Consider the following 288,358-nt stretch of genomic DNA (forward strand, 5'->3'; position numbering starts at 1 on the left):
CTCCATATGGTAGGCAGATACTCTATTAGTTGAGCGGTGTCTGCTTTGCTATTTTTCTTCTGATGTTTGTCTTTTCTTTAAGAAAAGATGATGATGTTGATGTGGGAGGAGTGGGGTGAGGGGGGTGGGGGATATATGGGGACCTCATATTTTTTAATGTAACATTTAAAAAAAAATAAAGAAGAAAAAAAAGAAAAGATGATGAAGTAGATGGGTAGGTTTAGAAAGTGTACTTAGTTGGTGAAATTGCAAGTTTGGCAACCCCATGTTGGTCCCTACAATTGAGGTGAGAGAATTCTGATCTGTGAAAGTCAGTTCTGGGGATCACTATTTAATAAAATTCATTCTCGTTAAAGATTCATTTAGTGTATGTGTAGGTCGACTGAGCAGCTAAAAAAGGATTTCAGCAGTTGAAAGTGGTTTTGTGGATAGCATGTTACGTAACAGCTATGCAGTGGATTTATAGTGTATTCCTCAACTGAGAAGTTGCAATTGCAGCCCCATTTCATCCTTGTACTCAGCAAACTTGATAAGAGTATAACTCTAATTTCCCCCATGTACAGGGAAAACTGACTCCCGACTGGTGCCCCTCAGGCTGAGCCTCATGAATTATTGACCACAGAGCCTGGATAGTGTCACACTCCTTTTCCTCCTTCACTGTTTGGAGCTAATACTCTGTGGGAACCCTTCCCAGTGCTCTGCCCTGTGCATGGGGGAATGGGGAAGGCCGGCAGGAGGACAAGGGGCAGGTCTGCACGGCCTAGTCAACCTCTCTTCACCTCTTCCCCAGAGGTGCACAGGGATGAGGTTGGGGGGAGGGGGAGGGAGACCACATCCCAAAGGGCAATTTCTGGGAAAAAATGGGTTCTTCCTGGAAGCTTGGCCCCTCATTGTCTGGGCAGGGTTGATATTTGGCCCCTGGCACCAATTCTTTTGGAAGGGGCTTGTGAACGGAAAAGGGTAGAGGGAAGAGAAAAAGCATGGGAATCTTTCTGGCTCTTGCTCCTTATCAAACTGTTCTATTGGAGAAGGGGGTAGGGAATCTTTGGGGGAGTTATATGTATGTCTAGAAACGTCTCTTTAAAATGGGATCTTTAGTAGGCAATGGGAGTATTCTTGTGTGGAGGTGGTACCATCTGCCTATCATGAGAAAATGCCTCAGTGATTTGAGGACCATGTTGCCACCTTCCTCAAGGACTGACTGCCATCAAGAAAGGGATTCAAGTGGAGTAGACTTTGTCTTGCCTTTTGCAATAGTCACCCCATATTGATCATTGACACATGCCTCACTGACACAAGTCAGGATTGGGCAATGTGAGAGGGTTGGTGTGAGGTTGGGACAACCTTCAAAGAGAAGGTGGTAAAGAAAAAAAAAAGTGGCAATAGCAACTATTCATTGAGTATGTACCTGCTAAGCACTGCCACTTGTTTGGTGCTTTTTATAAACTTTACTGAATATTTCTAATCCAGTGAGATAGCAATTTTTCTTTCCACATGTGAAATCAGAGTGAATCATGGCACCCCGATCTGCTGTCAATGTTATATAGTTGCATTTCATTTCTCTAACATTGTTGGGGGAATGACAGTTTTAATAGAGATTAATTTTCTCTGAGCTGGAATTTTCCTTTCAGCTCCAATGTGTGTGTGTGTGTCATTTAAGGAGTCAGGTGATTTAATTGCTGGAAGGAATGATGAAAATTTGATTCTTGTGTCTAATATACACTGAATACTGAATATCACAGACATATTGAGATCATTTAGACAAGATGCTCAATGAGATTAAACATGATGATTTTTAAAAAACATTTATTTTTATTTATTTATCTCCCCCCCTCCCCCATAGTCTGCTTTCTTGTGTCCATTTGCTGTGCATTCTTCTGTGTCCACTTGCATTCTCGTCAGGCGGCACGGGAATCTGTTTCTCTTTTTGTTGTGTCATCCTGTTGCATCAGCTCTTCATGTGTGTGGCGCCACTCCTGGGCAGGCTACGCTTTTCGCAGGGTGGCTCTCCTTGTGGGGCACCCCTATGTGGGGGACACCCCTGCATAGCATGGCACTCCTTGCACGTGGCTTCCCCAAACAGGATGATTAAATGCTGCCCATCCATCAATCATTACACATTTATGTACAGGTGACTTTCTAATATCTACTAAGGGCCTGCTCTGTGCCAGATGGTGGGGATGCAGTGATGAGGAAGAAGGATATAGTCCCTGACTTCATGGTGATTAAAGTCTAGGACCAGTTATTCTCAACCAGAAGCAGTAACACATATACCCCAGGGGGCATTTGCACATATGGGGGGGGGGCACTTTACATTGCATAATGACTGAGGACCCGCACTGGCTTTTAGTTGGTGGGGACCAAGGATACTAAACATTCTGCAGTGCATAGACTCTGTATCCCCATGGGGAAATAATGGTAATGCAAGGTGTGATACACTATTATTTAGAGGGACATAGCTTCATAATGATGCGACCAGGTACATAATATAAACATAATATTTTTTAACTTTTATTTTGAAATACTTTTAAACTTAGAGGAGAGTTACAAAATTAATACAAACCCTTACAAGGGACCCAAACATATCCCTACTCCCCCCAATACTCAGACCCATTAATTTTAATATTTTGCCACATTTGCCGTATCTATGTCTATCTCTAATCTATCTATCTATCTATCTATCTATCTATCTATCTATCTATCTATCTATCTGTCTATCTTCTGAACACTTGAGTATAGATTGTATACATCATGCTCCATGAACATGTAAAACTCCAAGTACCTTTTCTAAGAATAAGGACATTCACTTATGATGTAGCCACCAGTTATCAAGCCAAAAAATTTGTCATTGATATAAAACTTATAGTCTATATTCTAATTTTTCATATGTCCCAATAATATCCCTTTGAGCCTTTTTTCCTCCCTTGCTAGATCCCATCCAGGATCATGTATTGCCTTTAATTGTCATTGTCTCTTTGGTTGCTCTTTCTTTTTAATTAATTGTGGGAACATAAATACAACATAAACTTTCCCATCTCAACTACTCCCATGCATACCATTCAATGGGATTAATCACATTTAGAACATTGTGACACCCTCCTCACCTTCCATTACTAGAATCTTCCCATCTTCTCAAACAGAAATCCTATACACATTATGCATTAACTCATCATTCCCCCTGCTCCCTGCTCCTGGCAACCCGTACTCTAATTTTTGTCTCTATGAACTTGCATATTCTCTGTTATTTTCTTTGTAGTTACCATAGGGCTTAAATTTAACATCCTAAATTATAACAATCTAATTTGCCTTGATGTCAATTTAACCTCAATAGTATATGCAAACTATGTTCCTATAACCTGCCATCCCCCCACTTTATGCAGTTCTTCTTACAAATGGCATGTTTATATGAATCTAAAACCACTGATTTATCATTACATTCTATGCATTTGCCTTTCAGATTCTGTAGGAAGCAAAAAGTAGAGTTACAAATCAAAAATACAATAGTCCTAGTATTTATATTTGCCCATGTTGTTACCCTCACTGGAGATATTAATTTTTTTGTGTGACTTTGATCTATTGTCCTTTCCTTTCAACCTGCAGAACTCTCTGAAGTATCTCTTATAGGTCTTGTTTAGTAGTGATGAATTCACTCAGCTTTTGTTTATCTGGGAATGTGTTTTTTTTTTTGTTTTTTTTTTTCAGATGGTACCAGAGAATGAACCCAGGACCTTGTACTTACATCTGCTATCCAATGAGAGCTGATTTGTTTGTTTGTTTGTTTGTTTTTAGGAGGTTGTGTGGATCAAACCCAGGATCTTATACATAGGAATCAGGTGCTCAGCCACTGAAACTATATCTGCCCCTGTCTCTCCCTGATTTTTGAAAGGCAATTTTGTGGGATATAGAATTCTTGGTTGATAATGTTTTGCTTTCATCACTTTAAATATGTCATCCCTCTGCCTTACTGACTCCATGATTTCTGATGAGAAATTAGTACTTAATTGTATTAAGGTTCCCTTGTATGTGACATGTTCCTTCTTCCTTGTGGCTTTCAAAATTCTCTCATCTTTGATATTCAACAGTTCAATTATAATAAGCTGTGCCATGGGTTTATTTGGGTTTATCCTGTTTGGAGTTTGTTAAGTGTCTTTCTTGGCTATCCATATCTATTGTTAAATTTGGAAGTTTGCAGGCATCATTTCTTTGAATATTCTTTCTTCTTTTGGGACTTCCATGGTGCATGTATTAGTATGCTTGACAGTGTCCCCAGCTTCCTCAGGCTCTGTTCACTTCATTCTTTCTTCTTTCTGGTTCTTAGATGGAATGATTTCAATTGTCTTATCTTCAGGTTCTCTGATTCTTTCTTCTGCCAGCTCCAATCCGCTGTTAAACCCCTCCAGGGAATTTAAAATTTGTATACTGTGATCTTCAACTCTGTTTAGTTCCTTCTCGTAATGTCTATCTCTGTATTGATATCCTCTTTGTGTTCATCTTTTGCTTTCCTGATTTCCATTAGTGCTTTGTCCATGTTTTTCTTTAGCTCTTTGGGCATATAGTTAGGATTATTTTTAAGAAGTTTTTGTCTGGTATGTCCCAGGTCTGACCCTCATTACTGATGGTTTCTAATCTCCTTTGCCTGGGCCCTTGCTTTCTGTTTCTTTGTATGTTCTGTAATCTTTTGTTGAAACTTGGACATTTTGGTATTTTAATGTGTTATTGCTGGAATTTATACACTAAGATGTCTGCTCCTTAAGTTTATATCTAGATAGTGTTATGATGGAACATTCCTTGAATGCCAGGAGGTGACCCCCCAAAAAAAATAAAAAAGAAGAAAATACCTTTCTAAATCTGTACATCTCCTTCAGAGTGTAGCTGTCTAAACATTGGGTTTAAAGAACAGCCTGAGGCAAAAGCATAGAGTGCTTTTGGTCTTTTCTAAGCATGTATATTATCTTGGGCATGCATGCCTAGCCTTAGGAATCCCCCTGTTTACTAGGAGCTCAATGTCCCCTTTTCCCATAAGAAATTATCTTTCCTCCTGGTCCTGGGTGCTTATATTGTATGTCTTAAAACCCTTAGTCCCTTGCCTCAGGCAGCTGGATTTGAATGCTTTCTTTTAGTGGATTAGGTGCCCTGTGGCTACTTCTACCTGTTGGTCAAGGTCTGGAGCAGTGAGTCTGAGATGAGTATCATGGTTCAGTCCTTCAAGCTGCCACCAGACAAATTGGAACAGACATGCATGTACCCTAGTATGTGCATAAGGTTTTTTTTTTTCTCCCTCCAGTACCAGAATGATCAGGGAACCACACTGGCAATGTGGGCCAGCTCTGTATCCAGCTGGGATGGGGGTGGTAGAAGAGCCAGTAATGGCTCTACACAGTTTTCCTACCATTAAAAAATTTTTTTTCTTAAATTAAAGAAGTTATAGGTTTATAGAAAAATCATGCAGAAAATGCAGAGTTCCCATATCCCCCCACTCACCTTTCTTGTTTGACCATTTTTAGTCATCTTTTTCTTGATACAGCACTTGTCCAGTTACTGCAACCCTTTAACTGTTTTCTGGAGCACCTAGAAAGATAGTTATTCCTGTTTTATTTTTTTCCAGGTTTAGTTCATTGTAATGTACCATTGTTGTTATTCCTGTTTTTGCTTGTTGTTTAAAAGTGCTGTGGGGAGATGGAGCCCTTGAATATTTCACTCCACCATCTTGGTGATGTCTGAGAGGCAATGTGGTTTTGCTTTAATCATTAGATTATCTATTTTTTTTAAAACTTAAAACAACACATGTTCATGATTTTAAAAAGGGATCAAAATTTATATAGTAAAAAGTAATTCTTCACTCTGCTTCTTCTACCTGCTCCACATATAGCCATATCCTTCCAGAAGTTTCCTAAGCATTTACATGCGTCTTCCCTTAAATTTATTTTTCACAGGAATGGGATCACACTATACTTATTTCCTTCCCTCCCTCCCTTCCTTCCTTCCTTGCTTCCTTGCTTCCTTCCTTCTTTCTCTTTTATGTTCTTTCTCTTTCTTATTTTAGAAATGCATTTTTGGAGAATGTTCCGAGTTGTAAATAATAGAAGAGATGTACTTTATTCTCTCTCTCCCTTTTTTGAATTGCTGTACACTATTCCATTGTGTGAATATTCCATAATTTATTTAGCCAGTGTCCTTCTGATGCACACTTAAGTAGCTTCCAGTGTTTTGCTATTTTAAACAATACTACAGTGAACAACCTTGGCTGTATATTTTTGTGTGTTTGGTGCAAATACATTTGCATCTTTTTTTTTTTTTTAGATTTATTTTATTTATTTCTCTCCCCTTCTCTCCCATTATCTGCTCTCTGTGTCCATTCGCCTTGTGTTCTTCCGTGTCTGCTTGTGTCAGCAGCACCCGGAATCTGTGTCTTGCTTTGTTGCGTCATCCTGCTGCGTCAGCTCTCCGTGTGTGCGTCACCATTCCTGGGCAGGCTACACTTTTTTCATGGGGGGCGGCTCTCCGTATGGGGCTCATTCCTTGTACGTGGGGGACACTACTCGGGGGACACCCCTGTGTGGTAGGGCACTCCTTGTGCGCATCAGCACTAGGCTGGGCCAGCTCCACACGGGTCAAGGAGGCCCGAAGTTTGAACCGCGGACCTCCCATGTGGTAGACGGACGTCCTATCCATAGGGCCAGATACGCTTCCCTGTATAATCTTTTTATATGCTGTTGGATTCTATTTGCAAGTATTTTGTTGAGAAAAAATTTTCCTTCTCTTTTCTGTTGAGAATTTTTATATCTATGTTCTTTAGAGAGATTGTCTGTAATTTTCTCTTCTTGTAGCATCTTTATCTGGCTTTGGTAGAGGGTGATGTTTGTGTCATAAAATGTGTTGGATAATTTTCCCTCCTTTTCAATTTTTTTGGAAGAGTTTAAGCAGGATTGGTATTAATTCTTCTTGAAATGTTCAGTAGAATTCACCTGTGAGGCCATCTAGTCCTGGAGTTTTCTTTGTTAGAAGATTTTTGATGACCGATTCAATCTCTTTATTTTTTATTTTAAAGGTTATTTTTATTTATTTATTTTTCTTCTCCTCCCCCTCCCCCTCCCCTGCCCTGCCGTACTTTTGCTGTCTGTGTCCATTTGCTGTGTGATCTTCTATATCTATTTCTCTTTTTTTCCTCTCTTCTCATCTTTCTCATTTAGGCTTCACCGGGATTTGATCCCGGTGTCCACATCAGAGGTCCCCTGTTAATTGCGCCACCTCTTTCCTGGTCTCTCCTGCACTTCACCTTGACTCTCCCCTTCGTCTCTCTTTTGTTGTGTCATCATCTTGCTGCCTGACTCACTTGCACAGGCACTGGCTCACCACGTGGGCACTTGGCTCACCACATGGGCACTGGTTTGCCGCATAGGCACTGGCTTGCCATACAGCACTTGCTCAGGTGCTCTGCTTGCCATGAGGGCACTCCGTGGGCACTTGGCTCACTGCATGGGCATATGGCTCACTGTGTGGGCACTTGCCTCACCATGTGGGCACTCACGTGGGCACTTGACTCACTGTGCGGGCACCCATGCAGGCACTTGGCTCACTGCATGAGCACTTGGCTCATTGTGTGGGCACTTGACTCACTGTGTGGACACTCGGCTTGCCATGCAGGCACTGGCTTGCCTCACAGTCATGCTTTCTCTTCTTCTATTTCACCAGGAGGTCCCAGGAATCAAACCCAGGGACTCCCATATGGTAGGTGGAAGCCCTATCATTTAAGCCACATCTACTTCCTGATTCAATCTCTTTAAATGTCATCTGTTTTTTGAGTTCCTGTGTTTCTTGTAGTTCATGTAGGTTGTTTGCACATTTCTAGGAATTTGTCCATTTCATCTAGGCTGTCTAATTTGTCATCATACAGCTTCTTATAATATCCTCTTTTTTTTTAAAAAGATTTATTTATTTATTTCTCTCCCCTTCCCCCCAACCCCGGTTGTCTGTTCTCTGTGTCTATTTTGCTGCATCTTCTTTGTCCACTTCTGTTGTTGTGAGCAGCATGGGAATCTGTGTTTCTTTTTGTTGTGTCATCTTGTTGTGTCAGCTCTCCGTGTGTGCAGCACCATTCCTGGGCAGGCTGCACTTTCTTTCATGCCGGGCGGCTCTCCTCATGGGGCGCATTCCTTGTGCGTGGGGCTCCCCTACGCTGGGGCACCCCTGCATGGCAGGGCACTCCTTGCGTGCATCAGCACTGCACATGGGCCAGATCCACACGAGTCAAGGAGGCCTGGGGTTTGAACCGCGGACCTCCCATGTGGTAGGCAGACGCCCTAACCACTGGGCCAAGTCCTCCACCCAATATCCTTTTATGATCCTTTTTGTTTCTGTGGTATCAGTCCTTTCGTTTCTGATTTTATTTATTTGCATTGTCTCTCTTTTATTCATGCTAGTCTAGTTAAGGATTTGTCAATTTTATTGATCTTCTCAAAGAACCAGCTTTTGGTTTTGTTCATTTTGTCTTTTTTTGTTGTTGTTGTTCTCAGTTGCATTTATTTCTGCTCTAATCTTTGTTATTTCTTTCTTCTTGCTTTGGGATTGGTTTGATGTTCTTTTCCTAGTTTCTCTAGTTGTTCAGTTAGTTCTTTGATTTTCACTCTTTCTTCTTTTTTATTGTAGGCATTTAGGGCTATAAATTTCTCTATTAGCACTGCCTTTGCTGTATCCCATAAGTTGTTTTTTTTTTTCCCCAAGGAGATATTGGGGATTGAACTCAGGCCCTCATACATGGGAAGCAGGCACTCAACCACTGAGTTGTATCTACTCCCCAGTGAGAGTTGGTTTTTTCGTTTGCTTGTTTTGTTTTTAGGAGGTACTGGGGATCGAACCTGGGACCTTGTCCTTGGGAAGCAGGTGCTCACCCAGTTGAGCTACATCTGCTTCCCAAGTTTTGATATTTTGTGTTCTTGTTTTCATTCATCTTGAGATATCTATTAATTTTTCTTGCAATTTCTTCTTTGACCCATTACTTGTTTAAGAGTATGTTGTTTAGCCTCCATATATTTGCAAATTTTCCCCCTTTACCTCCTATGATTGATTTCCAGCTTCATTCCATTATGATCAGAGAAGGTGCTTTGTATAATTTCAATCTTGAATTTATTGAGAGCTGTGTTGCGGCCCAAAGTATGGTCTATTCTGAAGAAAGATCCATGAGCATTTCAGAAGAATGTATAACCTGCTGATTTAGAATGCAGTGTTCTGTATATGTCTTTCAGGTCCAGCTCAATATTCACATTGTTCAAGTTCTCTGTTTCCTTGTTGAGCTTCTGTCTAGTTGTACTATCTATTGATGTACGTGGCTTGTTGAAGTCTCCAGCTATTATTGTCAAGACATCTCTTTCTCTTTCCAGTTTTGTCAGAGTTTGCCTCATTTTGGGGCATCCTGGTTAGATGCATAGCCCTCTTTCCCTTTGCCTCTTCAGCAACCAGCTTGGGGCAGTGGGGAGGGCATTGGAGAAGGCAAATTATCTTTAGCTTCTTGCTGGCTCTCAGTACAAACAATGTCACAGTGCCACCTGGCCTGGAAGTATGGCACCCCTGCAATGCAGCAGACTAAGTTTGCAGGCCAAAATCTGAATTTGCTGTAGGCTGTGTCCCTCCCTCTCCCCTTTCTTTGGGGAAAAGGACCCCTGCAACTCCCTCAGTCCACAACCACTGCAGTCCACAGCTACTGCAGTCCACAGATTATAATTTTCTCTGTAGGTGGGGGGGAATAGTGCCTGCTGCTGCTTTTGCAGCTGTACTCACAGGATTTCTCAGTCAGCTGAGATGCCTTTCCCTTACTGCTCTCTATTCTGATTGGTGTCTTGCTTCCCTTGGTGTCCAGAGCAGCCTCTAAACAGTCTTCGCCTGTCCTCTAGCTTTTTTTTTTCTGGGAGGGAAGTAATCCCTCTGCCTTTCTAATCCTCCTGGAGGTTCTTATAAGACAAGCCTCCATCACTCTTTTCCCTCACGGCTAAGATTGCCTTCTTTTGCTATATTCAGGGAGGGAGTAGGGGGAGGTTGTCTGGCTGTTCCAGAGTTTGTTTTTAAGCAGAAATTGGCTTCATCTTGGGCCACAGAGCTCTCTACTGCTGCTCACTTCTGGGAACTCCAGGATTATATTCCTTGCATGGTTTCCATGTAGATGCTGAGTTGCAGGCTTTGAAGCAGGGATGAAATGGGGAAAGCCACACTTACCCAACTGTCTTATCCTCAACGCCTCACAGTACCAATAAGCAACAAGAAATTCACTGAAGATTTGGGGGTAGAGTGAATTACAATAAAGGAGGACAAATCCCCCAAATAGGATACCTAATAATATTTCCCATTGGGTTCCTTATGGATACAACCAAATTCCTAATCCTATTTTTCTAAAATGTGGTTTCCTTCTTCCCCTCCTTCAGAGACTCTCCTGCAGCAGACTTAGAGAAGCAGATCACAACTCAGGTTCTCATTCAAGAAAGGACTGTTTCCCAGCTGCTGGGAGCATGATTAGCTGTTAGCCTCCAGCTAACTCCTTCAGGTCTGCTTTAGCTTTTTTTTTTTTTTTTTAAATAAATTATTTATTTATTTTTAAAAGCTACTTAGATTAGATAAAATGTTACATAAAAAAAATTTAAGGGATTCCCATATGCCCCACTCCCCACACCTCCCACCCTTCCCCACATAAAAAACTTCTTTCATTAGTGTGGTGCATTCATTAGAGTTGATGAACACATTTTGGAACATTACCAATAAGCATGGATTATAGTTTACATTGTCATTTACACTCTCTCCCACTCAATTCTGTAGGTTATGGCCATATTTATAATGACCCATATCTATTATTGCAGTGTTACCCAGGACAATTCCAAGTCCTGAAAATGCCCCTGTATTACACCTCTTTGTCCATCTCCTTGACTTCAGCACCTCCGGTGGTCACTGTCTCCACATCAATGATATAATTTCTTCCATTACTAGAATCACAATAAGTCTACAGTAGAATACCAGTAAGTCCACTGTGATCCATATTTTATTCCCTAGTCCTGAGGATTCTAGGATGGTGATGTCCACTCCACCTCTAATTGAGAGGGGTCTGCTTTAGCTTTTTTTAAAAAAAATATTTATTTATTTATTTCTCTCCCCTCCCCACTCAGTCCCAGTTGTCTGTTCTCTGTGTCTATTTGCTGCGTCTTCTTCTTTGTCAGCTTCTGTTGTTGTCAGCGGCACAGGAATCTGTGTTTCTTTTTGTTGCATCATTTTGTTGTGTCAGTTCTCTGTGTGTGTGGCACCATTCCTGGGCAGGCTGCACTTTCTTTCGCTCTGGGTGGATCTCCTTACGGGGGGGCGCACACCTTGCGTGTGGGGCTCCCCCATGCAGGGACACCCCTGCGTGGCACGGCATGCCTTGAGAGCATCAGCACTATGCGTGGGCCAGCTGCACACGGGTCAAGGAGGCCTGGGGTTTGAACCACGGACCTCCCATGTGGTAGACGGACGCCCTAACCACTGGGCCAAGTCCGCTTCCCTGCTTTAGCTTTTGAATTGAAACCACACTTTTTTAAAAAAATATTTATTTTATTTATTTCTTTCCCCTTCCCCCCCGTTGTCTGCTCTCTGTGTCCATTTACCGTGTGCTCTTCTGTGTCTGCTTTCATTATCCAGTTGTACTGGGAAACTGCGTCTCTTTTTTTCTGTTGTGTCATCTTGCTGCATCAGCTCTCTGCGTGTGCGGCGCCACTCCTGGGTGGGCTGCGCTTTTTTCACTTGGGGTGGCTCTCCTTACAGGGTGCACTCCTTGTGCGTGGGCCTCCCCTATGTGGGGGTGCCCCTGTGAGGCACGGCACTCCTTGCGTGCAACAGCACTGTGCATGGGCCAGCTTGTCACGAAGGTTAGGAGGCCCTGGGGATTGAACCCTGGACCCTCCATATGGTAGACGTACACTATCAGTTGAGCCACGTCTGCTTCCCTCTCTAATGTATTTTTAATCTCATCCATTGTGTCTTTCTTTCCCATAAGGTCTGTTACTTTTTTTTTGCAGGCTTTCAAATTGTTCTTTATGCTCTCCCAATGTCTTCTTAATATCCTTTATTTCTTTAGTCATATTTTCTTTAAATTCTTTGAAGTGGTTTAGGAGAGTTGTGTGATTATCACTGATTAATTGTATTAAATCCTGTATCTCCTCAGGATATTTGGTTTGTTCTTTTGACTAGGCCATCTCTTCTTGTTTCCTAGTATGACTTGTAATTTTTTGATGATGTCTTGGCAACTGAATATGTTGGTGAATTTACTCTGATGGCTAATTTCTCTCTCTTGCCTGTTTCCCCCGTCAGCTTTTCTTTAATCTTTCATTCGACCCATTCTCAGTCTTTAAAATTGCCCAGCTCAACTTCAAAATAGGGACCACCAGTGGGGCATAGATTTTCTCCCAGGGTTTGGCAACAGAGGGTGAACAGTTTTTGTCCATGCAGTTTCCACACTGGCCAGCTGATGGCGCTAGTCAATGCACCTTTCCAAGGAGGTGTTTCAGTCTCTGCTTTCTTGTGTTCCTGTGTTCAATCTCCAGATCTGAATTTCAAAATGGATTCTGCTGGCCAAATTAACTGAAGAAAAGCACCCCAACCTCCACTCCCTTTTCCTTTGAAATAGCTGACAAGGAGAAAGATGTCTGTTCCCCTCTCAGTCTGCTGCAGTGAGCCAGGTGTTTTACCCCAGTTTAATATCTGGGGGTGGGGAAGAGGAACCCTTCACGGTAGCCAGTGGGGCCTTTAACTCATATTTGTAGTTATGGCTTCTTCGTCTCTCTGTCCCTCAGCATCTTGGGAGTTGTATAGTACTGTCCTGGTTTGCTGACCCCCAGAGCAGGTCCCTCAGACAGCTTTTGGCTCTTTCTCCATTGTTTTTGTGAGAGCATTCAGCTCTGCCTATTAGTCTGTCACTGTCTTCCCATAATCCTGTTTGGTTTTTTCAAAATTTATTTTTCCCCCCTGCCCCCCGCCACTCATCTGCTCTCTGTGTCCATTCGCTGTGTGTTCTTCTGTGACTGCTTCTATCCTTTATCAGCAGCACTGGGAATCTGTGTTTCTTTTTGTTGCATCATCTTGCTGTGTCAGCTCTGTGTGTGTGTGGGGACATTCTTGGGCAGGCTGCACTTTCTTTCATGCTGGGTGGCTCTCCTTACGGGGCGCACTCCTTGCACGTGGGGCTCCCCTATGCGGGGGACACCCCTGCGTGGCAGGGCACTCCTTGCGCGCATCTGCACTGCGCATGGGCCAGCTCCACACGGGTCAAGGAGGCCCGGGGTTTGAACCACGGTCCTCCCAGGTGGTAGGCGGATGCCCTATCCATTGGGCCAAGTCCGCTTCCCAGTTTTTGTCTTTTTATGCCATGTAGAGCTTTTCCATTTTTATGGACTCAAATTTATTAGTCTTTTCTTTTATGGCTTCTGAGTTTTATGACAGGCTCAGAAAGACCTTTCTTACTCCAAGATATGAAAAAATTCACTACTTTTTTCTTCTATTTATTCAATGGTTTTATTTTTTGTATTTGAATCTTTGGGCCATGTGAAATTTATTGTGTAGCAAGTGAGATGGAAAGTTAACCAGTAATTCAGACACTGTTTGCATAATATCCTCACACTTTATTATGCCTGATTTTTTTTTCTGTCTGACCTTTACATGGTGGCTGGCTTCCAAGAGTAAAAGTGGGTGCTACAAGGCTTCCAGAGACCTAAGCTTGGAAGTATTAGAATATCACTTCTGCACTCTCTTAATCAAAGCAAGTCACAAAGTTAGACCAGATTCAGGGGGTCAGGAAACAGACTATACCTCTTGATGGGAGAATTATGCCTTCTTTATCATTTCTATGTGTATTTGAACCTGTTTCTGGACTCTGCCCATTCCATTGATTTGTTTATCTGTTCCAAAGTCAGGATTTTAATAGATATTGCAAAGAGGAAAAGTGACAAGTGCCATAAAATAATTTCAAATAAAATGGTATGGCAATTCAGAGGTGAGAGAGAGTAGTTTTAGTTGGGGTGGTTAGAAAAAGCTTCATGAAAGACAGACATTTACGGTGAAGCTTGAAAGATAAGCAAAATTAGAGAAAAGGACTGAAGAAAAAAGACATTGAGGCAAGAAGATGGAGAATATTCATAGATGACCATTATCATCTTTTCTTTGCAAAGGAACCCATACTCCTTCACATGTTGTAAGTGGTTGAACTGAGATTCAGGTCCATGAGTAGCATCAAAAAACAAACAGAAAGAGAAAACCTTGCTGTATGTCAGTAACTAGTTAGGGTGTGTGTAGCAGGCTCTGGGGTCCCTTTACCATCTTTGTGCACACCACTCCCAACAGCCTGAGTGTTGTTGGAGGGTACAGGAGAGCCAGAAGTGCCTTGAAGTTCATGTCCCTCACCTCCTCCCAGAGCCTGTAACCAATGACTGATAAAGATGGGGATATATGTACTCCAGCTCTTTGCTCTCTTATTGGGATGACTCTGAGGTGACACACAGTGTCTCCTAGACCCTCTGTGGGAATGAGTCAAAATTACCCTCCTGGGGACGTGCCTTTGTATGAACCATTACTTTTTTTCCCCCTATTTATTTATTTTTAATTTATTTTTATTTTTTAAAAAAATTATTTATTTATTTATTTTTTAAAAATTACATTAAAAAAATATGAGGTCCCATTCAACCCCCCCGCCCCCACCCCCCACTCCCCCCACAGCAACACTCTCCCCCATCATCGCGACATATCCATTGCACCCGGTAAGTACATCTCTGAGCATCACTGCACCCCTAGTCAATGGTCCACATCATAGCCCATACTCTCCCATGTTCCATCCAGTGGGCCCTGGGGGGATCTACAATGTCCCGTAATTGTCCGTGAGGCACCACCCAGGACATCTCCTCATCCCGAAAACACCTCCACATCTCATCTCTTCCTCCCATTCCCCAAACCCAGCTGCCACCATGGCTACCCTTCCCACGCCCATTCCACATTTTCTCTGTGGACATTGGATTGGTTGTGTCCATTGCACATCTATGTCAAGCGGGGGCTTAGGTTCCACATGGATACTGGATGCACTCCTCCTGCTTTCAGTTGTAGACACTCTAGGCTCCATGGTGTGGTGGTTGACCTTCTTCAACTCGATGTTAGCTGAGTGGGGTAAGTCCAATAAATCAAAGTGTAGGAGCTGAAGTCTGTTGAGGCTCTGGGCCTGGGTGTCATATTATCAGTCCAGAAATTCAAAACCCCTGAATATATCTAAAACCCCAGCACCAACTACAATTCCATTAAAGTAGCATGCAAGTCTTGTAAAAAGAGATCCCCTCTGAGTCCAATTCCATCACTCAGAAACACCAGCTCCAAAGAAGGGCCATCTGCCATGACCATAGGACCCGTGGGTCTCTTTATCCCTCAAAAGAACCAATACCTGGGGTTGTATCTACTTTATCTGTCTCTCAGACTCTGCTCAGTTGTGCATAAGGGCATTCCTTCTGACAACCTCCAGACTCTTTTTTAGAGACTCATAGCCTTTTATTCTCATTTCTCCTTTCCATTTCCCCCTTACATTAGGTCAAACAGCATTTTGAAGTCATGTTATTATATGTAGACAGGGATATTCTGCTGATCCGTGTTGAACCTTTAATTCAAGGTCCTTTTCTAGTTGCATCTTCAGCTGATATGTGATAGTGATCCCTCAGTGCCAGGGAGGCTCATCCCCGGGTGTCATGTCCCACGCTGGGGGGAATGCACTGCATCTACATGCTGAGTTTGGCTGTGAGAGTGGCCATATTTGAGTAACATGAAGGCTGTCAGGAGGAAACTCCCAGGCACAGTGCTACTCTAGGCCTTCTTCTTATTGCAGGTGTATAGGCTCAAAAGCATAGCCATAAGTATCAGGAGCCCACTGTTGGGCCCTCCTTCCTTCCTGTGAACCATTACTTGACCTCCTTCTCTTCCTGGTCCTACTTCTTCATTCCTCTAACTCTTTTCCCTGGAAACATTTCCTAATAATTCACTTTCACAAGAATCCTCATTTAAGACAGTATTGTTTCAGGAAACTTTTGTTTCAGCTGTATAGGGGTGTGTGTGTGTGTGTGCATGTGTTCATTTATTGGGTCATCATTTAATGTGTATTTCTTATGTGGAGCACAAAGTTTGAAAGCCACTGTCCTAAACACTGTTTATTTATGTTTAATTCACTGAGCTGGAAAGTTTTCTGCATTCCCAAGAATCAGAGCTGGAGACCAGATTCTGGGTCTTATTGGCTATTGAGTACAGCTACTTATAACACATTAAGTAAAATGCATTAGTCACAGCTGTAGAGAACGCCATCAACTTTGACACAATTGGCTAGGCTGTTCTCTGAAGTTCTTTGGCCAGTCAAGTCTGCCAAATAGCTTTCAAAGTCCAAGCTTCTCTTTGCTAAGGTTGATAAACGTGGTACAAAGGTCATGATGGCTACTGTTAATTTTTTACCGATAATCAGAAACAGGAAGACCAAATTAACCTTGCAGCAAATTAACTCTTGCCAGAGGGGGTGGGCTGATGACAGGGCAGGGTGGTCAGCCCAGAGCTGGCCATGGGCTTGACTTGGATGGAGAGAGTTGGGGTATTCAGACTTGCTCTGCATGTACCCCTGAAGACAGAGCAGCTAAAGGAAGGGAAGACAAAATACCACATACTCATTAGTAACCAACGAGATCTAGCAAAGAGGTAGGTAACTTTAGCAGGAGTTAGCAGAATGCTCTGGGTTGTGGGTTCTAGGTTCTTGGCTATGTTGCATAAAGGAATTGAAGGATACACTATAGGGTAGGCAAGGGAGTAAAGAGCTTATTAAGAAATGAGAAAAAGAAAAAGTACACATCTGAGACATGGGTCCAGCCTATGATACAGAGTGAGGCACATGCGTGGGACCTCAGGGTAGGCCTTTTTAAGGCCTTTCCTCCTCCCCTTTCCCCATATTAAAGAGGGATCTCAGCTATTTGCTGTCCTGATTGGTTGCCTTTCTACCTTCGCCTATCAGCTTTCAGGGAACCACTGGGGAGGCCTTTCTGTTTGGAATTATCTGGGGCTTCTTTTGAGCCTGGGAATTTCAAATGAAAGTTTCATATTTCCTCTTTTTTTTTCCTTCTTTCTTTTTTTTTAAAATGTTACATTAAAAAAATATGAGGTCCCCATATACCCCCTACCCCCCTCACTCCACTTCTCCCACGTCAACAACCCCTTTTATCATTGTGGCACATGCATTGCATTTGGTGAATACGTTTTGGAGCCCTGCTGCACCACATGGATAGTGGTTTGCATTGTGTTTTTTGTTTTTTTTTTAAGATTTATTTTATTTATTTCTCTCCCGTTCTATGCCCCCCTCCCAGTTGTCTGTTCTCTGTGTCTATTTGCTGCATGTTCTTTGTCCGCTTCTGTTGCTGTCAGTAGCACGGGAGTCTATGTTTCTTTTTGTTGCATCATCTTGTTGTGTTAGCTCTCCTTGTGTGCAGCACCCTTCCTGGGCAGGCTGCACTTTTTTCGCGTTGGGCGGCTTTCCTTATGGGGCACACTCTGCGCGTGGGGCTCCCTTACGTGGGGACACCCCTGTGTGGCAGGGCACTCCTTGCATGCATTAGCACTGCATGTGGGCCAGCTCATCACATGGGTCAGGAGGCCCTGGGTTTGAACCGCGGACCTTCCATGTGGTAGACAGACACCCTAACCACTGGGCCAAGTCTGCTTCCCTACATTGTAGTTTACACTCTCCCCCACTCTACCCAGTGGGCCATGGCAGGACATACAATGTCTAGCATCTGTCCCTTCAGTACCACCCAGGACAACTCCAAGTCCTGAAAATGCCCCCATATCATATCTCTTCTTCCCTCTCCCTGCACTCAGCAGCTACTGTGGCCACTTTCTCCACCTCAATGCTATAATTTCTTCCATTACTAATCACAATAATTCCATAGTAGAATATCAGTAAATCCACTCTAATCTGTACTCTATTCCTCCAGCCTGTAGACCCTGGGGCGGTTATGTTCACCCTAACTCTATATCTAGAGGGGGCTTAGATTCCACGTGGATGATAGATGCAATTCTCCTGCTTGCTCATATTTCCTCTTGACCAGGGTCTTCGGCTGGGGCTGGCTTTTTGGCTGTAACTGTTGTTGCTTTGCTCTCAAGTATTTGCTTTCCCTCAGGGTGTTTTGGGGCGGAGTCTCCTGGCCAGGTTCAGACCAGCGGCCTTCCCTGTTTCTTTTTTTTTTTTTTCCTCTGTTTCTTATACTCATCTGTCTCATAAGTCTCTTTCAGTCAGATTTGTGGGGACCTTGGGGCAAGCCTGGCCACCAGAATCCATTGGAGTCCTGAGTGGAGGACAGAGAGCATTAAATCCCAAAGCACAGTGGAGACAAGATCTGGAAGGCAATACAAAGCAGAGGGCAAGATATCCATCTTTGTGATGAAGACTTGGGAACCCTGCCCTCACAGGTCACAGTTGAAGTTCCTTTCTCATCAGTACGTGATATAAGATCTGTTCCATAATTAGGAAAGAATAAAAATATGTTGATAAGTACTAGTAAAAAGGGAGGAGATCTAAGCTCAGCAAGTTTAAGATGAAAAGGTCTGTGAGATAAGGTTTTATAGGGTTTCTAGCATTGTCCCAGAGAAAGAACCATGGTTTCTGGTAGGCATGGACATTCGGGTCCCCAGGAAGGTGGGCTGCAGGATGGGGAGTGGCTGGTTGCTCACCAACACCATAAATTCTGCTTGAAGGATCCTTCAGCCCCAGCAGACTCCCTCCATCCTGATACCACATTCACTCTACGTCTTTCTGATTATTACTCCAGGTAGGAAGTATTATGGGTCATGGACAATACCTTTTCTCATGACTAGAATGGCATATTCCTCACTGAAATTCAATCCATTGGCTTTTGAGTCTAAATCAATTTCATATGTGTTTGCTGTGTGAAAGCCAGTTTTCAGTAACAAACTCTCCCTGAAGTATTGATAATCCAAGCTCCTGATGACCAATCTGAGAGCAACATCAAGGTCAGGAACCTGTGAGGCCCAGCCTGAAACCCGAAGGCTCTGAGATCACAGAGATATATATGGGGCCCTCATCAGAGATGACCCTGAGGCTAAGCTAAAAACCCTGGAGATAGGTAGGCCATGGGACTCCTGAATGAGAGTAGCAAGCTGAATGTTGGTGGGATCTAGAATTTAGGAGAAAGCGGGGTGGGCTAACACTAAAGAGCAGAGCAGGGGTGGAAGGGAGATGGAGGGACAGTTTTATCTATAATTTGTAGCTGGCCTGCTGTTTCTGGAGTTAGGTGAGAGAAGGCCTTTGTCTCCAAGGGAAGCTCTCCTCAATTACAGCAGTGATAAGAAGCTCCCTAGCTCAGGATTCAACCTCTATCTGACTTAGGGGGGAAGGATGGTGGCTCCCATGAGGAACAATGGGGTAGGGGCGAGATCCTTGGCTTGTAGTGTACAGGTATTAAATATTTTAAACTTCGTTATATACAAAATAGGACTTTCACAGAAATTGTATATGATAATTGTTGCAAGGATGCACCATTTTCCCTTCAAAGCAGATTCTAATTAATCAACAATATGCTGATTAAGCACTTGCTGGAGAATCACTGTGCTAAACACTGGAGGAGATTGAAGATTTACAGTATCAACTTAGTCCTAGCATTCAAGGAATTTACAATCTAGCCAAGGAGATAGGACGCTTATGGAAACACTTAGAAAACAACTGCTGAAAAATGTGTTAAACTAAGTGTTATTTCTCTGTATCTCTTCCCACCCTTCCGTTGGCGGGATCAGCTCTACCCCTGCTGTTAGAACTGGGGGCACTAGACAGACAATGTGAATCCTCTCTCCCTTGCCTCACGCATTCCTCATCCCATGGGACCTGGTCACTGGTGGTGGATGGTTTCTCTGTACCACTCCTTCTCCTGCCTCCCCACAGGGCTCAGTGGGGGTGTCATGTAGAGACCTGTCCAGAAAATAGACCCTTCAAAATAGTCAAGTGCAGATAAAAATAGGTTGGATTTCAAAGGTTGTCTTCTGTTAAAATTGAATGGGTCTTTTGGAGTGGGGGCTCCTGTACTTTGCCATAGGCATAGGGAGGGTTCTCTCCCCTCCCTCTCTGCCCTCTCAGCCAGGGTGGTACTTCCTAAGAAGGTGATTCCTTCTTCCCTTATCTTCATCCCCACAACAAAACGTGTTGATTATGTGCAAAATTGCTTAAAGCTGTTTAACACACATACACAGAATGGGTCTGAGTCCTTGAGAGGGTCAGGTATTCCTTGTAAAATTGATAAGCATCTGCTGAGTGTTACATGTGCAGAAAGAAGATAAAAGACCTTCAGGAGACTGTGTATGGGCTTCTTGAGGCTCCTTTGGTTGCCAAGTAGCTGTTCTAAACCTTTATACCTGTGTTCTTAGGACAAAATAAACATTCCCCCCTGCTTGCGCCAGAGCGCGATCATTTGTTTATGATCTTTTTAGTTGAATAGGTTCAAGAGAAAGCAAAATTATTCCTGGAACCAGCTTCTGCTATTGGGCCAACCTTTCTAAACCAGAGTTCCAGGGGAGAATTAAGCTCTACAGAATATTATTTGAGTGATGTTTTCTCAATTCTGCCAAAGATGGTACAGCGCTAGTACCATTCTAAAAGCATAGGAGATATAACTTAATTCATTTAGTAGAATAAATGCCTTAGGACTTAGTTCTCTCATAGAACCCAGATTGAGAAGTGCTGCTCCAGGTCCTAATTCAAGGGTCAAGGGTCTCAAGCAAGGCATGAACTTCCTCTTCTTCTTGGCCTGCCTCAGTTTCCATAACTGATCCATTAGGACTTCTTTTCTTTTTATTATTGAGGTGAAACTTACATCACATACAGAATTAACCCTTCTAAGGGGAGCAGATGTGGCTCAAGCAATTGGGTGCCCACCTCCCTCATGGGGAGTCCCAGGTTCTCTTCCCAGTGCCTCCTAAAGAAGAGGAGCAGATGCCACAACCAGCAGACCACGTAACCAGCAGGGAGCAGAACTGGCTCAAGCAGTTGGGCACTTGTCTTCCACATGGGAAGCCCTGGGTTTGTCTCCCAGTGCCTCCTAAAGAATACGAGCAGACAGACAAGGGAACCATCTGGGGAATAAAAACAATAATAATTTTTTAAAAACCAGAAAAATTAACCATTTTAAAGTGAACAATTCAGTGATATTTAGTGTATTCAAAATGCTGTGCAACCACCAGCTTTCTCTAGTTCCAAGACATTGGTCATCACCCTCAAATAAAAGCCTGAAGACATTAGGCAGTTTAACCCCATTCCCTTCACCCCCACCCCAACTCCTGACAACCACCAATCTGCTTTCTGTTTGTATGGATTTACCTGTCTGGATATTTCATATCAATGGAATCATCTAACGTGAACTTTTGTCTGGCTTCTTTTACTTAGCATAATAATTTTGAGGTTCATCTACATCATTGCATGTATCAGTACCCCATAATGACTTCTTGAGTCATGAGCTTTGACAGTGTAGACTAAATGTAATTGGATTTCAAAAAAGAGAGTATAGATCTGTGGATGGTAGTATGTTGAGTTATAATGTTATTAGACATACTAAGGTCTAATACTTACCTAGAATAGGCAGTGAACTTGGAAGCAGACTGTTGTTCCTTCTCCCATCTCATATGAGGAAATGCTTCAAGGCAGGGTGGATTGGAATAACTATACATTTAAGTAACGACTTTTCTTTGTAATATTGAGTTGAAAAATGTCTATTAAAAAAACACGCTTTAGACCTTGTCAACAATGAATTAAGGGGCAATTGTGAATGAAGTATGCCTATCCCATCTGATATAAATTTTATGATTTGGCATGAGGAGTCAAGGTGCTGAGTAAATCTGAATTTTGTTAGTATTGATGGGTAGATACAGAAGGTAAGGTTGCCTTGACCTCATCAAGACAAGATCAGAAACGTCTTGAGAGAGAGGAACTGCTGTTTTCCTGTCATTCCCCACCATATGGTGCTGGGTTGGGAGGAGATGGGAAATACTGTAATACTGGAGCTTAAATCATTGGGAAAGAGCTTTCTATGAGCCAGGCTTGGTGTGGACATTGCTTGACTCCTGTGGTTTGGCGACTGCCATGGGCAACCCCTCCGCTGGGCTGGAGCAGGTGGAGCCGAGTTTTCTTGGACACCTGCAGGCTGTCAGAATAAGTCCATTCCACTTCTCTGCCACTAGTGTGCACTGTATCTTGCTTGAAATCCTCAACTTCCCCCTTTGGCTAGGGACTCTTCCTTTTTTCTCTGGTGGATCCAGGGAGGATGAGAGATAGCATTGAGGGTTGCCGTGGTTTTTTGTTTTGTTTTTTTTTAAATCCCCCCCCTCGTGGCTTTTTGCGTGCTGTCTGCTCTGTGTCCATTCGCTATACGTTCTTCTGTGTCTGTATTTATTTATTATTTTTATTTCCCCTCCCCCCTCGCGGCTTGCTTGCTTGCTGTCTGCTCTCTGTCCATTCGCAGAGGTCTCTTCTGTGTTCTCGCTTGTCTCCCTTGTTTTTGTTGTGTCACCTCGCTGAGTTGGCTCTCCACAGTGCCTGCAGGCCTGGCAGTGCCCTGCAGCGTGCTGGTGAGCCTGCGTTCACAAGGCGGCCCCAGGACGTGAACCGAGGGCCTCCCATATGGTAGACGCGAGCTCATCTGATTGAGCCACAGCTGCTTCCTGGTTGCTGTGTTTTAACTGTTGCTTGTGGGGCTGGGTCTCTTACAGTTTCTAGCTTCTGGTGTCACCTTTGGAACTACATTTATTCTGGGTTAAGGTCCTCTGGTATATGTTCTTGTGTACTTCTCTTTTGAAATACTTATCACACTAATGGTTGTTTCCTTCATATCTGTTGTCCCTGGATAGACTTTGAGTTCCATGAGATAAGGAGCTAGTTCTGTTTTACTCATTGCCATATCCCTATTGCAAGGCATGCTAAAATTTTCCTGGGGGAGCTTCCTCTTTCAAGGAGATGAGACAGAAATACAATGTTTGATCCATGCCTATCTGAAAAGATGATGTTGTCTGAAGATACTACAAAGGACAGCAAATTGGCAAAGTAGTCCAGGTTTACAAGAAGAAATAAGCTGTCTACACTGAATGGGAGAAAGCTAATGGCACCACTGTCCACGTGGGCATTCACCCCAGCAAGGCGGTTATCACTAGGCTTAAAACTGGATAAAGACGGCAAAAAGATCCTTGAACGTAAAGCCAAATCTCGCCAAGTAGGAAAGGAAAAGGGAAAATATAAGGAAGAAACAATTGAGAAGATGCAGGAATAAAGGAATCTTATGTATAACTTCCATTAAAAACTGCTAAAATGAAAAAAAAAAAGACAAACAGGGCTAATCTCTCTTCTAAAAAGAGCAAGAGGAAAGACAGAAACTGCTCAGAAAACCTGTTCTAGAGGTTTGCAGACCAGGGGAGTGCTGTATACAATTCACTTGGGAACGGGAAGGAGAGACAGAGAAGTCGAAGGAAAAAATCCAGATGAATGTACAACTCTGTGATTATAACAAAAGCTATTGAATGTACACCTCGGATGGATTGTATGGTTTCAATAAAATTGCTTTAAAAAATGAATGGTAATGCAACATCATATGTCAAAATGTGAGGGGCATAAAGGAGTACCTCAGAGAAAATGTATACCTTTAATACAATTATCAAGAAACCAAAAAGGGTAAAAAGAAAATAGTGAGCTGAGTATTCAAATAAAGAAAATAGAAAAATAACAAGGGCAAATTCAGCAAACAATGGGAAAAGAAAATATTAAAACCATGACAGAAATCTGTGAAATTTTGAACCATGGAAATAATAGCAAATAGAGAATATTAAGTAAAATAAAAAACTGGTGGGAGCGGATGCTGCTCAATTAGTTGAGCACCTGCTTCCCATGTACAAGATCCCAGGTTCAATCTCTGGAACATCCTAAAAACAAACACCAACTCTCATTAGGGAGCAGATGTAGCTCCGTGATTGAGCACCCGTTTCCTGTGTACAAGGTATCGGGTTCAACCCCTGGCACCTCCTAAAAACAACAACAACAACAAAAATGGTTGTTATTTGAAAAGCTTAATAGAAAAGACAAACTTTAGTGGACCTTATATAACTATAACTATAGTTTATAGCATAATTATAAATTGTTTCATCAATTGTAACAAAGGAACCATACTAATGCAATATGCTACTGATAGGAAAACTGTGTGGATGTGTGTGTGTGAGGGGGTGAATATGGGAACTCTATATTATCTGCATGATTTTTGGATAAACCCACAACTTCTCTAAATAATAATAATAATAAAAGAGTGCAAAAAAAAAAAAAAAAAACCCCACACACTTCCTGGGCATTTAAATCAGGAAATTAAAAACAGGAAATTGATTTTACAGGTAATGGACAGAGGCAAAAAGGCCAAACGGCTGATGAAACAACCGGATATTAGTGAGAGCAGGAAGCTGCTATCTCTACGAGGGCTGGAAGGACACGGAGGGGGCATTGTCAGCAGGATCAGAAGCTAGGGCTGCCCAGCGGCAATGAGACCCATGGATGGGCTGTCAAGGGCCACAGAGAGGGGGAGGAATGATGGAGAGCTGGAACCACTGCAGGAAAATGCTCTCTAAAACAGGAAGAGAGGGTAGGAAAAATAAGCTGGCTTCTCCCTACTTTTTGACCTCCAATCTCTTGCTGGTGCCTCTCATTGGCCATTCTAATGGAAAACTAGTTGGCAGGGAAAAACAGGGAAATGAGTTTTTAGGAGAAGGGTGGAGAAGAGACTTGAGAGCAAATGGTTAATGACTGGCACAGTCTGAACTAATAAATATTTGTTGCTTGCATGAATGAATAGGCGTATAAACATGCGTTAAGTATTGACTGAGCAATCATTTAGGGTGCCGCAGTCCTCTCATTCACAGGCTGTCAAAACAATTCCATCCCTCACTTCTCTGCCGTAAATGTTTTCTTGGGGCATGGGTTTTGACAGTGTAGACTAAGTGTGGGTGTCAACTTCATTCCGATCAACTCAATTCCAAATTACTTGGAATTTAAACATTTTTCTTTTGCTGGGGATGCCCAAAACACTAATATAAATGTAGACCATTTAATATCATCCAGTTTGAAATTCAGCCTAGCTTTCTTAAGTCTCAAATCTACAAGAGAAGGCGTTCTTCAAAATGACACAAGGCACCAGTTCAGAGACAAAAACTCAGCTCATCCCTCATAGGTTGGCCCTTAGTTAGGGTTTCTGGTTGCTCTGCTAGACCCACCAGAGGCTTCCATCCCGGAACAGCTCAAGTACCTTTTCTAAGGCAGAGAGAAAGCTGTAATGCCACCGCATGTCCACCAGAGGGCCACAAGGCCTCCCCTCACAGAGTCTGGACTGAGACGTGGTCCCCCATCTGTGCCTTTGGGTGGGTATTTCAGGTGCTGGAGCAGGTTTAGGGCAACAGAGTCTGCCCTGATTCCAGAAGGGAGGAATTTCCCATTCAGTTCCCACATTTTCCCGTTTACTGGTTCTTTTTGTGTGTAACGACAGTTGCGCTGAAAAATTTACAAATTGGGAAATGAAAATGAGGTTGCGCTGTGTGTGGGTGTGAATGGAATACATGTATGTGTGCATTGGGGGGGGGGGGTGGATACAGGATGTGGGAATAAAATGTTCTAAGTAATTCAAGCTGAGAGTAGCTTGCTGGTCACCTTTCTGGTGGGCTACCTTTGGTCACATATATTAAGGTCTGAACTTGCCACTTAAATATTAATTAATGTTTCAGAAATCCAGAGCTGGAAAAAGACCTTGCAAGTAAGTTAGTGTCCTGCTCATTTATCGCTAAGGAAACCGATGCAGCCATGGCTGCTCGCAAGATGCCTGGAAGGCTTAGAAACTTTCGAATGCTGTTATTAACAGGCTATCAAGGGGTTTGTGGTGAGACTTTATGTCAGTGTTCCATCGTTGCTTCCTTCCTTAAGCCCAGTGTGAACCTTAACAGCAATAATAAAGAGAAAAGAACATTTTCCAATCTTCTACCAAAAATATTTGTCTCTCTGGTTCCAATACCGCCTTTGGAGTCTTTCCAGACTCAGTTCAACCAGAGGATATGAAGGTCTGACATGGTAGGAAAATCGTCCAGGAAGATGGTGGAGCGAATAGAAACCCAATCAACCACATACTCAAAACTCTGTTGAAGTAACTAAAAAAACATTTTTCTAAAGAATTTTCAGTACAGCAAAGGTCAGTCAACAAGGCAACTTTAAGAAAGAATGCATTAAACTGGAAAAATTAATGTGGACTCCCTGAAAAAGTTTCATCAGCTGAAAAAGAGCGAAGAAGCTACAGAAATCTTTAATTCTGAAAAAGAGCAACCACAGGAACCACACACAGAATTCAAAAAAAAGGCTGGAACCTCTTTCCAAAGAAATGAAGTGGACACTATATCTTTTCAAGTGAGAGGAGGCCAGAATAAAAAAGAATGAAGGTAATGATCATTACAAAAGACAAACTTAAAATGCTCAAACTGCACAAAATAAAACTGTATTTAAATTAGGAAAAAAACCCCACTAAACTTGAGCAATATTTAAGAAACTAAATTAAGAAATGCAATATTTCAAGGGGACAGAGCTCAGCATTCCAATTTCTGAATAAATTTCCTGAATAAGTAGACCAAATAAAAGACACTAAATATAATTAAACATGAAAGAATACATCTTTTTTTTAGAACCAATGAGAGATGATATTGAAACAGAGGAGCATCATATGGCCTAATAGGATAATCATGAATTATCTGCCTGGTGGAAGCAGAATGAGGAGGCAAGCTTGTAAGTGAGGCTGCTTGCAAGAACTTTGAAATCGGGTAATAAGTACTCTCTGTATAAACTATAAAAGCAACATAAAACAGACCAAAGCAGAAAAGTGCCACATTGTTGTAGAAGACAGAATGACTTTTAGGTCTCTTCAGACTTGACCGAAGCCTGAATTAAGATTATAACTTGATAATTAGCCCCTGCCAGGAACCACAAACCTCTGAGTGAGGAGAGGCAGGCTTCCATGCTGGTCTCCGCACTGCCTAGCCTGAGGGCTGCATCGGGCTCCACTGACCTCATCAAACATTTGAGCCGTGGTACCTTCTGACTGCACGCTCACCAAGTCACCCTCTCCTGGCAATATTTGGTTTCCCACTTAGCTTGCCACTCAGGGATAAAACTTGCTGTCATGGAATGAAAATAACTGGTCCCTTAGGCAGTTATTTCTTATTGTTTACCAAAGTAGTTCAAAGCCGACTTTGGAACCAGGGTCAAATTTTGGCTCTGCCACTTCCTGGCTGGTGACAGTGGGCAAGTTCTTTGACCTTCATTTGGGTCACTCACTGTCTTTGTTTCCTGAGGCTGCCGTAACAAATGGTCACAAAGTAGGAGGCTTCAAACAGCAGGAGTTGGTTCTCTCACAGTTCTGGAGGCTGGAAGTCTGAAATGAAGGTGTCAGCAGGGCTGTGCCCCTCCAGAGGCTCTAAGGAAGGGACTGTCCTTGTCTCGTCCAGCTTCCAATGGCCCCAGGTGTTCCTTGTCTTGGGGCAGCATAACACCACGCTCTGCCTCTGTCTTCCCGTGTGTCTCTGTGCCCAGTTTCTTATACGGTTCCTAGTTATATTGGATTAGGGTCCATCCTATTAGGTGTGACCTTATCTAAACTAGATTATATCTGCAAAGACTCTGTTTCCAAATAAAGACTTTTTTTAAATTTATTTTTTCTTCCCCTCCCCCTCCCCCACACTGCTGTTTTTGCTGTCTGTGTCCATTCACTGTGTGATCTTCGGTATCTGTTTCTCTTTTTGTCTTCTCTTCTTGTCTTTCTCCTCTAGGATTCGCTGGGATTCGATCCTGGCCCTCTGATGTGGAGACAGGTTCCCTGTCAATTGTTCCTCCTCAGTTCCTGGTCTCTGCTGTGCTTCACCTTGACTCTCCCCTTAGTCTCTTTTCTTGCATCATCATCTTGCTGCATGATTCACTTGTGTGGGCACTGGCTTACCATGCAGGCACTTGGTTCACCATGCAGGCACTTGGTTCATCGTGCGGGCACTTGACTCACTGTGTGGGCACTTGCTTGGGCATTCAGCTTGCCACATGGGCACTTGGCTTGCCTTGTGGGTACCCACATTGGCACTCAGCTTGCTGCATGGTTGCTTGGCTCACCATGCAGGCACTGGCTTGCCACGCAGGCAGACTTTCTCTTCTTCTTTTTCACCAGGAGGACCCAGGGATTGAACCCAGCTCCTCCCATATGGTAGGTGGAGGCCTTATCACTTGAGCCACATCTGCTTCCCCCCAAATCAAGTCTTATTCACAAGACCAGGGGTTACGGCTTAAATATGTCTTTTGGGGGGATACTCAGTTTCCTCGTCTGAAAAATGGGGGGACTAACAGTACCTGCCTCACATGTGCGAGAGTGAAATCTTTTAGAGGTGCTCAGTGAATGTACCTTGTAGGTGCTGTACATATGTTGTGGTGTTAGTGGAAAATTACTAATCTGGCATTCTGGATTACCCGCATTAGACTGGCTTGCTCTTGTGTGCATGGGTAGAATCAGGGTTCCAAGGCTGTAAATCTGAGTGGCTGGGGAGAACCTGAAGTAATGCCTGTGGGGCCTTGAGGCAGGGAGCCAGCCAGCCTTCTCTTGGGAGCTCCCACTTCATTCTGCCTTTTTATCCACACTTTAAAAAAATTTTTATTTAAAAAAAATTTTTAGGAGGTACTAGGCATTGAACCTGGGCCCTCTTACATGCAAAGCATGTGCTCGACCCCTGAGTTATATCCACCTGCTTGTCCACACTTTAATCGCGTGAGGCTGCCTGCCTCCTGCAACAAGGTTCATTGGCCTTGCCCTCCAGGGCTTGCAGTCCCCTGGGGAGCTAGGACAGCTACAGACGAACTGCTGAGCGCCCCCTGCAGAAGAGGAATCTCCTGTGCCAGGGAAAGAAGGAAGGGAAGGGGCAGACTTGATAAGTTTTGAAAGTAATTCTAGGAGTTTATTAGTGGGAGGACGTTCCAGGGAGGGGACATGGTTTGTGAGTGTCTTGGAGGGGTGAATAGGTAGCTGGGGCGTCTGCAACCTGGTTGAGGTGGCAGAATGTGGAAGACAAGACAACACAGTTTGATTGGGACCAGAGCGCATGAGTCTGAAAAGTGACAAAGTGTGCTGTGCTAATAAGTTTTGATTTCATCCTACAGGCAATGGGGATCCACTGAAGAATTTCAGGCAGGTGAGAAACCAAACAGAACTTGCCTTTTAGACTGTGGGATCCTTGACGGAAGGGGAGGTGTCTTTTTCATCCTTGGGTCTTCAATAAGTAACACGCAATTTTATTCATAGTTAGAATTTAATAAATGTTTGGTAAGTGAATGGAGACAGCATTGGTGACTATGGAGAACAGATGGGCATTTGGGAGACCCCTGAGAAGGCTGTTGCAATAGCCCAGGTGGGGGCAATGACATTGCAAACTAAGGCAGCAGCAGGGGCATGGAGAGGGGCACGTTCAAGAGCCTTGTAATGTAATCCTAGTGTTTGATAAATGAGTGTGTGTGCATGTGGGGGGCTGACGGATGAAGACAAAGCATAGATGACTTTATGATTTCTAGCTATGGTGATGGCAAAGCTATTAACAAGAAAGGGAAAACAGAAGGAAGAACCAATTTGCTAACGTTTAGGACAACATCCTGCAAAGTGCTCAGTGGATGTAAATTGTTTTTCACCTCTCTCAATAATTTTGCTCCCAAGCAAGTTTATTGTTATTAACACTTCTGATCAGCCCTCTTGAATCTTTGAGGGGGCTGATAGTTACCATTTCAAAGCAGGATTTAAAAAAAAATCATGTGTTAACAGTTTTCACCCATATATTTTAGGTCACATGTATAATGGGATCTGTCTGAAAAGGCACATATAAACAAGTTTGTTTAAAGTTAAACATTAAAAGCACACAATGGTATACTGGTGTTGAGAGAAGCAGGATTGTCTGGGGCAGGACCCGATGGCCTGTCTCTGGGGCAATGAACCAGCTCTCAGAGTCAAAGTCTCCTGGGATTGAGGTTTCCCAGGGTCTCCAAGTTTGGGAAGCTGTGGCATTTCAGAAAATTCCCCTAACAGTAGACATCTAAACTTGGAACTACTTGGTGCTTATGTCTACACTGTTTATTCCCCCATGTGGGGCCACTTTAAAAATACCACCTAAAATGGGAAAGCACCAAGGGGGGGAAAGTCCTTTGTTCCCTATCCCCATGGTGCACTCCATTCATTCTACCCAAGCACATCTCTTCTAGGGAGCCGGGGGGCAAGGACTTGGCCCTGCTGTCCACTGGCTTCAGCTGCGAGTGAGGCTGGTTGGGGTCTGCCCTGAGCAGGCTTAGTCCAGATCTTGGGGAAATGACAAAAGATTTCTGTAGCTGAGAAGGCAAACTCTGTTAAGTCCCTACCAGTTAGCAAAAGAAAATTCACTGTTCCATCTAAAACACCTGTGCTTTAATTATTTCTACTATCAACTTTACCGAAAGTTGAATTTAAAAGTTAAATTCAAAGTTGTGCTAAGATTTTATGCCTGTATAACAAATCCCAGCCGTATTGTTCCATTTGCAGTATCTGAAAGACAGCTATTTACTTTTCGTATTATTTTCAAGGGGGAAATTTTTTTATATCTCTTTCTCCCCAGGCCTCCCAAATAATGGTACTCTATTTTCTTTCCAATGGCATGGAGAGAGGCCATCTTCTGCTGACTTTATTGATCAGATTTGAATTAATGATAGTAGTTTGTTTGAAGTAGGTTTTAAAAAAATGTGTGTATTTGAGATAAAATTCATGCAAAGAGTCAGGTGGACTAGACCTCTGGGTTCTTGCTGTGACCAAGAAGGTTTTAAATAACACTTAAAAATCTTAGTCAGTTTTGTAGTTGACCAATTATTGGGCATTAGATAATAGAAAATACCGTGAATGACATTACCAGGTTTACTACTAGTACATTTATATAAGAACCAACAGTATTTATTTATTTATTTTAAAAGATTTATATTTTATTTATTTCTCCCCCCCCCCCCCCCCGACCCCAGTTGTCTGCTCGCTGTGTCCATTCGCTGTGTTCTTTCTGTGACTGCTTCTATCCTTATCAGCGGCACCGGGAATCTATGTTTCTTTTTGTTGTGTCAGCTCTCCATGTGTGCGGCGCCATTCCTGGGCAGGCTGCACTTTCTTTCGTGGTTGGTGGCTCTCCTCAAGGGGCGCACTCCTTTCACCTGGGGCTCCCCTACGTGGGAGTCACCCCTGCGTGGTACGGCACTCCTTGCGCGCATCAGCGCTGCGCGTGGGCCAGCTCCACACGGGTCAAGGAGGCCCGGGGTTTGAACCGTAGACCTCTCATGTGGTAGGCAGACACCCCATCCATTGGGCCAAGTCTGCTTGCCCCGAGAGTATTTAAATACATATTTATTTGATGAAAATTATTAATGCTTATTAAAGCACTTTGACTTTCTAATTAGTTGGGGCAGGCTTGTAAGTGCTATTGGAAAATATCTCTCAACATTGTCTGTAAGGGAAAATACTTAGAAAAAGGTGGGAAGTATGTGAGAAGGCACAGAATTCTAAATCACATGGAAGTAAAACAGAGCTAAAATATGTTAAACAGAATGAACATGCATATATGTGTGCCTATATGTAAATTATATATGCCGTATACTTTCTTCCTTCCACTCTATGATAGAGAATATTCCTTTAAACCCAGGGGCACAATTAATATTGATATATTTCTAGCAATCCCCTAGAAATCTTGATAAAGTTGCCCAAGAATGGAACCTGTAGTTAAGCTTAGTCTTTTTGGGCCAAAATAAAGGAGGTAGCACAGAAAGCCCAGGCAGAGTCCACTAGGTTTTTCTCTGCTCTGTGGTTCTGTTCTGTGTGGTTCTTGCCAAATCTTAGGCAGATGATGGCAGTGACCAAGGGTACAAAACCCGGAGATGAATCAGAACCGAAGTCAAGAGGTCCTGAAGTAAATTATTGGGAGCTCTGCACCCAGAAGAAGAAAGGAAAGAAGAAGAAAGGAAAATGTGAACTAATACATTCCTTTTCTTTCTCCAATTTCTAAGCATCAAAAGTTTTATTCTTTATGTATTTTTCTGGGAGGAATGCTTAAGAATTTACAAGGTGGGGAGAGGAAAGTGGGAAAAAGTCATTTGTTACATAGGGGTGAGAAAAAAAGATTGAATTGCTCCATGGTTGGTTGAGGTCTTCCAGCTCTATCTATGAAAAGATTAGACAACTGGGTATTTTCCTCCAGATGTTTTTACACTGCCCACTGGGATCAGAAGCATTGCTTCTGTGGACCAACATGGAAGAGAACTATTAAGGAAAATCATTTATAATGAGATTTTACTTCTGGTTATAAAAATTTTGATAATCACATTATACAAATGATCACAAAGGCCTAAAAACCTTTAATGGCAGAATTTGTTAAATGATGTATTAATCATAAATACCGGAGAGGCAGGGTAAGATGGCATTAGAGTAAGAGCACCCATATCATTGCTTCTACAAAAAACCCCGGCTAAGTGCGGACAAAATCCTGCCTGAATGAGCTATTTTTGGAATACACAGAGAGGAGGCTGCTGGACATCCATCCAGAGAGAGCAGGAAAAGAAGAGTGATAACTCAAAGTAAAACCGTGGGTTTCTGCCCCTCCTCCAGGGCAAGAAGCCCCAGATTTTCCCGAACCTCGCTGGTCACACAGCAGGAAGAGAAAAACTCAGAGTGGGAGGGTTCTGGTGAAGGATGGCGAGGGGTCCTACCAGTGAGGGTTCAATTGTCCTCACACCCGTTTCTGAGTTTGAGGAGCATACCAGTTGGCTTAATGAGAAACCAGGAAAAGGGGAGAAGCAAATCTGTTGAGGCAGCCCAATTTACCTAAACTCTGTGGTTACGTCTAGGAGGAGGAGGAGCCAGGCAGTTACCTAATCATGTGAAGCACACCCAAGGGAGGGGAACAGCAGGAAGCAAGATGTGGGTGCTCTCCCTTAGAGACTCAGCTTCATTATTTTGCGTGATTTGGTTCATCAGACCCCACTTGAATTTTGGAGGGGAGCTCTGACATGGGCTTCCTGCTGCCCTGAGAGAGAGGGAAGTGAAAAAGGGAGAAATAGGGAAGGGCAGATTCCTAATCAGTTTATTCAATCACAGAGAGTCCATCCTGTTGTAGAATTTGAGAGAGGTTCAATTATTTGCATATAGAGAGGCCAGGACTCAGGAATGATTTTGAGAAGGAAAAATGGTTTATTGATGGCTGGCCAGACTCTGGAGCTTTCTGGTTCAATCCCGAGCCCACAACAAGATTTTTGAATCCCTTTTATACAGAGAGGAAACGTTAAATGGTCCCTTTGTGTCAGTTCTCCATAGGCTTGAATTAGCACACATATCTTCCACATTTTAGGTAAGCTTTTAGCATGGACTTCAGACATTCTAGATAAGCTTTTAGCATATTTTGTTTGCATTTCCCCTAAATTCTTAAAGTTTACAGACCTTGCATTGTTAAACTGTTTCCTGGGACTGGAGTCGTTGCCATTGTCACTAAGGGCAGGACTGCAGCCTCTTACCATCTCACACTCACAAGTCAGACAGCTTAGGTTATCTCTGAAGAGACAAAGAGCCTCCCACCCATAGCCCACATCATTTCCCCCCTTTGCCAAAGTTTAACTTGCTAAACTTTGGCATAATTATTGTTGGAGCTATGAGGTGGATGGCTGTTTGTTGTTTTGATTGATTATTTATCAATCTTCAGTGTAGCATCCAGGACTGTTTTTAGGAGTTTAGAAGTTTTTATTCTGGACAGCAGAATCCGGGGGCGGGGGCCCCCTGTAGTTATTCTGGGGCCACCGGTGCTTACGTGGATTTTCAGTCAGGTTCCAGATCCATCTATTAATTTTATTTTACCCTTAAAGAGTTTACACCTTTAATCTAAAATGGGTGCTGAAGGGACATGATCTCTTTTCTGTAACTGCTTCTGGCTGGCCACGGGCTGTAGTCATTGCCTAACAAGGTGTAAAACTCTTATTTTATTTTAACTGGAGGAAGATGGATCTGGCATTCTGTACGAAGTTGGATGAAGTTTTCATATGGTTAATAAGATGTTCATTCTGAAAGAAACAAACAATTAAAAATTTGGAATATCCATTTTTAAAAAGGTCATTGGATTACAGAGGTAGACAAGGTTAGGTGCTTATAAAGATGGCACTCCTTTTTAAAAAACTGGTGGGAACAGTATATATATATATATATATATATACTTTTTAAAGTTATTTATCTTTAGAGAGAAATTGCAATGAACACTTAGCTTTGTCTGAGGACACATTCTAAGCTGTTCAATGATTGGCACTCATTCGCTCTGTCAGATGCTCCTGGTGAACTGGTACTCCCTGGGCAACTGGCTTCATTTAGGATTAGAACACCAAGTTGGAAATTCCCTTAGTTTTCAGCTGTGGGAGTGATCAGAACTACAGAACAAAGGTTTTCTACACCTTGGTTTTAATTGTACAATTTGTAGTAATTTTGACTTGTTTGATAGGTGACTCACCATCAGCAAGCAAGCCTCATTCTTGCTACACAGTAGAGTACAGTAGAATATAGTAAATTGACTGAGCCAGACTGAGACTGCCACCCCATTCTGCAGACATGTTTATTAACAATTTAGAAAATGAATTCACTAGGAATTTAACATGTTCAATATACTCTCGCACTTGATCCAAAATAGAAAAGATAACGTTATAATTATTAGGCATATATTTAGTTCAGGATAGGAGTACAGCACTTAATATTAATTAATGTATTATTACTTAATGCAAAGGATTTAGAGTTACAATTAATAGTTTTAAGTTTCAGGTTTGTAATACTTTACATGTTATCTGTCCATGAGAGCAGGCCATAATGCCAATTGTGTTTAAGTTTTACTTACAGTATCCTGGTATCATGGCTCCACTTAGTATGTTCTTCACGCAGTGAGCAACTTGCAGCATCCTTGATCTTAGAGAGATTTTCTAGTATTCTACTAGCCTGGTGCATAGTGCTCTCTGGCACTATGGAACAGTGCCAGTCTGGAGGCGATATCCATTGTACACTTGGCTGTACTGAGTCATTATTGGCTGCTGCAGGAGCTTGAAACTGCACCGTAGTTTCCATCAACCTCAGGAGCAGAACCAGAGGCCGATATAGCAAATATTTTTAATTGAGGGGTCAGTGACCAGCCTAGCCAATAACTCATATGGAGAGGCCACCTCTAATGTATTCAAGACCTGGTTTGAATGCACAAAGAGTTTGACAATGTTAAAGTTTATTCCTTGTTTTTATATATATTTTAAACAGTTTAATGCAACACATATATCAAGTGACTGTTTACTTACACAATTTTACTATGAAGATAACAGTAGGTACTTTACTTCAGTAATAGAGGCAAAAAAATTATTTTTCATTGTTAAAATGAAAACAGAAGATTTCCAGTAGAATCAAGATAACTTTTTATTATAATTTACTTAAATATGTACCTTGCGGTGGCCTTCAGACAGGTTTTATTATCGTGAAGTTATTTCTGCAACCAATACCAATCTAAGTTTTTAGTTAACAATGACTTTTAGAACTAGAACTATTTAAACATTTTCAGTTTGGAAGATGTTTTACAAACTCTTTATAATTGACTATAACCACATTGACTAGCCACCTCATGTTAACTTATTAAATTTTAATTACCAACTAAAGAAATTTACTCTATTTATTTAAGAGAGCATATCTTCAATCTTTTTCCTTTAGCCTAATTTCACCAATGTGAACTTACAATTTTCATTACTCTAAAGATTTCATACATATAATGTTAATTTAGTTTATAAATTAACTATGGGAGATTACACTCAAGTTAAATAAAATTGAAACCATTATAGTTTATGCAAGGATTGTTCTCTTTTTCCCTTACAGGAAGCTAAAAACTTCTTTTCTTTGTTTAAGTTATGAAAATGAATAATTTAAAAGCATACTGACTACCAGGTTTTAAAACACATTACACAATTACTTAATTTGTTTAATTATAATCCAGGAAAGATCTTTCCAGAGTGTTTATGGACTTTTCTTTACTTACTGCAATTTGTTAATAGAGCCACTAATTACCTTTATTTTGTTGGAAAGAAATCTTCTGGAAGAAAATAAGGATTACCAGACTGTGGAGAAGAAAAGAATTTATTCTCAATCTTGCAAGAAGGGGCACACAATCAGAAAACATGGCTAGCATGCTGAACAAAGAAAAATGACACAATTTATACCCTTAAGCCTAGCACACAAGCTCTTCCTCTGTTTCTCTATAGATTGGATACTTCAGAAGTTACAGTTTATTCTTCAGAAGTTAAAGTTTATTAGAGAAGACCTAACCTTCCTGTGCAAAAGTTTATGATTTAACTGCTTCCTCTATCACATTCTAACCATTTTAGTTTTTACCTGCTCCCCTTTGTCAAATAAGGAATAGAATTTAGTGCTGAAATGGCACCGACCTAGCTTCTTTTTGGGCATCCTTCCACTGCCCGTAGGACTGGCCTAAGCTGGTCTCCTCCACTGCTGTCCAACCTGGGAGTGGGAGACTGAGGCAGCAGGCCGCCAGGTTACACCAATCAACATTTTTTCTCCTTACGTGAAAACTAACCTAATCTTTGTTTTTTTTTTGTTTTTTTTTTATATTTTATGGCTGACAAAAGGTTTAAACTGGGAAATTACAGGGCAAACTGGTTCTTAATTCCCTAGCCTAGTAGATAGGTTTAATCTGCCACACCTAGACTTGCCTTTAAAGCTCTTGCAAAGAGGAGGCCCTTTCCCAATTGTTTCTATAATCAGATTTCTATATGACTTTCTCATCCTGCTTAGTTTAATTTGGGCTTTAAGAATATTTATTTACATATATAACTGCATTTTAATTTTAACAATTTGAATAGAGCTCTTTTAAGAATTTTCATTTGTTAATTTGATATTATTATCCTGATGATGAAGACATACACAGAGCAAATGGACAGACACAGAGGTAGACACAGAAACACATCTCATTGATGTTACTTATAATTTGCATTATTTTATATACTGTTTAGCTTAATTTGGGGTCCAGAAATATATATTACTTATATAACTGCATATTTAACCTCAACAATTTGAGCAAATAGGCAGACATGAATAGTTTGACACAAAAACATAACTTTAGTTACTTTAAACTTCTAATCTTTACAAGTGTGACCGCAAAACATTTCAAAGACTCCTGAAACTTTTCTTAATTTGCACTATAACTGTGCAGTTTTACACAAGAATTTTCTTTCTTATTTAATGGATTGTAACCAAAATATTCGCAATGCTTTAGCACCATTTTTTGTTTCAGAACTTTATATTTTACTTTGAATTTAGCAGAATTTTGGATAAGCAACAGGATTAATTTTATATATATTTACTGAGGCTATTTGAAGCCTCAGGGAGGCAGACTGGTTTCTCTCATGAATTGCCACTCTTAGGAACACTGACCGTCAGGGCAGGAGACTTCTCCCCCCGCCCCCCTTTTTTCTTTGAGTTTGGAGATAATAAAACTCCAGTGGTCGTTTAACCCTATTCCATTAGGCAGCAATTTATTTAGTTTACACTTGAATTCATGAGACAAAGGTTACTAATACCAGGACAGGTGACAGTGATGTCCCAGCTCTTCTCTGGCCTGTAGGAGCAGAAGCTATTATGAAATAACCATAGGCAAAGGCAAGGGGTGAGGTTAGGCTTGAAGTAACCATAAACAAAGGAAAGGTTAGTTTAGAATTTACACTTAAATAATAGTTTCAGGCTAAATTCACCCAGCTATAATTTCAGTTATTATCTTTCTGCTGTTTTATAATATAAATGCATTTATAAATGATTTTAACTCTTAGTTACAGTTTTTATTAATTTTTAAAAAACCTGTTAATTTTATAACACCTTTAAACACCTTTTATTTGACTTATAACATATTAAATGAGCTTAACTATTACTTTAATTTTTCTTTTAAGGTAAAAGAATAAATCTCTTGCAGTTAGTTTGAAATAAAAAGCTACTTTTCAGGATTTGATTTCTAGAACATAATGTTCTTTTAAAAGAGATAAGACCCTTTCTTCAAACACTGAAGAAATGATGAGGTTAAAGCACAAGAAGCTATTTTGATAACAGATTTTCTTTGTATATTGATTTTACTCAATTTTAATCATAAAAATTTTCTTTCCACAAACCTACACTTTCAGTATTCATTCAGGTTTTATCCCACACTCTACTCTTTCCAATAATCAATCATTTTATCTTAGGACAAAATCATCTTCTGTTTCCTTAACAATAAAAACACATTCTATATATCCCACATACTAAGTTACCAGGCAAACTTCTTACAACATATAATTGCAATTAATACTAAACAAGCTTGTTAAAATAATGAACTTTTCTTCACTTTAAATACTTAGTAGCATGTAATACCAGAAACAGTTTTTTGGAAGCAAGTTGGCAGGGGAGGCTGGCTGCCGAAGAAAAGTTTTCTTGTTATAAAATTACCGTTTATTATTATTATTATCAATTCAGTTTTTGTTTCTGCAATTAGCCATTTAAATACTTTAATTTAAACAGTGCTTTTGTTAAACTTTTATAATTATTTATACTTTTAAGACAAATTTTACCTTCACAGAACACATTCTCTTACTTAAAGTTACTACAATATCTTCTAAGAACCTGGGCAGAATGCAAATGTATTTTGGCTTTGACACCCTATGGAGGGAACTTTACTGCATTTATTTTGATTCTGCTTTTCAACCCCTTCACTTCCTCCCCTTTCAGGCAGTCGGGTGCACAACAATCAAATAGGAATGCGGCTTATGAATAGAAGGTATGGACTCACTGGAAAGGGGCAAGCCACTCCCCCCTTTCCAGCTTTCGGCCAAAATGGGCAGACAGAACCTACTCAAATTCAGCAACTCTCCCAGGGACCCAGCCACCCTGACTGGGGCAGCCCCAACAAACTTAGGTGCTGTGGTGGGACACAGATGGCCTCCAAGCCCCGGCAAAGGGGCAGACCAGAGATAAGACAGTAGAGCATGCACAAACATCTAGACTCTGCAAACATCCGGACTCCTCAGTTTTGCCCCATAAACATTTCACCCCCTTGCCAATGGCGAGGGAGGGCTCCAGCTCAACTGAATTCTACTTTACATAACCACACAACTCTAACACTAGCATTGAGCTGACATAGACAGAAACACAAAGGTCACTAATCTGACCCACAAGTTCTATATATATATTTTCAGCATGGCTGCCCCCACAGCCATCACAAACCTTAGAACACTTAGCATTTGGTATAAAGTGGATTCATTCACAATTTGGCACCATAACAAAAGATTTCAGCTAGACTTTTTCCATTGTTTAACTTTACATCCAGACCAAGCTCCACTAGAAAAGCCGATCCATTTTCCTGTAACCAAGTTATTATTATTATTTTTAATCCAGACCAATTTCCAGGACATTAGGACTTGAACCTATAAACAGTCCTTCCTATTAAAATCAAGACTCCACTCCTTCAGTGGATGTGAGACCAGTACCAGGTTTTAACATGCAGTTAGACAAATGTAAAACACCAGGGCTTTTCCCTGGTTTTTCTCCTTTTCCCAGACCTAGAGAGAACAGCTTCCCCCCAATTTTCTGGGGCTACTAGGTTTCTCTCGGGAGGTGATTAGCCTCCCCTTCCTAGCAATTAAAGCTAGGGCTTTCCAGACTGTGCTCACCTGGGGAGTCTTACCTTCTTCCATCTTCGGAGTTCTTTTTCGTTTCCAGAATCTGTCTCTTCAGACCTTCCATTGCCCTCGATTTTTGTCGGGAAGATTCTGGTGGCACCCACATCTTTTCTGGATTAAATTTAATCCAGGGGCACCCAGATTTGGGGTTCACCTGAGTCCTCCTGGCTTCTTTGGGGATATGGAAGGGGCAGCAAAATGCTACCGTCTCTGGCCTTTGTTTGCAGTCCTGGCGGAGTCGCCAAAAATGTTGTAGAATTTGAGAGAGGTTCAATTATTTGCGTATTGAGAGGCCAGGACTCAGGAATGATTTTGAGAAGAAAAAATGGTTTATTGACCCCCGGCCAGACTCGGAAGCTTTATGTTTCAATCCCGAGCCCCCAACAAGATTTTTGAATCCCTTTTATGCAGAGAGGAACCGTTAAATGGTCCCTTTGTTTCAGTTCTCAATAGGCTTGAATTAGCATGTATCTTCCACATCTTAGGTAAGCTTTTAGCATGGACTTCAGACATTCTAGATAAGCTTTTAGCATATTTTGTTTGCATTTCCCCTAAATACTTAAAGTTTACAGACCTTACATTGTTAAACTGTTTCCTGGGACTGGAGTTGTTGCCATTGTCACCAAGGGCAGGACTGCAGGCTCTTACCATTTCACACCCACAAGTCAGACAGTTTAGGTTATCTCTGAAGAGACAAAGAGCTTCCCACCCATAACCCACATCAATCCTGCCCCTGGAAGGGGATTTTTTTGAGACAAGGAAAACATAAATAATATCCTTGTATTAGCTTCCCTTGGGTCTCTTATTTTCTCTAAATAAGAGCTTAAGAGAGAAGTCTGTTTTTTTAAAAAAAATTGTTTGTTTGACTCCTTGCTTGAGGGCTTGCATTTTTTTCCTTTGTTATCTTGTCTTCCTTCCTCTTTATCGCCCCACCTGCTTTCCCCCCCTTTCTTTCCTTCATTCTTTCTTTTTTCCCCCCATTTTTCAATTAGGTGCTGCCAGCTTGTCTATTGTTTCCTGTGCTTCCTCAACTTTAACCTCCTCTTTTCTGTGTGTACTGATTTTGGCTACCAACACTCCCTCTTTTCTTTCCTACATCTCTTTATCTTCCACCTCCTTTTGTTGCTCTTACATACCCTCTCTTTATTTAGCCCCCAATTTTTCTGGCTTTTTACATCTAACACTTCTATTTTGTATTTTTTCTTTTATTAATTCTTTATGTTATTGTCCGTTCTTTTCTCTTTCCTTCTCTCCTGATCATACTAGCCTTTTAATTCATATTATATTCTCCATATTCAGTTTCCCATTTCACTGTAGGTACTCCATTTTTCTTATTCCTATAACTATTTACTGCTTTCATGAGTTTAATATTTATTGTCCTAGGTCTTGTACAGTTCTTCTGCTAACATTTACTACCAATACTACTATTATACTTTTTCTTTTCCTACTTCTTTTGCTTTCCCTAGCCCTAATCTTTTTCCTTCAAGGTAACTTAGACAACAACAAGGTAATAGAATTAGAAGAACAAACTGTCAAAGAGAAAAATTAACAGACACACAAAAACAGCACCTAAAAATCCCTGAGACTAGACGGAGAAGTTAATCAACTGAATGAACCCACCAAGATAAGATGATGACCAGACAACAACAAAAAAGTACAAACCAAATCAATAATCAGGAAGATATGGCCCAGTCCAATGAACAAATTAAAAACCAGGAAGAGGGAAGTGGATTTGGCTCAACTGATAGAGTGTCCGCCTACCACAGGGGAGGTCCAGGGTTCAAACCCAGGGCCTCCCGACACATGTGGTGAGCTGGCCCCGTGCAGGGCTGATGTACACAAGGAATGCCATGTCACTCAGGGGTGTCTGCTGCATAGGGGAACCCCAAAAGGAGAGCTGCCCCATGTGAAAAAAAGTGCAGCCTGTCCAGGAATGGTGCTGCACACACAGAGAGCTGACACAAGATGATGCAACAAAAAGAGACACAGATTCCCAGTGCCACTGAGAAGAATACAAGCACATACAGAAGAACACACACAGTGAATGGACATAGAGAGCAGACAATGGGGGGGAAGGAGGGGAGGGAAATAAATAAAAAATCTTAAACAAACAAACAAACAAACCAGAAAGAGGAGCAGAACATTGAACAACTAATCAAAGCTCTCCAATCAAATATCACAGAACAACTTAATGAAGTGAAGGAAGAGATTAAGGATATTAAGAAAACAGATAGCACACTGAAGAAACTGTAAACATATACAAAAAGATAATGGATATGATGGTTATGAATGGCATCATTCAAGAAATCAAATATACACTCTCAGCAAATAACAGTGGATTTGAAGAAGCAGAGGAAAGAATTAGCGATGTGGAAGACAGTACATCTGAAATCAAACAGATTGTAGAATTGATAGATAAAAAGATAGAGAAAATTCTTCAGGGCCTTAGGGATTTGAATGACAAAACAAATGCACAAACATACAAATTATAGGCATCCCAGAAGGAAAAGAGAAGAGAAAGGGGACAAAAGGGGTGTTAGAGGAAATAATGGCTGAAAACTTCCCAAACTTATTAATTGAGAAGGATGTACAAGTCCATTAAGCACAGCACACCCCAAACAGTATAAATCCCAAAGGCCTACCCCAAGACATATACTTGTCAAATTATCCAATGCTCAAGACAAAGAGAAAATACTGAAGGCAGTAAGAGAAAAGAGAACCATCACATGCAAGGGAAGTTCAATAAGATTAAGTGCAGATTTCTCATCTGAAACCATGGAGGCAAGAAGGTAGTGGTAGGACATAGTCAAGGTACAAAAAAAGAAAAAAATTTCCATCCAAGAATACTCTATCCAGCAAAGCTGGCATTCAGAAGTGATGGAGACTTCAAAATATTCAGAGATAAACAGAAACTAAGAGAGGATGCCATTAAGAAACCTGACCTTCAAAAACACTCATGGGAGTTCTGCAGGAGGAAAGGAAAAAACAGGAGAGACAGAGTTGGAGGAGAGTGTAAGAACAAGCAAAAAGACAAAAAGAGAAATAAAAACAACATATGACATACACAAATCCAAAGAAAATATGGCTAATGTAAGTAATTCCTGGAGAATAATAACACTGAATGTTAATGGATTAAACTCACCTGTCAAGAGATACAGATTGGCAGGATGGATAAGGAAATAAGACCCATCTGTATGCTGTCTACAAGAAACCCACTTTATTTTATTTATTTATTTATTTATAGCTTCCCATTGCCTTTATTTATTTATTTTTTGTCTTTATTTTTTTAATGTTACATTAAAAAATATGCGGTACCCATATACCCCCTACCCCCTTCACTCCATTCCTCCATTCATAACAACAACCTCCTCCATCATCATGAGACATTCATTGCATTTGGTGAATACATCTCTGAGCACCGCTGCACCTCATGGTCAATGGTCCACACCATAGCCCACACTCTCCCACAGTCCACCCAGTGGGCCATGGGAGGATATACAATGTCTGGTAACTGTCCCTGCAGCACCACCCAGGACAACTCCAACCCCTGAAAATGCCCCCACATCACATCTCTTCCTCCCACTCCCTACTCCCAGCAGCCACCATGGCCACTTTCTCCACACTAATGCCACATTTTCTTTGATTACTAATCACAGTAGTTCATGAATAGATTATCAGTAAGTCCACTCTAATCCATACTCTATTCCTCCATCCTGTGGACCCTAGAATGGCTGTGTCCATTCCACATCTATATCAAGAGGGGCTTAGATTCCACATGGATGCTGGATGCAATTCTCCTGCTTTCAGTTGTAGGCACTCTTGGCTCCCAAGAAACCCACTTTAGACCCAGGATTCAAGGAGGTTGAAAGTGAGCAGCTGGAAAACAATCTTACAAGCCAACAATAACCAAAAAAGGGCAGGAGTAGCTATACTAATGTTGGACAAAATAGACTTTAAATGCAAAACTATTGTGAGAGACAAAGATGGACACCATGTATTAGTAAAAGGAGCAATCTTTCAAGAAGAAAGAACAATAATAAACATTTATGCACCTAATCAGGATGCCTCAAAATATATGAGGCAAACACTGGAAAAACTAAGTGGAGGAATAGATGCCTCTACAATTATAGTGAGGGACTTTAATACACCATTATCCCCATTAGACAGAACATCTCAACAGAGAATCAATAAAGAAACAAAGACTTTGAACAATATATTAGAGGATTGCACCTAATAGACATATACAGAACACTACCCACAAATATAGCAGGATATACATTCTTCTCAAGTGCACATGGATCATTCTCCAAGATAGACGACATGCTAGCCACAGAGAAAGCCTCAATGAATTCAGAAAGATTGAAATCATACAAAATAATTTCTCTGACCACAGTGGAATGAAGCTGGAAATTTGGAAGGACCAGAGACCCAGATTAGGAATCAAGATATGAAAGTTAAACAATACACTCTTTGACAAACAGTGGGTCAATGAGGAAATCTCAAAAGAAATCAGTAACTACCTTGAGACTAATGAAAATGTCAACACAACATATCAAAACTTATGGGATGCAGCAAAAGCTGTACTGAGAGGGAAATTCATAGCCATAAATTCATACATTGAAAAAGAAGAGAGAGCTAAAACTGCACACTTGGAGGAATTACTAAAAAAAACAACAAAGAAAGAAGAAAGAAAGAAATAACAGAGCAGAATAGAACTAAAGGAAATAGAAAATAAGAAAGCACTAGGAAAAATAACACAAAGAGTTGCTTCTTTGAGAAGATCAATAAAATTGACAAACCCTTAGCTAGACTAACAAAGAAAAAAGAGAGAAGATGCAAATACACAAAATAAGAAATGAGAAAGGGGATATCACCCCTGACCCCACAGAAATGAAGACTACCATAAGAGGATACTTTGAAAAACTGTATGCCAACAAGAAGGACAATTTAGAGGAAATGGACAAATTCCTAGAAACACATTGATGAAAGAAGAAATTGATAATCTCAACAAACCAATCAAAAGTAAAGAGATAGAAACAGTCATTAAAATCTTCCCTACTAAGGAGAGTCCCAGGTCAGAAAGATTCACAGGTGAATTCTACCAAACATTCTGGAAAGAACTAACACCAATCTTGCTTAAGTTCCCCCAAAATATTGAAATAGAAGGAACATTGCCTAACTCATTCTATGATATGCCAACATTACCGTAATACCAAAGCCAAACAAAGACAGCACGAGAAAGGAGAATTACAGACCAATTTCTCTAATGAACCAAGATGCTAATATCCTCAACAAAATATTTGCTAATTGTATTCAACAACATATTAAATGAATTATACACCACAACTAAGTGGATTTCTTCCCTGGTATGCAAGGATGGCCCAACATAAGAAAATCAATCAATGTAATACACCATATAAACAGATCAAAAGAAAAAAATCATATGATCATATCTATATATGCAGAAAAAGCATTTGACAAAATACATCACCCTTTCCTGATAAAAACACTGCAAAAGATAGATATAGAAGGAAACTTTCTACATATGATCAGGGGTATATATGAAAAACCCACAGCTCACATCATATACAATGGCAAAATCCTAAAATTTTTCCCTCTAAGATCAGGAATGAGACAAGGTTGCCCACTATCACCACTCCTATTTAACATTGTGTTAGAAGTACTTGCTCAAGCACTGAGCTATAAAAGGCATCCAAATTGGAAAAGAAGAAGTCAAAATTTCACTATTTGCATATGACATGATCCTATATATAGAAAGCCCTGAGAAATCTACTCAAGCTTCTAGAACTTATAAATGAATTCAGTAAAGTCACAGGTTATAAGATCAATGCACAAAAAGTAGCATTTCTGTACACCAATAATGAGCAATCCAAGGAGGAGACCAAGAAAAAATACCATTTACAATAGTAACTAAAAAAATCAAATACCTAGGAATAAATTTAACTAAAGATGTAAAAGACTTATACACAGAAAACTACACAGCACTGTTAAAGGAAATCAAAGAAGACTTAAATAAATGTAAGAATATTCCCTGTTCATGGATAGGAAGACTAAATATCATTAAGATATCTATCCTACCAGACCTGATCTACAGATTTAATGCAACCCCAATAAAAATCAGCACAGCATTTTTTACTGAACTGGAAAGACTATGAAATTTTTTGGAAGGGAAAAAGACCCTGAATAGTCAAAGACATATTGAAAAAGAAAAATGAAATTCGAGGAATCACACTACCTGACTTTAAAACATGCTACAAAGCTATAGTGGTCAAAACTGCATGGTATTGGCACAAGGATAGACACACTGACCAATAGAACTGAATTGAGAGTTCTGATATAGAGCCTCACATATACAGTCATCTGATATTTGACAAGGCCACCAGATCCACTCAACTTGGAGAGAATGGCCTCTTCAACAAATGGTGCTTGGAGAACTGGATATCCATATGCAAAAGAATGAGAGAGGATTACCATCTCACACCTTATACAAAAATCAACTCAAGATGGATCAAAGATCTAAATATAAGGGCCTGGGAAGTGGGCTTGGCCCAGTGGATAGTGGGTCCGTCTACCACATGGGAGGTCCGCAGTTCAAACCCCGGGCCTCCTTGACCCGTGTGACGCAGTGCTGATGCGTGCAAGGAGTGCTGTACCACACAGGGGTGCCCCCCATGTAGGGGAGCCCCACTCACAAAGAGAGTGCCTCATAGGGAGAGCTGCCCAGCACGAAAGAAAGTACAGCCTGCCCAGGAATGGCGCTGCACACACGGAGAGTTGATGCAGCAACATGATGCAACAAAAAGAAACACAGATTCCCATGCCGCTGACAACAACAAAAGCGGACAAAAAGAACATGCAGCAAGTGGACACAGAGAACAGACAGCTGGGGCAGGGGTGGGGGAAGGGGAGAGAAATAAATAAAATAAATCTTTAACATGAGCTTCTCACCCAAAGCACGAGCAGTGAAAGAAAATGTAGATAAATGGGACCTCCTCAAAATTAAAGCCTTTTGCACCTCAAAGGAGGTTATCAAGAAAGTGAAAAGACAGCCTACCCAATGGGAGAAAATACTTGGTAACCCTATATCTTACAGGAGCCTAATAACCAACATATATAAAGAAATCCTGTATCTCGAAAATAAAAAGACAAACAACCCATTCAAAAAAAGGGCAAGAGATTTGAACAGACACTTCTCCAAAGAAGAAATATGAATGGCTAAAAAGCACATGAAAAGATGCTCAACATCACTAGCTATTAGGGAAATGCAAATCAGAACTACAATAAGATACCATCTTATACCCATTAGACTGGCGGCTTTTAAAAAAACAGGACTACAAGTGTTGGAGAGGATGGAGAGGAATGGGAACCCTCATCCACTGGCTGGTGGGAATGTAGAAGGTTCCAGCCATTCTGGAGGACAGTTTAGCAGTTCCTCCAAAAACTAGCTATAGATTTGCCATATGACCCAGCAATTCCACTGCTGGGTATATACCCAGAAGAACTGAAAACAAGGATATGAACTGATGAATGCACACCAAAGTTCATAGCAGCATTTTTTTACCATTGCCAAAAGTTAGAATCAACCCAAATGCCCATCAACAGATGAATGGATAAACAAAAGGTGGTATATACATACAATGGAATACTACTCAGCTGTAAGAAAGAATACAGTACTAACACATTGGATAACATGGATGAATCTTGAGGACCTTATGTTGAGTGAAGCAAGCCAGGCATTAAAGGACAAATACTACATGACTTCTCTGATATTAAGCAAATCAAGCTATCTCGGGGCTAGAGACTGGACCATAGGCTTACAGGAAATGGGGGTGGGGGGAGGAAAGGAAGGTTGCGAGCTGATGCCTAAATGGGCAAAGTTTGTGATACAGTAGAGGTAAGTAGTTGTGCAGTGAAGGGATAAGACAGGGGCATAGGGATACTACTGGGTGGGGGTTTGCAGGCTTGAGGGGGGCTAGGGTTGGGAGGATAGGTCAAATGGTCCATGGAATTCGGGGGAGGGTTTGGTGGGAGTGGGTGAACATGGGAGATTGTTAGGTACACGGTAGAAAATATAATGTTGAGAAAACTCTTTAGAAAATATAATAAGGAAGGGTTGCTTGTTTTAGGTGCTTGACGGGGGCATCTGGCAAAGGGTGCACCTGGAGCAGGCTTCTAGGAGTGTGTGAGTACTCATCTTGTCATATTGGGCTATATCAGTGGGTGGAGACACATACAATGTGCGGGAAAGTGTTGTACCCCCATCCTGGGGAGGCCTAATATTTTCAAACAGAGGAGAGGGTGTCTCTTGAGAGCATAGGTGGCTCACAATGCGGGAGGGAAGACTAGAGTGTCAAACCCTCAACATTGTTGTACATATCTATGAATCTTGTCCATCAAGCAGTGAAGCTTGGTTGTCACTGTGGGCCCAGAGGGGTAACTGGGGTACAATGATGGATATAAGTCATGACAAATTTCACCAAAAATTTATAAAAATGTACAGTTTAAAATGTAAGCCATAAAGTAAACAAAAATTTAGAAAAGTGTAGTCTAAAATATAAACAATAATGTACGCCATAATGGACATGGTTAGTATATCTGTATATCAGCCGTAGCAAATATAACATCCACATGTAAAAAATTCATTGTTGGGGATGGGAAAAAGGGAGTCCCCTATGCTGTATATGTGACTTTACTGTGATCTAAAACTTTTTAGAAGACAAAATTAAAAATTAAAAAAAATAAGGGCTGCAGACACTGAGGAAGGAATGGACTAGATTGCCTTGCCTCTGTACATGCAGGGTAACACCTATTACTGTGATGAAAGGCAAAATGTTGAAAACAAAGTTTTTTTATGATATTTTTCATTTTTCAATACTGCAATTTATTTTTTTACTTTATTTTAGTTTTTCTAAATTATTATATATTCTATTTCTAATCTTTAAACCTGTCAGTACTATTTCATTTTCCTACTAATTGAAATTGGCAATATATTAGGCTTCATTTTTGAAGAAATTTTGGATCACAGAGGAGTTCAACTATGGCAGGGGAGGAGCACTGGTGTGGGGTGTCATTTATTTGGGATGCATGGGTGGGAGGGAGTTCTCCAGAGCATGCATATAGAGCATATAGATATGTTTGGATGTTCATTGGGTATTGTCATAGTGGATAGAGTTACACATGACAACTAAGGGAGTGCTGAGTTTCCATCTGGGTGAGCTCTGTCACATTCCCCAATGGAACAGCAACAATCCCCCAAGTGCAAGGGCAAAGACCAGTGAAGGATGGTCCAGTGATGGGCCCTTGATACTGACGACTATGCTTATGAGCCTGTGTGCTTGAAATTTCAACTAGGCCTAGAGCTGCAGGGTGCCTAAGTGTTACCTCCTAAGAGCCTCCAAGTTGCTTCAATGTGGCCACTCTCTAAGACAAACTCAGCATGTAAATGCATTACCTTCCCCCCAGCATGGGACATAACTCTCGGGTATGAGCCTCCCTGGCACCAGGGGATCACTACCATCACCAGCTGGTGATGCAACTAGAAAAAGGTCTTGAATAAAAGGAGGAAATGGTAAAGACAAATGAGTTCATATGGCTAAGAGTCTTCAAAATGAGTCGGAAGGTCATCAGAGGGTTGCGCTCACCCACATCTCAGCAGGATCCCAGAGACAGCCAACATAGATACAACCCCAGGTACTTGTGCTCCTGAGGGCTGTGGAGACACACAGGTTCTATGGTAATGACAGATGGCTCTGGAGTTCATTGCCTTGCCAGTGGTCCCTACCTTGGAATTTGTGCTCCTGATTGTGATGGAGTTGGACTCAGATGTGACCTCTCTATACATGCCTCTCCTGTTATTTTTAATGAACCTGTGATTGGCACTGAGGTTTGTGTATGATCAGGAGACTTCAATCTTTGGACTGTCCATGTGCCAGCTGGACCCTGAGCCTCAGCAGAGTTGCAACACCTACTGTCTGATTCATTGGACTTACCCAGATCAGCTGATGGGGAGATGAGAATGGTCAACCACCACACCAGGGAAACGGGAGTGTCTACAACTGCAAGCAGGAGAATTGCATTCATCAGCCATGTGGGATCTAAGCCCCTTCTCGATTTAGAAGTGGAGTGGACATATCCATCCCAGGGTCCACAGGATGGAGGAATATAATATGGATTGGATTGGACTTGCTGGTATTCTACTATAGAATTATTGTGACTCTAGCAATGGAAGAAATTGTATATTTGATATGGAGATGGAAGCTACAGGAGTTGCTGAGGGCAGGGAGAGGGAGGAAGTGGTGTGATATGGGGCATTTTCGGGACTTGGAATTGTCCTGAATGATATTGCAGGGACACATGCCAGGATATTGTATATGGATGGACTGGGGGAGAGTGTGAACTACAATGTAAACTATGGTCCATGCAGTGTGGCAGTGCTCCAAGGTGTATTCACCAAATGCAATGTATGTGCCTTACTGATGAAAGGGGATGTTGATGTGGGAGGAACGGGGGAGGGGTGGGGAGTTGGGTATATGGGAACCTCTGATGTTTTTTAATGTAACATTTTATGTGATCTATTTATCTTTTAAAAAAGAAGACAGTAAAAAAATCATAAATACCAGTATCTTGCTAATTAATGTGCCTCACTTGGGCATATTGGGGATGTAACTCTAATCTATCTGCACTGAAATTGGCTTTATCAAGGAAATATTCCATAAGAGATGTTTTTTCCCCCTAGTTTTAGACCCCTACTCACTATTTATTTTATTTTTTATTAAATTGTCTTTTTTTAAAGGTACATACATCACAAAAAATGTTAAATTAAAAAATATGAGGTTCCCACATACCACCTCACCCCACCACCCAGTCCTCCCACATCAACAACCTCTTTCATCATTGTGGCACATTCATTGCATTTGGTGAATACATTTTGGAGCACTGCTATTCCACATGGATTATAGTTTACATTGAGGTTTTACACTCTCCCCCAGTCCATTCAGTGGGTTATGGCAGGATATATAATGTCCAGTGTACTCACTATTAACCTGCATTTTTACTATAGTCATTCCTGGAAGATCTTCAACAAAAATTTCAAGACAAATTGATGTCAGGCACAATTCAATACTTATCAAGTTGTTAGGAAGATAACTAAAGAAGTTTCTGGTCCAGAAAGCATATGAAAATGGAAGGGTGAAAGAATTGGCCAACAATTTTCATGTAAGCATCTAGTTTTGAGAAAGCATACAAGTTTGCAATTTCACTTCAAAAGTAAAGAAGCATCGAATTTGTGTTGGTTGTTAAGGAGCAAGTATGTGGCAGGGCAGTCCGAAGTGACATTTATGCAAACTGTCAGGCAGAAAGAAAATAACACTTCTAAGAAGCAAATGATAAGGCTGCAGTGAGACCAGTGATGGGAATCACAAGACTTCACACACTCCCCTCCACCCCAAGTTATGTTCAGGTCAGTAAGGAAAAAGCATGCACAGCATCAAGTTTACCAGGGGGCAGGTCGCCGGGAACAACATCGGATTTTTGAACTACCTACAGCCAGTGGTTCTTATCAAGTGCAGACAAACATGCAGAACGCAGTCTGCCCTTTTCTTAGTTTTGGGATAAGCTTTTTCTCCCTTTAACAAAGGGAGAAAATCTCATTTGAGAATGACAAATATGGCATGAGAATGTACAATGTTATGCTTTCACACAATAAACTTTAAACCACATATAGGCTGCTGGGCTAAGTTTTCCAAACGGGGACCAGAGTGATGTTTTCAAAACACATCTTGACTCGTGCCAGCCCTTGCTTGCAACCCTTTAGTGGCCTCCATTGATTTTAAGTTGGGGAGTGAAATCCATCTCACCCCACCCCCCACTTTCTCCAGAGCTGGTCCTTCAGGTCCTGGAATGTGTCTTGCTGTTTCAGCTTCTGCTCTGTTTGTTGTCTCTGCTTGGACCAGTCCCTTGCATAACCTCTTGGTCTAGGTGCCCTTATACAAGTGGGCTCCTTTCCTTTGCAGCACTGCCTCTGTCTTCCTTATTAGCTATCAGCTCTAAGATTGAGTTGTTCCTGCTCATGGCTGTATTCCTAGCTCCTGTCCCCTAACACCTACCACACAGTACCTGGTACACGATAGGATACTCTCTCTCTCCCCTTCTTCCTCCCTCTCTCTGGGGACTGAACACAGAACCTTGTACATGGGAGGCATGTGCTCAACCAGTGAGGAGCTACACCAGCTCTTTCTTCTATATATATATTTTTAAAGATTTATATATTTATTTATTTCTCGCCCCTCCCCCCACCCTCCCAACCCCCCACCCTGGTTGTCTGTTCTCTGTGTCTATTTGCTGCATCTTCTTTGTCCACTTCTGTTGTCAGTAGCACGGGAATTTGTGTTTCTTTTTGATGCATCATCTTGTTGTGTCAGTTCTCCGTGTGTGCGGCACCATTCCTGGGCAGGCTGCACTTTCTTTCGTGCTGGGCGGCTCTCCTTACGGGGCGCACTCCTTGCTCGTGGGGCTCCCCTACGCGGGGACACCCCTGCATGGGGCGGCACTCCTTGCGCGCATCAGCACTGTGCATGGGCCAGTTCCATACGGGTCAAGGAGGCCCGGGGTTTGAACCGCGGACCTCCCATGTGGTAGACGGAGGCCCTGACAACTGGGCCAAGTTCACCAACCATCTTCAATATATTTCTGTTGAGTGAATTAATGAGTTGGTTTCCAATTCATCCTCAAGGAATTGGTAAGAACCCTATCCAGGAAGGGCTAAGAGCATGGTGTTTGCTCTGCTTGTATTTCCCTTGTTCTTGAGTTTTCCATGTTCTGCTTATTCCCTTCTTTCTGTCTCTCTTTATTCTTGTCCCATGTCAGTCTACACTGGGCTCTCACTGGTGTCAGGACCCTTTGCTTATGCACTTGCTCAAAGTTTGTTTTTTGAGTCTCTATCAACTGTTTTCCTAAGGAAACACCAACATGTTCTGCAAAATGCGTGGTAGTAATTTCCTAATCTGGGAATGGCTTCTTGTTCTCTGGGGTGTGGTGACTCTCCCTGTACCACTGCTCTGCTTTGAGCCCTCTGAGCCCTGTCCATTATGCTATGTACTATCCTTTTCTATTCACTGCAGTGCTGTTCTAGGCCACTCCTTACCTGCCTTTTGTGACACTTCTTGCATAACACTGTCAAACCTCTCCTGCACTGTAGTCACCCCCAGGGTTGTCTCTGTTGAGTGATCTTATACTGACTCTCAAGTGGCTTAGTCTTGGCAAATATAATCATTCTTTTGGAAGTGCATAGGAAACAGAAGTCAAAGTTTTAGTGAATTGTACCTGGGCACACACAACTAGTTAGTTAAAAATAACTGGAATTAGAATCCCAAACTCCTGACCTCATTATCTAACTGTTCCTACCACTCTAACCCTGAATTGGCTCACTTTTGTGAACAAATGGAGAAAATTTTGCCCTCTCTCAGCCTATCAAAATGTGTGGAATCAGAAAATTACTGGTCTTATCAGTATCACCTTATTTGGTTCTTGGACTGCAGAAACTAGAAGAAGCAATTAATAGCAGAAAGCTCTACTTTTCCTTTCTTTTTAAAAAAAGATTTATTTATTTATCCCCCCCTCCCTCCATTGTCTGCTCTCTGTGTCCATTCACACTGTGTGTTCTTCTGTGTCTGCTTGTATTCTCATTCGGCAGCTCTGGGAACCAATCCTGGGACCTTCTGGAGTGGAAGAGAGGTGATCATTCTCTTGTGCCACCTCAGCTCCCTGGTCTGTTGCATCTCTTATTGTCTCTCCTCTGTGTCTCTTTTTGTTGTGTCATCTTGCTGCATTGGCTCTCTGTGGGGGCCAGCACTCCTGCACAGGGCAGCACTCACTGCCAGGCCAGCACTCTGCATGGGCCAGTTTGCCACACGGGCTAGCTTGCCTTCACCAGGAGGCCCTGGGAATCAAACCCCGTACCTCCTGTATAGTAGACAGAAGCCCAATTGCTTGAGCCACATCTGCTTCCCTCTACTTTTCTTTCTTTTTTTCTTCTTTACTTTCTTTTAAAATTTACATTAAAAAAATATGAGGTCCCCGTATACCCCCCCCCACCCCACTCCTCCCACATCAGCAACCTCTTCCATCATCATGGCACATTCACTGCACCTGGTGAATACATTTTGGGGCACTGCTGCACCACATGGACAGTGGTCTACACTGTAGTCTACACTCTCCCCCATTCCACCCAGTGGGCCATGGCAGGACACACAATGTCTGGCATCTGTCCCTGCAGCACCATCCAGGGCAACTCCAAATCCTGTAAATGCGCCCACATCATCTCTCTTCTTCCCTCTCCCTACCATCAGCAGCTACCGTGGCCTCTTTCTCCACATCAGTATTACAATTTCTTCCCTTACTAATCACAATATTTCCCAGCAGAACACCAATAAGTCTACTCTAATCTATACTCTATTCCTCCATCCTGTGGACCCTGGAATGGTTAAGTTCAGTTCCCCTCTACATCAAGAGGGGGCTTAGCAGAGATAGATAAAGTAGATACAACCCCGGGTATTGGTTCTTCTGAGGGCTACAGAGACCCACAGGTTCTATGGTCATGGCAGATGGAGTTCAGTGCCATGTCAGTTGGCCCTTCTTTGGAGTTTGTGTTTCTGTGTGATGGAGCTCAACTCAGATTTGATCTTTCTTCACAGGCCTCTCCTGTTACATTTACCAGAACTGTAGTTGGTGCTGGGGTTTAATATATACCCAGGGGATCTGAATCTCTGGACTGACCATATGATAACCAGGCCCTGAGCCTCAACAGACTTCAGCTCCTACACTCTGGTTTATTGGACTTACCCCACTCAGCTGACATGGAGTTGAAGAGGGTCGACCGCCAAGCCATGGAGCCGAGAGTGCCTACAACTGAAAGCAGGAGGACTGCATCCAGCATCCATGTGGAATCTAAGCCCCCTCTTGATATAGATGTGGAGTGGACACAACCATTCCAAGGTCCACAGGATGGAGGTATAGAATATGGATGAGAGTGGACTTACTGATATTCTATTAATGAACTATAATGATTAGTAATCGAAGAAAATGTGGCATTGGTGTGGAGAAAGTGGCCATGGTGGCTGCTGGGTGTGGGGAATGGGAGGAAGAGATGAGATGTGGAGGCATTTTTGGGACTTGGAGTTGTCCTGGGTGGTGCTGCAGGGACAGTTACCGGACATTGTATGTCCTCCCATGGCCCACTGGGTGGACTGTGGGAGAGTGTGGACTATGATGTGGACCACTGACCACGAGGTGCAGCGGTGCTCAGAGAAGTATTCACCAAATACAATGAATGTCTCATTATGATGGACGCGATTGTCGCTATGGGGGGAGGAGTGGGGTGAGGAGGGTGGGGGGTATATGGGGACCTCATATTTTTTTAATGTAATATTAAAAAAATAAAGACAAAAAAAAAAGAGGGGGTTTAGATTCCACAAAGATGATGGATACAGTTCTGCTTGTAGTTGTAGGCACTCTTGGCTCCCTGGTGTGGTGATCTTCTTCACCTCCCGGTTAGTAGGCCAGGGTAAGTCCAATAAACCAGAGGGTAGGATTTACAAGTCTGCTGAGGCTTCTCTCTACTTTTCTTAACTTTTCCCTTCAGAGGTTTTGAGCAAAGTGAACAAGGAATCCAGATTGTCCAAAAAGTTCTAATTAAAGAGAATCTGACTGCATATCTAGATGGTAAAATTGTTACCAACCAACCAAAGGTTTCCCTATAGTGTTCACTTTGTAAAAAGTGATTGGCTGATTCATCCATTTCAAGCACCGATATATTCATGCCTTTAGTTTTTATTAGAATAAATGAGGGGAAAAAACCAGATTTCCCAACTGAGAGAAGATGCTCCTTGCATACTTTATTATGGAAGGCTTGTTTATGGAAATCCAAAAGAGTTTATAAAAGGTGAAATATAGATATAATTTAAGGGAGATGAATTTTAGGGTTTTATGAGATTAAAAAAAAGGTATAGAGAAGGTTAACAGATCATCTAGTGGATCTGACAGTTGCTTGAGTTCTTCCTTTGATCATATTCTTGTGCCAGCAGACCATGTTGAAATGGGTTAAATGGAGATTATTAAGCCAAAATTAGTCAGGTTGTCTAATGAAGAGGAAGACTGACCATGTGCCAAGGGGACCTGTCCTACTAAAACTTCTGCTTCTCCTCTAAGACATTTTGTATCTTCCTGATCAAGCTTCTCTGGTGACATGAATCGCCAGCCTTCCTGCCAGTGACACTTGTTTCCTTAGCCCACACTTAAACAAATCCACAGGCAATGTTTCAAGATTTAGAATTGTCTTCTCCTTTCTAATGAGGATACAATTAGAAGGAGACTTGCAACAGCAGCAGTTTTAGAATTAACAATTTTTTTTTGTCTTTAAAGCCCAAGTTAATTATCCCTTCAAAAGAGATTTCAAAACTAAGTTTACCAAAATGACACATTTAGTTAAAATTCTGTTATTCAGCGTGAGCAGCCCTGCACATAACAAGTCACTGCTTCCCCTGTTTTTAAATCTCTCTCTCTGTCTCTCTCTCTCTCAAGATTTCATTAGTAGAGGCAGATTGTAAAGCAGCTTAGCTCCTTGCCCCTTTCTTCTGATGGCTCTCATACTGCATATCTTCTCTTTGTCCTTCCAAATCTACTCTCTACTCTTCCATTTGCGACTGGGGAGATTGCCCATGTGGACAGACTCTTAGGCCTTTTGGCTTCTGGTTGGGTTTGGCCAATGGAAATCACCAGCAGGATGGGGGAAGCAGAGGTATTTATTACCACTCTCCCTGCCTGCCACTTTACAGTGGGATGGCTGCCTCCACTTCCAAAGCGTGGCCACTTTCCTTCCAGCTGTTCTCCCTGGGCGCTCAGAACCTTCCTTCCCTTCAGGCCTTGAGTTGGTAACCAAAGGACTGCACTGACCAGTGCTGATTTCATAAGCCCTCCCTCCACCTTTGTAAGTAGTCTTTTTATTAACCACTAAACCAGTCTAGCTGGCACAGGCCCTCTCTTTACTGCTGGGACTCCAATTGATACCACTTCCTTGTGTTTCTCCCTCATTTTACCCCCTTCTCTTATACTACTTTGTCCCTCTCTTCTCCTTCAATTTCCTTTTTCTGATTATCATTTTTTTCTATCCCTGTATCTTCATTATCTCTTTTTATTTTCTCTGTAATTTACAACTATGCTCTACATTACGGTAATACTGCATTTATTCACCTTATTTAAGGGTGGAGATTAGTTTCAATTAATGAGAAACTTAAGTTTGAAACATGTAAAAGCAAGTTCTTCTTGCTGCTAGGAGTATTAAAATGATATAATCACTTTGGAAAAACAGGTTGGCAGTTTCTTAAAAAGTTAAACCTACACTAACCATATGATCTAGCCATTCCATCCCTATTTACCCAGGAAAATTGAAGACATGCAAAAACTTTTATATAGATGTTCATAGCAACTTTATTTAAGATAGCCAAAAAAAAGGAATCAACCCAAATGTCCACCTGCGGTCACCCCTCGGGCTGAAGTGTGGCCCGGCGGGGGAGCGGCCGCGGTAGGCCTAATTCCAAGCCGCTGCCCCCATAATAGGGTGGCTGGTCGGACTCACCGCCACCCCTGAAGGGAGCTCGGCAGGGCGCAGAGTGCCCTCGGGTCTCCCCTTCTCGGCAGCCATGCTTCCGCGGCCGCCCCTCCTCCCGGATGGCGCCACACGATGCCTGTGGGGCGGCACCCTTCTTCTTCTTTCTCCCTGCGCAGGCGCAGGGCGGAAAATTCCAGTCTGCCCTTTTCCCCTCCCCCGACAGCAGCAACAGCCAGGCGTGGGCGGAAAAATCCAGTCTGCCCTCCACCCCAGCAACAGCAGCCACCAATCCCTAAACCCTGCCCCTTCCCCCAGCAACAGCGACAGCCAATCCCTAACCACCACCCCTCCCCCGTCCAGTACCGCCCACTGACCTTTCTCCGGCAACCAATCAGAACAGGGCGTGGCTTCGACCAATCAGCCTTCCCCAGCCCCTATAAAACTGTTGCCTCTCCCTCAATAAAGTGGACTTGCATGTTTACCTTGTCTCCGCGGTAGTTCTTCTGCCGTGCGCCCTCCAGTCCTGAGAGCCCCCGACAAGGGCCTGGCCTCCCTTGTCCCCAATTCGTCGCCTGCTTCTCCGGGCGACCCCTTTGTTGCCGGCTTCGCCGGGCGACCCCGTCAGCCAAACCGCGCAACCCCTTGTGAGACCGATCCCTCGTCTGCTGCCGGACTGACCCCTCGTCCCAGGTGGGACCGACCCCTCGTCCCAAGCGGGACCGACCCCTCGTCCAGAGCTGGACCGACCCCTCGTCTGCAGCCAGACCCCACCTCTACCAACCGAGCAAGCCGCCGCATCCACCAACCCGTGAATGTACAAATCGTGTTCTATTTATACACTGGAATACTGCTTAGCAAGATAGAAGAATGTGCTACTGACACACACATCACGGATGAATCTCAAAATAACTAGGCTGATTGAAAGAAGCCAGACAAATACAAATAGATACTGTATAATTCCATTTACATAAAACCAACTAATCTATAGTGACAGAAAACAGATCAATGGTTGCCTGGAAGTGAGGTGGGTTCAGGGAGGGCCAGGAGTAGGGTCTTACCAACGTCCATGGGGAAACTTTTGTTGGTGATAAATATGTTCTCTATCTTGATTATGATGATGGTTTCATGGGTGTATACATACACCAAAATTGATAAGATCGTGCACTTTAAAGATGTGCAGTGTATTGTAGTCAGTTAGACCTTAATACACCTGTTAGAAATTAACACAGTGATGGGCTTAAAGATGGTGTATTAGTTTCTTGCTATCAGTATAACAAGTTTTCATAACTCTGGTGGCTTAAAACAACACATATTTATTCTCTTACGTTTCTGGAGGTCAGATGCCTGACATTGGTTTCACTATGCTAAAGTCAAGGTGTCAGTAGGGATGACTCTTTTTGGGGGCTCTGAAGGGGAGAACCCATTTTCTTGCCCTTTGCCACTTTTAGTTGATCACCTGTATTCCGTTGTTTGTGGCCCCTTCCTCCATCTTCAGTATGCATCACTCCAATTTCTGCTTCCATCATCACATATCCTTTAACTTCTGTAGTCAAATCTCCCTCTGCCTTTCTCTTATAAGGATACTTGTGATTACATTTAGAGCCCACCAGGATAATCCAGGATAATCTCCCCACCTCAAGATTTTTAACTTAAAGACAACTGCAAGGTCTTTGTGTCATGTAAAGGAATATTCACAGTTCTGGGGATGAGGATGTAGATATCTGTGGGGGACACTATTCAACCCCCAGAGTGTATATTGTGCATTTTGCAAAAATGCATATTACTTAGTCTGGGAATGGTATCTGTTTCTGCTTTGCACTGAGGTATTTATACGCAGTCCAGGCTCATGATGACAAGGGAACAACTTCCAGGCTGGCTTCTACCTGAAAAAGCTCACTGTGCAGAAATCGTAGACTCTGTGACTTCTTGTATGGAATTATTAATTACCTCCAGGGTCGCATTCTAAACCTTTTGGACCCATTCTCACTTGGGCCATGCTTTTTCATGAAGAAAGAGCTTGTGTGGCTGGGGGAAGGGTGGTCATTTAAAAACATTACTTTTTTGTTCAATGCTAATCCCTATTTTACAGGTCCCAATCCACCCCTTTGCTAACTCATCTCTAATCATGTTCCTTTAAACCCTGTCTTTGCCAGTCTGATCAGTGAGGTACCAGGAAGATCCTCATCACCTGATTACTCTATAGAAAGCAAACATTGGGGTACATCATAGATTTACTTCTAGGAAAGCTGCTGAACTAGGACTCTGATTTCTAAAGGATAGACCCTTGGGCTTTGCAGATCTGAGACCCTGGCCTTGGTGAGCCTTATTCAAAGGACAGTGGAGCCGGGGATAGGATGTATTATATTGGGAATAGGGTCAGAAAGAGACTTTGTCGCTCAAGAAGCCCCTCAGGGCAGCAGGTGGAGTCAGGTGCTCTTGCTGCCCATGATCTCTGGGGTGACTGCTACAGCAGGAGTGTGCCCTTGTGTCTGAACTCGGACTCATCCCTGCAGTAAAGCCAGTCTGTGGAAACAGCGCTGCCCAATTCCAGAATGTCTCCTGCGTATGGTCTTCAAAAGGGAGGTAGTCACAAACAAACAAAAGATGCAAGACTGGAATCTGGATTGGGGATATCTTGTGGTTGAGCCTTGCATACCTCTAGCAGTGCTTCAGGATGGTTCTTTGTAAAACGAGGGGGATAGACCACATTTATAAAGTGCTTTCCCATAGGCAGGGAAGAAGGCTCCATTTGTTCCCACTTGCTGCTCTGACAGGCCGGGCTTCCTCCTTGTTGTGTACAGTCTGGGGATACCAGGGTTTCTGACTCTGGTTGTCTCTGCTCTGCAAAGGGTCAGACAAGGGAGGTACGGGAGCCTGGGAAGAGGGGAGCGAGTCACTGCCAGTACGGATACAGCCGAAGTTCCTGACCTTGCCTGAAGGGGCCAGCAAAGGTCTAGGAAGGGTGGAGACAATGTAAATCTCAGGAGGGAAAAAGTTCCTAGTAGCCCCTCAGTCCTCAGGGGACACGTCCTTACCCAGCTGCCCTGTGATTTCTTTACCCGGACCCTGACAATCCTCCTACAGGGGTCCCCTCCTGCCTGGAGATACTGGGGTGGGCCTTGGGTGTTGAAGAATGGGAATCTACATGGGAAAAGGAAAGACAGTGGGTTTAAGGGTCCCTGTGTGTATATGTATGTGTGTGGAGGGAGGGGCACAAAGGTATAGAATCCCCAGACCTGCCCCTTGGACATTTTCCCTGGGCTACCAGGGTCCCAACCGGAGCCTGTAATCAAACTATCAAAGCTAATATGATGATTTCCGCATGAAATGAAATTGTGGCTGAAGGATAGGGATGCAGGAAACAGACTAATGGTTCTAATGCTTTTTTCCCAACCTTTCATTTCTCAATAAAGTGAAGTCATCTGACTCTTTGTTTATATGCTAGGAAAATGATGACTCCTCTAAGAAGCTCCTAGCAATAATCATTTTGTTCCTTGTTCCCTTGTGTTTAGTTGGGTGGGGTCAGGCTAGAGAAACCATGGCAGAAATGGACAGAAAGTCATGATCTACTTCTTAAATGAGCATCTGGCTTTCTACCTGATTTTACTAGTTGCCACATTTTTAAAAATAAAATTTTATTAAAGTATATCGTGCCTACATGAAAATACATAAATAATAAGTGTACAGTAAAAGCTGTGAACTTACAAAGCAACATGCTTATCATTATACAGGGCTTTCATACATCACCCCAAACCTTGCATTGTTGTGAAACATTTGTTACAAACTATGACAGCACATTGTCAAAATATTACTACTAACTATAGCCCATATCTTACATTTGGTGTATTTCCCCCGACTCACCCTCTTATTAACACCCTGTATTAATAATACATTTGTTATAGTTCAAGAGAAAACATTCTCATATTTGTCCTATTGACCATAGCCCATCTTTCATCACTGGATTCTCTGTTATACAGTCCATCTTTTGCCATTGGATTCTCTGTGTTATGCAGTCCCATTCGAAGTGTACACTCAGTGGCTCTCATTTTCCTCACAGAGTTGTGCTGTCATCACCTCAGTCAACTTTAGAATGTTTTCATTACTCCAAAGGTTACCAAATTTTAAATATTCAATAATATTTCTATATTTTAATTATAAAAGTTTTAAAGGATAAATTCTTATTATAAAAACTATAGGAAAACCAAAAACTTCCATTTACTTTTCTCCTCCCGTCTACTCTCTTCCTCACAAGTATCTATCATTGTTGGATTGGGTTGTGCCCTTCTCTATACATGGTAGTTTCAAAATATGTCCACAATTATTTGGTACTACTTCCTTCAGAATGTGAAGCCTAATTCCCCTTACCTTAAGTGTGGGATATACTTAGTGACACACTTTTAAAGACTAGAATGTGGCAGAAGTGATGTTGTATGATGCCTGACATAAATATCATTGAGACTTTCTCCTCTTTCTTGCACTCTTGGATCACCTGCCCTAGGGGAAGAGGCTGCCATGTTGTAAGGACACTCAATTAGCCCAAAGGAGAGGTCCATGTGGTAAAGAACTGAGGCCTCCTGCCAACAGCCATATGAACAAGCCATAAAGAAATTATTGTAATAAGTTCTGTCACCTGTAAGGGCACAGACTCCCAGATGATAGGAGATAGGTTTACAGAACCTGTGGTAGATTGAATTATGTAACCCAGCAAATACATTTTCTTAATCTGCATTCCTGTAGGTGTGAACCCATATGTAAATAGGACCTTTGGAATATGTTATTTTTAGTTAAGGTGTGGCCAGCTGAATCAGGGTGATAGAACTCCCAAACAATAGAGACAAGGCGGCAGAATTTAACTATCTGAAGCCAGGATTCCCAAGGACAGGAAAATAAGCAGAGGACAGAACATTTAATCCCTAGGTACATTTTTATATCGACAATGAGTACATAAGGATTTTTATAATAGGTATGTATAGTTTTAGTTTTTCGATGTGCATTGCTTATGATCAGCCAATGGAGAAGAAAAAGCCTGAACTTGATTCATAGATGGTCTAGTTCAAGATATAGGTCAAGCCAAAAATGGCCAGCAGCTGCTCTATAGCCTATGGGTATGCATGGACCCAACAGCATGGGCTCCCATTTACCAAGACTAATTTAGCTACCACCATTGCCAAATATCCAACTGCCAGCAGTAGAAACCAGTTAGTGCTAATACCTATTATGATCCCTTCCTTTGAGGAGATCAATGGGCCACTGTTGACAAACTACTTTGGACCTTTTCTCCTTAGAAGGGCCAGTGGTTTGTTCTCATAGGAATAGAAATGTGCTTTGGTTATGGGTTTGCCTTTCCTACCCATAGGCCCTCATCTAGCACTACTCTCTGAGAATGTATTGAGTACTGACACGCTGTCACTGAATCCTAGAGAACATTCCATCAGACTAAGGGATCCATTTTATAACAAAGAAGGTTCAGGAGTGAGCACGTGACCACGAGAACCATTGGTCATATCACATACCACATTACCTAGAAGATCACGGCCCGATAGAACATTGGAATAGCCTGTTTAATGCACAGCTGTATCGCCAGTTGGAAAGAGATAGTTTAGATGATAGGTCCTTCTCATAGTCTGCCTGAGCTGCTATCACAAATGCCACAAACTGGATTTAATTTAACAACAGGAATTTATTAGTTCACAGCATTGATCAAAGAAGTCCAAAATCAAGGCATCAGCAAGACAATACTTTCTCTCCAAAGTTTATAGCATGCTGGTGCTGGCTACCAGAAATCCTTGGGGTTCCTTGGTTTATCTTTGTCTCCCATGACATGGTGATGTCCTCTCTTTTCTTGCATTTCTGACTTCCAGGTCTCTGAATAAAGCCTCCAGTAATATAGATTAAGGCCCATCCTGATTCAGCTGGCCACATCTTAACTAAAAACAACATATTCCAAAGGTCCTATTTATGTATGGGTTCACACCTACAGGAATGCAGATTGAGAAAATGTATTTGCTGGGTTACATAATTCAATCTACCACAGGTACCTTCATCCAGGATACAATACACACTTTAAATCAAAGAACTTTATAAGATACTGTGTCCCTAATATGTAGAATATAGGGGTCTGGAAACCAAGGGTGAAGCAGGAATGGCCTCATTTACCATCACCTCTGGTGACCAACATGGGGGATTTTCCCTCCATTTATACATCTCTGGACTCCGTAAATTTAGAACTCTCAGATCCCAAAGGAGTAATGTTTCCACCAGGAGACAAAGCAAGAATCCTATTGAATTATAAGCTATGGCTGCCATCTGGGCACTTTGGGCTCCTGTGACAAAGGATTAGCAGGGAAATAGAGGATTCATCACCCTGAAAGGCCTAATTGATTCTGATCATTAAGCAAGATAGAACTGCTGTTACACAACGGGAGCAGGGAGGAATACATTGGGAAGGCAAATATAAATCTATAGAGAAATTTACTTTGTGAATGTTCTTTAAAAACTGTCAAAATATGTGTGCAAGGATGTTTATGTCGGAATTATTTGTAATAACAAAAAACAAACAAAAACAACAAAAGAAATGTTTTTTTGTTAGGAAACTACCTAATATTTATTAATAGGGAATTGGTTAAATAAATTATAATATATCTGCTCTTATCATGGAACATGATGTATCACTTGAAAGAATGTAGTAAATCTCTAGGTGCTGATTTCTAAGATATATTATTAATAAGTGTAAAATGTAAGTTGCAGAATAGTCTACATACTTCCTTTTATATAAATGAAAGAGATACATACATAAATACGCATGCTGCTGTAGACACACTTAGTACTTTTCTGAGTGAAACATAAAAATTGTTTTTACCAATGGGTGATTTTAGAGAGCGAAGGGGGAGGTTTTATTTTTTGTACCATTTTGTAATATTTAAATTATTTAACATATGCATATATTATATTGCTTACATTTATAAATAGTCAATAGTAAATATCTGGGGAACTGTATTCTAAGTCATCCTAATTTTATTCTTAATAGTTTTTGTTTTAAGAAATGAATGAATGCTCTCTAAGAATAGGAATATCTAGAAATTTGGAAAATAAATGGGGGTAGGGTAATATCTTGTTCTTCCTTTTTTGGGTTGAAATAACTTGTGAATTAAATCCTATGACTTCAGACAAAGCAGCCTGGTGAAGAATCCATTTGTATGTCATCAGGCCCACCCTGCCCCCACTCCTTAATCCCCCATCACATCATTTTAGCCTTCCCCAGGGTAGTCAAAAGGAGCCATCTCCTCTTGGATTGTGTTTAGTTTAATAAGGTGATATGTGTGTGTGTGTGTGTGTGTAGGGATAATGACCTTTCCCCTGGGTTATACCAAGTTAAGGGGGTTTGTATTAGACAGCCAAAGGGGTGCTGATGCAAAATACCAGAAATCTGCTGGGAATTATAAAGAGTATTTATTTGGGGTAACAGCTTATGGTTATAAGGCCCTAGAGTCCAACTCAAGGTTACTTCCTTACCAAACTCTATTGCCACGAGTTGGAGCAAGATGGCAGGCAGTGTCTGTAAGGATTCAGCCGTTTTTTTTTTTTTTTCTAAAATATATTTGTTATTTTAAAAAGATACTTAGATTACATAAAATGTTACATAAAAAATATAAGGGATTTCCATATGCCCCATTTCCCACACTTCCCACTTTTCCCCACATCAACAACTTCTTTCATTAGTGTGGTACATTCATTGCAATTGATGAACACATTTTGAAGCATTGCCACAAAGCATGGATTATAGTTTACATTGTAGTTTATACTCTCTCCCACTCAATTCTGTAGGTTTTGGCAGAATATATAATATCATGCATCTGGTCTTTCCAATGTCATTCAGGACAATTCCAAGTCCTGAAAATGCCCCCATATTATACCTTTTTCACTTTCCCTGTCTTTAGTACCTCCGGTGGCCACTGTCTCTACATCAATGGTATAATTTCTTCCATCGCTAGAATCACAATAAGTGTATAGTAGAATACTAGTAAATCCACTCTAGTCCATATTTTTTTCCCCAATCCTGAGGATTCTAGGATGGTGATGCTCACTCCATCTTTAATTGAGAAGGACTTCGATACCATTTGACTGATGGATGGGACTCTCTTGCTTGCAGTTGTAGACTCTGTTGGTTCCTTGGAGTGGTTGTTGTCCATCCTCACCTCCTTGTTAATTGTCCTGGGTGAGTCCAGTGAACTGGAGAGTAGCCGTTGCAACTCCACTGAGGCTCAGGGCCCAGCTACCACATGGACAGCCCAGAGATTCAAGTCTCTTGACATACACCTATTAACACCAGCACCAACTATAGTTCAATAAAAAGGACAGAAGAGGCGTGTGTAAAGAAGTCACATCTGATTCCAATTCTTTCACACTCGGAAGCACAAACTCCAAAGTAGGACCCACTGGCAAGGCACCAAACTCCAGAGCTATCTGCTATGACCATAGCACCTGGGTGTCTCTGGAGCCCTCAGGAGCTCTACTATTTGGGAGTAGTATCTACTTTGGCTGTCTTTGAGATCCTGCTGAGATGTGCACAAGCATTACCTCTTGATGACCTCCTGGCTCATTTTAAAGACTCTTAGTCATATAAACTCATTTGTCTTTACCATTTCTCCCTTTTATTCAAGGTCTGTTTTTTCAGTTCTATCGCCAGCCAGTGCTTGGTAGTAATCCCTTGGTGCCAGGGAGGCTCATCCCCGGAAGTCATGTCCCATGCTAGGGGGAAGGTAATACATTCATTTGCTGAGTTTGGCTTAGAGAGTGGCCACATTTGAGCAATGTGGAGGCTTTCAGGAGGCAACTCTTAGGCACCCTACAACACTAGGCTAACTTGCAAAAGGCTCATAAACATAGTTGTCAATATCAATGGCACATCAATGGACCATCCTTCTTCATTAATTGTAGCCCTTGTACTTGGGGGGTTGTTGCTGTCCTTTTAGAGAATGTGGCAGAGCTCCCCAGGATGGGGATTCAGTATTCTTTCAGTTGTTGTGTGAATCTCATGTGGCAATGCCCCATGAACATTCTTCCCTCTTAATGCTTGGTGGGTCCAGCTTCTTCCGATCTCAGCTGTGGGCCGGCATAGGGCTCATCTCTCTTCCTGGGGCTTGCTTCTTTCTGGGCTCAGCTGCTCTGGTCTCTTCACAAGGCCAGCAGTAAACTACCAGGTGAATGGCTCATCTCTCTTCCTGGGGCCTCTGCTGTGTCTACAGTGCTGTCTCTCTTTCTCTATATATTTTCTTTGTGTATCTACTCCTTTGTCTTTGTTTTTTTAAAGATTTATTTTTATTTTTTCTCTCCCCTTCTCCCCCCCACCATTGTCTGCTTTGTGTCTATTTGCTATGTGTTCTTCTGTGTCTGCTTGCATTCTTGGTGGCACCAGGAATCTGTGTCTCTTTTTGTGTCATTTTGCTGTGTCAGCTCTCCATGTGTGCAGTGCCACTCCTGGGTGGGCTGCACATTTTTTGCATGGGGCGGCTCTCCTTGTGGGGCATACTCCTTGCATGTGGGGCTCCTCTATGTAGGGGACACCCCTGTGTGGCACAGCACTCCTTGTGTGCACTGTACTTGGGCCAGCTCACCACATGGGCCAGGAGGCCCTGAGTTTGAACCCTGGCCCTCCTATATAGTAGGTGGACACTCTATCAGTTGAGCCACATCCGTTTCCCTACTCCTGTGTTCTTGATATTTAAATATCCCACCAAGGGGGCTGGGACTCACCTCTGAATTGCCCTAATTGTCGAATTAAAGCCCTAATCTTAGCATAATTTAATCAAAGTCACCTCAGCTGAATCTAATACAAAGGGTATCACATCCAGAGGAATAGACCAGTTTGCAAACATAACCAATATCTCTTTTTGGAATTCATAAATAATATCAAACTGCCACATCATGTTTTCCCAGGAAGTGCTAATTCCCAGGGCTTGGGTAAGAAGGTTAATGATTCTGCACTGAGACTTAAGGATTGTTTGTTACTCAGCATAGCCTAGTTTGCCCTATTACAATCAGGAGGAATGAAGCTGGGAATGTACTCCCAGTGCAGGTTGGGTGACATTCTTGTACCACTTTTCTTCAAGTAACAACTCAGAGACTCTGGCTGCTTCCTTCTTGCAACTGCATTATTTTCAGAATCCTTACTTCCAGACATGCAGACAGGAGAGAGAGGGTGAGCCAAGTACCTTGTAGGAAGGTTTAGGGGCCAGGCTTAGGGAGAAATTGTAACATAGCTTCCACTTAACTGTAACGGATGCTGGAACTGCAGCCTTCCTGTGTTTCCAAGAGAGGAAATGGGATTGGTCACACTCATGTAGAGGCTTAAGTTCCTGTGGTTACCGCAATTACTTCCAGTCTCAACTGCTGCTGCAATTCTATCTCCCTTCCCATCACAGTATACCAGCTTTCCTGGTTTGTTTAAACGTTAATGGCACCTATTTTAAACATTCTTAACCTAAGCCATTGTATGTCAGTAACTTGTTCCATAAATGTGTGTTAAATTGACTTAATGGGGTGGGGGTATGTTTAGATGTACATCTTTAGCTGTTTCCAAATCCGATTCTAAGAGAAGTTACACTCAGGACTCAGAACCAAAGGCAAGAAGTGCCCAGTTCTGCCCATACCCTTGAAATTTCCAGTCTTGGCACCAGAAGTCCTATGCCTCTGGAACCCTGCTGTGGCACAGAGCAAATGCAGAGAGTGTGAGGAACAATGGTCAACTGTAGAAGTGTAGAGTTCTGATTTAAAGATAGCAACTTTTCACCTTCCCAACCTTGGACACTGGCCTGGTTTGAGCCAATGTGGGATTAATTATCTCAGTGTTTGGAATCTTTTTCAATTTGGTCACTGTTGTGTGTTGGCCTGGGGCTGGCACCCCTTGAATGATCAGGACAGAAGACCCTTGCTGGGCCGTATCGCTGTGACTGGAAAGCAGGTCCCTGAAGCTTGAACTAGCCTGAGACTGCCTGAGCTGAGCTCTCAGTGAGTCATCAATGTGTAGTGGCTATCTGCATTATCAACACATCTGATCTGCTTGTCCCTCATCTGTCCTAGTACTATCAGTGAAGATCTTTCCCAGTAAATAGAGCATCCCAGAACTTCGGTGGTGTCCTGTTTACCTCTCATCCTTGATTCTGTGTAAGGTTGCCAGGATACCACCCCCCGCCCCCACCCCAGTGATGGTTACAGTCTGGGGCAGGGTGTCTCTCATTCTTTCTGGTTCATCTTGCAAGTGTGGTGGGCTGGGCAGTTCCTCCAGCTCTCTGATCTGAGACTGGGTCACACTAACAGCAACTTCTAGGAGAACAAGACAATTTACTAAAGCTTTTATTCCTATGCTGCAAACATTCATCTTCTCTTTGCTGAAGCTCAGCCAGATTGAGGTGTTTAATGTCTTTTTAACTGCTCAGTTAATCTGGGATCTGATGCTTTCTAAAGTTACTAGAGTGAATGTTACTGAGCGCAGTGCTAGGGGGCCATGCCTATGACACTCAGTCATATGCGGGCTGCTGGCTTCATCAGGAAGAACTGCTTTATGTGTCATACAAGGAAACTTCTCAGGCCTCTGGAGCCATCTTTCATCTGTATTTAGCACAACCCCTAGCCAGTCAGTCAGCTGAACTTGGTCTTCTGGGCAAAGCTTCGTAGAGATCTGATGAAGGTCCTCACTCTATGACATGTTGCATGTCCATGTTCCTCTCACTTCTGATTTTTGGCACTGTGTCCACACTCTACTGTGATGTTCATTCTCCTCTAATTGAGTCTCCAAGTCATTGCTCTCTGATTTGAGTCTCATCAGTGCTGATGTCAGTATGTGGGTTAATAGAAGTAGACAGGGGCATTATTAGATCCGTAAGGTGAGAGGAATCTGGGAAAACTTTTTGATTTTACTGTCAACAGGTGAGTGTGAAATCCCAGATTAGTCATACTCACATAATGATTATAAAACATAGGAAACATTTTATTAAATTAGTTTTTTAAAATTACAGGAGACATGTATATACCTGATTGAAAAAATAAAATAGCCCTGAAAAATGTAAATGTAAATGTAAAATCTCCAATTCCCTTCTAGTCTCAATTCTTCTTTCTAGAGGTTAGAGATTAGGAAAAACAAAAAAGTTTGATCCCTACCTTATTTCTTATAGCAAAACAAATCAGACATGAATCAAGTTGTTCAACATAAAAATAAAACCATGAAAGTACTAAAATAAAATTTAAGAGAATGTATAGATTTTAAAATAATGTTAGTGTGTATGACACCTTGCTAAGCATCAATTAATAACTAAAGTCTTTTTTTAATTGTATTTTTTGAAGATATATACATCACACAAAAAACGTTACATTAAAAAATATAAGAGGCTCCTGTATAACCCCCTCAACTCCTCCCACACCAACAACGTCCCTCATCATTGTGACACACTCATCGTACTCGGTGAACACATTTTGGGGCACTGCTGCACTACACAGATAATAGTTTACCCTGTAGTTTGCACTCTCCCCCAGTACATTCAGTGGGTTATGGCAGGATATATAAAGTCCAGCATCTGACCCTGCAATGTCATTAAGGACAACTCAAAATCCCAAAAATGCCCCCACATCATATCTTTTCTACCCTCTCCCTGCCCTCAGTAACTACTGTGGCCACTTTCTCCACCTCGATGCTAAAATTTCTTCTATTACTTGTCACAATAATTTTATAGTAGAATATCAGTAAGTCCACTCTAGTCCATATTTTATTCCTCCATTCTGTGGACCCTGGGATGGTGATGTCCTCTCCACCTCTAGATCAAGAGGGGCTTAGATTTCACATGGATGATGGATGCAATTCCTCTGCTTACAGTTGTAGGCACTCTTGATCCCCTGATGTGGTGGTTGACCATCTTCACCTTCCTGTTAGCTGACCTGGGTAAGTCCAATGAACCAGAGAGTAGGAGTTGCCACTCTGCTGAGGCTCAGGGCCCAGCTGGCATATGGGCAGTTCAGAAATTCAAGTCTCCTGAGTATGGACCATCCCTAGCACTAACCACAGGTTCAGTAAAAGTGACAGAAGAGGCATGTGTAGAAAAGTCACATCTGAGTCCAGTTTCATCACATTCAGGAGCACAAATTCCAAAGTAGGGCCCTCTGTCATGGCACAGAGCTCCAAATCCATCTACCATGACTATATACCGTGTGGATCTCTGTTGCCTTCAGGAGAACCAGTACCTAGGGTTGTATCTACTTTGGCTTTTTCTGGGGTCCTGCTGAGGTGTGCATAAGCACAACCCCTGTGATGATCTTGTGACTCTTTTTGGAAGACTCTTAGCCATATCAACTCATTTGTCTTTGCCATTTCCCCCTTTTATTCAAGGTCAAAGAGCAGTTTTTAACACTTGAGCCAACATGTAGGCTGAGATATTCTGCTGGTCTGAGTTGACCCTTTTATTTGAGGTTTCTTTCTAGTTGCTTCTCCAGTTAGTTATTTGGTAGTAATCCCTCGGTGCCAGGGAGGCTTATCCCCAGGAGTCATGTCCCACACTGGGGGAAAGGTAATACATTTACATACTGAGTTTGGCTTAGAGAGTGGCCACATTTGAGCAACATGGAGGCTCTCAGGAGGTAACTCTTAGGCACGCTACAGCTCTAGGCCTAGTTCATATTTCGGGTACACAGGCTCCTAAGCATAGTCATCAGTATTAAGGGCTCATTATTGGGCCATCCTTCCGTGTTGATCTTTGCCATTGCACTTGGGGGATTATTGTTGTTCCATTGGGGAATGTGACAGCACTCCCCTGGGTGGGAACTCAGCATTCCCTCTGTTGACGTTTGTAACTGTAACTACTATAAAAATACCCAACATATATCCTAACATATTTATGTTCCCTATATACATGCCCTGGAGAACTCCCCCCCACCCATGTACCCCCCATCAATAACACCCCACACCAGAGTTCCTCCCCTGCCATAGTTGAAACTCTTTGTGGTCCAAAACTTCTTCAACAATGAATCCTAATATATTGCCAAATTCAATGAATAGGAAATTGAAATACAGTGATGGGTTTAAAGTTTAGAAATAGAATACATAGTAATTTAGAAGTACTAAAATAAAGTAAAAATAAATTGATGTATTAATAAAATGAAAAATATTATAAAGCTTTGTTTCTAATGTTTTGCCTTTCATCACTGTAATAGGTGTTGCCCTGTATGTACAGTGGCAAGGCACTTTCATTTCTTCCTTTTTTTTTTTCTCTAATTTTTAAATTTGTCATAAAAAAAGTTTTAGATCACAATAATTCACATACACAATATAGGGGTCTCCCAGATATCCAACATCAAACCCTTTTCCCCTTTCCCCAGCATTGATCTTTTTACATGTTCATGTTATATTTGCTGCAGCTGATGTACAAATTTTGAAACATAGCTATCAAATATGGTTCCATTTTGGTTTACATTATTGTCTGTATTTTAGACTGTACAAATTTCTAAATTTTTAGTTGCCTTATGTTTTACATTATAGTTTACATTTTAGTTTATAGGCTTTTATACACTTTAGAAGTAAGTTGACATGTCCATCATTGCATGATCTTGTGGAGCACTTCCATTGCCTCCCAGTTTCCCTACTTCCATCCATGCTATACCTCTCTCCTCCACCCCTCAGGGCACACCATGACAATCTTCACTACTTGAGGAATCAGATTTACAGATACTGCAACAATGCTGAGGGCTTGACATACTAGACTGCCCTAACTAATTGGAAGCCAGTGATCCTCTCAAGAGACACAATTCTCTCTCTTTGGGATATCTCCCCAGGATATGGGTACACCTTCACACTCATTGTATGGGTCTCCACCCAAAGATATAACACACTATGACAAAATGAGCATTCACATACTCCCTAGAAGCTTGCCCCTGTACCAGATGCCCCCCCAAGCACCTTAAACACATGTTCCTTCCTTATTATATTTTCTAAAGAGTTTTCTCAACAGTATAGTTTCAACCATATACCTGACATTCTCTCATATTTAATGGTTCCCCCCAGTCCGCCCCCCAATTCCTTGGGTCTTCTGACCCATCCTCCCAACCCTAGCCCCCCTTAAGCCCACAAAGCCCCACCCAAAGGTATCCCTATGCCCCCACCTTATCCCTTCCCTGTACAAATACTTACCTCCATCTTATCATAGACTTCACCCATGTAGGCATCAGCTCACAACCTTCCTCTCCCCGCCAAATTCCCTTAAGCCTATCTGCCACTCTTTAGCTCTCTGAGACAGCTCAGTTTGCTTGTTTCATATCAGAGAGGTCATGTAGTATTTGTCCTTCAATGCCTGGCTTGCTTCATTCAACATAAGGTTCTCAAGATTCATCCATGTGGGGAGTGGACTTGGCCCAATGGATAGGGCGTCCCCTACCACATGGGAGGTCCGTGGTTCAAACGTGGGGCCTCCTTGACCTTTGTGGAGCTGGCCCACGCACAGTGCTGATGTGCGCAAGGAGTGCCATGCCACACAATGGACACAGGGAACAGACAACTGGGGTTGGGGAATAAAATTAAAAATAAATCTTAAAAAAAAAGATTCATCCATTTATCACATGTGTTTGTGCTGTATTCCTTCTTATAGCTGAGTAATATTCCACTGTATGTATATACTACATTTTATTTATCCATTCATCCATTGATGGGCATTTGGGTTGATTTCAACTTTTGGCAATAGTGTATAATGCTGCTATGAACATTGGTTCATATATCGGTTTGTGTGCTTATTTTCAGATCTTCTGAGTATATACCCAGCAGTGGAATTGCTGGTCATATGGCAAATCTATAGCTAACTTTTTGAGAAACCACCAAACAGTCCTCCAGTATGGCTGGATCCTTCTGCATTCCCACCAGCAGTGGATGAGTGTTCCCATTCCTCCACATCCTCCCCAGCACTTGTAGTCTTCTGCCTTTTTGATGGCTGCCAGTCTTATGGAAGTAAGATGGTGTTTCATTGTAGTTTTGATTTGCATTTCCCTAATAGCTAGTGATTTTGAGCATTTTTTCATATGCTTTTTAGCCATTTGTATTTCTTTCTTTGGATAAGCACCTGTTGAAATCTTTTCCCCATTTTAAATGGGTTGTTTGTCTTTTTATTTTCAAGATGTAGGAGTTCTTTATATATGTAGGATATAAGTCTCCTATCAGATATATGGTTACCAAATATTTTCTCCCATTGTGTAGGCTCTCTTTTCACTTTCATGAAAAAGGGCTTTAAGTTTGAGGAAGTTCCTTTGAGGTACAAAGGACTTTAATTTTGAGGATGTTCCATTTATCTATTTGTTCTTTTGCTGCTCGTGGTTTGGGTGTGAAGGTAATGAAGCCATTTCCTATTACAAGGTCCTGTAGATGCTTCCCTACATTGTTTTCCAAGGTCTTTATGGTCTTGGCTCTTACATTTAGTTCTTTTTTAAAAATTTATTTCTCTCCCCTTCCCACCCCCCCAGTTGTCTGCTCTCTGTGTCTATTTGATGTGTGTTCTTCTTTTGTCTGCTTCTGTAGTTGTCAGCAGCAAGGGAATCTGTGTTTCTTTTTGTTGTGTCATCTTGTTGTGTCAGCTCTCCGTGTGTGTGGTGCCATTCTTGGGCAGGCTGCATTTTCTTTCACGCTGGGCGGCTCTCCTTATGGGGCACACTCCTTGTGCATGGGGCTCCCCTACATGGGGACAATCCTGTGTGGCATGGCACTCCTTGCGTGCATCAGCACTGCACGTGGGGCAGCTCCACACGGGTCAAGGAGGCCCGGGGTTCGAACCATGGACCTCCCATGTGGTAGACAGATGCCCTAACCACTGGGCCAAGTCCACTTCCCACATTTAGGTCTTTGATCCAACTTGAGTTGATTTTTGTATAAGGTGTGAGATGGTAATCCTCTTTCTTTCTTTTGCATATGCATATCCAATTCTTTAGATACCATTTGTTGAAGAGGCCATTCTTTCCCAGTTGAGTAGGTTTGGTGGCCTTGTTGAATATCATATGACTATACATATATATGGAGGATCTATATCAGAACTCTCAATTCGGTTCCATTGGTCAGTGTGTCTATCCTTGTGCCAATACCATGCTGTTTTCACTACTGTAGCTTTCACTACTGAAGTCCGGTAGTGTGATACCTCCAGTTTCAGTTTTCTTTTTCAATATGTCTTTGGCTATTCAGAGCCTCTTTCATGTCCAAATAAATTTCATAGTTAGTTTTTCTAGTTCATTAAAAAATGCTGTGTTGATTTTAATTGGGATTGCATTGAATCTGTAGATCAGTTTTTGTAGGATAGACATCTTAATAATATTTAGTCTTCCTATCCATGAACAGGGAATATTCTTCCATTTATTCAGGTCTTCTTTGATTTCTTTGAACAGTTTTGTGTTGTTTTCTGTGTATAAGTCTTTTACATCTTTGGTTAAATTTATTCCTAGGTATTTGATTTTTTAATTTACCATTGTAAATAGTATTTGTTTCTTGATTTCCTCCTTGGATTGCTCATTATTGGTGTACAGAAATGCTACTGATTTTTGTGCACTGATCTTATACCCTGAGACTTAACTGAACTCTTTCATAAGTTCTAGAAGCTTTGTTGTAGACTTTTCAGGTCTTTCTATGTATAGGATCATGTCATATGCAAATAGTGAAAGTTTGACTTCTTCCTTTCCTATTTGGTTTCCTTTTATATCTGGTCTTGCCTCAGTGCTCAAGCAAGTACTCCTAACACAATGTTAAATAGAAGGGGTGATAGTGGGCATCCTTGTCTTGTTCCTGATCTTAGAGGGAAAGATTTTAGGATTTCACCGTTGTAAATGATGTTAGCTGTGAGATTTTCATATATACCCTTTATTATGTTTAGAAAGTTTCCTTCTATTCCTATCTTTTGCAGTGTTTTTATCAGGAAAGTGTGCTGTATTTTGTCAAATGCTTTTTCTGCATCTACAGATAGAATCATGTGATTTTTCCCCTTCAATCTGTTTATATGGTGTATTACATTAATTGATTTTCTTATGTTGAACCATCCTTGCCTATCAGGAATGAAGCCCACTTGGTCGTGGTGTATAATTTGTTTAATGTGTTGCTGAATACTATTAGCAAGTATTATGTTGAGGATTTGCCTATGTAGGGTCATTAGAGAGATTGGTCTGTAATTCTCCTTTCTTGTGTTGTCTTTGGCTTTGGCATTAGGGTAATGTTGGCAACATAAAATGAATAGGCAATGTTCCTTCTATTTCAATTTTTTGGAAGAGTTTAAATAAAATTGGTATTATTTCTTTCTGGAATGTTGGTAAAATTCACCTGTGAAGCCATCTGGCCCAGGGCTCTTCTTAGTTGGGAAATTTTTAATGACTGATTCTATCTCTTTATTTGTGATTAGTTTGTTGAGATCATCAATTTCTTCTTTTGTCAATATAGGCTGCTTATGTGTTTCTATGAATTTGCCCATTTCCTCTAAATTGTCTTTCATGTTGGAATACAGTTTTTGAAAGTGTCCTCTCATGATTGTCTTTATTTCTGTGGGGTCAGTGGTGATATTTCCTTTCTCACTTCTTATTTTGTGTATTTGCATCTTCTATCTTTTTTTCTTTGTTGGTCTAGCTAAGGTTTGTCAATTTTATTGATCTTCTCAAAGAACCAGCTCTTCATTTTGTTTATTTTTTGAGTGCTTTCTTATTTTATATTTCATTTAGTTCTGCTCTGATCTTTGTTATTTCTTTCTTTCTTCTTTTTTTGGGGTTAGTTTGTGTTGTTTTTTTACTCACTCCTCCAATTGTTCAGTTAGTTCTTCAATTTTAGCTCTTCCTTCTTTTCTGATGTATGAATTTATGGCTATGAATTTTCCTCTCAGTACAGCTTTTGCTGCAGCCCATAAGTTTTTTTTTGTTTTTGTTTTTTTGTTTTTTTTAAATTAATTAATTTATTTTTTAATTCATTTTTTAAAAATATTACATTAAAAAATATGAGGTCCCCACGTACCACCCACCCATAAGTTTTGATATGTTGTGTTATCATTTTCATTAGTTTCAAGGTAGTTATTGATTTCTGTTGAGATTTCCTCCTTGACCCACTGTTTTTCTAAGAGTGTGTTGTCTAACTTCCATATCTTGGGGTGAAACCTGGGCCTCTGGCCCTTGCAGATTTCCAGCTTCACTCCACTGTGGTCAGAGAAATTATTTTGTATGATTTTGAGCTTTCTGAATTCACTGAGACTTTCTTTGTGTCCTAGCATGTGGTCTATCTTGGAGAATGATCCATGTGCACTTTGGGGAAAATGTATATCCTGTCGTATTTGGGTATAATGTTCTGTGTATGTCTATTAGGTCCAGATCCTCTAATATATTGTTCAAAGTCTTTGTTTCTTTATTGATTCTTTTTTGAGATGTTCTGTCCAATGGTGATAGTGGTGTGTTAAAGTCCCCCACTATAATTGTAGAGGCATCTTATTCCTTCACTTAGTTTCTCCACTGTTGCCTCACATATTTGGAGACACCCTTGTTAGGAGAATAAATGTTTATGATTATTCTTTCCTCTTGAAAGATTATCCTTTTCACTAATATGTAGTGTCCATCTTTGTCTCTCACAATAGTTTTGTATTTAAAGTCTATTTTGTCTGATATTAATATAGCTACACCTGCCCTTTTTTGGTTATTGTTTTCCTGTAAGATTGTTTTCTAGCCATTCACTTTCAATCTCTTTGAATTCCTGGTCTAAGATGAGTTTCTTGTAGACAACATATAGATGGGTCATATTTCCTTATCCAATCTTCCAATCTGTGTCTCTGAACAGGTGAGTTTAATCCATTGACATTTAGTGTTATTACTTTCAAGGAATTACTTATATTAGCCATATTTTCTTTGGGTTTCTGTTTGTCTTATGTTATTTGATTTTTTCCCCTCTTTTTGTAGTCTTAGTTGTTCTTACACTCTCCTCCAACTCTGTCTCTCCTGTTCTTTATTTTCCTCCTGCAGAACTCCCTTTAGTATTTCTTGAGGGGCAGGTTTCTTGTTGGCATACTCTCTCAGTTTCTATTTATCTGTGAAGATTTTGAACTCTTCATCATTTTTGAATGCCAGCTTTGCTGGATAGAGTATTCTTGGTTGGGAATTCTTTTCTTCTAGTACCTTGACTATGTCATACTACTGCCTTCTTGCCTCCATGGTTTCAGATGAGTGATCAGCACTTAGTCTTAGGGAGCCTCCCTTGTATGGATGGTTCTCTTTTCTCTTGCTGCTTTTAGTATTTTCTCTTTGTCTTGTGCATTGGATAATTTGACAAGTATATGTCTTGGGAGTAGGCCTGTTGGGATTTATGCTGTTTGGGGTGTGTTGTGATTCCTGAGCATGAACATGCATCTCCCTCCATAGGTTTGGGAAGTTTTCAGTCATTATTTCCTCCAACACCCATTCTGTCCCCTTTCCCTTCTCTTCTCTTTCTGGGATGCCTATAATGCATATGTTTGTGCATTTTGTGTTGTCATTCAGGTCCCTAAGTCCCTGTGGATTTTTTCTGTCTTATCGTTTAATTCTACTATCTGTTTGATTTCAGATGTACTGTCTTCCACATCACTAATCCTTTCCTCTGCTTCTTCAAATCTGCTGTTATTTGCTGAGAGTGTATTTTTGATTTCTTGGATTGTGCTATTGATCCCCATCATATCCATGATCTTTTTGTGCATGATCACAATTTCTTCTGTATGCTCTCCAAATGTTTTCTTAATATGCTTAATTTCTTCCTTCACTTCATTGAATTGGTCCATGACACATGTTTTGGGAGCTTTAATTACTTGTTCAATGTTCCACATCTCTTCCTGGTTTTTAATCTGTTCATTGGATTGGGCCATGTTTTCCTGATTATTGGTATGATCTGTAGTTTTTTGTTGCTGTCTGGTCATCATTTTATCTTGTTTGGTTTATTCTGTTGAATACCTTCTTTGTCTAGTCTTAGGATTTAATTAGTTGTTGTTTTTGTGTCCATGTTAAGTCTTCTCTTTGTCACTTTTTTCTTCTTATTCTATTTCCTTGTTGTTGGCTAAGTTCCCTTGAAGGAAAATATTAGGTCCAGAGAAAGCGAAAGGGGTAAGAAAAGAAAAATATAATAGTAGTATTTTCTTCTTTTTTGTTAAAGATTTATTTTTATTTATTTCTCTCCCCGCACCACCAGTTGTCTGCTCTCTGTCCATTTGCTGTATGTTCTTCTGTGCCACTTCTATCTTTATCAGCGGCACCAGGAATCTGTGTTTCTTTTTGTTGTGTCATCTTGTTGTGTCAGCTCTCCGTGTGTGCAGTGTCATTCTTGGGCAGGCTGCACTTTCTTTCTCACTGGGCAGCTCTCCTTATGGGGCACACTCCTTGCGCATGGGGCTCCCCTACATGGGGCACACCCCTGTGTGGCACCGCAGTGCTTGCGCGCATCAGCACTGCAAACACACCAGCTCCACCCAGGTTAAGGAGGTCCAGGGTTTGAACCATGGACCTCCCATGTGGTAGGTGGATGCCCTATCCCTTGGGCCACATCCACTTCCCCATAATAGTGGTATTGATAGTGAATGTTAGCAGAAGAACCATGTGAGATCTACAAGAATGAATATAGAACTCATGTAAGCTGTGTATAGTTATAAGTGTAAATAAGTGGAGTACCTATAATGAGACAGTAAACTGAATATGGGGAGGAATATACCATGAATTAAAAGGTTAGTCTTATCAGGAGAGAGACAAAAAGAAAAGAGAGCACAATAATATAAAGAGTGAATAAATGATAGAAAACAGTTTAGAGCTATTATAGATAAATGTCAGAAATATTGGGGGCTAAACAGAGAGAGGTGGAATGTAAGAGAAGCAATAAATGATGGAGGAGAGGGAAACGGACTTTGGCCCAGTGGTTAGGGCGTCCGTCTACCATATGGAAGGTCCGCGGTTCAAACCCCGGGCCTCCTTGACCCGTGTGGAGCTGGCCATGTGCAGTGCTGATGCACGCAAGGAGTGCCGTGCCATGCAAGGGTGTCACCCGCGTGGGGGAGCCCCACGCGCAAGGAGTGCACCTGTGAGGAAAGCCGCCCAGCGTGAAAAGAAAGAGCAGCCTGCCCAGGAATGGCGCCGCGCACACTTCCCGTGCCGCTGACGACAACAGAAGCGGACAAAGAAACAAGACGCAGCAAATAGACACCGAGAACAGACAACCAGGGGAGGGGGGGAAATTAAATAAATAAATAAATCTTTAAAAAAAAAAAATGATGGAGGAGAGAATGTTGTAAAGGAAAGGGGATAGTGTTAGTAGCCAAAATCAGTATACACAGAAAAGAGAAAATAGAGGATGAGGGAGCACAGCAAATAAGAAATGTTGCCTGCAGCACTAATATAAAAAAAGAAAAAAAGGAAAAAGAAAGAGAAAAGAAAAAAAAGCAGAGCAAGAAAAAGAGAAGGGAGAAAAAAGAAAAAGAAAAACAAAGGGCAATGGTGGGGATAAAGAGGAAGAAAAAACAAGGAAACAAACCAACAAAAAAGACCAGACAAGTCATCGGGCAAAGAATCCTCTTCTCAATTGAATAAACTGCTTAGGAGCCTGACCTTCCCCCTTTGTCCCTTCCTCACTTCCCTCTCTCCCAAGGCAGCAGGAAGGCTGCGTGAGGACTCCTGTAGGAAATTCAATTGGGTCTCTGGTGAACCAACTCACCTGAGAAAATAGTGTCTCTTAGTTTCTTGAGAGAGCACCTACCCCTTGCCAGGAACCCTAAATATGCTATTGGAAGCCTGTAAAGCACGTCCTACTGGCCCTCTCCCTTAGGTGTGCTACAAGGGGGCTAGTTAATTTTCTGACTCCACCTTCTCTCAGACCAAGTTTCCTATCCCAGGGCATTTAGGTAAGTTGGGCTCTCACCAGATTTGCCTCTCCTCTCTTCCTAGGCTCTACCCAAGTCAGCTGAAATGCTGACTATAAAAGGGGGGACCAGAAAATTGAACCTGCACTCCTTGGCCCCCCTGCACCTCCCACCTACACTCTCCCTCTCCGGAGTTAGTCCGCGACTGGAGGGGTAGGGCAATGCCAGATTTCTGGGAGTGCTGGGCTCGGGAAACAGAGGCCCAGGAGAATGTGGATTCGGGGTATGTAGGTCTGTGAAACATGGGCGATGGGTGTTCAGAGGACACAGGCTTGGGGTTCCTGCGTTTGGGGAACACGGGGCTTGGCGACTCCACCACATGATTGGCAGTTCTCAGGGAAGGCCGCAGATCTTAGCCCTAGGGGGAAGGGATTTACCTTTCTATGACTTCTGAGTTCAGTGTTAGAAACCTGCAGTTCTATTTTGAGCAAACACCAATTCTGCTGCTGTCTCACCAGATCGATGTCTAGACACCTCCTGCCCTGCAGGTGCCCGAAACAGCCTGCTCCGGCAGGACTCTGTCACGACAAAGCCGGTCCTTTCTAAGAGAGATGACAACGGTGTACTTACTCAGACACCATCTTGCCCCACCTCCTAACAAAGTCTTAAAAGGAGAGACTGATAAATTTGATTATATAGTATTTAGTGTTTATCTGTTTATCTATTTTTTGCTTTACTATTATTTCTCTTATCTCTGTATAATATTGAATAGAAGTGAAAATATCAGCCATTTCTTATTCTTGATTTCAAAAGCATAGCTTTCAAATAGCATCAAGTTACTTATGAACTGTGTTTTGTAGATACTATTTATTAAGGAAGTTCTTGTCTATTCTTTGCTAAATATTGAATTCTATCAAATTATTTTTGTCTTAATTGTTATGATCATGTGACTTTTCTCCTTGAATCATATGGTAAATTATATTGATATATTTTTCAAATATTAAATCAATCATATTCCTTGTATAAGCCTGACTTGGGCATGAGGTTTTATCCTTTCCACATGCTAGATTTTAAAAATTAGAGCAGTTGTATGTCTACAGAAAAATCAGGGAAACGGACTTTGGCCCAGTGGTTAGGGCGTCCGTCTACCACATGGGAGGTCCGTGGTTCAAACCCCGGGCCTCCTTGACCCGTGTGGAGCTGGCCCATGCGCAGTGCTGATGCGTGCAAGGAGTGCCCTGCCACGCAGGGGTGTCCCCGCGTAGGGGAGCCCCACGCGCAAGGAGTGCGCCCTGTAAGGAGAGCCGCCCAGTGCGAAAGAAAGTGCAGCCTGCCCAGGAAAGGCGCCGCCCACACTTCCCGTGCAGCTGATGACAACAGAAGCGGACAAAGAAACAAGATGCAGCAAATAGACACAGAGAACAGACAACCAGGGGAGGGGAGGGGAATTAAATAAATAAAAATAAATCTTTAAAAAAAAAAAAAAAAAGAAAAATCATACAGAAAATAGAGTTCCTATATGCTGCTCTTGCCAACACACAGTTTTCCCTATTATTAACATTTTGCATTAGTGTCTTACAATTGATGAAATAATGTTATTATAATTATCCTACTAATTACAGTCAATATTTATATGAGAGTTCACTGTGTTTTACATTTCTATGGGTTTAAACATATTTATTCTGGTAACACATACAAACTAAAATTTCCCATATTATCCACTTTCAGTTATTCAATTCATGATGTTAATTACATTGTGCCACCATCACTGTCCGTTACGCAAACTATTCCATCCCCCCTACACAGAAACTCTGTACCGATTAAGCATTAACTCCTCTTTCTCCACTTCCCACCCAGCTCCAGGTAACTTGAATTCTAGTTTCTGACTTTAATTATTTCATATAAGTTAGATCATACAATATTTGTCCCTTTGTGTCTAGCTTATTCCACTCAACATGATGTATTCAAGGTTTATCTATGTTGCTGCATGAATCAAGGTTTCATTCCTTTTTATGTTTTCTTTTGGGAGTTTTATATAACGCTCTTGCATTTAGGTCTTGAGTGGTCTTTACCACATTGTCAAAACCAGTTGGCCATAAATGTTAAGGTGATTTTGGAGCTCTCAATTTGATTCCATTGGTCTATATGTCTGTCCTTGTGCCAGTACCATACTGTTTTAATAACGGTGGCATTCATATACATATACAATAACTTTGGATAGAATAGACATCTTAATGATATTTACTCTTCCAAGCCATGAACATAGAATGTCCTTGTATTTATTTAAGTCTACTTTGATTTTTTTTAAAGCAAAGTTCTGTGGTTTTCTGCAGATATTATATAGTCAAATCCTTTATATTCTTGGTTAAATTTATTCCTAGACATTTGATTCTTTTAGTTGCTATTGTAAATGGAATTTTTTCTGTATTTCCTCTTCAGATTGCTCATTACTAGTGTATCGAAACACCACTGATTTTTCTTTTTTTTTTTAGATTTATTTTTTAATTTATTTCTCTCCCGTTCCCCTCTTCCCCCGCTATCTGCTCTCTGTGTCCATTCACTGTGTGTTCTTCTGTGTCCGCTTGCATTCTCAACAGGCAGCACTGGGAATCTATATCTTTTTTTGTTGCATCATTTTGCTGTGTCAGCTGTATGTGTGGCACCACTCCTGGGGGGCTGTGCTTTTTGTGCGGCGTGGCTCTCCTTGCAGGGTGCACTCCTTGTGTGTGGGGCACCCCTACGTGAGGGACACCCCTGCAAGGCATGGCACTCCTTGTGCACAGCAGCACTAAGAATGGGCCAGCTTACCACATGGGCTCAGTTGAGCCACATTCACTTCCCACCACTGATTTTTCGTGTTGATTTTTACCTTGCCACTTTGCTGAATTCATTTATTAGTTCTAGTAGCTTTGTTGTGGATTTTTCAGAATTTTCTATGTATAAGATCATGCCATCTACAAATAGGGAAAGTTTTACTTCTTCCTTTCCAATTTGGACACTTTTTATTTCTTTTTCTTGTCTAATTTCTCTGGTAAGAACTTCCAGTACAGTGCTCATTAACAGTGGGCATTCTTGTCTTTTTCCTGATCTTAGAGAAAGAGCTTTCAGTCTTTCACCATTGAGTATTATGTTAGTGGAGGGTTTTTCATATATTCCTTTTATAATGTTGAGGGGATTTCCTTCTATTACTAGTTTTTCAAGTGTTTTATCAAGAAGCAGTGCTAGATTTGTCAAATGCCTTTTCTGTATCAAGTGAGATGGCTGTGTGGGTTTTTTCCCCCTTTGTTCTATTAATGTGGTAAGTTACACTAATAGATTTTCTTATGTTGAATCACCGTTGCATACCTCGGTTAAATCCCATTTGATCATGGTGTATAATTCTCCCACCCCCCAACTAATCCCCAAGATGGCTCCTGTCTATTTCCTCATTGTCTGCTCATTTCTTCTTTAGGAGGCATCAGGAACTGAACCCAGGATCTCCCATGTGGGAGGCAAGTGCTCAACTGCTTGAGCCACATCTGCTCCCTAATTCTTTTATTTAATTTTTAAAAAGATTTATTTTTATTTATTTCTCTCCCCTTCCCCCCCCACTCATTGTTTGCTCTCTATGTCCATTCATTGTGTGCTTCTGTGTCCACTTGCATTCTTGGTCAGGGGCACTGGGAATCTGTGTCTTTTTGTTGCATTATCTGGCTGTGTCAGCTCTCCATGTGTGCAGCACCACTCCTGGGCAGGCTGTGCTTTTCACGCAGGGCGGCTCTCATTGTGGGGCACACTTCTTGCACATGGGGCTTCCCTGCATGGGGGACACCCCTATGCGGGGATATCCCTGTGTGGCAGGGCACTCCTTGCGCACATCAGCACTGCACATGGGCCAGCTCCACATGGGTCAAGGAGGCCTGGGGTTTGAACCTTGGACCTCCCATGTGGTGGACGGACAACCTAACCACTGGGTCAAGTCTGCTTCCCTCCCCCTAATTCTTTTAATGGAGTCTTTTGTTGGATTATTTTTGCTAGTGTTTTGTTAGAGTTTTGCATCTATATTAATAAATGATATTTGTAATTTTCTTTTCTTAAAACATCTTTTTATGGCATTGATATGGAAATGATATTGTCCTCATAGAATGAGTAAGAAAGTGCTCCTTTCTCTTCAGTTTTTGTAAGAGTTTGAGCAAGAATGGTGTTAATTCTTGGAATTTCTGGTAGAAGTGACCAGTGATACATTCTGGATCTGAACTTTTCTCTGTTGGGATGTTTTCGTTATTTACTTGTTATTGGTCTGTTGAGATCTTCTGTTTCATCTCGACACAGTGTAGGTAGTTGTGTATTTCTAGGTATTTGTTCTTTTCATCTAAGTTATCTAATTTGTTGGCATACAATTATTCATAGTATCTTCTTATAATCCTTTTTATTTTTTGGGGATTGGTAGTAATGTCCCCCATTCATTTCTGATTTAGTTATTTGTGTCTTCTCATTAAAAAAATAGTTATTCTAGCTAAACGTTTGCTGGATTTTACTGATCTCAAGGAACCAACTTTTGGTTTTCTTGATTCTTTCTATTGTTTTTTAATTCTCTATTGCATTCATCTCCACTAATCTATGTTATTTCCTTCCTTCTGCTCACTTTTGGTTTAGTTTGCTCTTCTTTCTCTAGTTCTTCCATGTGTGAGCTTAGGTCTCTGATTTGAGATCTTTCTTCATTTAATGCAAGCATTTAAAACTATAAATTTCTCTCTCAGCACTGCTTTTGCTGAACTCATAAGTTTTGATATGTTAAGATAATCCCTATTTCTCTTGTGATTTCTTCCTTGACCCATTGGTTGTTTGAGTGTGTGGTTTAATTTCCACATATTTGTGAGTTTTCTGTCTCTCCTTCTGTTATTGATTTCTAGCTTCATTCTATTGTGGTCGAAGTATTCATTGCATATTTAAATCTTTTAAAATTGATTGATACTTATTTTGTAATCTAACATATGGTCTATCCTGGAAAATGACCCATTTGCCTTAGAGAAGAATGTATTGTTATGTGAAGTGTTCTGTATATATTTATTAGGTCTAGTTGGTTTTTAACTATCATTAAACTGTTCTATGTCTTTATTGATCTTCTGTCTAGAGGGTCTAGCCATTACTGAAAGTGCTATTGAAGTCTCCTACTATTGGGAGAATTGTCAATTTCTCCCTTAAAATCTGACAATATTGGCTTCATATATTTTGGGGCTATGCCAGTAAGCGCATACATATATTTTTTCTTCTATTTTTTTATTCTTTTTAAAAATCTTTATTTTTTTTTGCATGCACATTTATTATTGTAATGAATTCCTGTTGAATTGACCTCTTTATCCATATATAGTGACCTTCTTTGTCCCTCATAAGAAGTTTTTTCATACAAAGAAATTTTACTGAAAGTTCTTAATAAAGCATAAATCAATGCAAAGTGTATAATCAATGGTATTTGGTATAATCACATAGTTGTTCATTCATCACTTCAATCATTAGTAGAGCATTGTCATTATTTAAATAATAATAACAAAAACAGACAAAATAACTCATCACTTCTCAATCTCTATGCTTCCCCTGCTATTCTGTTTCTGTCTCTCAAGTTTATTTTTATTTATGTTTTGTAAAAACAGTTTTATATATGCAATATTACTCATATTTGCATTTCACATGAGGTTTCATTATATTAGAGAATTCCATGTTACATTTTTAGCTTTCCTTCTAGTAATATAAATGTCCTTAGACTTTCCCTTTCAACTACTGTCATACCCATATAATAGCTCTGCTAGTTACAGACACTATGATGTGCTTTCACCTTTTCTATTCATTTCCAAGGCGTTACAAACAACATTTTTACCAGTTATGCACAAATTAACCCTCAGCTTTCCATTCTCTACCCTCATTTTGTTTTCTAGTGACCTATATTCTAGTTATTAGCTCTATGAGTTTACACACTATATTTAGTTCATAATAACACAATCATACAGTATTTGTCCTTTTGTGTCTGGCTTGCTTCACTCGACATAAAGCCCTCCAGGTTCATCCATGCTTTCATATGCCTCACGACTTCATTTCTTCTTAGACCTGCATAATATTCCATTGTGTGTTTACACCACAGTTTGTTTATCCATTCTTCTGTTCATGGACACATGGGTTATTTCCATCTTTTGGCAATCATGAATAATGCCTCAATGAACATTGGTGCGCAGATGTCTGTTTGTGTCACTGCTCTCCATTCTTCTGGGTATATACCTAACAGTGGTATTGCTGGGTCCCATGGCAAGTCTATATTCAACTTCCTTATAAACTGCCAAACAGTCCTCCACAGTGGCTGTGCTATTCTACATTCCCACCAACAGTGAATAAGCATTCCTATTTCTCCACATCCTCTCCAGCATTTACAGTTTTCTGACTTTTTAATAGTGGCCATTCAAATAGTTGTGAAATGATATCTCATTGTAATTTTGATTTTGATTTGCATTTCCCTAATCATTACTGATGCTGAACAATTTCTCATGTTTTTTTTTTCCATTTGTATTTCTTCTTGGAACAAGTGTATATTCAAGTCTTTTGCCCATTTTCTAATTGGATAGTTTGTCTTTTTATTGTTGAGTTGTAGTTGCTCTCCCTCTCTCTTTTTTTCATGTACTGGAGCTGGGAATTGAACACAGAACCTTGTATGTGGGAAGTCAGCTCTCAACCACTGAGCCACCTTGGTTCCCCTGAGTTGATTTTTTGTTTGTTCGCTTCTTGTTTGTTTGCTTTTAGGAGGTACCAGGAACTGAACCGAGGATCTCCTGTGTGGGAAGACAGATGCTCATCTGCTTGAGTCACATCAACTCCCAAGTATCTCTTTATATATCGTGGATATATAAAGATACAAACCCTTATTCAATATGTGCTTTCCAAATATTTTCTCCCGTTGAGTCAGCTGCCTTTTCACCCTTTTGACAAAGTCCTTTGAGGTGCAAAAATATTTAGTTTTGAGGAGGTCTCATTTATCTATTTTTTGTTATTGTTGCTGTTGTTTTCTTCTTTTTTTTATTAATGGAGAGTTGTTGTTGTTATTGCTTGTGCTTTGGGTATAAGGTTTAAGAAACTACCGCCTACCATGAGATCTTGAAGTTGCTTTTTACATTTTCTTCCAGGAGTTTTATATTTGTCATTTTTATATTTAGGCCCTTGATCCATTTTTGTTGTTGTTGTTTCTTTTTTGTTTGTTTGTTTTTCTTGATCCATTTTGAGTTAATTTTTGTATAAGATGTGAGATAGGGGTCCTCTTTTTTTCTTTTGAATATGGATATCCAGTTCTCCCAGTATCATTTGTTGAATAGACTATTCTGGCCCAGCTGTGAGGGCTTGACACTCTTGTCAAAAATCACTCAACCATAGATGTGAGAGTCTATTTCTGAGTTCTCAATTTGGTTCCATTGGTCAATATATCTTTATGCCAGTACCATGCTGTTTGTTTTTTTTTTTTTTTACCTCTGTAGCTAAGTAATATGCTTTAAAATCAGGAAGTGAGAGTCCTCCAACAATGTTCTTTTTAAAGACATTTTTGTCTTTCCAGGCCCCTTACCCTTCCAAATATATTTGATGATTGACTTTTTCATTTCTGCAAAAAAAGGCTATTGGGATATTTATCAAGATTGCATTGATTCTGTAAATCAGTTTGGGTAGAATTGACATCGTAACCATATTTAGTCCTCCAGTCCATGAACATGAAATGTACCTCCATTTATTTAAGTCTTCTTCATTTTCTTTTAGCAATATTTTGTAGTTTTCAGAATACAGGTCCTTTATGTCCTTGTTTAAGTTTATTTCTAAATATTTGGTTCTTTTAGTTGCTATTATAAATAGAATTTTTTTTTCTGATTTCCTTCTCAGATTGCTAATCAGTAGTGTATAGGAACACTATTAATCTTGTATCCTGCCACTTTGCTGAACTTGTCTATTAGTTCTAGTAGCATTTTTTTGTGGAGTTTTCAAGATTTTCTAGATATAGGATTATATCATCAGTGAATAGTGAAAGTTTTACATCTTCCTTTCCTATTTAGATGACTTTTATTTCTTAAACTAGTCTAATTGCTCTAGCTAGAATTTCTAGCACAGTATTAAATAACAGTGATGACTGGGCATCCTTGTCTTGTCTTGATCTCAGTAGAAAAGCTTTCAGTTTTTCACCATTGAGTACAATGCTAGCTGTAGGTTTTTGATTTTAAAAAAATTTATCCCCCACCCCTTTGCAGCTTGCTTGCTGTCTGCTCTCTGTGTCCATTCACTGATCATTTTTCTGTGCCTGCTTGTCCCCTTTGTTGCGTCATCTTGCTGTGCCAGCTCTCCGAGGGCATGGGCCATCAGCTCTCTGAGGGTGCGGGCTGTCAGCTCTCTGCGGGCATGGGCCAGTTAGCCTTCACAAGGAGGCCTCAGGACACAACCTTAGGACCTCCTATATGGTAGACAGGCGCCCAATCAATTGAACTACAGCTGATTTCCCTATAGGTTTTTCATATATGCACTTTACCATATTGAAAAAGCTTCCTTCTATTCCTATCTTTTGGAGTTTTTTTCAAGAAAGAATGCTGTATTTTGTCAAACAACTTTTCTGCATTAATTGAGAGGATTGTGAAATTTTTCTTCTTCATTTTATCAATGTAGTTTATACACTAATAGGTTTTCTTGTGTTGAACCACCCTTGTGTACTTGGGATAAAACCCACTTGATCTACAGACAGAAATATTGGTCTGTAATCTTCTTTTTTTGAAATATCTTTATCTGGTTTTGGTATTAGGGTTATGATGGCTTCATACAACAAGTTTGGTATTGTTCTTTCCTGTTCAATTTTTTGGAAGACCTTGAACAAGATTGGTATTAGATTGTCTGAGTTTTTGGTAGAATTCACCTGTGAAGCCATCTGGTCCTGGACTTTTCATCGTTGGGAGATTTTTGATGACTGTTTCAATCTTTTTACTTGTGATTGGTTTGTTGAGGTCTTCTATTTCTTCTAGGGTAGGTGTCTCATGTTTTTCCAGGAATTTGTCCATCTTGTCCATGTTGTCTAGTTTTTTGGCAAACTGTTGTTTATAGTATCCTCTTTTGATTTCTCTTATTTCTGCAGGGTCACTAGTAATGTCCCCCCTCTCATTTATGCCTTTATTTATTTGCATCTTCCTTTTTTTTTTTTTTCTTTGTCAGTCTAGCTAAAGGCTTGTCAATTTTGTTCATCTTCTCAAAGAACCAACTTTTGGTTTTGTTGAATCTTTCTATTGTTTTTTTTGTTCTCAGGTTCATTTGTTTCTGTCCTGATCTTTACTATTTCTTTTCTTTGGCTTGGTTTGAAATTAGTTTGCTATTCCTTTTCTAGTTCCTCCAGGTGTGCTGTTAGATCTTCAATTTTAGCTCTTTCTCCTTCTCCTCCTTCTTCTCCTTCCCCACCCTCCCCCTCCCTTCCTTCTCTGGAGGTACTGGGGGGTTAAAGCTGGGACCATGTACATATGAGACAGGTGCTCAGTCTCTGAGCTACATCCACTCCACCTCTTTTTTAAAGAAATGCAAGCATTGGGGGCTATAAATTTCCCTCTCAGCACTGCCTTGCAGTGCTTTGGTTTTGCATTGTTGTGTGCTCATTTTCAGTCATCCCAAGATCTTTGCTGAATTCTCTTGCAATTTCTTCTTTGATCCACTGATTATTTACAGGTGTGTTGTTGTTGTTTTAAAGATTTAGTTTTTATTTTATTTCTCTTCCCTTCCTCCCTCCCTGCCCAGTTGTCTGTTCTCTGTGTCCATTTGCTGTGTGTTCTTGTTTTTGTCTGCTTCTGTTGTTAGTGGCATGGGAATCTGTGTTTCTTTTTGTTGCGTCATCTTGTTGCGTCAACTCTCCATGTGTGCAGTGCCATTCCTGGGCAGGCTGCACTTTTTTTCGTGCTGGGTGGCTCTCCTTATGGGGTGCATTCCTTGTGCGTGGGGTTCCCCTACATGGGGGACACCGCTGTGTGGCAGGGCACTCCTTGTGTGCATCAGCACTGCGCATGGGCCAGCTCCACACCGGTCAAGGAGGCCCGGGGTCTGAACCGGGAACCTCCCATGTGGTAGACGGGTGCCCTGTCCACTGGGCCAAGTCAGCTTCCCTCCTTTAGTTCTTTATCTGAGTTTTCCTTTATTTCCTTGAGCATATTGAGGATTTAGTTTTTAAAAGTCTTTGGTATGTCCAAAGTTTGGTCTTCTTCATTGAAAGTTTCTGGTTATTTATCTCGTCCTTTGGATACATCATCATCATTTCTTGTTTCTTTGTTTCTCTTGTAATCTTTTGCTGCACTCTATACATATTAATATTTTAAAGTGTTAGCTCTGGAATTCAGTCCCTTCCTTGTCCTTTTTTTTTTTTTAATTATTTTTATTATTGTTAGAGTTCTTTGTTTTTTTAAAGATTTATTTATTTATTTGTTTTTCTCCCCTTCCCGCCCCACCCCAGTTGTCTGTTCTCTGTGTCTATTCACTATGTGTTCTTCTTTGTCTGCTTCTGTTGTCAGTGGCCAGGTATCTGTGTTTCTTTTTGTTGCATCATTTTGTTGTGTCAGCTCTCTGTGTGTGCGGCGCCATTCCTGGGCAGGCTGCACTTTCTTTTGCGCTGGGCAGCTCTCCTTAAGGGGCGCACTCCTTGTGCGTGGGGCTCCCCTACACGGGGACACCCCTGCATGGCAGGGCACTCCTTGCATGCATCAGCACTGCGTATGGGCCAGCTCCACACGGGTCAAAGAGGCCCGGGGTTTGAACCACGGACCTCCCATGTGGTAGACGGACGCCCTAACCACTGAGCCAAGTCCGCTGCCCCCCTGTCTGTTCTTTTTGTTAATATCCTGAAAGTGATATGAAAGAGTTTCCCTTTAGTACCAGGAGCTAATAAAAACAAACTAACCAATGCAAAAAGCACTTTTCACAGACATTGCAAATTGGCTCTACTTTGGCTGATGGTTTCCTTCAGAGCTTAGCCCCTGTATCAAGAAGATCAGCCTTTAGCATCTGATGCTAATGACTATGCTTGTGAGCTGATAAGCCTAAAATAAGAACAAGGCCTAGAGCAGCATTGTGCCTGGGAATTTCCTCCTGTCAGCCTTCATGTTACTCAAATGTGGCCAGTCTCGAAGCCAAACTCAGCATGTAAATGCAATGCCTTCCCCCCAGCGTGGGACATGACACCCAGGGATGAGCCTCCCTGGCACCGAGGGACCACTATCAACTACCAACTGATGATGCAACTGGAAAATGACCTTATACGGAAGGTTCAATGTGGATCAGCAGAATATCCCTGTCTACATAAAATAACATGACATTAAAATGCTGTTTGACCTAATGTAAGGGGGAAATGGAAAGGAGAAATGAGTTTATATGGCTACGAGTCTCTAAAAAAGAGTCTGGAGGCTGTCAGAAGGATTGCCCTTATGTACAACTGAGCAGAGTCTGAGAGACAGATAAAGCAGATACAACCCCCAGGTATTGGTTCCTTTGAGGGCTAAAGAGACCCATGGGAGTTATGGTCATGGCCAATGGGGTTAACTACCAGGTCAGATGGCCCCTCTTTGGAACTGGTGTTTATGTGTGATGAATCTGGACTCAGATGGGATCTCTCTTCATAAGACTTTCATGCTAATGTGCTGGAGTTGCAGTTAGTGTTGGGGTTTAAGATATATTTAGGGGATTTGAATCTCTGGACTGACAATGTGATAGCCAGGTCCTGAGCCTCAACAGACTCCAGCACCTACAATCTGATTTATTGGACTCACCACACTCAGCTAAGATGGAGTTGAAGAAGGACAACCACCACACCATGGAGCCTAGAGTGATTACAACTGAAAGTGGGAGGATTGCATTCAGCATCCATGTGGAATCTGAGCCTCCTCTTGACATAGAGGTGCGATGGACACAACCAATCCAATGTCCACATAGAAAAGGTGGCATTGGATTGGGAAAAGTGGACATGGTGGCTGATGGGTATGGGGAAAGGCAGGAAGAGATGAGAGGTGGAGGCGTCTTTGGGACATGGAGCTGCCCTGGATGGTGCTTCAGGGGCAATCACTGGACATTGTAAATCCTCACAGGGCCCACTGGATGGAATGGGGGAGAGTATGGGCCATGATGTGGACCATTGACCATGAGGTGCAGAGGTGCCCAAAGATGTACTTACCAAATGCAATGGATGTGTCATGATGATGGGAATGAGTGTTGCTGGGGGTGGGGGGAGAGGTGGGGTGGGGGTGGTGGGGTTGAATGGGACCTCATATATATATATTTTTAATGTAATATTATTACAAAGTCAATTAAAAAAAAAAAAAAAAAAAGATCAGCCTGAGACAAAAGTGAAGTGCAGGGCCCTCTCTGTCTTAGCTGAGCCTGCATGGAGCTGTGAGTCTTCTTTTCCTGTACTTGTGCTTGCTTGTGGCCTTAGGAATTCCATATTTGAAAGGTAACAGGCATTTGAATGCTCCTTCTAATCACTTTGAAATTAAAATAGAATTTCACCCCCACCTAAGTGCTCTGTTATATAACTTATTGCAGGTAGTCTTTTGTCTGTTGCTTTGACTTAATTTTTTTTTTTTTAAATTTATACTTCTTTAGCTACCTGCAAGTTGCTTCTCTGCTTTCAGGACATATTCTGGGAGTAAGATCTTGAGACGAATTTCTTGGTTCAGTCTTTAGACTTCCACTGGCTAGATTGGCATTGGCATACAGGCACCTCAGTATGTGCATAGAGTCAGTCTGCTCCCCCTGGAACAGGGCCAGGGACCCACAGGCTGGCTTCACACAGTGCCAGGAGGGCTAGAGGCGGGCAGCAAGTGTGCTCCAAGGTGTTTTTAAGCTGTGTTTTCTTGATTTGGTGCTTGTCTTGTTACTGCAAAGTTCTAATTGTTTTCATCTGAGGAAAATGGCTCTGGCAGTTTTTGCTTGTTGTTCAAAGATTCTGTTGGGAATGGGGCACTGGAGCATCTTACACCACCATCTTGGTCAACTGGAAGACAACTCTCTATATCACTAGATTTTGTTTTCTATTATATTGTTTAATATTTTTGCATCTATGCTGAGAAGTGTGATTGCCCTGAAATTTCCTTTCTTCCATTTGGTGTCATAAACTAGGATGTATAGCCTCTTTTTATTTCATGGAATATTTGGGGTACTATTAGAATTATTATTTCCTCACATTCATTTTGTAGACCTCATTGCTGAAACAATTGAGGCCTAGGTTTTTCATGTGGGGTGATTTCAATTGCTAATTTAATTTCTTTAGTTATTATAGAACTAGTTAGTTTTCTGTTTCTTCATGAATTACCTGGAAAGTTTTTTTTTTCTAAGAATTTGTTCACTGCATTTAAATTTTCATATTTATTAACATAATTCTTAAAATATTTTAAATATCTGAAGGTTTTATAACTATTGCCCACTTCTTTTTTGAATTCCTGATATTATTTTTCCCTGAATTCATTTTTTCTCAGTCGCTCCCTCTAGATTTTTGTTAATCTTCCTGAGTCTTTTATAAAGAACCAACTCCTGGTTTTGTTTATCCTTTCTGTTATTTTGTATTTTGTTACATGTTTCCTTTATAGGTCTGTTTCTACTTTACATGAAATTATGTTGTAATTTTATTCTGACTTCATGTGATGGATGCTCATTTCTTAAATTTTTGGCCTTCTGATATAAATGCTGATGATATAATTTCATCTAAGTATAGTTTTATCTGCATTTGACAAGCTTATATAAGTGAGATTTTTACTTATTCACTTCCAAATATTTTCCAATTTCTTTTATGAATTCTTCTTCAACCTATGGATTATTTAGAAGTATATTCCTAATTTCAAGCATAGTGTTATGGCTTATTTACTTATTTTTGGTTATTGATTTCCAGCTGGATTGCATTTAGGTCAAAGAATACAATCTATATAATTATAATCATTTGAAAATATTTTGAGACTTGCTTTTTGGCTCAGAACAAGTCAATTTATGTAAAAGGAATAAGTATGCTGCATTGTTGAGTATGGCCTTATATATAACAATTAAATAAAAATTGTCAGTCCTGCTGTTTAAATCATCTATATTCTTACTGACTTTTTGGTTTGATTGTTCTGTCAGTTACCAAAATAACTGTTTTCCTATTAGGAAAGTGAATTCTTCTTGTATTTCTATCAAAGTTTCCTTCATATATTTTGAGGTTATGTTATTAGGAATGTATAAATAAAATGTATATATCTCCCTGTTGAATTCAACCTTTTAAAATGAAGTGAACTTCTTTATATCTATCTATACTTTTTTTTTTTTTTGCTGTAAAGTCTTTCTCTTTTTAGCACCTGTATGTACAAGAAATGGTAAATCAGCAGGTCTGGGTTGCTTGTCTTCAGGACAGGACCTTGACTGCCTTCTGGGAGATAACTTCTGAGCTCTTGGAATATTGTGCCCCATAAGAGTGTTTTTGTTGGTTTGTTTTTAGGAGGTACTGGGGATTGAACCTGGGACCTTGTCCATGGGAAGCAGGTACTCAACCATTTTAACCACATCTGCTCCCCTATAAAAGTGTTTTTGTATGCCTGACTTTTGAGAGGCTGGAAACTGAGTTGTTAAGACCAGTTATATATAGGTTATCTATGCCTATGTGACTGACCCCCAATAAAAACTCTGGGGGAGCAGATGTGGTTCAAGCAGTTGTGTGCCTGCTTCCCATATGGGAGGTCCTGGGTTTGGTCCCTGGTGCTTCCTAAAAAACAAAAACAGACAATGAGCAAACAAATGAAAAAACCAACTCAGGGAAGCTGATTTGCCTTAGTAGTTGAGCACCGGCTTCTCACATACGAGGTCCGGGGTTCAATCCTCGGCCCCAGAACCTCAAACAAACAAACAAACAAACAAAACAATACAAAAAAACAAAAAACCCCACAACAACTCCTGGCATCAAGGCTTGGGTGATGTTCCCTGGTTGGACACACTTTACTCATGTTGTCACATGATGTTTGTGGGAGAATTAAGTGCATTCCCATGTGTCTCCACTGGGAGGTGACACCTGGAAGCCTGTGTTGTTTTCTTCTAGGCTTTGCTCCATGTGCCTTTTCCCTTTGTTGATTTTAATCTGTATCCTTTTACTGTAATAAACCATAACCATGAGGAAAATAGCTTTTCTGAGTCCTATGTGTTCTTCTAGAAAATAATATAGCTTGAGGTGGTCTTGTAGACTCCTGGCACTGTATAATATAGTTTTGTCCATACTTTTACTTTCAACCTTCTTGTATACTTAAGGTTTTATCTTTAAAGTTTCATATGTTTTTAATGTTGACAGCATATGGTTGGATATCTTCCCTTCTGTCTTCCCTCTCTTCCTCATCTCTTCCTTCTTCACTGTTCTCCCTCCCTCCCTCTCTCCCTTCCTTCTTTCTATTGATTACTTTTTGTTATTTATTTTTCTTTGTCTACTAATTTGGTAATTACATATTTCAGGTTTTGTCTAAGGGTTACTCTATAACATAAAAGCCAAACTGCCAAAGTATAAAATTAGTAACTTTACCATCTTTTGGGGCTGATTGGATATCTTCTGTTCACTTCATTCACAACCACTTCCACCCTTTCTCCTTATATTCTTTATCCCAGGAGGCTGATCCATATGGGTAACATTAATAGGTTACCTTTTCCTCTAACCTCTAGTTGGGAATATATTTCCCCAGCGCCCTCTCTGCCAGGTCACAATAGGTAGCCTGTGACCCTTTACCTAAGGCCAGGGTTCCCCTCAGGTAGACTACTCCTTACAGCTACCTTTTCTGGTTCCTATATGTCTGCTCCCTCCCCCCTTTTTTTGGACCTAGAAGTGATGCTGGCTCCCCATTGTTGGTTTCCTTAAACCCTGACCTACCTTTGTAAATAGCACTTTTAAAAAACTCTTCTCAATTTACCCAGTTTGAGTGCATATTTCTTACCAGGATCCCAACTGATGCATATACAGTACAAGAATCTAGAAAAAATTAACTCTATTTACTCTCTTTCAATTTATGTGCTTCGGGGATTGAATCATATGTCTCAGAAAAGTTATGGTCAAATCTTGATCCACATTCCTGTATGTGTGAATTCTTTGTAAATAGGATCTCTTGAAGATGTTGTTTTAGCTAATGTGTGTCCCAGCTCAGTGAGGATGGGCCATAGTCCAGATTACTGGAGTCCTTTAAAAAGAGAAGTTCAGACATAGGAGTGAAAGCTGGGGGAAGGGGCCAGAAACTGGAAGTCAGTGGAACCTAGAAGAGAAAGGAGAATCCATTGTTCTGTGATGGAAACACCAAGGAACTCCAAGGATTTCCAGTCAACCAGAACATTATGGACCCCAAGAGAAAGCAAACATTCTAACCAACACCTTGATTTGGATTTCTGGCCTCTGAAACTTGAGCCAATTCCCATTGTTTAAGCCATCCCATGGTTTGGTATTTGTCATAGCAGTTGGAAAACTAAGACACATCTATTTTATTTATTTCTAAAATCATGAAATCTTTTATTTATATACTATAATGAAACAAAGCCAAAGTCCTACTCGACCTATTATGGTTTTAATGTTTTAAATGAGAAATATACATACAAAAGTATGTAAAATACAAAAATAGTATGGCTAAGTATTATGAAATCAATATCTATGTAATTGCTACCCAGGTCAAGAAGTAGAAGTGGGAAAAGTAAATCAGGGAAGGGGAAAATATCAGTAAAGTATGTTAATGAAAAGGTTATTGCTGTGGTCAACAGGGGCTCTTTTCTGCCCAGGGAATTTTTAAGAACTATGTGATTCATCAATTCCCATCCTCTATTGGATGAGGATTCCTTATGGTAGTGTTGACTCCCCTGCATTTCTTCTGGGTTGTACCTGCCCATAACCAGGCAATCTCTCACATTACTGGATAGGTGCAGGAGCTTGAGATAGGAGAAACTGTCTGTGTACCAGGAACTTCCCACAACCGCGAAAGAGCTCAGGTTACACCTTTTAAAAAAGAGATTCCCCTCGTTCTTGGTCAGTACATTCTCTGTTCTAGGTTGCTCAAAGAGGTGGCCCAGACCTTATCCCTGAGGTGTCTGGGGTCCTGGTTACTAAGCTCTTGTTAAGCCATAGTTGCTAATCATTCGAAGTAGGAAAGGGGTGAAAAAAAATGAAAACAATGATAGTTTTATGCTGTGAGCTTTCTTTTTTGATATCTTTTATTATTGCACACTCAGGTAGTAAAGGTTTGAACCTGAAGTGTGTATTTGGAGCATGGGTTCATCATTAATGTAAAGGGTGTTGTGGCATGGTTGTCACAGGACCACACAGGGCTCCCACATGGAGAGAAAAGAACTAGCTCTGAACTCGCTCTTCTCAGAGATGCGGGGAATGGCCAGCCACCACGATGCACTCCCCAGTGATGTAGCTGGCATCTGGAGAACATAGGAAGGACACAATCCCTGCACAGTCCTCAGGCTCCCCCAGTCTGCATGGAAAAAGAAGTGGGACTGAGACTGTGATGTCTATGAACCCTAAGCTCCCCCGAATGACGTCGTGAAGTCAAATCTTCCGTGGGGATAAGTGAAGGCCTCAAGTGGAGATATGTGGGCTCCGTGGGGAAATTTGCTCATCCCAGGACTGGGAGGGTCATAAGAGCCCAGAAAGGGGAATGAGTAAGTAGTCTGCAATGGGATGACATGTGATCTTTTCCCCACCATGGGGGTTCTGAGGTCACTTTATTCAGATCTATAAGGGACACTATCATGCACAACCTACCGCTGTACTCCAAAGAATTCCAGTGAAGTTTCTGATATCACCGGGTCCTCTGTGAGCTAAAGGAAAGGCCAAAATATTAGTGCAGTTCACATAGAAGGAACCATGCAGGTTCCACATCAAGCAGGCCCATGTTTTTGTGGAATGGCTGCTGAGGAAGACTCTGGGCTGCCCCTGCCAGAGGATCAAAGTCTTGATTCTGCTGCTGATCCCAAAGATTGTGGATCAGAGCCTCAGAATGATGGGTCTGAGTGTTCAAGTCTCTGTGGGACATGGTCTGGTAAGGGAAGGCATCCCAGAGGTCAGTGGAATGATCCAGGAACTGCCCTTTGTCTCACCACTTTGCTGAAATCCGTTTTAATGAGTCCTGGCACCAGGCAGTTCACCCGGATGTTCTTTGGTGCCAGCTCTACTGCCAATGTCTTTGTGAGGCCCAGCAAGGCAGTTTTACTGACATTGTAGACCCCCAGCTTCTATGGATGGAAAGGGAAATAGATAAATGCACTCGAATTGGGGATGAGGGAGAACCATTTATATTTCATGGGCTCTGTCCAGAAATCCATCCCAATAAGAACAATTCCAGATAACCAAATCTGGGACACAATGCTCAAAAGATAGGGCAAGAGTCATCACTAAGTACATTTATTTGAAAAGGCATGATCTGTTACACACGGATAATCATAGGTGCACATGGAGGCTCTAAGGGAGCAATTGTCAAAACTTGTATATATCCTCATACCCAATGGGGGAGAATTTCCCTGTGCTGTATATACAAATAATGGAAAACTTGGCTGGTCTTTGTCCTCAGTTCCTGGGGAAAAAACCTTGATCTTTGGAATTTCCCTTGATAGGAATGTCTTTTGTTCTTTTTGGACCCATAACCACATCTCGTAGTTCATACGTTAACGAGATGACAAGGAGGGGCCAGTCACACCTGCAGTTTTAGGGTGGGGGTTAGCCCCCCAGGAAGATAACCAGGTGATTAGGGAGTTGGGGGTTTGAGCCACATCGTATCAGTCCACCTCCTCAACCTCTGGGAGGGGAGAAGGGCTGTAGATTGAGCTCAACCATGTGAACATTGATCCTCTCAATCATGCCTACATAATGAAACCCCATATAAACTTGGGACTCTTGAACCTCTATGAGCTTCCATGATAGAGAAAATATATCACTACTGTGCTGGGAAGGTGATGCTTTCTGACACTTATGAGAAGGACATGGAAGATTGCTTTTGAGGCCCTCCCAGACCTTGCCCTACACATCTCCTCTTTTGGCTTCTTACTTTGTCTTTTTAGTAATAAAACTATAATCATAAATATAATGCTTACAGTGAGATCTGTGAGTTTTTAAATGAATTATTGAAACTGAGGGGGGTGGTGGGAACCCCTGAATTTGTAGCCAGTTGGTCAAAAGTGTGGGTGGTCTGGGCCCCTGAACTTGTGACTAGTGTCTGAAGGACAGTTCCTTAGAGTACTCCCCTTAACCTGTGGGGTCTGACCTAATTCCGGGTGGAGTCAGAATTGAATTGATCGAGTTACTGCATTTTTTACAGTTGGTGTCAGAAGCTGTGCAGTTGAATTGATAGAGGGTTTTTGATAATCTTTACACCTTTTGTCTAAGCTGTAGCCACAGAAAGTCATACTTACAGCAACTGGAGTATAGGCTGCAACGGAGGAGACCAGGACCACTGAACTTTGCCTGGAAAGAGAAAGATGGGGTGATATGTGAGCTGAAGGCAGTTATCTTGTGACTGAGAATGGAGGTTATATGAAAGAAGAGAGGAGAGATGTGAGAATGAGAGACGGTAACAGGCCTGGTTAAGGTATATATTTCCCTTTTTTAAGGTCTTCAATTTTGTTTCTCAACTTTATTGCCATTGAAACTGTGTTAGGATTTTGTTTTTGTGGGAAAATTTCTGACCACAGATTAATGGTTATAGAACTGGTTGGTTTTCTATCTTTTCTTAAGTCAGTTTTGGTAAGCTATATAGTTTTTAAAGAATTTGTCCATTTCATTACAATTTCAGTTTATGTTTGGGATAAAAAGTTTTTTTTTCTTTTTAGCATTAATATCCTCTTACTGTCTTTTTATATTGTTTTCAGGATCTCTATAGATGTCTTTTTCTTCTTATTTGTACCTTCCCTCTTGATCAGTCACACCAGAAAATTGTCAAAGGTTTTAGTTTTATTTAAAAATCATCTTTGGTATTCTTGGTCCTTTCTATTATATTTTGTTTGTTCTATTATATTTCTTCTCTTCTCTTTACTTTTTCCTTTCTTCTACTTTCTTTGGGTTTATTCTCTCCCAGTCACCACCTGCCCCAGCACATTCCAGTTTTCATTTTTATTTGACATTGGCTGTATAATCCTCCAGTAACCACTATTGTTTACAATCCAGAAAACTATACTCTTACTTCATGTCTGTAAAGAGGGATTTAAAATGTGTGTGTGTGTTTTTTAAACACAGCAATTGCTCTGAATGTATTTTGTGTAATTTGGTTGGAAATTGAATCATGTCCTTTACAAAAGCCATGTTCAGGTCTCAATCCCTGGTCCTGTGGGTGTGAGCCTATTTGTGTGTAGGACCTTTGAAGATATTCTTAGTTAAAGTGTACCTAAACTGAATGAGGGTGGGCTTGAACATAATATGGCTTAAGTCATTATAAGCAAAGGAAATTGGACACAGAGAAGCCACAGGGAACAGAATCCAGAAAAGAAAGGAAAAGATGTTACCGTGTGCACTGTATGTGACAGGAAGGCCAAGGAATCCCAAAGATTACTAGCCAGTCACAAGATACTGACCTTGGGAACAAGCAAACATTTTAACCTTCAAAACTGTGAGTCAATAAATTTTATTTAAAGCCGACCTATAATGTGGTATTTGTTTAAACAACCAAGAAACTAAAACAAATGTGCTGAGGTTCATTTACCCTATTTCAACCAACCTCTTGGTTACTAGTCTTTGAGCCATAATCTTAGTTAGAAGTCAGTCAACAGAAATGAAAAAACTTGATAAACCATGTCTTTGTTGTCCAAAGTAATCAGATTGTTTCCCTTGTGTTTTTGTTTCTCAGCTGCTAAAATAAATACCATGCAATGGGTTGGCTTAACAAGAATAATATATTGGCTCTCAGTTTTGAGACTAGGAGAAGTCCAAAATCTAGGCATCAGCAAGGTGGTGCTTTCTCCCAACACTGAACTGGGGCCCACAATCTTTGGTCCTTAACTTTTCAGTCCCATGGCAATGCACATGATGGTTTCTTCTTTCTCTTGTGGGTTCTGTTGACTTCCAGCCTTTGCTCATTGTTTTTTCTCATTATCTGCTCATTGTTTGTTTCTTTAGGAGTCACTGGTAACCAAACCTGGGACCTCCCATGTGGGAGGCAAGTACTCAACTACATGAGCCATATTTGCTCCCCTACCCAATACTTTTGATATAGCTTTTTTGTAATCTAAAACATCTCTAAAAATAAAGTTTATGATTATTTAAAGAAAAAATAAAAAGAAGTCAGTCTAACTACTACTGCTCCTTTGAAGGTAATTTCTATTCCATGTGGCTGCTTTTAAGATTTCCTTTTATTTTGGTGTCTGCAGCTTCATTATAATATGATTCTACGTAAAAGTAAAATATATATATATATTATATATATTCTGCTTGATAGTTGTTGAGCTTTTTGATTATGTTAGTTCGTATCTTTTATTCAATCAGGAATTTTCAGACATCATCTGTTCAGTTATTACCTTTGCCAACTTTTTTCTGTCTCTTATCATTCTGAACATTAATTTGACATAGATAAGACTTTATTGCTTTGTCTTCCATGTCTCTTAATTTCTTCATCATTTTCCATCTTTTTGTATCTCTATTTTACTTTCTACACTAATTTTCTCAGTTCTATCTTTCAGTTTACTAATGATCTCTTCAGGCATGTCATGTTTGCTCTTAAGCCTATCTGTTGCATGTAAAACTTCAGTTATAGTTTTATATATGATCTCTCTATATTCTGTTTATGTGTTTCATTTTTGCTTGTTCAGGCCATTTATTTTGTCTCTTACTTCTTGGGAGGCTGTGAACACAGAAGCTAAAGGGTTTGGCATTGATCAATGGGGATTTGGAAAATTCCCAAGGTAAAAAGGGACTACAGCGCTGAGCTTACCTCTCTTTGATTTTATCTTCACTTAAGTTTTTGGTTTGAGAATTTATTACTTTCCTGCCAACTCAATGATGTGTTTAAGAGGATAAGTTTTAAAAAATTTATCTATGATTTTTTATTTTATAGCCTCTGGGGCATTGTGTCCTGTGGCTCTCCTCCTACTTCTAGGAAAAGAGTTAAATGGGTCTGGGAAACATGACTGGTCTTGTTATAGGCAGGCTACAGGGTGCCTCAGGGTTATGAACCTGAACTCCTGAGTTCTGAGCTGCTGCAGACTTAGAAAAGCCACTTCCATTTCCCAATTCCAGGGGCGTTGTGAAGACTCTGGGCCCTTCTGTCTGTAAATACTTTGTCCTGCTTCCAGTAGAGTCCCTGCCAGATCCCCTGAGCGCTCTAGATGTGAGAAAATGACACTAAAGAACAAAATTCTTTTGTTTATTTAGCAGGGTAGAAGTTTGAAAGTCAAACTTTCATTATTCTTGTCTTCCTGACTTGGATAAACTTCTACCTCAATGTCTGGCCACCTCTCACTCTAGGTCCCCTGCTTCATAATTGGTACCAACAACTCCCTCCCCTTCCCTCATCCCCTTTCATACCCCCTCTTCTCCATGTGGGGCAGCAGCTGGCTCAGCAGCAGGCCTGGGGCCTTCACATTGACATTTAAGATCTGAAACCAGAGCAAATGAGGAGTCGAGGTGGGGAGAGAATCAGTGCATTATCCTCACCGTATTAATAAATATACCACATGAGAATGTGAATGCGGTGAACTCTGAAAACGGGAAAGGGGGAGAGTATTGGCTTTTCTTGGCATGCATGGGACAGGGGTTCTAAAGATGCAGGAATGTGGGGATCAGACTGAGGACTCTGCAGGCGTAAGACCCCAGAGTCTGCAGAATGTCTCCCCTCTGCCTTCAGGAGCATTGGCTCAAGGAGAATGTTCCTTTTGGGATAGAAGGGACAATTGTCAGCTGGGTCTGGAGAGGGTTGGACTTAGAGATTATGACCTGGAGGTGCCAGTCTCAAGGATTAACATCCTTCGGAAAGAAAGAGAGTCATTTCCTTCTCTATGTTTCACGTTACTGTGATTGTTTGGTTCCATGTTGAGTGCTCCAGTGAGACTGGGACTCCTGAGTTGTGGCAACCCCAGGTGGGGAAATCAAGGCTCAGAGAGATCACATACCTGTCCTTGCTCTATGCAAATGAGTCTGTGTTGGGAGGGTGGATATGAGAGAACTGGTGGACCAGCTCTGGGTGTGTAAGCCACGATGGAGAGAGGGTTAAACTGATGGTGAGGATGAAGTCTGACCTGTCCCAAGCTGGCTTCCCCAGACCTCACCTTGTCCCAGATCTGCTCACTGCAGTCAGTGGTACTTCCCACTATGGGATTGATTGCTGGCACACACACCAGGAAGTCAACACCCCCATAGCTTTCCAGGGTCTGCAAGGGAGATAGGGACATAGAGGACCAGGGTTAGGGATCAAAAGGTTTTTGATGCAGTGGGATGTGATTCCTGTTTGATGTCCCTGAGGAGGCTGTGCCTGGGTCAAATCCAGGAGAGGAACAGCACCGGTGAGGATGGAGAACCATCTCTTCTCTTTTAGGAGCCAGACATTGCACTTCTGGATACAAAGGGATAGAGTTTCACCCCAGGTACCCTTTTCATGTCCTTCTTTAGTTTCAGGCACTATTGTTACCAGTCCCAAAACATATCTCTCATCCACACCGTTTCTGAAACTCCATTCTCACCTTTCCATTTTCCCAAGAACACTCTAGGTCTGACTGTAAAACCAGTAGTCCTTCTACAACATCTCTGTACCTTTCAGACACCTCTTCAGCCTCCAACGCTTCCAGGGAGTGCGAGACTGACTACTCAAAGCTCCAGCAGGTAGTTGTAAGCAGACTCTTCCTTCCCTGCCAGTATGCTTCTAGTTCAACCTCTCCCTGAATCCTGGGCCACATGCACTCTCTCTCGCCCTGAGCATCTTTTCTCTCTCCCAGGTGAGTGGGCCTGTTCAGGGGAGACTGTGGGTGTTCTTCCCTAGTATGGATCATGAGCACACCTTCTTGTATGCCCCCTCACCGTGGCCACCAGCCGCTCCCGGTCCTCGGGCTTCCCCACATGGCACACGGTGCCTGTCACACTCAGCCCCTCCCCCTGCAGTGCTGCCACTGCCTGGTCCACGTTCTGCTGCTTCCGGCTGCTGACAACCACGTGGGCCCCGTCCTGGGCCAAACGCCTGGCAATGGCGAAGCCGATGCTGGGGGCAGAGATGGAGAAGATATGACAATTTAGCCTTGGGCTGAACCCATCCTTTCTTGCTATATTTTGATCTCTGAGGTCCCAAATTTATTCTCCCCACTAATCCAGAGCAGCTAAACTTATGCTCTAATTATAGATGGGCAGAGGACGAGAGAGGGTAAAGAGTATTCATCAGTCCATGGGTATATTTGACCTCCTGGGTAAACCTTTATATCTTCTGGACCTCACCTCTTACTTGACCTATTACTGTGGCAATCATTTCTCAGTGTCTCAAGTGTTGGGTTTGCTTTGCAACTGCAAACTGAAAGTTCTTTACCTCAGGCCTGTGGAATTCCTAGACCCTCACCTACATGGAACTTGGAAGTGAGGGGCATTAATCCCAATAGGCAAACCCTTGACCAATGGAGAAAGGGCGCCAATGGATGAATTCTCCTCCTGTCTTACCCTATTGGATCTTCTGAGATGCATTTAATAAGTTTCCCAGAGGGCTGATAGAGCCCATCATCCAGTGACCTGAAGTGGTGGCCATGTGATAATTTGTCTTTATGTTTGCTTTCTTGTCCTGTCCTAGTTCCCTAGTTCCCTCTTCTGCCCCTCATTGTTTCTCCTTAGGATAACAACCCCAGATAAACTACCTGCCCTCAAAACTTTGCCTAAGGCTCTGCTTTGTAGGATCCAGACTAAGAAAATGAGGTTAAAAAAAAAAAATCCAGAAACACCCATAATCCCCTCTTCCCCAAAGAGTTGCTCTCACCCTTTTGTGGATCCTGTGATCACAGCTACTTTGTTGTCCAGTTTGCCCCTTCTATTGGCTTCACTGCTAGTGCTCCTCATGGAGAGTGGGGCCACAGGAGGCAGGAGACCCTTCCAAGCCCAGGTCAGGGACCTAAGCATATTGGTTTCTGCCTGGTCTTCCTCTTAAAGAACTTGGTCCAGGGAGGCCTCTAAGAAAGATAATCACAGTTCCAATAAGTGGTTCTGTTGGGCTAGGACTGGGATGGTCTGGGAATCACTTCTGAAAGGTCAACCTAGAGCCAGATTCTCAAGGTCTTCCAATGAATAGAATTCTCTATAATAAGTCTTTCTTGTTTAAATTAATTGGAGTTGTTTCTGTTATCTAGAATTGAATCCTAACATAGATATACATAATTCTCAAAAAACAGTTATTTATTTTTATTTATTTTTTCCCCTCTTGTTATTTGTGCTTGCTATTTGCTTGTCTTTTTTTTAGGAGGTGCTGGGAACCAAATCCGGGGCCTCCCATGTAGGAGGGAGGCACCTAATTGCTTCAGCCACCTCTGCTCTGTTTTGTTGTGTCTCTCATTGTATTTCCTCGCTGTGTCTCTTGGTTGTGTCATCTCACTGTGTCGTCTTGTTGTGTCATCTCACAGTGCCAGGGTATTAGTTCACTGTCTTGCTCGTTTTCTTTAGGAAGCACTGGGAATTGAACCTGGGACCTCTCATTTGGTAGGTGGGTGCCCAGCTCTTTCAACCACATCCACTTCCCATAATTTTTTAAAAGGTAATTTATTTAAAAAAATTTTTTTTGAAGATACATAGATCACAAAAAATGTTACATTGAAAAATATGAGATTCCCATATATCCCACACCCAATCCCCCCACTCCTCTGACACCAACAACTTCTTTCATCATTGTGCCACATTCATTGCATTTGGTGAATACATTTTGGAGCACTGCTTCACTGCATGGATTATAGTTTACATTGTAGTTTATACTCTCCCCCAGTAATTTCAGTGGGTTATGGCACAATATATAATGTCCAACATCTGTCCCTGCAATATCCTTTAGGACAACTCCAAGTCCCAAAAATGCCCCCATATCACACCTCCTCTTCCCTCTCCCTGCCCTCAGCAACTACTGTGGCCACTTGCTCCACATCAATGCCACAGTTTCTTCTATTACTAGTCACGATAGTTCTATAGTAGGATACCAGTAAGTCCGATAATATTAATAAATATTTATCTTTGAGACCTCTGGAATAATAAGCATCTACTTCACAGGATTGTCGTAAGGCACCAAATAAATTAAGGATGTGGAAGTGTTTTGTAAATGTAAAAAGCCTAAATTACCATTAGCTCCATGTCTCCTTAAGGGTTGCTATGTTACATCATTTTATCCCTTGTGGGTCTCTTGTCTTAAATCTTTGGATATATCTCACCCACTGTTTGCAATGCCCTGCTCTGACTACTTTTCATCACTTAGCCTCTTCTTCCCAGACTTACCTTTTTTCCAGCTCATTAGGAGAGACTTCTCTGACTATCCAAAGCTTATCCAATGGCTCCTTCCATATGCTCTAGTAACCCCCTATGCTTACACACCTTCTAGCATTTATCCACTAATTCTAAATGACCACTCTTAGCAGAGTGTCTAGCAACTAATAGATTTTTGTTGAATGAGTAAATAAATGAATAATTGTAACAATGATTTCTTAAAGGCCTCAGTAGACCCTCTGGGTCAGATTCCTTTTCACAGAGTGTCAACCCATTTCCCATGTGGTCAATTGTACCAATTCAGCTCTAGTCTCAAACATGTATTTTAAAAGCCATGTTTCATGTTTAAGTGCTAAGGTTTTGGGTTGTGTGGTAGGTTGAATTATATACCCCAATTTAGACATGCTCTTAATCTTAATCCACATCTATGGGTGTAAAACCATTATAAATAAGATCCCTTGAAGATGTTATTTTATTATTATTTTTTAAAGATTTATTTTTTATTTATTTCTCTCTCCTTCCTCACAGCACCCCCCCACACAAGTTGTCTGCTTTCTGTGTCCATTCACTGTGTGTTCTTCTCTGTCTGCTTGTGTCAGCGGCACCTGGAATCTGTGTTTCTTTTTGTTGCATCATCTTGCATCATCATGCAACATCTCCGTGTGTGCAGCGCCATTCCTGGGCAGGCTGCACTTTTTTTTGTGCTGGGCAGCTCTCCTTACGGGGCGCACTCCTTGTGCGTGGGGCTCCCCTACGTGGGGGACACCTCTGCGTGGCACAGCACATGGGCCAGCTCCACACGGGTCAAGGAGGCCCTGGGTTTGAAACTTGGACCTCCCATGTGGTAGGCAGATGCCCTATCCATTGGGCCAAATACGCTTTCCTTGAAGATGTTCTTTTAATCAAAGTGTGGACAAAATGAATGAGGATAAGCCTTACTCTGGATTTCTGGAGTCTTTTAAAAGCAGAAGAGATTCAAGCATAGTAAGAGAAAGCCATGGGGAGGAGCTGGAAGTCAGCAGAACCCAGAAGAGAAAAGAGGCCATTGCCAGATGATGCAGGACAGAGACACAAACTGTGGAATCCCAGGGATCAATGGTAGCCAGCATCAGAATGTTACATACTTTGGGGGCAAAGAATCACCTTGTCAACACCTCAATTTTGGACTTTTTCTAGCCTCGGAACTGAGCCAATAGATTCCCATTTTTAAGACAACCCATTGTGTGGTGTTTGTCATAGCAGCTTGGAAAACTAAGACAGTTTTCATCGGACTTTGTGAATTCTGTAAACTTGTGTTTCCCTGATATTTAGCAAGCTGAGCTTCTGCTCAAATCACCACAACTCTGTATCTATGAATTTATTTTATTTACATAAAACCGATTCCTTTTAAACACTTAAACTCAATTAAATTTTAGGCAAATATCAAAGAAGATAATGCTTCTGAAGCAAACTTTAAACACAAATGCATAATTTTTTTCCTCTGTATGGCAGTTGAGATTATATATGAATCCCCAAAAGAGAAATATGATGCTTGTAAACAAATCTATTCCTCTGGGTGGGATACCCTTTGATTGTATTAAATTCAAAAGATTCAAATTTACTTGATAAAATCAATGTAGGGTTTTTGATTCAACCATGTCAGTAAGGCAGGACTCAGGTTGAGTTCCTGCCTCCTTGGTGGGCCTATATAAATGGACACTTACTCAAGGAGACACATGGGAAGAGAGAGAGCTTTGTCATGTTTGATTCTGGAGCCCCGGGGAGAGATGAGCCATTCATCTGATAGTTTGCAGTGCAAGAGAACAGAGCAGCTGAACAGCTGAGAAGGCCCAGAAAGAAACAAGCCCTATGCCAGAGACTGAACAGGAAGCCTTAAGAGACCATGCAGAGATCACCTGCCATTCTACTTCAATATGTGGCAATTGACTTTAGTGAGAAGGTACCTCTTATGATACTTTAAGTTGGGCTTTTCATGACCCAGGGACTTTAAACTTTTATCCCCCAAAATACCCTTTATAAAAGGCAACAGATTTCTGGTACTTTGTATCAGCACCCCTTTGGAAGACTAATACACTCTGAAATTTACCATTCCTACTCATTTGTTAGGATTCCTTATCTACCTCATAGCCAAAGATTCAAAACAGAGTGTAGACTTAACCTTTTTCTCCTACTTAACTTATTGTCAGTGCCACTTTAGGCAGTTTATTCTTAAATCTTTTGGGGATTCCATCTTGTTCAATGACAGAATCACTTTAACATTCTCTTCCACAAACCATTTCTCAGTCTTTTTGGCAAAGAAGAATATGCTTGCAGGAAAGGAAAGGCTAAGTATCTCTCTCTCTGTTCCATTCACACCTTCCTTTATTTTGGATAAGAAAGATACAGAACCTTATTCATTTATTGGGAACCTACTATGTTCTGGGCACTGAAAATACAAAGATGACCACATCATAATTTTGGTACTTAAGGTGCTCAAACTTTGGGTGGAGACCATAGATTAAAACATGATTATAATATATAGTGGTAGGAGCAAGATATGATTAACAGGAAGCGGATAGCTCAGCAGGTGAGCACCTGCTTCCCATGTACAAGGTACTGGGTTTGATCCTCTATATTGTATATATATAAATGATTAACCCGGTTTCATGGGCAGATTGGCGAGTGAAGAGCACCTAACCTAAGCATGGAGTAGGAGTGGTTATGATAACATATCCTGGGGGAGGCATACCTGAATTGACTTAGAAAAAAGAATGTCTATTATTTTTAAAAGGATATAACTCTGTGAGTTGCAGATAATTGATGACGATTCAAAAGATGCCTAGCCATTGACATGAAAATGAATTTTATCCTGAGGGGAGTCAATTGATTTCCCTCCCCCTTGCATCTATTAAGCAAATTTATTTCAGCTTTCCTTTTGACCTATTTATGCATGGTTCTTTGGATTTACCTTTGATTTAGTTGTAATCTCTTACTGGTTCCCTCATTAATTAATGAGTTAAATAAAATTTTTGACACTTTTAATTTTATATTTCTGTGAGAGCCATGATTTTATGTTTTTTAAAAATTATTCTTTAACGGAAGAAAGTGAAAAATTTGATGTCTCAGTAAATTAACTATTGCTATTTTTCTTAATCGGCCTCCCAGTCCACTCTCTCTATATCCATATATTGTATCTCATATGCTTCCCATGTATTCAATATTGCATAAATGGGACCACAGTATGCATGACTTGCTTTTAAAAATTCCTAGCTGCTTCTTAAGTTAAGGATGAATAGAATGAGGAGTTTGGGAAAATGGAAGAGCATCCCTGGCAAGGAAGATAGCATGAGGAAAGGAAAGGAAGCAAGAAACACACAGAGTGGCAGGAACAAGTGGTCTGGTATCCCTGAATATCAAGTGTGAGGTGAGGAGTGGCTTAGAGAGAAGGCTGGAGAATTGTTTAAGGGCCAGAAGGTAGAGGTTATTGCATGTCAAGGCAAAGAACTTGGATTTTATTTAGAGGGCAAAGAGGCACCACTGAAATTTAATAAGAAAACTAAGGGGACCAGATATTGACATGATCAGAGTTTTGCATTAGAGAGACAACTCAGCAAATGTGTATGTGTGTGTGTACTTATGTGTTGTGGGAAATTGACCTACCTATTTATTGCTTCCTATTATTGTACAAAATGTTCTAAGTTGCTTCCTGTTATTGTAAATTACCTTATTGTAGAGGTTGCAAGTTGCTTCCTGTAGCAAACAGCTGCTCGATAACTTCCAAATAAATATGATGTGAAAACTAGGGTTGAGACTCTCAGTTTCAGAAGCTGTGAAGCCCCCTGCTCCCATCTTTGTTTCCTCTCTTGTGTCTTTCTTTCTGTCCTTTTATTTCTTCAGTTCTGTGCTGCCTTCCCTCTGTACAGACCTATTGCTGAATTGGTCTCAGCACTTATGCATATTTGGTAATAACTGACCTAGCAGCTAGAAAATTATTGTAGCTAAATTCCTGATCATTCAGATACCATCAAGAAATATATGACATACTCTAATTAGGTAAATTAAAGAGAGTTTAATGAAGGGACTATTTTCAAAGACAAGGTGTAGGGAAACCACTAAGGGAATTGAAGTACCCTGAACAAGACTGAAGGAGCAAGAAGAGGAAGTGGGTTACCCAAACAGAGAGAGATAGAGGGCTCTCTATCAGGGGCTATGACCTCTGGTTAAGTATTGGAGAAACTCCTCCAAGTAGGAGATGACCAAGACTGTTTTTCTTTCTCTTGACCAATCTGCTGGCCCTACACCTGCTGTGCCTCTGCTGGCTTCCTCCCCTGTCCTGATTACCTTAAAACTAATCTTGCAGCTGTGGAACTGTAGAGAAAAACAACTTGGAGTGCAAGAAAACACACACACACAAATGGAAATAGGACAACTTCAGACCCTAACTATTCTAAATTTCAATCTGGCCCCTGACTTCACCCTCTCACTCCAACCCTTATATACCAGGTACTTGAGAGGCTCTTGGCTAGGCAATTGCAATCTTCGTCTTCCTTTCTCCCAGCCCTTATAGACTCCAGGCAGCCTCATTACTAGAAAGGAAAATATTCTGGACCAAGTAGTTCTAATTTCAACCTCAGCAAATCCCTCACCCATCTCAGTGATCAACCTCCACTTGCTATCTTCTAGTGCTTTTTCTCCAGCCTGCTCCCAGCTCTTAAAAACTTGTTGTCCTTTGTTTAGGTGGAGTTGATTCTAGTCTCTCTCTCTTGCTGCAACAGTGCCTGAATAAAGTCATTATTGCCTTAACATTGTCCAGTGCAGTTTTTTCTTTGACAGAGATTAGGAAATAAATACCTCCTTCCCCTACTGTCCTCTGATCTTTAGAAGTCAGATGTGGGAAGTAGATTTGGCTCAATGGATAGAGCATCTACCTACCACATGGCAGGTCGAAAGTTCAAACTCAGGGCCTCCTGACCCCTGTGGTGAGGCTGGCCCATGTGCGGTGCTGATGCGTACAAGGAGTGCCATGCCATACAGGGTATTCCCTGCATAGGGGAGCCCCATGTGCAAGGAGTCCGCCCCATTAGGAGAGCCACCCTGTGTAAGAAAAGTGCAGCCTGACCAGAAATGGCACCACACACACAGAGAGCTGATGCAGCAAGATGACGCAACAAAAAGCGACACAGATTCCTGGTGCTGCTGACAAGAATGCAAGGGACACAGAAGAACACACAGTGAATAGACACAGAGGGTAGATAACTGGGGTGGGGGAAAGGGGAGAGAAATAAAAATAAATAAATCTTTAAAAAAAGTCAGATGTAATCTATACGGGGCATCCTCTGAAGGCATGGAACAGACTGGAGAACTGCAAAGCATGGGTTTGGAGGGGCAATTGGAAGACATCCAGCCCAGGGCCTGAACTAGGCAGAGGTAGTACAGATGCAGAGAAGAAATTAGATTTGAGAAATAATTATTAGTTAAAATGATCAGGCCTTGGTGAGAGATGGGTCACCCTGGGAATGGGCACCTTGAGAGGATGGTGGTACTTGAGACGTGAACTTCATGTTGGTCAACTGTATCAATTGTATCATGTTAATTGGGCCTGATAAGCAGGAAGTGATGAGAATTCTGGATGACCTGATGAAACATAGTTGGGAGATATACACTATAAAGACTTAGAGGCCTGTCACATGGGTGGCTTTTAGGATTCTAGGGGCCTGAAGCATGTTGAAACATTCACTCCAAGGTGAAGGACAAATAAAATTTGATAGTCCAAATCTAAAGGATCTTGGGGACAGCATATATTGCATCTGGGAATTCTGCTCTGACCTATCTATAGGATGATTAAGAAGGTTGTCTGTTTTGCATGGGGCCCAGAGTAGAGAGGGCTCTGCAACAGATTAAGCAGTAGTATTAGCAGCCCTGCAACATGACCTAAAGATATCACACAGAGTTATCTGTGTTGATGAAGGAATCTTTGATAACCTCCAATAAGAATCTCAATGCAGGCCCTGAGAGTCCTGGAGCAAGGCCATGCTAAATGCAACAGAAAACAATACAATGTCCAGAGGGTCTCTGGTAGAAAGTAGGCATCTGACTATGAAGTATCAAATGATGGTGTGACCAGAACAACCCATCATAACTTCAATCCTGTCAGTAATAGAGTCAGGAGAGCCCAGCAACAATCCATCATTTGAAGGAATTGGTGCATGGGAATCAGGCCTAAGCAAGTCCAGGGGTCATAAGTAAGTCACACAAACAGATGGCCTAGACTCTCATGTCCCCTATTCCTGAGCATTAATATCTCTCTCAGCATATCCCCTTAGCCTCATGGGTGTTCCCTATGACCAGATGACAACAGGGGAGCAATTTTGTCCTGGTGTATGGATGAAGGGGTAAGCAGACATGATGTGTTGGTGTAAGCAATGGTGCTGCTCCATTACGGCCCTCCTCAGGAATGACCCTGAAAGACAGTGGTAAGGGAATTCCTTCCAAAGGGCAGAACTTTAAGAAGTGCACCAGATCAACCACTGTGGAGAAAAATATGACCTGTGTTAAGGATATACGTGGACTTTTCAGAAGGAGCAAATGGCTTAAATGATTGACCAGGAACCTGGAAGGAGTGTGAGATTGAGAGAGCAAGGACAAGGAGATTTGGGGAGGAGACATACAGATGGATTTATGGGAAAGACCACAAAGTATATGGATCATTGCATTGCACATGATTATCCATCAGAGAGTATTCACTGTAGAGTACACTCTAAACAACAAGGGGAGCAGGATGACTTGGCTGGTAGGTGTCAGCCAGCTCTGTCCTAGGTCTCCTTGGTGTTGGCACAATGGGCCCATGAATAGGGTAGTTATGGTGGTAAGGATGGTGGTGATGCATGGACCTAATAGCGTGGGCTCCCTTTCATTAAAGTATATCTATCTACTTCTGCTCCTAAATGTATAATGCTGGGCTGTGACCAATGTTGGGCTGTCAATATATACCATCTCTGGAGGAGAGCAACCATTAATTTGGTGGCAATTTAATTATATCATATTCTTTCCACTTGGGAAGGGAGGGAGATTTGTCCTTACTGGGAGCAATACAAATTCTGGCTATGGGTTTGCCTTTCCCATCCATGGCCAGCACCACTATAAGAAGGCTCACAAAGAGTCTGATTTTTTGACATGGGATCCTGAATAATATCTCCTCAGATCAGAGGTCACACTTCAGGGATAATTGTTAGATAGGGAAGATAATTAGGTGGGTATATTTTACATGTCATAAAATGCAAGTGTCCAATTGAATGCTTTTTAGTAACCTTACCAAGTGGTGCAACTGTCACCATAGATCAGTCTTAAGACATTTTCATCTTTCCGATAAGATCCCTCATATGCCTTTACAGTGAATCCCCATTCCTTCTCCCAGCCACATATAACCACTAATCTACTTTTCTTTCTCTATAAATTTTAAAAATTTGCCTTTTCTGAACCTTTCCTATAAATGAGGCAATTGATTTCATAAAACTATATATACTTACTACCTCTTGGACAGTCTTTGCATATATATATATAGCCCTCCTTTGCCCAAGGGAGGGACACCTGTCTCAGGCACATCAGTTTTGGGAAGATTTATTCTACATATCCTCTTCTTACCTTGGTGGTGGTCCCAGTTGCTTTGTCTGATGTCTAGAAGGAACCCAGGGACAGGAGTAGTTCTCAAGATTGAGCAAGTCCTCTGGTGTCTGGGCAGTTGCCACTTCCCTTTGCTCTTTAAGGCAGGCCATCCCTTTCTTCTCCTCCCAGGACACACCCATGAGATCTTCCTGCTCCAAGTCAGGATTGAGTCCCCATTGAAGGATACTAAATTATATTCTGTCCCTCCCTTAGGGTCTCTTTAACAACCTTGCCAATCACTGCAGTGCCCAGTGACCTCTCTGACATTTCTACAGCACTGTACTCACCAGCTTGCTGGATCCACATTCCTTTTCTTATATTTTCTGTGCTAGCATGGGGTATCACTATTCATTTAGACGTCTAAACTAGAAACCTTAGAGTCAGCCAAGATCCTTCCTCTCACTTCTTCCACATCCAGTTGTCATCAAGTCCTGCCAATGTTATATCTACTGAATTTTAGTTGATCTTCTCCCCATTCCACTCTTGCTGCATTTTGTTGGGGGTTCATGTGTCTTTGCCTAGAGTGTACTGTAGTTTCTTTCCTGCTCTTTCTTCCAGGCTGGCCCTTTTCAAATTCACCTCCAAACCTAGCTAGAGTGATCTTTCCAAGGGGAAAAACCTGCTCAAGTCAGTCGCATTCTTAAAATTGAATAATGGCTCTCCATTGGCTTTTAGGATAAAGTTTAAATTCCTTGGTTTCTTACACTAAGATTTTATTGATTTATTCCTGGTCCATCATCTCCTGAACTTCATCTCCCCTTAAACCTTCACAAGTTCCTTTTATTGTAAATGTAACGATTTTCTTGCATTTTCCTGCTTGCATTACCCTCATTACCCGGATTGTTTCAACTTTCCCCCCAAGCATCAGTTCAGGCATCACCTCCTCTGGAAATAATCACCTCTGCAGGGTGATTTGCAGCCTCTTTGAACTTGTCTATCTCTCCAACCAAACTTTAAGTTCTATCCCCTTTCTCTCTTCCCTCAATCAGGCTGATAGTATCTTAGGAGCAGAGTCAATGCTTTATACTTCTCCAGAGTCGAAAGTAATTTAACTGCATATCTTACTAGGTTCTGCCTCCAGCTGGGCTTCCCTAATTTCAGCCTGGACTGCTCTGGAAGGGCCTTCTTGAGTAGTACACTTCCCCCTTTCTCCATTCTAAACCCTTGGTATAGGATATACCTGTTGTTTTTTATATTACATGTCTAAAGCTTTTTAGCAAGGTATAGGCTTCCATTGCCAGTTTCAGGGCCAAGCTTGAATATATAGGAACAATCCTACACCAGGAAGTTTCTTTCCAAAGCATTATCTGGCTTTTACAGCTGCAAGGTCACATATACTTATGAGAGAAAAAGTGATTTGTATTCTTGATAAGGTAACTGGCATTAGAACCTAGTATCACAGGTACTTGTTTGTTTGATCACTCCAATCAGAACAAATAGTAATATGACTCAGGTCTTGAAGATGTAACTTGATGTTCCTGCCCCAGGAAAGAACTATATGTCTCACCTTTGGGCAGAGAACTTTGAGAAATTTTAATTTTATTTGATAAAATAAATGCACACATATACACACATACATACAAATAGATGAAAATGTTTTGCTAAATGTGAATTATTCTACTGATGCTGGGTATTAGTTTGGTTATATTCTACTTAGCAGTTTTCATCCCATTTTCTATATACAGTAGTTTTATCTTTCTTAAAATTGCTTTCTTTTCCATGGCTTTTAGTGGGGCAATTTTCCCTTCTATTTTTCTCCCCGTCCCCAAATTTACCTTTAGCTTTACCTTTACCTCTATGTCTCTGAATGTATAGTCAGCCAGGAACTCATATGGTCATATAACTTGGTGAGTTTACATAAATGGGATTCACCTTTATGACTGAAGGAGCTCAGGAGACTGAAAACCATGTGTCAGTCCTACAGTAAAGCTGATGTCCAAATGGGAACTGGAGATCAAGTTGTATAAAAACCAAGTCCTGTATCCTGTATCCTGCTGTTGGAGGGTCTAGGCTTGGATGCCAGTAGAACTTTGCTCCTCGTGGTCCTCAAGCAAGAGAAAGTAAGCAAACAAGAGGGCACAGAAACCCAAGCCATACAGACACTGCGGCTGTACTTTCTTAGGGAGGCTATTCTCAATCTTTTTTTTTTTTTTTTTTAATATTGGAGGAACCCTTAAAATAATTTTCAAGTCTCGGGGAATCCCTGTATAAACACTATTATATATATCTAAAGCTTATTTTCATTAGCTTGATAGTAAGTTGTAGACACGATAAGCTGATTCTAATTATGTTTTTTTGAGTAGAGAATTTTTTTCTGTGGATCTGTTTATTGCGGTCAACTTATTAATCCACTCCTTTTGTATGGTTCCCCTTCCATAAATGATAGCCACTTTATTAAAGGTTGGTAGTTTAGGCAAGGAGATTCAGCTTTTCTTTTTAAAAAAAAAGCCTATTTGATCTTTTTAACCTTATCGAAGTAGGTCTACAAGTCTTATCACAAATTTACACTGCATGAGATACTAATGAAGTATAGTACATGGTATATGATATGTGCAGAAATGTTATTTCTCCTCTTAAAGCAAAAAAAGATTTTTTAAGCAAACCCTTTTAAAGTAAAATCAGGGAGTCAAAGATAAAGTAAACTTCCTTGAAATTAATCTCTCTTTCTTTTTATAAGTTTAAAAAAATCTTAAGCCAAATATAATACATTTCTGTTAATTAACTGGCTGAAGCCAAAATAGGATTCACATTTTGAAAAGCCAGCTGGATAAATTTATTTTAAATAAAGATGGTAAATTTGTTTTAATTAATGTTATTTACAATATGAAATTTTTTAACAATATTGAATAGTAAAGCAATTAGCTACAACCAAAGAAATATGAATAAAGATATAGCCTAAGACACTATTTTATTAAAACTTTATTTATTTCTCTCCCTTTCCCCTCCCCTCCCACCCCCGTTGTCTGTTCTCTGTGTCTATTTGCTGCATGTTTTTCCTTTGTCCGTTTCTGTTGTTGTCAGCGGCATGGGAATCTGTATTCCTTTTTGTTGCATCATCTTGTTGTGTCAGCTCTCCGTGTGTGTGGTGCCATTCTTGGGCAGGCTGCACTTTCTTTCATGCTGGGCGGCTCTCCTTGTGGGGCGCACTCCTTGCGTGGCACACTCCTTGCGTGGGGTTCCTCTACGTGGTGGGGGGGGCACCCCTGTGTGGCAGGGCATGCCTTGCGCTCATCAGCACTGCGCATGGGCCAGCTCCATATGGGTCAAGGAGACCCAGGGTTTGAACCGGGGACCTCCCATGTGGTAGACAGACGCCCTAACCACTGGGCCAAGTCCACTTCCCATTAAGACTTTTAAAAAACAATTCCCTGAGTGACATGATCAGGCTCAAACAAAGACTTGGCTGTTACAAAATTTTTATGCACATGTATAGTAGTTTCTTGCTCTCTTTTATAGGCCTATCCATGCACACAGAGTGTTATTTTTGAAGCTAAAAACAAAGAATGACATCCATGTCTTTCACTTGAAACTTGTGCTTGCTTTTTTGGTGTGCAAATACTCTGGGTCAAACTTGTGGTAAGTACACACAGATTTCATTTATATCCGAAGAGGGATGAGATCAGTGCTTGTTATTGATGCTTGTTAAACAAGAAAACGCTTGCTCACATATATTAGAAGTTGAAAATTTCAGAAGAATGTTCATTGTTTTCCCATGAATGAAAGCATACACTTCTTTCAAAGAAATCCAAAACTTTTCTCTGACTTGTTTCTGCAACTCTCTTCATCTTTATTTTATTATTATTTTTAAAATAGTAATTGGACATCAGTTGTTTTCTTTTTTCCTCTCCCTTCCCCCCAAGATGGCTCCCTCCTCTGTTTGCTTGTGGTTTGTTTCTTCTTTAGGTGGCACCAGGAACCCAACCTGGGCTCCCACCTCCCTCTCTTCATATTTATTTATTTATTTATTTATCTATCGATCTATTTATTTATTTATTTAATGAAAGCTTTTTTTTTCCTTTATTTATTTTTTTAATGTTACATTAAAAAAAATATGAGGTCCCCATATACCTCCCAGCCCTCTTCCCCCACTCCTCCCCCCATAACAACAACCTCCTCCATCATCATAAGACATTCATTGCATTTGGTGAATACATCTCTGAGTACTGCTGCACCTCATGGTCAATGGTCCACATCATAGCCCACACTCTCCCACAGTCCACCCAGTGGGCCATGGGAGGACATACAATGTCTGGTAACTGTCCCTGCAGCAACACCCAGGACAACTCCAAGTCCTGAAAATGCCCCCACATCATATCTCTTCCTCCCACTCCCTACCCCCAGCAGCCACCATGGCCACTTTCTCCACACCAATGCCACATTTTCTTTGATTACTAATCACAATAGTTCATGGATAGAATATCAGTAAGTCCACTCTAATCCATACTCTATTCCTCCATCCTGTGAACCTTAGAATGGTTGTGTCGACTCCACATCTATATCAAGAGGGGGCTTAGATTCCACATGGATGCTGGATGCAATTCTCCTATTTTCAGTTGTAGGCACTCCTAGCTCCCTGGTGTGGTGGTTGACCTTCTTCACCTCCATGTTAACTGAGTGGGGTAAGTGCAATAAACCAGAGTGTAGGAGTTGCAAGTCTGTTGAGGCTCAGGGCCTGGCTATCACATGGTCAGTCCAGAGATTCCGGTCCCCTGGGTATACATTAAACCCCAGCACCAACTACAGTTCCAGTAAAAGTAACAGGAGAGACTTGTGGACAAAGATCACATCTGAGTCCAGCTCCATCACACAGAAACACAAACTCCAAAGTAGGGCCAAATGACATGGCACTGAACTCCATCTGCCATGACCATAAAACCTGTGGGTCTCTGTAGCCCTCAGAAGAACCAATACCTGGGGTTGTATCTACTTTATCTGTCTCTGGGACTCTGCTGAGGTGTGCATAAGGACAACCCCTCTGATAACCTCCCAGCTCTTTTTGGAGACTCATAGCCACATAAACTCATTTGTCCTTTCCATTTCCCCCTTTTATTCAGGTCAAAAAGCACTTTTAACTTGTATTATATGTAGACTGAGATATTCTGCTGGTTCGAGTTGACCCTTTTATTCAAGGTCATTTTCTAGTTACATCATCAGCTGGTACTTGGTAGTATAATCCCTCGGTGCCAGGGAGGCTCATCCCCAGGAGTCATGTCCCACACTGGGCGGAAAGTAACGCATTTACATGCTGAGTTTGGCTTCAAGACTGGTTGCATTTGAGCACCACGGAGGCTCTCAGCAGGTAACTCTTAGGCACCCTGCAGCTCTAGGCCTTGTTCTTATTTCAGGTGCACAGGCTCACAAGCATAGTCAGTAGTATCAAGGGCTCATTGTTGGACTTTCCTTCTTTTTGGTCTTTGCCATTGCACTTGGGGGATTGTTGCTGTTCTTTTAGGGACTGTGATAGAGTTCCCCTGGCTAGGAATGCTCAGCAAAACCTGGCTTACTCCTTTCTTGAACATACTCCTGCAGATCATCTTTCAGCTCAAACATCCTTTTTGAATTCTTTTTCATCTAAGCAGGGAGATTTCATTATGCAGCAGAGATTTACATGCCCTTTATCCAGGTTTACACACTGCTTTATTTTTTGAGTGAACTGCCTTATAAAGTTAACTGTTTTTGTAGTATGATCCAGAATTTTTTCTTCTAATCTCCTAGAGATTTTGATGCTAGCACCTCCCTGAAGAAAGTAGTATGCTGTGACAATGTCAGGATTTTCTTTTTTCTTTTTCATGCAAGAGACAAACTTGTTATTGAGTCAAATATTTGTGGAGAACCATCAGTGCAGATGCCAACACATCTCCTCCAAGACAAACCTTTTATTCCTAGATATTAAACAAAACATTAAATATATCTTGACCTTTGATTATTTTGGGTACCATTTCATAGCAGAAAATGTTTTCTTAAAATTCACAGTCATTCAGAAATCTTACAAATACTACACAGCATGAGATTTGTTTGGTGAAATCTGTTGGTTTATCAATTTGGATATGAAAGGCTGTTTTTCAGTTTATTACACAAAAACCTCTTTATCATCATGTGACATGTCATAAATGCATCACATATCATACTATTTGAGTGTGGGACCTTTCCAGTTTCTTGTATTGCACATGTCTTAGCCTTTTACTCACTACAGCTTTTCATGCTGAAATTAGTTGGTTCTCACCAACTCTTTGTCTTTTCCTTTTCTTGGAATAACTTGTCTTCTTCTCCATTATTTGCTTCCTGAGTCTTCTCCTTACTTTTTAAAAACGTTTGTTTGGAAAAGTACAAATAGACTATGAAAATATAACTGCAGAACATATGATAAAATGATTAATTATCTTAATTTGTAAAATAACCTTCATACAAATGAATAAGATACCATAAAACAACTTAGAAGAAATTAGGCAAATTATAAGAATGGATAGTTCACAGAAAAAATTTACGTGGTCTGTAAAATTATGGAAATAGGGAAACATACTCAGTCTCAATCATATGTAAAATCATGGACATCAAAATGTCAAGATAAAATCTTTCAGCTTTTAGATTTGTAAAAAAATAAAAAGCTTCATAATACCCAGAGCTGGTAAATGTAATGGAGGAAATAGATACTTTCATACGTTTTTTTAAAAATGGGATTTTATATTGTTGCAACCATTGGGAAGACAAGTTGGCAATATCTATCAAATATTTAAGTGCATGTATATTTTGACTGGGAAATCTCACTATTTGGGATTTACATTGTAAATATATTTGCTAAAATTTCTCATAAATATACATGAAAGAATGTTTACAGAGATATTGTTTAAGAGCAAACAACTGGGAACTACCTAAATATCTGTTGGTAGGAAAATTTAAATTGGAGTATATCAATACAATGCAGGTGTTAAAAAGTGAGGTAGAAACTCAACAACAAAAAAGACAAAAACCCAATTAAAAATGGGCAAAGGACTTAAATAAACATTTCTCTAAAGAAGATATACAAATGGCTAATAAGCACATGAAAAGGTGTTCAACATCAATAGTCATAAGAGAAATACAAATTAAAACCACAATGAGATACCACTTCACACACCCTTGAATGGGTATTATTAAAAATAATGGAAAATAACAAATGCTGGGGATGTGGAGAAATAGGAGCCCTGGTACACTGTTGGTGGGAATGTAAATGAGTGCATCAACTGTGGAAAACAGTTTTGCAGTTTTTAGGAATTTAAGTATAGAATTACCATATGACCTAGCAATCTCACTTCTAGGTATATATCCACAAGAATTGAAAGTGTGGACTTGAACAGGTATCGTACACCATTGCTCATAGCAATATTATTCATAATAGCCAAAAAGTGGAAGCAAGCCAAGTGTGATGGTTAAGGTCATGTGTCAACTTGGCTAAGCTACAGTGTCCAGTTGTTTGGTCAAGCAAACATTGGCCTGATTGTGAGGATATTTGGTGGATTAAAGTCATCTGTCATAGATTGCATCTCTGGCTGATTACATCTACAGTCTACAAAGGAGATTGTCTTCAGCAATAAGAGAAGTCTCATTCAATCAGCTAAAGACCTTAAAGGGAGAACAGATAATTTCAGCTGTCAGAAAAAAGAAATTCTATCTGTACTTCAGCCAGCCAGCTTCTCCTAGAGAACTCATCAAAACCTTCATTGATGTGCTCATCTTGTGGCCTGCCCAGTGGAATCTGGATTTGCCAATCCCTACAGTTGCACAAGCCAATTCCTATAATAAATCTCATAATACTTACATTATAGGTATATGTGTGTGTGTGTGTCTGTGTGTATAAATACATACACACTATACACGTACGTATCTTCTGTCGGCTCTGTTTCCTGGAGAACTCAAACACATCAAGTGTCCTTGACAGATGAATGGGTCAATGAAATTGGTGTATACACACAATGGAATATTATTCAGTCATAAAAGGGAATGAAGTTCTGATACATGCTACAACATGGTTGAACCTCAAAGATATCATGTTGAGTGAAATAAGTCAGATGCAAAAGGACAAATATTACATGATTCCACTTACATGAAATATCTGGAATAAAAAAATTCATAGAAACAGAAGGTAGATTAGAGGTTACAGGGTAGGGCTGGGGGTGGGAAATGGGGAGTTCATGCTTAATGGGTACAGAGTTTCTGTTTGGGAATGATGGAAAAGTTTTGGTATTGAATGGTGGTGATGATAGCACAACTTTGTGAATAAAATTAACATTACTGAATTGTAAGCTTGCAAGAGTTTAAAATGGGAAATTTTATGTTGTAAATTGTTGCCAAAATAAAAAATGTAAGGTAGAGTTGTAGGTGCTGAGGAGGAGCGATGTGAAAAGTACATTATGAAGCAAAGAGAATAAGGTAGAGAACAGTGTGTATAGATAAAAATTGCATGTTCATACAAACGTGCTGGCAAACACAGTCAACATTTTTCTAGAATTAATGGAACACACACACACATAAACAGCCATTGTATTAATATTAATAGTTACCTTGGAGAGAAAAACTGTGAAAGGAAGATTTTATTTTTCATTTCAAAATTTCCAGTTATCTTGAGATTTCTTTTTCTTTTTTTGAGGGAACTTTCAACACAGAGAGTGGAGTTAAATATCATCTTCAGTTTATCACACTCCCACCATCACTGGTTTGAGCAGGACCTTTAAGCCCAATCTCTCCTTTCCTTGGCCTCTGTCCCTCTATGGGCAACCATTCTATTTAATTAAAGTGATTTTACTTGGCTATGTTCTTGTAACATATGTATTGTTTGCTGGTTATGTCGTCTTAATTTATATAAGTGATATGTGCTATAGATCTCATTGTTTTCTTCCTTTTATTTTCCATTCCGCATAATATATGTTGCTCTGGATATCTGTAGTTATTGCTTCTAACTGCTGCAGTGTACTCAAGCTTTTCCCTCTCTACTTTTAAAAAAAGATTTATTTTATTTACTTATTTCTCCCTACCCCTCATTGTTTACACTTGTTGTGTCTGTTCATCTTCCTTGTTTCTTTAGGAGCCACCGGGAACTGAAACTGGGACCTCCGATGTGGGAGGGAGGCACCTAATTGTTTGAGCCACCTCCATTACCTGCTTTGTTGTGTCTCTCATTATGTTTTCTTCTTGTGTCTTTTCTTGTGTCATCTTGTTGCATCAGCTTGCCATGTCAGCTTATGCCTGCCTCTCACACCAGCTCACTGTCTTCTTTATGAGGCACCAGGAAGCAAACTGGGGTCCTCCCATGTGGTGAGCAGGAGCTCAGTTGCTTGAGCCACATCCACTTCCCCTCTCTACTCTGATGATAGATATCTGGATTGCCTCCTGTTCCTGACCATCACAGTCTGAAAAAGCACTCTCATAGATGTTTTCATGGGATCTTGAAGTAGAACTTCTTTGGAAAATATATCTGGGAGTGGGACTTGCTGGTCACAAAGTACAATATATATAATTAGGAATTGTCTGATTGCCCTCTACAGTGACATCACCAGACTACACACCTACCAATAGTGTAAGAGGGTTTTTCTATCCTTATGTCCCTGCCAACATCTGGAATTTTTTCATTTTATAAGTTTTGCCAGCTTAATAAGTGTAAGGTAATATCTCATTATTTAAATTTTTTCATTTTTCTGATAGCTGATGATTTGGGGCCTGTCTTAAATGATTGTAAACCTGTTTGATTTCCTCTCCTGAAAACTGCCCATTCATTTCCTTTGACCATTTTGTGGGGATGATTCCTGCTTTTTAATCTTGAAAGTAGGGAATAGGATTAAAGTGTTCCTATCCAAATCAGTGATGATGAGAGTGACATAAATTGAAGACTATATTAACTCACTTTCCTGATTGTAAAAGCTCCTTCTTTAAAAAAAATTATTGAAGTATATAACTCATATATAAACATACATAAACAATAAGTGTATATAGTAAGAGTTGTGAACTTACAAAACAAACATATTGAACATCATACAGGACTCTCATATCTCACCCTACCACCAATATCTTGCAGTGTTGTTAAACCTTTGTAACTAATGATTAAAGTGCATTGTCAAAATAGTACTACTAACCAAAGTATTTTTTCCCCAACCAACCCTATTATTATTATCTTTATATCATTTATATATGAACATACATAAACAATTAAGTGTATAGTAAATGTTGTTAACTTACAAAGCAAACATGTATAACATCATACAGGGGTCCCATACATCAACCCTCCACCAATACCTTGCATTGTCTTGAGATGTTTTTTACAAATTATGAAAGAATATTGTCAAAATCTTACACTAATTATAGTACTTATCTTACATTTGGTGTGTTTTCCCCCAACCTACCCTAATTATTATTTTTTAAATATATTTTTATGACAGAAGTTGTCAACTTATAAAACAATCATGCAAATGTGCAGAATTCCCAAACAACACCCCTCTATTAACACATCACACTGTGGTAGAATATTTGTTACAGATAAGACACTGTTGTCTTATCTGTTACTAGATAAGATGGTTTGTTACCTTGTCCATAGTGTACATTTGGCTCACATTTTCCATACTGCCCCATTATCAACACAGGACAGCTTTGGCATAGATTCAAGAATATTATATTATTACTGCTAACCACAGTCCATAGGTCAATCCAGCTGTATTTTTCCCATGTTTCTCCACATTCACAACACCCTGAAGTAGGGATGTACATTTGCTCTAGTTCACAAAGGACACTCTTGCATCTGTACCATCAACCACAGTTCTCATCCTCCTCTTGGTTTACTGTACCATTCAGTTCCTAGATTATTCTCTAGCATTTTGTCAGTTGGCATTTACATCCCTAGACTACCATTTTCAGCCACATCCCCATTCATAAACAAGCTGTTACTCACTATGTGTTACCATACACTCTATAAATTTCTACACTTTTACAGTAAAGCTAATTAAAACTTCTACGTACATTTAACATCAGTAGTCCATCTCAGTCTTCCTCTTATCTCCTTTAAGAATCCATCACCTACCACCAGGTCTTGAAGATATTTTCCTACAATTTCTTGTAGGAACTTTATGGTTCTTGCTTTTATTTTTAGGTTTTTTATCCATTTGAGTTCATTTTTGGATAAGGTGTGAGATAGGGGTGTTCTTTTCTTCTTTCAGTGATGGATATCCAGTTCTTTCATCATCATTTGTTGAATGGACTGCTCTGCCTGAACTGTGTGGGTTTGACAAGCTAGTCAAAAATCACTTGACCATACATGTGAAGGTCTGTTTCTGAACCATCCATTTGGTTACATTGGTCTATGTGTCTGTCTTTATAACAGTAGCATAATGTTTTTATCACTATAGCTAGGCAATATGATTTAAAGTCTGGAGATGAGGGTTCGGTTTTCCTTTTCGTGATGTTTCTGGCTATTCAGGATACCTTACCCTTTTATCAGGATTGCATTGAATCTGTATATCAATTTGAGTAGAACTGACATCTTAATGATATTTAGTCTTCCAATCCATGAGCATGGACTATTTTTCCAGTTATTTAGGCCTTTTAAAATTTCTTTTAACATTGAGTTGCAGTTTTCTGAACACAAGTGCTTTACATCGTTGGTTAAGTTTATTCCTGACTATTTGAGTTTTATCTGTCATTTTATTTTCACCACTCATTTGACATTTTTACTTACTTTTATTGATATAATCTTCATTTCTAGACTCTCCTCCAGGCTTCTCTCTCCTTTCTTTTTTTTCAGGCTCTAGCACACCCATTAGTATTTCCTGAAAAAACCAGTCTCTTGGTTAGAAATTCTCTGTTTCTGTTTATCTGTGAATATTCTAATCTTGCCCTCATTTTTGAAAGACAATCTTGCTGGATATAAGTTTCTTGGCTGGAAGTTTTTCTCTTGTAGTATCTTAAATATATCAGACCACTGTCTTCTTGCCCTGTGGTTTCTGGTGAGAAATCAGTACTTAATTTTATTGGGTATCCCTTATATGTTATGCATTGCTTTTCTCTTCCTGTTCTCAGAATTCTCTCTTTGTCTTTGGCATTTGACATTCTGATTAGTATGTGTCTTGGCACATGTTCCTCTCTGACCTCAGCTGCTCTGTTCTCTCCACAAGGTCAGCTGTAGACTGTCAAGCTCTCTCTCTTCCCGGGGCCCTTGCCATGTCTATGGAACCATCTCTATTCCCCTGTGTTCTTCTCCTGTATGTCTCCAGTATCAAAACTCCCTTTTGCTGTTCTTTAGAAGCCTTTTCCAACTTTCTGTATTAAGGAGATATTGGCCCAAATTATTTATCATTAACATCATTTTTTGCCTTGAGGTCTTTAATCTTTCTGGAGCTTTCCTTGTAATACTCTGGTAGGTAGGGATCTAGTTTCATTTTTTTTCCTCTAGTGAATCAGTTTTTCCAATACAATCTTCTAAACAATGTGTAATTAAATTGTGATTAAAACATCAACATTTACTGTATATCAAGTTCTCATCTGTGGTCACAGACTGTTTCTTAGTTCTTTATTCTGTTCCAGTGGCCCATTGTTTTGTTCTTGTGTTATATCACACGGTATTTCATTTTTTACCATGAGATATCACCCAAAGATCAATATATAAAACATAAATCTACCACTTAATGACGTAAAATGAGCACCCAAGTTATCACCACTCAGGTTAAGAAATAGAAAACTGAACAACCTGGAAGCCCTCTATGTGTTGCTTCTCAATTGTAATGCCTTTTCAGTAGTCTTCAAGTAACCACCATACCAACATTTATGGTAATCAATTCCCTGGCTTAAAAATAGTTCATTAAGCATATCTATAAACCCTATACTTTTGCCCATTTTTGAGCTTTATGTAAATAGAATCATACAACATGGATTCTTTTGTACTTGGCTTATTTCTCTCAATAATTGTAAGAGTCATTCATGTTGTTGTGTGTAGCAGTAGGTTATTGTCTTCTTTTTCTATATAGTTTTTCTAGTGTATTTTAAAGAAATGCCCACAATCCTTTACTCATTTCTGTATTCATCCTTTTGCAATGTGGCTTTACCACTCTTCCCTTCAAGAGATGGAATCTATTATTTTCCATTACCTTGACTCTGGGCTGACAATGTAGGATGTTTTGGCCAATCAAATGGGCTCAAAGTGACAATGCACCAGTTCTGATCTTAGTACTTCAGAGCCTCTGACTCACAGTTAATCATGGGTGCACAAGGGAGTTTGGCTGAGACCAGAAGAATTGCCCAACAGGACTCAGCTTAAATTGCTGACCCTCAGAATTGTGAGCTCTATAAAAGCTTGAGGTTTTAAGTCACTAAATTTGAGATAGTCTGTTATGCAGCAGTAGCTAATTGGTACGTATCTCATTGTGTATCTATATCACAATGTATCCATTTTACTGTTGATGGAAATCTGAGTTGTTTCCAGTTTTTTACTAGAAAGAATTGTGCTGCTGTGATATAATCTTATCATTTTTCCTAGTGCATATATGCATGCAGTTCTGTTAGGTATATATCTAGGAGTGGAATTTCTGGCTCACAGAATATGTGTATCTTTAGCTTTAATAGCAAATGACTACTCCCCAGAGGCAGTATTCACAGGAAGGTAAATGATTCTGCACCTCCTGGACCTATGGCCTGCCTTCCTTCTGCAGTGATAGGGACAAGCAAGGATCTTCTGTCTTGGTGATACACAAGGAACTCAGGACAGCACACACAGGGTCATATTTATCAACCAAAGTAAAAGGGATGTGTGGTCTGAGATCATTAATTCTCTTATATTTTGCCATGCAATTCTCTTGCGGAAAGCCAGAGCTCCATGATCCTTCAGTGGATTTCAACATCCTCACATTGCTGGACTCTTCTCTCTGCATCATAGAAGGAGCCCAGTGGCCCAGGATTTGTGGCAACACAGAGGGAATCTGGAGGGTATAGGCCCAGGACCCATGTGGAACTAATATGGACCGGGCTGGTCTCTTTCTGCCTTTGGCTCAGCTGGCCCCCTGAATGGCTTCTGTTTAAAAAGAATTCAAAGGCAGTTAAGTGTGTACATTTAATTCAAACACTCTTATCCTGTTCCATTAATTCAATCTAACAAATATTTGTCAAGAGATTGCAAGTCACCACACAGTGCCCAAGGCCTAGAAGTGTCATTGGTAAACAAGCAGCACGAAAGTCAGAACAAAACATGGAAGAAAAAAACGAGAAAGGCTTTTTTGGTATTTGAGAGTTAGGGGGGAACATGCAATAAACTGATTATCACTGGTTGCCACTCATGTATTAAAGAGAGAAAATTAAGGTTTGCTATTACCAGTTTAAGGCATGGTGAGAAAGTCAGAAGACCTCCTCAGCAGCATTTACAGAAGATGCCATCTCTTATAGTTGGAGGGTAGGTCATGCTGATGATCAGAGACAGGGCTTAATTACAGAAGTAGCAGACCTTATGAGCAGGATGAATTTGTAGTCTTGGGAAGTCTCTCATGTGCCAGAATCATGACCTGGCAAGGAAGGTGTTGAGCTCTGGCATGGGAATATCTGGGTGAATGTGCTTGACAACCGTGAACTCCCAAGAGTCCTCTGAATTCTCTGGGCCTGAGGAAGCAGTCTGCACCCTGCCCCCTGCTCTTGGCTAGAGGACAGCAGGCTTCTCTTGACTGGGGATCAAGGTGTATGCTTTGCAAGATGATAATTGTGTCCCTTAAGTTTGCACCTCCTCCTGGCTTCTAGTCCTGTAACTGGGGTCGAATCTCCACATGGTCCATTAGGGAAGTTCTGATCGTGCTTCAGGAGTGAAACAAATTAATCAACATAAAGTTGCAGTACGTGGATAGTAATAAATAATACCAGCAGAAACTAGAGAACATTCTTGGAGTATATACAAGGGTCCTGGACCAAAGAGGGATTGAATTAAAAGCCTGAATAGGCGGTGGACTTGGCCTAGTGGTTAGGGCATCCATCTACCACATGGGAGGTCTGCGGTTCAAACCCTGGGCCTCCTTGACCCATGTGGAGCTGGCCCATGCGCAGTGCTGATGCACGCAAGGAGTGCCCTGCCACGCAGGGGAGCCCCATGCGCAAGGAGTGCGCCCCGTAAGGAGAGCTGCCCAGCGTGAAAGAAAGTGCAGCCTGCCTAGAAATGGCGCTGCCCACACGGAGGGCTGACACAACAAGATGATGCAACCAAAAGAAACACAGATTCCTGTGCCGCTGACAACAGAAGCAGATAAAGAAGATGCAGCAAATAGACATAGAGAACAGACAACCGGGGTGGGGGGGGGAGGGGAGAGAAATAAATAAATAAATAAATAAATCTTTTCAAAAAAAGTCTGAATAAGGGAGAATTTATTGATATGATGACTCAGGATTTAATATCCAGGTATAGACACCTGGTACCAGTCCTAACATGTTGCTTATTGGCACCTCAAAGCTTGCAAAAAATGACAGCTTATAGGAAATAAAGTGGAGATGCTGAAAATGCCTTAGCAGAGTACTTAAGAAGTAGTCAAAAGATTCAGAGAAATGGTTATTCTATAAGGGGCTTATTAAATAAGATTGAGAACCTACCGACTGATTACATTCCCCAGAGAGTTTAGAAGACACTTACTATACAAAAGCAATGAGGAACATACTAGTGCTAGGGCGGCTGGTGTCACTGAGCTGCTCAGCGGTGGCTGCTCTCTGCAGGCCAGGGCAAAGGTAGGACAGACTGCTATGGAACTCGGCTTCCGAGAGTCAATGTGGATAATAGGATTCCAGAATAGCAGAGTCCATTTGTCAACATTTAATTATAAGATGCAAAAGGAGACATAGTTGTCAGAATGAGCAGTAAAATTAGAACGGCAGCCAGGGTCTTGACTAGAAGTGTCTGTGGCAATGGCTAATAAACCATGATGTGTCTTCATAGGCGGCCAAGGAGGAAGATGCTGCTTGATCCATATAACCAAAGAAAAAAATCAAAAGTGGATGAACCGGAGCTGATGTCACCTACCACAATGGAGAGTAATGATCCCTTGTCCAGTTTCCAGACCTGAGTCAGTTCTTAGACACAGAGCCCATGGATTGAAGGTGAATTTGGGTCTTCTTAATAAAAGACCCTAAAAACCCACAGTGTATATGTATATAATAGAGATTCATTTGATCTCTCCCCAACTTATAACTGTTTACTGGGAAAAGGAGAATTTCCAGATATTTTGGGTGCAAATGCACTGGGGTAAGTGTATGAATGTATACTGATGTCTGTTCTAAGTTAACTCTCCTATTCTTTGTCACAATATTGTCTAAATCAGACTTGACTTTCTGGACATTCCACAGAAAATCACACTGGTCCATTATATTAATGACATCATCTTATTTGCACTTTCCCCCACAGTTCACCCTCCGCCAGCTAAGTAGAGTTACATGTTTCTGTACCTGCCCAGACACTCCCACCCTGCCCCTGAAGACTTCGTCCTGACACCTAGCTCCTGTCTCTAAACCTGGAGCACAATCAACAGGCAGAAGTGTTTTCTAAGTAATTGCAAATTCTTTTCTTTCTCTAAAATTCCTATAACATATTTGTATTTTAAAAATAAAGTTAGTAAAGTACTATCTCAATAGTTCAAACTATGCTTGGTATATGAAGACTTTTTCAGAGAGAGGAAATCAGAGATGAGGTGGGGACCGTGCTACTTCTGCTTCTTTTGCAGTTAAGCCTTGCTGTGGGGTTGTTTGGGTTATTTGCAGCAACGATTGCACCAGACTTGTGCCTTTCACATCTTGCCCGAGTGTGTTCCCTCAGGCAAAGCATAATCTCCCATGGAACCCAAGCTACAAGAGTTTAGTGTCCCCTGCCTGAAGGAGCCCACATTCACATCTGGGTATGTACTTCCTTTCTTTTCTCTCATTTCTCAATAAACTCTTTTTACTAGCCTAACTAAAAAAAAAAATTTTTTTTGAGTAACTCCCAGGGCTGGAATGCTGCTGGGTGACCCAACCTACTCACTGCCAGTCATGGTTTGGGAGATGCTGAAGTGAAAAAGAGAGACGCAGGCCTTGCCCTTGAGGAACTCCTCGTCTAGTGGGGAGGCAGACAATGAACAAAGAAATACATACTATATTGGCAGACAGAGATAAATTCGGGGAAGAAGATTAACTCAGATGAGGGCAAGAGAAGGCAGAAGCATGCTGCTTTACAAAGGGGTCAGAAAAGCTTTTGAGGAGATGACTTCTGAGCAAAGACCTGAATGATGTAATGAGGAGAACAAGCCTTGGGAGCACTGGGAACTCAAGCCCTGGTTGGTGTTAGGTTGTATTTTCTTTTGTCTAGACTGCTGTCACAGGTACAAAATAATCATAGTGCCAGGGAGAACTGTGGTTCCCAAACTTAAAAAAAAGTTTATTGTGGAAACATATATAACACAGAATTACCCATTTTAAACATTTTAAGTGTGTACCTTAGTGGTATTAGTTACATTCACAGTGTTGTGCTACCATCACCACCATCCATTACCAAAATTATTTCATAACCCTAAACAGAAATTTGGCATGTGTTAAGAATTAACACCCACTCACGCTCTCCCCCTGGCCCCTGGCAACCTGTAATCTACTAAATATCTCTAGGAATTTGCTTAATCTAGATATTTCATATAAATGCAATTATATAATATATGTCCTTTTGTGTATGGTTTATTTCACTCAACATAATGTCTTCAAGGTTCATCCATGCTGTGGTGTGTGTGATGATAAAGTTCACGTTCATTTGACCAGGTAATGGTGTCTAGTTTTTTGGCTGAGCAAGTACTGGCTGATTGTTGCTGTGAGGATATTTCATGGACTTCAATCATCAATAAACTAATTGTATCTATGGCTGATTATATCTACAATCAACTGAGGAGATTGTCTTCAATGATGAGAGAAGTCACATACAATCAGTTGAAGGCTTTAAAAGGAGAACTGATGGTCAGCAGTCAGAAAGGAAAATTTCTATCTCTACTTCAGCCTCTCCTGGGGAATTAATCAAAACCTTCATCAGAGTTCCCACTTTGTAGCCTAACCTACAGAATTTGGACTTGCCTACCCCCAAAATCATGTGAGCCAATTCCTATAAAAAAAATCTCATACTATTTATATTATCTCTATATTTATATACCTGTATATCTGTATACCTATACCTATACCTATACCTATACCTATACCTATACCTATACCTATACCTATACCTACACCTGTATCTATTTCTTGTTGGCTCTGTGTCCCTAGAGAAACCTGACCAAGACAGATTTTGTTGCCAGGAGCGGGGTGCTGCTGTTGCAAATACTGAAAATGTGGAAATGGTTTTGGAATTGGGTAATGGGTAGACCCTGGAAGGATTGTGAAATGCTTGATAGAAAAGATCTAGATTGCTGTGAAGAGACTATTGGTGGAAATATGGGTGCTAATGATACTTCCAATGAGGCTTTAGATGGAAATGATGAATGTGACATTGGAAACAGGAGGAAAGGTGATATTTCTTTAAAAGTGGCAGAGGACTTGGCAAAATTGAATTTTGATATAAGATGGAAGGTAAAGCTTGAGAGTGATGAAGCTGGGTAATTAGCTGAGGAGATGTCCAAACTAAGTGTAGAGAGGCTATTTTCTCCTTTCAGCTTTTTTTTTTTTTAATGTATTATTTATTTATTTCTCTACCCTTCCCCCTGCCCTGTTGTCTGCTCTCTGTTTCCATTCACTGTGTGTTCTTCTGTGTCCGCTTGGATTCTTGTCAGTGGCACCGGGAATCTGTGTCTCTTCTGTTGTGTCATCTTGCTGCATCAGCTCTCTGTGTGTGCGGCACCACTCCTGGGCAGGCTGTACTTTTTTCATGCAGGGCAGCTCTCCTTACGGGGCGCACTCCTTGCGTGTGGGGCTCCCCTATGTGGGAGACACCCCTGTGTGGCATGGCACTCCTTGCGTGCATCAGCACCGTGCGTGGGCCAGCTTGCCACACGGGTCAGGAGGTCCTGGGCTTGAACCCTGGACCTCCTATGTGGTAGGTGGACACTCTATCCGTTGATCGAAATCCACTTCCCTCTCCTTCCAGTTTATAGTCAAATGTGAGGGGGAAAGGATAAGCTGAGAACTGTACTCATGAAATTGATGATTTTGAAAATTCTGAGCTTTTTGAAAGCAAGTTTCTAGAGACCTGTGCTCCATGTGAGAGTTTAAGTGAACAAGGGCCCAGACAATCATTACAAGGGAAGCCAGGATTGGAAATGCAGTTATCCAGGAAAGATATGTGGATAGTCTTTTGTTTGATCATTTGGACACCTGTGACATGCAAAACTGCCAAGATTTTTTTGTGAGATCTGAATAAACAGAACTTCTGCAAGTCTAGATTAAAAGGGACAGAGAAGGGAAAAATTGAAGGGAAAATCACTTCAAGGGCAAAACCATGGAAGCTAAGGTCTGGTCCGAAGACATCTTCCTGAGAGTAGACCCATTCATGTGTGTAGTGTGGAAAGAGTGAGTCTACCCTGATGCTTAGAGAAGGTGGGCCTTCTGCCCCTTTGTTCAGGAAGAGTGCTGCTGCTTCAGTGCTCAGAGAGAGGGTGGAGCCTGTACTCTGGGATTGTGGAGAGCCTGGCTGCCAACTCATTGTTTGGAGACGTGGAGGTTTCACCCCAATGTTTGGGAAGAAACTGGCTATTGCATAAGCACTTGGAAGGGGTGAGGCTGCCACTTCATCAGGACCATAGGACAAAATATCATTCTACACGTGATTCTTAGATCTTGAAATCTAATGGAATATACTCTCCTGGGTTTCAGAATTGTTTGGAACCCATGATCCCTGTTTTCCTTCCAATTTCTCCCTATGGAAATGGGGATGTTTATCCTATGCTTGTCCCTCCAATGCATTTTTTAAAAATTTAATATTATTTATTTCTTTCCCCTTCCCTCCCCCCCCAGTTGTCTGTTTTCTGTGTCTATTTGTTGCATATTCTTCTTTGTCCGCTTCTGTTGTCAGCGGCATGGGAATCGGTGTCTCTTTTTGTTGCGTCATCTTGCTGCGTCAGCTCTCCGTGTGTGTGGCACCATTCTTGGGCAGGCTGCACTTTCTTTTGTGCTGGGCAGCTCTCCTTATGGGGTGCACTCCTTGTGCATGGGACTCCTTCTATGTGGGGGACACCCCTGCGTGGCAGGGCACTCCTTGTGCGCATCAACACTGCACATGGGCCAGCTCCACACGGGTCAAGGAGGCCCGGGGTGTGAACCGCAGACCTCCCATGTGGTAGACAGTCACCCTAACCACTGGGCCAAGTCCGCTTCACTTCTCCAATGTATTTTGGATGCAGATAACTTGCTTTCTTGGTTTAACAGGTCTACAGCTGGAATAAAGTTGTGCCCCAGGACAGACCACAGCTATAACCGATTGTGATAAGGTTGTACTAAGTATTGGTTCTGAAATGACTTAAGGCTTTTGGGATATTGTGATGGAATGAATGTATTTTGCATATAGAAATAAAATGTCTTTTTGGGGTCCAGAGGGTCGAGTGTGGTGGTTTGAAACTGTAGGTACCCCAGAAAAATAAGTTCTTAAATAAAAAAAAAAGATTTATTTATTTCTCTGTCTGCTCATTGTGCACTCATCTTTTTAGGAGGCACTGGGAAATAAACCCAGGACCTTCCACGTGGTAGGCAGGGACCCAACTGCTTGAGCCACATCTGCTTCCCATGTTCTTAAAATTAATCCATTTCTGTGGATGTGAACCCACTGTAAGTAGGACCATTTGATGAGATTACTTTAGTTACAGTGAGGCCCTCAGCCAGGATGGGTCTTAATCCTATTACTGGAGTCCTTTACAATTGGAGTGGAATTCAGACAGAGAGAAAGCCACAGAAGCAAGAAGCTGAAATTGAATGGAACCTTGATGAGAATGGAGAGGCCAGGGGAAGCTGCCAAGTGTATTAGTCAGCCAAAGAGGTGCTGATGCAAAATACCAGAAATTGGTTGGTTTTTATAAAGGGTATTTATGTGGGGTAGGAGCTTACAGATACCAGGCCATAAAGCATAAGGTACTTCCCTCACCAGAGTCTATTTTCACGTGTTGGAGCAAGATGGCTGCTGACATCTGTGAGGGTTCAGGCTTCCTGGGTTCCTGTCTCCAGGGTCTTGCTTCTCTCTGGATTCAGGGTTCCTCTCTTCCTGGGGCTGGCTCTTGTTTCCTCTGTGAGCTTACTTCCCGGGGTTCCAGCTTAAGGCTTCAGCATCAAACTCCAACATCAAAACTCCAACACCAAAAACCCTCAACTCTGTTCTTTGCCATGCCTTTTATCTGTGAGTCCCCACCCTTGATCCCCACCCCAATGCCTTAATGACGTGGCCCAATCAAAGCCCTAATCATAACTTAATCATGCCCAGGTACAGACCAGATTACAAACACAATCCAATATCTATTTTGGGAATTCATAACCATATCAAACTGCTACACCGTGTGACAAGTTAAGGACCAAAGTTTGCCAGCATCCTGCTGCAGAACACCACAGTCTGCAGGAAGGAAGCACTGCCTTGATGTCGCCATGATTGTTTTTGGACTTTTAATCAGGCTCAAACTGTGAGCAAATGAATTCCCATTGTTTAACCCAACTCATTTTGTTTATTCTTTTGTCTGTCAATTGACACTTTAGTGTTTCCAATTTTTGGTGATTGTGAATAATGCTGCTGTGAACCTTGTTGTGTAAATATCTGTTCCAGTACCTGTTTTCAATTCTTTGGGGTATATACCTAGAAGTGGAATTGCAGAGTCATGTGATAATTCTATGTCTAACTTTCTGAGTAACCACCAACTGTTTTCCACGTGGCTGCACCATTTTACATTCCTGCCAACAATGTACAGCGTTCTTATTTCTCCTCGTTTTCCATTTTTAAAACAGTAGCCATTCCAGTGGGTGTGAAATGATATCTCATTGTGGTTTTGATTTACATTTCCTTGATGATCATATTGAACAAGTTTTTATGTGCCTATTAGTCATTTATATATCTTATTTGGAGAAATGTCTATTCAAGTTCTTTGCCCATTTTGTTTGTTTGTGTATGTGGGAGGGGGAGGGTTATTGGACCATAGTTTATTTAATCAGTCCTCTCTTTTTGGACATTTGAGTAGTTTCCATTCTTTTGTAATTACAAACACTGCTGCAACGAATAGGCTTGTTTATGTATCTTTTCATAGTCTTTGTCAGTGTGTCTTTGGATTAAGTTGCTAGAAATGACAGTAACTTTGCTAAATTTTATCATATTTCCTTCCAAAGGAATCGCACCATTTTGTATTCCCATCAACTATATATGAATCTGCCCAATTTTATGATTTTTTTATAATAAACTTTATATTTAGAGAATTTTTGGATTACAGAAAAGTTATTATATATCAAAAGAATAAGGGATTACCATATAACCCACCCTCTCCCCCTTCCACATTTTCCCTTATTAATAACATCTTATATTAGTGTGGTACATTTGTTACAATTGATGAACCAGTATTGAAGCACTGCTATTAACCAAGGTCTATAGTTCACATTATGGTTTACACTTTGTACTATACAGTTTTATAGGTTTTGACAAAATGTATAATGGCCTGTAAGTGCCATCGCAATATCATGTAGAACAATTCCAATGCTCTAAAAATGCACGATGTTCCAGTGACTCTTCCCTGCCCCAAGAACCTCTGGTAACCACCGTCTTTATATCAATGTTACGGTTGTTCTGTCACTACAGTAACAATAAGCCTACCTTGGTCTGTGATTGCATTCCACCCTTATGTTTGTTCATGCCACAGTCTTGAGGATTTCGATAATCATGTCCACTGTACTTCAGGTTGAGAGGAGCTAAGATCTTACGGGCTTTGCCCATTTTAAAATTTGTCTTTTTGTTATTGAGAGTAGAAGTTCGTTATATATTTTGGATATGAAACTCATCATATATATAATTTGCAATTATTTTCTCCATTCTGTGGGTTGTTTTTTACTTTCTTGATAATGTCCTTTGAGGCATACGAAGTTTTAGTTTTGAAAAAGTCCAGTTTATCTTTTTCTTTTTTCTTGTGCTTTGGTTGTTAGAGCTAAGAAATCATTGCCAAATCCAAGATCATGAAGATTTTGCCCTGTATTTTTGTCTAAGAGTTTTATGGGTTTAGCACTTATGTTTGGATTCTTGGTCCATTTTGAGTTAATTTTTTTTAATGGTCCTAAATTTTATTTATTTTTATATTTTAATTTTTTAATATAATTTTTATCTTTTAAAAAGATACTTAGATTACACAAAATGTTACACACAAAAATTATAAGGGATTCCCATATGCCCCACTCCCCATACTTCTCACCCTTCCCCACATTAACAACTTCTTTCATTGGTGTGGTACATTCATTGCAATTGATGAACATATTTGAAGCATTGCCACTAAGCATGGATTATAGTTTACCTTGTAGTTTACACACTCTGTCACTCAGTTCTGTAGGTTATGGCAGAATATATAATGGTCTGTATTTGTCATTGCAGTGTCACTCAGGACAATTCCATGTCCCCATGTTAGACCTCTTTTTCCCTCTCCCTGCCTTCAGTACCTCCAGTGGCCGCTATCTCCACATCAAGGATATAATTTCTTCCATTGCTAGAATATTAATAAATCTATAGTAGAATACCAGTAAGTGCATTTGAATCCATATTTTATTCCCCAATTCTGAGGATTCTGGTATGGTGATGCTACTCCACCTCTAATTGAGAGGGGGCCTTGATCCCATATGGCTGATTGTTGGGACTCTCTTGCTTGTAGTTATGGACTCTCTTGGTTTCTTGGTATGGTGGTTGCCTATCTTCACCTCTTTGTTAGTTCTTCTGGGTTGGTACAATGAACTGGAGAGTAGGATGTTGCAACTCTGCTGAGGCTTAGGGCCCAGGTGGCATATGGACAGCCCAAAGATTCAAGTCTCTTAGGCGTACACCTACAAACTCCAGCACCAACTATAGGTTCAAATAGAAGGGACAGAAGAGTCATGGTGGCATAAGTCACATCTGAGTCCACATTTTGAGTTAATTTTTGGATATGATGTGAGCCGGGGTCTAACTTCATTCTTTTGCATGGGGGCATCCAGTTTTCCCAGTACCAATTTTTGAAGAGACTATTCTTTTTCCCTTTAATGTACTTGGCACCCTTGTTGAAAATCTCATGCAGCTCCTGGAAGAATTCTGAAAAGCAAGTTCATTCTCACTCATTCTTCAGTTAACATCTAGATTTAAATTGTTGTAAAGGAAGTAATTTCTGGCATATTTAAAATATTCATATTTTCAAATAAAACTGTTATATAACTCTTTTAGACATATCCAATGGAATCTAAATGCTATAGAAATGTGATGCCCATCATTATTGGTTTAAAAAGAATACACAAATCTCCAAGTATGGACATTTATGGATGTAGTAAGGCATGAATGGTGGCCCAGGGTGTCTTCTGAAACTGGCTGTGGTAGCACCTTTCTGATCCCACAGCTGCCTGATTGTGGCCAACGTGGTGATTTCCTTGACAGGTCACTTCTGCTGTGGCATCTGGGGATCAAGCCCTTCCCGTTGCTTGAATCTTTCCTTTCAGAGGAGCATTTGTGAAGTATCAGAATATTGTAATACAGTAAAACATTCACCACAAGTTAAATAGAAATAAGCTTTCCATTACAGTATCCATGATACTATATAGCTGTGCTGCAGCCGATCTATAGAGAAGCCAGATGTCCTGATTCCAGCGCAATAGATCCTCTTCTCCCAAATCATTAACATCTCCCTGAGGTGTCTCCCTCCCTTTCCACCAAAGTGTTCAAAGTTAAAATGTGAACCAGATTTCACATCTTTCTTGGGGAGGGTTTGAAATTGCTGTTTAAGAAATCCCTGCCACTGCCTTGCCCACTTGTCTTCTGCTGAAGGCAACTTGATATGGTAGGAAAAAAAACAGATAGTGGACCAAGAGATATGATTTACTCACTTGTCTCTGCCACTAATTACATGTCTCTTTTTAGCTAAATCATCTACTTCTCAGGACTGCAGGTTTGTAAATTATTAAGTAAAGAGCAGGGCAAAGTGTTTGATGAGCTTTAAAATTTGGCGGTCCACTCTTCCTTGTGTGGGCCTTTTTCCTTTCAATCTCAAATAGATACCTCTCCCATTTCTTTAGACTTTCTCTGTATTTAACCTCAATGTTCACTTACTCTTCACAAACTATGTCAACCTTGAAGTATTAAAAATATAGCCTTCAGAAGCGGACTTGGCCCAGTGGTTAGGGCATCCATCTACCACATGGAAGGCCTGCAGTTCAAACCCCAGGGCTCCTTGACCCGTGTGGAGCTGGCCCATGAGCAGTGCTGATGAGCGCAGAGAGTACCCTGCCATGCAGGCGTGTCCCCCACGAGGGGAGCCCCACGCGCAAGGAGTGCACCCTGTAAGGAGAGCCACCCAGCGTAAAAGAAAGTGCAGCCTGCCCAAGAATGGCACCGCACACCTGGAGAGCTGACACAGCAAGATGACACAACAAAAAGAAACACAGATTCCTGTGCCGCTGACAATAACAGAAGCGGACAAAGAAGAAGATGCAGCAAATAGACACAGAGAACAGATAACCGGGTGGAGGGGGGGGGAAGGGGAGAGAAATAAATAAATAAATAAACCCTTAAAAAAATTTATATACATATATATAACCTTCATTTCCCAGGAAACTCTATAAAACATTTTTATTGATTTTTCCAGTTGAGGTTGAACCTCTATATTTTTGGAAAACTCAAAGGGTAAAAAGTATGAAGAAAACAAATTTTAAATGCCAGCAATTTTTCTGTTTTGTTAAAGGTGCTGGTTAGAATTTGTCTTTGGGTGTAAAGGTCTGACATTTTTGTCACTGAGAAAACATTTCAGTGGGTCTCTTGGGGATGCCAAGTCAAGCCAAAATACTATTGTGGAGTGGAGAGGTGCAAGACAACAATGAACGAAACCATTCTGCAAATAATTCAACAGTTCGGCTTTACTGTGGATGAATTGCCATCTCTGTAAATGATTGTATTTAGGGGGAACTTGCTTTAAATAGGTTTTCCTTCTTCTACTGGACCCAGAAGAGCCGAGAAGACTGAGTTCCCAGGTAGGGAACTAGCCAAAGGCTCATGGCTGACCTCTGCATCTTTGGGGGCAGTGCAAGGGAGAACAACTGCAGTGGGAGATGTCCTGTGGACGGTCAGAACTTAGGGAGTCTGGGAGTGGACACTACTCGCAGCTAGTCATATACTTTCTTTTTTTTTTTTGTAAAGATTTATTTTGTTTCTCTCCCCTTCCCCGCCCTTCTGCTCTCTGTGTCCATTTGCTGCATGTTCTTCTTTGTCCGTGGCACGGGAATCTGTGTTTCTTTTTGTTGTGTCATCTTGTTGTGTCGGCTCTCCCTGTGGGCGGCACCATTCTTGGGCAGGCTGCACTTTCTTTTGTGCTGGGCGGCTCTCCTTACGGGACACCCCTGCATGGCATGGCACTCCTTGTGTGCATCAGCACTGTGAGTGGGCCAGCTCCATGCGGGTCAAGGAGGCCTGGGGTTTGAACCACGGACCTCCCATGTGGTAGATAGACGCCCTAACCACTGGGCCAAGTCCGCTTCCCTAGATAGCATCTTAAGACAAGGTACTTATGACAAGTCCGAGGGCTTTTGGCTGGCCAGAGGCTGTTCAGTGTGGAAGCAGGGGAGGCCAAATATGATGAGGGGGCATGGGTGGATAAATATTCCAGCTTCTTTACCTATCATTTGGGACACTTCTATTGTATAGTCCCCTTCTGAGGCATATTCCATGAAAGGTTTAAAGGGGACTGAGCCCCAGTAGCTAGAGTTACCAGATTTAGTAAATGAAAATACAGGATGCCTAGTTTAGATTTTAGATAAATGATGAAAAGTTTTTTAGAATAAGCATGTTCATCTTAATATTTGGGACATACACATAATAAAAAGATATTTATTGTTTATCTGAAATTCAAATGTTGTTGGGCTTCCTGTATTTTATGTGGCAACCCTGCCAGTAGCCCAAAGCTGTTACTTGCTCTTCAAGGTCCCCTTACTGGCTTCCCTCCCTTCCACATTCCACTTCACCCCTCACATGCTAATGCTTCCTGTGGACATTTTGAAATAAACTGCTCACACACAACCATATTCTTCAGCTCCTCCCTGACCAATCCTGTGGCCCTCAGAAGTCCTCTGAAATGAAAACATTGAATTGATTGAAATTAGCTTTCTAGCAGCTGGCAGAATGGTGGTTGACTCAAAGTAAAACTTGATTTTTGTTACAGGAAAATAGAGGCACATTTCTTGAATACCTGAGTTTGTTGTCTGAGATTTGTACCTGCTGCCTGAATATTGTATCTCTTTTTTTAAAGGAGGTACTGGGGATTGAACCCAGGACTTAATATGTGCAAAGCAGGTGCTCAGCCACTGAGCTATACATGCTCTGCTGTATTGTCTCTTTAAGTTGTCACGGCTTGGTACAGGAAGGACTATTTTTTTTACCAGATTTAACTGTGGAAATTAAGAATGACAAGTGACTTGCCCAACATCATGGTGAGCAATTAGCAAAGTCAGGACTCAGACCCAGGCCATCGGTCTCCAGAACCCATGGTCTTATCCATTTAGTACATTGGTAGCAATGTCAAAGACAGAACAGTGTGAGAAAAGACTGGAAGGCAGAAGGAGCCCAGTTAAGAGATGCTTTTAGCTGTATTTACTCTATGTTTGTCAAAGGTTACCAATGTAAAAACACCAGAAATGTGTTAGCTTTTATAATGGGAATTTTATTTGAGGTAAAAGCTTACAGTTCTAAGGCCATGAAATGTCCAAATCAAGGCATCATTAGAGACGCTTTCTCACCAAAGTCAGCTACTGGTGATCCTGGTGTCCTGCCAGGTGGCAAGGCAAGATGGCAGCAGATCTCTGCAGTCACTGCGTTCCCCTCAAGGCTCACTGACTCCCAGGGTTCAGCTGTGGCTGATCAGGCATATGGCTGGTTTCTTGAGCCTTGAACTGCTCCATTGGCACAGCCTTTTGGGGACTTTATGCTAGTGATCCTTGAGTCCTCTCTCACACATAGCTGGTTCAAAATTTACCATATATTCTCAGTTTATATAAGAACCAACAAGAGGGAAGAGACCTAACCTGGGTCATGCCTCACTGACATAGTCCAAGCAAAAGCCCTAAAGTGATCAATCAAGTGATCTAATCAATGTTCCTTAATTGAATCTAATGTAATCAAAGGGTCTCACACCCACAAGAATGGATTAATTCAAAAGTATAATTTTTTTGGGATTCACCAAATTCAAACTGCCATAACTATCAAAAAACATTTAGGTTCTCAACAAAAACTGTAGGGGTTGGTGACTGATTGGTTGTGAGGGTAACTACCTCCATGCTTCAGCAGCACTGACCTTTTTTCTAGTTCTCTTAAGCAAAAACTTCTTCCACATCCAAGACATGAACATGATGTTCCCTCTGCCTAAAGTCTCTTCATGTACCTCTTCCTTGTCTATCCCACACTAATCCTTTAAGCCTCAACTTAATTTTATTTTCCCCCAAGAAAGCCTCCCCTGACTCTCTTGATAAAACAAGGTCTCTCTGAACTTCTTCATTGAACTTATGGTAATTTAAATATTCAAATAAGTTTAAATATTTATTTGTGTATTTATTTGCTTAATATATGGTTCCCCACTGGCCTGTAAGATCTGTGTGGGCAGGAACTTGATTAAAGTAAGTTTTCCCTCAGTAACCAGTTCACTGCCTAGTACATTGTAGGTTTTCAATGTTTTTCCACAATGAATGCTATTTCTATTTTGGAAGAATGAGTGAATAGTGATGGGTTTATATAATAAAAGTACATAGTATTTTAAGTATTATGGAGTGGTAATCAGAGTCTGTTAATTGCTTATCTGGGTCTCAATCCCTCCCTATTTTGAGCTTAATTATTCCAAAGCCCTATGGTATCTGTCATATGATAGGACAGATCTATTTTTATGACAACTAAAGAATCTATAAGGGAAGCGGACTTGGCCCAGTGGTTAGGGTGTTTGTCTACCACATGGGAGGTCTGTGGTTCAAGCCCCAGGCCTCCTTGACCTGTGTGGAGCTGGCCCATGCGCAGTGCTGCTGCGCGCAAGGAGTGCCTTGCCACGCAGAGGTGTCCCCCGCATAGGGGAGCCCCACGCGCAAGGAGTGTGCCCCGTAATGAGAGCTGCCCAGCTAGAATGAAAGTGCAGCCTGCCCAAGAATGGTGCCGCACACACGGAGAATTGACACAAGATGAAGCAACAAAAAAAGAAACACAGATTCCTGGTGCCGCTGATAAGGATAGAAGTGGTCACAGAAGAACACACAGCGAATGGACACTAAGAGCAGACAATTGGGGGTGGGTGGGAAGGGGAGAGAAATAAATAAAAAATAAATCTTTAAAAAAAAAAAGAATCTATAGTAAAATAAATCTGAAAAAAAAAAGTCTATAGAGAAAGGATATTTTAAAATAGCCTCAAAGGTGCTGTGGCAGTTTGAGATTATTTTATGAGGCCTAAAGGGAAAAGATCATGTTTATAAACTAATCTGTTCCCTGGGTGTGATACCCTTTGATTGCATTAAATTAAGTTGAGGGTCCTTTGTTAAGATCGTTTTAGAGCAGGGTTTCTTAACCAGGGGTCCCTGAGCTTGAATTGAAATTCAAAAAAAACATTCTTGTGGGGAAGTGTTGGTGTGGGTATGATGTATTTATTCAATAATACATAGTATAGTGTGGACTTAGTAAGGGGTCCATGGTTTTCACCCTGACTGGCAAAGGGATCTGTGGAACAAAAAAGGTTATGAACCCTGCTTTAGGGCTTTTGATTTGACTATGTCAGTAAGGGGCAACTCAGGTTGAGTCCCTTCCTCCTTGCTGGGTCTGATATAAACAGACTCACAGGGACAAACAGACACAGGAAGTGAGAGCTCTTGTCATTGAGCTCTGTTGTGTGACGGAAGAAGGCCAAATAGCTGAGGCCCCAGGGAGACGTGAGCCATTTGGCTGATAGCTTACAGCTAAATGGGGAAGAGAGCAGAAGAGCTGAGACTGATATAGGAGGCCGGGAAAGAAACAAGCCCCTGCCAGAAAAAAAGACGATTGCAGTATCACTGAAGCATGAAGCCTCAAGAGGCTGGAGCCACAGAGCTCAAAAGGAAAGGGTGAGCCCAGAAGGGATGGCTGAAACCCAGGCAGAGATCAACGGCCATCTTGCTTCACCACACGACAGCACACCAGGATCAATGGTAGCTGACTTTGGTGAGAAAGCATCTCTTATGGTGCCTCAATTTGGACTTTTCATGACCTTGAAACTGTAAGCTTTTACCCCAAATAAATCCCTTTTATAAAAGCCAACAGATTTCTGGTACTTTGTATTGGTGTCCCTTTTGCAGATCAATACAGGTGCCCTCCTGCAAATAAGTTACTGTGGAGCCAGAGGAGGCTACCGTCTTGGGGGGCTGTCATTTCTCTAAACACAGGGATTTTCCACCTGGTGGCCACATTCATGCTTACCGATGAATGTTTCAGTCTTTTAGGAAGCAGGGAGAGCAGTATAACAGTGCATGGCCCAATTAGTCCTTAATATTATTTTATTTTAATGTACAGCTTTCATGACCGCCCATCTGGATCCAAATCTCTGTATCTTTCTCTAAGCCAGGGGTTCTTAATATTTTTTGTTCCATGGGCCCCTTTGCCAGTCAGGTGAAAACCATGAACCCCTTACTAAGTCCACACTGTACAGTGCATTATTTAGTAAATGTACCACAACCACACCAACATATCCCCACAAGAAAAGCATTTATTTGAATTTCAATTCAAGCTCACAGACCCTTTGTTAAGAAATCCTGCTTTAACATTTATACTTTTTCTAGTGTCAATCAAGAACATCTGGCCATTATAAAAGCTAGATGCTGGAAGAGGCCTTGGAGATCATGTTTTTGACCTCTAAAGTTTGCAGACGAAGATCCCCAGGCTTAATGATGTGAAGGGCTTTGGCCATAGGCCCTGTAATTTAGGGAAGAGGGTGAAACTTGAACCAGGTTTCCTGACTCCCAGTTAAGACGTTTTTTTCCTGACTAGATCATGGCAGCCACAATATCTACAACTTATGTTCATTCCAAGACTATCCCTTTTCTTACCTTTCACTTAGCTATAAACGACATAATCTGACAACTTCCATGTAGTTCAGCTTGGGTCAGCATGGATGAACAGCATGGCACATATAGTCTTTCCAGATACCAAGCAATGTCACCTCCCATATATTTTGAGCCACCTGTATAAGCAAGAGGTACCTGTCCAGGTGAAGAAAGTATTTCCCGGGCCCAGAAGTTTCACATCCCTCCCCGCAGGGGATCCAATGCTGAGATGGGACTGGGGTACTATCATGATGGCCTGTTCTGCTCTTGCAACCCATCTGGGCCACCCACCTTGCTCTGGAGAGAAACAGTGAGACTTGATACATGCATCCCTGAGTGTTCCTTGTTCTTTCTGGAAACTTCCCTTTGTTCATTATGTTATAAAACCAGCTTAAATCTCTGTTCAAAGATCTTGTTTATTTTTGTTCATTGTGCCATTCAAAGGGATTAGGGTTTTTTTTCCTGGAATTTTCAAGATTCTTTCACTGAGACCTAGCACATAAGGGGTGCTAAATAAAATTGCTTGACTGAATGACTGAATGTCATTGTTAGTAAAAATTACAGTTACTTGACATTTCCAGGCCTACACAGTTAAGAATCGGTTGGCCTGTCATTAAATAAGCATTATGTAAGTATCAGAAAGAAAAAAAGGAAAATGCATCAAGATTATTTTAAATGTTTTCTCTTATGCAGTGTTTCTTGGTCTTTCTCCTCCTCCTTTTCCTCCTCCTCTTTTTTTATACTTCAATCCATAGAAAGAAGCACATTTTCTATTGCAATCTTGTATACACACATACTGACAAGAATTAAACAAAAATTTCACAAAACAACTTTTGCTGTGACTATAGTTTCAATGCATTCTCACATTTTCTTTTCTATTTCATTTCTTTAAAAATAAATGCAGATGGAGGCCCACCACATTAATTACATACACACTAATGATTGAGACCTACAATTGGAAAAATGCTGCTCAAAAGCAACTTTAAAAAGGGTAATGGAGAAACTGCTAATATAGTTAATATACAAGTCATACCTGGGAGTATTTAAAAGTTTTAAAAAATTTAAGTTCTAGAAAAGTAGTGTGAGTGTGGTACTGGCTAGATACAGTAAAGGGGGAGCAGATCCATAAAGCTTGAGGTTTCAGGGACCAGAGGTGGGGATTTAAATTTGGGAAGGAGAAGAAAAATGGGAATAGAAGATAAATAGTACAGATAGGAAATAGATTGAAATACTAATAGCTTCATTTGACAAATTCTGCTGAAAACAGTTGGGTATACTCCTGAGTCAGGGGACCTAAAAAATGTCTAATTCCCAGATGGTATCACCAGCACCCTGTGGAACAAGATGTTCTTTTAAAATTAATTCAATTTCATTTATTTTTAATGACAAAGTAATACATAAATACATTCTGGTCATAAGCTGGCCCATGCGCAGTGCTGATGCGCGCAAGGAGTGCCGTGCCACGCAAGGGTATCCCCCGCATAGGGGAGCCCCACGCGCAAAGAGTGTGCCCGTGAGGAGAGCCGCCCAGCGTGAAAAGAAGGTGCAGCCTGCCCAGGAATGGCGCTGCCCACACTTCCCGTGCCGCTGACGACAACAGAAGCGGACAAAGAAACAAAACGCAGCAAATAGACACCGAGAACAGACAACCGGGGGAGGGGGGGAATTAAATAAATAAATAAATCTTAAAAAAAAAATTAAAATTATACAGAAAAAAGTTCCTTTTGATACTGTTTTTCCTTTCCAATCCTACTGACCTTTTTTAAAAAAATTAATTAATTAATTAATTAATTACATTCAGAAATATGAGGTCCCCATATACCCCCCATCCCCCTCACCCCACTCCTCCCCCCATAGCAACAATCTCCGCCATCATCATGAGACATTCATTGCATTTGGTGAATACATCTCTGAGCACCGCTGTACCTCATGGTCAATGGTCCACATCATAGCCCACACTCTCCCACGTTCCATCCAGTGGGCCATGGGAGGACACACAATGTCTGGTAATTGTCCCTGCAGCACCACCCAGGACAACTCCAAGTCCTGAAAACGCCCCACATCTCATTTCTTCCTCCCATTTCCTACCCCCAGCAGCCACCATGGCCACTTTCTGCACACCAATGCCACATTTTCTTCAATTACTAATCACAAAAGTTCCTGAATAGATTATCAGTAAGTCCACTCTAATCCATACTCTATTCCTCCATCCTGTGGACCTTGGAATGGTTGTGTCCACTCCACATCTGTAACAAGAGGAGGCTTAGATTCCACCTGGATGCTGGATGCAATCCTCCTGCTTTCAGTTGTAGGCACTCTTGGCTCCATGGTGTGGTGGTTGACCTTCTTCAACTCCATGTTAGCTGAGTGGGGTAAGTCCAATAACCAAAGTGTAGGAGCTGAAGTCTGTTGAGGCTCAGGGCCTGGCTATCATATGGTCAGTCCAGAGATTCAGGTCCCCTGGGTATATATTAAACCCCAGCACCAACTACAGTTCTGGTAAAAGTAACAGGAGAGGCTTGTGAAAAAAGATCACATCTGAGTCCAGCTCCATCACACAGAAACACAAACTCCAAAGTAGGGCCAACTAACATGGCACTGAACTCCATCTGCCATGACCATAGAACCTGTGGGTCTCTGTAGCCCTCAGAAGAACCAATACCTGGGGTTGCATCTACTTTATCTGTCTCTGGAACTCTGCTGAGGTGTGCATAAGGGCAACCCCTCTGATAACCTCCCAGCTCTTTTTGGAGACTCATAGCCATATAAACTCATTTGCCCTTTCCATTTCCCCCTTGATTCGGGTCAAAAGCATTTTTAACTCCTGGTATTATATGTAGATTGAGATATTCTGCTGGTCCGAGTTGACCATTTTATTCAAGGTCATTTTCTTTTTTTTTTTAATTTAAAAAAATTTTTTAAATCGATTTTGTAAAAACATTACATTAAAAAAAATATGAGGTTCCATTCAACCCCATCACCCCCACCCCACCACTCACCCCCCAGCAACACTCACTCCCATCATCATGACACATCCATTGCATTTGGTAAGTACATCTCTGGGCATCTCTGCACCTCATGGTCAATGGTCCACGTCATGGCCCATACTCTCCCACATTCCATCCAGTGGGCCCTGGGAGGATTTACAATGTCCGGTGATTGCCCCTGAAGCACCATCCAGGGCAACTCTAAGTCCCAAAGGTGCCTCCACATCTCATCTCTTCATGCCATTCCCCATACCCATCAGCCACCATGTCCACTTTTCCCACTCCAATGCCACCTTTTCTCTGTGGACCTTGGATTGGTTGTGTCCGTTGCACCTCTATGTCAAGAGGAGGCTCAGATTCCACATGGATACTGGATGTAATACTCCTGCTTTCAGTTGTAGGCGCTCTCGGCTCCATGGTGTGGTGGTTGTCCTTCTTCAACTCCATCTTAGCTGAGTGAGGTGAATCTAATAAATCAGATTGTAGGAGCTGAAGTCTGTTGAGGCTCAGGGCCTGGCTATCATATTGTCAGTCCAGAGATTCAAATCCCCTAAATATATCTTAAACCCCAACACCAATTACAATTCCAGTAAAGTAGCATGAAAGTCTTGTGAAAAGAGATCCCATCTGAGTCTGATTTCATCATGCAGAAACACCAGCTCCAAAGAAGGGCCATCTGACATGGCAGTGAACCCCATCTGCCATGATCAAGGTCATTTTCTAGTTACATCATCAGCTGGTACTTGGTAGTAGTCTCTTGGTGCCAGGGAGGCTCATCCCTGGGAGTCATGTCCCACGCTGAGGGGAAGGCAATGCATTTACATGCTGAGTTTGGCTTCGAGATTGGCCACATTTGAGCAACGCAGAGGCTCTCAGGAGGAAACTCTTAGGCACCCTACAGCTCTAGGCCTTTTTCTTATTTCAGGTACACAGGCTCACAAGCATAGTCATTAGTATCAAGGGCTCATTGTTGAACCTTCCTTCTTTTTTGGTCTTTGCTGTTGCACTTGGGGGATTGTTGTTGTTCTTTTAGGGACTGTGATAGAGCTCTCCTGGCTAGGAACTCAGCACTCCCTCAGTTGTTGTTTTTAATTGTATCCACTATGGAAATATCCAAACATTTTTATGTACCCTGGATATATGCCCTGTAGGACTCCCTGCCAACCATATGTCCCCTGTCAGTAACATCCCACACCAGTATTCCTCCCCTGCCATTGTTGAACCTCTCTGTGATCCAAAACTTCCTGAAAAGTGAAGCCCAATATATTGCCAGGTTCCATTAATTGTAAAATGGAATATAGCGATGAGTTTAAAGGTTAGATATAGAATACATATTAATTTAGAAAAATTAAGATATAAATAAATTGGGGCATCAAAAAATTTAAAAATGCAAAAGTTTTGTTTTTGATGTTTTGCCTTCCATCACTGCAATAAGTGTTGCCCTGTATGCAAATTGGCAAGGCAACTACTTACGTCTTTTCCTCAGTGTCTACGTCCTATCTTTTTCTTTTCTTTTTTCTAATTATTAAGCTTATCTTCACAAGAGTTTTAGATCACAGTAGTTCATATATACAATATACAGTACTCCGACATATCCAACATAAAACCTTTTCCCTTCCAGAGCAATAATCTTTTTACATATTCATACTATATTTACTGAAACTGATGTACAGATATTGAGACAATAGCTTTCAAACAAGGTAACATTTGTGTTTACATTGTGGTTTATATTTTAGACTATATGATTTTCTAAATTTTTAGTTATCTTATGTTTAAATTATGATTTACATTTTAGCCTATCAGCCCCGATATATTTTTGGTGTAATTTTACATGTCTTATATCCATCTTTGCGTACTCTTGTGGAACACTTCTATTGCCCACACAATTACATTGGTTCCATCTATTCAATACCTCTTTCCCCCTCCCCTTAGGGCCTACTGTGACAGTCAATCTTTATTGCTTACAGGGCCATGTTCAGACATACTTGCAACAGTGTTGAGGGCTTGACAAGCTCAACTGCCCTGATGCACTGGGAGCCACCATTTCTCTTGAGAGATACAATTCCCTCTGTTTGAGGGCATCAGTCCTCCCCAGGATGTGGGTATACCTTCACTCTCATTATATGGGTCTCTATCCAATGATGTAACCCACCTGGCAAAGTGAGCATTCACATATTCTCTAGGAGCCGGTCCTGCATCAGATTATCCCCTTTAAGCATCTTAAACAAGTAACCTTCCTTATTATATTTTTGAAAAATTTTCTCAGCATTATACTCAACCAAATACCTGACAATCTCCTATGTTTGTTTGTTGCCCCACCCTCCCCCCAATTTCTTGGGCAATATTACCCATCCTCCCATCCCTAGCCCCCCTCAAGCTCACAAAGCCCCACCCAAAGGTAACCCTATGCCCCCATTTTATCCCTTCCTTGTACAAATACTTACCTCCAGCTTATCATAGATTTCACCCATGCAGGTGTCAGCTTACATCCTTCTTCTACCCCCCAATTTCCTGTAAGCCTATCATTCAGTCTCTAGCTGTCTGAGGCAGCTTGGTTTACTTATTTCATATCATTGAGGTCATGTAGTATTTGTCCTTCAATGCTTGGGTTGCTTCACTCAACATAAGGTTCTCAAGATTCATCCATGTTATCATGTGTGTTTGTAGTGTATTCGTTCTTAAAGCCAAGTAGTATTCCATTGTATGTATATACCACATTTTATTTATCCATTCATCAGGTGATGGGCATTTGGGTTGATTCCAACTTTTGGCAATAGTGAACAATGCTGCTATGAACACTGGTGTGCATATATTGGTTTGTGTCCTTGTTTTCAGTTCTGCTGGGTATATACCCAGCAGTGGAATTGTTGGGTCATATGGCAAATCTATGGCTAGTTTTTTGAGAAACTACCAAACTGTCCTCCAGAAATGCTGGATCCTTCTGCATTCCCACCAGCAGTGGATGAGTGTTCTCATTCCTCCACATCCTCTCCAGCATTTGTAGTCTTCTGTTTTTTTCATAGCTGCCAATCTTATGGGAGTAAGATGGTATCTCACTGTAGTTTTGATTTGCATTTCCCTGATAGCTAGAGATTTGGAGCATTTTTTCATGTGCTTTTTAGCAATTTGTATTTCTTCTTTGGAGAAGTGTCTATTTAAATCTTTTTCCCATTTTTAAATGGGTTGTTTATCTTTTTATTTTCAAGATATAGGAGTTCTTTATATATGCAGGTTATAAGTCTCCTATCAGATATATGGTTACCAAATATTTTCTCCCATTGTGTAGGCTCTCTTTTCACTTTCTTGACAAACTCCTTTGAGGTGCAGAAGGCTTTAATTTTGAGGAAGTCCCATTTATCTATTTGTTCTTTTGCTGCTCGTGTTTTTGGTGTGAAGTTCATGCAGACATTTCCTATTACAAGGTCTTGTATATGCTTCCCTACACTGCTTTCCAACGTTTTTATGGTCTTGGCTCTTATATTTAGGTCTTTGATCCATCTTGAGTTGATTTTTGTATAAGGTGTGAGGTGGTAGTTCTCTTTCATTCTTTTACATATGGATATCCAGTTCTCTAGGCACCATTTGTTGAATAGGCCATTCTCTCCCAGTTGAGAGGGTTTGGTGGCTTTATTGAATATTATGTGACTATATATATGAGGATCTATATCAGAACTCTCAATTCGGTTCCATTGGTCTGTGTGTCTCTCCTTGTGCCAATACCATGTGTTTTCACTACTGTAGCTTTGTAGTATGTTCTGAAGTCAGGTAGTGTGATTCCTCCAATTTCGTTTTTCTTTTTCAATATGTCTTCAGCTATTTGGGGCCTCTTTCCTTTCCAAATAAATTTCATAGCTAGTTTTTCTAGTTCCTTAAAGAATGCTGTGTTGATTTTTATTGGGATTGCATTGAACGTGTAGATCAGTTTTGGTAGGATAGACATCTTAACAATATTTAGTCTTCCTATCCATGAACAGGGAATATTCTTCCATTTATTTAGTTCTTCTTTGATTTCCTTGAACAGTGTTGTGTAGTTCTCTGTGTATAAGTTTTTTACATCTTTAGTTAAATTTATTCCTAGGTATTTGATTTTTTTATTGACGATTGTAAATGGTATTTGTTTCTTGATTTCCTCCTGAGCTTGCTCATTATTGGTGTACAGAAATGCTACTGATTTTTGTGCATTGATCTTATAACCTGCAACTTTACTAAACTCATTTATGAGTTCTAGAAGCTTTGTTGTAGACCTCTCAGGGTTTTCTATGTATAGGATCATGTCATCTGCAAATAGCAAAATTCTGACTGCTTCCTTTCCAATTTGAATGCCTTTTATACCTGGTTCTTGCCTCAGTGCTCGAGCAAGTACTTCTAAGACAATGTTAAATAGAAGAGGTGAGAGTGGGCATCCTTGTCTTGTTCCTGATCTTAGAGGGAAGGATTTTAGGATTTCACCATTGTAAATGATGTTGGCTTTGGGTTTTTCATATATACTCTTTATCAGGTTCAGAAAATTTCCTTGTATTCCAATCTTTTGCAGTGTTTTTATCAAGAAAGGGTGCTGTATTTTGTCAAATGCTTTTTCTGCATCTATAGATATAATCATGTGATTTTTTTTCCTTCAAACTGTTTATATGGTGTATTACATTAATTGATTTTTTTTTATGTTGAACCATCCTTGCATACCCAGAATGAATCCCACTTGGTCGTGGTGTATAATTCACTTAATGTGTTGTTGAATATGGTTAGCAAGTATTTTGTTAAGGATTTTTGCATCTAGGTTCATTAGAGAAATTGGTCTGTAATTTTCCTTCCTTGTGGTGTTTTTGTTTGGCTTTGGTACTAGGGTAATGTTGGCATCATAGAATGAGTTAGGTAATGTTCCTTCTATTTTGATTTTTTGGAAGAGTTTCAGCAGGATTGGTGTTAGTTCTTTCCAGAATGTTTTGTAGAATTCACCTGTGAAACTGGCCCTGGACTCTTCTTATTTGGGAGGTTTTTAATGACTGATTCTATGTCCTTACTTGTGATTGGTTTGTTGAGATCATCAATTTCTTCTTTCATCAATATAGGCTGCTTATGTGTTTCTAGGAATTTGTCCATTTCCTCTGAATTGTCATTTTTTTTGGAATATAGTTTTTCAAAGTATCCTCTTATGATAGTCTTTATTTCTGAGGAGTCAATAGTGATATCTCCTTTCTCATTTCTTATTTTGTGTATTTGCATCTTCTCTCTTTTTTTCTTTGTTAGTCTTGCTAAGGGTTTGTCTATTTTATTGATCTTCTCAAAGAACCAGCTCTTGGTTTTGTTTATCTTTTCAAGTGCTTTCTTATTTTCTATTTCATTTAGCTCTGCTCTTATCTTTGTTCTTTCTTTCTTTCTTTCTTTCTTTCTTTCTTTCTTTCTTTCTTTCTTTCTTTCTTTCTTTCTTTCTTTCTTTCTTTCTTTCTTTCTTTCTTCTTCTTGTGGGGTTACTTTGTTGTTTTTTGCTAATTCCTCCAAAAGTGCAGTTAGTTCTTCAATTTTGGCTCTTCTTTTTGGATGGATGAATTTATGGCTATAAATTTCCCTCTCAGTACTGCTTTTGCTGCATCCCATAAGTTTTGGTATGTTGTGTTAACATTTTCATTAGTTTCAAAGTAGTTATTAATTTCTTTTGAGATTTCCTTTTTGATCAATTGTTTTTCTAAGTGTGTGCTGTTTAATTTCCATATCTTGGTGTGAAATCTGGGTCCCTGGCCCTTGCAGATTTCCAGCTTCACTCCACTGTGGTCAGAGATATTATTTTGTATGATATTGATTTTTCTGAATTCATTGAGCCTTTCTTTGTGACCTAACATATGGTCTATCTTGGAGAATGATCCATGTGCACTTGAGAATAATGTATATCTTGCTGTATTTGGGTGTAATGATTTGTATATGTCTATTAGATCCAGCTCCTCTAATATACTGTTCAAAGTTTTTGTTTCTTTATTGGTTCTCTTTTGAGATGTTCTGTCCAAAGTTGATAGTGGTGTATTAAAGTCTCCCAATATAATTGTAGAGGCATCTATTCTTTCACTTAGTTTTTCCAGTGTTTGACTCACGTATTTGGAGGCACCCTTGTTAGGAGCATAAATATTTATGATTGTTCGTTGTTCTTGAAAGGTTGTCCCTTTCACTAATATGTAGTATCCTTCTTTGTCTCTCACAAATATTTTACATTTTAAGTCTATTTTGTCTGATATTAATATAGCTATTCCTGCCTTTTTTTGGTTATTGTTTGCTTGTAAGATTGTTTTCCAGCCATTCACTTTCAAACCTCCATGAATCCCTGGGTCTAAGATGTGTTTCTTGTAGACAGCATATAGATGGGTCATATTTCCTTATCCAATCTCCCAATCTGAATCTTTTGATAGGTGAGTTTAATCTGTTGAAATTCAGTGTTATTACTTTCAAGGAATTATTTATGTTAGCCATATTTCGTTTGGACTTTTGTTTGTCATATTTTGTTTGTTTTTTTTCTCCTCTCTTTTTGCCTTTTTTGTTGCTCTTACACTCTCCTCCAACTCTGCCTCTCCTGTTTTTTCCTTTCTCCCTGCAGAACTCCCTTTAGTATTTCTTGAAGGGCAGGGTTCTTGTTGGCATACTCTTTCAATTTCTGTTTATCTGTGAATATTTTGAACTCTCCATCATTTTTGAATGCTAGTTTAGCTGGGTAGAGTGTTCTTGGTTGGAAATTTTTTTCTTTTAGTACCTTGACTATATCATACCACTGCCTTCTTGCCTCCATGGTTTCAGATGAGAAATCAGCACTTAATCTTATGGCACCTCCTTTGTATGTGATAGTTCTCTTTTCTTGTGCTACTTTTAGAATTTTCTCTTTGTCTTGAGCATTGCATAATTTGACAAGTATATGTCTTGGGGTAGGCCTGTTGGGATTTATGGTGTTTGGGGTGCATTGTGCTTCCTGGACATGTACATCCATCTCTCTCAGTAGATTTGGGAAGTTTTCAGCCATTATTTCCTCCAACACCCCTTCTGTCCCCTTTCCCTTCTCTTCTCCTTCTGGGATGCCTACAATATGTATGTTTGTGCATTTTGTTTTTTTTTTTTTTTGTTTTTTTTTTTAGTGTGTATCCTTTTTTTTAAATAAATTATTTATTTATTTATTTATTTAAATTACATTATGAAAAATATGAGGTCCCATTCAACCCCACCGCCCCCGACCCCCACTCCCCCCACAGCAACACTCTCTCCCATCATCATGACACATCCATTGCACCTGATAAGTTCATCTCTGAGCATCACTGCACCCCATAGTCAATGGTCCACATCATAGCCCAGACTCTCTTGTTTGTGCATTTTGCATTGTCATTCAGGTCCTTAAGTCCTAGCTGGAATTTTTCTATCTTTTTATCGATCAGTTCTACTATCTGTTTGATTTCAGATGTACTCTCTTCCACGTCACTAATTCTCTCCTCTGCCTCTTCTAATCTGCTGCTATTTGCTGAGAGTGTATTTTCTATTTCTTGAACTGTGATGTTCATCCCCATGATATCTGTTATCTTTTTGCATATGTCTGCAATTTCTTCTCCAAGTGTTTTCTTCATATTGTTAATCTTTTCCTTTACTTCATTAAGTTGGTCTCTAATATATGTTTTGAGATCTTTAATTACTTGTCTGATGTTCTGCTCCCGTTCCTGGTTTTTAGTTTGTTCATTGAATTCAGCCATGTTTTCCTGATTATTAGTTTGGTTTGTAGTTTTTATTGCTGTCTGGTCATCATTTTATCTTGACAGGTTTAATCAGTTCTTTAGCTTCTTTGTCTAGTCTTGGGGATTAATTAGTTGTTGTTTGTGTGTAAGTGTTATGTCTTCTATTCATCACTTTGTTCTTCTTACTCTATTTTCTTGTTGCTGGCTAAGTTCACTTTGAAGGAAAATATTAGGGCCAGGGAGAGCAAAATGAGTAAGAAAAGAAAAAGTATTGGTAATAAATGTTAACAGAGCAACAATGTGAGATCTGGGAGAATGGGTATTAGACTCATGTAAGTTGTGTAGGGTTATAGCAGTAAGTAGAATACCTATAATGAGACAGTCAACTGAATATGGGGAGGAATATAGTATGAATTAAAAAGCCAATGTTTTCATGAGAGAGGGAAAGAGAAAAGAAAGACAATAATATCAAGAGTGGATAAAAGATAGAAAACAGAACAAAGGTATTAGAAATTAAAAGTCAGACAATATGGGGGCCAAAGAAAGGGAGGTGGAATGTAAGAGAAACAGTAGATGATGGATGATGGCAAGATGTGGGGAAAGGTGGCCAAAATCAATTCACACAGAAAAGAGGAAATGGGCAATGAGGAAACTCAGCAAGTGTGAAGTGCTCCCTGCAGCACCTATTATATAAAGAAAACAAAATAAGAAGAAAAAGAGAGAAAAGAAAAAAAAAGAGAAGAGAAAAAGGGGGTGGGCAAAGGAAAGGGGAGGAAACAAGCAAGAAAAAGACAAGGAGAAAAAAAAGCTAAATAAATGAAGAAGGACCTTGGGGGATAAAATGGGAGAAAAGACCAGGAGACAATGGAATATTAGCAACCAAGACAAGAAAAAAAGAAAAGAAAAAAGAAAAAAAAAAACCCACAAATGCTGAGGGCTAGGGTAATCAAGGACCTCATATGGACCTCAGGGCATGGTGGATTCAGGGATGGGAAGTCTGTGACACTGCAGACTCAAGGTATCTGAGTCTCTGGAGTGTGGACCACCAGGGTTTAGGGGAGTCAGACCTGGGAACCATGCATCCAGTTAACAGGGGGCCTGGGAGTGCTGCAGCACAACACAGTCTTCAGGGATCCCTGCAGCTGGGTGCCAGCCCTAGGGGGAGGGGTCCCACCCACACCCTCTGACCTCCGAGTCAGAAACCCAAAATTCCACCTCTCACAAGAGTCTCTTCTGTCACTATCTCACCAAATCGACATCCAGATACCTCCTGCCCTGCAGTCTCCCAAAACAGCCCGCTGGGGGTGCTGCTGCACTGCAAAGATTCCAGGGACCACCGTGGATGGGCCACCAGCCCTAGAGGGAGGGGTTCCACCTAGAACTTCTGACCTCTGTGTCAGAAGCCAGAAGCTCCACCTCTTGCAAGAACCTCTTCTGTCACTGTCTCACCAAATTGACATCCAGACACCTGCCCTGCAAGCCCCTGAAACAGCCAGCTCAGGGTTTGGGAACACCCCACACAACAAAGATCCCAGGGATCGCTGTGGCCCAGCCACCAGCCCTAGGGGGAGGGGCTCCAGCCAGAACCTCTGACCTCTGTGTCAGAAACCCAAAATTCCACCTCTTGCAAGAATCTACTCCATCGCTGTCTCACCAAATCGACTTCCAGACACCTCCCGCCCTGCAGGCCCCCAAAAGAGACTGCAAAGGGCTTGGGAACTCCCCAGCACAGCAAAGCCTTCAGGAATCACTGCTGCCAGGCTGCCAGCCCCACGGGGAAGGGTCCTGCTCACAACCCCCACCTCTGTGAAAGAGATCCAAAATTCTACTTCTTGCAAGAATCTCCTCTGTCACTGTCCCACTAAATCGATGTCCAGACACCTCCTGCCCTGCAAGCACCCAAAACAGCCTGGTCTAGCAGGACTCCAACCCTACTCAGCCACTTCTTTGCAGGAGAGATTTTGAGGTGCACTCACTCAGATTCCATCTTGCCCCGCCTTGGAACCTCAAGGTCTCTTTCTAGTTGCATCACCAATTAATAATATGGTAGTAATCCCTTGGCACCAGGGAGGCTCATCCCCAGGAGTCATGTCCCATACTGGGGGGAAGGTAATGCATTTACATGCTGAGTTTGGCTTAGAGAGTGGCCACATTTGAACAACATGAAAGCTCTCAGGAGGTAACTCTTAGGCACCCTGCAGCTCTAGGCCTAGTTAATATTTCAGGCACACAGGCTCCTAAGCATAGTCATCGGTATCCAGGGCTCATTAATGGACCATCCTTCATTGTTGATCTTTGCTGTTGCACTAGGGGGATTATTGCTATTCCATTGGGGAATGTGGCAGAGCTCCCCTGAGTAGGAACTCAGCACTTCCTCAGTTGTCATTTGTAACTGTAACTACTATGAAAATACCCAACATACATCAGAACATTTTTACATTCCCTATATATATGGCCTGGAGAACTCCCTCCCAACCATGTGCCCCCCATCAATAACACCCCACACCAATTTTTCTCCCCTGCCATAGTTGAACCTCTCTGTGGTCCAAAACTTCTTCAACAATGAAGCCTAATATATTGCCAAATTCAACTAATACAAAAATGAAATATAGTGATGGATTTAAAGATTAGAAATATACATACTAATTTAGAAATACTAAACTAAAGTAAAAATAAATTGGCATATTTAAAAAATGAAAAATATTATAAAGCTTTGTTTTTAGATTTTACCTTTCATCACTGTAATAGGTGTTGCCCTCTCTGTATAGTGGCAAGGCACTTTCTTTCATTTCTTCCTCAGTGTCTATATCCTTTCTTTTTTTTTTTTTCCTAATTTTTAATTTCATCTTCAAAAAAGTTTTAGATCACAGATATTCACATGCACAATATAGGGGACTCCCAGATATCCAACATCATATCCTTTTCCCCCTTCTCCAGCAATGATCTTTTTACATGTTCCTGTTATTTTTGCTGCAGCTGATGTACAGATTTTGAAACATAGCTATCAAACATGGCTCAATTTTGGTATACATTATGGTTTATATTTTAGACTGTACAAATTTTGTAATTTTTAATGTTTTACATTATGGTTTATATTTTAGCTTATAGACTTTTATACACTTTTGGTGTAAGTTACCATGCCCTGTATCCATCATTGCATGATCTTGTGGAGCACTTCCATTGCCCCCCAGTTGCCCTGCTTCCATCTATTCTATACCTCTCTCCTCTTCCCCTCAGGGCCCACAGTGACAATCAATCTTCACTACTCAAGGGACCAGATTTACAGATAATTGCAATAATCCTGAGGACTTGACATACTAGACTGCCCTAACCCATTGGGAGCCACTGATTCTCTCGAGGGACACAATTCACTCTGTTTGAGAACATCAGGTCTCCCCAGGATGTGGGTGCACCTTCACACTCATTGTATGGTCTCTACCCAATGATTTAACACACTATGACATAATGAGCACTCACACACTCCCTAGAAACCTGTCCCTATGCCAGATGTCCCCCAAGCACCTTATACAAGTAATCCTTCCTTATTATGTTTTCTAAAGATTTTTCTCAACATTATAGTTTCAACCATATACCTGACAGTCTCCCATATTGAGTTGTTACCCCCAGCCTTCCCCCCAATTCCTTGGTGATCTGACCCATCCTCCCAACCCTAGCCCCCCTAAAGCCTGCAAAGCACCACCCTAAAGTATCCCTGTGCCTCCATCTTATCCCTTCCCTGTACAATTACTTACCTACCAGTTATCATAAACTTCACCCACGTAGGCATCAGCTCACAACTTTCCTCCCACCCTGTCAAATTCCTTTAAGCCTCTGAGACAGCTTGGTTTGCTTATTTCATATCAGAGAGGTCATGTAGTATTTGTCCTTCAATGCTTGGTTTGCTTCACTCAACATAAGGTTCTCAAGATTCAATCATGTTATCACATGTGTTTGTACTGTATTCGTTTTTATAGCTGAGTAGTATTCCATTGTATGATTATACCACATTTTATTCATCCATTCATCTCTTGATGGGCATTTGGGTTGATTTCAACTTTTGGCAATAGTGAATAGTGCTGCTATGAACATTGGTGTGCATATATGGTTTGTGTCCTTATTTTCAGTTTTTCTGGGTATTGCTGGGTCACATGGCAAATCTAGAGTTAACTATTTGAGAAACCACCAAACTGTACTCCAGAATGGCTGGATCCTTCTGCATTTCCACCAGCAGTGGATGAGTGTTCCCATTCCTCTACATCCTCTTCAGCACCTGTAGTCTTCTGCTTTTTTTTTTTGATAGCTGCCAGTCTTATGGGAGTAAGATGGTATTTCATTGTAGTTTTGATTTGCATTTCCCTAATAGCTAGTTGAGGGATGAAACGGGGTCCCTGTTATGGGACGAGCGGGGTCCCTGTTGCGGGACTAGTGGGGTCCCGTTGTGGGATGAGAGGGGTCCCTGGTGTGGGGAAGAAAGCCTCGTATGGCCGCTGAGGCTTCCCTCGGGGGCTCTGAAGGTGTGGAGGGCACACGACCCAGGAAGAAGTCGCGGAGACAGGCTGATGGCACAAGTCTGGTTTACTGCGGAAGGGGATGCATATTTATAGGATAAATAGTGGTGTGGCGGGTTCTGATTGGCTAGGGCAAATGCTGTTTCCATATAAGGCAATGTTCTGGCATTGGGCTAGTGATTGGCCAGTAGAGTATGTGCTAACTCTTGATAGGCTGACACTGTTACTAAGCTGATAGGTGGTTGTAAGCTGTTGCTGGGCAAACAGCGTACTAAGAGATTAGGTTTAAGGGAGGGGGGAGGGGAAGTGAGAGCTGGGCTAGGTGGGAGATAGGAAGGGGGAGGGCGGTGCCGGCTAGCCGTTAGCAGCAAAGGCCTAGTCAGGCGTGGTCACCTTGTCTAGGCCCAGTGGGCAGAGGCGGTGTCACCTCTTGCCGCACTGTTTGCCACTGAGGCAAGCCGGGTGCCCCTCCTCCCACATCTCCCCCTTTGTTTTTAATATGCTGGGGCTCTCGACGTTGGGGGGAAGGACGCGGAGGGGAACAGGGCTAACATGAAAAGCAGGAGAGAGCGTAGATTTTTAGGTTTCTTGTTTGAAGCCAAGGTGCGGACAGCAAGTTGTACTAGCTGTCCAAGGAGGAGGGTGTCATGAACTGGATCCGCGGCCACGTTCAGCCTCTCCATCCGATGGGTGAGTGCCCTCATCATCTGTCGTTGGGACCTGCTGCTGGCCGGTGGTGGATTTGATGTTTCTCCCGGGGATCCAGAGCGGCTGGGAGGCATTTTGTGGGGTTCCCGACTCTGTAGGGCCTTCAGGCGGTGGTGCTTCCTCCTCCCTAGTTTCGGCTGCGGTGGCAGGTTTGATGTTTCGGCCTGGGATCCAGAATGGTTGTGAGGCGTTTTCTGGAAAGACACAAGCAAACCCTCTCCCTTGGGTGAGGAGGGGACTGGGCCCTTTCCAGGCATTAGTTTCTGGGTCTTTCCAGTAGACCATAGGCATAGGTGTAGGTAAGTATGATGGTCCCCAGTGTTTATGCGTGGCCGAGAGGCCCTTGCTGTCAAATGTGAGGAGGTTAAGATGGATGAGACATGCTGTAATGACCTCATCTGCAGAGTTTTGGGGGTGTATACCCCTCTCCTTTTGTATTATTGCCTTTAGGCAGTGGTGGGTATTCTCCACCATGGCCTGTCCCTGTGGATTGTAAGGGATGCCAAAGTGGTGTGTGATATTATAGTTCTGAAGGAAGAGCTGGAAGCTTTTACTACGATATGTGGGCCCGTTGTCAGTTTTTAAGTCCCAGGGGACGCCCATGAACAGAATGGCCTGTCTCAAGGCTTTGATGGAATACTTTGCAGATTCCCCTGGGAGGGCGGCTGCATAAGTGAGATGCGAGTAGGTGTCGATAACGACGTGGACATACTTAAGCCTCCCAAATGAGGGGACGTGAGTTACATCCATTTGCCACCGGGAGTTGGGCTTGAGCCCTCGGGGGTTCACCCCTTGGGGCTGCAGGGGCCCAAGTGGGAGGAATGGTGCACAGGTTTGGCAAGAGCGCACGAGGTGTTTACAGGTTTCTATGGGCAAGTCTGGTAGTAAGTGTTTCAGCGAGGCGGCCGAGAAGTGAAACCTGGTGTGCAAGGACTTTGCTTGATTTATGTGGTCTCCTGCCATGTTAAGGGCGTGAGCGGAGACAGCACGGTCTGCTAGATCATTACCAGCAGCCAGGGGTCCCGGTAGGGATGTGTGGCTCCGAATGTGTGCAATATACCATGGGTGGAACCTTCCCTCAAGAAGCCGTTGCAGCACAGTGAGTGCTAGATGGAGCGGCGTATCCTTGGGGAAGAAGGTGATGTAGGCGAGAGCTTTACAGACCTGTATGGTGTATAGGCTGTCCGTAAAGATGTTTATGGGCTGGTCTGCAAAAGTGTGGAGGCAGGCGATGACGGCTGAAAGCTCGCCTGCTTGTACCGAGTTAGGGTTTTTAAAGACTCGCCGTACGGGCTGCTTTTGGTGTTTGACGTAAGCAATAAATGCAAACTTAGTTTTGGAGGCATCCGTGAATGCGATGGTGCAGTGTGGCAGCGGTGTGGAGCTAGGAAAAGGGTGATGTTGGCTGGCCAAGGGCATATGGATCAGCCCTTGGAGAAGCTTATGACTGGGGTAGTGGTTGTCAAAGGTCCCCGAGTAACGCTCCAGCAGCACCTGCATGGATATGTTTTCTTGTATGAGGTAATCAATGGTCCCTGTAGAGAGTGGCCAGATAATGGAAGCCGGTTGTGTGTTGTAGGTGTGAAGGCAGAGTGTTAGGAGGTCATGCTCCAGGCTGATGAAGGCCTGGAAGATCGGGCAGATTTTGGGGATCCGGCTTTTGGATAAGTGTAGCCATTGGAGAGGGCCCTCTTGCCAGAGGACGCCGGTAGGCATCTTAGGGGTATGGAGGACGAGGGCGAGGATAGGCTTTTCCGGATCGTGTCTCTGCAGTGACATGGTGGCTATGGCTTTGTTGACCCGCTCTAGGGCAGCCCGGGCCTCTGGAGTAACCTTTATGTGCCGAGCCACCATGGATGTTGGTTGGCATGGCTCTCGTAAGAGGGAGAACAGCGGCTCGAGCTGCACAGTGGTGACAGGGATAGCCGTGCGTACCCAGTTAATGTTTCCGCATAGCTGCTGCAGCTCAGCCAGGGTTAGGCTGTTGGGAATGCTTAACTGTGGGGCCACGGGCTGCACGTGAGATGTGATATGGAACCCGAGAAAGGTGAATGGGGGTGCATGTTGCACCTTCTCTCTGCTAACGGTTAGGCCGAGAGCCAGCAAGCCTGTGAGGAGTTTGGTCATGGTGTCTTGTAGATGCTGTGCGTCTGGATGGGCCAGGAGGATATCATCCATGTAATGGATGATATATGCCTCCTGCCTCAATGGTTCCACGGCCAGATTGACAAAGTTTTGGCAGATGGTGGGACTGTTGCGCATGCCCTGTGGGAGGACGCGCCATTGATACCGAGGGTTAGCCCCTTTGTGATTGCCTAGGGGTATAGTGAAGGCAAACCTGTGCTTGTCCCTAGGGTGCAAAGGAATAGAAAAGAAACAGTCCTTGATGTCTAAGATGAGTATATGATAGTGCGCAGGAATGGCCGATGGGTGGGGTAGGCTGGGCTGTGCCGAGCCCATGGGAATAATGTGTTTGTTAATTTCCCTGAGGTCATGTAAAAGCCGGTATTTGCCTGTGGATTTTTTGTGAATGACAAAGACAGGCGAATTGTAGGGGCTGGTGGAAGGCTCTATATGTCCGTTTTCCAATTGTTCCTGTACAGTAACGACAGGGCCTCACGTTTGTGGGGCGGTAAAGGCCATTGCTCAACCCATATGGGCTCCTCTGTGTCCCACTGCAGGGGAGCGGGTTTTGGCTGAGTGCCGCGAGCAATGGCCCATCCTATTGGGGGGAAGCCGTGGCGATGAAAGCTCCACTCTGTGAGAGGACATCTCTTCCCCAAAGGATGGTGGGCAAGTTAGGGAGGACGAGGGGCCGGAAACTGCCCATGTGCCCTTCCTCATCTTCCCACGTTAGGGGGTCCCTGACCTGCTGGGAGGACGCTGCTCCTGTGGCGCCCTGCACTGGGGGGCCCTCGACCAGATTCCAGTATCTTTCATAGTAGATGGGGAAGCAGGAGACTTCTGCCCCCGAGTCCAATGTACCACGAAACCAATGCCCATCTATTCTTAATGCCAGGGAGGGTCGGTCCTTGCTTATTGGAAGCGTCCACATCAGGGTTTTGGCAGTGGGCAGGTGACCTCTTGGTGGCGGGGCTGAGGCTTGCCCCCTTGGAAGTTTAAAGGCCTCCCTGTCTTGCTGGGGTGCACCCGGCAATCTCTGGCCCAATGATAGCCGTGCCCGCATCTAGGGCAGGGCGTGGCAGGCCTGTCTGGCCTGCGGCCACCGCCAGGAGGCAGGGGGCCGCTAGTGCAGTCGCTTGCAAAATGTCCCGACTCGCCGCACTTGAAGCAGCCAGTGTTGAGGGCGAGGGCCGTTGCAAGGGACTGACCTAAGGAGGCAGCCAGGGCCTGGGAAGAGGGGTTTAAGTCTCTGCATGCTAGTATCCAGTTGTGGAACTCCTTGTCCCGGATGGGCAGCAGGGCCTGCTTACAGACTGAGTTGGCCCCCTCAAGGATAAACTCCCTGGCCAGGGCGCGCCGGGCCTGACTGTCCTCGACCCTGCGCTCGCAAGCCTCTTGAACCCGCGAGACAAAGGAGGCAAAATCCTCATCCCCCTTCTGAATAAGTTTGGCAAGGCTGTCGGCCTTGCTGGCTGAACAATTGTGGAAGGCACGCAAAGCGACTGAGCGGATTTGTTCCCAGAACTGGGGCGGGGCCTGATAGTATGCCGCAGGGTCGGCGTAAGGGCCGGGTTTAGGAAACTCTCAAGCGGGTAGGGAATATTAAGCTGCCTGTTGGTGGCGGCCTGCTGCTCAACCTGATCCTGGTAGTGCGCTCGCCAATCTATGAACTGGCCGGGAGTAAGGATGGTGTGGGCCATCGAGAACCAGTCGTAGGGAAGATTCAGGTGACCGGACAGATCATCTATCAACTGTTGAGCGTATGGGCTATTCAGACCGTCCTCCTTAATAGCCTTCCGGAGGCGTTTAATATCATCGGCCTCATGCTGGTACCAGGCAAGAGGTCGTTGCAGAGAGGGGGCAAGATTAAGCGGGTATAACTGGGGGGTCGTGCCAGGCACGGGGGCTCCGCAAGAGATCTGCTGGCATTGCATGTGAATGAGGGCGACTGGGAGGTCGGTAGGAGGGGCCGGGAGGGAACTAGCCAGGGGGGGGTGCGAAGTCCAAGGGGCACTAGGTAGCCCCCAGGCCGAGCCTGCGTTGGCAGTTGCAGCGTTATATGCCAGAGGAGGAGGGGGAGGAGGGCCAGGAGGCCCAAATCCGGGCCAGGGGTGGGCTCATGCCCAGCAGCCGGGGGCGTGGCAGCGGCGGAAGGCAGAAGCTCGCCATTTTTGGCGGCGGTCTGCTCAGGCCAAGAGGAAGGTGGAAATCCGCCATTTCGGGGTGCGGGAGCAGACCATGAAGAAGGCGGAAGTCGCCATCTTGAGTAGCAGGGGCAGATGGCGCGGAAGGAGGGGAGCTAGGAGCTGCCGGGGGCGACCGGGCGGAGGGCGTCTCTTCTAAGAGGCTGTCAACCTGCGACACGAGGGAGACCTCATCGTCGTCAGGAGCAGCGGAGCCGTCCTCACAAGTGTAAGCAGTAGCGGGGGGGGCGGAACCGGGCGGAGCGGAGCCATAAAGGCTACGGGAAAGGGAGGACCCCATGCCGGGAGCGGAGATAGGTAAGGACTAGGGGAAGGGGGAAGACGTGCCGTAGTCCAGCCCAGAGGGCAGACGCGAAGAGTCTGGTTCCTAGAATCGGACGGCGAGAGTCCGCACCTCAGCGAGAGGGGGACGCGAGTCCGGCCTGAAAGGGTCGGACAGCAAGAGTCCTGCCCCAGGCAATTAGAGGTCCCAGGGATGGACGAGAGTCCAGTGGACGAGAGTCCTTACCTGCCAGAGGAGGGAAGCGAGGAGAAGGGCGCAAAGGGGCGAAAGGAGGAGGCAAGGGAAAAGGTTGCTGGGGCTCATGAGTGTCCCGCGGCAGAGCAGTAGCGGCAAGGCAAAAGGCAGAGAGTAGGACTACGAACACAAAGGTGACGAGAACAGGGGAGGAGGCAGAGGTGAAGGCAGGGGTGGAGGTGCTCAGGCATGTGCTCCTGAGAGTTTTATTGGTGCCTCTTGATCATAGCGGGTCGGTATAAGCCCCCGACATGGAAGGAGAGCGACATCCAGCGATTCTCCCAGACCGCTGTGGATCGTATGAGGTCGCCAAGGTTCAGGAGCAGCAATGCAGAGCGAAAAGATAGGGGTGAGAAGAGAGGAGGGGGGGGCACCAGGTTATGGAGTGAGGCAGCGGAGGTTCTCGGGGCCCTTACCCTCGGAGCGGTGCAGTGGTGGGGTTGCTTTGGCCCCACGTTGGGCGCCAGTTGAGGGACGAAACAGGGTCCCTGTTATGAGACAAGCGGGGTCCCTGTTGCGGGACAAGTGGGGTCCCGTTGTGGGACGAGAGGGGTCCCTGGCATGGGGAAGAAAGCCTCGTACGGCCGTTGAGGCTTCCCTCAGGGGCTCCGAAGGCGTGGAGTGCGCACGACCCAGGAAGAAGTCGCGGAGACAGGCTGATGTCACAAGTCTGGTTTACTGCGGAAGGGGATGCAGATTTATAGGATTGGGGAGTGGTGTGGCGGGTTCTGATTGGCTAGGGCAAATGCTGTTTCCATATAAGGCAATGTTCTGGCATTGGGCTAGTGATTGGCCAGTAGAGTATGTGCTAACTCTTGATAGGCTGACACTGTTACTAAGCTGATAGGTGGTTGTAAGCTGTTGCTGGGCAAACAGCGTACTAAGAGATTAGGTTTAAGGGAGGGGGGAGGGGAAGTGAGAGCTGGGCTAGGCGGGAGATAGGAAGGGGGAGGGCGGTGCCGGCTAGCCATTAGCAGCAAAGGCCTAGTCAGGCGTGGTCACCTTGTCTAGGCCCAGTGGGCAGAGGCGGTGTCACCTCTTGCCGCACTGTTTGCCACTGAGGCAAGCCGGGTGCCCCTCCTCCCACAGCTAGTGAAATTGAGTCTTTTTTCATGCTTTTTAGCCATTTATATTTCTTCTTTGGAGAAGAGTTTGGTCAGAACTTTTTCCCATTTTTTAAATGGGTTGTTTGTCATTTTATTTTCAAGATATAGGAGTTCTTTATGTATGCAGGATATAAGTCTCCTATCAAATATATGGTTAGGAAATATTTTCTCCCATTGGGTATGCTCTCTTTTCATTTTCTTGACAAACTCCTTTGAGGTGCAAAAGGCTTTAATTTTGAGGAAGTCCCATTTGTCTGTTCTTTTGCTGCTCATGCTTTGGGTGTGAAGTTCATGAAGCCATTTCCTATTACAAGGTCCTGTAGATGCTTCCCTACATTGTTTTCCAAGGTCTTTTTGGGCTTGGCTCTTACATTTGGGTCCTTGATCCATCTTGAGTTGATTTTTGTATAAGGTGTGAGATGGTAATCCTTTTTTCTTCTTTTACATATGGATATCCAATTCTCTAGGCACCATGTGTTGAAGAGGCCATTCACTCCCAGTTGAGTGGGCTTGATGGCCTTGTTGAATACCAGAGGAGTGTATATATGAGGATCTATATCAGAACTTTCAATTTGGTTCCATTGCTCGGTGTATCTATTCTTGTGCCAATACCATGCCGTTTTACTACTGTACCTTTGTAGTATGTTTTGAGGTCAGGTAGTGTGATTCTTTCAATTTCATTTTTCTTTTTTGATATGTCTTTGGCTATTTGGGACATCTTTCATTTCCAAAAAATTTCATAGTTTTTCTAGTTCATTAAAAATGCTGTGTTGATTTTTATTGGGGTTGCATTGAATCTGTAGATCAGTTTTGATAGGATAGATATCTTAATAAGATTTAGTCTTCCTATCCATGAACAGGGAATATTCTTCCATTTATTTAGGTCTTCTTTGATTTCCTTTAACAGCGTTGTGTAGTTTTCTGTGTATAACTCTTTTACATCTTTAGTTAAATTTATTCCTACATATTTGATTTTTAAAATTTACTATTGTAAATGGTATTTGTTACTTGATTTCCCCCTCAGATTGTTCATCAGAAATGCCACTGATTTTTGTGCTTTGATCTATAACCTGTGACTTTACTGAACTCATTTATAAGTTTTAGAAGCTTTATTGTAGACTTCTCAGGGCTTTCTATGTATAGGATCATGTCATCTACAAATAGTGAAATTTTGACTTCTTTCTTTCCAATTTTGACCCTTTTATATCTGGTTCTTCCCTCAGTGCTCAAGCAATTACTTCTAACACAATGTTAAATAGAAGGGGTGATAGTGGGCATCCTTGTCTTGTTTCTGATCTTAGAGGGAAGGGTTTTAGGATTTCACCATTGTAAATGATATTAGCTGTCGGTTTTTCATATATACTCTTTATCATGTTCAGAAAATTTCCTCCTATTCCTATTGTTTGCAGTGTTTTTATCAAGAAAGGGTGCTGTATTTTGTCGAATGCTTTTCTGCATGTATAGACATGATCATGTGACTTTTTTCCTTCAATCTGATTATATGGTGTATTACATTAATTGATTTTCTTATGTTTAACCATCCTTACATACTAAGAAGGAAACCCACTTGGTCATGGTGTATAATTTGTTTAATGTGTTGTTGAATATGATTAGCAAGTATTTTGTTGAGGATTTTAGCATCTAGTTTCATTAGAGAGATTGGTCTGTAATTTTCCTTTCTTGGGAAGTCTTGGCTTTGGTGTTAGAGTAATGTTGGCATCATAAAATGAGTTAGACAATGTTCCTTCTATTTTGATTTTTGGAAATAGTTTAAGCAAGATTGGTGTTAGTTCTTTCCTGAATGTTTGGTAGAATTCACCTGTGAAACCATCAGGCCCAGGACTCTTCTTATTGAGGAAGTTTTTAATGACTGATTCTATGTCCTTACTTGTGATTGGTTTGTTGAGATCATCAATTTCTTCTTTCATCAATGTACGCTGCTTATGTGTTTCTAGGAATTTGTCCATTTCCTCTGAATTGTCATTTTTGTTGGAATATAGTTTTTCAAAGTATCCTCTTATGATAGCCTTTATTTCAGTGGGGTCAGTGGTGATATCCTCTTTCTTGTTTCTTATTTTGTGTATTTGCATCTTCTCTCTCTTTTTCTTTGTTAGTATAGCTAAGGGTTTGTCAATTTTATTGATATTCTCAAATAATCAGATCTTTGTTTTATTTATTTATTTTTTAGCACTTTCTATTTTGTTTAGTTCTGCTCTGATCTTTGTTATTTCTTTCTTCTTTTTTGGGGGTTAATTTGTTGTTTTTTTTACTAATTCATCCAATTGTGCAGTTAGTTCTTAGATTTTAGCTTTCTTCTTTTTTGATGTATGAATGTATGGTTATGTATTTCCCTCTCAGTACAGCTTTTGCTGTATCCCATAAGTTTTGATATGTTGTGTTGACATTTTCATTAGTTTCAAGGTAGCTACTGATTTCTTTTGAGATTTCCTCCTTGACCTACTGTTTTTCTAAGAGTGTGTTACTTAACTTCCATATCTTGGTGCCAAATCTGGGTCTCTGGCCCTTGCAGATTTCTAGCTTCATTCCACTATGGTCAGAAAAATTATTTTGTATGATTTAGATCTTTCTGAATTCATTGAGACTTTCTCTGTGACCTAGTATGTGGTCTATCTTTGAGAATGATCCAAGTGCACCTGAGAAGAATGTATATACTGCTGTATTGGGGTATCTGTTCTGTATATGTCTATGATGTCCATATCTTCTAACATATTGTTCAAAGTCTTTGTTTCTTTACTGATTCTCTTTTGAGATGTTCTGTCCAATGGTGATAATGGTGTGTTAAAGTCCCCCTCTATAATTGTAGAACATCTATTCCTTCCCTTAGTTTTTCCAGTGTTTGCCTCACATATTTGGAGGCATCCTTGTTAGGGGCATAAATGCTTACAATTGTTCTTTGCTCTTCAAAGATTATCCCTTTCACACTGATATATAGTGTCCATCTTTGTCTTTCACAATATTTTTGCATTTAAAATCTATTTTGTCCAATATATTTTTTAAAAGATTTATTTATTTATTTCTCTCCCCTTCCTACCCCACCCCGGTTGTCTGTTCTCTGTGTCTATTTGCTGCATCTTCTTTGTCCATTTCGGTTGTTGTCAGCGGCATGGGAATCTGTGTTTCTTTTGGTTGCGTCATCTTGTGTCAGCTCTCCGTGTGTGCGGCACCATTCCTGGGCAGGCTGAACATTCTTTTGTGCTGGGCAGCTCTCCTTACGGGGTGCACTCCTTGCACATGGGGTTCCCCTGCGTGGGGACACCCCCGCGTGGTATGGCACTCCTTGCACGTATCAACACTGTGCATGGGCCATTGCCACACGGGTCAAGGAGGTCCGGGATTTGAACCGCGGACCTCCCATGTGGTAGACGGACACCCTAACCACTGAGCCAAGTCCGCCGCCCCTGTCCAATATTAATATAGCTACTCCTGCCCTTTTTGGTTAATTTTTGAAAAAATTATTTATTTTATTTCTCTCCCCTCTCCCTCCATCTCCATTGTCTGTTCTCTGTGTCTATTTGCTGCATGTTCTTTGTCCGCTTCTGTTGTTGTCAGCAGCATGATAATCTGTTTTTCTTTGTGTTGAGTCATCTTGCTTTGTCAGTTCTCCGTGTATGTGGCGCCATTCCTGGGCAGGCTGCACTTTCTTTTGTGCTGGGCTCACTCCTTTTGCATGGGGCTCCCCTGCACAGGGACACACCTGTGTGGCATGGCACTCCTTGTGTGCATCAGCACTGCGCATGGGCCAGCTCCACACAGGTCAAGGAGGCCCGGGGTTTGAACCACGGACCTCCCATGTGGTAGACGGATGCCCTAACCACTGGACCAAGTCCACTTCCCCCTTTTTGGTTATTGTTTGCCTGTAAGATTGTTTTCCAGTCATTCACTTAAAAAAAAAAAGATTTATTTATTTATTTTATTTCTCTCCCCTCCCCCCCTGTTGCTGTTCTATTCTGCGTGTTTTTCTTTGTCCACTTCTGTTGTTGTCAGCGGCACAGGAATCTGTGTTTCTTTTTTGTTGCATCATATTGTTGTGTCAGCTCTCTGTGTGTGTGGCGCCATTCCTGGGCAGGCTGAACTTTCTTTTGTGCTGGGCAGTTCTCCTTACGGGATGCACTCCTTGCACGTGGGGCTCCCCTACACAGGGACACCCCCTCATGGCACAGCATTCCTTGTGCACATCAGCACTGTGTGTGGGCCAGTTTCACATGGGTCAAGGAGGCTCCGGGTTTGAACCGCGGGCCTCTCATGTGGTAGACAGATGCCCTAACCACTGGGCCAAGTCCGCTTCCCTCAGTCATTCACTTTTAATCTCCTTGAATCCCTGGGTCTAAGATGTGTTTCTTGTAGACAGCATATAGATGGATCGTATTAACTTAAACAATCTTCCAATTTCGGTCTCTTAATAGATGAGTTTAATCCAATGATATTTAGTGTTATTACTTTCAAGAAATTACTTATATTAACCATATTTTCTTTGGATTTGTGTTTGTCATATATTGTTTGATTTTTTAATCTCTTTTTGTCACTTTAGTTGTTCTTCCACTTTCTTCCAACTGTCTCTCCTGTTTATTTCTTTCCTCCTGCAGAACTCCCTTTAGTATTTCTTGAAGGGCAGGTTTCTTGTTGGCATACTCTCTGTTTCTGTTTATCTGTGAACATTTTGAACTCTCCATCATTTTTGAATGCGGGCTTTGCTGGATAGAGTATTCTTGGTTGGAAATTCTTTCCTTTTGGTACCTTGACTATGTCATACTACTGCCTTCTTGCCTCTACAGTTTCAGATGAGAGATCAGCACTTAATCTTATGGCACCTCCTTTGTACGTGATGGTTCTCTTTTCTCTTGCTGCTTTCAGTATTTTCTCTTTGTCTTGCGCATTGGATAATTTGACAAGTATATGTCTTGGGAGTAGGCCTGTTGGGATTTATGCTGTTTGGGGTGCGTTGTGCTTCCTGAACATGTACATGCATTTCCCTCCATAGGTTTGGGAAGTTTTCAGCCATTATTTCCTCCAACACCCCTTCTGTCCCTTCTCCCTTCTCTTCTCCTTCTGGGATGCCTATAATGCATATGTTTGTGCATTTTGCTTTGTCATTCAGGTCCCTAATTGCCTGCTGGATTTTTTCTATCTTTTTATCTATCTATTCTACTATGTGTTTGATTTCAGATGTACTGTCTTCCAAATTACTAATTCTTTTCTGTGCCTCTTCTGATCTGCTGTTATTTGCTGAGAGTGTATTTTTGATTTCTTGGATTGTGCTGTTCATCGCCATCATATCCATTATCTTTTTGCATATGATTATGATTTCTTCTGTATGCTCTCCAAGTCTTTTCTTAATATCCTTAATCTTCCTTTACTTCATTAAATTGGTCCATGATATATGTTTTGAGAGCTTTAATTAGTTGTTTGATGTTAAACTCCTCTTCTTGGTTTTTAGTTTGTTCATTGGATTGGGTCATGTTTTCCTGATTATTGGTATGGTTTGTAGTTTTTTGTTGCTGTCTGGTCATCATTTTATCTTGATGGGTTTATTCTGTTGATTAGCTTCTTCATCACACAGTTTAATTAGTTGTTGTTTTTGAGTGTGTGTTTAGTCTTCTCTTTATCACTTTGTTTTTCTATTCTATTTCCTTATTGTTGGCTAAGTTCCCTTGAAGGAAAATATTAGTGCCAGAGAAAGCAAAAGTGGAAGAAAAGAAAATTATAATAGTTGTATTGATAGTGAATGTTAGCAGAAGAACCATGTGAGATCTAGGAGAATGGATAGTGAACTCATGTAAGCTATGTAGAGTTATAACAGTAAAAAAGGGGAGTGCCTATAATGATATAGTAAACTGAATATGGAAAGGAATATAGTATGAATTAAAAGGCCAGTAAGGTCAGGAGAGAGGGAAAGAGAAAAGGAAGGGCAGTGATAAAGAATGAATAAAAGATAGAAAATAGAACAGAGGTATTTGAGATAAAAAGTCAGAAATATTGGGGGCTAAACAAAGAGAGGCGGGATGTAAGAGAAACAATAAATGATGGAGGATAGAAAGATGTAAAGGAAAGGGGATAGCATTGGTAGCCAAAATCAGTACACACTGGAAAGAGGAAATTGAGGGTGAGGAAGCACAGCAAATAAGAAATGTTGCCTGCAGCACTAATATAAAAAGAAAAAAGAAAAAAGTGTGGGAAACAAAGGCATGTTGTTTCCATGGAAGCAAGTTACTTCTTTTGACCACTGAGTCAAGCTGTCCCTTATGATTATCGGTGCGGAGCACAATCTTGGCTGGGTAAGCACACCTGCAGGCAGAACAATACCTATAGAACAGAACAACCTGGGTAACAGGATTTATGAGTATAGTTACTGATTCTTATAATAATAGTTCCAGTAAAGTTTGTTGGGTTTTCATCAATCACTAGTTAATATAGTATGAGGTAAGGGTAATAGGTAACTTGATTTTGTGCTGAATGTCACGTAGGTTAGGGGTATATACACTAGCCCCTCGACTCAATAAAGTTGTCTGATGAGCTTGAGAAATCAATGCTCTCAGATCCCCTGAACCCAATCTTTCTTTGTCTTTCATTCCTGATACCTCGGGTCACCGAACAAGACTCCGACAAAAAGAAGGAAAAAAAGGGAAAAAGAGAAAAAAAAGCAAGCAAGAAAAAGAGAAAGGAAAAAAAGAAAAAAAGGGCCCTGAAGGGGTGAAGAGGAAGGAAAAACAAGAAAACAAACCAACAGAAAGACCAGATAAGGCCTCAAGCAAGGAATCCTCTTTGCAATTGAATAAACTGCTTAGGAGTCTGACCTTTCTGCTTTCTCCCTTCCTCACTTCCCTCTTTCCCAGGGCAGTAGGAAGGCTGTGTGATGGCTCCTGTAGGAGGTTCAAACAGGTCCCTGGTGAACAAACTCACTTCAGGAAATAATGTCTCTTCATTTCTTGAGAGAGAGCAACCACCCCTTGCTAGGAACCCTAAATATGCTATTGGAAGCCTGCAAAACATGTCCTACTGTCCCTCTCCCTTAGGTGTGCTACGGGAGTGTGGGGGGCGTAGTTAATTTTCTGACTCTACCTTCTCCCAGACCAAGTTTCCTATCCCAGCTTGTTTAGGTAAATTGGGCTCTCTCAGCAGATTCACCTCTTCTCTCTTCCTAAGCTCTCCCCAAGTCAGCTGGAATGCTCTTCCAAACTCTATAAAAGGGGGGAACCAGAAAATTGAACCTGCACTCTTTGGGCCCCTCTGGACCTCCCACCTAAATCCTCCCACTCTCAGAGTTAGTCTGGAACTGGAGGGCTAGGACAATGCCAGATTTCCAGGAGTGCTGGTCTCAGAAAACAGAGGCCCAGGAGAATGTGGACTCGGGGTACATGGGTCTGTGAAATGTGGGTTGTGGAGATTCAGGGAACATGGGCTAAGGGTTCATGCATTTGGAGAACACTGGGCTTGGGAACTCTGCCACGTGACCTGCAGTTCTCAGGGAGTACTGTGGCCCTTAACCCTAGGGTGAAGGGATTTACCTTCCCGTGGCTTCTGAGTTCAGTGTTAGAAACCCGCAGTTTTACCTTGACCAAGCACTAATTTTGTCACAGTCTCTCCAGATCAACGTCCAGACACCTACTGCTTTGCAGGTTCCCGAAACAGCCCACTCTGGCAGGATTCCGTCACCACTCAGCCAGTCCTTTGCAGGAGAGATGACGATGGTGTATTTACCTGGATGCCATCTTGTTCCACCTCCTTTCTCTAATAGTTTTAAAGTTTTAGTTGTTTTAATTTATCTAAAATCTCTTTTTCTATGGTACAAGGTTGTGATTTAATTTTATTTTACTTTTAAAAAATAAGCCAGTTTTCTAAGTCATTTTTCTGAATAGTTTATCCTTTCCTTGGTGAGTCATGATTCCTCTTCTATAGTCTACTAGTTTCCACACATACATGGATCTGTTTCTAGACTATTCTGTTCTAATGTTCTATTTCTCTTCTCCTATGATGACACTACACTGGTTTAAATTTTAGAGCCTTCAGTATGTCTTTGCCTAGTGGGGCAAGCAGACCTCTCTCATACACATTTTTGTTCTTCTCTTTAAAAATATAAAAGTCTAAACTACCACATACCTTTATTTTTTCACTTGAATTTTAGAGCAGTCTCAAAGTTCCCTGAAAATCCTGCTAGGGTTTCATTTGGGATTGCATTGAATTTATGGACTAATTTGGGGAGATGTGACATCTTTACAATGTTCATTTCTCACCAAGGAATATGAATTATTAGTTTACATTCACTTTTCGTTCTATACCTTTCAATAAAGTTTTGTATTTTTTCCTATAAATCCTTTGTGCATGTTTTGTTAGTTTTATTTTGAAATGTTTTATGTATATTTATGAAATGTTTTATGTTTTATTGCTATTGTCTATATGATGTCAGTTTCCAAAAATGTGTTAAAATCTCCTTCTATATTTATGGGTTTGCCTTTATTTTCTTGTAACTCTTGTCATCTTTTATTTAAGTCTATAACTGGATGTTAAAATTGCAATTTTGATCAAGGCACCAAGATACTATAGACATAAAAATCTAAAGCTAGAAGTAGAAATGTAAATGTACAAGGAAATGTTCAAAAATCTCTTCCAGGGAAGTGGATTTAGCTCAACTGATAGAGCATCTGCCTACCATGTAGGAGGTCCAGGGTTCAAACCCAGGGCCTCCTGACCCGTGTGGTGAGCTGGCCCATACGCAGTGCTGATGCACACAAGGAGTACCATGCCACGCGGGGGTGTCCCCCGTGTAGGGGAGCCACACACACAAGAAGTGCACCCTGCAAGGACGAGAAAAGTGCAGCCTGCCCAGGAGTGGCACTGCACACATGGAGAGCAATGCAGCAAGATGACATAACAAAAATAGGCACAGATTCCCAGTGCTGCTGACAAGAATACAAGCAGACATAGAAGCAGCAGACAACGGGGTGGGGAGAGTTGAGAGGAGGGGAGAGAAATAAATTTAAAAAATAAATTTTTTTAAAAAAAAGAAACAAAAATCTCTTCCATGATTTTTAGACCCCTCACCGGTTTAAGGACATAAAAGAGGAATTAGAGTATGGAGACAGACACATTTCATTTGTGAAGAGATTTCTTTGGCAAGGGATGCTGCCTTGCTGCGAGTACCCACAATGCTGATCCTTGGGGGAGAGGATGGAGTGCTTCATCTCCAGCTTAGTGCAAGGGTTTTTATGGAAAGCCTCAGAGAGCTTTGCATTTACTGCAATTGGGGAACAAAGTGGACTAGTCAGATGGCTGTCCAGAAAAAGCGGAGAGCAGGAGAATCACTGGCCATCTTCTCTGGGACAGAGGCAGGAGAATGATGCAGTATTGATATTGGCCAGCTCCCAGGAGTCCTCAGGGCAAGTATGAGGGAAGGCTATCTAGGCGAGCTACGGTGGGCCAAGGAAACCGGTAGAACGGACGGGCTTCCTGCTCTCCGCAGGGGCATGGGCGAGTCCCGCTCTCCCTGTCTGGCGAAATGGGCCGCGCGCTCTTCGCCGAGGTACGGGCGAGCCACGCCCTCCCGACCGTTCGCGGAGCCCGACCTACTGCCTCCCCCACCTCCCCCTCGCCGGGGCCATGCCATCCAACGACCACCGGCCAATCCCCGCCGGCCAACTTTCACATCGCCTAACTCCCACCAGCTTCAACTGACCAATGAATGCCCCACACGCCGTCTCCTGCCTGCCCCGTCCCCTCACCCCACAATATATATTGTCCAGCACTTCCTGAATAAAGCAGACTGCACACTGCCACCACTTGCCGTCTCCGCAGCATTCTTCGCGCCCGCTGTGCGTCCGCCTAGCCCCCCCCCCCCACCTCGAGCAGCCTGGGCAAAGCCAAAGGAACCCCGACATCACAAGTATGCAGCGTTTTCCACAGACCCGATTTGGGTGCGAGGGCAATAAAGTTGGGGTGGGATCTTTTGGGACATGTCCAATATAGCTACTAAGGGTGAAGGGATGCCAATAGCAAGAACCTGAAGGTAAATGTCAGATTCCCAGAGAATGAGAAAATCTCAAAGGACTACCTGGAATAAAGATGCATCCTCTTAGATCAGGGGACTGAGGATGAAGGGACCAGTGAGGAATCTCAGATAGAACTCTTGCGGGTGAGGGAGAGAAAGAAAGCTTCAGCCCCCTTCCATGCATGAAGCTATCAGCAAGAGGAAACTTTCCCATCCCCCCTTCTGCACAAAACAGCTCCACCGTATCCAAGACACTGTTAGCAAGACAGGAATGACTGGGGCAAGAAAAGGGGGATTTCTCCTTTCCTGGTGCTGGCCAAGCTGGAGAGAGGGCAAAGGACCTAAATCCAAAGCAAATCTGGAGTTTTGGTTAGTATCTTAGATTGGACATTCTAATTTAAGAATTTGTACTATATTTGTGACCTAAAGTGATTGTGAGACTGTCTGGGATTTTCACCCACTAGTAGAAAAGACTGCCCATCCCCTAAATAGATTTTAAAAGGAAAGAGAGAGACAAAAATAATATTGTGTTTCAATTATGCAATGAGATGTGTTTGCTCAACATACTGGTTGCATGTATTTTGAAGATTGTTAGGTGCATGAAAGCTAATGATTATTATTTTTCATATGTTTTTGCATTAACTGGACCTTCCTGAACAATGTTGGGTAACAGTGATGAGACTCACATCTCTGCCTTATTTCTGATTATATGCAAAACTGACTTTTGCATTTCAACATTTTTTAGTGCCATACTAACCAACACTAGAGACAAGGGTGAAGAGTAGTGACCCTCACAAAAGGTGGCAAAATGGAAGCAGAGTGGGCATCATCATTCCCAAATCCTCAAGACTGAGGAATGAACAAATATAGGGGGGAATGCAACTACAGACTAAAGTAGACTTATTATTATTCTAGTAATGGAAGAACTTGAAGCACTGATGTAAAGGCAGTGGTTACCGGAGATTCTGACAGGAGGGAAAGAGAAGAATAGGTGTAACATGGGGCATTTTTAGGACATTGGAATGGTTCAGCATGACATTGCAATGATGGATACAGGCCATTATACACTTGTCAAAACCTATAAAATTGTAAGGTGCAAAGTGTAAACCCGAATGTAAATTATAGACCATGGTTAATAGCACTGCACCAATATGTGTTCATCAATTTTAACAAAAGTGCCACACTAATGAAAGATGTTGTTAATAGGGAAAATTGTGGGTGGGGGAAGGGGTGAGGTCTATGGTAATCCTCTGTATTTTTGATGTGATATATAGATAAGGTAAAGCTTCTTTTAAAAATAATAATAAAAAAGAAGAAAAAAGGTGGTAAAAAGTACCTGTTGAACGAATTAATGAATCTAGTCTCAGACCCTACTTGCCTCCCAGGTTAAGATCCTGGCTCTTGAGGGTTCTCTGATCACCACTTCCTAGACGCTTCATCATGGTGGCCATTTGGTGGGTGATTAATTCTCTGACACCTTCACGTGATGTAAGGAGGCTCAAGCCTCTCATAGATTGGTTATTTATCAAACAGATCCATCTTTCTACTATCTCAGGAATATTTTTTTTGTATGACTGGACATAAACAAGGGAGTAGAGACAGTCCAAGACTCTGAATATCAATGAAACACTGACTGATAATTACGAAAATGAATCCAATTTGCAGTTTTCTTTAATTCAAACAATGAATGCATTCTACTAAAGCCCCAATTTTCAAACCTCCCATCCAATTCCTTTTTCAAAAGGATTTAAAAATTTTTTTTCCAAGTAATGGAAACAATATACATCACAGGGCCACAATCCAATTCCCAAATCCTCATTCTGTGATCAGGAATGGGGTGAAGGTAAACATATTTTTGCGACAGTTCTTTTAGTCTGTGTCACAGTATACTTATTGCTGTATCAAAATAGTTGAGTGCAGAGAAATGTCATGTTATCCACGTGATGCTGAAGGTGCTGGAAAGTATGCCATTGAGTTGATTTAGGTCAAAATGAACTTTTGCCCAGATCTTCAGAACACCAACTCACTCTAGTCAACTTGGAAGGCTAGAAGTTGGAACATTTACGATTCTGATGTTTCGCAGGAGTAAAAAAAAAAAAAAAAAAAAGCACTTTTGTCTTCCTTGCACCTCTGATAAGCAAGATCTCCAGTTAGATTTTGGAGTTCATGAGGGCTTAATCACTGGGGAAAAGGAGAAGGGCTATTGCCTTTAATGTAACTCCAAGGAGGTCTGTGAGAAACAGGAGAATGCAGAGTGAGCCCAGGTTCCTCCTTCCCCTAAACAGCCTTCCTTCCAGGACTCTCCAGTAGCCTGTCAGGTTTCTGAATGTCAGAGGCAGGACATCCTCCACACATTTATTTTGGGAATCACTGGGTCACGTTAGGGCCCGTAGAGCTAATGGAACAGCTTTTGTATTCATTAAGGTTCCTGATGAGCAAAGCAAGATGCAGAAAGGGGAGGAAGACACACAAGCTGCTAATGAATCAAAAGATTTCTGTAACACTTCACTTCTCAGTAAAGTATGTTTGATTCCTTGTTTACTTGTTTTGAAATGATGACTCAGCAAAGAATCTATTAGAAAAGATCTCTTTAGCTATTATTCCCTTGTGTTCATTTTAGTATGACCAGGCTAGAGAAAGTGAGGCACTGTTGGGTGGGAAGAGGCATAGTGAGAAGGAGTGAAGGCAAGAACTCACAGGAGTGGGTAGTTCTCAGAAAAGCACCCAGCATAGATACCTGGCATATAGTGAGTGATTTTTTGTTTTCTTTTGTTTCGTTTTGTTTTTTACCTTGATTCACAGGTTGCTACATTTTCAGAAACTTTCATGTGCCATACAACTGAAAGGGTTCACAGAAAGACCCTTGGAAACTTAAGGAAGTTTTGAGAAGGGGAGTCTTTCTTGTTTTAGTACTGTGTTATAGCTGGGACGATGTGAGTATTTTTGCTCATGTGAACTCTAAAGAATGCTAATTAGAAAAAAAGCTAATTGTATCAGAAATCTGTCAACTAGAGTCATGAACCCAAATGTAAGGAGGACTTGGGGTTCCCAAGGACAACAGAATGAAGGAAAAGGGCAGACAAAACCAGGACATTTGCTTATATTGATATACTATCTATTTTCACCTGTGCATGTTTTCAAAGTTACCCATCACACTCAGCATTAAACCTATCCCACAATGCTCGTGAGAGAGCCAATATCCAGTCCATCTCCTGGGTCTAGTTCCACTGAGTCTCTCTGTCTTGATCCTCCAGAGACTAGAGAGAGCCACTGGAGCAGTTTTGATTCCACACTCTCAGGAGTTGGCTTACTCTGGGAACTAACCCCAGGCTTGGTCTACCTCAGGAGTCAGGATCTATCCTTCTGCAGGAAAGTGATCCACAGAATCTTCCCTCCTGGGTTATACCCAAATGGAAAATTCAAATAAGCACACACACAGATAAACCTACTACCTTAGTTTGCCACAGGGATGCTGATGCAAAATACCATAAATGTGTTGGCTTTTATAATGGGAATTTTATTTAGGGTAAAAGCTTACAGTTTTGAGTCCATGAAATGTTCAAATCAAGGCACCAGCAGAGATGGTTTCTCACCAAAGTCACCTACCAGTGATCCTGATATCCTGCCATATTGGTGAAGTAAGATGGTGGGAAATCTACGCCATGGTTCCTGCCTTCCTCCAGGCTCACTGTATCCTGGAGTTCAGCTATAGATGATCTAGCATATGGCAGAGCTTGTTTCCTCAGCCTTGAGCTTCTCCACGGGCCCAGCCCCTTGGGGCTCTTTCTGTGCTTCTGTGCTCTGCTGACTCCAGACTCCAGGACCTCTCTCAGCCTCTTGGGACTTTTCCGCTTTCCTGCAGTCTTCTCTCTCACATGACAGGATCAAAATGGTGGCTTCCTTTTTCTGCGTGTCTCTCTCTGACTCCATTTATATAAACCTCCAATAAGAGGGCAGAGGACTAACCTGAGTCTTGGCTCACTGATGTAGTCCAATCAAAAGGGGATTCCACCCACAGGATTATGTTCAAGAACATAATCTCTTTTTTGGGATTGACCATATTCAAACTCACACCTACAAACAAAATGATAGGGAGAATGGGTAGGAAGCCAAGAAATGCATACTGGTTGTGTTACTTAAGCTCCTTTGATTGCAAAGGACAGTCTCATTCAATCAGGAAATTATCCTGGAACCAAGGCAGTTCTCAGAGGTGGTGAGTCTTTTGCCTCTTCCATAGCTGAAATGCCCTGTCTCTCATTGTGCACAATGCCCTATCGGTAGCAAGTGTGGAATGGAGTAGAGATGCAGGGAGAAGCAGGTACGGAATTCCCTTGTGCAGAGTTTCTAAACCGGTGGAGCATGTCAGAAATACCTGTGAAACTTTATTAACTCAGAGGGGCTCAGGCCCCTTCCCAGCCTTCCTAAATCACATCATATCAAATTTTTTGACGATGCGTCTTCCATTAGAAATAATCTATCTTTGGACAGGAAAAAATTTATCAGAGATTGGAGAGAGGCCCGATTAAGATAAATTTTTACCTTTAATTCACGAAAATTTGCTGCAGTTGTTTGACTATAGATAAAAAAAGGGAGGAGAAAAAGGTATGGGTGGGCCATGCATTAATAACTCCAAAGCAAGGGAGAAATACATTGATACGAAGAAAGCCAATAGAAGAATTGAAGATAAGGGCTGAAGTTCAATAAATTATGTATAGGATTCAGTTCTAGTTTGATCTTTTACTATATATGCCCAGATTCCTGCTTTATGGGCAACTCTCATCCGTGAATAATACAGGATAACTAAGCATGCATGGTGTGACTGTTGTATACAGTAAGCCAATATTATGGGATGTGGGTTGGGTTATAGTTTCAGGGATAACTTGATACCCAATTTATCAGTGAAGAAGGTTATAAGATTTTTACAAACTTCTATAAACTCTCAGAAGTTGAATAGCCTGTATTCCCAAGGTCATTCCAGTGAAATAGTGACTAAACAGGAGCTGATACACTTTTATTAATGTCTAGATTTCCATTTATGCTAGAGAGGGCAAAATTACTATCTCAAATTAGCAATTCAGACAAACAAATACTTTTATTAATAACTATAGCAAACAAAAGAGAGAAAGACGGGGAAGGGAGAGAGGAAGGACAGGGAGAGGGAGGGGGCAAAGGGAGGGAAGAGGAGAGGGATCCCATTCAAATATTTAATTCAGTGCTGTTAATTATGTTCACTCTGTGGTACTACCACCACCACCAATCATTATCAAAAATTTTCCATCATCCCAAATAGAAAGTCTGTAAATTTTAAGCCTTAACACCCCTTTTCCTACACCTACCCCATTTTTTGGTAACCTATATTCTCCATTCTTACTCTATGAGTTTGCTTATTCTAAAGATTTCTTATCAATGAAATCATATATTTGTCCTTTTGTGTCTGGCTTATTTCACTCAACATGATATTTTCAAACTTCACCCATGTTGTCTCATGTATCAGAACTTCATTCCTTTTTAGGGTGAATAATATTCTATTGTATGTATATACCGTATTTTATTTACCCAATCATCAGTTGATGGATACTTGGGTTGTTTCCATCTTTTGGCAATTGTGAATAATGCTGCAATGAGCATTGGTGTGCAAATATCTGTTTAAGTTTCTGCTCTCAATTCTTTTTGGTATGTACCTAGAAGAGGAATTGCTGAGTCTTATAGCAATTCTTTACTTAACTCTCTGGGGAACTGCCAAAATGTCTTCTGCAGTGTCTGTATCATTTTACATTCTCACCAGCAATAAAAGAATGCACCTGTTTCTCCACATCCACCAACACTTACAATTTTCCTTTTTTTAAAAAAGAATACCTATTCTAGTGGGTGTGAAAGGTATCTCATTGTGGTTTTGATTTGCATTTCCCTAATGACCAATGATGCTGAACATCTTTTCATTTGTTTTTTGACCATTTGTGTATCTTCTTTAGACATATATCTATTCAAGTCTCTTGCCCATTTTTATAATTGAGTTGTCTTTGTTGTTGAATTGTAGGATTTCTTCAAATAGACTCGATATTAAATCCTAATAATGCAGTACTTTTTTCTGTTATTTTGCTAATCTATGTAAGTCTTATACCATTTTTGACCCTAACTTTTTCCGTTAATACCTACTTTCATATTTATTTCATTTTTTTATTGTTACAGTTTGAGTCTCTTATCATTTTTTTTCTGAATATATTTTTCATGTATTTTCCTTCTGGTTACCATGGGGTTAAAACTTAACATCTAAAACCTATAACAACAGGGTGGCAGACTTGACCCAGTGGTTAGGGCAACCATCTACCACATGGGAGGTCCACAGTTCAAACCCCGGGCCTCCTTGATCCATGCGGAGCTGGCCCACACGCAGTGCTGATGCGTGCAAGGAGTGCCCTGCCACGCAGGGGTGTCCCCTGCGTAGGGGAGCCCCATGCGCAAGGAGTGCACCCTGTAAGGAGAGCCGCCCAGCGTGAAAGAAAGTGCAGCCTGCCCAGGAATGGTGCCACACACACGGAGAGCTGACACAACAAAATGACGCAACAAAAAGAAACATAGATTCCCATGCCACTGATAACAACAGAAGCAGACAAAGAAGACGCAGCAAATAGACACAGAGAAGAGACAACCGGGGTGGGGGTGGGGAGAAGGGGAGAGAAATAAATAAAATAAATAAATCTTTAAAAAAAAACCTATAAAAATCATATTTGATTTGACAACAACTCTTCTTCAATGACATGCACATATGCTGTTCCTATACCTCTAGTTCCCCCACTTTTTTTGTATTTGTTACAAATTATATCTTTGCACATTGTATGTCCCAAACCATAGATTTACTTATCAGTGCCTGTAAGAAGATGTGGAGTTACATACCCCCCAAAATACAATAATAGTACTGGCATTTGTAATAACCCATAAAGTTACTTTTTCTGGAGGTTTTTATTTCTTTACGCTGCTTTGATCCTCTGTCCCGTGTCTTTTCCTTTCAAACCAAGACCCCCTTTAACTAGATCTAGTGGTAATGAACTCCTTTACCTTTTGTTTAGATTTTTGCAAGAAAGTCTTCCTGGATATAAAATTCTTGTTGGGTTTTTTTTTTTTTTCCAGTCTTTTAAATATTTTGTAACATTACCTTCTTGCCTCCATGGATTCTGATGAAAAAGTAACACTTAACTATTATTGGGATTCCCTTATACATGCATTGTTGTTTTTCTCTTGCAGCTTTCAGAGTCTCTCTTGTCCTTGGACAATTTGATTATCCTTTCAAATGTGTCTGGTCATGGTTCTCTGAGTTTTTCCTTTTTGGGGTAATTGGACTTCATGAGTGTGCATATTCATGTCTCTTGATAATTTGGGAGGTTTTCTGCCATTAGTTCTTTGAAGATTCCTTCTGCCCCTTTCTCTTTCTATTCTCCTTTTGGGACTTCTATAATGTGAATATTGGTGTGCCTGATGGCGTCCCACGGGTGTCTTAGGTTCTGTTCTTTCTTTCTTTCTTTTTTCTTTCTTTTCCTCTGCCTGAATCATTTCACCTGTCTTAGTTTTGAGATCTCTGATTCTTTCTTCTGCCACCTTCATTCTACTGATGAAACCATCAGGGCATTTTTCATTTCTTTTACAGTGTACTTTGGCTCCAGTTTTTCTGTTTCCTATGGAGAATCTCAAGGAGATTTCCATATTGTTCATTCATTGTTTTCTTTACATTCTTTAGTTCTTTCTTATTGTTTTACTTTATATCCTTGAGCATATTGAGGATCATTTTTTAAAAGTCTTTGGTGAGTCCACAATGTGGTCTTCTTCACTAAGAGTTTCTGGATTTTTCTCTTGTTCCTTTGGATGGGCCATCATTTCCTGATTCTTTGTTTGTATTGTACACTTTTGTTGCACACTGTGCATGTTAATATTTCAAAGTGTTAATTCTGGGATTTAGTCCCTGAGCTGTCTATACCTTCAATTTCTATCCAGTCAGAGATATGACAGAGATTTTCTTGAATGTCAGGACCTGATCAAAACCAGCAAACCAAAGCACAAAAGCATCTTTCACTGTCTTGCAAATTGGCTTTGCTTTGGCTGGTAGTCTCCTTCAGAGTTTAGATCTTCTATCAAGATCAGCCTGAGGAAAATATGAAGTATAGGGTCCTCCTCAATTTATCTGAGCCTGGATGGAGCTAGAGAGCCTGTTTCTTTTCCTGGGTTTGTGCTTGCTAGAGGACTTAGGAATTCTGCTCTTTACAGTTTGTGGGAGTTTAAATGAAAGCCCCCTCCACTCCCTATGAAACAGACTTTCACACCCTACTATGTGCTTTCTTGAGTGACTTTATATAGGTAGTTCTTTGCCCCAGGTGGTGCTTCAGCTTAATACATCTCACAATGTCCCAGTACTCTGCAAGCCAATTCTCTGACCTCAGGACAAATTCTGAGAAGTAAGCCTGAGAATAGTAGCTCAGTCTCTTGGACTTCCAAATGAGTGATTGGCACTGATATACATTCACCCCAGTATGCACATTGGGGCCACTCTGCTCTCTCTGGAACAGGGCCGGGGACCCACAATAGGAACAAAAGCTGGCTCCATATAGCATGGTGGAGGCAGTGAGGGTAGAGCAGCAAGGGTGCCAGGCCTGTCTTCTATGGCTTTAAAGGTGTATTTTCACCATTCAGCACTTGCCCTGTTAATTCAGCGTTTTAGCTACTTTCCATCATTTTTTAAAAAAGATTTACTTATTTATTTATTTTTCTCCCCTCCCCCCCCACCTCGGTTGTCTGTTCTCTGTGTCTATTTGCTACGTCTTCTTTGTACACTTCTGTTGTTGTTAGTGGCATGGGAATCTGTGTTTCTTTTTGTTGAGTCATCTTGTTGTGTCAGCTCTCCATGTGTGCGGCGTCATTCCTGGGCAGGCTGCAATTTCTTTCACGCTGGGCTGCTCTCCTTACAGGGCTCACTCCTTGCGCGTGGGGCTCCCCTACGCGGGGACACCCCTGTGTGGCAGGGCACTCCCTGTGCACATCAGCACTGCGCATGGGCCAGCTCCACACGGGTCAAGGAGGCCCGGGGTCTGAACTGCACACCTCCCATGTGGTAGACAGACGCCCTAATCACTGGGCCAAGTCCACCGCCTACTTTCCATAATTTTGAGGAAGGTTACTGTCTTTAAGATTTCTCTGCCATCTTTGCCTGAGGAAGGTTGGATCCATGGCCACCCTCAGAGGCCCAGAAATCTGAAGTATTTGCTAAAAGGCAGTGATCAGGGGTCAGATCACACACTGCACACACACACCCAGAGTTTGGGGGAGTATGTCTTTATGTCCCACCATGGCACCCCCAAGCTACATCAGCAGCCTGAGCTCCAGTCTGCTCCAATGCCCTCCATGAAGCAGAGGGTAGAGGGATGGTAGCCACTGCAAAGAGGGTAGAACTCACTGGTATTTATGACAGTTTACCAACCTCTTTCTTCCACCTTCCACTACTCCCTGGATGCTGCACAGTGTTCCTCTAGACTCTGGAGTTTCAAAATAGTTGATTTAAACATTTCCTGGCAGTTCAATAGTTTTGTTGGTGAAACTGATTCTTGGAGCTTCTTACTCCACCATCTTCCCATTATTCTTCCTCCTATACTTTAAAAAACTATCTTTGTATTTTTGTCTTTATCATTTAAACTTTAATGCATCAGGAGTTCACTTCTGCATGAGTCATTTGGTAGGTGTACTAGTCAGGATAAGATAGTCTATGCGACGGTGTGTTCGTTAGCCAGATTGTGATGGTAGATACCACACAAGGGGTTAGGTTCAACAACAAGAATTTATTGGCTTGTGGTTTGAGCCTAGAAGAAGTCCAAAATCAAGGCATTGGCAAGACGATGTTTTCTCTCCAAAACCTAGCATTCTGGTGTTAGGGTGTCTCAATCTTTGGGATTTTCTGCCTCCTGTCACATGGCAATCTCTCTCTTCTTGTCTGGTCTTCCAATTTCCACTGACTTGGCTTCTATCTCTGACCTTTTCCAACTCCTGGCTTTCAGTTTCTACTATATATAAAGCTTCAAGCAATATGGATTAAGGCCCACCCTCATTCACTTGGGCCACACTTTAACTAAAAATAACATCTTCAGGAGGTTCTATTTACACAGATAAACAGAAACTAAGAGAGTATGCCAGGAAGAAGTCTGCCCTTCAAGAAATACTAAACAGAGTACTGCAAGTTGAAAGAAAAAAACAGGAGAGACAGAGTTGGAGGAGAGTGTAAGAACAACTAAAATGACTAAAAGAGAAATAAAAACAGCATATGACATACACAAATCCAAAGGAAATATGACTAATGTAAGTAATTACTTGAGAGTAATAACACTGAATGTTAATGGATTAAACTCACCTGTCAAGAGACACAGATTAGCAGAATGGATAAGGAAATATGACCCATCTAAATGCTGTTTACAAGAAACCCACCTTAGACCCAGGGATTCAAGGAGGTTGAAAGGGAAGAGCTGGAAAACTGGATAACCAAAAAAAGGGCAGGGTAGTGTAGCAGTTTGATATTATTGATGAATTCCTAAAAGACATATTGGATTATGCTTGTAATCTGATCTGTACCTGGGCATGATTGAGTTATGATTAGGGCACCAAAGGGACTCACAGATAAAAGGCATGGCAAAGAATAGAGCTGAGGGTTTCTGGTGTTGGAGCTTTGATGTTGGAGTTTGATGCTGAAGACTTAAACTGGAGCCCTGGGAAATAAGCTCACAGAGGGAAGAGAAGCCAACCCCAGGAAGAAAGGAAACTTGAACCCAGAGAAAAGCAAGCCCCAGAAATGTAGGAACCCAGGAAGCCTGAGCCCTCACAGACATTGGCAGCCATCTTGCTCCAAATAGACTTTGATGAGGGAAGTAACTTATGCTTTCTGGTCTGGTATCTGTAAGCTCCTACCCCAAATAAATACCCTTTATAAAAACCAACCAATTTCTGGTATTTTGTATCAGCACCCCTTTGGCTAACTAATACACCCTGTAACCTGATACTTCTCCTTCTGTCTCTTATGCTGGGATGAATTAATCCCATTAGACATTTTGGTCCATGGGCAGTAATGATCCTCAGAAACAATGGGTAATGCACACATCTTCCTTTAATGAAATTTGGCAGAAACTATCCCAGGAAATATTCCTGGTTGGGTTAATTTGAAGACTGGTACCTGAGACATTAAACACCTGAAGAAAACCCACAGGATTCCTTCTTACTCCTCAGGCCCAAGGATTGCTGGCATTGGCACAGTTATGTACACTGCTGGGAACAGAAAAACTGCTGCTGGTGTCCCAGACACTGAAGTCTACAGCTCTGGGCTTCACCACCTCAGGGACTTGCTGGCTCCCTGGGAACTGAAGGGCACAGGAAGCCCTCCTGTGGGATCTCTTAAGCATAAAGGACAGGAAAAGCCAGGCCTATAATAATGGACTTTGAGCTGGGTAAAAATCCAAGATAGCAGTGCTGGGTACTTCCCAGGTGTGGGCCCCCTCCTTTTCTGGGTTCTTCCCAGAATCTCTTAGAAAGGCAGCTCAGCTGTGTGCCTGAAATATGAACTAGGCCTGGAGCTGCAGGGTGCCTAAGAGTTACCTCCTGAAACCTCCTTGTTGCTCAAGTCTGGCCACTCTCTAAGCCAAGCTCAGCATGTAAATGCATTACCTCCCCCCCAGCATGGGACATGACTCCCGGGGATGAGCCTCCCTGACACCAAGGGATTACTACCAAGCACCAACTGATGATGTAACTAGAAAAAGACCTTGAATAAAAGGGTCAACTCAGACCAGCAGAATATCTCAGCCTACATGTAATATCAGGTGTTAAAAACTGCTTTTTGCCCTTGAATAAAAGGAGGAAATAGAAAGGACAAATGACTTTTTTTTTTTTTTTAAATTTTTTAATTTTTTATTGACTTTGTAATAATATTACATTAAAAATATATATGTGAGGTCCCATTCAACCCCACCCCCCACCCCCCCCTCTCCCCCCCCCCAACAACACTCGTTCCCATCATCATGACACATCCATTGGATTTGGTAAGTACATCTTTGGGCACCTCTGCACCTCATATACATTGGTTCACATCATGGCCCATACTCTCCTCTATTCCATCATGTAGGCCCTGTGAGGATTTACAATGTCCGGTGATTACCTCTGAAGCACCATCCAGGGCAGCTCCATGTCCCGAAGACGCCTCCACCTCTCATCTCTTCCTGCCTTTCCCCATACCCTTTGTCCATTATGTCCACTTTTCCCAATCCAATGCCACCTCTTCTATGTGGACACTGGATTGGTTGTGTCCATTGCACCTTTATGTCAAGAGGAGGCTCAGATTCCACCTGGATGCTGGATGCAATCCTCCCATTTTCAGTTGTAATCACTCTAGGCTCCATGGTGTGGTGGTTGTCCTTCTTCACCTCCATCTTAGCTGAGTGTGGTAAGTCCAATAAATCAGATTGTAGGTGCTGGAGTCTGTTGAGGCTCAGGATCTGGCTATCACATTGTCAGTCCAGAGATTCAAATCCCCTAAATATATCTTAAACCCCAGCAAGGACAAATGACTTTATATGGCTATGAGTCTCCAAAAAAGAATCAGGAGGTCATCAGAGGGGTCGCTTTTATGCATGCTTCAGCAAGATCCCAGAGACAGCCAAAGTAGATACAAGCCCAGGTACTGGTTCTCCTGAGGGCTATAGAGACCCACAGGTTCTATGGTCATGGCAGATGACTCTGGAGTTCAGTGCCATGTCAGTTGGCCCTACTTTGGAGTTTGTGTTCCTGAGTATGATGGAATTGGACTCAGATGCAGCCTTTCTATGCATGCCTCTTCTGTTACTTTTACCAGACCTGCGGTTGGCACTGGGGTTGGTGTATACTCAGAGGACCTGATTCTCTGGACTGTCCATGTGGCAGCCAGGCCCTGAGCCTCAGCAGACTTGCAACTTCTACTATCTGGTTTATTGGACTTACCCTGGCCAGCTAACAAGGAGATGAAGAAGGTCAACCACCACACCAGGGAGCCAATAGTGCCTACAACTGCAAGCAGAGGAATTGCATCCATTATCCATGTGGAATCTAAGCCCCCTTTTGATATAGAAGTGGAGTGGACATAACCATCCCAGGGTCCACAGGATGGAGGAATAGAGTATGGATTAGAGTGGACTCACTGATATTCTATTCTGGAACTATTGTGATTAGTAATGGAAGAAACTGTAGCATTGATGTGGAGAAAGTGGCCACGGTAGCTGCTGAGGGTAGGGAGAGAGAAGGAAGAGATATGATGTGGTGGCATTTTTAGGACTTGGAGTTGTCCTGGGTGATACTGCAGGGACAGTTGCTGGACATTGTAGGTCCTGCCATGGCCCACTGGGTGGATTGGGTGAGAGTGTAACTACAATGTAAACCATTATCCATGTGGTGCGGCAGTGCTCCAAAATGTATTCACCAAATGCAATGAATGTGTCACGATGATGAAAGAGGTTGTTGATGTGGGAAGAGTGGGGTGAGGGGGTTGGTGGGTATATGGGGACCTCATATTTTTTTATGTAATATTTTTAAAAAAAGAGAGAGAGAGAGAAAAAAAAAAGAAAGGCAACTCAGGTTGCTAAGGGAACCCTCATAGTTAGAGAGAAGAACTACAGAAGGGAGGGTAGAGGGGCAGAGTGCAAGAGAGAACTTATTCTGCCCTTGGGAACCTAGGAGACTGCCTTTCCTCCCCAGGCCTTCGCTGCCTGTTTAAGGCTCGGGTATCCTCCACCTCTGAACCCTGTCACTAGTGGCATACCCCATCTCTCCTGCCCTGGTAAGTGGGGAAGGCAGCCAGGGTCAGCACCTTGGGACCCCCTCTCCTGGGTTCCACACTGCAAGCAGGAAACCCAGCCCAACAGAGAAGCAGACAGAGGAATCAGACCCACCTGCACTGCCTTTATCTGGCTAGAATCTCATACTCTAAACAATAACATTTTTTGGTCAACCCAGGCATTGCTCACCAAAAGACTGGTTAGAAAATGAGCTTTTTAAAAATATCTGATCCATTTCCAGGTGGGAGAAGCAGAACAAGAAGAGCAGTGCTGTTTCTGGTGGGAATACAGAGAGTTGTTACAATGGACCAGAGTTAGGCCAGCATAAAGTCAGGTTTGTGTTACTTATTCCTTCCCTTTCTCTTTATGCAATCTCCTCTTCTTCCTTCTCCTGGTCCTTCACAAATTATCTTTCTTTCCTATCCAGAGCCTTCCTTCTGCCTTTTAGTATTCAGGCCACTTTCCTGCTTGAATCCAGGGCCCTAACCATACCTTCCTTTTCTTCCTTCCCACACCCTGTTATTCTCCCAGCCTGCGATGGGTTGGGTACAGGGCTGTCTCACCACATTCACAACACAACTCAGTCAGCCTGTATGAAGTAGAGTTACTACAAGAAATAGAGGAAATGAAAAAACATTCATTTAATTTGTCAACAAGATTCAAGATTCACTGAACTTATGAAGATGGACCAGGTGTTTTGAAGACAGAAAAATCTGAGATCAGGAGAGACTACCTGAGCATTAAAATTTATAATTTCCAAATTAAAAAAAAATAAAACAACAATGGAAGAGATGAAAAGATGATTAGGACCTTCGCTAAATGAAGTCACAGGGGAACAGAAGAGAAACTTCAGACTTATACCCATGTATATAGGGAAATCTTATAAACTCTAAAATGGCACCCAAAGTCAATGGGAATCATATCATCCACAAATAGTGAAATTTTGACTTATTCCTTTCCAATTTGGATGCCTTTTATATCTGTTTATTGCCTCAGTGCTCAAGCAAATACTTCTAACACAATGTTAAATAGAAGGGTGACAGTGGGCATCCTTGTCTTGTTCCTAGAGGATAAGAGGGTAGGAATTAAAGATTTCACCATTGTAAATGATGTTAGCTGTGGGTTTTTCTTATAAACCCTTTATCATGTTCAAGAAGTTTCTTTTTATTCCAATCTTTTGCAGTGTTTTTATCAGGAAATGATGCTGTATTTTGTCAAATACTTTTTCAGCATCTATAGCTATGATCACGTGATTTTTAAAATCTGTTTATGTGGTGTATTACATGACTGATTTTCTTATGTTGAACCATCCTTGCATATCAGGGATGAAGTCACTAGATTGTCGTGTATAATTCATTAATGTGTTATTTGAATATGATTAGAAGTATTTTGTTGAGAATTTTAGCATCTAGTTTCATTAGAGAGATTGGTCTGTAATTTTCCTTTCTTGTGGTATCCTTATTTGGCTTTGGTATTAGGGTAATGTTGGCATTATAGAATGAGTTAGGCAATGTTCCTTCTATTTTGATTTTTTGGAATAGTTTAAGCAAGATTGGTATTAGTTCTTTCTTGAATGTTTGGTAGAATTCACCTGTGAAACCATCAGGCCCAGGACTCTTCTTAGTTGGGAGGTTTTTGATGACTGATTCTATATCCTTATTTGTGACTGATTTGTTGAGATCATCAATTTCTTCTTTCATCAATGTAGGCTGCTTATATTGTTTCTTATTTTCTGTTTTTGCATCTCCTCTCTTTTTTTTTTCTGTCTTAGTCTAACTAAGGGTTTGTCAATTTTATTGATATTCTCAAAGAACTAACTGTTTATTTTTTCTAGTGCTTTCTTATTTTCTATTTCATTTAGTTCTGCTCTGCTCTTTGTTATTTCTTTCTTTCTTCTTCTTTTGGGGTTAATTTATTTATTTTTTACTAATTTCTCCAAGTGTGCAGTTAGGTCTTCTATTTTAGCTCTCTTTTTTTGATGTATGAATTTATGGCTATGAATTTCCCTCTCAGTACAGCTTTTGCTGCATCCCATTAGGTTTGATATGTTGTGTTGTCATTTTCATTAGTTTCAAGGTAGTTACTGATTTCTTTTGAGATTTCCTTCTTGGCCCACTGCGGTCACCCCTCAGGCTGAAGAGTGGTTTGCTGGCCTGGCGGGGGAGCAGCCGCGGCAGGTCAAGCCGCTGCCCCCATAATAGGGTGGCTGGTCGGACTCACCGCCACCCCCGAAGGAAGCTCGGCATGGGCACAGAGTGCCCTCGGGTCTCCCCTTCTCGGCAGCCATGCTTCTGCGGCCGCCCCTCCTCCCGGATGGCGCCACACGATGCCTTGTGGGGCGGCACCCTTCTTCTTCCTTCTCCCTGCTCAGGCGCAGGGCGGAAAATTCCAGTCTGCACTTTTCCCCTCCCCCGACAGCAGCAACAGCCAGGCGTGGGTGGAAAAATCCAGTCTGCCCTTTTCCCCTCCCCCGACAGCAGCAACAGCCAGGCGTGGGCGGAAAAATCCAGTCTGCCCTTTTCCCTTCCCCCGACAGCAGCAACAGCCAGGCATGGGCGGGAAACTCAAGTCTGCCCTCCACCCCAGCAACAGCAGCCACCAATCCCTAAACCCTGCCCCTTCCCCCAGCAACAGCGACAGCCAATCCCTAACCACCACCCCTCCCCCGTCCAGTACCGCCCACTGACCTTTTGCCAGCAACCAATCAGAACAGGGCGTGGCTTCGACCAATCAGCCTTCCCCAGCCCCTATAAAACTGTTGCCTCTCCCTCAGTAAAGTGGACTTGCGTGTTTACCTTGTCTCCGCGGTAGTTCTTCTGCCGTGCGCCCTCCAGTCCTGAGAGCCCCCGACAAGGGCCTGGCCTCCCTTGTCCCCAGTTCGTCGCCTGCTTCTCCAGGCGACCCCTTCATCGCCGGCTTCGCCGGGCGACCCCGTCAGCCGAACCGCGCAACCCCTGTGAGACCGACCCCTCGTCTGCTGCTGGACCAACCCCTCGTCCCAAGTGGGACTGACCCCTCGTTCAAAGCTGGACCGACCCCTCGTCCGCAGCCAGACCCCACCTCTACCGACCGAGCAAGCCGCCGCAGCCCACTGTCTAAGAGTGTGTTGTTTAACTTCCATATCTTTGTGCTTAATCTGCTTCTCTGGCCCTTGCAGATTTCCAGTTTCATTCCACTGTGGTCAGAGAAAATATTTTGTATGATTTCAGTCTTTCTGAATTCATTGAGACTTTCTCTGTGGCCTAGCATGTGGTCTATTTTGGAGAATGATCCATGTGTGCTTGAGGAGAATGTATATCCTGCTGTATTTGGGTGTAGTGTACTGTATATGTCTATTAGGTGCAGATCCTCTAATATATTATTCCAAGTCTTTGTTTCTTTATTGATTCTCTGTTGAGATGTTCTGTCTAATGGTGATAATGGTGTATTTTAGTCCTCCACTGTAATTGTAGTGGCATCTATTCTTCCACTTAGTTTTCCCAGTGTTTGCTTCACCTATTTTTAGGCACCCCAGTTAACTGCATAAATATTTATGGTTGTTCTTTCTTCTTGAACAATTACCCCTTTTACTAATATGTACTGTCTATTTTTTTCTCTCACAATAGTTTTGCATTTAAAGTTTATTTTTTTTAGGAGTTCAATAAATATTTTAATAAAGAAAGAACAAATAAGTGAAAAATGAAAGCAAATCTAGAGTTTTGGGTTCCTGGGATCATATCAGCAAAATTATACTGCATTTAGAAATCTGAAATTGTGTCTATATCCATCAGAAATCAAGAAGAAACATTAAAAATTTGGCCATTAAATCAGGGTGTTTTGTTGTTAAGCATAAATGTATCTATTTTACTGATTTGATTTCCTGCTTCTTAATGAATCAATCTATTTTTTTCTCTTTTTAACAATTTATTGATTTTTTAAAAATTTTATTGTTACCATATACAATCTAAAACCTCTTCCCTTTTTTCTTTTTTTTTTTGGTCTTTATTTATTTTTTTAATATTACATTAAAAAAATATGAGATCCCCATATACTTCCCACCCCCCTTACCCCACTCCTCTCCCCACAGCAACAATCTCCTCCATCATCATAAGACATTCATTGCATTTGGTGAATACATCACTGAGCACCGCTACATCTCATGGTCAATGGTCCACATCATAGCCCACACTCTCCCACATTCCATCCCATGGGCCACGGGAGGACATACAATGTCTGGTAACTGTCCCTGCAGCATCATGCAGGACAACTCCAAGTCCCGAAAATGCCTCCACATCTCATCTCTTCCTCCCATTCCCCACACCCAGCAGCCACCATGGCCGCTTTCTCCACACCAATGCCACATTTTCTTTGATTACTAATCACAATAGTTCATGAATAGAATTTCAATAAGTCCACTCCAATCCATATTCTATTCTTCCATCCTGTGGACCCAGAATGGTTGTGTCCACTCTACATCTACATCAAGAGGGGGCCTAGATTCCACATGAATGCTGGATGCAATCCTCCTGCTTTCAGTTGTAGGCACTCTTGGCTCCATGGTGTGGTGGTTGACCCTCTTCAACTCCACATCAGCTGAGTGGGGTAAGTCCAATAAACCAGAGTGTAGGAGCTGAAGTCTGTTGAGGCTCAGGGCCTGGCTAGCATATGGTGAGTCCAGAGATTCAGGTCCCCTGGGTATATATTAAACCCCAGCACCAACTACAGTTCTGGTAAATGTAACAGGAGAGGCTTGTGAACAAATATCACATCTGAGTCCAGCTCCATCACATAGAAACACAAACTCCAAAGTAGGGCTAACTGACATGGCACTGAACTCCATCTGCCATGACCATAGAACCTGTGGGTCTCTGTAGCCCTCAGAAGAAACAATACCCGGGACTGTATCTACTTTATCTGTCTCTGGGACTCTGCTGAGGTATGCATAAGGGCAACCCCTCTGATGACCTCCTGGCTCTTTTTTGGAGACTCATAGCCATATAAACTCATTTGTCCTTTCCATTTCCCCCTTGATTCAGGTCAAAAAGAGTTTTTAACTCCTGGTATTATATGTAGACTGAGATATTCTGCTGGTCTGAGTCGACCCTTTTATTCAAGGTCATTTTCTAGTTACATTATCAGCTGGTACCTGGTAATCCCTCAGGGCCAGGGAGGCTCATCCCCAGGAGTCATGTCCCACGCTGGGGGGAAGGCAATGCATTTACATGCTGAGTTTGGCTTCGAGACTGGCCACATTTGAGCAACACAGAAGTTCTCAGGAGGGAACTCTTAGGCACCCTGCAGCTCTAGGCCTTGTTCTTATTTCAGGTGCACAGGCTCACAAGCATAGTCAGTAGTGTAAAGGGCTCATTGTTGGGTCTTCTTTCTATTTTGGTCTTTGCCGTTGCACTTGGGGGATTGTTGTTGTTCCTTTAGGGACTGTGATAGAGCTCCCCTGGCTAGGAACTCAACACTCCCTCGGTTGTTGTTTTTCATTGTATCCACTATGAAAATATCCAAACATTTTTATGTACCCTGGATGTATGCCCTGGAGAAGTCCCTGCCAACCATGTGTCATTAACATCCCACACCAGTATTCCTCCCTTGCCATTGTTGAACCTCTCTGTGATCCAAAACTTCCTGAAAAGTGAAGCCCAATATATTGCCAGGTCCCCTTTTAGTAAAATGGAATATAGCAATGAATTTAAAGGTTGGATAGGATACATATTAATTTGGAAAAATTACGGTAAAAATAAATTGGGGTATCAAAAAATTGTCTACGTCCTATCTTTTTCTTTTCTTTTTTCTAATTATTAAACTTATCTTCACAAGAGTTTTAGATCACAGTAATTCATATATACAATAGACAGTACTCCCACATATCCAACATAAAACCTTTTCCCTTCCACAGCAATAATCTTTTTACATATTCATACTATATTTACTAAAACTGATGTACAGCTATTGAGACAATAGCTTTCAAACAAGGTAACATTTGTGTTTACATTGTGGTTTATATTTTAGACTATACAATTTTCTAAATTTTTAGGATGGATATGAGACATGTAAAATTACACCAAAAATATATAGGGGCTGATAAGTTAAAGTGTAAATCATAATGTAAAACATAAGATAACTAAAAATTTAGAAAATTGTATAAAGTCTATTTTGTCTGACGTTAGTATAGCTACTTGTATTAGTCAGCCAAAGGGGTGCTGATGCAAAATACCAGAAATTGGTTGGTTTTTATAAAGGGTATTTATTTGGGGTAGGAGTTTACAGATACCAGACAAGAAAGCATAAGTTACTTCCCTCATCAAAGTCTGTTCAGAGCAAGATGGTTGCCAATGTCTGTGAGGGCTCAGGCTTCCTGGGTTCCTATATTTCTGGGGTTTGCTTTTCTCTGGGTTCAAGTTTCCTTTCTTTCTGGGGTTGGCTTCTCTTCCCTCTGTGAGCTCACTTCCCAGAGCTCCAGTTTAAGACTTCAGCATCAAACTCCAACATCAAAGCTCCAACACCAGAAACCCTCAGCTCTATTCTTTGCCATGCCTTTTATCTGTGAGTCCCCACCCTTTGGTGCCCTAATCATAACTCAATCATGCCCAGGTACAGATCAGATTACAAGCATAATCCAATATGTCTTTTTGGAATTCATCAATAATATTAAACTGCCACACTCCACCCTCTGAATTCCAAAAAGACATTACAATATTTAAAAAAAAAACACAACTAAATTAGTTGCAATGCAAGTACTAAATCATATCACAATCAATTTAAAGAAATACAGTTTGTCTTGGGGCAAAACCCCATCTGTTATAGACCTCTGAAATGTACAAAACAATTCATTTGCTTCCAATACACAAATGGACAGAAAAAGGATAAATTAGTCACGGGTTTCTCTACAGTTCAGTAGACCTGCAGGGAATCCTCTTTTCGATTTCAAAGTCTGAGAGTCATTTTTAAGAAGATAGTTTCTTCTCCTTGGGGCCTTATGGGAACCCACCCTTTCCACATGCTTGCCCATTGGCCATTTTCTTGGTTCCACCCTCATCAAGCATCTGGGTGTCAACCAAGCTCCAGATCTCTCCTTTCAAGAGTGTTGGGGTGATTGCCACACATTACCCAATCTTTGGGTTAGAGTCTTAACCCCCCTAGTACAGTGATGTGAAGACAACATTCTCCCTAACCTTTGGCATAAAGGCTCAACCCTCTCAGAGCAAAGAGTTGACCACCTGGCCTTCCCTAACCTTTGGAAGACAGAACCACACCTCTCAGACCTGTGGGGTGCTGTTCTTAATCACCTGACTCCTTGGGGAATGTGCTCCACCCTCTCTTTACCCTGGGGCAGCAAAACTCTCCCAGAATATCAGACAGGAACATCCACCCTCTTCAACTGCTGGGGCAAACTCACCCTTTTTGTACACGTGGGTGGGGTTCCTGTCTTGGCCCAAGGTGAAGCCTTAATTCTAGATCTCTGCTTCCATGGTTTTCCTCTTAAAGCTGTTTCTCCTTCAGTCTTTCATTTCCATGTACTTTTTATTCCAGATTGACAGTGGTTTTGTTTATACAGTTCTCTCAAAAAGTCTGTTGGTGTAGTATGCAGGAAGCAGGGGTCCAAGCCATCAGACAGTAAGATTTTCCACAAGTCTTTCCTAGATAACTGCATCTTCAGTCTTGATTTACCAGTTTCAAGTTTAGTTAAGTCCTCAAATGGGGCACTTTCACCTGGGAACTTGATTTCCAAAGGCTTGGAATCTCCAGAATCAGTTTCTGTTTTCTTTTTGTCAAACAGTTCAATCCATAGCTTATCTCTCTCATCTAGCATTTTGCTATAAGCTGCAAGCAGAATTCAAGCCACATTCTCTGGGTTTACTTTGGAAAGTTCTTAGCTAAATGCCCAGGCTTGCCATTTTCAAATTTTTTCTTCCATACAACACCAGAAGTTAATCTTGCTAAGTTCTCTGCAACTTTAAAGTACGGATTGCCTTTCCTCCAGTTTCCAATAATAGTTTCACCATTTACTCCTAAGGCATCATAAAAAGTCTCTTTAGCATCCATATTGCTATCAACAATCTCTTCAAAGCACTGTAGATTGTAGATCTTTTCTTCCAAGCATCTCACAATTCCTCCAAAAAAATACCCCTTACCCATTTATAAAACCATTCCAGCATTTCAGTAATTACAAAAGCACTACCCCACTCTTGGTATCAAATTCTATTAGTCAGCCAAAGGCATGCTGATGCAAAATACCAGAAATTGGTTGGTTTTTCTAAAGGGTATTTATTTGGGGTAAGAACTTACAGATACCAGGCCATGAAGCATAAGTTACTTCCTTCACCAAAGTCTATTTGGAGCAAGATGGCTGAGGGTTCAGGCTTCCTGGGTTTCTATATTCCTGGAGCTTGCTTTTCTCTGGGTTCAAGTTTCCTTTCTTCCTGGAGCTGGCTTCTCTTTCCTCTGCAAGCTTACTTTCTGGGGCTTCAGCTTAAGTCTTCAGCATCATCAAAACTCCTACATCAGAAAGCCTCAACTCTGTTCTTTGCCACACCCTAATCACAACTCAATCATGCTCAGGTACAGATCAGATTACAAGCATAACCCAATATTTCTTTTTTTAAAGCAATATTAAACTGCTACATAGGGTTTACCTGCTCTCAGATCTATCTGACAGCCAACCAGCTACTGAATAAACCTCCAAAAGCCCTAAGCTCTGAACCAATGGCTATCTAGAAAATTTTAAAAATAGTTTCATGGCAGTAATGATTGGAATGAGATTAGTGAGAAGGACAAGAGGTCAGGATGGGCAGAGTGGAGGCATTCTAGAGCCCTGGGTTTGGGCACAAAGAGACCTGGCTTTTAATCTGGATTCTGCCCCTTAAATGGTATGTGAGATGGGGTAAAATATTTAGTATCATTTGTAAAATGAAGATGATAATATAAACTTTGATAAATTATTGGGGGATTTTAAATGGCAAAACATGTAAAATGTCACATAAATGTGACTGACTCTAAGAGACAGAGACGGAGAGATGAAAGGATGTGGAGGACTAAGGAGAGAGAAGAACTGACATTACCATAAGAGAAAAAGACCCCTTGGTTGTGAGAGGACAGGGCCCCCTGCTCCTCAGCCTTTAGGAGACTCTTCCTTATCACCGAGAGTGACATCCTGGATGTAGAGATGGTTGAAAGAGAGAATACAATTTAGCAAGGGGGTGTCTAAGAAAGGAGCTTGTGGACTTTTGTTTTCTGAAGGACTCAAATTTATTTCAAGTAAGATCTTAACCAATCGCAGATCTAAGTGACTCCTAAGTATCTCCAAATATCTGTCATTCTCCTCACCTTCCCAAACACAACCAAGTTTCCTTCAGCCGTTAAGTACACACACAAACACAGAGGGAGGGAGGGAAAGAAGGAGGGAGAATAGTTTAAAGATCCAAAGGTGCTTGAATTACAACACCTTAAGAATTATGTCTGGATTACAAAGCAGAAGGGTGTGGAAACTATTGAGAACTTCAGAGATAAAGCAAAGAAGACAATATTATATATAATGTGAAATTTATATGCCTTTGTTGTTATGGACACTCCTATGTGGAGTCTATTGGTGTAATTTTCAGCTACAGCCTATCCTGCATATGCAGATGGGATGGTATTTTTAAAACTCAAATTAACTAAATTGTTTGTCTTCTTAGGCAGAAAGTAAATCTCGTACTTCTCCTTTCCACATACAGAGACTTGGAGGTGAGGGGAGCTATATTAAGAACAATTGCCTCAAGTGGCTTGGTTTAGCAGAGCACATTTATGAGTCTTCAGTAGGCTCTGAAAAGGGAGGGATGGGAGAAGTTAAATTGCTTCACAACAAAGGGAGTAGAATTTGGTTTCAGGGGGTGGGAAGAACTTAAGGGAACAGTGTCTGGAAATCAGAGAAGAGGGAGAAGTAAGGAGAGTGTTGAAGAAATGAAGGGGCCAAGCATGATGGCTGAGGTGTAACCATGGCTGGGTGGCTTTTAAGAACAAGGTTATCGTGTCCTCCTGACAGCCTTCATGTTACTCAAATGTGGCCAGTCTCGAAGCCAAACTCAGCATGTAGATGCAGTGCATTCCCCCCAGCGTGGGACATGACACCTGGGGATGAGCCTCCCTGGCACCAAGGGATCACTACCAAGTACCAGCTGATGATGTAACTAGAAAATGACCTTAAATTAAAGGTTCAACACGGACCAGCAGAATATCCCTGTCTACATACAATAACATGACTTTAAAATGCTGTTTGACCTAATGTAAGGGGGAAATGGAAAGGAGAAATGAGTTTATATGGCTATGAGTCTCTAAAAAAGTCTGGAGGTTGTGAGAAGGATTGCCCTTATGCACACCTAAGCAGAGTCTCAGAGACAGATAAAGTAGATATAACCCCAGGTATTGGTTCTTTTGAGGGCTAAAGAGACCCACGGGTTCTATGGTCATGGCAGATGGGGTTCACTGCCATGTCAGTTGGCCCTTCTTTGGAGCCGGTGTTTCTGTGTGATGGAACTGGACTCAGATGGGATCTCTTTTCAGAAGACTTTCATGCTACTTTACTGGAATCGTAGTTGGTGTTGGGGTTTAAGATATATTTAGGGGATTTGAATCTCTGAACTGATAGCCACACCCTGAACCTCAACAGACTTCAACTCCAACACTCTGATTTATTGGACTTACCCCACTCAGCTAACATGGAGTTGAAGAATGTCAACCACCACACCATGGAGCCTAGAGTGCCTACAACTGAAAGCAGGAGGATTGCATCCAGTATCCATGTGGAATCTAAGCTCCCTCTTGACATAGATGTGCAATGGACACAACCAATCCAAGGTCCACAGAGAAAATGTGGCATTGGTGTGGGAAGGGTGGCCATGGTGGCTGCTGGGTGCGGGGAATGGGAGATAGAGATGAGATGTGGAGGCACTTTCGGGACTTGGAGTTGTCCTGGGTGGTGCTTCACGGACAATTACGGGACATTGTAGATCCCCCCAGGGCCCACTGGATGGAACGTGGGAGAATGTGGGCTATGATGTGGACCATTAACTATGAAGTGCAGCGATGCCCAGAGATGTACTTACCAAATGCAAGGGATATGTCATGATGATGGGAGAGAGTGTTGCTGTGGGGGGAGTGGGGGGTGGGAACGGTGGGGTTGAATGGGACTTCATATTTTTTGAATGTAATATATTTTAAAAAATGAATTTAAAAAAAAAGTACAAGGTTATCTAATATTCAATTTAAAAATGTTTCCACTGCATGAATGAAACTTCCCTATAGCTATAAACATTAAGTAACTTGTATATGTTTGGGAAGACAAACAAAGAAGGGTATCTTGTGTTGGATTCCCCAGAAAAAAACCCGGAGTTGGAGATTTGCATGAAAGTGATTTATGAAGAAAGTGCTCCAAGGGGAGAGCAGTAATGGAATAGGGAAAGCAGGGCAAGGAAGAGGAAGAAAATAAGCAAGTGAAATTTCAGGCAAAAGTGCTGCAGAGTATTTTAGTTTGCTATGTCTGCTATAAACAAAGTACCTTTAACTGGATGACTTAAACAAGAGAAATATATTGTCTTACAGCTCTGGAGGCCAGAAGCCTGAGTCTGTATGGAAGAATCCTTCCTTACCTCTTCCCAGATCCTGGTGGTTTGCTGGCCCTCCTTGGGCTTCAGTCTCTACCTCAGTCATTGCATGGTGCTCTCCCCTGTCTACCTCTGTCTGAGTGTCCTCTTCCCTTCTCATAAGGACACCAGTCTTATTGAATTGGGACAAGCCCAAATCCAGTTTGGCCTCATCTTCACTAATAAGATCTTCACAAACCCTATTTCCCAAAAAGTCACATTCACAGAACTGTGGGCTAGGACTTGAAATTGCCTTGTTGGGGACCATGATTCAACCCAAAGCAGTAAGCTTCAATATGCCCACATGGTAACTGTGGAGTATGAGTTATTCCAATCTGAGGAAAGAGTGTTGGGCTTTTATAATCCTGTCCCTGATCATCTTTGGTTAAGTGCTTTCCTGGCAGAGGGAAGTGGCCAGGCTATAAACTCAGGTCCTTCTGATGCTTTATGTGGGCAGAGGGAAGTCCTCCAATGCGGTCACCCCTCGGGCTGAAGTGTGGTTTGCTGGCCTGGCAGGGGAGCGGCAGCGGTAGGCCTAATTCTGCTGCCCCCATAATAGGGTGGTTGGTCGGGCCCACCGCCACCCCTGAAGGAAGCTCGGCATGGGCGCAGAGTGCCCTCGGGTCTCCCCTTCTCGGCAGCCATGCTTCCGCGGCCGCCCCTCCTCCCAGATGGCGCCACCCGATGCCTTGTGGGGCGGCACCCTTCTTCTTCCTTCTCCCTGCGCAGGCGCAGGGCAGAAAATTCCAGTCTGCCCTTTTCCCCTCCCCCGACAGCAGCAACAGCCAGGCGTGGGTGGGAAACTCAAGTCTGCCCTCCACCCCAGCAACAGCAGCCACCAATCCCTAAACCCTGCCCCTTCCCCCAGCAACAGCGACAGCCAATCCCTAACCACCACCCCTCCCCCGTCCAGTACCGCCCACTGACCTTTCGCCGGCAACCAATCAGAACAGGGCGTGGCTTCGACCAATCAGCCTTCCCCAGCCCCTATAAAACTGTTGCCTCTCCCTCAGTAAAGTGGACTTGCGTGTTTACCTTGTCTCCGCGGTAGTTCTTCTGCCGTGCGCCCTCCAGTCCTGAGAGCCCGACAAGGGCCTGGCCTCCCTTGTCCCAGTTCGTCGCCTGCTTCTCTGGGCGACCCCTTCGTCGCCTGCTTCTTCCGGGCGACCCCTTCGTCGCCGGCTTCGCCGGGCGACCCCGTCAGCCGAACCGCGCAACCCCTTGTGAGACCGATCCCTCGTCTGCTGCCGGACCGACCCTCGTCCCAAGCGGGACCGACCTCTCGTCCAGAGCTGGACCGACCCCTCATCCGCAGCCAGACCCCACCTCTACCGACCGAGCAAGCCGCCGCAGTTGGCGCCCAACGTGGGGGCAAGGCAACCCCACCACAGCCTCACTCCATAACCTGGCAGTCCCCCCCTCCTCTCTTCTCACCTTGGACTTCTCTCGTGCAACATTGCTGCTACCTGAGCCTTGGCTACCTCATACGATCCACGGCAGTCTGGGAGAATCGCTGGATGGCTTTCTCCTTCCATGTTGGGGGCTTATACCGACCCGCTATGATTAAGAGGAGCCTTGGATTTCTCGGGAGCGTGCGCTTGCACGTCTGAAGTAATCCTACCACAGCCCTACGCCCTCCTCTCTTCTCACCTTGGGACTTCTCTCGTGCAACATTGCTGCTACCTGAGCCTTGGCTACCTCATATGATCCACGGCGGTCTGGGAGAATCGCTGGATGGCTTTCTCCTTCCATGTCGGGGGCTTATACCGACCCGCTATGATTAAGAGGCGCCAATAAAACTCTCAGGAGCGCATGCCTGAGCACCTCCACCCCTGCCTTCACCTCTGCCTCCTCCCCTCCACGCTTGCTCCCCTTTGCCTTGCTCCACTGCTCGTCGTCCCGCCCTCCCCTCATCGGGGCCTTCTCTTGGCCCGCGACCACCGTCGGAGCCCCACCGGCTCCGACCCCTCGTCTCACCGCGCACCTCGGCTCCCATCGCCGCACTCTCAAGGTAAGGGCCCCCTTTCTTATCGGCTCCAAAAGGCCATTAGCAATGGGTAACATCCTATCTGCTAAGCAAGCCCCACAAGTTCGGGCTCTTGCCGGTCTCCTAGACACTCACCGGTGTAAGATCTCTTTGAAACAGCTTCAAGTGTCCTGGGACCTTCTTCTCCCCTTTAATCCGTGGCTAACCACGTGTCAGCTTTGGGACCCGGACACCTATACTCGCCTTATAGATAGGGTCACTTCTGCTGTGGAGCAGGAAGGTAAAAGATTCCCTCCTGGCTTATTACCGGCGCTTTTTACCATCCGCTCCTGCCTTCAAGGTGCCCCTACCATCGACTCCCCCCGGCCGAGCCACCGCCGCTGCCGTGATTGTCAGGACGGCGACTTTAACAGGGACCCTAATTGGAATTCTGATACCGACTCCGATTCCGACTCTGAGTCGCTTGTTGAGCGCCTTAATAACGCGCTCAAAAATTGTCCCCCTAAACAATGTAATCTAGCAGTGCCGAGCGCCGGTGAAGATGGCGAACTTCTGCCTTCTTCCTCGCTCGTAAAGGGGAGGTCCCTTTGCCCCTCCCTCCCCCCGACGACTTCCTGCCTGGGTGGGCCGGAAGCTCCCTCCCCGCCATTTTGTAGCACCGCTGGGGACGGCCCGCAGCCATTTTGTAACACCGCATGGGCAATGGCTCCTCTCGCGCCCTCCGCGCCAGCAGCCCCCCCAACTCTGCCTCCCCCTGGCAGCCCCCTCCATCCGATCCGTGGCAAGCTGCCGCAAGCGCGGCCCCCTCTAGCCTATTTTTGGACCCGTATTCCTCCCCCGTCGGGGCACCTCCGCCTACCTCCCTGCCGCCTCCTACCACCTGCTTTCCCCTTAATGTAACTCCCACCCCTCAGTGCCCCTTTCCATGGTACCCACATGATGCGGAAAGTGTTAAACAGCTCCGCAAGGCCGTTAAGGAGGACGGGTTAGGCAGCCCTTATGCTCAGCATTTGTTAGAGGAGATGTCCACCCTTCTGTGCATCCCCCTCGATTGGCTCCAACTGGCCCGTGCCATCCTCACGCCTGGCCAGTTTATAAATTGGCGCGCCCATTTTCATGCCGAGGCTGAAAAGCAGGTTGCGGCCAACGTCGCAAGGGGTGTTAATCACCCACCAGAAGCCTTCACCGGCACCGGTCAGTTTAGCCAGGCTGCGGCCTACTACCGTGCTCCGGCTGGCTTCTGGCTTCAGATTCGCGAGGTAGCCCTACGGGCCTTTCGCGCCTGCACTGCCAGTAGTGCTGACAAGTTCACTAAGCTCACACAGACCAAGGATGAGGACTTTTCTACCTATGTTTCCAGAGTCCTCCGGGCATGTGAGCGCAGGGTCCACGATGAACAGGCTCAGTGCACCCTCGCCCGTGAAATTATCCTTGAAGGGGCCAGCCCCATTTGTCGACAGGCGATCGCTCCCGTGAGAGAAAAGTCGATAGACGATTGGGTAATTGCCTGTAACGGCCTTGACCAACAGGCTGCTTCTTTCGCCAAGGCTGTCACGACAGCCATGGCACTTAACTCCTCTTGTTTTAGATGTGGCGAGCCAGGACATTTCGCCCGTGAATGCCCGGCAGTCTCTGCGCCGCCGGGCCCTCCTGTTCCTCCCCCCCCACCGCCCCGACAGGGCCCTTCTACCCCCTGCCCCTGCTGCGGCCGGGGGTACCATTGGGCTCGTGACTGCCGTATGCAGCCTCCCCTGCAGCGGCAACAGCCATCTTTAAACCCCAGGAGGGGCAGGCCTCAGCCCCACCCCAAAGAGGCTCCCCGTCCCAACCTTCCAAAGCCCTGATGTGGACAGTCCCCATCACGTCCACCAGGCCTACCATGAGGTTTAAGATTCACCACCGCTGGTATTCTGGGACCCTTGACTCGGGTGCAGAGGTCTCTTGTTTCCCTGCTCATTTCGCCGCCCAGTGGTCTGTTCAAGAAGGCCCTTCCGTCCAAGGGGCCACTGGCTCCTCTACCTCCCTTCGCGCCAGTCACCCTATTGCCTGGGAGGACGGTGAGGGACGTGTGGGCACATTCCGGCCCCTCTTCCTTAGCACCCTTGATACTATACTTTGGGGGCGAGATGTCCTGGAGGAGTGTGGTGTTCAGTTAACCACTCAGCCCCCCCAATAGTTTGCGCCACTGCTCAATTAACACCTCCCACACCCACTCCTCTGCGGTGGGATACAGAGGAGCCTATTTGGGTGGAGCAGTGGCCCTTGCCATCCCACAAACTCCAAGCTCTTCGTGAGTTGGTTCGAGAGCAGCTTGAAGCTGGACATATAGAACCGTCCACAAGTCCCTACAATTCGCCCGTTTTTATCATTAAAAAGAAGGCCACTGGCAAATACCGCCTCCTACATGATTTGAGGGAGATTAATAAGCATATCCTCCCCATGGGAACTCCCCAACTGGGACTCCCTCACCCAGTGGCCATTCCTAAACACTTTTTTGTGGCTACTCTAGATATTAAGGACTGCTTTTTTTCCATTCCGCTTCACCAAAAGGACCGCCCGCGCTTTGCCTTTACTGTTCCTGTCCCCAACCACCGAGGGGCAGCCGATAGGTATCAGTGGAAAGTCCTTCCACAAGGCATGCGCAATAGCCCGGCCATCTGCCAGCTGTATGTGAACGCGGCAGTCGCCCCCTTGCGAGATCTGGGCTACCTCATTCACTATATGGATGATGTCCTGGTCGCATGTGAGACCCATGAGAAGCTGCAGTATGTCCTCTCTCAACTTCGGCATAATCTGTCCGCCATTGGCTTAACAATCCAGAATGACAAGGTCAAATTTGAACCCCCCTTAACCTTCCTGGGGTTCCATATCTCCCAGCATGTAACCCCAATGGCTGTGCGACTAAATGTGCCAGACCGAGTCACCCTCACAGAGCTCCAGCAGCTCTGTGGGAATATCAATTGGGTCCGTCCGGCTCTGTCTGTTACCACGGCACAGCTCCAGCCATTATTTGCTCTCTTACAAACCAGTCATAAACCCCCCTCTGCCGTGTCCGCAAAGATAGCCATCACACCCGAAGCTCGAGCCGCCATTGCCGCTGTAGATAAGGCCCTTAATAACTGCTGCCTCCAGCGGTTCAATCCCCAGCGGCCTCTCCAGGCGCTGGTCCTCCCCACCAAGGGAACGCCCACTGGAGTTCTTTGGCAGGACGGGCCCCTCCTCTGGCTCCATCCTTCTAAAAGCAAGATGCAAAAGATCTGCCCCGCAGTAAGACTATGGATCGCTCTCGCAGCCGATTTGGTGCAGCTGTCCGTCCATACGTTTGAAACTCAGCCTGCCGTAATTGTTTGGCCGCTTAATGCGAAAGAAACCACCTCCCTCATTAGGGATAATGAGCAAATGCAGGTGCTGTGTGAGGGATTTGCAGGCGATTTCAATTGCCATTTCCCTAGTCACCGCCTACTCCAAGGCGTGTCCAAATTTCCCTTCCGAAGTCCTTTTTTCCCCTTCCCGTCTTCCTCCCCCTTTCCGAGGTCCGTCACTATTTTCACGGATGCGTCTAGAACTAAGTACTCCATGGTTGTGTACCTGGATGGAGTCGCAGAGCCGAAAGTCTTTACACATCTTAACCTACACTCCGTCCAGACGGGAGAGCTTTTGGCTATTGTAGAAGCGCTTCGCGCCTTCCCCTGTGAACCTGTTAACATCTTTACAGATAGCCTCTATTCTCTGCAAGTCTGCAGGGTCTTGGCATTAGCTACATTCTTCCCGACCTCCTCTCCTATTGATGAGGCACTGGATGCCCTTAAGACCCTTCTTGAAAAACGCATGGCACCCTGGTATATTGCTCATATCCGGAGCCACTCCGGGTTGCCTGGCCCCCTAGCAGCAGGCAACGACACCGCGGATCAGACGGTCTCTGCCCTTGCCCTTGATTCGGTCAGAGATGCTATCAATCAGGCTAAGTCCTTACATTCAAGGTTTCACTTTTCTGCCGCCTCACTCCACCACCTTTTGCCTGAGTTGCCAATTGAGACTTGTAAGCACCTAGTGCGGACATGCAAAACCTGTGCCCCCTTCCTGCCTCTGGGGCCTCTGCAACCGCGGGGGGTGAATCCCCGCGGCCTTAGGCCTAATTCCAGGTGGCAGATGGATGTCACGCATGTCCCGTCCTTTGGACGCCTTAAGTTCTTGCACGTTATAAATGACACCTTCTCCCACATGTGCTATGCAGTCCCCTTGCCTGGGGAGACTGCTAAGCACTGCATTAAGGCCCTTCGGCAAGGGATTCTCTTCATGGGGGTCCCCTGGGACCTAAAGACGGATAACGGCCCTGCTTATCGCAGTGAATCCTTTGCGAGGTTCCTTCAGCTCTACCAAATCGCCCACCATTTTGGTATCCCATATAACCCACAAGGACAGGCCATTGTGGAGAGCTCCCATCGCCGTCTGAAACAAGAAATTGAAAAACAGAGGGAAATCCTCCCTCACGCTCCTCCCGGAGACATCATCACCGCTGTCCTAATCCATCTAAATCTCTTGACCTTTGATAAGGATGGTCTCTCGGCAGTCCATAGGCATTGGGGCCCCTCGTATCGCCCCACACAGGCCCCCCTGGTCCTTTGGAAGGACCCTCTAACAGGTCAGTGGCGTGGCCCGTGCCCCCTTCTTACCCAGGGCCGAGGTTTCGCTTGCGTCTTCCCGCAGGATGCTGCTCAGCCAATCTGGGTCCCCGGGAGATACGTCAAACCCGCCACCTCAGCGGCGGATGTCCCGCAGGGCACGGCGCCAGATGCGAGTGATCCAGCACCAACTGAGCCAGCTCACCCTCCACCCCGAGAGGCAACCATCCAACCCTGAAGTCCGTTCACTGCTCGCACTCTACCGTCAGTGCAGACGCCGCAACCCTCACCATGCTGCCGAGCCAATTAACATAGTCTCTCTCCTTCTCCTTATGCTCTCCCTCGCCACCTCTGGCCAAGCTAACCCCTCTCACCAGCCCCGCTAAACGGCCCGCAACCCGCTTTCCCCGGCCCGCAGCTTGCGGAGCTTCCTCCTGTCTCGACCTCACTCCTCTTCTCAGCCATCCAAAGCGTCCTTTCTCGTCCCCCGCCCCCCTCCTTTTTTCGCTTGAACTCCTACTGCGTTGCAGATTGGGCCGCCCCATGTCGGCCCGCCCCATTAACATCGGCCTCTCTCGTGCCCGTGAAGACTTTGGCCTTCTTATTGTCCTCGCCTACATCTCCACCACTCCCGACGCTGCCGCCACCACCATCGCTGGTGCCCTGACGCGACTTGTCCTCACCGCTGCGATCCTCCAGACCATCACACAGTCTGCCTCTACCGCTCTTCGCCGCCAAGAAGAGATCAACTACCTGTAACGCGCTGTCATCCTGGACTTTTAACAAGCAGATGGACCTTATAGCCACCAAGATCAACAAGAATTGGACATTGGCCACCCTTGCTTGCAACGGCAAGATACTGCCCCCCAAATTGTACATTTGTATCCCCGTCATACTCCCCTCCCTCTTCAGCCCCGCTTCCCTCATTGCTTACTGCCTCTTGGGCCTCGGCTACTTGTTGCTGCTGCCATCCTGGCCCTTATTTGAAAAGAAGGGGGAAATGCGGTCACCCCTCGGGCTGAAGTGTGGTTTGCTGGCCTGGCAGGGGAGCGGCAGCGGTAGGCCTAATTCCGCTGCCCCCATAATAGGGTGGTTGGTCGGGCCCACCGCCACCCCTGAAGGAAGCTCGGCATGGGCGCAGAGTGCCCTCGGGTCTCCCCTTCTCGGCAGCCATGCTTCCGCGGCCACCCCTCCTCCCAGATGGCGCCACCCGATGCCTTGTGGGGCGGCACCCTTCTTCTTCCTTCTCCCTGCGCAGGCGCAGGGCAGAAAATTCCAGTCTGCCCTTTTCCCCTCCCCCGACAGCAGCAAAAGCCAGGCGTGGGCGGGAAACTCAAGTCTGCCCTCCACCCCAGCAACAGCAGCCACCAATCCCTAAACCCTGCCCCTTCCCCCAGCAACAGCGACAGCCAATCCCTAACCACCACCCCTCCCCCGTCCAGTACCGCCCACTGACCTTTCGCCGGCAACCAATCAGAACAGGGCGTGGCTTCGACCAATCAGCCTTCCCCAGCCCCTATAAAACTGTTGCCTCTCCCTCAGTAAAGTGGACTTGCGTGTTTACCTTGTCTCCGCGGTAGTTCTTCTGCCGTGCGCCCTCCAGTCCTGAGAGCCCCCGACAAGGGCCTGGCCTCCCTTGTCCCCAGTTCGTCGCCTGCTTCTCTGGGCGACCCCTTCGTCGCCTGCTTCTCCGGGCGACCCCTTCGTCGCCGGCTTCGCCGGGCGACCCCGTCAGCCGAACCGCGCAACCCCTTGTGAGACCGATCCCTCGTCTGCTGCCGGACCGACCCCTCGTCCCAAGCGGGACCGACCCCTCGTCCAGAGCTGGACCGACCCCTCATCCGCAGCCAGACCCCACCTCTACCGACCGAGCAAGCTGCCGCACTCCAAAGACAGGTCAGAGAGGCTGACCACTGGAAACAAAAGCCCAGGGGTATACACACAGAAATCAGTAAAAGAAATCCAAGGGGATTTGAGCAGTACCAGTATTGTCTTTTACAAACCACCTTGTGTCATTTATATCCACTTATGTTCACAGTAAGTTCACTCTATCCCAACACAGATTCCTCAAGATAATGGTAAATAATCATTCATGTAGAAAACTTAAAGGAAGGGAATTAGTGGGACAATCTTTGTACCCACAGCTGCAGTTGGTCCTGATGGTATAATTGATATTCATCAATAATTCATTCTAGGTTCTCTTCATTCTTGGCTAGGATTTCTGCAGATGGCTTATAGTACCTTTGTCAGGCTGATATAATTCCCTATTTACCATTAAAACTGGGTGTGGGAGCACCAGAGTTGCCCCAGTGGAGCCCCTGAGTGCCAAACATATTTCTCTTCATCCATTATGTCATAACATCCTTATATCTTCCAGATGAACAGGATCAAGTACACCTAGGAGTACTCCAACTTCTTTCTTTGCCTGTCAGTCTTCTTGCATGAGGACATAATGACTTGGCAGCAGCAGAGCTTTAGTTTTTATTAGACTCTCACTGTGACTTCTGTTGGAAGCATCCCACTCTGGGAACCAGGATAGCTGGTATTGCAGAAACTGAAGTCATGGAGACAGGAAGCACAAATTTCCCAAATGGGTCACTGAGAATGATGGTGAGAGAAACCACTCCCACTTTGTTACTGGCACGGTACCATTGGTTTAATAACCATTTATATAAAGAGTATACTACATCCTGAAGGACAGCATATGATCTCCAAGTTGGTGCCTTAGCAAGCCTTCAAATAACTGTTTCAATGCTCTCTGAGGCAAGTGGCTTCTGCATGATGTGGCGTGTTGTAGAACCAACAAGTCATGTGGTCATTTGCCCATTGTCATACCCTCTTTGCTTTAAAGTTGTTCTCTTGGCCTAAGGTGATATTATCCCATATTGGTAAGTCAAATGCTGCTCAATTAGTGGTGTTGACTGAGGCACTGTGAGCAGGAAAAGAAAACTCCATACCCAGAATACATGTTACTCACCATCAGGATGAATTCCTGGAAGAGGACTGACATAATCAGCTTGCTTCCAAATGGCTGGTTGGTCTTCTTAATAGAAACAACAGAAGGAAACCAACAGAATTACTGAAGTTGAAGACAACAATAACTGAAATGAAAAACTGCCAGGAGGGTTTCAACAACAGCAGGAGCTAGAAGAAGAAAGAATCAATGAACTCAAAGACAAGATAATTGAAATGAGTTAGGCTCAGAAGCTGAAAGAAAAAAAGAAATATAAAATTCAAAAACCACCTAAGATACCTCGGGGATACCATAAACCATACCTCAAAACTGGGAAAGAAATGTCTTTTCAACAAATGGTACTATTAAACTGGATATATCTCCATTTGCAAAAGAATGAAAGTGGACTCCTACCTCATATCATTTAAAAAAATCAACTCAAAATGGATAAAAGAGACCTAAACATAAGAACCAGATTAACCAGATTAAGCGTGAAGGAATTGTGGTCGGTACGTCCTGTCCGGTGGATGACGGGGCAGGAGAGGCCTAGGCTCCTGTGGGGGCTTGCAGGCGTGGAGGGCGCGCGGCGGAGAAACCACCACGGAGACGAGGTGAGCACGCAGGTCTAATTTATTAAGGGAAGTACATGTGTTTATATAGGGTTATGGGGGAGTGAGCAGGCGACTGATTGGCTGTGGCCAAAGGGGGATTGGATTGGTGGTGGCGAGCAGTTGGTGGGGGGAAGAGGCAGATTCTAGGTTGGTGAAGGGGCGGCACCGGCGGGAAAGGGGAACGGGGCTGGGAGTGATTGGTAGGGACTAGTTCCTTGCCTTTTATGGTGCTGCTTGTGCTGCGGCTTGTGCTGCGGCTTGACAGTGCGGGAGGGGGGATGTGAGCGTAGGCAGCTCCTGTTGGCTATCAGCAAGCCGGTGTCGGTTGCCTGGGCGGGGCCGAGGGCAGTGCGCCCGTTCCATGGCTGAGGGCAGTTCACCCGTTCCAGCCGCCCTACACCCGAGTGGTGGGCTGCGCATATCTCCCACTGGGCGCGGCTATGCTTGCCAGCCAGACTTCAGCCTGCCTCACCTCATCTCCCCCTCTCTTTTTGTTTATGGCCAATGTGGCTGCAGCTATTAGTTTCTGCTGATTTTGGGTATCTCGGAGAGACAGCAGAATGCGACGCACACCATAGAAGATGAGGAAAAGAAGAATACAAAGGAGTCCAATAGACCCATATGCAATGAGGGAAGACGGGGAGAATAAACTAGCCAATTTAAGCAGAAAGGTGCCTGAGGTGTTGTCGGCGCCAGTTGCGGTCGGGAAAAGGTCTCCCCTGGTGGAGGGGGTGAATATAAGGGCATTTTGATAGAGGTCGGGGACCGGATCTCCGGTGCTACTGGTAGTTGTATTAGACCCTGTGGTGTTAGGGAAAAAGGTGAATAGGAGAGCATCTGGAGGGGGGGTAAGTGAAACGTTGAATGTAACAGATCGGAGCGCTTCCTTTGGGTTGCACGGTAGCTGCAGAGAATAGTTAGTATGATAAATCTTGGGGTAGGTAGGGCTTTCGGGGGTGAGGAAAAGAAAGCCAGGAGGGTGACGGACTGCAGCCCACACGGGTCATGAAGTGGGCAGGGCGGTGGCTGCGGAGAGAAGGAGGATTAGTAGGGCTACAAGGTTGATGGGCTGGTTAGGCGGGAGGGGAGTGTGTGCTCGGACTCGGCGATAGAGATTGAGGAGCAGTTGTTCTTCTGTTGGAGGAATTGGGTCGTCCAGAATGAAGCGCGTCATCTGGTGGGTTAGGTGCCTCAGTCGTCGGCGTTTCCTCCTTGTCAGGCGCTGGGTCTGCGGGTGCAGGGCGGATGTTGCGTCCCGGGATCCAGATGGGTTGGGGGGCATCATCTGGGAAAACACAAGCAAACCCTCTCCCTTGGGTGAGGAGGGGGCAGGGCCCCCTCCAAGTATTGCTTTCTGGGTCTTTCCAATAAACAAAGGGGGCTTGTGTGGGCCGGTAGGAGGGCCCCCAGGGCCTATGGAGGGCGGATAGTCCCTCTTTGTCAAAGGTGAGTATATTGAGGAATATTAAGGATGCAGTGACTAGGTCACTTGGTTGCGCTTGGGGAAGCATTTCTTTCTCTTTTTGAATTTGTATTTTGAGCCACAGTGAACGCTCTCAACTATAGCCTGTCCTTGTGGGTTATAGGGGATCCCAAAGTGATGAGTAATATTGTAAAGTCGTAGGAAGGCGGTAAAGGAGGTGCTGCGATAGGCTGGCCCGTTGTCAGTTTTTAGGTCCCATGGAACTCCCATGAAGAGAATAGCCTGGCGTAATGCCTTGATACAATGCTTGGCAGTCTCTCCCGCAAGGGGTACCGCGTAACACATGCCAGAGAAGGTGTCAATGGCTACATGCATATATTTGAGGCGCCCGAAGGATGGGACATGTGTGACATCCAATTGCCATCTCGAATTGGGCTTGAGCCCATGGGGATTAACCCCCTGTGACTGTAGCGGCCCAAGGGGCAGAAAGGGGGCGCAGGTTTTACAGCTGTGCACCAAGTGTTTGCAGGTTTCAATGGGCAGGCCCAATAGGTGATGAAGTGAGGTTGCCGAGAAGTGAAACCTGGCGTGCAGCGTTTTGGCCTGGTTGACTGTATCTCCAGTGGGCTGGGCAGTAGATATGGAAACTGCCCGATCGGCTGTCTCGTTCCCCGAAGTGAGGGGGCCGGGCAGGCCGGAGTGACTCCTGATATGTGCAATGTACCAGGGAGCCTGGCGGTGTTCAAGGAGACGTTGCAGGCTGGCAAGGGCTTCGTCGATGGGCGTAGAGCCCGGGAAGAAGGTGGAGAGTGCTAGGACCTGACAGACTTGGAGGGTATATAGACTGTCAGTGAAGATGTTGACTGGCTGAGCCTGGAAGGTGTGCAGGGCAAGGCATACAGCCAGTAATTCTCCCACCTGCACAGAATGCGGGTTGATGTGGGTGAAAACCTTGGGCTCTAACACGGCAGGTTGGTAAACAACCATGGCGAATTTGGTGGTGGAAGCGTCTGTGAACACAGAGGTGACAAACGGGATAGGATTGGAAGTAGGGAAGGGGTGGAAGGGGCTCTGAAAGGGGAGCTTGGGGATTCCTTGAAGTAACTTATGGCTGGGGTAGTGATTGTCAAAGTTACCCGAGAACCCTTCTAGTAGGACCTGCATGTCTTCATTGTCTCATATGAGGAGGTCGGTTTGCTTGGCGTCTAGCGGCCAGATGATGGTGGCAGGTTTGACCTCAAAGGTATGGATAGCTAGGGTGATTAAGTCCGAGGCTAATCTGATCCATAACCTGACAGCAGGGCAGATCTTACGCAGCCTGCTCTTGGCTGGATGGAGCCAGAGCAGCGGGCCAGTCTGCCAGAGGACTCCAGTGGGTGTACCTCGAGTGGGCAGGATCAAAGCCAGCAAAGGCAGGCTGGGGTCGAACCTGTGCAGGCAGCACTTGTCTAATGCCTTGTTAACGGCCTGAATTGCGGCCCTGGCCTCTGGAGTGAGCCTGATACGCCGTGTTAGGGCGGAGGCTGGGCCCAAGTCTGATTGCAAAAGGGCAAAGAGTGGCTGGAGCTGGACCATGGTGATAGGCAGAGCGGAGCGAACCCAATTAATATTACCACAGAGTTGTTGCAGTTCAGTGAGGGAGAGGCGCTCTGGGACAGCGAGCTGCGGAACTGCTGGTGTGACGTACCTGTCAATTTGGAAGCCCAGGAATGTGAATGGCGGTTCAACCCGGACCTTTTTGGGCTGGATGGTAAGACCTATGTCAGCAAGGTTAGTTTGCAGCATGCCGAGAACTATTTGGAGCTTCTCTGCCTCCTCGCATGCTACGAGGATATCATCCATATAGTGAATAATGCGTGCCCAAGGCCGTAGTGTCACGACAGCGCAATCAACATAGCGCTGACAAATGGCAGGGCTGTTGCGCATGCCTTGAGGGAGTACCCTCCACTGGTATCTATCAGAGGCACCTGAGTGACTAGGGAGGGGTACCGTGAAGGCGAAGCGCTGGCAGTCCTGCGGATGGAGTGGGATAGAGAAAAAGCAGTCCTTAATGTCAATGGTGGCCACGTGGAAATGGCACGGAACGGCTACGGGGTGTGGAAGGCCAGGTTGGGGCGACCCCATAGGCAAGATATGCTTGTTAATTTCACGGAGGTCGTGGAGGAGCCAGTACTTGCCAGTGGATTTTTTCTGAATAACAAAAACTGGCGAGTTGTACGGACTTGTGGAAGGTTCAATGTGACCAGCCTTGAGTTGCTCACTTACGAGCGCTCTGAGGGCGGCAAGTTTATGGGAAGGTAAAGGCCACTGCTCCACCCAGATAGGCTCCTCAGTATCCCATTGCAGAGGAGTGGGTGCAGGAGGTGTTAAACGAGCAGTGGCGCAAGTTATTGGGGGGGCTGCGTGGTGATGACAGCTCCGCACACCTCTAGGACATCTCGGCCCCATAGTATTTGGTCAATGGTGGTCAGGAATAGCAGTTTAAAGGTACCGCAGCGTCCCTCAGAATCTTCCCATTCTATAGGGAGAGAGGCTTGGAGAGAGGGGGACGTGCCAGTGGCCCCAACCACCGAAGGCCCGTCTTGGACTGCCCATTGGGTGGCATAGTGGGCAGGGAAACAGGATACCTCAGCCCCGGAATTGAGCGTGCCTTGGTACCAGCGGTTGTTAATTTTAAAGCTTTGGAGGGGCTTCTCGAGGGAGACGGGCACGGTCCACATTATGGTTTGGGGCCGGGCATCAGCTGGGGGCGTGCCTCTTGGGCGCGGGGCTGAGGCCTGCCCCTGGTGGAGTTTAAAGGCTGCGGCGCGCTGTTAGAGCGGCAGTCTCGGGCCCAGTGGTAACCCTTGCCGCAACAGGGGCAGGGTGTGGGAGGTCCCCGGCGGGGTGGCCGCTGAGCTGGAAGTGGCGGGGGGGGGGGGGAAGTGGCCGCGGGAGCAGGCAGCCTGGGCTCCTCAGGGCACTCTCTGGCAAAGTGCCCAGTATTGCTGCATTTAAAGCAGCCTGCATTCAGTGCCATGGCGGCCGAAAAGGCCTGTGTGAGCGCGGCAGTATGCATATCTAGGCCACTGCAGGCTAGAACCCAGTCATGAATTGCCTTCTCTCTGACGGGAACAATGGCCTGCTTACAGATGGGGTTGGCGCCTTGCAAGATGAGCTCTTGGGCAAGGGCTGTCTGGGCTTGAGGGTCTGCGACTTTGCGCTCACAGGCTTGGAGGATGCGGGAGACGAAGGCGGAGAAGTCCTCGTCCTTGCCTTGTGTGAGCTTGGTGAAATTGTCAGCTTTAATAGCGGAACATGAGCGAAATGCTCGGAGGGCAATATCACACAGCTGAAGCCAGAAGCCGGCCGGGGCACGCTGGTAGACTACATGGTTGCCGAATTGGCCAGAGCCGGTGAAGGCGTCTGCCGGGATCTGTACGCCAGTTGCGGCGTTGGTTGCAATTTGTTTTTCTGCCTCAGCATGAAAGTGGGCTCTCCAATCTATAAACTGGCCGGGGGTGAGGATACCCCGAGCCAAGGAGGTCCAGTCATAAGGGATGCAGAGGTTTGTGGAAATCTCTTCCAACATCTGCATGGCATATGGGCTCCCCAACCCGTCTTCCTTGACTGCCTTTCTAAGGCATCTAATGTCCTCCTGATGTGGGCTATGGGTGGAAGGCTCTTTGTCTCTTCAGAGATAACTAAGTTGTTTGACTTGTGGGTGTGAAACGGTAAGAGGCTGCAGTCCTGCTCTTAGGGACCAGCAGGCTCCAGTCCCAGGAAATGTTTAACAAAGCAAGGGCTATAAACTTTAAGTATTTAGGGGAAATGCAAAAACCAAGGCTTATCTAAAATGTCTGGAGTCCTTGCTAAATAAAAGCTTACCTAAGATGTGGAAGATATATGCTAATTGAAGCCTATTGAGAACTGAAACAAAGGGACCATTTGGCCTTTCCTCTCTGTATAAAAGACGTTTGAAAATCTTGTTCGGGGCTCGGGATTCAAACAGAAAGCTCCCGAGTCCGGCCGGCCGTCAATAAACCATTTTTCCTTCTCAAAATCATTCCTGAGTCCTGGCCTCTCTATACTCAAATAATTGAACTTCTCTTAAATTCCACAACATTAATGGCGACCGCGAAGGGACAAAAATGAAGGCCAGAGACGGTAGCATTTTGCTGCCCCTTCCAAATCCCCGAGGAAGCTGGGAGGACTCGGGTGAACCCCAAATCTGGGCGCCCCTGGATTAAATTTAATCCAGAAAAGATGTGGGCTCCACCAGAATCTTCCCGACAAAAATCGAGGGCAATGGAAGGTCTGAAGAGAAAGATTCTGGGAACGAAAAAGAACTCCGAACATGGAAGAAGGTAAGACTCCCCGGGTGAGCAGAGTCTGGAAGGCCCTAGCTTTAATTGCTAGGAAGGGGAGGCTGATCACCTCCCGAGAGAACCCTAGTAGCCCCAGAAGGCTGGGGGGAAGCCGTTCTCTCTAGGCTTGGGAAAAGGAGGAAAACCGGGGAAAAGCCCTGGTGTTTTGGGTTTGTCTAACTGCATGTTAGAATCTGGTACTGGTCTTATATCCACTAAAGGAGTGGAGTCTCGATTTTAATAGGAAGGGTATTTATAGGTTCGAGTCCTAATATCCTGGAAATTGGTCTAGATTAAGGAAAACAAAACTTGGTTACAGGAAAATGGATCGGCTTTTCTGGTGGAGCTTGGTCTGGGTGTAAAGTTTAAACAGTGGAAAAGTCTAGCTGAAATCTTTTGTTATGGTGCTAATTTGTGAATGAATTTGCTTTATACCAAATGTTAAGTGTTCTGAGGTTTGTGATGGCTGTGGGGGCAGCCGTGGTGAAAATAAATATATAAACTTGTGAGTCAGATTAGTGACCTTTGTGCTTCTGTCTGTGTCAGCTCAATGTTAGTGTTGGAGTTGTGTCCTTATGTAAAGTAGAATTACAGCTGAGCTGGAGCCCTCCCTTGCCATTGGCAAGGGAGTGAAATGATTCTGGGGCAAAAGCTGAGGAGTCTAGATGTTTGTGCATGTTCTGGTGTTTTGTCTCTGGTCTGGCCCTTTGCCAGGGCTTGGAGGCCATCTGTGTCCGCGCCAAGCACCCAAGTTTGTTGGGGATGTCCCAGTCAGGGTGGCTGGGTCCCTGGGAGAGTTGCCAAATTTGAGTAGGTTCTGTCTGCCCATTTTGGCTGAAAGCTGGAAAGGGGGGAGCGGCTTGCCCCTTTCCAGTGAGTCCACCCTTCTATTCATAAGCCGCATTCCTGTTTGTTGTGCACCCAACTGCCTGGAAGGGGGGGAAGTGAAGGAGGTGAAAAGCAGAATCAGAATAAATGCAGTAAAGTTCCCTCCTTAGGGTGTCAAAGCCAAAATACGTTTGCATTCTGCTCAGGTTCTTAGAAGGTATTGTAGTAACCTTAAGTAAGAGAATGTTCTGTGAAGGTAAAATTTGTGTTAAGGGTATAAATATAAAAGTTTTACAAAGCATTGTTTAAGGTATTTAAGTGGCTAATTGCAGAAAGTCATTATTTAACAAAACTGAATTGATAATAATAATAATAAAAGGCAATTTTATAACAAACTTATTCGGCAGCCAATCTCCCCTGCCAACTTACTTCCAAAAAAACTGTTTCTGGTATTACATGCTACTAAGTATTTAAAGTGAAGAAAAGTTCATTATTTTAACAAACTTGTTTAGTATTAATGGCAATTATATGTTGTAAGAAGTTTGCCTGGTAACTCAGTATGTGGGATATATGGAATGTGTTTTTATTGTTAAGGAAACAGAAGATGATTTTGTCCTAAGATAAAATGATTGATTATTGGAAAGAGTAGAGTGTGGGACAGAACCTGAATGAATACTGAAAGTGTAGAAGGTTTGTGGAAGGGAAATTTTTATGATTAAATTGAGTAAGATCAATATATAAAGAAAATCATTTATCAATAGCTTCTTGTGCTTTAACCTCATCATATCCTCAATGTTTGAAGAAGAGTCTTACCTCTTTTAAAAGAACATTTTATGTTCTAGAAATCAAATCCTGAAAAGTAGCCTTTTATTTCAAACTAACTGCAAGAGATTTATTCTTTCACTTTAAAGGAAAAATTAAAGTAATGGTTAAGTTCATTTAATATGTTATAAGTTGAATGAAAGGTATTTAAAGGTGTTATAAAATTAACAGGTTTTAAAAAAATTAATAAAAACTGTAACTAAGAGTTAAAATCATTTATAAATGCATTTATATTGTAAAACAGTGGAAAGACAATAACTGAGATTATAGCTGGGTGAATTTAGCCTGAAACTATTATTTAAGTGTAAATTCTACACTAACCTTTCCTTTGTTTATGGTTGCTTCAGGCCTAACCTCGCCCTTTGCCTTTGCCTGTGGTTATTTCATAATTGAGAAGAGCTGGGACATCACTGTCTCCTCTTCTGGTATTAGTAACCCTTTCTCTCATGAATTCAAGTGTAAACTAAATAAATTGCTGCCTGATAGAATAAGGTTAAATGACCACTGGAGTTTTATTATCTCCAAAACCAAAAGGGGGGTGGAGGGGGAGAAGTCTCCTGCCTTGACGGTCAGTGTTCCTAAGAGTGGCAATTCATGAGAGAAAGCAGTCTGTCTCCCTGAGGCTTCAAATAGCCTCAGTAAATATATATATAAAACTAATCTTGTTGCTTATCCAAAATTCTGCTAATTTCAAGGTAAAATATAAAGTTCTAAAACAAAATGGTGCTAAGGCATTGAGAACATTTTGGTTATTACAATCCATTAAGTAAGAAAGAAAATTCTTGTGGTAAACTGCATGGTCATAGTGCAAATTAAGAAGAGTTTCAAAAGTCTTTGAAAAGTTTAAAGTAACTAAAGTCATGTTGTTGTGTCAAACTATTCATGTCTGCCTATTTGCTCAAATTGTTAAAAAATATGCAGTTATATTTATAAATATTCTTAAAGCCCAAATTGAACTAAGCAGGATGAAAAAGTCATAGAAATCTGATTATGGAAACAATTGGGAAAGGGCCTCCTCTTTGCAAGAGCTTTTAAGGCAAGACTAGGTGTGGCAGATTAAACCTATCTACTAGGCTAGGGAATTAAGAATCAGTTTGCCTGGTAATTTCCCAGTTTAAACCTTTGTCAGCCATAAATTGGAAAAAAAAAAAAAACAAAACAAAGATTAGGTTAATTTTCACAGAAGAAAAATGTTGATGTAACCCGGCGGCCTGCTGCCTCAGTCTCCCACTCCCGGGTTGGACAGCAGTGGAGGAGATCAGTTTAGGCCAGTCCTATGGGCAGTGGAAGGATGCCCAAGAAGGAGCTAACTAAGTCGGTGCCATTTCAGCACTAAATTCTATTCCTTATTTGACAAAGGGGGGGAGCAGGTAAAAACTAAAATGGTTGGAATGTGATAGAAGAAGCAGTTAAATCAAACTTTTGCGTGGGAAAGTTAAATCTCAGATAAGCTGTAACTTCTGAAGTATCCAATCTATGGAAAAACAGGAAGAGCTTGCATGCTAGGCTTAGGGGTATAAATTGTGTCATTTTTCTTTGTTCGGGGCACCAGCCATATCTGGCTCTGCGCCCCTTCTTGCAAGATTGAGAATAAAGTATTTTCTTCTCCACAATCTGGTGAGCCTTATTTTCTTCCAGAAGATTTCTTTCCAACAAAATAAGGTAATTAGTGGCTCTATTAACAAATTTCAGTAAGTAAAGGAAAGTCCATAAAAACTATGGAGAGATCTTTCCTGGGTTATGATTTTAAAAAATTAAGTAATTGTGTAATGTGTTTTGAAACCTGGAAGTCAGTATGCATGTGTTTTAAAACCTGGTAGTCAGTTATGCTTTTAAATTAATAATTTTCATAACTTAAAGAAAAGAAGTTTTTAGCTTCCTGTAAGGGAAAAAGAGAACATTCCTTGCATAAACTATTATGGTTTCAATTTTATTTAACTTGAGTGTAATCTCCCATAGTTAATTTATAAACTAAATTAACATATGTACAAAATCTTTACAGTAATGAAAATTGTAAGTGAAAATTGTAAGTTCACATTGGTGAAATTAGGCTAAAGGGAAAAGATTGTAGATATGCTCTCTTAAATAGAGAGTAAATTTCTTTCATTGGTAATTGTAATTTAGTAAGTTTATTTAAACATGAGGTGTCTAGTCAATGCGGTTATAGTCAATTATAAAGAGTTTGTAAAACATCTTCCAAACTGAAAATGTTTAAATAATTCTAGTTGTAGAAGTCATTGTTAACTAAAGAAACTTAGATTGGTATTGGTAGCAGAAATAACTTCATGATAATAAACCTGTCTGAAGGCCACTGCAAAATACACATTTAAGTAAATGGTAATAAAAAGTTGTCTTGATTCTATTGGAAATATTCTGTTTTCATTCTAACAATGAAAAGTATTTTTCCTCTATTACTAAAGTAAAGTACCTACTGTTATCTTCATAGTAAAATTGTGTAAGTAAATAGTCATTTGATATATGTATTGCGTTAAGTTGTTTAAAATATATATAAAACAAGGAATAAACTTTAACATTGTCAAACTCTTGTGCATTCGAACCAGGCCTTGTATACATTACAGGTGGCCTCTCCATGTGAGTTATTGGCTAGGCTGGTCACTGACCCCTCAATTAAAAATATGTGCTATATCAGTCTCTGGTTCTGCTCCTGAAGTTGATGGAAACTATATTGCAGTTTCAAGCTCCTGCAGCCAATAATGACTCGGTACAGCCAAGTGTACAATGGATATCGCCTCCAGACTGGCACTGTTCCATGGTGCCAGAGAGCACTATGCACCAGGCTAGTAGAATACTGGAAAATCTCTAGAATACTGGAAGGATGCTGCAACTTGCTCACTGCGTTGAAGAACATGCTGAGTGGAGCCATGATACCAGGAGACTGTAAGTAAAACTTGAGCACAATTGGCATTATGGCCTGCTCTCATGGAGAGATAACATGTAAAGTATTACAAACCTGAAACTCAAAACTAATAATGGCAACTCTGAATCCTTATGCATTAAGTAATACATTAGTTAATATTAAGTGCTGTACTTTTATCCTGTACTAAATATATGCCTAATAATTGTAATGTTATCTTTTCTATTTTGGATCAAGTGCAGAAGTATATTAGACATGTTAAATTCCTGGTAAAATCATTTTCTAAACAGTTAATAACATGTCTATAGAATAAGGTGGCAGTCTCAGCCAGTCTCAGTTAGCAAAAGTGAGGCTTGCTTGCTGATGGTGAGTCACCTATTGAACAAGTCAAAATTGCTAGAAATTGTACAATGAAAACCAAGGTGTAAAAATCTTTATTCTGTAGTTCTGATCACTCCCACAGGTGAAAACTAAGAGTATTTCCAAATTAGTGTTCTAATCCTGAGTGAAGCCAGTTGCCCAAGGAGTGCCAGTTCACCAGGAGCATCTGACAGAGCGAATGAGTGTCAATCATTGAACAGCTTGGAATGTGTCTTCAGACAAAGCTAAGTGTCTGTTGCAATTTCTCTCTAAAGATGGATAACTTAAAAAAGAATATATGCTGTTCCCACCAGCTTTTAAGGAGTGCCATCTTTATAGGCACCTAACCTTGTCTACCTCTGTAATCCAATGTGTCCTCTTTTAAAAAAACGGGTATTCCAAATTTTTAATTAAGTTTGTTTCTTTCAGAGTGAACATCTTATTAACCATATGAAAACTTCATCCAACTTCGTACAGAATGCCAGATCCATCTTCCTCCAGTTAGAATAAATTAAAGAGTTTTTACACCTTATTAGGCAATGACTACAGCCCATGGCCAGCAGGAAGCAGTTACAGAAAAGAGATCGTCTCCCTTCAGCACCCCTTTTAAATTAAAGGTGTAAACTCTTTAAGAGTAAAAGAAAAGTAATAGATGGATCTGGAACCTGACTGGAAATCCACGTGAGTGCCAGTGGCAGCAGAATAACTGCAGGAGGCCCCTGCCCAAGATTCTGCTGTCCAGAATGAAAAGTTCTAAACTTCTAAAAACGGTCCTGGATGCTGTACTAAAGACTGATAAATAATCAGTCAAGACAACAAACAGTCATCCACCTCATAGCTACAACAATAATTATGCCAAAGCTTAGCAAGTAAACTTTGACAAAGGGGGGGAATGATGTGGGCTATGGGTGGAAGGCTCTTTGTCTCTTCAGAGATAACTAAGTTGTTTGACTTGTGGGTGTGAAACGGTAAGAGGCTGCAGTCCTGCTCTTAGGGACCAGCAGGCTCCAGTCCCAGGAAATGTTTAACAAAGCAAGGGCTATAAACTTTAAGTATTTAGGGGAAATGCAAAAACCAAGGCTTATCTAAAATGTCTGGAGTCCTTGCTAAAAGCTTACCTAAGATGTGGAAGATATATGCTAATTGAAGCCTATTGAGAACTGAAACAAAGGGACCATTTGGCCTTTCCTCTCTGTATAAAAGACGTTTGAAAATCTTGTTCGGGGCTCGGGATTCAAACAGAAAGCTCCCGAGTCCGGCCGGCCGTCAATAAACCATTTTTCCTTCTCAAAATCATTCCTGAGTCCTGGCCTCTCTATACTCAAATAATTGAACTTCTCTTAAATTCCACAACACTCCGGGTCGTGGGGATACCAGGGGAGTGGGCGCTGCAGGGAGGGAGTGACATTCATGGGGAAGCAGGAGATGGGAGGGGGTAGGGTGCTCGGGGGAGCGCCACCGGCCGGCGGGGGCGCCTGTGCTGGGGCGGGAGTGAAAGGGCTGGTGCTCATGGTAGCAGGGCGCTGAGGGAGGGCTGTCATTGGCGCCCAGGGATTGGGCGGAGGACCAGCCCAGGGGTCTGCAGGGGGGGGGGGCGCCCAAGCGGATGCGGGCGCAGGGCCAGCTGGGGCACAAAATGGCCGCTCAGACTCACAAGATGGCCGACCAAGCGCGTGTGCACCGAAGGCGTCACAAAATGGCTGCTTGGGCTCATAAAATGGCCGACCTGACGCATGCGCGTTGGTAGCGTCAGAAGGCCAGCCTGCTCTTCCGCCCTCGACAGGGAGGGGCGGGTAGAGGGAGGTCACCGCCCTATGGGGCGGGTCTGGTTCCTCCTCAAATGACTTCCTCCTTTCTGGCGGGGAAGAAGGAGGAAGTTCGCCATCTTGGCAGGGCTTAAGGTTGGTTTGCTTGGGCGGGTCTAGGTCGAGCACGTTGTTAAGCTGCTCGACAAGAGACTCCGCATCGGAGTCCTGGTCCGAGTCGGAGCCAGACCCGGGGCAAGAGGGGGATGCCTTTCCCTCCTTATCGCGCAACTGAGAGGACAGGACCTGCGACGGGCGGGGGGGGGGGGGGGCAAGAGCCCTGGAGGCAGGAGCGGATGGTAATCAGCGTAGGCACAAGGCAAGGGGGAAACGCTTCCCTTCGTGCTCCATGGCATTGGTGACCCAGTCGATAAGGCTTTCATAAGTACCGGGGTCCCAAAGGTGGCAAGTTGTGAGCCAAGGGTTAAAAGGAAGGAGAAGGTCCCAATAAACTTGCAGTCGGCGAACTGAAACTTTGCACTTGTGGGTGTCCAAGAGTCCGGCAAGGGCACGGACCTGGGGCGCTTGGCGAGATGACAGCCCACCGCCCATTCTAGGCCTAGGGAGCCGGAAGGGTTGGGGCCCTACCTAGCGAGCGCAGCGATCGGGTAGCGGTGGCTACTGGGGGTCTCGGACAGGGCGGCAAGCAGGAGGCACCCTACTCAGCGGTAAAGGAAAATGGCGACGACAAAGGCAATGAGAAGGGAGGTAAGGAGGCAGAGAAAGACGGCGGTCGGAGTGGTCAAGCGCGAAAGTGAGGGGCAGTAGTGGTGTAATATGGCGAGGACGGCAAGGAGCATGATCAGGAGAAGGAGAAAGACAGGGAAAAGGGAAAGAAGAGCAGCGTTCATGGGCAGGGAGGGGCCGGCAAATTATGGAGCGAGGCGGAGTAGGGCCTTACCCATTCACGGCGGGCAGTGCCCCATGTGGGGCGCCAGTTGCGGTCGGTACGTCCTGTCCGGTGGACGACGGGGCAGGAGAGGCCTAGGCTCCTGCGGGGGCTCGCAGGCGTGGAGGGCGCACGGCGGAGAAACCACCACGGAGACGAGGTGAGCACGCAGGTCTAATTTATTAAGGGAAGTACATGTGTTTATATAGGGTTATGGGGGAGTGAGCAGGCGACTGATTGGCTGTGGCCAAAGGGGGATTGGATTGGCGGTGGCGAGCAGTTGGTGGGGGGAAGAGGCAGATTCTAGGTTGGTGAAGGGGCGGCACCGGCAGGAAAGGGGAACGGGGCTGGGAGTGATTGGTAGGGACTAGTTCCTTGCCTTTTATGGTGCGGCTTGTGCTGCGGCTTGACAGTGCGGGAGAAGGGATGTGAGTGTAGGCAGCTCCTGCTGGCTATCAGCAAGCCGGTGTCGGTTGCCTGGGCGGGGCCGAGGGCAGTGCGCCTGTTCCATGGCTGAGGGCAGTTCACCCGTTCCAGCCGCCCTACACCCGAGTGGTGGGCTGCGCATATCCCCCACTGGGCGTGGCTATGCTTGCCAGCCAGACTTCAGCCTGCCTCACCTCAGGAATGATGTTGCGTAAAATAAGCCAGACACAAAAGAACAAATACTGTATAATGATTTGAAATCATTAGAATAAGCAAACTCATAGAGTGAAAAATCTAGGATATAGATTATCAGAGGGCAGGGTAGGGGTACAGAATAGGGTGTTAAGACTGAAAATGAACCATTTTTTTTTTGGAGTGATGGAAAAGATTTGATAATGGAATGTAGCAATGATAACACAACATTGTGAATATAATTAATAGCACTGAATTATATATTTGAATGTGGTTAAAAGGGGCTAATTTTAGGTTGTATTTATGGTACTAGAATAAGAATTAAAAAAAAAAAATCCATGGAACTGCTCAACACAAACAGTGAACCCTAAATTGAACCATGGGCTACAGTTAATTGATGAAAATGTGCTTTCATCAATTGTAACAAATGTACCACACAATACAAGGTGTTAATAATAGCTGATATATGGAAACACTGTATTTTTTGCATGATTTTTCTGTAAGCCCACAACTTCTCTAATTAAAAAAAGAAAGAATGCTAAACTTACACAGACTTTTCCAGGGAATAAAGAAAGTGGGAACAATTCAATTTATTTCATGATGCCTGTATAACTGTCATTTCAAAATCTGACAAGGACATTGCAAAAATAAATTATAGGCTAATCTCTCATGAACATAGTTGTCAATATCCTAAACAAATACCAAGAAACCAAATCCAGCAATATATAAAAAGGATAATATATTACAAGCAAATTGGGTTTAACATTTAAAATCAATCAGTATAACCTAATATAAAACATAATATAGAGGATAAACATTATATCATCCCAATAGATGCAGAAAAAGGACAAACATCATATCGACAGATGCAGATAAAGGATACCATGTAATCAAACACATTATATTTCTGCAGCAAAACATGAGCATTCTCATTGATTAGGATAGAGACTATAAATAGCCTTGCATCTGTTCATGCCCAGTTTTGCTGCCAAACGAAAAAAAAAGAATTTCTTTGTAAGATTTCAGAATAGTGGGTAAAGGATTATAGACTTGTATCAAACTAATTTTTAAAAAGCAGCTTGAGAATTCATAGAAACATCCAGTTTAAAAAAATAAATCTACCATGCCAAGTTCTTGATTTACAATGAAAAACAATGTTCATTGCTAAAGACAAATCTATATGGGAAGTTAGTAATAATTAGAAGGTTGTTTGGTGACTCTGGAATCATACCTTAATGGCTCGTGTTGTTAAAGGTGATAACCGATGTATCTTAGTGACAATAAGTACATGCCCCACAAGCCAGATACTCATGGTCCTGGCCAAGGGTAACTTCTCCCAGAGATGTGCTGCCCACACACATGCGTATTCTGAATAGGAAACAATATTAGCTCAACTGGTGTTTCTGCATGATGGAACTGGACTCAGATGGGGTCTCTTTTCACAAGACTTTCATGCTACTTTACTGGAATTGTAGCTGGTGTTGGGGTTTAAGATATATTTAGGGGATTTGAATCTTTGGACTGACAATATGATAGCCACGCCCTGAACCTCAACAGACTTCAACTCCAACACTCTGATTTATTGGACTTACCCCACTCAGCTAACATGGAGTTGAAGAATGCCAACCATCACACCATGGAGCCTAGAGTGCCTACAACTGAAAGCAGGAGGATTGCATCCAGTATCCATGTGGAATCTAAGCCCCCTCTTGACATAGATGTGCAATGGACACAACCAATCCAAGGTCCACAGAGAAAATGTGGCATTGGTGTGGGAAGGGTGGCCATGGTGGCTGCTGGGTGCGGGGAATGGGAGGAAGAGATGAGATGGGGAGGCGTTTTTGGGACTTGGAGTTGTCCTAGGTGGTGCTTCACGGACAATTACGGGACATTGTAGATCCCCCCAGGGCCCACTGGATGGAACATGGGAGAGTGTGGGCTATGATGTGGACCATTAACTATGAGGTGCAGCGATGCCCAGAGATGTACTTACCAAATACAAGGGATGTGTCATGATGATGGGAGAGAGTGTTGCTGTGGGGGGAGTGGGGGGTGGGGGCGATGGGGTTGAATGGGACTTCATATTTTTTGAATGTAATATTTTTTTAAAAATGAATAAAAAAATAAAAATAAAAATAAATTAAATTAAATTTTAAAAAATATTAGCTCAAGTGAGAGACCAGGAACATAAATGAAGCAATGGGAAGGTCTGTGCCAAGTGTTGACATTTTAAAATGCCAATCTGACCATGCCTCTTCACTGCTTAATGCCTTGCAGTGGCTTCAGGGCCTTCCTTCAATCCCTGACGGGGCCACTTTTCATTCCACGCCAGGGCCTTTGCACATGCTGCTCCTTCTGTTGCCGTCGCTCTTCCCTTCCTATCCGCTCCTTCACTAGTTAACTCACATTTTGGACCTGGGAAGAGCCATTTTCTCGGAAAAGGTTTGAATCACTGGCCTAAATCAAGTTCCTCCTTGTATTAGGTTCCTGTGGCTTTTGTAACAAATGACCACAAACTGGGTGGCTTAAAAAGCAGAAGTTTATTGCTGTGCAGTTTTGGAGTCCAGCAGTCCAGAATCGAGGTGTTAGCAGGGCCCCACTCCCTCCGTGGCTCTAGGGGAATCTCTGTGCCCTGGTCTCTTCTGCTCTCCGGTGGCTGCCAGCAATCCTCGGCTTGCGGCTGGCCCCTCGCATCTCTGCCTCCTCCTGTGTGGGTCAGTCTCCCTCCCGCACACAGGACACATGATAGCATCTGGGGTCCACCCAGATGATCCGGGATAGCTTCCTCCTCTCAAGAGCCTTAAAATTACATCCACAAAGACCCTTCTTCCAAGTACAGTAATGGCCACAGGTTCTGAGGATCAGGTCATGGGCAGAATTTTGGAAAACATGACCAGCTGATCACATTCTTTCACATGCCTTTGTAATGCCATGCTTTCTCTCCAGGAGAGTGTTTACCGTTTTCAATGGGAGAGCAAGGAAAGTTCTGTTCAGTTTAGCTCAATTCTCCATAAGAGTAAAAAAAGAGAATAGAAGACTAGTCAACAGTACATTTTAATTTTATAATTCTAGAACTACTATATGTTTTTTAGTTCAAAAACTGATATACTTTCCTTGTTTATTCATGGTATTTTGCTAAATAATTTCCCCTTAGATTCATTTTACTTATTTTTCAACTTTGCTTTCCTTTTCTCCTGTCTTAATTGATATATTCTAGGTCAATTGATTCTTTTTAAATCAATCTTTGTATCTTTCATGTTTTAGTTTATCCAAGTAAAACCTCTGTCTTTAAATGGATATAATTTGATAATTTACTTAAATTGTATTTATTTACCTTGCTGAATATATGTCATTTATTTACCTTGGTAAATATGTGTATGCGGTCACCCCTCGGGCTGAAGTGTGGTTTGCTGGCCTGGCGGGGGAGCAGCCGCGGCAGGCCAAGCTGCTGCCCCCATAATAGGGTGGCTGGTCGGACTCACCGCCACCCCTGAAGGAAGCTCGGCATGGGCGCAGAGTGCCCTCGGGTCTCCCCTTCTCGGCAGCCATGCTTCCGCGGCCGCCCCTCCTCCCGGATAGCGCCACACGATGCCTTGTAGGGCGGCACCCTTCTTCTTCTTTCTCCCTGCGCAGGCGCAGGGCGGAAGATTCCAGTCTGCCCTTTTCCCTTCCCCCGACAGCAGCAACAGCCAGGCGTGGGCAGAAAAATCCAGTCTGCCCTTTTCCCCTCCCCCGACAGCAGCAACAGCCAGGCGTGGGCGGAAAAATCCAGTCTGCCCTTTTCCCCTCCCCCGACAGCAGCAACAGCCAGGCGTGGGCGGGAAACTCAAGTCTGCCCTCCACCCCAGCAACAGCAGCCACCAATCCCTAAACCCTGCCCCTTCCCCCAGCAACAGCGACAGCCAATCCCTAACCACCACCCCTCCCCCGTCCAGTACCGCCCACTGACCTTTTGCCGGCAACCAATCAGAACAGGGTGTGGCTTCGACCAATCAGCCTTCCCCAGCCCCTATAAAACTGTTGCCTCTCCCTCAGTAAAGTGGACTTGCGTGTTTACCTTGTCTCCGCGGTAGTTCTTCTGCCGTGCGCCCTCCAGTCCTGAGAGCCCCCGACAAGGGCCTGGCCTCCTTGTCCCCAGTTCGTCGCCTGCTTCTCCGGGCGACCCCTTCGTCGCCGGCTTCTCCGAGCGACCCCTTCGTTGCCGGCTTCTCTGGGCGACCCCTTCGTCGCCGGCTTTGCCAGGCGACCCCGTCAGCCAAACCGCGCAACTCCTTGTGAGACCGATCCCTCGTCTGCTGCCGGACCGACCCCTCGTCCCAAGCGGGACCGACCCCTCGTCCAGAGCTGGACCAACCCCTCGTCCACAGCCAGACCCCACCTCTACCGACCGAGCAAGCTGCCGCAGCTGGCGCCCAACGTGGGGCAAGGCAACTCCACCACAGCCTCACTCCATAACCTGGTGGCCCCCCCCCCTCTTCTCACCTTGGGACTTCTCTCGTGCAACATTGCTGCTACCTGAGCCTTGGCTACCTCATATGATCCATGGCGGTCTGGGAGAATCGCTGGATGGCTTTCTCCTTCCATGTCGGGGGCTTATACCGACCCGCTATGATTAAGAGGAGCCTTGGATTTCTCGGGAGCGCGCGCTTGCACGTCTGAAGTAATCCTACCACAGCCCTACACCCTCCTCTCTTCTCACCCCTATCTTTTCGCTCTGCATTGCTGCTCCTGAACCTTGGTGACCTCATATGATCCACGGCGGTTTGGGAGAATCACTGGATGGCTTTCTCCTTCCATGTCGGGGGCTTATACCGACCCGCTATGATTAAGAGGCGCCAATAAAACTCTCAGGAGCACGTGCCTGAGCACCTCCACCCCTGCCTTCACCTCTGCCTCCTCTCCTCCGCGCTTGCTACCCTTTGCCTTGCTCCATTGCTCGTCGTCCCGCCCTCCCCTCGTCGGGGCCTTCTCTTGGCCAGCGACCACCGTCAGAGCCCCACTGGCTCTGACCCCTCGTCTCACCGCGCACCTTGGCTCCCATTGCCGCGCTCTCAAGGTAAGGGCCCCTTTTCTTATCGGCTCCAAAAGGCCATTAGCAATGGGTAACATCCTATCTGCTAAGCAAGCCCCACAAGTTCGGGCCCTCGCCGGTCTCCTAGACACTCACCGGTGTAAGATCTCTTTGAAACAGCCCCAAGTCTTCTGTAACCACGGCCCCCCATGCCGCCATCGCTCTCAAGCAGCTCCAGCCCCGCTAAACGGCCCACAACTCGCTTTCCCCGGCCCGCGGCCTGCTTTCTAGCATCTAATAACGTTTCTGCTTTTGCCTCCCCTTACTTCTGCGGGCTTCCTCCTGTCTCGACCTCACTCCTCTTCTCAGTCATCCAAAGCGTCCTTTCTCGTCCCCCGCCCCCCTCCTTTTTTTGCTTGAACCCCCATTGCGTTGCAGATTGGGCCGCTCCATGTTGGCCCGCCCCATGTCGGCCCGCCCTGTTAACATCGGCCTCTCTCGTGCCCGTGAAGACTTTGGCCTTCTTATTGTCCTCGCCTACATCTCCACCACTCCTGACACTGCCGCCACCACCGTCGCTGGTGCCCTGACGCGACTTGTCCTCACCGCTGCGATCCTCCAGACCATCACACAGTCTGCCTCTACCGCTCTTCGCCGCCAAGAAGAGATCAACTACCTGTAACGCGCTGTCATTTGGGACTTTTAACAACAGACAGACCTTATAGCCACCGAGATCAATGAGAATTGGACATTGGCCACCCTTGCTTGCAATGGCAAGATACCGCCCCCCAAATTGTACATTTGTATCCCCGTCATACTCACCTCCCTCTTCAGCCCCGCTTCCCTCATTGCTTACTGCCTCTTGGGCCTCAGCTACTTGTTGCTGCTGCCATCCTGGCCCTTATTTGAAAAGAAGGGGGAAATGCGGTCACCCCTCGGGCTGAAGTGTGGTTTGCTGGCCTGGCGGGGGAGCAGCCGCGGCAGGCCAAGCTGCTGCCCCCATAATAGGGTGGCTGGTCGGACTCACCGCCACCCCTGAAGGAAGCTCGGCATGGGTGCAGAGTGCCCTCAGGTCTCCCCTTCTCGGCAGCCATGCTTCCGCGGCCGCCCCTCCTCCCGGATAGCGCCACACGATGCCTTGTAGGGCGGCACCCTTCTTCTTCTTTCTCCCTGCGCAGGCGCAGGGCGGAAGATTCCAGTCTGCTCTTTTCCCTTCCCCCGACAGCAGCAACAGCCAGGCGTGGGCGGAAAAATCCAGTCTGCCCTTTTCCCCTCCCCCGACAGCAGCAACAGCCAGGTGTGGGCGGAAAAATCCAGTCTGCCCTTTTCCCCTCCCCCGACAGCAGCAACAGCCAGGCGTGGGCGGGAAACTCAAATCTGCCCTCCACCCCAGCAACAGCAGCCACCAATCCCTAAACCCTGCCCCTTCCCCCAGCAACAGCGACAGCCAATCCCTAACCACCACCCCTCCCCCGTCCAGTACCGCCCACTGACCTTTTGCCGGCAACCAATCAGAACAGGGCGTGGCTTCGACCAATCAGCCTTCCCCAGCCCCTATAAAACTGTTGCCTCTCCCTCAGTAAAGTGGACTTGCGTGTTTACCTTGTCTCCGCGGTAGTTCTTCTGCCGTGCGCCCTCCAGTCCTGAGAGCCCCCGACAAGGGCCTGGCCTCCCTTGTCCCCAGTTCGTCGCCTGCTTCTCCGGGCGACCCCTTCGTCGCCGGCTTCTCCGAGCGACCCCTTCATCGCCGGCTTCGCCGGGCGACCCCGTCAGCCAAACCACGCAACCCCTTTTGAGACTGATCCCTTGTCTGCTGCCGGACTGACCCCTCATCCCAAGCGGGACCGACCCCTCGTCCCAAGCGGGACCGACCCCTCGTCCAGAGCTGGACCGACCCCTCGTCCGCAGCCAGATCCCACCTCTACCGACCGAGCAAGCCGCCACATGTGTATATTTACCTTGGCAAATATATGTCACTATGTGTAAGTCTTAATATTTGAGCTTAATATTTGATTTTCTCTGTTGTTCTTTTTAAATGTCTTTTATTATCTGAACTATATTTTTTCCCTTTAGGCTTTAAAAGCATTTGAAAAAACTCTTAAAATATTTTTAATCATTGTTGATTTTATATCTATTGAATTAATAGCAATTTGGGACATCCCTTTTTAGAAAGCAAGTAACGTTACCTTTTTGTTCTACTCTTCTTTTCACTTTCCTTAACTTTTCCCATTCTTAATTTAATTTAAGGACCTGAGTCTCCACCTCCCCATTTTTTCTCTCTTTTAGGTTCCTTTATTTGCCTTTAGACCTCAGTGATTTCACAATTTAAAGCAGAATAAGATACTTTTCAGAATGTATTTGGAAGTTATACATTATTTTCAATAAAATAGCTACACCTAAGTATTTATCTAATTACAGCCCTTGTACCTTATCATGCTCGGTTTGGGCACCCTTGGCAAGAAGTCCTGACTGACCAGTGTTCAGTATTAATAGCTCCTTCTTTTTTCCTTCCCACAAAAAAGAAAATTGGATATGGCATGTCACTTTCAAGACACAATTTCGGAAAGTGGATTTGGCTCAACTGATAGAGTGTCCACCTATCCCATGGGAGGTCCTGGGTTCAAACCTAGGGCCTCCTAACCTGTGTGGTGAGCTGGCCCACACACAGTGCTGATGCATGCATACAAGGAGTGCTGTACCACGCAGGGGTGTCCCCTGCGTAGGGGAGGCCCACGTGCAAGGAATGCACCCCATAAGGAGAACCACCCAGCATGAAAGAAAGTGCAGCCTGCCCAAGAATGGCATTGCACACACAGAGAACTGACGCAGCAAGATGACACAACAAGAAGAGACACAGATTCCCAGTGCTGCTGACAAGAATGCAAGTGGACACAGAACACACAGTGAATGGACACAGAAAGCAGACAATGGGGGTGGGGGGTGAGGGAAGGGGAGAAAAATAAACAAACAAACAAACAAACAAGACACAATTTCGACTCAGTCTTCAGGAGACGATACTACCCCATTGTCTTGCTACTGAGAGATGAGAAGTCCAGAGCTGAACCCTGACAGTTTGTACTTTTGAATATGACCCATTGTTTCCTGCTTAGAAACTTGTCAATTTATTTTCCCCTGTAGTTTAAAACATTTAAGAGGCTATGTCTTGGGGTTTCTTTGAATATTAACTTTGCCAGAGATTCTGTTGGTATGATTTCCAGTCTGCTTTTTTTTTTTTTTCCGAAATCTGGAATTTTTCTTTCCTTTAAAAAAACCCCACAAAATACACAAGGTCTGTCTCTTTTGTTCCTATATTTATTCTTTTTGAAAACTTTTCCTATTTGAGAGTTGGATCTTTGTTGATTTTCATGTTGACAAAATTTCCTGGATTATTTTCATATCTTTCCTTATTCCTTTTATTACTCTGAAATGGTCTAGAAATGGTGAAACTTGACAGAATTAAAATAGATAATCATGAAGCTTTATTTTAAAGATCATTGTTGATATTTGGTTGGTAAGATCAGGGATCCAATGGGGTTAGAAAGTCACTATCTTGTATTCCTAGATGTATTAGTCAGCCAAAAGGATGCTGATGCAAAATACCAGAAATTGGTTTGTTTTTATAAAGAGTATTTATTTGGGGTAGGAGCTTACAGATATCAGGCCAGAAAGCATAAGCTACTTTCCTCACCAAAGTCTATTTTCATGTGTTGGAGCAAGATGGCCACCAATGGCTACCAGGGTTCAGGCTTCCTAGGTTCCTCCCTTCCAGGGTCTTGCTTCTCTTTGGGTTCAGGGTTCCTTTCTTCGCAGGGCTTGCTTCTTCCTGGGCTCAGGTTCCTGCCCCAGCCCGCGGGACGGCAACGAGGGCTCGAAACCTGCCGAGAAAGAATGGTGGGACAAGAGACACGAAGAATGACAGCAAGACAGTGTTCTGATCAAGGTGCGAATTTTATTGAGGGAACAAAGCATATATACTCTTGGGAAGGGGAAGGGCCAGGTGGGTGGAGGTGGAAGCTAGGGATTGGCTACTTTTGTTGCTGAGGTAGAAGGCAGACTTCAGTTTCACGTCTTGTGCCTGCGCACTATCTTATCAGTCTGGGCAGTGGCGGGAAATGGAGAACAAAGGAGCAGGGAGGGAGAAGAACAAGGAAGTGACAGGGCAGATTTGAGTTCTGCCGTGATGCGGGACCCGCCATGTTGTGGTGAACTAATTAGTTTACTCAAATGAGAAAGTTGGCTCCTCTCTGGCAGCCATGCTGCTGGCTCTGCTGAGTTCGGCGTGTACTTTATTTTGACTGCTCCCAACATCTCCTCCCTTTTTCTTTTATTAGCACAGTATTTCTCATAGGCTAGCTGAGGGAAGTAGAGGCCTCATTTCCCTGATGTAGACGGCTCTGATTTTTTGGGAAGGGGTTGTGTAGCAAAGGCAGATGGGGGAGGCTGTGCCTGTCTTAGGTCAGAACCATACCTGGTGAGCCATTTCAGCTCACTCATGCTGTAAGCCCCACTCACGCACGTGACCAGTCTTACCCATGAGAGCTGTCGATGATATCCATTGTGGGGAGGCATGGCGGCGAAAGGCCATGTCTCTGTTTGGGTTGACTGTCAGGTTGGCTCAGTTGCCCATCATTGGCTAGCCAGCCTAGCTCCCTGAACAGTTAGGATGCTATCGATGTACCCCGCCCGTCTCTGCAAGCTGAATGCGGTCGAAGCACCTTGCTTAGTGGCCTTTGCAGACAGAGCGTACCCCTGTGATGGTGAGGCATACTTCTCAGAGATCAGTTAGGTTGTGCTTACCTCTAACTGTCTCCTGCAGTGCTGTGCCTTGCACTCAGCAGCTTATTGGCGGGGAGAGTTCATCCAGGAGGGGAGGCAGTCTGGATGGTCCATAGACACACCCTGGTCAGCGAGGTGGAGCCGGTGGTAATGCACCTGAATAGGCTTACCTATTTTGGTCCCTTGACTAACTGGATAATTCTTTTTATGGCCCAAGGCCCAAAAGATAGTATGAGGAGTATGGTTATTAATGGGCCTAGTATGGGGAGGATGTAAGGAGGATTCCATTGAATCCCCAGGAGAAGTTTCCTTGGGCTTCTCTTTATTACGTTTTGCTAGTCCATTTCTGAGCTGAGCCATGTTATCTCTAATAAGGTCGGAATGATTAGCATAAAAGCAGCATTCCTCTCCTAATGCAGCATAAATCCCTCCCTCCTTAAGGAAGAGGAGGTTTAGCCCTTTGCGGTTTTGGAGGACAACCTCAGATAATGAATTTAGGGACTTTTCTAGATGGGAAATGGAGGTTTCGATGCGGGCTATATCTTCATCAACGGCTCGCCTGATAGAGGAGAAAGAAGTTTGCTGTGTAGTTAGGGCTGCTACTCCAGTGCCGGCTCCGGCGAGACCTAGAAGTGAAGCGATTGTAATGGCAGTGATGATTTCTCTTTTTTGTATGTAGGCTGGTAGGAGGTGGCACTGCCAGGAGTTAAAGAAGTGGTTATCATTATAAAAATAAATGCAGGGGAGTATAATAGCAAGCACGCAGGTTTCACAGGTGGTGTTGAGGGCTTGGACGCTAAGACGTAGGGTGAGGCCGGTGGAGGAACACAGCCATTTTGTATTATGGGGTATTAAGAATGTTGCACTTGAAGCCTTTTAACTTTATTTCGAACAATGCCAGACTTGTTGGCATAAAAGCAGCACTGTTCCTGCAGAGCTAGACATATTCCTCCACGTTCTGCTGTAAGCAGCTTTAACCCTCTTCTGTTCTGTAACACTACCTCAGCTAGAGAGTCTATTTGATCTTGAATATCTTGTATAGTGCTCGACAAAGCCTGGATATTATCAATTAATTGTTTAGATAATTTTGTATATTGGGTAAGAGAGAGAGTCCTAACCCCACAGTACCAGTGGCTAGGGCTCCAGAAATTCCTAAGGTAACAAAAAGTGGGATAAGTTGCACAGCTCTTCTAGAGTGGCCGGCAATGTAGTCCATGCTGGGGACAGGTACAGGTTCAGTTCCATTAATAACACTAACATCGGGGAGGAGGATGACTGGGAGGGCAGTATCCCTTCCCGCAATTCTCGTATTTTAACATTTTGCTCAACAATACCAGATTTATATAGTAGCAACATTCTTCCTGGAGAAAAAGCAGGTTCCCCCTTTTTCAGCTGTAAGTCAAGGGCCTTGTGGTTTTGTAAAGAAACTTGGGCGAGGGATGTTAGTTGCTGCTGCATAGAGTTAAGAGACTGCGCACTGGATTCTAGGCTAATTTGTCGTTGTTCAAAGTATTGCAAGCTGATGAGGCCATGACCAAGAGCACCACGTGCTGTGGCAGCTGCAGCGACTGAACCTGTGAGGCTAATTTTTTACCAATATAGGGAGGAAGGCGGCTCTCTTTGACACAGATGGGGATAGTAAAATTTTTTAGTTTGCCTTCTCCATAGTATGTTAGTTGTGGGGTAATGGCTACTAGGATGCAAGGCCTCATTTTTATAGAATAGTACATTTTTGGGTTATAGTAATTTTCCAACCACAAACACATAAGGATTTCTTACACATGCCTGAAGATGAATCTGATTTAAATGCAGATATTGACTATTCTTACTATTATTCCCAATCCATTCTATAGTAGGAGCTATTCCTAGAAAAACTTTCCACAGATACTTCTGCTTGTGTATAGATGTGATATTACACCATGGAGAAGGGATTCATTTCCCTTTCTGTTTCCAAACACTATTATTTTTAGTAAAAATTATTTTTTGTTGTCCTTTACTATTTAGACTGTGCCAAATAAATCTGTCATTATATTCAATGGGACTCCCCATAGGGGCACTTTCCCACACTATTCCATAGGAATCATTAAAAATGATAGATTTTCTTCCTATATGGCATTCTTGCCATCCTTCTTTATCCCTACTGTCTTTTTGCGGACAATCATAAGTAGGATTTTTAGTCATGATTAAATCGTAAGAGGGAAATAAAGTCACAATAAACTGAGTATTATTATTTTTGAAGATAGCTATGGCCCGATTTTTAACATACATACAGGAAGGATGATTACCAATGCATAAGCATTGATAATCAAATGGTAATATGAGATTATTGATTCTTTTTCTTAATAGGGTTTAATTGGCAATCGATTATCAATTGGTATAGGGAATATATGGGTTTTATTCAGATATATATGAAAGAATGGACTTTTCCAGGTTAACACTCTAAGTAATGGGGGGTTAGGTACATAGGCCTAATAAGTGTAATTACTGGCAGCTTCCTTATTACTTACGATCACCATCATCAGAAGTTGTAGAAGACTCCATCTCTTCATTCTGGAGCTTAATCCTTTTTGCAGATAACTAAATTTGTTCTCCATTTTCTGAAATGATAAGAGCATAGCCTCACCCCCTTACTTTAATCCTGCCTTTTTTTTCCATTCATTGCTTAAAATATCTTTCTAGAATATTGGTTGATCTTCATTTCCTGTGCCTACTGTAGATGTTTGACATTTTCTAAGTGACATTCCACAGGTGTTAATGAATTATAAACATTAAGAGAATGTAAAGTAAATAAAGCTTTTGCTAATTAATCGTTTGGTGTCATAATACCATTATCTCCCCCTTTTTGTTTTAAAATCATAGTTTTTAGAGTATGATGGCTGCATTTAACTATGGCTTGACTTGTAGGATTATAAGGAATGCCGGTAACATGTTCAATACCATATTTTAAACAGAAAGATTAGAAGGATTTACTAATGTAAGAAGGTTTATTATTAGTTTTAATTTTCAGAAGGCATTCCATTATAGCAAAAGCAGACCAGAGGTGTGAGTGAACATGATGAAACTGTTCCCCACTTTGAGCAGTAGCCCACATGAAATGAGAATAAGTGTCGATATAAACGTGAACAGATTGTAGTTTACTAAGGGATGGTATGTGAGTAACATCCATTTGCCATAATTGATTAGGAGTCAGGCCTCTGGGATTAGTCCCAGCCTGAAAAGACACTGTAGTTAAGGGTCCACTGGTGGCACAGGTACAGATAATTCCTTGTGCCTGTAGTCTTGTTAACTTTTGATATTTATTTCACAGGCCTTTAGCATTAATATGAGTTAAAGCATGGCAATTACGAGCACTTTGTAAACACCTTACCAATAAATCAGCTTGAGCATTATTTGATGTCATAGGACTAGGCAAAGAGGCATGAGAGATATATGAATAATGTAAATAGGTTTTAACCTAATGAGATGTTGCAAGTCAGCGCAAAGTTGAGATAACTCATTAGTAGCAAAGATATGAGCTGTTTCAATATGCTTGACAGTAAGGCATACATATTCAGAATCAGAGACAATATTCAAGGGCTCTTAAAACATTTGTAAAACTTTAATGATGGCTCAAAGCTCTGTGCATTGAGCAGATGAATAAGGAGTTGGCTAAACCTGTTCTTTTTGAAAAGTAACGTATGCTACTTTTCCATTACTATTACTATCAGTAAATACTGTACAGGATGGTTGGGCTATGCACACATCCTTGAAAAGCACTGCAAAAGTTTATTGTTGGGTTTTTTACAGATAAAGGAATGCAGCTGGCTTGATTTGTGTAAGACAGTAAAGAGAGTCTCAGCAAGTTTTAAAACAAAGTGATAGCATTACAGCTGGACTTTAACTTTTTGCAACAAACTAGCAGTGTTTGGGATTGCTGCATAGTATGTTGTTACTTTAATCTATGATAAGAGGTTGTTTTTGTGACATATACTCTTTTATAATAATTAAAACCATAATCAACCACATTGTACCTTTTTTAAAATATTATGCTGAAATATTGGTAACTTTATACACTCTTAAGCATTCATAGGAATCTTTTACTCATACAACTTTAACAGAGGGTTAAAAAATCCTGTTAATTTTATAACACTTTTAAACACTCTCAACTTATAACATATTAAATGAACTTAACTTTTTTCTTTCAAGGTAAAAGAACAAATCTCTTGTAATTAGTTTGAAATAAAAAGCTGCTTTTCAGGATCTGATTTTTAGAAAGCAGGTTTAAACATGATTTCCTTTAAAAGAGATAAGACCCTTTCTTCCTTGAACACTGAGGAAATGATGAGGTTAAAGCATAAGAAGCTGTTTTGATAAAACAGACTCTTTGTATACTAATTATTCAGGATATAAACTTTCCATAAACTTTCACAAAAACAGACTAATGATTTCAGAGACTTTGAAAAAGAACAATATTTTTAACTTTGATACATAGTACTTGATACTAAGGCTTTTTCAAACTTTATAGACAGACCCATCAAATCTTACTTAACTTTAACCATAAAATTTTCTTTCCACAAACCTTCTACACTTTCAGTATTCATTTGTCCCACATTTTACTCTTTCTCAATAATCAATCATTTTATTTCAGGATGAAATCATCTCCTGTTTCCTTAGTAATAAAAACACATTCCATATATCCTACATACTAAGTTACCAGGCAAAACGTCTTACAACATATCACTGCCATCAACACTAAATGAGCTTGTTAAAATAATGAACTTTTGTTCACTTTAAATACTTAGTAGCATGTAATACCAGAAACAGTCACCTAGAAGCCAGTTTGCAGGGAAGACTAGCCACCAACAAGTTTTCCTGTTATAAAATTACCTTTTATTATTTATCATCATCAATTCATTTATATATATATTTAATAATGACTTTTTGGCATTAGCCATTTAAATACCTTAAACAATGCTTCATTAAACTTCTTATAATTATCCATAACCATATAGACCATATTATTTTAAGACATCTTTTACCTTCACAGAACACATTCCCTTACTTAAAGTTACCACAATACCTTCTACAACTCGCCACATGCAAATTAAGTTCCAAGAGTTTATGAAAAATTAGCCATCCTATTTTAGGACAAAACACCTTTTTGCAAAGACTTATTAAATTTCAGTTAGCATTTTCACAAACTTTTAACCAAATATTCATTTAAGTTTTACATCCTTCATATTATCCTGTGAAGAAAAATAAGTTATTCATTTCAATCTAGGCAAGAACCATTTTTTATGAAAAGGCATAGTAATTTTGTTAATCAAGACTTACAATTTTTATCATTGTAGATATCTTATTAACATTTAAGCTTATGTATTGATATAATAAACTTAAGTATTAATATAAGCGCTTATTTAATTTTTGGCCATTTGAATAGAGCTCTTTTAAAAATTTCTAGTAATTTATATTTACCATCCGGAGGTATCACAATATACATTGACATTGAATGAACAGACAAACACAGAACAATTACAACACATTAACAGAAACATATAATTTATTTACAATCGACTCATAATTCTTTACTTTCTTGGTATAGCTGCTTTTAAATCCTCTGTTATATAGCACATCTTAGATTGTATCTTTCAAGATTTCTTCTGGAATTCATGTTGCCTGTAATATGAAAGCTTGTGCTTGGAAATATTTTTATTAGTTATCAGCAATCAGTTAAAATAACTTTAGCAGCAGTTAGGCAGACCATTAGCACACATTTTTGGATAATTACTGTAAGACTATACTGAGACTTGAAGTTCTGGAGATAATTATTGATTTAAAACTGAAAATTCCTTTTAGACCTTGATAAAAATTTTGTACTCATTTTATTATCTTGGTTAAATAAGCCCAATCAGAATTAGCATGGAAATAAAACAAAACACAAATGTTGCCACGTTTTTCTCTCATACCAGTGGATTAACTGTATTAGCCTTAACTAGCCCAGAGCTACATTGTCATGTAGATAGTAGGGAGCCCAAGGAGTTGTGAAAGGGGTGGGAGTTTGCTGGAACAGAGTTGATTGCCTTATAAGCTTGTTTGGATTTTGGGGCTTGTGGCTGGCTTTGTTGATAGGCGGGGCCAATTTCAGAACAAAGCCTGATATAACCAGACAAGTTCTCCTACTTTCTATAAGATCTACCTGCGGCCTGATAAGCCGCATTTGCATTTACAAAGGCAATTTGCTTAACAAAGTCTGTTTCTGTGTTGGTATCGCCAAACAGTTTTTCTGCAGCCATGCACAATTTGCCTACAAACTTTGAAAAGGGTTATTCTGGCCAGAACGGGGAAGGCGAGCTGAGGGTTTTTGCCTTTGGTGTCGGGAAGTGAGATGCTTATAAGAGTTTGAGTGAGTTCCCGAATACTGCGCATTTCAGCGAGAAGCTCGCTAACCTGAAAGAGCGGGAGGTTGCTTGAGGTTTGTAAGAGAAGGCATTAAAGCCAAAGGATATAAAAACGGAGGATTTAGATTGGAAGAGATTCCATATGGGGGGGTTTAAAGGGCAGGAGTGGGAGCTGCTCAAGGTTGCATTCCATGTTCTTATCAAGAGTCTTTGGATTGTGTTCGCCATTTCCATCCTCAGGAGAGGGGGCGGAAGGTGTGGCAGGGCGTAGGTGCTCAGTATTTACATCGTCGAGGGAGATTAGGCTAAGAGACGAGCCGGGGTGCTAGGGGTGGGGTTGCAAGTGATGTTCGGACTTTTTACTGCAACCCGAAGGGGGTTGAGAACTTAATTTTAAAGCAGTCTCCCCTTCTGTAACTAAATTCTTTATATCAGGAGGTTGGGGGGTGATTCCTAGTACATCTTGTACTAGCCACCAGTAGCTAAAGGCGGTGACGGGGACCCTTTCAGGTCCAAAAGTCTTATAATAGTCAGTTAAACAGTCACCTACTCTACTCCAACACTTTGCATCTATTGTGCCCTCCTCGGGAAACCATGGACAGGTTTTGATAATAAACTTGAAAAACTCAGTTAAACTTTTCTTTTTAACCTTAACTCCTCGTGTCTTGAGTGCCTCTTTTACCTGGCAAATAAACAATGAATGCGAAGATTCTGCTTGTCCCATGATTATAAAGAAATGAAGTGAAATAGAGTATTTCACTTACCCGCTTGGCCACCGCCAATGACCGAAGGATTTACGGGTTGGTGCAGAGATATTCCCTTTCCGCTGCTGGGAGCCTTTTGTCGGCTGATATGCTGGGAGTACTCCCTTCCTGGGTGAAGCGACGTTCTTTTCTTGATTACAGGGAATCGTCGAGCCCCACGCTGGGCGCCAGACTGCCCCGGCCCGCGGAACAGCAACGAGGGCTCGAAACCTGCCGAGAAAGAATGGTGGGACAAGAGACACGAAGAATGACAGCAAGACAGGGTTCTGATCAAGCTGCGAATTTTATTGAGGGAACAAAGCATATATACTCTTGGGAAGGGGAAGGGCCAGGTGGGTGGAGGTGGAAGCTAGGGATTGGCTACTTCTGTTGCTGAGGTAGAAGGCAGACTTCAGTTTCAGGTCTTGCGCCTGTGCACTATCTTATCAGTCTGGGCAGTGGCGGGAAACGGAGAACAAAGGAGCAGGGAGGGAGAAGAACAAGGAAGTGACAGGGCAGATTTGAGTTCTGCCATGATGTGGGACCCGCCATGTTGTGGTGAACTAATTAGTTTACTCAAATGAGAAAGTTGGCTCCTCTCTGGCAGCCGTGCTGCTGGCTCTGCTGAGTTCGGCGTGTACTTTATTTTGACTGCTCCCAACAGGTTCCTCTCTTCCTGGGGCTGGCTTCTCTTTCTTCTGTGAGCTTACTTTCTGGGGCACCAGCTTAAGGCTTCAGCATCAAACTCCAACATCAAAACTCCAACATCAAAAGCCCTCAACTCTGTCCTTTGCCTTTCATCTCTGAGTCCCCACCCATCAAAGGGCAGGGACTCAATGCCCTAATGACATGGCTCAATCAAAGCCCTAATCATAACTCAAACATGCCCAGGTACAGACTAGATTACAAACATAATTCAATATCTATTTTTGGAATTCATAACCATATCAAACTGCTACACTAGACTTATGGTTACCGCTCCCTAATGAAGCAGGTGGGTTCCTACAGCCCAATGCAGACTAGGAGGGGAGATGATGAGGTACAGGGCAAGGATTGGCAGGAAGTTTCTTGACTAGGAATAGAACAAATCAAAGGCAATGGTGCCATTTTAGCCCAGTATAAGGCTGTCAAACGCAGAAGTGATCAGGCCACATCTTGCACTAGCAAGAAGAGTACTCTCAAAACAATAAGCTATCCCTTGTCCAGCCTTATATTCTGCTTCCCTAACACAGCAACCTCAAGGTCCTTTTTTAGACATATTCTCTCAGTTCCTTCCAGTACATATTAGCCAAGTTCTGCAGCTCTTTTAATGAATAATTCTTTTATCTATAACCAGGACAGTATTTCCCCAGGCAAGCTTGACCATAGTTCTTGGTCTAGAGGGAATGAAAGAAGATGGGAGCAAAACTTGATAAGGGCAAATATCCTCTTGTGATTCATACACGTCATGTGAGGCATTCCAACAAGGCTTCCAGACAAGCGGAATCTGGCAGTTCAAGGTTCTCAAACACATTTACCCAGGTTATAGGGGTCTGACTTTTGGGGCCATGAAGTCAGCCATCTCTATTATATGCCACTCTTAGGCCCTGGACTCTGTCTTCAGCACAGTCTGACCCCTGGTTGTGGGAGGTGAGTTCTCTGTAAACACTGAAATAGAGGCCTTCTGGCCTTTGCACCCTGCCTTTGGTTGAAATTTGGCTGAATATGACCTTGACATTTCCTTCATTCAGTGCTTTGATGGCACACTACAATAACCAACCAACTCCACAACCCTTACAGTTATTATTGCCCCTTATCTCTTAAATGCTAGTGCAAATGGACAGCAATTCTCCCTCATGTCCACCCTTTGTGCCTCTCACCTTTTTCTGCAGGGCTTCCTCTGCGGATGCCTCTGTGGGATCTCACTCAGCATGCACAAAGAAGGAATTAGCACCCTGTGGGACAAACATTTGACAAACTGGAGATGGAAACTAGTATATAAATTCTCTCCCTCTTCTTCCTTCCAACAGATGGTCCTAAGACTCAGTTATATAGCTTCTTTAGGGCACAGTCCAGTGGGATCAAGCAGTCTGTCATCATTAGCCTTAGCCAGCTCGTCATTGCACCTTCATATTAGTTCTCCCTCTCTTCTAGCTTCACTCTCCTAGTGTCTTATGCTTGCTGCCAGGGATTGTATTGATAAAGTAATAGCACATAAATCCTATGTTTTATGCTCTGCCTTCTGAGAACCCAGACTAAGTCATTGGCTTTCTAAACCTCAGTTTTCTTATCTTTCAAATGAGAATGATGATCCTCATCCAGTAGATAGTCCAGAGGATTGAATGAAATAATGTTTATAAAGTCACCAAATAAATTTTCTGGTGCTGCCTGATAAGGTAATTACTTTCTAGCAGGATACCTAAGAGATAGCAAAATGCATTGCACAGGGAAAGAGAATCTCATTAGAGTATTACCTAAACCATGAGGAAGACTTGACTACAAAGGTAGGCAGAGCAATGCTAGAATTCTTGGGGAGACTACCAGCCAAGGAGAGGCTGTAAAGGGTTCCCGGTATGTGGGGAGGGAGTGGGACTAAGAATGGGGAATAGTTCAAAAGCACTATCTGTGCTCAAGGGACCATCTTGGGGCTAAGTACTTAATATAATTTATTTAACTCCTGCTTTCCAAATTGGGTTCAGTTATGAATGAGACATTTCAGACTCATGTTCCTTTAAAATAAGAAAAGTCCATGCTTATTTAAAGAAATACTGATTTATCCAAAGCTCCCTGTCTCTTGGGAGACAATGATGGTGGAGAGGCTACATGGGCTCAGGTGTAGAATAAAGTTCCTCTGATTCCATGACTTGTAAGCATCTATGCGTTTTTTGGTTCTAACCAGACTAGATTAAAAGGCTGGCTTTTATTCTCCAACCACTGAATTTATTTATAGCTCTTGTTTTGTGTTTAGTTGAACACACATGCCTAGGTATTAAGGATTTCACTTCCCCAGTCACTCACTTGCCCCTGAAGTTCTGGGCATTTGTCAGTAGGGCAGGTCTAGGTTGAAGCCTCCTCCTTTCTTCACAAGATTTATTTTCCTCCCTACTCTTATTGTCTCTCCAGAGTCAGCCTGAGTTTGTGGGATGGCAGGTGCAGGCCCAGGATTATGGTGAAATCCCTACAAGGGAGCAGCTGGGGCCATGGGAGCCCTGGACTTTGCAGGCTTTCTGCCTCTCCTGATATTGATGGTATTTGCTCAGTGGCTCCAAAAATGAACAAAAAAGGGAAAGGAGAGAGCTGAGATCCTGCTCATATAAAGGAACTGGGCCAGGAAAGCAAACCAAGAGAGGCTAAGGTGACGCTGCAAGAGTCTGTCTCCTACTCCTCTGCCTTCACTCCTGTTTTACCATTTATTCACCTTGGCCTGTGGGAAGGAAAGAAAAGAAAATGACCTGTCACTTTCCTACCAATATCCTGCCAGTGAGTGGATGCTCCTTCTTTCATCCCTGGTGTGGCCTCAGGTTTGGGGAAAAGCAAAGAAGTAAAGTGATGGGGAGAAAGCATGGGAGAGAAGAAAGTGGTGGAGTGGTTCAGGAGCCATTTGCACTACAAAGAGAGAGAGTAAATGGATTCCGTAAACACATAAACAACAAACAAATGAACAAACCCAGGCACTTCTCCCCTACTTCATTCTCCATTCCTGCTTGAGGGCACAGGGTTCTCTCCTTTCCTCCCTTCAATTCCAATGTGGGTATAATCAGTGCTGGCGAACCCCCGGCACCCTCCGAGAGAAGAAAGGGATGGGAGTCAGGGGAGACAAGCATCTTTTCTTGTCCCTCTACCTCCTAAAGCATTCTCCAATCTAGCTTCATTAGCCAGCTGTGAAGAGGAAAAGGCTGTCCCAGCCACAGTGGGAATCCCTCTGTTTAAACAGTAAGAAAGGTTTTGTATCCGTCTCTTTCAGGAAACTCCCCTTTACACTTTCTCTTTTCCCTCTCCACATCCTGTTTGCTGATTCGTCGAGTCAGAACAGATCTGAGTTTTCCATATAGAAACCAGACGAGTTCTTCCCTCTCAGGATCAGGCCACGTTCAGAAGCAGGGGCTCTGCATCATCAAAGTAGGTAAATCATCTTTTCCAGGAAGACACATGAAGTTATGTGATGAGAGAGATCTTGTAAGTTCCATGGGAGAAGGTACTGTGCCTCTGTGTCACTGCCTCCACCCATGCCCTGACACAAATCAAATTCTCATTAGTTATTGTTGTTAAAGGAAGAGCTCTAGGGCCCATGAAAAAAAAAAAGAAGCTTTGTGGGGAGGAGCAGAAGAGTGGTATCTGTTAGTTGTAGTAACAGAATAATTTCCTCCAAGACAGATTAGAACAAGATACTTATTCTGTGTACTGGTGGCAGAATGTTGGGCATATAGAAATTTAGAAGTGTGTCTACATTAGGGGTCTCCAGGTGACTTTATGCTATCAATAAAAGTTATTTTGAGCATTTATAAAATACTAATTGCATATTTATAGTTCTGTTCTAATGTATTTTGAATATATGATTTAAACAGAAATATACATTTTTAAAAGATGCAATAAAAATAAATATAAAAAGAAGTTACAGTTTTTCCCGCATTCTAGTAGATGATTTTAAGTCTCCCCTGAATTTAATTAGTTCTTCCTATTCTAAAAGAAAGTTCTCAGGGCTTCAGAAGAGGGAGAAACAAAAAGAAACCAGCATGAAATATATCAGTGGGCTATGGCTGGTCCTCTGAATTCTAACCCATATTCCAAGTAACGGAGATAATCTCTGGCTCACCTCCACCACTAAAATGCACTTTTTTTTCCCTGTCTGGTTGCATCATAGTCTTTTTGGTGAGCCTCTCTGGAAGGTCCAGAACACCTTTTTTCTTTTTTTTAACCAGGAGGTCACCAGGGATCAAACCCAGGTCCTCCATATGGTAAACGGGAGCTCAATTGCTTGAGCCACAGCTGCTTCCCCTATAAATGCACTTTTAAAATGACTAATAAAACATTTAAGATAACATATTTTTCCTATTTCTGCTAGAATATTATTTATTTGGTTCTTTAAGGAAGTGACATGCTTGTTTTCTCTCATGTATCATAATCTTGTTCATAAAGTAACTTGTGGATAGTCAGAAAGCTTTTTTTTTTTTTTTAATTTAAGGAAGTACTGGGGATTGATCCCAGGACCTCCTACATGGAAAGCAGATGCTATATCTACTATCCAGAAAGCTTTTTACGATAGGGTGAATGGTTTAATTCTTGCTGCGTGACAAAACATCCTCAAACTTAGTGGTTTAAAACTGCAGTAATTATTTAGCTCATAATTCTGTGTGTTGGCTGGGTTGGTTTTTCTCATCTTGGTTGGCTTGGCTGGGGTTGGATTATCTAGGATGGCTCACAATTGGTCTGTCAAATAACTGCAGACACATGAGTGAACCTGGCTGAGATCAGTCAAGCCCATCTGAGAGTAGCAGAACCATCCAGGCAGGCTGTAGATTTTTTACAAAGAACAAATAATTGTTGTGTTAAGCCATTAAATTTGGGGATGGCTTGTTACACAGCAATAGCGAAGTGGTACAAATCTTGTGATGGTTCCTAAAGTGGTCAAGAAAGTACTATCTTCAATGGAGAAGTAATCACATTGTCTGCCTAAGGACTGAGTCAGGTCAGCCCTTCACTTTTAAAGAGTTCTTCTTAAAATGACCACAGCCTTGATTTGATAAATTTCCTTACTCTGCCTAGAGATCTTCTGTCTTTCATATTTATCACATTTTTTTTCTAATTTGTAATTATTCTTTTATTGCTTTATTTTATATATATTTTTAATGTAGCAAAGTTCCAAAGTTTACATTTTTTAAAAAAGATTTATTTTATTTCTTTCCCCCTACACACACACTGGTATTTTCTGCTCTCTGTGTCTGTTTGTTGTGTGCTCACCTTCTTTTTTAGGAGGCAGCAGGAACTGAACCCAAAACCTCTCTCATGTGGGAAGGAGTCACCCAATCACTTGAGCCACCTCTGCTCCCTGCTTGCTGTGTGTCTGTCATTGTGTTTCCTCATTGTTTCTCTTTGTCGTGTTGTCTCATTGCATCATCTTGTTGCATCAGCTCTCCATACCAGCACATTATGTTAGCTCGCTGTCTTGCTCATCTTCTTTATGAGGCCCTGGGAACCAAACCTGGGACATCCCATGTGGTGGGAGGATGACCAATTGCTTGAGTTACATCTGCTTCCCTACATTTTTATGAAGTCAAATCTTTCATGGATTCTATCTTTGCATGTTTGCTGGGGAGATTTTCTACCCTGAGATTTGATAAACTTCTAATTAAAAAAAAAAACTCTGGTAACATATATACAACATAAAGTTTTCCATTTTAATCACTTTAAAGTATACCATTCAGTGCTGTTGGTTACATTTACAATGTCACCATCCATTGCCACAACTTTTCCATCATCTCAAACAGAAACTGTATCAATTAAGCACTAACTCCACATTACCCACCCTCAACCCTGCCTCTGGCCACCTGTATTCTAATTTCTGACTCTATGAGTTTGCATATCCTAATTATTTCATAAATATCATACAATATATGTCCTTCTGTGTCTGGCTTAGTTCATTCAACATGATGTCTTTAAGGTTTATCCATGTCATAGCATGTATCAGATTTCAGTCTTTTTTTCACAGCTGAATAATACTCTATTGTATGTATATACCACCTTTTGTTTATCCACTTATTTATTGATGGTCACTTGGGTTGCTTCCATATTTTGGCTATTGTGAATAATGCTGCTATAAACATCGATATGCAAATGTCTGAGTCCTTACTTTTAATTCTTTTATGTATATTCCTAGGAGCAGAAGCAGAATTGCTGTGTCATGTGGTAATTCTATACTTAACTTTCTGAGACAGTGCCAAACTGTTTTTCACAGTGGCTGCCCCATTTTATATTCTCACCAGCAATGCATGAGCTTTCCATTTTCTCAACATTCTCACCAACACTTGCTATTTTCTTCTTTTTTTAAGTAATAACTATCCTGGTGGGTGTGAAGTGGTATTCCATTGTGGTTTTTAAAAAATATGAATAATTTTTTGTTATAAAAGTTGTATATTTACAGAAAAATCATGAAGAAAATAGAGTTCCCATAAACCACCCCCCTATTATTAACAATTTGCTTTAGTATGGTGTCTTTGTTACTACTGATGAAAGAATATTATTATGATTGTACTATTAATTATAGTCTATAGTTTACTTTAGAGTTTGTAGTTTGTGTTGTACATTCCTATGTTTTTAATTTTTTTATTCTAGTAATATATAAATAACCTAAAACTTCCCCCATTTAGCACATTCAAACATATAATACAGTGCTGTTAATTATGTTCACAATGTTGTGCTACCATCACCACCATCCACTACTAAAAGTTTTCTCTCACTCTAAACAGAAATTCTCTACCAAATAAGCATTAACTCCTCATTCCCTACCATCACCCTGGCCCCTAGTAACCTGTTTTCTTGTTTCTGACTCTATGAGTTTGCTTATTCTACTATTCAAACCCTTTGCCCATTTTTAAAATTGAATTGTTTGTCTTTTTGCTGTTGAATTGTAAGAATTCTGACTATTAAACCCTTGTCAGATAAATGATTTCCAATTATTTTCTCCCATTTGGTAAGTTTCTTTCACTTCCTTGATAACATCCTTTTTAATTTTGACAAAGTTCAGTTTATCTGTTTTTTTCTTTTGTTACTCATGACTTTGGTATCATATCTAATTTTCTACTGCCTAATACAAGGTCTGAAGAATTTTTCCCTATTTTTTTCCTAGGAGTTTTATCATTTTAACAATTGTATTTTGGTTCTTGAGTCATTTTGAGGTTATTTTTTTAGATTGGTGTGAGGTAGGGGTCCATCTTCATTCTTTTTTTTTTTTTTTTTTTAAAGATTTATTTATTTATTTATTTAATTCCCCTCCCCTCCCCCGGTTGTCTGTTTTCTGTGTCTTTTTGCTGCGTCTTGTTTCTTTGTCCGCTTCTGTTGTCGTCAGCAGCACAGGAAGTGTGGGCGGCGCCATTCCTCCCTCGGCAGGCTGCTCCCTCCTTTGTGCTGGGTGGCTCTCCTTATGGGTGCACTCCTTGCGCGTGGGGCTCCCCTACGCGGGGGACACCCCTACACGGGGGACACCCCTGTGTGGCACGGCACTCCTTGCACACATCAGCACTGCGCATGGGCCAGCTCCACACGGGTCAAGGAGGCCCGGGGCTTGAACCGCGGACCTCCCATGTGGTAGACGGACGCCCTAACCACTGGGCCAAAGTCCGTTTCCCCATCTTCATTCTTTGCCATGTGGATTTCCAGGTGTTCCAGAGCCATTTGTTGAAAAGACTATTCTTTCCCCATTAAATGGATTTGGCACTCAAGTTTAAAATCAACCAGCCATAGATGTATGGGTTTATTTCTGAACTCTCAATTCTATATCATTGGTCTATTTGTCTGCCCTTATGTCAGTAACACATTGTCTTTTTTTAAAAGATTTATTTCTATTTATTTCTCTCTCCCCCCCCCACCCCCCGCCCTAGTTGTCTCTTCTCTGTGTTCATTTGCTGCATGTTCTTTTTGTCCGCTTCTGTTGTTGTCAGCGGCACGGGAATCTGTGTTTCTTTTTGTTGCGTCATCTTGTTGTGTCAGCTCTCCGTGTGTTTGGCACCATTCCTAGGCAGGCTGCACTTTCTTTCATGCTGGGCGGCTCTCCTTACGGGGCGCACTCCCTGCACGTGAGGTTCCCCTATGCGGGGACACCCCTGCGTGGCACAGCACTTCTTGCGTGCATCAGCACTGCACATGGGCCAGCTCCATATGGGTCAAGGAGGCCTGGGCACCGAGGGATCACTATCAACTACCAACTGATGATGCAACTGGAGAATGACCTTGAATGGAAGGTTCAATGCGGATCAGCAGAATATCCCTGTCTACATAAAATAACATGACTTTAAAATGCTGTTTGACCTAATCTAAGGGGGAAATGGAAAGGAGAAATGAGTTTATATGGCTACGAGTCTCTAAAAAAGAGTCTGGAGGCTGTCAGAAGGATTGCCCTTATGCACAACTGAGCAGAGTCTAAGAGACAGATAAAGTAGATACAACCCCCAGGTATTGGTTCCTTTGAGGGCTAAAGAGGCCCATGGGTGCTATGGTCATGGCAGATGGGGTTCACTGCCATGTCAGATGGCCCTTCTTTGGAGCTGGTGTTTATGTGTGATGAATCTGGACTCAGATTGGACCTCTCTTCTTAAGACTTTCATGCTACTGTGCTGGAGTTGTAGTTGGTGTCGGGGTTTAAGATATATTTAGGGGATCTGAATCTCTGGACTGACAATGTGATAGCCAGGCCCTGAGCCTCAACAGACTCCAGCACCTATAATCTGATTTATTGGACTCACCTCACTCAGCTAAGATGGAGTTGAAGAAGGACAACCACCACACCATGGAGCCTAGAGTGCCTACAACTGAAAGCGAGAGGATTGCATCCAGCATCCATGTGGAATCTGAGCCTTCTCTTGACATAGAGGTGCAATGGACACAACCAATCCAAGGTCCACAGAGAATATAACTTAATGAAAAATTTGGAAAGGAACTTCAGAAAACAATTCCATTTACATTAGCATCTAAAATGTCAATTCTACCCAAAGCAATCTACAGATTCAATGTGATTCCTAACAAAATCCCCACCCATTTTTGCAGAAATAGAAAAGCCAATCTTCAAATTCATATAGAAAAGCAAGCAGCCCCAAATAGCCTAAAAAATCCTGAAAAATAACAAAGTTGGAGGACTCACACTTTCCTATTTCAAAACTTACTACAAAGATACAGTAATCAAGACAATGTGGGGAAGTGGACTTGGCCCAGTGGTTAGGGCGTCCGTCTACTACATGGGATGTCCGCGGTTCAAACCCCAGGCCTCCTTTTTTTTTTTTTTTTCTTTTTTTAATTGATTTTGTAAAAATATTACATTAGAATTTACAACTATAATCAGCAGAAGAGTGAGCTTGGCATCCTCTGTTAAACTATTACTAAGAGCCAAATCATGATTTTATTTTTTCAGTTGAATATTTAACCCATTAGGATTTTATTCTGTTGTATTTTGTATGATAAAACTCTTTGTTTTCTAATAATTAATTGACTGTCCCACATGACGTATTGAGTAATTCATCCTTTTAACACTGATCTGAAATACAATTTTAGCACATACAAATAAACACATAGACCTATACAAGCACACACATTTCTGGGCTTTATGTTCTGTTCTTTTGCTCTCCTTTACTAATCTCTTGCACCATTACACCATGTAAGTCATAACTTTCTGGAGGTAATTCTTTGACCCCTTTTCAATTATACACAAAGTATTTTTCCTCTTCTGGATTCAGTGTTTATAATTTGCATTTGTCATGAAAATATTCATTACAACTTTAAATGTATTGGTACAGAGATAATCATAATATTTCCTTTTATTTGAAAAGACAAAACCCCTATCTTTTGTATCTCTGTGTGGTGAGGTAATGTTTCATAGCATTCATTGGTTGCTTTACCATTGTCCCCTACCTCTACCAGTGCTCCTGGAATTTTTTTACTTGCACCCTAAGATCTCCTCCTTCTTTCCCCAAACCTTAATTTATACAACCGCAGAAGCAGTAGACAAAGATGACAAATACTTGAACGTCAATTTTAAAAATTGCTGGTCTATGTGTTAGGTAGAAAGATTCCGATATACCTGAGCAAAGCAAGTTTTCATCCTTTTTGAGACTACTTAAAAATGTGCTATAAGCTGGTGAAGAGGAGGAGAAAGCAAGAACTGTTGGCCAAACCATTTATCAATGCCGAGTCACTGCCGAATTGTCCTTATTATTGGCCTCAATGAGAATCGCACCTGGGAAACGGACTTGGCCCAGTGGTTAGGGTGTCCGTCTACCACATGGGAGGTCCGCGGTTCAAACCCCAGGCCTCCTTGACCTGTGTGGAGCTGGCCCATGTGCAGCGCTGATGTGCGCAAGGAGTGCCCTGCTGCGCAGGGGTGTCCCCCACATAGGGGAGCCCCACGCGCAAGGAGTGCGCCCCGTAAGGAGAACCCCCCAGCAGCAAAAAGAAACACAGATTCCTGTGCCACTGACAACAACAGAAGTGGACAAAGAAGAAGACACAGCAAATAGACACAGAGAGCAGACAACCAGGGCAGGGGGGAGGGGAGAGAAATAAATAAATAAATCTTTTCTTTTTTTTAAAAAAGAGAGAATCGCACCCATACCCACTGCAAGAAAGGAGAAAGAGGAAGAGGGAAAGGAGTTTGCGTACAGGGAGAGATTAAAGGAGTAAAGGCTAATTCAAGTTCATAGAGTTCCTTTAGGCTGGTGGTCAGACCCTCAGCATCCCCTTCAGGACTTCTCTGATTTTCTCTCCCAGCTTCCCACTACGAGAAGATTTGTCTCTAGTTGGTAGCAGTGTTGGATGAGTTATTTATCTGATAAAGTGTGGAAGTAGAAAAAAAGGAAGGGTCAGTCTCAGGAAGAGAGCTGTGTTTGGGGCCTAGAGCAGAGCAAGAGCAGCATTTCAGAGCCCAGGGTACATGAACCCAAGATACGAAGATTTTGCAGAGATAGGGTCAGGATGTTGGCACTGGATTTCCTAAAGAATGTGGGCTAGGACACTCAATATAATTTATTTTTTAGGAGGCATGAGGGATCGCACCCAGGACCTTGTATGTGGGAAGCAGGTGCTCAACCACTGAGCTATATCTGTTCCCCAATGAGAGCTGGTTTTTTGTTTTGCTTTGTTTTTTGTTTTTTTTAAAAGATTTATTTATTTCTCTCTTGTACCCCCACCTCGGTTGTCTGTTCTGTGTCTATTTGCTGAGTCTTCTCTGTCTGCTTCTGTTGTTGTTAGCGGCACTGGAATCTGTGTTTCTTTTTGTTGCGTCATCTTGTTGTGTCAGCTCTCTGTGTGTGTGGCACCATTCCTGGGCAGGCTGCACTTTCTTTCGCACTGGGCGGCTCTCCTTACGGGGCACACTCCTTGCACATGGGGCTCCCCTACGCGGGGGACACCTCTGCGTGGCAGGACACTCCTTGCGCGCATCAGTGCTGCGCATGGGCCAGCTCCACACAGGTCAAGGAGGTCCAAGGTTTGAACCGCGGACCTCCCATGTGGTTGACGGATGCCCTAACCACTGGGTCAAGTCCGTTGACCTGTTTTGTTTTGTTTTGTTTTTAGGAGGTACTGTGGATCAAACTCAGGACCTCGTACATGGGAAGCAGGTGCTCAACACTTGGGCTACATCTGCTCCCCAATATAATTTTATTTCTTCTGAAATCACAGAATGATTTCCATTTACATCCTGATCGTACAAATATTGCAGATGATTTTTATGAGCCTTTGAGTACCATGGGGAACGTAAGATAGTTGTTACATATACACTGCAAACAGAGCCACTTCTGCTCGTCCTGATATCATTGTCCAGGGTCTTCCAGGTTCGCAGCACAGCCCACCGTCCCTCCAGCAGCCAGGATCCTATAGCACTACATCCTCAAACCTCAACCCCAGGGATGCTCGCAAAGCCCCTAGAGAACATGATGTGGTCAGGCTTCCATTGCCTGATCCTGGAGAGAAGGTGAACAGAACTGAGAGTGATGAGCTCTGGCTTTGGATCTGCTGCCCTACGCGGAGGGCTCTGCACACATTCTACCCCTGCAGTCCTTCAGCCCCAGGTCCCCCACCGCACTGAGCTCGTGGGGGATATTGCACTCAACAGCACCACTTTTGTCCTCCAGACTCCAGCTTCTAGACTTCCGTGAATGGGATGGCCACTTGGCTAGAAAGGTTCTCACAGTTACAAACCCTGTCCACTGCTTTCTTTGATCACATTGTGAGGTTGGCACTCCTGGTTACTGGCACTGCTCTGGTCAAAACAAGGAAGATCCTTTAGGCCTCATGGATCAGCTGGGGGGAGCTGATGGCAGTTTAGACACCCACCTGGGAGTGTCCAGACAGGCCCCAGGGGAAGAGGTGGTCATTTCCACTTGCTCGGGAACTCTAAGTAGCCAGTGAGCTTAGTTTTGGAGCTGGGAGATTCCCCTGTGGCATATGGACTGGAGGAAGGACAACTGAGTGTGGATTATCCACAGTTTTTCTCAGGGCTCTAAAGGCATAAATTGTTGTGGGTGGGGCATTGGTTTGGGATGAAAACAGAGCTCTAGATTCTCTTCTATTCTACATTTTCTTTGCCCCCTGAGCTGAAAGCTGTCCTTTCATGTACTTTGAACTGAGGAGCTGTTTCTAGGCCTTCCATGTCTTAAGCCCATAAGAATGTAAAAGAAAAACATAAGATCCTCCTTAGCAAAATAAAACAAATGAAAAACACATAAAATCAGTAATATGAATTTTTAAAAGGAAACCAGTTTTTCTTTTCAGTAAAATATTTGCTGACCAGATTTGTTAGTATAGAAACAACTCTCAACATATACACTTTTTTTTCCTTGTACTCTCTTTTCTCTAAGCTTGTACATCCATAGAGAAGATACAAATTCTCCTAATACCCACAACACTGGCTAGGATTTTTTTCTTTTAATATTTACAACAAAGATACTTAAGCTCAAGACACTTTTAAGGTTTGAGAAAAATGTTTACATAGTAACATAAGTTCTAGAACAATAGCTGTTGTTAAAATTAATGCATATTCAAAATTGTGTGATTTAGCAGTAAAGCTTATCAAGCTTCATTCTATAAATGCATTTTCTAAAAAGCTAAAAAAAGCTCAGTACAAAGTCTTGCTGATTAAGATAAACGATTTCTCTCCTCCTAGGATAGCAGAGTTGTGTTTTTATTTTTACATTTTCAAATAAAGTGATGTCTGATAGCTCCCCCCACCCTAAATCCAAACCTAAGGTAAAGGTGTTTGTGAATTATACCTTTACAGGGGAAAACAAAGCAGCCTCATTAACGTCACCAGTCCTGCCATCACCACACTGATCAGTTCTTCTGCAGATAGCCTGCCCAACAGCCATATCCCTTTGGGAAGGTAAGCCCATTCCGGAGAGCAAAACAGGACAGTTCAAATAAATCAAGGTAATTCCACTAACTTTTACTAGTGATTGGCTTAGGGTGACTTTATGGTGGCGTTCTGGCCAATGAGATATGAAGGAAATAGGTGCTGAAAGTCTGCTAGGAAAGATTTTCTTCCTGATTTTAATCAGAAAAGGAAAAATCTACCCTTCCTTCCTGCCTTTGAACATTGATGGCATGAAGATGTAATGAATGTTTGGAGGTGCCACAGGCACCTCTTAACTAAGAGGGAAAACACAAGAGAATTGCAGAGAACCTTACCCAAAGCTGCTCTTCACTGAACTAGTCCTGGAACCACCGATCTCTAGATTTCTTGTTATAGGAGATAACTAACCCCTATGCTTTTTGGTTTTTTTAAAGCTTTTCTTTGTTTTTAAAGATTTATTTTATTATTTATTGCGCCCCCCCCCCCCCATTGTCTGCTCTCTGTGTCTGTTCACCGCGCATTCTTCTGTGTCCTCCTGCGTTTTTGGAGGCACTGGGAATCTGTGTCTCTTTTTGTTGCGTCATCCCGTTGTGGCAGCCCTCCACGTGTGCTGTGCCACTCCTGGGAGGGCTGTGCTTTTTTCGTGTGGGGCAGATCAATGCAGGGTACTTTCCTTGCACATAGAGCTCCCCTACATGGGGGATACCCTGATGGCACACATGCACGGCAGCGCCGCACGTGGTCCAGGTCACAACATGGGCCAGGATGCCCTGGTTTTGAACCCTGGACCTCCCATATGGTAGGCAGATGGTCTATCAGTTGAGCCACATCCGCTTCCCACTAACCCTATGTTTAAGCCACTTTTAAATAAGTCATCTGCTGTTATTTTTAAGCGCAAAGTGTCCTGATAAACACTACTTTTGGAACTGAAGCTACAAGGATTTACAAGACATGATCCTTGTATTGTAGTAGTATATAACAGTGTATTTGGGAGACAGGATAAATCACACAAAATTATAAATAATTTCAGATCATGGAAACATACAGAGAATTGGTGATAAATGCTATCAAAACTCAAAGGTACATTTATTGCAATTGATGAACACATTTTGGAGCATTGCCACTAACCATGGATTATAGTTTACATTGTAGTTTACTCTCTCTCCCACTCAATTCCAGGTTATGGCAGGATATATAATGGCTTGTATCTGTCACTACAATGTCATTCAGGATAATTCCAAGTCCTGAAAATGCCCCCATATTACACCTCTTTTTCCCTCTCCCTGGCTTCAGCACCTCCAGTGGTCACTGTCTCCACATCAATGATAGAATTTCTTCCATTGCTAGAATCACAATAAGTCTATAGTAGAATACCAGTGAGCCCACTCTGGTCCATATTTTATTCCCCAATCCTGAAGTTGTTAATGTGGGGGAAAGTGGGAGGTGTGGGCGTGGGGCATATGGGAATACCTTAATTTTTTAATGTAACATTTTGTGTCATCTAAGTATCTTTTAAAAATAAATACTTATAATTTAGAAAGAGAGAGAACCAAGAAAGGAAAAAAAAATCCTCAAAGGAAGGGTGTGGATGTGGCTCAAACAGTGGAGTGCCTGCTTCCCTCATGGGAGGTCTCAGTGCCTCCTAAAAAAAACAAACAATGAACAGACAATGATCAGACTTCAAGCAAAAACAATGAGCAGACAATGAGAAAAAAACAAGCAAACAAGTAAAAACATATGAGCAGGGAGCCAGTGTGGCTCAAGCAGTTGAGTGTCTGCCTCCCACATGGGAGGTCCTGGGTTTGGTTCCCCATGCCTCTTAAAGAAGACAAACAACGAGCAGACAATGAACAGACATTGAGCAAAAACAACGAGCAGCCAATGAGCAAAAGCAACAGGTGAAAATGAACAAAAGAACAACAAGTGAACAGATGAGGGAGTCATCTCGGAGGGGGGCAGGGAATCTCAAAGGAAGCAGACACTGAAGAGGGCTAGGCCTCTCAGAGAAATCTTGGTGCTGGAGGTATCACTCAATTGACATTTAATGGACTTTGGTGACATTAAAATGATTAAGACATGGTCTTTACTCTAGTGGGGCTCAAAGTCTAATGGAGTAGAGAAATAAAACAGGTATTTACAATATAATTAATTTGATGATATCATGTAAAAAGTGTTAAGGAAGAACAGAAAAGAAAAAGATGAACTATTCAGGGGTGAGAGTCACTGCTTCTCAGAAGAGATGGTTATTGTAGGTACCTAGGGCATGTATCTAAGAAATCTTTGCTTAACCCAATATCACAGACATTTTCTCTTACATTTTATTCTTAAGATTATGTAGTTTTAGATTTTATGTTTATGCCCTTGATGCAGTTTGAGTTAGTATCGGTATGTAGCATGAGGTATAGAGCAAAGTTCTTTTTTTTTTTTTGCAAATGGCTATCCAGTTGTTCCAGAACCATTTGTTAAAAAGGCTATCCTTTACTCCTTTGTAAAAAAAATCAGTTGTCGTCTGAATATATGTGGGTCTCTTTTTAGAATCTCTATTCTTTTCCATTGATCTATTTGTCTATCTTTACACCAACACCACACTGTATTAAATGCTGTAATTAGCAATTAATACAGTGGAATCAGGTAGCATTAATCTTCCAACTTTCTTCTATTACAAAGTTATTTTGACTATTCTACATTCTTTGCATTTCCATATGAATTTTGGAGTCAGCTTGTCAATTTCTATTGAAAAAGCTGTTGGATTTTTTTTCTTTAATTGGATTGCATTGACTCTACGGATCAATTTGGGAAGAAATGACATTTTAAGAATGGTAAGTCTTGTAACTCATGAGCATGGTATTTACTTTCTTATTTATTTTGATCTTCAATTTCTCTAAGCAATGGTATGCAGTTTTCAGTGTAAAAATATTATATATCTTTTGTCAGATTTATCCCTAAATATTTCATATTTTGATGTCATTTTAAGAGGTGTTATATTTTTGTTTCAATTTCTGATTATTTGTTGCTAGTGTATAGAAATGAAATTGTGTTTTATATATTGATCTTGTACCCTGCAGCCTTGGTAAGCTCACTTAATATTTCTAGTAGTTTTACAGGCTATTTCATTGGATTTTCTACAGAGATGATCATGTTGTCTGTGTAAGGACAGCTTTACTTCTTCTTTTCCAATCTGGATGCCTCTTGTTTCCTTTTCTTGCCTTATTCCAGTGGTGTTTTTCTCACCGAACCAGCTGCAGGATACACCCCGAAAGAAGAAATAGCGGGAAACCCAGATGATAACAGCTTCAAACTGCCCCACAATGAGACCTGTTGGGATTCCAAAAAAAGAGACATTAAACACGAGGGTGATCAGTTCTTGAGCATGTTTTAGGGGAACCTACTTCTAAAGAGCTGCAGCTACCTTGCAACGAACAGCAAGATGGCAAGAAGTTTTCTTGTGGATGTCTGCGCCTATGGCACATATTCTTTAGGTTTTATGGGGATGGGGGCAAAGGTGGCTGAATTCCAGAGCCTTATGTGCACGTTTGGGGAAAATACCTAAGTGTGTGCTCTTTTCTCAAAACAAGGCTGGCAGCTTTCAAGATTATAGTGGTTAAAGCTCAGTGTGCTTCCAAGGAGATATGAGGGGGGATGTCCAAGGATGGGGGGAATGGGGCAGGGGCGAGATCAATCCTCAGTCAGGTAGGAGATGCTATATGTACCATGCAACTGCCTAGAACACCCAGTACAATGTTGAATATAAGCAGTGAGAGGAAAGGGGCATCCTTGTCACGACCTCAGTCTGAGGGGAAAGCATTTAGTTTTTTGCCAGTAAACATATTAGTGCAGATGTTTGTAGTTTTAATTTGCTGGGTTTTTTTTTTTGTTTTGTTTTTTTTTAATCAGGAAGGGTTTTTCTGAGTCTATTGAGATAACTATCAAGTTTTTCTTTGTTAGTTTGTTAATATGATGAATTAAATTGATTGGGGGAGCTGATGTGGCTCAGTGGTTGAGTGCCCGTTTCCCACTTATGAGGTCCTAGGTTCAATCCCTGGCCCTAGTACTGAAAAAAAAAATACTGGGAAGCAGACTTAGCCCAATGGATAGGTCATCCGCCTACCACATGGGAGGTCCAGGGTTCAAACCCCAGGCATCCTTGACCCACGTGGAGCTGGCCCATGGGCAGTACTGATTTGCACAAGGAGTGCCCTGCCACGCAGGGGTGTCCCCCACATAGGGGAGCCCCACACGCAAGGAGTGTGCCCCGTAAGGAGAGCCGCCCAGCGTGAAATAAAGTGCAGCCTGCCCAAGAATGGCGCCGCACACACGGAGAGCTGACACAACAAGATGACACAACAAAAAGAAACACAGATTTCCGGTGCCCCTGATAAGGATAGAAGCAGTCACAGAAGAACACCCAGTGAATAGACACAGAGAGCAGACAATGGGAGGTTTGGGGGGGAGAGAAGGAGAGAGAAATAAATTAAAAAAGAAAAAATAAATCTTTAAAAATAAATAAATAAATTGATTGAACAAGCCTTGCATTCCTGGGATTAGCCTCACTTTGTCATGATATATTAACCATGTTTTATATTATTGAATTAAATTTGCTAAAATTTTTATTTAGAATTTTTGTGTTTATGTTTAGAAGAGATATTGGTCTGTAGGTTTTATTTCCCTTATAATGTCTTTCTCTGACTTTGGTGTTAAGAGTATTGCTAGCCTCATAGTAAGAGTTGGAAAGTATTCCCTCCTTTTGGTTTTCTGGAAGAGTTTGTGTGGAACTGGATTTTTTTTTCTTTAACTATTTGATAGAGGTCACCAGTAAAGACATCTGAGCCTGAAATTTTCTTCGTGGAAAAGTTTTTAACTATAATTTCAATTTCATTAATATATATGCAGCTATTCAGGTTATTAATTTTTTCTTCTTTCAAGAAATTTGTCCATTTCATTCAAGTTGTCATGAATTTCATTCAAGTTGGCCTAAAGTTGTTCTTAATATTCCCTTTATATCCTTTTAATATCTTTAGACTTGTGGAAATGTCACCTCTCTCATTTCTAATATCGGTAATTTGTGTTTACTCTCCCTGATCAGTCTGGCTAGAGATTTATAAATAATATTAATCTTCCCAAAGTTCGATCTTTTGATTTCATTGGTTTTTCCCTATTATGTTTTCTATTTCATTGACTTATTCTGGTCTTTATTATTTGCTTTATTCTCTTACTTTTGGTTTAATTTGCTCTTCTTTTTCTTATTTCTTAAGGATGGAAGCTGAGTTCATTGATTTGAGACCTTTCTTCTTTTCTAATATAGGTAGGCAAATACTGTTATAAATTTCCCTAAATACTGTGTTTATGGCATCCCACCAATGTTATTATGTTGTGTTTTCACTTTTATTTACTTCAAAATATTATCTAATTTCCATTTTTATTTCTGTCTTGGCTTTTGGATTATTTAGAAGCATATTATTTAGTTTCCAAATACTTGGGGGATTTTCCAGATATCATTTTGTTTTTTATTTCTACTTTAATTCTCTTGTGGGAGATTTTTTTTTTTTAAGATTTTATTTTTATTTATTTAATTCCCCTCCCCTCCCCTGGTTGTCTGTTTTCTGTGTCTTTTTGCTGCGTCTTGTTTCTTTGTCCGCTTCTGTAGTCAGCGGCACGGGAAGTGTGGGCGGTGCCATTCCTCGGCAGGCTGCTCCCTCCTTCGCGCTGGGAGGCTCTCCTTATGGGTGCACTCCTTGGTGGGGCTCCCCTACGCGGGGGACACCCCTGCATGGCACGGCACTCCTTGCGCGCATCAGCACTGTGCATAGGCCAGCTCCACACGGGTCAAGGAGGCCCGGGGCTTGAACCGCGGGCCTCCCATGTGGTAGACGGATGCCCTAACCACTGGGCCAAAGTCCGTTTCCCCCTTGTGGGAGATTTTAATACCCTTTTCTCAATACTGATAGAGTAAAGACATAAAATCTTGGTAAATATCCTGTGCACAATGAAAAAAAAAAAGTTTATTCTGCTATTGTAAGTAGAGTGGTATTTAAATGTCAATTGGGTCAAATTAAATAATATACAGTATAGTGTGGACTTAGTAAGGAGTCTGATTTTCATCTGACTGGCCAAGGGGTCGTGGAACAAAAAAGGTTAAGAACCTCTGTTTTGAGATGTCCTTTTTATCACTGGTTGTGAGAAATTTGATTATGATGTGCTTTGATATAGTATGATTCATGTTTCTTGTATTTGGAACTCATTGGAATTCTTGGGTATTTGGATCTACCCTTTTCATCAGATATGGAAATCTTTCAGTCCTTATTTCTTTGAATATTTTTTTCTGTTCTTCCCCCTATTTCCTCTTATTTGGAGACTCCAAGTACATGGAGATTATGCTCTTGAAGTTGTCACACAGTTTACTGATGGTTTGTTCTTTAAAATAATTATTCGGGATACTTTCTCTTGCAATGTCTTCACATTCACTAATCTTATGCAATGTCTAATCTACTATTAATTCCATCCAGTTCATTTTTCATTTCAAACATTGTGTTTTTCATCTCTAGAAATGTGATTTGGGTCTTTTAATATTTTCTATGTCTCTAAATTTTTGAACATATAGAATATTGTTATAAAAATTTCTTAATGTCCTTGTCCATTTATGCCAATTCTGAGTCAGTTTCAATTGATTGTGTTTTTTTCCCTCCTCATTATAAACCGTGTTTTTTTTGCATTCCTCTTAATTTTTGTTGTATACCAGACATTGTGAATTTTTTCTTGTGCGCTGACTATTTTTTTATTCCCATTAATATTAAGTTTTGTTCTGGAATGCAGATAAGTTACTTGGGACCAGTTTGATCCTTTTAGTTCTTCCTTTAAGGTTTTTTAAGTGGGACCAGAGCAGTGCCCATTCCAGGATAATTTTTCCCCACTACTAAGGCAAAATTCCTCTGACCAATCTGCCCAATGCGCCACCAATTATGAGATTTTCCAATCGGGCTGGCAGACACAGGCACTAATTCTGACTCTATGCAGCCAAACTCTGATTGATATACCCTTGAAAATTTATACTTCGCACTTCTGGATGTATTTTTGTCTGGAGTTCTTTTAATACCGATTGTTTTGAGTTTTAGTCAATATATAATAAAAATTTACTGACAGGCTTTATCCACTTTAATGCATTTCTTTTTCATACAATGGTTTCCCTCTGGGTTTACTTTTCTTCTCATCTGTATCATGTAATAATCCTTTTAGTGGGGGATCTGTGAATGGTAAACTGGCTTGATCTTTCTGTGCCTTAAAATGTCTTTTTTAACACTCACTTTTGAATTACTATAAAGTTCTATGTTGAAAATTATTTTCCCTTGGCATTTTGAATTTTCTATTCCATTGTCTTCTAGCACTTTTTGTTACTGATGCCAAGTCCACTGCCAGTCTAATTGTCATTAATTTGTGGATAATCTCTGTTTTCTGTATGAGAGCTTTAAGAATTTTTTCTTTTGCAGGTTTACTGTCATGTATCTTGGTGAAATTTTATCTTTATTCTGTTGGTGGGAGTGAACTTTCAATGTAAGGTCCCATGTTTTATTCTCATCAATTATCTCTTTGAATATTGCTTCTTCATCCTCTCACTCTCTTATTCTGCAAAACTTCCACCAAAAGTTTGTTAGAGCTTCTTCTATATCTTTTAATTACACTTTCATTTTTAAAAAATTTGTCTTTCCCTGCTATATTCTTAGTGAACTCCTCTTGTAATTTACTACTTCCTTTTGGCGGGAGTATCCAATATAGAATTTATCCCATCTTTTGAATTTTTTATTTCATTGAACGAAGTTTTCTGTTCCAGTATTTCTTTTTTTGTCAGTTTTCATATTTGTCCTTATTTCATGTCTGCATAATTGTGTTTCACATATGTTGTTGGTTTTTAATGGGTTTTTATTTTCTTTATCTCTTTGAGCATTTAAAACATTTATTTTAAACTTATTGTCAAAGTGCCATGAAATTAATTTCATCTGTTTTAAAATGATATTCTGGTTGTTGATATTATTGACTGTCTTTTTAGCATTAAATTTCTCTATGGTCTTTGAATTTTTTTTTTAATTAAAATTATTTATTTATTTTTAAAAATTACATTCAAAAAATATGAGGTCCCAATCAACCGCACCGCCCCCACCGCCCCCACCCCCCCACTCCCCCCACAGCATCACTCTCTCCCATCATCGTGACACATCCATTGCACCCGGTAAGTACATCTCTGAACATCACTGCACCCCGTAGTGGTCTTTGAATTTTGATCTGCAAACTAACTTTGAGTGAGAAGTTTATTTTTGTTTCACTTTTACCCACACATTCTACAAATTTTGGGGTTGTGCAGTTACATCAAGTGACCTCTCAGATTCTCAATACAGAAACTAATCATACAATGACATTTCTTCTAATTTGTTATCATGCTGCAATCTTTAATTTTTCTAATAATTTTTCTGCTCATTTTCTGGAATTTTATAGGGAGACAGTGATATCATCTGAAAACAATGAAAAATTTGTCTTTTCTTTCCTAATATTTCTAGAATTTATTTCTTTTACTCGGCCTATTAAAGTGACTTCCTGCACATGATTCAATAGCAGTGGTACTATCTGTTTTCTTCCTGACTTTAATGGAATGGATGCTAGTGTTTCACTGTTAATTCAATGTTGCTTTTGGTTTCTGTTATATTTCTTTTATTATAATATACTAATAGTTTTTATCTAATTAGGAATGCCTTTAAATTATATTAAGTCCCTTTTTGGCATCATTGGAAATGATGTCATTGTTTTGTTTTCTCTTTTAATTTCCATGAAAGAAATACTTAATAGGGAAAAAGATACCTAGTTGATTTTTTAAAATCAACTTGATAACATTCCATTAGTAAAAATAAAGGTGAATTGAATATAACCCCTCCCAGTAAAATGGATAAAAGACAAGTAAAACTTTTATGGAAAATACAAAAATTTACTATATGAGTAGGAAAGACAGTGACTAAACTGGCCCTCAAAACACAGTCATATGGGAGGGGGAGAGGGCAGGGTATATGGGAATCCCCTATATTTTTTATGTAACATTTTTGTGATCTAAGCTTCTTTAAAACTAAAAATTACAAATTAAAAAGAAAAGTCACACACACACACAAAACACACAGTCACAAAGTACAAGTGGATATCAATGCCTCCAAGGCTGGAATTTTTACTGTCTCGTTCATCTTTTATACCCAGTCCAGCCCAGTGCCTTGCACCTGAGAGCCTCAATAAGTACTCATTGAAGGAAGGAAGGAATAAATGTACAAACTTTGAATGAATGAAGGAGAGGTGATTGCTTGGGGCCCTTTTACACATTCTGTTGGTCGGGAAGTCCTGCGTGCTTGTGGGTCACATCACAGTGCACTGGAGGAGGCTGCGGAGCACAATGGGGAACTGCGCAGCCCCACCCAGACGGGATGACCTTAGGTAGGATAAAGCACATCTTTAAAAAAAAAAAAAAAGATTTATTTTATTTTATTTTTTCCCCTTCCCCCTGTTCTCTGCTCTCTGTGTCCATTTGCTGTGTGTTCTTTTGTGTCCACTTGTATAATCAGGTGGTACCAGGAATCTGTGTCTCTTTTTTTGTTGCGTCATCTTTTTTTTTTAAAGATTTACTTTTTTTTTTAAAGATTTATTTATTTATTTAATTCCCTCCCCTCCCCCAGTTGTCTGTTCTCTGTCTTTTTGCTGCGTCTTGTTTCTTTGTCCGCTCCTGTTGTCGTATGCGGCAGGGGAAGTGTGGGCGGCGCCATTTCTGGGCAGGCTGCACTTTCTTTTGCGCTGGGCGGCTCTCCTTATGGGGCGCACTCCTTGCGCGTGGGGCTCCCCTACACGGGGGACACCCCTGCGTGGCAGGGCACTCCTTACGTGCATCAGCACTGTGCATGGGCCAGCTCCACACAGGTCAAGGAGGCCCGGGGTTTGAACCACGGACCTCCCATGTGGTAGACGGACGCCCTAACCACTGGGCCAAAGTCCGTTTTCCTGTTGTGTCATCTTGCTGCGTCAGCTCTCCACATGTGCGCTGCCACTCCTGGGCAGGCTGCACTTTTTTCACACAGGGCGGCTCTCCTTGCCTGTGGCAGCCCTGCACGTGGGCCAGCTCACCACATGGGCCAGGAAGCCCTGGGTTTGAACCCTGGACCCTCCATATGGTAGGCAGACACTCTATCAGTTGAGCCATGTCTGCTTCCCTTTTTTTAAAGATTTATTTTATTATAACGTCTTTTCAATTACCATGCAGATGTTATACCTCAAGGTGGTGGTGGGAAGGGACACCTGGGTTTTTGGCCCCTGCTCTCTAGCTCTGCCTCCTCTGTAACCAGGGCACAGCCGGCAGCTCCTTTCCAGGGAGAGGCATCTAGGTTGCTGGGCCCTTGTTCTGTGGTGGCTGCTGTTTCGGCACCAGCCATGTTGGCAAACTGGTTAAGAAGCAGCACTGAGGGGTCACCAACTGTGTGATTTGGGGATCATGGCGGATACAGGCAGCTGTTCTCCTGAGTGAAACCTTCCTTTAGGAACTTAAATATGTGAGTGTAAAGAGTTGTGCTTAGCACGAGTGGACATGCAAGTCCAGTTCTAGGGGCATTTTGAAATCAGTCTAGCCTCTGGGGTGCACAGGAGTTCCTTCCGTCTTTCATGCTCTTTCAACAGGTGTTAAGCATCTGATATTGGGTAATCCAGCATGAAAACACAATTCAGAGATCTCTGAGGTGACTTTAGAAAAACCACCAAATCTGAGGGAATTGTGTCAAAGTTTCATTCTCCAGACTGGGCACTATGAGCGGTTGTGACCCAGCAGTTTCCCAGCAACTAAGAATAACCTTTTGTCAAAAGCCAAGTGGTTCTGGGGCAGGTGGGTCTCCCATCCCTTTGAGGCAGTGAGACAGCCAATCCACTGTCAAGTCCTGGCTTTTCTACTTCCTAAATACAGCTTGAATGTGTCTATTTGTCTCTAGCCCCACTGCCACTGCCTTTGTTCAAGTCACTGTTACCTCCAGCCCGGACGTCTGCGGTAGCTTCCTCACTGGGGCAAGGCCGTCACATGGGGGAGCTTCCAGAGGCAGCGCTCACCATGCAGTCTTGTAAGTCCATCCCTGAGCACACCACGCACACTCATGAGTTGGAAGAAGAGAGTGCCTTTGGAGTCACGCAACACAGAGACCCTGCTGGTCACCCTCCTTCTTTCTCATTCTTCAGATCTATTGTCCCCTTGTTATTTATTTTTATTGGAATAGTGTATGCATCTATCACCCAACTTTTTCACATTTAACATTTTCACACATTTTTGGAGATAGGTAACCTCCATATTTATTATGAAATATATCACACATAGACAAGAATATATACAAGGTAGATGAATAGTTTAAAGAACAAACACTCATGTACTCACCACTCATCTTTAAAAAATGGAATCTTTCCAGATGCCTTTAAAACCTCCCAGGGGTCCCTTCCAGACCACAGACTCCACTATGTCCCACCCCCCAAGGTAACCTCTAGCCTGCACTTTGAGCTAACCCTTTCCTTAGGTTTCTTTATAGTTCTAACATATATGAATGAATCCTTAATGTTTTGTTTTGCCTGGATTTTTTAACCTCTGTATAAATCAATCTCCATGTGTTCTCTTGTGATTTGCATTTTTTTTTCTGATTAGCAATGTGTTTTGAGATTCATCTATGTTGTTGCCAGGAGCTGTAATGAAATGAAAGCATTTTCACTGCTTTCCAATCCATATTTCACACCACGATCAGAGCAATCTTTTAAAGATATAAATCCAATTATGTGTCGCTCTACTGATAAAACTCTTCAGTGGCACCCCAATACTCTGGGAATAAAATTGCAGACACCCAAGGTGGTCTCTGAGCCTCTTCATGGCCTCACCTTCCTCCTTCTTGGGCTTCGTCCCACCCCTTGCCTTAGGTCACACTGCCCTCCTTCCCTTTCTTGTTCTCAACAAGCTCTTTCCATCTTTCTGGCTTTTGCACACACCTGGAACCTTCTCTGTTTTGCTCTTTACCTGGGTATTCATGCTCAAATTTCAGATCTCCAATGAATAATCACTTCTTTAAATGGACTGCACTAAACTTCTCATGTAAACTAGCAGCTGCTTATTTTCTTCCTCCCCAATCTGCTTCTTCACAGCGCTTCCCATAGTTTTGTTATTATGTATTTATTTTCACATTTATTTAATGTCTATCTCCCTTTCAGCTTCACTAAGGACAGAATCATATACATTTTTCTCATGATAGTGTAGCTAGCTCTAGGATAGCCCAGGCATAGAGTAGATACCAAATAATTATCATTCAGTGAGACAGTGAGAATCGAAGTCAGGAAAAGTTGATGCAGTCAGGACAAAAAAAAAGTGTTCGGGTCATGTATTCTGGGACATTTCTATGCTGGATAAAACTTGTTAAAAATGAAGACAGCTTTTCAAGAAAGCATGCAAGTTTCAGTGTGATCAGAGGCAGGTGTTAAGTTTTTGTATTTGTCCTATATGTTGACCTAAAGAAAATGACCTAGAGGCAATTTATGTAGTGGGTGCTATGCTCTACTATACAAATATATAAATTTATAATAACAATTATTAAAACTTATTGAGCACTTACCTTTGCAGGCATAATTCTAAATGTTTGCAAGAATTAATTGATTTCATTTTCATAGTAACCCTGAAAGGGAGGTACTATGGTTATTCCCATTTGACATAACAAGAAACAGAGGCCCAGAAAGATGAAGTAACTTGTCAGGGTAAATATAGAAATTCAAGATGTGTGCCCAGGCAATGGCACCCCAAAGCCCATGCTTTCACCACTCTGCTAATGTACCTCTTGAAGCTTTTGTTCAGTGACTATTTTTGGCAAGAATAAATGTTGACAGTTATACCAAAAGTTCAAGCAAAGTGCTATAGGCCTATGGAGGGGGAGTGTTTGATTCCTATATAGCCATCTGCCGTAGCATTTCAGATGGTACCTGAGAGGCAGGTGGACACAGAGGCAGGGATAAGGGAGGATGATGCTGTCCACAACCAAAGACAAATCAATTGAGTGTGCAACGTATTAGGGAAGGGGGTGTAGTTGTGTTGATGGTGGGTGTGAAATGGGTGGGCAATTTTAAAGATAGACTCCTGACAGCATGTGGAAGACCTTGAATGCGAATTTTGACAGTTCATAAATTTTCAAGCAGGGCTTTAGCTTAGACAAAGGCATTGCACTATTGAATATTTAACTGGAGCAAAAAGGTTCAGATAAGGGAGACTGAATGACATCCCTCTCCCTATTTATTTGTACCCACTCAGTTCCATAAGGGCTTATGGGTCCCCAGGATTCAGATATGTTAAAAAAAAAAAAAGCCTGCTAGCCAGGGGAGCCTCAGAAGAGGCGGGTTGCAGGGACAGATATCAAGCAGCCTGGAAGGCAATCTACTCTAAGGGACTTAGCCAGGCAAAGAGAACCAGGATCAGCATCAGGGCCCTGGATCAGAGGGGAGGGCTGCTCTGGGAGGAGTGCATCTGGTGACATCGGCACTCATCATAACCAGATCGTCTTCCCAGAGTGTGTGTGCTCTAGGAGAGAGGGGTGCAGACACTCAGATACCCTATCAGAGCCCGAGGTGATCAGTGGTGCCGGGTGGCCTTTGGTGTTTCCAGTTTCACGAGCACCGAGTATCATGGATTCCCAGCTCACCAAACATATGTGCTGCAGGACTGATGGGAACATATCTAATCTTGGAAAGCAAGGGTGGCTTCAGTTACTGGACACCTATAAGCATATTATGAGTATTCTTGGAAATTTGTGGGGAGGGAGCTAGCACAGGAGACCAGAATTCCTCTGATCACATAGGTGGGGAATACAAACAGAGAGAACTTGGGAAATATGGTAATAGGGTAATAGCTAAATCTATTCTCACTTGGATGGTGAAGCCTGAGACTCTTGGGGTGCATAGCTCTCCAGCCTAGATTTCTCTACTAAGCCTGCACATCTAGCTACATCTCCACTTGGATGTCCTTTACTACCAATAGCTCAATGTGCCAATAACTGAATTCACCTCCTTCCTTCCATGTGGCTTCCTTATCTTAGGGAAATGGCCCACTTTCTCCCAGTTGCTCAAGCCAGAACTCTGTGCCTCCTTCTTTATTCCTGCCTCTACTTCAATTTCCAGATACAATCCACAAGGTCTTTTCTAGTTTGCCTTCTAAAGAGCTCTCCAATCCACTCTCTTTTCACCATCCCCACTCCCATACTTAGATCAGGGCCCCATCACCTCCACTTAGGTAACTGCCACAGCCTCCCAGCTGGTCTACCCACCAAGCATCCCTCCAATTAGTTCTCTGCAGGACAGCCAGCACAATTGTTCTAAAATTCAAATCTGAGCATACACTTCCCTGATCCTCTTAAACTCCTTAACTGGTACCCTACTGCCCTCATCGTAAAGTTCATTTTAATAAGAAGGTGGGCATCACCAGTGCTGTGGTACCAGGGACTCGAACTGTGGCTCATACCTAGCGCACCCCTGTAAATATATGTGGAGTGGGAATTGTAAAGAGTTCACACTTCCCTTTATGACTTGCTGGGAACACTAATTGGAGCACCCTCTGACTTCCCTGTAACAATAGCAGCTGACCTTTAACATGTATTGCAAGTTGGTCTTTTGTCTTTTTACTTTGCCTGTATTTTCTGCTATCCAGAAGTTTTCAGTTTTATTATAATGCAATCTATAGATCTTTTCCTTTGTGGTTTGGGGGATTCAAGTTATACTTACAAATTCTTTGCCTGTTTCAAGATTATAATAATATTTTCCTATATTTTGACCTGCCACTTCTAATCGTTCTTTTACATTTAAATATTTATCCATTTGGATTTGTTTGTACCTATGATGTGAGGTAAGGATCTAACTTTATCGATTCCCATTTGATGGTCAGCTTCCCCAAACAATCCATTCTTTCCTTGCTGATTTAAAATGCCACCTCAATCATTTATTAATTAAATTTAAGTGTGATTATTAAATTAAATTTATTAAAGTCTGTTTCTTGACTCAATAATCTCCTGATGGCTCCGCTTTTCTATTTTTACACCAAAACCAGCCTATTTTATTGTCCATGATTTTTAGACAGAAGCTTTGAACATTTTAAAAGTCAAAATTTTATTATGTGATTACTTCCATTTAAAAGTTTAACCCCTATATCTTTTTTTTTTTTTATTTTTTTATTGACTTTGTAATAATATTACATCAAAAATATATATGTGAGGTCCCATTCAACCCCACCCCCCCACCCCCCCCTCTCCCCCCCCAACAACACTTGTTCCCATCATCATGACACATCCATTGGATTTGGTAAGTACATCTTTGGGCACCTCTGCACCTCATAGTCAATGGTCCACATCATGGCCCATACTCTCCTCCATTCCATCCAGTGGGCCCTGTGAGGATTTACAATGTCCGGTGATTGCCTCTGAAGCACCATCCAGGGCAGCTCCATGTCCCAAAGACACCTCCACCTCTCATCTCTTCCTGCCTTTCCCCATACCCATCGTCCACCATGTCCACTTTTCTCAATCCAATACCACCTCTTCTATGTGGACATTAAACCCCTATATCTTAACTATTGAAGTTTATGTATGAAATTACTTTATTTCACATGTGCATTTACTGTACAAGCAAAGACTAATTTAAACAACTGAGTATTTTGATACCAACATTCACATGACTATCAGCTTATATGATTTCTTCAGACTCTCCTTTCAAGGGCATTCTTAGAAAATCATCTTTTTACAAATAGAAATAGAAGTACTTTTCAAGTTTACTATAGGGCAATATACTCTAATCACTGAAAAATATTTTCATTATTATTGAGGGACAGTCAACAATATTTGTACAGTGTTAGCTTTAAACATTAAATGTCAGTAATTCTGGACCTGTATCTTCCCTGAAATTAAAAAAAAAAAAAAGCATCTGTGTACAGGTTTAGGAAATTAAAGCCAGAGAAAAATGTTTGATATCCTTGATCCAGAGATAGTATTAGAGTTTATTATAACTCCTCATTGGAGAATTATTTAACTAATGCATCTATAACTAAAGCTGTTATTTACCTTTTTCCATTAACACATAAAATAACAGGCTAAAAACTTAATACCAAATGACAACTCATACCAAAGTCATTATTTAATTAATTTATTATTATTATTTTTTGTCTTTATTTTTTTAATATTACATTCAAAAAATATTAGGTCCCCATATACCCCCCACCCCCTTCACCCCACTCCTCCCCCCCATAGCAACAATCCCCTCCTTCATCATTAGACATTCATTGGATTTGGTGAATACATCTCAGAGCACCGCTGCACCTCATGGTCAATGGTCCACATCATAGCCCACACTCTCCCACGTTCCATCCAGTGGGCCATGGGAGGACATACAATGTCCGATAACCGTCCTTGCAGCATAACCCAGGACAACTCCAAGTCCCGAAAATGCCTCCACATCTCATCTCTTTCTCCCATTCCCCATACTCAGCAGCCACCATGGCCACTTTCTCCACACCAATGCCACATTTTCTTCGATTACTAATCACAATAGTTCATGAATAGAATATCAATAAGTCCACTCTCATCCATATTCTATTCCTCCATCCTGTGGACCTTGGAATGGTTGTGTCCACTCCACATCTATATCAAGAGGGGGCTTAGATTCCACATGGATGCTGGATGCAATCCTCCTGCTTTCAGTTGTAGGCACTCTTGGCTCCATAGTGTGGTGGTTGATCTTCTTTAACTCCATGTCAGATGAGTGGGGTAAGTCCAATAAACTAGAGTGTAGGAGCTGAAGTCTGTTGAGGCTCAGGGCCTGGCTATCACATGGTCAGTCCAGAGATTCAGATCCCCTGGGTATATATTAAACCCCAGCACCAACTACAGTTCTGGTAAAAGTAACAGGAGAGGCTTGTGAAAAAAGATCACATCTGAGTCCAGCTCCATCATATAGAAACACAAACTCCAAAGTAGGGACAACTGAGATGGCACTGAACTCCATCTGCCATGACCATAGAACCTGTGGGTCTCTGTAGCCCTCAGAAGAACCAATACCCGGGGTTGTATCTATTTTATCTGTCTCTGGGATTCTGCTGAGGTATGCATAAGGGCAACCCCTCTGATAACCTCCCGGCTCTTTTTTGGAGACTCATAGCCATATAAACTCATTTCTCCTTTCCATTTCCCCTTGATTCAGGTCAAAACTAGTTTTAACTCCTGGTATTATATGTAGACTGAGATATTCTGCTGGCTCGAGTTGACCCTTTTATTCAAGGTCATTTTCTAGTTACATTATCAGCTGGTACTTGGTAGTAATCCCTCGGCATCAGGGAGGCTCATGCCCAGGAGTCATGTCCCACGCTGGGGGGAAGGCAACGCATTTACATGCTGAGTTTGGCTTCGAGACTGGCCACATTTGAGCAACACGGAGGGTCTCAGGAGGGAACTCTTAGGCACCCTACAGCTCTAGGCCTTGTTCTTATTTCAGGTGTACAGGCTTACAAGCATAGTCATTAGTGTAAAGGGCTCATTGTTGGACCTTCATTCTTTTTTGGTCTTTGCCATTGCACTTGGGGGATTGTTGCTGTTCCTTTAGGGACTGTGATAGAGCTCCCCTGGCTAGGAACTCAGCACTCCCTCGGTTGTTGTTTTTAATTGTAACCACCATGAAAATATCCAAACATTTTTATGTACCCTGGATATATGCCCTGGAGAACTCCCTGCCAACCATGTGTCCCCTGTCAATAACATCCCACACCAGTATTCCTCCCCTGCCGTTATTGAACCTCTCTATGATCCAAAGCTTCCTGAAAAGTGAAGCCCAATATATTGCCAAGTTCCCTTAATAGTAAAACGGAATATAGCGATGAGTTTAAAGGTTAGATATAGAATACATATTAATTTAGAAAAATTACGGTAAAAATAAATTGGGGTATCAAAAAATTTAAAAATGCAAAAGCTTTGTTTTTGATGTTTTGCCTTACGTCACTGCAATAAGTGTTGCCCTATATGCAAATTGGCAAGGCAACTACTTCCGTCTTTTCCTCAGTGTCTACATTCTACCTTTTTCTTTTCTTTTTTCTAATTATTAAGCTCATCTTCACAAGAGTTTTAGATCACAGTAATTCATATATACAATATGCAGTACTCCCACATTTCCAATATAAAACCTTTTCCCTTTCATAGCAATAGTTTTTTTACATATTCATACTATATTTACTGGAAATGATGTACAGATATTGAGACAATAGCTCTCAAACAAGGTAACATTTGTGTTTACATTGTGGTTTATATTTTAGACTATACAATTTTCTGAATTTTTAGTTCTCTTATGTTTTACATTATGATTTACATTTCAGCCTATCAGTCCCTCAAAGTCATTTTTTTAATAGTCTTGTTTTTAAACACTTCTTAAAGAAAAATGAAATAAAAATTTCATTTTAGATATTTCTTAGCACACCATTAGAAAGCTTATATAATTCTTCATTAATTAAAACCAGGGTGTGGGATTGAAATAAAACATTTGTATTTATAACAGCATCATTCTTTTATAAACAGAGAATATTTCAAGTACAAAATCCATGATTAATTTAGCCAGACTGATAGGACTTGGGAAAAAATTTGGATCAAAATTCATATGACTAAAATATGACTCAGCAATTTCTCTTCTCAGAATTTATCCCACAGAAATGTGCAAAGATATATGTACAAAGATCTTCATTGTAGCACTATTATAATAGCAAAGAGTAGAAACAACCTGAAAATTTAGAAGTGAATGAAAGGTTTAGTAATTTATGGTATCCATACAACTGAATACTGTGTAAATGAACAGAATGTTTAGTTTCATCCCATTTGTTAAAACCAAAAACATACCAACAACAACAAAAAACCAAAACACAACCATTTTCTGTGTATAGATTAATGTAACAAGATGGAGACCATTTTAGTCTTTTATTAGGAGACAATTTTCTGTAAGACAGTATCTCATAAGTTACCCTGGGCTGGGAGTATGCCTGTGTGGCATGAATGTCGGCTGGCACCAAGAGTTCTGCTCTGTTCAAGACCTTAAAAGAAATTTGCAATTTAGAAGAAATAAAAGTTGTCCTAGAGCCTTTATTCCTTGGAGTGCAGTTTCAGCATTTGTCCATAGCACAGCATTTGCCATTTCTTTTCAGGCATTGTTCTGTCCTGAGCCCCTAGTGAAAAGAGATGCATTTGAAATTGCTTCTCATTTTAATTTAACAATATCCATTTGTTGTCACATTTTGCTTTCTACCAATGTCATCGTTTGCTGGTGTATCAGATTCTCCTTTTACCAAGTTTTGCTGTTTTGTCTACTGACATTAAAGTAATAAAATCAAGGCCATGCTGTATTGCAAGGCCTAAATTTCCAGGTGCTGCCTTGATGTCTTTGGGCCTCCCAGGGCCCTGAAGGCCTAACGGTGAGTTCCCCCACTTACACCAGATGTGTCCCCCTACCCTGTGGGAAAGGGCTCCCTGTTTGCTGATAGCCCACGCTCGACCAGCTGCACTCCACCTTGTCCTCAACCAAAGGGCGTCCACCTCCCTGCCAGCCTGTGGAATTTACTCAAACTGCCCATCACCTCCTCCCCCAGAAACCAGGATCGTCCTGTCCTCTTGTCACTACCTGCCTCCCACAGCCCCTGCTTATTCATTCTGCCCCGGAATGCACCCTGTGTGGCCCTGCGTGGCTGGCAGCGTCCTCCTCTCACGGACTGTGACCATATGTGGCTAATCAACTACTGCCCATGTCATCTGTGCAGTGTCAGGTGTCGTGTGTATGGACATCCCCATAACCCTAGAGAGGCAATCCTCCCTCACCAATGGGGTTGAGTCGGCAAACAAAGCACATGCATGTTGGCTGTTTCTAAATAAATTTTTCATTATTCTCTGTTCCCAACTTTTCACAGCTTCCAGGCATGATTTGATTTTCAGCAGTACGTCCATGGTTCATGGCAAAGTCCACAAGCACATCAATTCTTTATTCTTCAAAATTCTGCCATTTTATCTGTCATTTTCCTAGGATCCTTTTCCTCCTGACATCTTCCATTGGTTGAGGATGAGAGATAAAAAGACACTCAGGAGGAAATGCAAATGATCATGTGCATCGTTATTGGCCCACAGTTACTCTATGCCCTTGTCTTCAGAATTTGGAAATTTGGGTTGTTTTCTTGTGTATGTTCTGCACCACAGACAGGGAAGACCATGAACATTTTCTTCACAGGTCCACTGTGGTCAAAGGCAAATACTTTGAGTTTTTCTTGCACCAGAACCAAGATCACACTCACTGATGGAAGCATCCATCCTGGCAACTTTTGAATGATGAGCCTAACTTTAGAGAGATTTGCTAAGACTGAAATTTAAAGTATTTGAGTAAATTACCTTGCAGCAGACTAGGGCACACAAAGTGTTTGGGATAATAGCTGGCTTCTGTACTGTGTTACTGTCACAAAGTAACCTGTCTGCTAGGACTTATCTGAAATGTCCTTTCACTTCCCAGTTTGAAAGGAAGAAAAAATCCTTCAAGCATTATATTTGACTCAGTTTAACAGAAGAGCCTCCTCTTCCAAGGAGATATTTTGAACCCCTGGTAGCAAGTGCCTAGTCCATTGGAGCTTTGTGGTACTACTGCCTGGTATTTTCTGTCCTGCTAAAGGGATTGCATTGTGGGTCCCTGAAGAAAAAAAAAGCTTCACAACGGAGGCAAACATTTTTCATGCTTTTAGGTTGCTTATGTTGCAGACTTAAAGAAAATGGAGAACAGTCCAATAAATAAGAAAAGGAGGGAAACGGACTTTGGCCCAGTGGTTAGGGCGTCCGTCTACCACATGGGAGGTCCGCGGTTCAAGCCCCGGGCCTCCTTGACCCGTGTGGAGCTGGCCCATGCGCACTGCTGATGCGCGCAAGGAGTGCCGCACCACGCAGGGGTGTCCCCCGCGTAGGGGAGCCCCACGCGCAAGGAGTGCACCCATAAAGAGAGCCGCCCAGCTCGAAGGAGGGAGCAGCCTGCCAAGGAATGGCGCCGCCCACACTTCCCGTGCCGCTGACGACAACAGAAGCGGACAAAGGAACAAGACGCAGCAAAAAGACACAGAAGACAGACAACCGGGGGAGGGGAGGGGAATTAAATAAATAAATAAATAAATCTTTAAAAAAAAAAAAGAAAGAAAGAAAAGGACAGCACAGAAAATTCTTCTCCCTAAGGACCTATATTTTCTTCATCAAATAATGTCACATCCTGCTTCATGGCTTTGTTTTCTTCCGGCTTGAAATTCTTACTGGCATTATTATTTTTGCAGGTCCTTGTACCTTTAAGCCAAACTGCTCTTCCATGTTTTAAGTCCAAGTAATTAGGGAAGCGGATGTGGCTCAAGTGATTGGGTTCCCATCTGCCATATAGGAGGTCCAGGGTTCGGTTCCCAGGGCCTCCTGGTGAAGGCAAGATGGCCTGAGCAGAGAGCTGGCTTGAGCGGAGTGCTGGCCCATGCAGAGTGCTGGCCTGCACGACAAGCTGGCCTGCATGGAGAGCTGGCACAGCAAGATGACACAAAAATGAGACCACAGGAGACAATAAGAGATGCAGCAGACCAGGGAGCTGAGGTAGTACAGGACATCGAGCACCTCTCTCCCACTACGGAAGGTCCCAGGATTGGTTCCTGGTGCTGCCTAAAGAGAAGACAAGCAGACAGAAGAACACACAGCAAATGGATACAGAAAGCAAAAACAATTGGGGGGGGGGATAAATAAATATTTTTAAATAAATCCAAATAATTATCTACAGAAAAGTTCACCTGATTATTTCACAGATACCTCAAAATCAATTTGACTAAAACCAAACAATATTTTACTGTAAATTTAGTCTTTGTTTACTCAGTCACTCAATTGCCCAACTCAGGGACCAGAATGTCAATATAGAAAGCTCCACCTCCTTCACCCCCATTGTCAAATTAGTTCCAAGAATTGTCAGTTTTACCTTCTAAAATATCTTGAGTCAACCTCCCAGCTCCTCTTCCTTGTTTCACTGCCCTAATTTGGACCCCAGTCATTTTGGGCTTGGGATCTTGGCCTCTTCGTGTTATCTCATGTGACTTCTCTCATTTTGCCCTCTACCTTGCTTTCAGAAGGATCTTCTAAAACACATGTATTACTGTGCTGTGACCTTGCTTCAAATCTCTTAAGATTATGCTGGGGAAAGGGGGTGGAGCTCTGTGTTAATTTGCCAGTGATAGAAAGATAAACAGGACCCAGTTCCTGCCCTCAATTATTTTATAATCTGGTGATGACAAAGACAAATAGTTATAATTCCCTGTGACCTAGGAATGGTCTTAGGTCCTTTTTATAGAATGTAGAGGTGTACAGTGTCATAAAGGAGGGAGAAACTAATGCTGCCTTGAGAATCAGAGAAATTCCAGAGAGGGTGAAGGGGAGGAAGGCATGGGGGCACTTTACATGGGGTGCCTCAAATATCTCCCAGGAGCTGGGATATGGGAAGTATGGGGGCAGTGGGTGGAGTGAGTGGAGGATTTGAGGAGAGTGTGGAGAGCTGCCTTGAGGGAAAGGAAAGAAAGTGTAACTAAGACACAAAGGATTGCATGTCACTGTGGACAAGCAAGACAAGTTGGGGTATCAGGCTGACTGAGTCAGAAGCACAGAGGGAATCAGCAGAAGGTCTGGAGTTGTGAAGACCCAGGTCAAGCCATTAGGGTTCCAGGCCTCATATCTGGGAAAGTCCCTGTTGACAGAGAAGGAAGACAAGGTCCATGCTCTAGGGAGTCATAGCTTTATAGATCTTGGCATAATCCAAGCTAAGAAGGATCCTGGAAACCCATATTTCTTCTCTGCATCTTACAAATAAGGAGTAAGAGTACATGAGAGCTTGGGTAAACTGTCCCAGACACTAGTTTAAAGTCCCAGCCCTGCTGTGTGATCTTGGGCAAAACCAACACATTATAAAGCAGAATTAGTGAGGGTACCTATTTCCTGGGGTCACTGTGAGGATTAGCTACAAGTAATGCATGTGACACCAGGCATATTGCCTGGCCCAGGGTAAGTTTTAGTGACAACTTGACTACCACCAGTGAGGTTGTTAACTCAAGGCAGAGCCAGGACCAGAACTGAATATTGGTTTCCTGTTCTGCTTCTCTGTCCTCCAACTTCCTTCTTGGTGGGGAGAAAGAGAGGAGTATCCTGTCATCAAGAACCTGTAGTGAAGCCACCTGTGGACAGTGACCCAGATCTGGAAGAGGGAGAGTTGGAAATCCTTGGAGTGAGGAATTATAGGAACACTTCCTTTCCTTCTCCTTCCAGAATAAGGTTTTTTGGGTACAATTTAGGGCTATATGGCTCTGAAGAACTATGGAAGTCACCAGAGGGACCCAACAGATGGCGCAAGACTTTTTGGTAGAAGGGAAAAATAGACTTTGGGGCTTCCTTCTATATTACCAAGCCCACATCTCTAGGGTAGAAAAATAGGAATCACAAGCAAAAAACTCTGCTCTAGAATGCAGAACCTTACAAGGGATAGCTAAAATGATACAGGTGAGGAAGTGTAGCAGTTTGGCACTATTTGTGAAGTCCAAAATAGATATTGGATTATGTTTGTGAACAGGTCTTTTCCTCTGGGCATATTAGGTTATATTGGATTCAGAGGTTTCACTTTTACTTGATTAAATAATGACTGGGGCTTTGATTGGGCCACGTTTGAGTCCCCATCCCCGTGGTGCATGCAGACTCACAGCGAAACCACACTGCAGAGAAGGGAGGTTGGAGTTTTTACCCTGGAGCCCAGGAAGTAAACACATAGAGAAGCAGGTACATGAGTAAGGAGAGAAGTCTCCATTAAGCACAGGCAGAGACCTCAGTAAGAGAAGAACAGTTTGCCTGATAATTTACTGCTGACCTTGTGGAGAAAGTAGAGCAGCTGAGCCCAAAGAGAAAAGAGCCCTGGAAAGAGAGGAAACCAGGAAGCCTGAACCCTTGCAGATGTTGGCAGCCATCTTGCCCCAACACCTGGCAACAGACTTTGGTGAGGGAAGTAACTTACTCTTTATGACCTGGTAACTATAAGCTTCAACCCCAAATAAATACCCTTTTAAAAAGTCAACAGATTTCTGGTATTTTGCATCAGTACCCCTTTGGCTGACTAATACAGGGAGCTATAAATTTATGTGTCAGAAAAAAAATAGAGATACCTGGTTAAAAAAATCCAAAATATACTGACGTGTATAAAGTGAAAAATAAATCTCCTTTCACCCACTCCCCTAGTTCCCCTTTTTAGTGACAAACAGTTATCAAATTCTTATTTATCATTCCAAAAATATTCCGTGCATTTACTAACAATTCATATAGGCTGTTCATTGTACAAATGTTTTCATGTTTATTGCCTTGCTTATTTCAGTTAAGGGTATATCTTGGACATTTCTTTTTAAGGCCAATGTAGTATTCTATTGAATGGTTGCATGACAGCACATCTATCCATAGATGTTCTTACTATTTCCAAATTCTTGCTTTTACAAGTAGAGCTGCAGTGAGTATCTTTGTACATCTGTCTTTCTATACACATATGAGTATATACACAGAATAAATGCATAGAAGTAAAATTGCTGTGCCCAAGGAAATGTGCGTTTTAAATGTTGATAAAGCAGTATGATACTAGATATGGCTTTCCCCGTTGTCTTCAATTTTCAGCAAGGACTCCAAAGACCAAATTGTAAGTAACAGACCACCTATCCAGGACATGTGAAGAGACCATGATACCTGTTTTCTTCCCACCCTTAGCCTCTCCTCTGCTTCCAGGTTAGTAAGAGGAGGCCAAGAATTCGTTGAGAGGTGGTATGTTAGTAGAGAAGATTTCTTTAGCGTGAGATTGGGGCGTTGTCAGAGTCGTGTGCAAGTTCTCCCTTCCAGAGCTTGTTTCCCACTTACTTTAAGCCAAGAGAGGAGGTTCACAAAAGCCACTCAGAGAGCTTGTCGTCTTTCCCTTGGAGCCTGGGGGATATAGGAACTAGGACCTAGTCATAGCTGAGAAAAGTGTCAAAGGATCACAATCTGTGACTGCCTATGTGGGTGGAGCAAGAAGAGGCTGCCACGGGGGCAGCTGTACCTCCTCTGAAGTGGGCGCTGTGGAAGGGAGCTGGCATCGAATAGGATCCAGCAAGTGGAGGCTCTCAGCTGGGTGGGATGCAGGGTGCCAAGGTCTGAGTGTGGGTGTTCTAAATTGTCAGTAGGAGGATGTGTTGACTGGTCAGCAATGGGCAGGCAGAACTCCTTAGTGATGGAGGTCTCCAAAGAACCCCCAACCACCCCATACCAAGACAAGCATTTGAACACTGGCCACCCCAGAGGGCACCAGAGACAGATTATAACTGCCCCTGTCATGAAAGACCTTTTCCACCTTTTGCCTCTTCTGCCTCCCCTTTCACCAGCCCTAAGGAAACCGGAGGCCACAGAGTGAGTCAGAGAGAAAGAGAGAAGAGAAAGGGCTGAAATAGGAGTTGGAAAGAATGTTTAAATTGGGTAAGATTAAAGCTTTGGTATGAAACTGGACCAAACTTGTTAATATCTGGAAAATGAGACTATTCACTCATAACTGAAAGTGATCAGAAAAGCTATCAAATCTACCCAAGATTTCATTAAAATGTAGAAAATGGAGGTTTAACTTAGAATGAAAGAAGGGTAGTGCTGTAAATAAATAACGTGTTTTTCCTGCTGCAGCCCCTTAAGTCCAGCGCGTTCAATAAATCAGTCAATAGAGATCACAAATGGCTCCTTATACTGACTTCCATCCTCACGACCAAGGTAAGCACCACCTGCATCCAAGAGGAAAGCTGTTGAATGGTCACGTTCTTACCTCTTCTTTGACTTCCTGTGAAGTAAAATACAGACAAAAAATTAATTTGTTCCTGAATATCTTCAATCAGGCTCTCTGACGTGATGAGCTACTTTAAATATGTTGTGTCCTCCCAAAGTTCAGCATCCACACGTCAAAAATGTCAAGTTACATTCCAGAGAGCAATCTAAATACAAGATGTAGGGGAAGGTCAACTCTCAAGTACTAACTTGGGAGATAAAAAATGTAATGATCATAAATATGTTTTTAACCCAAAGGCATTTGTACTTCCTTTTTAATCTGTTAGTTGAAGGCTACTGTGTAAAGAATTAAATAAGAGCACAGACATGTTAAAATTATGTAGTCCAAAGTTATTTATTAGTTAAATCAAATATACAAAGGTTTAAGCACGGAAAGTTAGTTAGGGATCTGGAAGCTACAACTTAAGTTGACACATTAAGTCATTATTTGTGTAATCATAAAAATTAATCTCTTTTTATAGACATTGCATATTATCAATTAATTTAGTTGAACACATAATTTTGTGATTTTATGAACTTAAATTGATGGAAGTTTATTTGACCAGCAAAACTAGTATAAGAAATTCAGGAAATTCAAATTAATTAAGCTTTTCATGAGAAAAGAAACCCAAGGCTTTCATAAACTAGAATATTGTGCTAACATTATTTTTGCACTGCAGAACCTAGGGAGAAATACAGATCTGTTTTTAAATATAAATTATTAAATCAGTCTAATTTGTCCAAAGAGACATCCTGACTAGGAATATGACATGATTTTTTCTTCTTGTGCAATTATATTGCAAATATTAAAATTTTGTTATTTACAAGACATTTTCTCCTTGTAACATAGTAACCAAAGCTATTAAACTCACTGTTAAAATTCTTTATTATTTTTTCTGGTTACAGCTCTACCAAGAAAAAATTTTCTTAAAGTACCAATATATTTAAAATGCAAGTAGCTAAGACTTTTAAGAGATCTTTGAATTTCTTGGTTTTTTTCCCCACTTATATAAGTCCTTAACATATTAATATTGCATAAGAAAACAATATTAATCTTAGAAAAGGAACTTATTCCTTTAGTTTTCTTTTAACTTTTTATTTTGAAATATTTCAAATATTCAGAAAAGTTGCAAAAAGTACAGAGAGTTAGCATAAAACTTTCGCCTAGCTCCAGTGATAATTAGCACAGTTATTGGGACCAGGATGTCAACAATGAGATGACTATTAACTAAACTACAGAGTTTATTCAGGTTTCACCAGTTTTTCCACTCATGTCCTTTTTCTGGGAGCCAATCCTGGATCCCACACTGCATTTCGTTGACCTGTCTCCTTCATGTCCTCCAATCTGTAGCCATTCCTCAGTCTTTCATGACCTTGATACTCTTGAAGAGAATAGCTCAGTTATTTTGCAGAACGCCCCTCAGTTTGGGTTTGCCTGATGTTTCCTCGTGGTTAGGTTGAGGTTGTGCGTTTTTACAAGGAAGCCACCCAAAAGAGGCAGTGACCTTCCAGGTGCCTCACAGCACGGGACGTGCCATGACCATGTGTTTATCCTGCTTAGGGCAACCTCCACCACCTGGTCAAGATGGTGTCTGCCAGGAGTCTCTAGAGTGATGGAGAATAATTTCCCTTTTGTCATTTTAAATATCTTCTTCAGAGATACTGTCAGATTGCTCAAATATCCTGTTTCTCCTCCAACTTTTGTTTCCTAATTTTAGCAACAGTTTTTACTTGGTGTTTGCCTAACAATGATTTTTCTATTTCCCTCATTCCTCCTGCATTTATTAATGTATTCCTCTGTATGAAAAGCTGTTCCTTTCTCCCCCAATTATTTATTTAATTATGTATTTATATTAGTATGGATTTATGGGCAATAATTTTACCCTCTGTGTTACAACCCAATACTATTATATATTTTCTTGCTCAAATTAGTCCAGCTTTGGCCATTGAAGCTCCTTCCTGTTGGCTTCAATATGCCATGATCCTCTTTTGAACACTTTCTTAACCTTCTTGTACCACAAGATGTTCCAGGCTCATTTTACATTTTCCCTGCCCCAGCCCTGAAATGAACCATTTCTCCTATAAGCCCTGGTTTGTTTTATTGGCTTGTTTTACAGCCTCTGCATTTTGAATCTTAGAAAGCCAATGAGGGGTTGATCGGGCTCTAGGGTCTAACTCCCATCCTCCCCTCATCAGCGAGAGACACTGGTAATTGCCCTGTAATCCACTTCCCCAAGTCTGGATTGTTCTGACTAAAATAATCAAAAAGACCTCCCAGAGGGCGGTCTAGTAGACCTGAAGAAGTCCCATCCTCCTGGAAGCTCCTGACATTGTGAGGTCTCTATATCTTTACATTAATCCATGGAAAACTACTGGACACACACACACACACTCACACACACACAGACACACACACACATACTTCCCAAAGACAGATGTTAAGTCTCAGATACTTCGGAGCCCAAATTAATATTTATAAGCAGAAACACTTTCCTGGTTGTAACCTCAACTTCACAGCACCTTTCCACTCCAGACCCCATTTGTTATGCAGAGCCCTAAACACATCCCTCTGTTCTTCCTCTTCTTCCAGACATCCCTCAGGGCTGACTTGGGCTGATAACTGGTGGGTTTCAGGGATATCTACCCTAGAAAATCAAAGCTTTTCTTTATTTGAGGGACAGGGTCAAATTCTATGGCAGATCCTCTAATCACTGATAATCTCTGTAAATGGAAGGAAGATGTTTCTATATATTATGCTCTTGTCCAACAGCAACAAAAATACCATGTATGAGTGATATTGTTCTTCCATTGTGCTACTATTAATCCAGATCAGAAAATTAGTGCCTTTAGCATAATCCATAGGAAAGATGTTTGCTGTCTTAATGTTCACTTTTGCCATTACACTAAAGTAAACCAGAGTTCATGGGAATATCCCCACAAACATACCTCCAAAGGTCTGCAATCATTATCTAATAATGCTTTTTTGTTTTTGTTTTTTTTTTTTGGAGGTACTGGAGATTGAACCCAGGACCTCAAACACGGGAAGCAGGCACTCAACCACTTGAGCTACATCTGCCCCCTCTAATGATATTTTTTTTTTAATTTTTTTATTTTTTATTGACTTTGTAATAATATTACATTAAAAATATATATGTGAGGTCCCACTCAACCCCACCCCCCCACCCCCCCTCCCCCCCCCCCCCAACAACACTCGCCCCCACCATCATGACACATCCATTGGACCCGGCAAGCACATCCCTGGGCACCTCTGCACCTCATATACACCGGTTCACATCATGGCCCACACTCTCCTCCACTCCATCAAGTGGGCCCTGTGAGGATCCACAACGTCCGGTGATCACCCCTGAAGCACCATCCAGGGCAGCTCCACGTCCCGAAGACGCCTCCACCTCCCATCTCCTCCCGCCCCTCCCCACACCCTTTGTCCATCATGTCCACTTTTCCCAATCCAATGCCACCCCTTCCACGTGGACACTGGATTGGTTGTGTCCATTGCACCTCCATGTCAAGAGGAGGGTCAGATTCCACCTGGATGCTGGATGCAATCCTCCCATTTTCAGTTGTAATCACTCTAGGCTCCATGGTGTGGTGGTTGTCCTTCTTCAACTCCATCTTAGCTGAGTGTGGTAAGTCCAATAGATCAGATTGTAGGTGCTGGAGTCTGTTGAGGCTCAGGACCTGGCTATCACATTGTCAGTCCAGAGATTCAAATCCCCTAAATATATCTTAAACCCCAACATTAACTGCACCTCCAGCACATTAGCATGAAAGTCTTATGAAGGGAGATCCCATCTGAGTCCAGATTCATCACACATAAACACCATTTCCAAAGAGGGGCCATCTGCCCTGGTAGTTAACCCCATCGGCCATGACCATAACTCCCATGGGTCTCTTTAGCCCTCAAAGGAACCAATATCTGGGGGTTGTATCTGCTTTATCTGTCTCTCTGACTCTGCTCAGTTGTGCATGAGGGCAAACCTTTTGCCAGCCTCCAGACTCTTTTTTAGAAACTCGTAGCCATATAAACTCATTTCTCCTTTCCATTTCCCCCTTACTTCTAATGATATTTTTAACAATTCATGTCAAGATTAACTGTCTCTGGTCAATGTTACCCATTTGAAGGCTTTATGGAATTTGGCCTCCTAAGCCTCACAATAGTATTAAGTTAGCATGCAAATTTGTAGAAATTGCAGTTAAGAATCTATATTCTGATACATAATCGGTTTCTGTCCATAGAATCAAATCACATACACACAAAAAATGCCTACAATAGGTCAATGAGATTAAAAATAATAATAATATGGGAAACAGACTTGGCCCAGTGGATTGGGTGTCCTTCTACCACATGGGAAGTCCACGGTTCAAACCCTGGGCCTCATTGACCGGTGTGGAGCTGGCCCACAAACAGTGCTGATGTGCGCAAGGAGTGCCATGCCACACAGGGGTGCCCCCCACGTAGGGGAGCCCCATGCACAAGGAGTGTGCCCTGTAAGGAGAGCTGCCCAGCGTTAAGGAAAGTGCAGCCTGCCCAAGAATG

At 42.4% G+C, this 288,358-nt stretch overlaps 2 protein-coding genes and 3 long non-coding RNA genes across 6 annotated transcripts; 1 reads left to right on the forward strand and 4 right to left on the reverse strand.

Moving 5' to 3' along the window:
- Positions 1–16,281: 16,281 nt before the first annotated feature.
- On the forward strand, positions 16,282–130,463 carry LOC131277962 (uncharacterized). Its single transcript, XR_009185042.2, has 3 exons — positions 16,282–16,713; positions 29,258–29,289; positions 130,258–130,463. It is a non-coding gene; the product is annotated as an uncharacterized lncRNA (long non-coding RNA).
- On the reverse strand, positions 20,846–27,223 carry LOC139438686 (uncharacterized). Its single transcript, XR_011648390.1, has 2 exons — positions 27,055–27,223; positions 20,846–21,144 (listed from the first exon to the last, which is right to left on the reverse strand). It is a non-coding gene; the product is annotated as an uncharacterized lncRNA (long non-coding RNA).
- Positions 33,310–35,640, reverse strand: LOC131277961 (uncharacterized). Its single transcript, XR_009185041.1, has 3 exons — positions 35,594–35,640; positions 35,008–35,344; positions 33,310–34,192 (listed from the first exon to the last, which is right to left on the reverse strand). It is a non-coding gene; the product is annotated as an uncharacterized lncRNA (long non-coding RNA).
- LOC101431559 (dehydrogenase/reductase SDR family member 4) lies at positions 97,607–114,433 on the reverse strand. Of its 2 annotated transcripts, XM_023590187.3 has the most exons (9): positions 114,327–114,433; positions 105,229–105,418; positions 104,295–104,472; positions 103,550–103,651; positions 102,810–102,880; positions 99,710–99,761; positions 98,402–98,536; positions 98,067–98,122; positions 97,607–97,776 (listed from the first exon to the last, which is right to left on the reverse strand). In XM_023590187.3, exons 2-9 carry the CDS (start codon positions 105,366–105,368, stop codon positions 97,665–97,667), a joined length of 846 nt encoding a protein of 281 aa, XP_023445955.1. In that variant the 5' UTR covers positions 105,369–105,418; positions 114,327–114,433; the 3' UTR covers positions 97,607–97,664. The 2 variants fall into 2 exon arrangements, with proteins under 2 accessions (XP_023445955.1, XP_023445956.1); XM_023590188.3 differs by lacking the exon at positions 98,402–98,536.
- A 33,682-nt stretch (positions 130,464–164,145) lies between the features above and the next one.
- LOC131276282 (endogenous retrovirus group K member 25 Pro protein-like) lies at positions 164,146–164,478 on the reverse strand. Its single transcript, XM_058289239.1, has one exon. It carries the CDS (start codon positions 164,476–164,478, stop codon positions 164,146–164,148), a length of 333 nt encoding a protein of 110 aa, XP_058145222.1.
- Positions 164,479–288,358: the final 123,880 nt, after the last annotated feature.

Source organism: Dasypus novemcinctus, chromosome 3, assembly GCF_030445035.2.
Source record: "Dasypus novemcinctus isolate mDasNov1 chromosome 3, mDasNov1.1.hap2, whole genome shotgun sequence".
Taxonomy (NCBI): domain Eukaryota; kingdom Metazoa; phylum Chordata; class Mammalia; order Cingulata; family Dasypodidae; genus Dasypus; species Dasypus novemcinctus.

What these genes read in the sequence shown, in the direction of transcription:
- LOC101431559 (XM_023590187.3), bottom strand. Translation starts at nt 105,368, where the DNA reads ATGCTTAGGTCCCTGACCTGGGCTTGGAAGGGTCTCCTGCCTCCTGTG. An exon ending in ATCACAGGATCCACAAAAGG is followed by an intron (nt 104,473 to 105,228) that starts GTGAGAGCAACT and finishes CTCTGCCCCCAG; the next exon opens with CATCGGCTTCGCCATTGCCA. An exon ending in GAATTCTTTGGAGTACAGCG is followed by an intron (nt 97,777 to 98,066) that starts GTAGGTTGTGCA and finishes TTTTCCATGCAG; the next exon opens with ACTGGGGGAGCCTGAGGACT.
- LOC131276282 (XM_058289239.1), bottom strand. Translation starts at nt 164,478, where the DNA reads ATGTGGACGCTTCCAATAAGCAAGGACCGACCCTCCCTGGCATTAAGA.